The 288,358-nt window shown below is 39.3% G+C and overlaps 1 protein-coding gene across 1 annotated transcript; it reads left to right on the forward strand.

The window, feature by feature from the left end:
• Positions 1-29,591: 29,591 nt before the first annotated feature.
• LOC149195665 (uncharacterized) lies at positions 29,592-167,097 on the forward strand. The gene is made up of 4 exons (XM_089405395.1): positions 29,592-30,790; positions 31,833-32,915; positions 166,468-166,656; positions 166,779-167,097. Exons 1-2 carry the CDS (start codon positions 30,197-30,199, stop codon positions 32,895-32,897), a joined length of 1,659 nt encoding a protein of 552 aa, XP_089261521.1. The 5' UTR covers positions 29,592-30,196; the 3' UTR covers positions 32,898-32,915; positions 166,468-166,656; positions 166,779-167,097.
• The last annotated feature ends 121,261 nt before the right edge of the window (positions 167,098-288,358 follow it).

Below are 288,358 nucleotides of genomic sequence, written 5' to 3' on the forward strand. Positions count from 1 at the left end.
CCAAGACTAGCTTGAGGCACTCTGGCTACTTTTTAGGGTAACATTAGATAATCCTATTGGAGCAGTTAGGCCCGAGGCAAGCTGGTAATATTCTCCAAGGTTGGTCCATCCCTTCTTGAAGCATTTTTGGGGAAGTTTGGTCACACTTTGAGGTAGATAGAATTCGGTGAAGCCTTTTCATGGGACACCCGAACTTCCACAAGGAGATATCTAGTCCACTATGAGTTGATTTTTTCTTAGGATAACTATGGTCACAAGCATCTCGTGATACAACTAAAAAACTTAGAATAGAATAACCAAATCTCGTTGGTGTAAATTATAAAGTTTAAAGATGAGTCAAAACTCACTAAATACTGGAATTGTTTATCAAATCAAGATTGATTGGTTATCATTCTATACATTGTGGATATTGTGTTTCTTATGTTGATGAGAATTTACAATTATTGCATATTGATGATTCATGTATGATAATTGTTATTTTTAGATGATTTTTTTTTGAAGAAGAAGAAGAAGGAATAGCCACCATTGAATGAGTGAAAAAGTTTTGTTAGAAACACTAGTTAACAAAAATTGCATTAAGATATTACTAGTCCTTTGACATGGAACAATAGGTTTATACTTGGCCACAACATTGTGAAAGTGAGGTATGTTTAGTAATAAAGTCACCTCAAATGAACAACTATGTATCTATGTTATTTTTATTAATGTAATCAAAAGGAATTGTTCTTATGCATACATATATAAAAAAACACTGGGACCATTCCACCAAATCTACAAATGCTGATAATTTCCACAAAAAACCAGAATCCAAGAGGCCTCATCCATTAATGAGGGAGATTGGATCAATTAATCAAGAATTCAATCAACGAATCTCTATTAGGTTTCCTAGGTGAAAAGTCTAGATAACTTTAGGTTTACTTTGTGCTAATATCTAAGGAGGGCCTCATTTTTGTAGGGAACAAAATCAAACTATTATTTTGACAGACTTATACTATCAATGAAAATATTCTTAGACTTGAGATAGACTTCATAAATGATCAAATGCTTTGATATATTTATACCACTCTTTTACAGTGTACATGCAGAAAATTAATTCTTTAGTATTTGGAAATAAGAAACTCGAAATATTAAACAAATGAAGAGTTTTTTTTTTTTTTATGAAAAGTGATTTCATGCAACACCTCATAATAAGAACATCATGGCCGTAACTACATGGGTGAAATTTGATTAATGAACAACATATGAAAGAGAATTACGAACAACCACACCTAGCATTAAACCAAACAAAAATGTAAAAGAAACAAAAAATAGCTCGAGTAATACTCAATTTTTTTTTATAAATAAAAGTCAAGACTAGGAAATAATGCAAATAAAAAACAATTACCTTGAAGAATAAAGAAGGACGAAGAGTTCTCTAGTCAGACAAAATCAAGCATAGAAACTCTCATTTTAGAAGCAAACAATTGCATAGTGGAATTGGATAAAGTCAATTATACGAGCCATAGTTAGTTGCTTGCCAAAGTAATACTTTGTTTAAGAAAGTAAAGAAGACACTTTTACTGCATGCTTGGATAAGGTTAGCCATGGAAATCATCACAACTACTCAATATGTCTCTGTTTTCTTTGAGCCTGAGGCTCTTATCGTCTTAAGACTCCTTTTCTAGTCTTTGACTAGATTTTGTGGAGGTGATCCCACCCTACCTAGTCATCTTCTTCTTGTTAGTGCACAAGTTATGGGAGCGACTATGTTTTGAAGCAACTGCAAGAGCTCATACATATCCTGAGGTAGACCAAGACTTCTTTGAGAAAAAAAGTGACAAATTTCTTGAGGCAAATCAAGAACTTTTTGAGGCAAGTAGTGACAAATTTCTCGAGGTAGACAAGACCCTTTTGAGGCAGGTGTTGGATAATTTCTTTAGACAATGTGGAAAAAAACAAAACTAATAAGATATCATTGAAGTTGTTCTACCCTTTTTGAAGACTAGCTTGAGGCACTTTGGCTACTTTTTAGGGTAACATTAGGTAATCCTCTTAGAGCAGCTCGGCCTGAGGAAAGTTGGTAATATTCTCCAAGGTAGGTCCATCCCTTCCTGAAGCATTTTTAGGGAATTTTGGTCACACTCTGAGGTAGATAGAATTTGGTGAGGCCTTTTCACGGGACACCTGAACTTCTACAAGAGATATCTGGTCCATTGTGAGTTGATTTTTTGTTTAGATAACTATGGCCACATGCATCTCAGGATACAACTCAACGAAATATAATAACCAAGTCTTTTTTATAAGTTAGCGTAAATTGCAGAGTTTAAAACTCAGTCAAAACTCACTAAATACTAGAATTGTTTATCAAGTCAATATTGATCGGTTATAATGCTATACATTATGGATATTGTGTTTCTTATGTTGATGAGCATTTCCAATTATTACATATTGATGATTCATCTATGATAATTATTATTGTTAGATGAATTTTTTAATTTGAAGAAGGAATGGCCACCATTGAATGAGCAAAAGAGTTTTGTTAGAAACATTAGTTACCTTAGAAACCCTAAGGATAATAAATTGCATTAGGATATTACAATTCCTTTGACGTGGAATAATAGGTTTAGATTTGGCCACAACATCCTAAAATTAAGGTATGGTTAGTAATAAAGTGACCTCAAATGAACAACTATGTATCTATGTCATTTTTGTTAATGTAATCACAAGGAAATGTTCTTATACATACATATATAAGAAACATTGGGAGAGTTCCACCATATCTACAAAAGTTGAAAATTGCCATATCAAATCAGAACCCAAGAGGCCTCATCAAGTAATGAGGAATATTGGATTAATTAATCGAGAATTCAATCAGTGGATCTCTATTAGGTTTCCTAGGTGAAAATTATAGACACCTTTGGGTTTACCTTGTGCTAATATCTAAGGAGGGCCTCATTTTTTTTTTCTAAAGAAAAAATCGAACTTTTTATTACCAGGATAAAATGTTACATAGTATATGCCGAAGCATTCGATTTGCTCTATAACTTGCTGATCATAGAGCTCACTGGATGAGAACATTCAGTCCAGCCAAACATTTAGAAAACCACTTAGCAGATGCACAACCTCCTCATATGAGGAAATTTTGGCCCAGTGCCTGTCAAAGGTGGAGGGCACACAAAAAAAAAACAAAATAAAGACAAAACTTCAAGTGAAAAGGACCACGACGAGAACAAAGGAGCTAACATTTGGGGGGATGACATCCTCCCCTTTTTCTTCTCGACCTTTCGCCATTCTCCTTGGGACGGAATTATGGGAACATGTTGAAGTGGATTTTCATCGCCCGGTTGGGGGTTTTCCTTGTCTGAATCAGAAGTGTCTGATGAATGCTGCCTATTGGTTCCACTTATTTCCATTGAAGTTGAATTCTTTCCGGATTGTGATTCCATAGGCTCTTGCGTAGAATTCTTTTGAGTTTTTGTTTGGTTGTTTTCATTTGGAACGGGTTCTTCCTCTTCATATTCTTCCTCCTCATCCGAATATGAATGGATAATTTTCCATCCCTTTTGATGATTGTCGGTTTTCGTCCTTCTGCTGCTGTTCTTTTTGTATTCTGGACATGTATTTTGGAGATGTCCAGTTTGCCTACATATTCTGCACCTGAAAGCTGTATTTTCATAATCTAATGACTGCATCCAACTACAGTCTTTGTGTTTCAGTTTTATGCTTCCTGGTAATCCTTTACTGAGGTCTACTTCCACGCATATGCGTGCGAAAGTAAAAATTCTTTCATCTATTCTTTGTGTATCCATTTTAATATATCTGCCTATGGTGTTGCCTATGCTTGTGAGTACCTTTTGGTCACATAAATGGATAGGGAGATTATGAAGATGTACCCATACATGCATTCTAGAAACAACAAATGTGTTTGCATCAAATTCCGAGAACCATGGAGTTATAAAGACACCCGAAGATCCCCAGAACCAAGGTCCTTCCTGAATCACGAGATCTCTAACTTTTGATGATTGAAATTTGACTATAAAAGACCCCTTGGAACAGAGGTGGATCTCACAGTCCAGAGACCATTTTGTGTGGATCCAATGAAACAGATCCAAGGTCTTTGGTCAAAATCCGTTAAAACGGCATATTATGGCTAGATTTTCATAACTGCATCATACCTTCTCTGCTTTTGTTGTATTGATTGTTAGTTCTGGAGTGTGCTACAGTTGCTCCACTATGTATGGACTTGGTTCTGATCCAACCTGCTTTGGAGCTGTTGGAGAAGCTTTCCCCGCTTGTAAAATATCCTTGTAAGATGTTCCTTCACTTTTGTGTTGTTGGTGTAGATCTGGGTTGCGATTTAATTTGGATCCACTTCCTCCTTCTGTTGGTTTGCTGGTTGTTGCACCTCCTCGTAGTCACATATTGAGAATGATTGTAGATCTTGGTTTGATGTTGTAGTCCTTTATGGATTTGAAATCCTGTAGTGATCTGCCCCCTGTTCATAAGTGTTGCTTGCCAGCCGGGTAGCCAATCTAATTGGCAATGTTGTTTTTCAAATCTATTACACTATCTGTGGCATAAACCCATATCAATGTTGTATTCCCCGTGCGCGTTCTCACAAAGATTTGAAAACTCTTGGGAATTTTCTCGGCACAGTTGGCGATCTGCGACCCGGAACCCATTTGGAGATCTTTCTTTTCCACTAAAGTGGCTTCGTTACTTGCCAGATTCGGCCCATCCAGATCTGCACCAAATCTGCGTAGAGAGACCCTACCTTGGTGCCAGACTTCCATAATCCAGGGTGCATGTAATAAGAAATTGACTTGATTTTCCCTTGCCCCCTTGATTTTTGCTGGGCACTTGCTCCTAGTCGTCAATGGCCTGAAGTAGTCTATCTCTGCCTTGATCTCGTAGACAGATCTGTGGAGCGGCCATGCCTTTAGGAAACCATCTGCGTCTGATCCATGGAAAGAAGGATCCGCGGCCAAAAAGATAGATCTTTTGCCAGATCCAGGCCTTAGCACTGCCTGAGGCCCGAGATCTAATCTCCCAACTGCGTGAGAGCTTCGATCTAGCCCTAGGAAGCTCCCCTCCTCCGATTGCAAAATGACGGCGACAGTAATCGCTTGGAGGCGATCGCAGATCTCGGTCTCTTTGCGGATGATTTCAAGAATGGAATCAATTAGTTCAGCTCCCTCGGTTAAAAGCCCCTTGGCCCAATTGTTCCCGGCGCCATTCTGACCAAAAATGAAATTATCAAGCGTGAAGATCTGGCCATAAAACCCCGTCCGGAGGCTGTCCCTAGTTCCCGACTCCAGATCCATTAAGACCGCTCGAGCTCGATCAATCCCTTTCTTTTCCTCGGGCTTGAACCATCGTTTGGACGCGTACACGGAAGCCATGGTCGGTCGAAAGTTTTCAGCTGTCTTCAGAGAATTTTGCGTGTTGTTGTTTTCAGGAGGGCCTCATTTTTGCAGCGAACAAAATCAAGCTATTATTTTGACAAACTTATACTGTCAATGAAAAGATTCTTATACTTGAGATAGACTTCATCAATGATCCAATGCCTTGATATATTTATACCACTCTTTTAGAATGTTCATGTAGAAAACTCATTCTTTAGTATTTGGAAATTAAAAACTGGAAATATTAAACAAAAGAAGAGTTTTTTTTTTTTGAAGCAACTGGTAGAACTCGTACATCTCGTAAGGTAGACCGAGACTTATCTAAGGAAAAAAGTGATAAATATCTTGAGGCAGACCAATACTTTGAGGCAAAAAGTGACAAATTTCGTGAGGCAAACCAAGACTTTTTTTAGGCAAGCAGTGACAAATTTCTTTAGACAGACGAAGACCCTTTTGAGGCTGGTGTTGGATAATTTATTTCGACAATGTGGAACAAAACAAAACTAGTAAGATATCGTTGAATTTGTTCAACCCTTTTCCAAGACTAGCTTGAGGCACTTTGGCTACTTATTCGAGTAACATTAGATAATCCTCTTGGAGCATTTCAGCTTGAGGCAAGTTGGTAATATTCTTCGAGGTTGGTCCATCCGTTCCTGAAGCATTTTTGGGGAAGTTTGGTCACACTCTGAGTCAGATAGAATTCGGTGAGGACTTTTCAGGTACACTCAAACTTCCACAAGAGATATATGGTCCATTGTGAGTTGATTTTTTCTTTAGATAACTATGGTCGCATGCATCTTAGGATACAACTGAACGAATTAGAATAGAATAACTGATTATTTTTAGAAGTTAGAGTGAATTTCAGAGTTTAAAACTCAGTCAAAACTCACTAAACACTGGAATTTTTTATCAAATCAAGATTGATCGATTATCATGCTATACATTGTGGATATTGTGTTTCTTATGTTGATGAGCATTTCAAATTATTACATATTGATGATTCATGTATGATAATTTTTTTTTTTTTTTTTTTTTGACAAGATCGGATACTGATATATTATAAAACAACAACAGGGGGACTAGGTACTAGTACATATGGAGAGGGAAGGTCAGTGAGGTTGGAGCAAAATGGGAACGCAGTCCCGTCTTCCAAATCACTGTTCAAGCTTCTTAAAATTTGAAATACATAACGACTATATTGTCGAATGAACTGCCCTAACAGTAAACAAAAATTACATTGCATAGGAAGTTATCAAAGGGGTCACCAAAACTGATTAACAGAATCATCTGGAGGCTTGTCTTTCTTGTCGCTGAGCTTGGTCGAGGCTTCACCTTGCTCGCTTTGATTCAGTGTCTTTATGTATCTTACTGCTTCTTCCAGATGTTGACATTTTTCTTTTAGTCCTTCGATTTCTGCTTTCTACTTCTCGAATTTCTTCTTCTTGGATTTATTTTCAGACTCCATTTAAACCTTGAGCTCATTGAAATTTTTGATGAAGCATCTGATCATGAAGCAGTTTTCCTTGCAGAGCATGCAGTTACTGTTGCTCTCGATCTGATCCAAAAGATTTCCAGACATGTTGAAAGCAGGGGGTGAGCTCTTCTTGTCCTCGATGGATTTCTGTGCTCGAGATCTTTTGAATGTGAGAGAGCGGAAGGCAACGATTCTGAAGTTGTTGGCCAAAATATTTCTCTTGATCAGAAGTCTAGTGCAGCTCAAGTAATGCTTGGAGTGCAGATCTTCACTAATGGCTGACTGATGTTGATACCTGTAGGTGAGAGTGCTTTTGAGAGGAAGGATGAGGCAGTGGTTCAGCCTGATAGGGGGATCAGATTTACTTCTGGGGCCCAGAGAAACTCTTGTCGATGAGAGAGGGAATAAACTGGGAGGATGTGAAAAGATTTGGGGCCAAGGAGAAGGATTGGACTGCGTAGAATAGTGAGACACCACTGAAATAACTTGAGAATCCCTAAGCTCAGGACTAAATGGGACCACAAGAACAAGCAGGGTGTTACCAAAAATATTGCACAGACAAATAACTAAAACAACAATACCTATGCCGACGCACAAAAGGAAAAAGAGTAGCTGATGATGCTCCTCGGACACCTCCAGAAATAGACACTACAACCTGATCTACAAGCGTTGTTGAGAGGCTTCTTCATATGAGGAGACCTGATCCTGGGCTGCCTCATATAGAAGTAGTTGGTAGGTTCCTCGTGATCCTTCCTGGTAGCTGATACATTGCCATTTGTGACAAAGCTGATTCCCTTACGTTCGAAAAGACTTTTTCCCACTTCTGTCATGTCTTGAGGACGATATTTTTTTCAATGAGGATCCTCTGCTTACTGCGTTGAACGGGGAAGATTTTCCATGCTGCTTTAGGTGGATTTCCTTATTTTTTGAGTCTGTCATATGCTCGAAAATCATGGTCTGGGTCTACATAGTACTGAGATCCTTTTTTCCCCCATGAGTGATGCTTTTTCCCAAGATTTTTATTATGGGCCATATCACCCCAAAAGACTGGTTATGGTATTGGTTTTTCGTAGACAACATTATTTTCTTTTGCTGTCCCAACCTCTCTGTCCACCGCCTTGTTGGCTAAGGCATCCGTTGCTTGGTTATGAACTCTTAGCACATGTTTATAGACCACTTTCCCTAACAGGTTGACATTATCATTGATTCTCTGCTTTATCTTATTCAAGGCTAGATTTTTAAATTCTCTTCTAGAATCCATTGTTGCTATTATAATAGCAGAGTCTCCGATAATAATTAGATCTTTGGCTTGGAACTTTGTTAGGAGACTGGTTCCCATTAACAAAACATAGGCCTCTGCTCTATTGTTTGACAGAGTCCCAAGCCCCCACTCGAACGTTGATATTGTTTCACCTTGTTGATCCAGAATTAGCCCACCTGCCCTAGCTCTTCCGGGGTTGTTCTTTGACGCTCCATCAAAGAAGAGTATGAAGTTTTTTTAGTTTTTGATCCATTCCTCTACTTCCCTTTCATTTCCTCGCAGCTTCCAATTTGCTTATTTGTTTCCAACATTCTTTGGAATATAAATCTTGGCTAGGCCATCCAAGGGAATCCTATTGTACCAAACCTTTTCTGCATGTGTCCAGTTGGATTGATCTGGAGGAGGCATACCTTTGGCGTTGATCATTTCCGCAATTTGAGCCCAAGTTTTGGAAAGAATAGTCCCTGAATTTGGTTTTTTTTTTTCGTTGAAGATACACCCGTTTCTAGCCAACCAGAGGTGCCAGCAAAGTGTGGAGGGGATACATTTCCAAGAACTTATGATGGTTGCCTTGTTTCACAATTTAAGCCCAATTTTTGAATAATGGAGACAGCTGCACAATTGGCTCAATATTCAATTCGAGGGGGCTGATAACCTGTTTCCAGCACTATCTCGTTATGGGACAGTTCAAGAAGAGATGTTGGGAGCTCTGTTCTTCAGATTGGCAAAGGACACACATTGACGGCCCATGAATGCCCTTTTTCCTCAAATTCTCAGCAGTAAGAATCCTCCCTTTTAATAGGGTCCACACGAAGAACTTGACTTTAGGAAGGCAAGCGTTCTTCCACACAGCAGTCCAGAGGCTCCACTTATCGAAGTTGCTATAATTGCGGAGGAAGTTGTAACCAAATTTGACAGTGTAGTCTCCTCCTCTGGGATCCCAAATATATGTATCCATGTTCTATTTGTTTATCGGAGCTAAGCCATATAGAAGTGCCTTCAAATCTTCCCACTGATCAGCAAGGCGATTTGGAAGAGCTGGCCTTTTCCAAGCAGTCCATCTATTTTGATCCCATTCTGAAGTGGAGTATAAGGAAGATATGCCCTTCTCCTCCATCTAGTCATGAAGATATTTCAGATTTTGGTGTCCTTTTAACGGGGTTGCTCCCATGATTCTGTCGTTCCAGATGGAGGTGTTTTCTCCATTTCCAGGATTTTTTGAAAGTTGATCTTGGATGTGGGGGATGGTTTTTTTTATTAGTCTCCAAATTTGAGTGCAAGGGCAGTCCGGGATCAGCCCATTAATCAGCGAAGACCTCTGTTTGTTGAGGTATTTCCCGGCCAAGGCTTCTCCCAACCACTGATCCTGACCAATTAGCATGCGCCAGACTAATTTTATACCAAGATCTTTGTTTGTTATGTTTGGGAGGCGGATGGAGATACCTCCATATTCGAAGGGAAGAGTGACATGGTCCCACCAAACCAAACTGAACTTCTTGGAGTCCTGTCTCCCCCCCCACCTGCCAAAGGAAGCATCTATTTATGAGCTCCATTTGTTTATGGATGCTAGTTGGAGCCAAAATTAAAGCGAACTAGTAGATAGGCAAAGCTGAAAGGAGCGCTTTGATTAAGATGGTTCCACCAACCAAGTTTAACCACATCATTTCCCAGCTTTGGATTTTCCCTCTTACTTTCTCGATTTGTTTATTCCAAGTCTCTGTTTTAATCCCTTCTTTGGCCAGTGGTAAACCCAAATATATGAAGTGGCTCCAATTTTGCTGAACTGGAATTTCCAGTATTTGGGAAATCCTTTGCATGATGTTGTTTGGCACATTCCAGGTGTATATTCTGCATTTTTTATTGTTCAAAAGACCTCCAGAGATAGCTAGGAAGTCATCTAACACCTTTTTGAACCTTCTAGCAATTATACTGGATGCTCCCCCAATCAAAAGGGTGTCGTCTGCAAAGAGAGAGTGATTAATTTCTTTGACACCTCGAGCAATTCTTATGCCTGTGATCTCCCTTCTCAAACGCTATTTTTCCAGATGTATGCTAAGAGTTTCTGCCATAATGATGAACAGAAAAGGAGAGAGCGTGCATCCTTGCCTCAGTCCTCTAGAGCTGCGAAACTATCTAGTGGGTCTTCCATTAATCAGAGGTGCAATCCATGGATTGGAGATGCATGCTTCGATGATCCTAATAAACTTGTTTGAAATGCCAAACTTTTGTAGAGCTACAGCAAGAAAACGATGCGAACACGGTCAAAAGCGTTGGCCATATCCAACTTTATAACCATTCCTATTTCATTGTTTTGGACGCTGCTATGTATGGCTTCTTGAATGAGGATTACATTGTCATTAATTTGCCTTTTTGGGACGAAGCCCCCTTGATTCTCCGAAATGATACAAGGGAGGATTTTTTTAGACGGTTTGCCAAGATCTTGGTGATGATTTTATAAGAAGAGTTACAAAGAGAAATTGGCCTGAATCTATCAAAGGAGACATGATTTGTCTCCTTGGGGATAAGGGCTAGGTGAGGATTTTTTGTATTTTCCCCCACTTTGTGCTTTTTGAAGACATTCTTGATCATACGTACCAGATCTTTTTGGATTGTCTCCCAATGGCTCTTGTAGAAGGCGATGGTGAATCCATCGGGGCCTGGAGCTTTTTCTGGGTGCATGCTCCAAACAACTTCCCTTATTTCTTTCGCTGTTACCTCCTTCTCAAGCTCACTATTTTGCTAGTCGCTGACTTTGCTGCTAATTTGATGAAGAAAATCAGCGCTATCCACTCGCTGATCCTCAGCTGTGAGGAGGGATTTAAAGTGGTTAAAAGCTGCTTCTTTTATTTCCTCTTTCCCCTTGATTTCTTGCCTTGTCACATGGATTTTGTCAATTTGGTTGCCTGCACGGCAAATCTTGAGGTTGTTGTGGAAAAAGCTTGTGTTCTTGTCCCCAACTTGGATCCATAGACACCTAGATTTTTGTCTAAGTTCCTCCTCTTCATTTCTATTTTGCTGACAGAGGGCCGCAAACATTTCTGCTTCGTGAGCTTTGTCTTGATCAGTTACTTGTTGACTAACCTTTTATTTGTTCCACTTCTCCAGATTGTCTTGCAGTCCTGATTTTCCTTGCTTGTCCCTTAAAGCTTCTTCTCTGGCCCTTAATTTTTCCTCTCACATTTTTGAGCTTAGTCTCCCAAACATACTGTGGGGAGCCCAGAACCTCTTCTTCCCAGCTCTCTTTGATCAAATTCCTGAAGTTGTCCTTGTTGTCCCAAATTTTGTTGTACTTAAATGGAATCGGACCCTGATTTTCCCACTTGTCCAAAATGAGCGCAACCGGCTTATGGTCGAAAGCCGAGGCATGCACGATTTTACTCTTTATGGACGAGAAACTTGCTGCAATATCCTCCTGGATCAAGATTCTATCAAGCCTTTCTTTTATGTTATGAATGCCCGTTCTTTTGTTGCTCCATGTGAATTTTCCGTTGTTGGGATGGATATCAAGCAACTTATGTTCAACAATAATATCCTCCAGGGCAGCTCTTGACGGATCTCCTATGAATCTGCCTCCCAGCTTTTCCTCTATATTCTGGATCAGATTTAGATCCCCTCCCATTATTAGGTTGTCAATCTGGGCATCTTGTACCTCTTCTTTTAGAGACTCCCAACATAAGGCTTTGTCTCTATAATGATTCGGTGAATATATATTTATAATCGTATATGTGATGTTTGTATTCTTCTTTATTAGATCTGTCCTAACCCAGCTGTTGTTGAGTTTTTGGCTGATAATTTTCCAGTTCCATTTATTCCACAACGTACCAATGCCTCCTGATGCCCCGTTTGAATTTGTTGCTATTCCTTCATAATTTTTTTGGGTTGCTATCAAATTTTGAAATTCTCGGTTATTAATTTTGGTCTCTTGGATCATTAAAATATCTGGTTGTTCCTGCTTTATCAGATCTCTTGTTGCGTTGAGTTTTAAGGCAGAACCCAACCCCCTGCTGTTCCAAGAGACCAAGATCATTATTTACTTGGTTTATGGTGGTTCCCAGCCTTGTCCTTTGGCTGCATTTTCTCCCCACTCCCTTTTTGTTTGCCCAAGAAGGTGTCCATAGGCTGTTGAGTTTTGATAGCCATGTCCTTTGCTGCAGCCTCATCTCTGAGTTCCTTGTTGGATTTCCTCCCGGCTTTTTTTGGCTGTTCCAGAGTATTGGTTGTTTCTTTGATTTTGTTTTTGGTGAGGATTCTATCGATTGAAGGGGGGGGAGGCGAGAAGCTGGGGGGAGGGGAGGAAGCACTGGCATTAGCATTTAGCTGGGGAGGGTAGTGAGGAGATGGAGGGTCATCTTCAAGGAGTTCGAAGGGATTAGAAGATGGTTCAATCAGAGGAGCCAGGATGATGAGGGGGTGAGAGGAAGTAGCAATATTTTCATTTGCTTGAGGAGGGTTCTGGGCTTTTTGTTTATTACTAGTTTTCTTCCTTTTCACTTGTTCCCAATTATTCTCTTGGGTTTATGCATTCTCCACTGTCTCTACCTCCTTTAGCTTACTACATCTATTAGCAAAATGACCATACTCGTGACATACCTTGCATTTGAAGGGGATTTTCTCGTAGTCCAGCTGCTGGATGTGCGTCCACTGATCCACCCTGAGTTTGATTGCCTCCGGGAGCCCTTTTCCCAAGTCTACTTCCACGCAGATCCTGGCGCAAGCGTGCATGTTGTCTTTTGGTTCACATCTATCAATATACTTTCCCACTGCATTCCCTATAGCTTTGACTGATTCGTCCCCCCAGCAGTGAAGTGGGAGATGTGGCAACCTAACCCAAACCAACACTGCGTTTGGGATGTCCATCTCAGGGTCAAAGTCTAGAGACCACCTGTTCAAGTATAGGCCTCTCGAATCCATGAAATATGGTCCATTCCTGAAAATAAGGTTCCTATCTTCTTTAGATTCAAATAAAAATGTGTAGTAGCCCCTTCCACAGAACCTGATCGCAATTTTCCCTTGTATATTGGCACTCCAGTTTCTCTCCACCCATTTTTGAACTGCTCTGGGGGAGGGCCACAGACCTGTGAACTGCCCAACCAGTCCCCGTTCGGCCAGAGAAATGGTTGCTTTCCGAGGTAGAGTAGGGGGTAAGGCTATTTCAGGAATTTCATCTAGTTTTTTAACAAATTTACTTGCAACTGGTTTGGCTTTTGGGACTCCCTGATCAGCTATTAAGGAGGCGAAAGCTGCTTCTTGGTTTGGTTCGCCATTTGGAGAAGAAGAGCCATCCCCCGGCTGATGAGACATTGGGCAGAGGGAAGCTCAGCAGCAGAAGGTTGCCAAGCTTGGAAAAAAAGAGGTCAGTGCGAAAGGAACCCGCCAGCAGGAGGCCAAGGGGGAGAAAGGAAGCCCGACAGCAGCAGGCTGCCAGGCAGGGTAGCTACAGGAGGCAGCATAGGAGGCAGGGGCGTGGGCCAGGTCACGGGAGCACAGCTCGATTGTTAGGAATCACAAGGAAAAAATGTTGTATGATAATTGTTATTGTTATATGAATCTTTTTATTTTGAAGAAGGAATGGCCACCATTGAATGAGCGAAAGAATTTTGTTAGAAACATTAGTTACCTCAGAAACCCTAAGGATAAAAATTGCATTAGGATATTACAAGTCCTTTGACTTGGAATAATAGGTTTAGATTTGGCCATAACACCCTGAAAGTAAGGTATGGTTAACAATTAAGTGACCTTAAATGAACAACTATGTATCTATGTCATTTTTATTAATGTAATCACAAGGAACTATTCTTATGCATACATATATAAGAAACATTGGGACAATTCCACCTAGTCTAAAAAAGTTGATAATTGCCATATCAAAGCAGAACCCAAGAGGCTTCATCCAGTAATGAGGAAGATTGGATCAATTAACTGAGAATTCAATCAATGAATCTCTATTAAGTTTCCTAGGTTAAAAGTTTGGTCCCTTGTGAGTTGATTTTTTCTTAGGATAGCTATGGCCACAAGCATCTCACGATACAACTAAATGACTTAGAATAGAATAAACAAGTCTTTTTTAGAATTTAGCGTAATTTGCAGAGTTTAAAACTCAGTCAAAACTCACTAAATAATGGAATTGTTTATCAAATCAAGATTGATTGATTATCATGCTATACATTGTGGATATTGTGTTTCTTATCTTGATGAGCATTTCCAATTATTGAATATTGATGATTCATGTATGATCATTTTTATTGTTAGATGAATCTTTATTTTTTATGTTGAAGAAGGAATGGCCACCATTGAATGAGCGAAAGAGTTTTGTTAGAAACACTAGTTACCTAAGAAACCCTAAGGACAAAAATTGTATTAGGCTATTACAAGTCCTTTGACGTGCAATAATAGGTTTAGATTTGGCCACAACATCTTCAAAGTAAGGTATGGTTAGTGATAAAGTGACCTTAAATGAACAACTACGTATCTATGTCATTTCTATTAATGTAATCACAAGGAACTGTTCTTATGCATACATATATAAGAAACATTGGGACAATTCCACCAAATCTACAAAAGTTGACAATTGCCATATCAAAGAATAATCCAAGAAGCTTCATCCAGTAATGAGGAAGATGGATCAATTATCCGAGAATTCAATCAGTGAATCTGTATTAGGTTTCCTAGGTGAAAAGTCTAGCTACCTTTTGGGTTTACTTTATGCTAATATCTGAGGGCCTCATTTTTGTAGGGAACAAAATCAAGTTGTTATTTTGACAGACTTGTACTGTCAGTAGAAATATTCTTATACTTGAGATAGACTTCAACAATGATCGAATGCCTTGATATATTTATACCACTCGTTTAGAATGTTCATGCAGAAAATTCATTCTTTAGTATTTGAAAATAAGAAACTGGAAATATTAAACAAATGAAGAGTTTTCTATGAAAAGTGATTTCATGCAACACCTCATAATAAGAACATCATGGCCATAACTACAGGGGTGAAATTTGATTAAAGAACAACATATGAAATAGAATTAGGAACAAATACACCTAGCATTAAACCAAACAAAAACGTAGAAGCAAGAAAAAACAACTCCAGTAAGACTCATTTTTTGTACAAATAAAAGTCAAGACAAGGAAATATTGCAAATAAAAACCAATTACCTTGAAGAATAAAGAAGGACAAAGAGTTCTCTAGTTAGACAAAATCATGCATAGAAACTCTCATTTTAGAAGCAAACAATTGCACAGTGGAAATGGATAAAGCCAATTATACCAGCGATAGTTAGTTGCTTGCCAAAGTAATACTTTGTGTAAGAAAGTAAGGTAGACATTTTTACTGCATGTTTGGATGAGCTCAGCCATGGAAACCATCGCAACTACTCAAGGTGTAGTGGCTGAGAAGCCTTTTAGCAGGGGCTAATAAGAAAATTACAATTGACAATGTTAGATCATCTAAACACAAACATATATGACATTGACAAGACATTTGTAGTATATATAGAGATAAATAAGCCTACAAAATAGAAAATGGGCTTGAACAAGTGAATTGTAATAGTAGTTATATGTTTTTCAAAAGAAACAAATGAAAGGAAATTAAGGGACCATAAAATCAAGGTGGCACAACCAATGCCTTACTATATATTTTGACAAGGGTAGTACTTGTAGAAGGAAAGTAAGCAATGCAATTAAGCAAAATCGTCGAGACTCAAGAACCAATAACAATTGTGACAACAATGACAAACGTCAGATGCAATGGTATAACAAGGAATTATTCATGTGCCATGATTGGAAGAAACAACAACAATGGTTAATAGTTCATATGAAATGTACAAACAAGATATGTGGCAAGTCACAAGATGGTAGTACTTGCAAGTTGCAATCCATCAAAGTGCAAGAAAAAATAGTCACCATTAGTATGGCTCATATAGTGGAGAAAAATCCATAGAAAGCCATGGGAATTTTGTCAACTATAAAACCGCTAAAACTTGTCAATCTCGAAAAAACCATATAAATTTTTGATAAACAAAAGTGGAAGGGCAAGTTGTTCTATTTAGGAAATAGACATCTAAAATGTAATTTGTTTCCTAAAAAGAGCCATAATCACTTCATCCAAAAAACAAATAGAAAAACGAACGTGAAATTTTCTAACATAACTTTTTCATTACCTTGAGATTTTTGGACTAGACTGGTCTACCTATATAACCGATTTTCAAACGGGAACTGGAAAAACTGGTTTGTTCAAATCAAAATGAACCTGTCTTTAAATAAATACATGAAATAATTAACTTTTAATGAAAAATGATTTTTAAGATTTAAAACTATGATTCCAAACAAATAGAGAAAAAATATACAAAGTTTTCTCATCTATAGACCAGGTAAAGGTGAATATATCAAAATGGCAATGGGTGGAATACATATCAGCAATAAAATACATAATTAATGAGGCTCTAAATGGCCTCTAGAGTCCAAAAAAAAATCCTACAAGCTATGGGGCCACTTCCCTACTACAAGTCTATGTATAAGTGATCAACATGATCACTCCTCATCATGATCAAACTCATGACCGCTACTAGACATGGGATCATCAAAATGAGCTACATAAACATCATCTAGCTTAAATTTTAAGGACTCCTCAAACCCCTCCACAACCTTAGTGGTAGTAGTAGCAACTAAACTATACATCAAAACTACAAATCATTGATCAACATCATCACTCATGAAACTCATCATCGACCTAACACTACAAGAAATGGGATCATCAACAAGAGCTACATAAACATCATCTAGCTCAAAGTCTTTAGACTTGGATTGCTCAACCCTATAATATGGTAGAAATTGAAAAAGTTTAACATGCCTAACCAATGATTTTGGTTTGAGTGAAGGGCTCATCTCCTCACCCTTATAATATGGTAGACAAAGCTTAGAATGCCTAACAAATTATTTTCCTTTGAGCCCTTCACGGTAGAGAATCTCAACAAGCAATACCACCAACATCAATTAATTTCAACAATCAATGCCACCAACATCAAGGTACTTAAAGTGATTTATGTTCTTGATCAAATGCCAATCCCATACCCTCACACATGACATAATCAATTGGAAACAATGCAATACCCTAAATCTTGAAATCTTAAAAGCCATCAAGTCTGCTAGATTTTGATTGATATCTAAAAATCTAGTTTCTCCATACAAAATCCAACGAGGTTGAAACCACTCTCAAACATACTAAGTCATTTCATGGTAATGTTAAATTTTTAAGTAAAAGGATGAAAATGAAAGATAAAGGAAATGTCACTTTTATTTGATTGTTAGTGTTTTTAGGGTTGAGATGTGTGAGGCAAATGAAAAGGAAGGCATCCTTTTAAAGGCTTGGAGGGGTTGTTTTTGGAGGGAAATAACCCTTAAGCTCCCTCAAAACCGCTCAAAAAAGCAAAAAAAACAATTCGTGTGGGGTCCATAGCCAATTTATGGCCAGTTAATGGAAAAACCTACCCCACCAATCAGCCTCACCTAGTTTTGAACTATTTCATTCACTTCAGCTAATTAATTGGCCGGTTTGAATAGTTTCAAGTCCAAACCAACTAGTTTTGAATAATATGCGTCAAATTGACCCAAAATCCAATGTCCTGGTACGCAAGACATAAACATTTTCAAGGAACAATCATACCAATTCACACAATGCAAAGCAAGAACTAGATGCTTCAAATCTAAAGGCTTCTGTAACAAGGTTTACCAAGTAGTGACCATGGAATTATTCTAATACTCATAGCATGACCTTCTAATGTGTAATTAATAAGTCAACCTGGCCTTTTAGGGATTTGACTAGCAGTTGAGCGTAAATAGTCATGATGACTCTGATCTATTATGCATTTCAAACAACTGCATATTCAAAGAGTTATAAAGATGAAGGGCTCTCTAGTTACACAAAATCAAGCATAGAAACCATCATTTAGATGAGAAAAACCTACAAGTCAAAAAGCAAAGAACAACTGCATAGTGGATTTGGATAAAGAGAACTATACAAGCCATGGTTAGTTGTTTTCAAAAGTGGTATTTTTTGTAAGAAAGTAAAGAAGACACTTTTACAACAAGTTTGAAATATGGATGAAGTCAACTATGAAAAACATCATAGCCACTAAAGGTGTCGTTGTTGTGGTAAGAGAACCTTATGGTAGGGATCAGTAAGGAAATCACAATTTAACAATGTTGGATGATCCAAACAAAACAAATTTAGCATTGAAAAGACAATCATAGTACAAATAGGGTTATATAAGCCTAGCAAAAAGAAAGAAAAAAAAAAAAAAAAAAGAAGAAGAAAAAAGAAAGAAAGTCTTGAACAAGTAAACTGCAATAGTAGTCATATGCTTTTGCAAAAGAAACAAATGCATTAGGAAATTAAGGGACGAGAAAGCAAGGTTGCACAACGAGAGCAATATTGCAGATTTTGACAAGGACAACATTTGCAGAAGGAAAGAAGGTAACACTTTTGTGCAACATGCAGACTTGATAGACAATAAAAATTCTGATAGTAATGAAAAACAATATATCCAGCAATATAACAAGGAAAATGGTCATGCACCATGATTGGAAGAAACAACATTGGTTCATATTTCATATGAAATATATGAACAATTGTGTCCAATCACAAGGTGATAGTACTTGCGAGTTGCAACCCATCAAAGTAGGAGAAAAAATGGTCACATGAATATGATCCAAGTAGTAGAGAAAATACCATCAAAAATTTGTCACCTATAAGAACCATGAGAACTTACCAATCTCAAAAAAGCCATGGCAATTTTTAACAAATATGGAAGGACAAGAACTATTATGCAACGTCAACAAGACTTGATATATAGTAAGAATTGTGACAACAATGACAAACATCAGATGCAAGAGTATAATAAGGAAAATAATCATGCATCATTATTGGAAGAAACAACAACGATGGTTCATAGTTCATATGGATTATATGAACAAGATATGTCACGGATTACAAGGTGATAGCACTTGCCAGTTCCAAACTTGCAACCCATCAGAGTGGGAGAAAAAATGGTCATATGAGTATGAGTTAGGTACTAGGGAGAAGGCCATCAAAAAATTGTCACCTACTAGAACCACGAGAACTCACCAATCTTAAAAAATTGCTAGAGTTTTTCAAGAAACAAATACGGTAGGGCGAGTGCTTCAATTTGGGAAACACATCTAAAATGTTATTTGTTGCATAAATAGACACATTACCCATTCATCCAGGAAACAAGTGGATAACTAACTTGAAAATCTCTAAAGACAATTTTGGCTTTCTTGAGAATTTAGATGGAGGACTTCAAGTTGACCACAAATCCAATGCCTTGGTAAGTGAAACATGGGCATATTCGAGGAATGATCATACAAATTCACTTGATACAACCCAAGAACAAAATTTCTTTAGATATAAAGGCCTCTACAACAAGGTTTTCTAATCATTGGTTGTGATATAATTCGAGTTACTCATAACAGAACCTTCATATGTGTAACTAATTGGTCGACGATCGACTTGACCTAATAATGCCTTAACCTAGCGACATAGTTTGGTGGAGGTCATAGCTTGTGCATAAATGAGCATGAAGACTATGATTTGTTATGTATTTCAAACAATCGAGTATGCAAAAACCTATATCCTGTCAAAGAGACCTTGATTCGATGGCTAAGTGGGGGTGTTTCAAATACCTTGGAGACATGTTTCACCTTCGGGGAAATCTCAACTATGTAAGTGACCCAAATCAAATGTTCAGATGAAGACTTAAACGACCTAGGTAAAATAAAAATATCCACCTACAGTTTCTTAGCCAAAGGTACCTCACTGATTTCCAACAACAAGCTACAATTTATTGTTAATGTTGCCAGATTTGGAAAGGGAATATTTTCCCTATTGCAATAAGGGATATCATCATGAAATATAACAAATAAAAAACCAAAAATACATATCCATACCCCGATCTAGGTTTTTATTAATAAATTTAAGCAAATACACCAAATAATTTCAATACACAAAGAAAAAAAATGAGGTTCTAAGCTAACTGAAATCTTACGTGGATCCTCTGTTGTAAAGATCGATGTAGACTATGACCCGTTTTGTATCGGGTTTCCCTTTGCTCAAAGAGACCTTCTTGTGTACCCCCACGAATGGAGTTTCAGTTGCCAAGACTATGCAAATGAGGCCACTAAAAGCCAACAACAAACATAGAAGCCTTGAACCCTCCATTATTCCACACTTCCAAGAGCCTCCAAAATCACACACCCAAAAAATAACACCCCACAATGACCACGAAGGAAATATAACTAGGTCCCTTTGTAAGCAGAAAGTGCTAAGATACATAATGGTCAAATTTCCATTGGCATATCATGTTATCGGGGAAGAATAGTGGTCAGATCATTACAAAGAAAAAATATAGCAAATTTTAAATTGTTTTGCTCCGAGTGGGTTAATTTCATAACATATGTCATCAACTTCATATTTCTTACCCATTAAAAAATTAAGTAAATTAAATGGTTACTGTATTCAAAATAATAAAATATTTATCAAAATATTCAAAGTTGTTTTTTGAATTTTGTTTAAAGGCAATTTTTTGAATTATAATATAAACTAAATATGTATGTTGAATGTTTCAAAAGTATTTTTAAGATGTTGAATTCATTTATATATTTAGAAACTTATTTTAAGGGTTCAGAGTTAAGGGTTAAGGGTCACAGGCTAAGAGGATTAGGGGTTAGGGTTTAGGGGTTTGTGGAATTTAGGTTAGGGGTTATTGGCTTAAGGTTTGATGGGTCAAGGGTTTAATGGGTTATGAGTTATGAGTGTACGAATTAAGGGATTATGGCTCGAGGGTTAAGGGGATAGGGAATTTAGTGGTTATGGGTTAAGGGCTTATGTGTTGTGATAATGGGGCCCCTAATCCCCTTAGCACCACTATTGGGGGTTCCCTTGTCAATTGCTCTCGTTGCCTTCCTTCTAATCTCCTTAGCCCATATGACATTAGTTCTTAAGCCGCCTTCTCATTCTCTATTGTTGGGATTATAGATCTTACTAAACCATGCTTAGACCTCTCCTTGCACCATTCAATCCACAACAAGGCACCCCTCCCACCTTTTTGGTCATAATATTCAACTTCTTCTAATGTTATGAACCCCCAAATTTGGTCCTAATGCCCCTAAAAGTACACCCTTAGGCCCCCTTGGCTAAGGGCTTAAATGCATTAGGTTTTATGGGTTGTAATAAGGGAGCCCCTAATCCCCTTATCACAATTATTGGGGGTTCCCCAATCAACTTCAATTGCATAATACATAAGATAAATTGAGAGAAAAATACAAGGAACTTGGAAAATTGAAAGCAATTGTTATCAATAAACTCAAGTAGTTGTAGGTAACCCATTATTTTCGGGGAACTTCACTTAGAGCTCAAAAATACCATATTAAAAGCTAGTTATTGTTTAGTTTAAATTAGTCATTTTTAGTTGTATTTCTTATTAGCTAGTCATATATTTTAACCTAGGACTAAATTAGTCATTTATGTTAATCCTTTTTAGTTGGGTTACTTAAGATTGCTCATTTTTTGTAGTATTTCACTTAGAAAAGATGTGATGACTGACTTTTTTAGTCACCTAGTCACTAATTTCCCCTTTTTTTACTAGTGATGGGACATGGATTTGAGAGCTTAGGAAGTTAGAGATGTGGCTATTAATATTAGTAATGGGATGACTCATGGCCTTAATTAATAGAGTTGACCATATTATTAAGTACAACTGGAAAAAGAAGGACATGTGTCCCCGTTGGTTAATAAATACAAGCAAATGGACAAAAATTAGATGGAAAAGTATGGGTTGTGTTAGCCAGTAGGAGAAGAGCCATCATGATCAAGATTATGAGGAGGAGGCTATAGGGAATGCATGCCCATGCAATCTTCGATGCTTGCAACAAAAATAATGGGAGGAAATTATTAAAAAAAGGGACGATTATTCGACATAAGGACAAGACTCTCGCAAGGAGTGAAAACAACCACAAGAAATGGAGGCCGAGGGAGGTTATCAATGGTTTGGGGAATTACCAAAATGGAGGAATCACTTAGGCAGAGCATAGAAGACATCGTGTGATGAGTTCACGAGAAAGTACGAGTTGCAACTGTGACAGAGGAGAGAGAGGTCTCTCAATGTCATCTCCCAACAAAAATGAGAGGAGGAGGTGGAGGGACACATAAGATCCCTCATAGGGTGTTGTACGCACTAGACAAAGAAAGTCGAAAATGCCAAGTGTAGGAGTTGAGAGAAAGGAATCTCTACATTACCAGGGAGACGAGAAGTGAATAACAATAATTTGGATGAGCACTATAGGGCCAGAAAGACACACCTCTCAGGTGAGAAGTAGTAATCTCTAGATTCCCTCATTGGTTGGAGGGTGGAGATAGGTTAATCTCTAGATTCCCTTGACATCTAGGGTGGAGGCCTGCTTCTTGGGTTCCCGGTGAGAAGTGTTTTTAAGCCACCCTTTTATTGGTTCTTGGTTTTGTCATAATGTGTTATGGATTCCTGAGATTAGGTGGAACTATTGTGCATAATTTTTTTTAGGGTGGCGGTGAAAAGTCCTTGGATTACTTTATTTGGATAAGGGTGGAGGTGGGTTAACCTCTGGACACTCGTATTTGGTTGCTGGGTGGAGACAGGAGGATCTGTGGACTCCCAATGGTGTGAAAGTATCCCTTGAAGCACTCTTCCCCAAGCTCTGAAATCTGGCTCGGGTGATAGCTGCAAGTAAGAATTGGCTACAACTTGTCTATGGTTAGGAGGAGTTAAGAGTCTCAATCTTAGTTTTTGGATTCTTTCATTTTCAGATAAGTGTTCTTACATCATATAAGCATGTAGAACTCTAGATTGTGGTTATCATGTTATTAGTGCATCTTTTGCCTTGTGTGCCATGGATTTCTAAATGGATGTTATTGTGATGTATAAATGTTATTGAATCTTATGCATGTGTTCAATTATGATCTCAATGCATGGTTAAATGCTAGGAATGGGATTTCCTATACCAATATGGATTCAAATCCTTTTGTGTATTCATATAAAGAATGGATTAATTTTGGTGTTTTCTTCCAGAGCTTAGATGTTAGCTTGAAGCATTGGATGGGACATATAGGTGGACCTCCATATAAATTTGAGCTTGAACTCATTTACATCCATTGGTTGTTTAATACTTGTTAATGATGACCTTGATAATACTGGAAAGTATAACTCCTGTATGATAGAGAGTTATTGAATTCATGTGTGTTTTTGGAATGAGTTAAGTCCTTGTGTTAATCTAAGTATAAATTCTAACTAAGGACATGTATGTATTTGAGTATGTGAATCAATTATTACTTGAGTTGGAGCACTGTTTGAATTGCCCAAATGTAAGGACGCAAAAGGATCTTTGTAATAACTATTGTTCAGTTATGAGAATGTTCATTAGACCTTGATTTATAAATTATAAGTCTCAGAGGGCTAGCTTGGTTTGTAAGACTGTATGTATATATATTGTCGAGTTAGGCCAAGTCCTTATCTAAGCTCAGGAGAGACAATGCTTCGTTTATGTACACATCTAAGTATTTATATGAAATTGTATATATACATGTCGAGCCAAGTGAAGATAATGTAAACCGAGATTATGTCCGTGTGAAAGTAGTGCACAGGAGAAGGGGCTCAAGGAGCTTACATATATTTGTTCTATGACTGAGTGCTAGAGGGGAGGTGATCCAAGCTATTGATGGGCAAGTGTCCATGGTTGTTGGGTGATTCCTGGAGGTTCTTCCCCGGGAGATTCGAATGGAGTGTAGGGGGAAACTAACAAGATCAAGTCATTGGGATGATGTGGTATGATGGACCACCGAATGGGCATGTACATTGAATAGGCGAAAAACCTAATTCCCATATTACACAAAGGGCATGAATTACAGGGGTCGAAGATTACATGATACCCAATCCACATGGAGGTTGTTATGCAAGATGATGTCACCTTAACATTTAGGGTCAGTGGTGTCACCCCAAACCCCATTCACCAAGATTTTGGATGGAGCACTTAGTAGAACCCATTGGGATTTAAGTCTTGGGGTGACGCGACATGCATGCCCGCTTCAATGAGATGAGCTCCATGTGTGGCACAACTGTTTTTAGTCATAATTCAAAGGGAGTGTTGAAGTTTCATCATAGGGCGTGTGTCCCCACGTAAGCTTGAGAGCTTATCCCCAGTAGCTTCAACGGGGAGCAAGGTCAAAATCCATTAGAATTCTATTGAACGGGGTGACGTGGCCTTAGAGGGCTCACAACCCGCATATATCCATCATATATAACACACATTATGTTATAGTTGGTTGTGAGAACTATATGAATGGGGTTATACGTGACCTGGTACGAGGAGGTCGACAACTACCACTTGGCATGTGATTTGGCATGGCTGTTAGATAACCCCCAGAGGTTGTTCCCGGAGAGCTAGTCACTGGGATGATGTGGTATGGTGGGCCACCGTATGGGCACATACATTGACTAGGTATAAAGCCCAATTTCCATATTACGCAAAGGGCATGAATTACAGGGGTCGAAGGTTACATGGGACCCAATCCACTTGGAGGTCGTGATGCAGGATGATGTCACTTTGACATTTAGGGCCATTGATGTCACCCTGGACCGTGCTCCCCGAAGGTTTTGGATGGAGCACTTGGTAGAACCTGTTGGGATTTAAGTGCCAGGGTGATGTGGCGTGCAATCCTATTTCAGTGGGATGATCCCTTTGTGTGGTGCAAATATGTTTGGTCATAAGTTAAAGGGGGTGTTGAAGTTCCATCATATGGCATGTGTCACCACATAAGCCTGTGAGGTTATCCTCTGTAGCTTCAACGGGGAGTAGGGTTGAAACCCATCGAGATTTTATGCAACAAGGTGAAGTGGCCTTAGAGGGATTGCACTCGCATATATCCATCGTATATAACACACATTATGTTATAGTTGGTTGTGAGGACTATATAAATGGGGTTATATATGATCTGGTATGAGTGGGTCAGCAATTGCCACTTGGCATGTGATTTGGAAACCATGTGGGTGTCATGTGCAAGTTAAGCTAGCATGGCTCAATATGATTGACCAAGACTCTAATTGGTCATACCTTTCAATTCAAGAGTGAGACTGAGACAAATTTTATATCATTGGAAAGGTCTCAACGAGACAAACACAACAATGCTATCTATTTTACATTTTGAAGAAGTTGTAAGAGGTCAAAAAAATTAGACCCCATTTCCATAACTAGACTTTGGAGGTTGAGTCAGCCTAGTAATTGCCTCCTTCTACCCTTAGTTGGGGCTAGGGATAGTAGGGGTATGTTATTATTATTATCATCCAATTTTAAGGTCACGACCAAGCCATACACCAAATTGGTGTATGAGACCCCCTTGTTTGTGGGACAAGGGACCCACCTCTACGCAACGATTTGACTGCTAAGTCTACGAAGGCATACATACTCTACTCCCCTTTGGTTTTGAACCTGTGACCTCTTAGGACGAAACACATGCTCTTAATCATTAGGCCCACTCAAGCTGTAACATTCGCTCTCTTAAAATGGGGCAAAAACAAAATGGTCTAAGAATTCCACCATAATTTTCTTCTGGAAGGTTTTAATTACAAGGGATTGATGGGAATTTGACAAAAACATATGAGGTACAACTTGTAAAAGGTTTAATAATAAAATATTATAATTGACAATGTTGTAATAAGTTCAAGGTTATGTAGAAGAACACAGATTAGAATTTTTTTTGCAGTGTGTTAACTTAAGATTATCGTAAATTTTTATTAGAAGCTCAATTTGTGGTGATTCAAAAGGGGTTGGAAGAAGGAGTTAGAGGACAATCTATGGGTATTAGTTTTGGTACCATTCAAGGATAAGTTCTCGAAAAAGGATCATTATCATGGAGTGAAACAAGAATATATATGCAGGAGCAACAAAAGTAGAAGAACATGCCAAGAGCAATTATGGAATTCATCATCAATTGGAAGAACCTACCAACAAAAGCTCTAACTTGAAAGGATGAGTTCTACATCTTAAGCATCTACAAGTAATCAAGCATTGGGAGCAACAATTTTTTGAAGAGACAAGGCATGTTAAACTCTTAGGCCTCGAGTCATCACCTTGCTATTGTTATATTATTGTTATCATTATTCTCTCTCTATATATGATCTAATTAAATGGATAATCTATATATCAAGGAGATCTAATTTTATGGATTATCAACAATTACCTGTAAACATGAAGTATAAATTAGGTTGCCCCTTAAAGTGACATTATTCTCCACTCACTTTTTATTATTCTTTAAACATAACATTATTGGATTAAGCCTTTTTATACTTAGTTAGCTATTTGATCCAAAACATGGAAAATCAAGATATGTCACTTTGTTATTAAATTTTACAAAAAATTGTCACCATCTAACTTGAGGAGCTAATCAAAACCCTTCACAATATTGATATTAATTGCCAACCCAACAACTTATTAATAATAATTAAAAAATGATAGGAGCTAATCAAAACCCTTCACAATATTAATATTAGTTGCCAACTCAACAACTTATTTATTTTTTTTCTAAGTAAGGCTAAACTATTATATTACAGCAAGAGCAAAGTTACATCATCAAAATTACAACGGGGCCGCGGCCCTGTAAGATTTGTCCTAGGACAGACAGTAGACACCGGAGTATTCATGCCAGGAGTACATAGGACACATGGACAAAAACTTAGAGCAACACTCATGTAGCTGACACATGAACAAAAGCACTTGAAGAACATCGACACAGAACAGAGATAACAGAAAACCGACACAATTACATAGAGACAGAGTAACAGATTCATATATGACCGCGTAGGGAGCTGACAGAGAAAAATTCTTGCTGTAAAACCTGGAGCGCGAGCTGGGCATGTTAATCTTCATCAGTAGTCTGCGGTTCATCTTCCGCCTTGCAGCAGGGAGGCTGGAGGATGGCCTTACCAGGGTTGCGCGTTCCACGGTCACTTGGGCCAGCGCCATAGTCACAAACAGGTTCTCTCGGGCCTGCTCCCGGGTCATGTATGGGCCGCATCATCTCAACAGCAGGGAATTCCATTTCCACCGTAGGAACAATCCCAGGAACACGCGGAGGGTTGGCACGGGGATTGCCTTCCTCATCTTCCCAAGGATTGCTGCAGTGCTCCACAGAGACAGTCACGAAGAAAGTAGAATTGGCTAAGGTGCAGGGAAGGCGGTATCTCACCATTGGGTGTTCCGTATGCCCACAGTCCATTCGCGCTGGAGGTTCCCCTATTCTGCCTCTGCCCGGGGGCCTTCCCCTCGGCCTTCTGCACTCAGAGGTTTCTTCAATTGAGGAAGAAGTCGAGGGGGCTCTTCCACTGTAGCCTCCCCTTCCACTGTAGCCTCCCCTTCCACTGTTACCCCTTCCACGATTGCGCTGCATTCTGGTCCTCTGAACAGGGCGATCAATTCCCCAACGCAACACCACTGTTGGCACAGGTTTACTGCTAGACCGAATCCTAGCCTCCCAATTGCCCAAAGCTGTGGCTGCAGAGCCTTGACCTTCGCTCTCAAAGCTTGAATGAGAGCCGAGACTCTGAACCTCCACCACTTCCTTCGAAACCAGAACAAGAGCCAACGAGAGATGCGGGTAAGTAAGCACTGCCAAATTCTCAGAATCGCAACTGGCTTGCTTGTGAGCCTGCCAATTGCCCCACTCTGCAGCTGCTAAACACTCACATTCGCTCTCAGGGCCAGAATGAGAGCCGAAGTGCTGAACCTCCGTCACCTCCTGCAAGATCAGAACAGGTGCAGACGGGAAATGCGGGAGAATGTCCGAGAGATTGCAGTTATGAAGCGCCATGTTTCGCTTCTCAAGACGCGCCATGAATGTCGACAGGACGCCTCTGTCAACACCCTTAACTCCCTTCCTTAAATGCAGCGGGTTGGTGAATTTATGGTGTGTCCTCCTGGCATGCGTGGCTCGTCCGGGCGGACACCTGCCCTTCGGACGAGCCTTATGCGCCATATGTCTAGCAACCACCCGCATCCGGGGAACTCAACAACTTATTAATAATAATTAAAAAGATAAATTAGCATTGACTAAATTTAAATTTTATTTTTGTATATATATATAATCCTTACTTTCTATTGTTAAAGCAAAAAACGATTACTTTCTATTGTTAAAGCACAAAATCATTGGTAAATTTCAATTTTATTTTTGTATATATATATATATAATCCTTACTTTCGATTGTTAAAGCACAAAATGATTTGTAAATTTCAATGGGAAAATTTAAAGCTAGATTTGCTCATAAATCTAATCTGTTGCTCTTATTGTTATGTTACAGAACAAAATAATTTTGAATTGCATTGATCTTAAACTCGTTGAATTGCACAAAATAATTTGGAAGTGCATTGATCTTAAATTCTTTGAATTGCAAAATGGGAAATCATGTACAACTTAGTGGTTGATCATTGTTGTTTCAAAGTCTTGAATGGGAATATTTATTACGTAAGTTAGGCATAATGATTTTATGGGTCTGGCTCTCTCCCCGTTAAACTTACCCACTCTCCATGCTTGGCATATTTGTCCTTGCCATAGCAACTTGTCTTTCAAGAAGTCTCTTGCAAGGTCAGGAGTATATTCATTTTTCCCATAGTCTTTCACCTCTTTAATAATTGTTTCCTGCCTTATTTTGTCTTTCCTTGCCTTCACTATCTTGCATGTTGTCAACTTGAATATTTGTTTCTCCTTCCTTATTAACAGAATTGCTAATAACTCGAGTTCAAGTTTTGAAAACTTTGGTGTTTTTTTCTTCTCTTGCGTTCTCTTCATGTTTTGCACATGTGCCTTTATGCGTTGCCGTTCTCTTCATGTTTTGCACATGTGCCTTTATGCATTGCCGTTCTCTTCATGTTTTGCGCATGTGCCTTTATGCGTTGCCGTTCTCTTCATGTTTTGCACATGTGCCTTTATGCGTTGCCATTTTGTCTTCCCTATCAGGGGAGCTTCCTGTAGCAATGTCATTTGTTCTTTTAAAACTTTATCGCTTTCTGCTAAAGCTTTGTTCTCAGCTATTATTATATGAATTTTATGATCTCTTTCATGCCATTTAGCTTCTAAAACCTTCGACCTTTGTTTTGCATTTAACAATTCATTCACATAAAGATCAGATGACTAGGTGTGGATGTGGGATTATATAAAGCATAATCATCAATGACTTTTCCTCTGGACTTCTTGTTACCAGGTATTTGTATAGAAGACTCGTTTAAGTTTTAAAATAGCCCGATATTATTTGACATCGATCCAAACCCACTCGGATCTATAACCAATAAAACAATTTTCACTTATCCTAAATCATTTGTCCCCACATATTAAATTTGTTTCATACATATATAGTCCAACTTATTTTGAAAAATATTTACTTCTATAAAATACCAACCAAGAGTACTTCGCGCTGCTCTTGCTGTTCATTGTCGCTGCATAAAAGCTCGCTGCTGCCAGAACTTGGAAGAGAAACCTGTCAATCGGTCTCTAGCTTATAAATTGCATGGTTGGACATAGAGCGCTATTTTCCCTCGTCGTAAGTACGTGCCGGTGAGACATCCAGTGTTATTTTTGCTGCTGACTTAAACCCGCGGTTTCCGCTCCGATTTTTGCTGCTCTGAATCAAAATTCTGGGTCAAGATGTCGGTCAGTAACTGTATAAAACCCAGCTCCAGACCCTATGGATGACGATGAAAGACAGTAGGAAGAACATCCGCAGCCAATCACCATTGCCGTGTTGGCCACGGCGGGGTACAAAAAACGAAAGAGAAAACCGTTAGCCTGAATCACTGAACTGCTTTGTTTTTCGATTTTCTCATTGCTTCCAGAAATTTGAATAACAGAATCTACAATTCACAGTTAAAACAGTCAGACGGGGAATCGCGAGGCTATCGTTCATATGCAATAAGCGTTACGATTTTATAACTACAGATATGCAGTAGAAACAGTATTTGGGGCTGAAATCTGCATTTTAGGGGAAGGGAAGGATGAGGGCGATGTCCCAAATGAGGTTTCATAAGCCCCTCGTCGCCAGTGTGGCTACAGATGGTCTGTACAGGAGGGCCCATCCGTTCAGTTTGATTAATTTCTGCACTGAAGTTGCGAAATCCGAGCTGCCCTCATGGATGAAACGCCCTCGGAATAACGAAAGCCACAGCGATGAAGACGAAGACTTCGTACTGCCTACCGACAAGGCCTCATGGGCTAATGTCCGGGAGTATTTGGAACCCAAAACGAGACTTAGGGATAGTATACCAGAGACGGACGTGGAGAAAATAAGCAAAGTTCTTAATGCTCGGAGTGATTCGATCGGAGATATTCACAGAGCTCTGGAGGGATGCTGTGTTAAAGTTTCAGAGGACCTGGTAGAGCAGATATTGAAGAGATTCAATAATGATTGGGCTTCTGCATTGGGATTCTTTGAGTGGGCTCGCTCGCAGAATGAGTACAAGCACACAGCAGAGGCTTATGATACAATGGTGGACATTCTGGGCAAGATGAAGCAATTCGAAGCGATGTGGTATCTGATCAAGGAGATGAAGGAATTGGGGGGGCTGATTTCGCTAAGAACTTTCAGCAAGGTGATGTTAGAATTCGTAGTCCTAATCTCCACATTTATAAATACGTACTTAGTCATTTTGTGAATTGAATGGTGATGACGAGCACATGTCCATCTAAACCCGGGTAGGATGCGCAGCCCAAGGTTGCAAGATTGAACATAGCATATTTCAATATTTGTGCGATGTACAGATATGCATCGTCGAGGTTTACATCCTCAAGGTCCACACCTAATCCTGGTTTGGATGGGTTTGTGCTAGTGCACATATTCAATGCACCCAAGGTTGAATTCAACCTATTTCAATATTTGTGTGTCATTGAGATATACATCCTCGAGTGTTCCAACCAATCTCTTGGTCTATATCACACCCTGGTTTGAGTGGGTTTGTGCTAGTGTACGTATTCAGTTCAATGCATAAAATGCACTGTTACATACACATCACGCACCATTACATATGAACTATTGAATTATTAATGGATTCCTTCACTCAATTCCTGGTGCAGAGAATCTTGCTTCTCTATCAATTGAACTATTAATGGATACCCTGACCCCATCCTGGATGCAGAGAATCTTGCTTCTCTATCAAACCCTGGTTCGGATGGGTTTGTGCTAGTGTACATATTCAATGATACAATGGACTGTTACAACTTACAACACACATCACACAACATTCCACATAAATATGAACTATTAATACATCCCCATCCTATCTGGGCTGCAGAGCATCTTGCTCCTCTTTGTGCAACTAATGTACACATTCAATTCACCCAATGCATCATATGGATTCAATGCACTGCCACACGCACACAAATATTAAGTGTTTATGGATCTTCGTATGTCGTCCAAGCTATAGAGCACCTTATTTATCTCCGTGCAACGAGGGTTTGTATGTTGTAAGTTGAAAAATAATGGCCAGGGTTCAAGCAGTCTTGTATTTTGTTGTAGCTGTATGGAAAATTTGGTTCATCGTCTTAACACAAATATTCTGTTGTGTCATATTGGTTGTTCATGTTGTGTTGATACATTTTAAATTCTGTAACATGACGCTTCTACTTTGATGACAGGTGATGAGGAGGTATACAGGGGCAGAGAAGGCGGCCGATGCCGTTAAGACATTCAATCGGTTGGAGGAATTTGGTGTGAAGATAGATACAGCAGCCATGAATGTGCTGTTTGATACTCTCTGCAAGGAAAGAAGAACCGAGCATGCCTGGGACATTTTCTTGGATTTGAAGGATCGGATTCCACCAGCTCCCCATACTTTCAATGTTTTGATCCATGGATGGTGCAAGGCGAAGAAGCTTGAGGAGGCTGAATGGACCATGGAGGAAATGAGGAGACATGGGTTTGATCCTTCTGTGATCACATACACTATTCTGGTTGAAGCTTATTGCCTTCAAAGGGATTTTCGTAAGGTGGATGACCTGCTTGATGAAATGCAAAAGAGAGGCTGCCCCCCCAATGTGATAACTTATACTATTGTAATGCATGCTTTGGGCAAAGCCAAGGAAACACAAGAAGCTTTCAGGATTTATGATAGAATGAAGGCAACTGGATGCACCCCTGATGTTGCTTTCTACAACTCATTGATTTTTATTCATGGGAAAGCTGGCCAATTGGAGAGTGCTCAGGATATCTTTCAGGAGATGGCAAAGAATGGTTTTGCACCAAATGTCATGACATACAATACCTTGATTTCTGTTGTTTGCGATCATTTGCAAGAAAAGAAGGCTTTGAAGATTTTTCATGAAATGGAGGAGGCTAACTGCAAGCCTGACCTTCAAACATACAACCCATTGCTAAAAATGTGCTGTAAACTGAAGAGGATGAAGATACTTTCATATCTGGTAGATGATATGCTTAAGAAGGATTGTAGTCCTGATCTTGGAACCTATACTCTGTTGGTGCATGGCCTCTGTAAAGCTGGGAAATTGGAACGAGCTTGCCAGTTCTTTGAGGAAATGGTGGAGAAGAAATTAATTCCTAAATATATAACGTACATTCTTCTTCTGGATGAGCTTGAGGGGCTTCATAAGAATGAAGAAAAGAAGAGAATCCAGGAATTGATGATGAAAGCAGAGAGCATGAAGCAACTGGGTCGCAGATCGAGAATGCAAGATGAAACATGATGCTCAACACTCAGCGAGGTATTTGCTGCTGAAATCTGTGACTAAAAATTATTTTTTGTAAAGAAATGCATCCTTTATTTTATTACTAAACAATAATAAGAAATATAATGAATGATGCATCGTGGATCCAAAGTGCTACTGTATACATTTCCCCTCCCTACCAGTCCTCGGAGAAATCTCTTTACAGCCAAGTGTAATCCAAAAGTTGTGGTTTCTCCCATATGGAGCAGATTAGTTGCTCTATGAAGTGTTGCATAGGATTGCCGTTTGCATAAAAAAAGTTACCTGTCAGGACAATCACATCCTAAATGATACTGCCTGCCCGAAAAACCACCCATTTGTCCCCAAAACTAGTCCCTTTATGATGAAGAGGGGCAACCAAAAGTGTACAATACTCAGAAACAAGTCATAACCCAAAAACTCCGGCACCTTTTTTAGCTTCACATAACATGCTTAACAGCTCTAGCTTGTTACGTACTAATGTAACAACCATCTGTAAGACCAGAGTGATGTAGCCTATCATTAATTATTAAACTGTCACGCAAGACAAACTACCCAGGTGCTCCTTTTTGTTTTGGTGACTCAAAAAGAGGAATTTATATTAAAGTACAAGTCTGTACAGTGTCGAGATTGGAGCACTGAAGTTTTTCACTCTAGACTAGGTGTTCCAAAGGAAGACTGGGATAACTCCAAGCTCATAGATTTTCAATGTAGACTGCCTCCTTTTCTCAGCCATGTTTCAAACAGTTCCAAGACTGTATTGGGAAAGGCTGCTGTGAACACTACAGTAACTTATAGTCATTGATAACACCAGCCATGATGTGGTCAAATGGATGTTGTGTCCTAGAAATTTTCAATTAGCTGTTGAGATTTGGATTACTGAAGTTATTCATTCTAGACTAGGTTTTTCAAAGGAAGACTGGGATAACTAAAAGCTCATATATTTTCAATGTAGACTGCCTCCTCTTCTCAGCAATATCACAAACAGTTCCAAGACAGTATTGGAGAAGGCTACAGTCAATACCACAGTAATTTACAGTCATTAGAAACCTCAGCCATAATGTGGTCAACTGGATGTTGTGCCCTATTATTTTTCAATTAGCTGTTTAGCTGAGTCCAGAGGCCATTACCAGCACTGTTGAGTGAATCCATTCGTTCTGCTCACTATCTTACCTTGAAGTTGTTGTACTTGGGAACAGCGTTCCCAGAAGGGAGAAACTGATTATCTTTTTCCGTATCACCTCCATTGAGGATATAGCTCATACCCATAGTAGAGTAATGAGTCAACGACCTTCCCCTGCATTGTCTAAGACCTTGGTTAGAAGGGATCCTGTCACCTGCTTCATCTAGCAGTGAATTTGATTGTCTTCAGAAAACCATGATCATCATTTCCTGTAGCGGCCTCATTTGCAAAAGATTTTTTACTTCTTAAACCATTCTAAGCACAAAAGTCCTTTCTTCATATTCATCCATATGACAATATTTAAACGGTGTCATCCATAAGGGTTTATGTTGGGGAAGTCACAGCCTCTGTGCCTATCTACTCTTCCTTCTGGATCACTAGTGTCCTGAGCTGCCTCCTCACTTGGGATTCTATGAACTGTGCCATCGGCTGTGAGATCCTCTTGCAATTGACAGTGTCTCCTCCTTTCTTCCATTATAATCTTTATCAACTCTTGTTTGATGTTCTGCTCCAAGAGTTTCTCCCATAGATCTGAGAACCTCACCTCACCTACCTGCCCACCCCCCTAAGATTGGTTAGCAAGTCAGCCACTTCATTCCATGCCTGGCGAATGTGAAGGAAACTAAGGTGTTCAAAGTGGTTCATGATCGCCTCAATTCTGGGCAGAGTTGGTTTCAATCTCCAATGATCTTGTAGATACTTCTCGGGAATTGCCATAACCATATTCACGAGGAAGTTGATGACCATCTGCGAGTCTTGCTCAACCTCCAACTATTTGATTCCTTTTTGAAGGGCTTGTTGAATTCCATAATCCATTGATTGGATCTCTGCTGCATTGTTTGTAGTAGTCCCAATATTTGCTGCAAAAATTAACACAGTGATGCTTAGAAAATCCTGAACTATAACTCCTATACCAGCTAAACTTGGGTCCTGGATTGCCTTTGGAAGTTCCATCAAAACTGATGTTGAATAGGGTGTTGAAGAATGTAACTAGGTTCGGTCTTCATAAATTGTATTTGAGTCATAATGAAATGTATTTATCAAAAGAAAGAAAAATAAATTATTATTAATATTATTCTGATTTATTAAAGCATGGGTTTCATGCTTGAGTCATCATGTTATAGGTCAAAGTCCCCATTGAGGACTTCTAGGTTTTATATTAAGTCATTAGAGTCACTGTCCATTCAATGAGACCCTTCTTGGGCTTTTGAATCATGTAAAAAGAATTATTATTGAGTCAAATAAGTCAGTTGTCACCTCCACACCAAGTCAGCCTTTACCTGATCAAGTCGGCTTACATCAGGGTATTTCGAACTCCATAAGAGGCTATATAAATAAGGGCAGTTTGATTCATTTGAAGATATACACTCACAAGTTCGATATTCAAGAGAGAGAAGCAGAAGAATACAAAATTGCAGAAGAAATAGAAGGAGATTTGCTGGAAAAGGAAGATCAAAGTTTTTGGGTCATCTCTCTCACATGTGTGAATTTACTGGGCTACTACTGGGGTCGAAATTCTAGATTCTGCTGCAGGTCAAAGTTCTGCTGCTGGGCCGGAGTTCTGTTGTTAGGGAGGTCGAAACTTTGCTGCTGCAAGGTTGAAGTGCTAGGTCAAAAGTTGTTGCTGGAAGGTCATCATTTGCAAGGGCTGACTTGGTGATTGGAGGAACTTTGTGTCTAGGTCAAGGAATCTTGGATCATCTCGTGAAACTATTAAAGGAAGAGTTGTTGATTTGGTTTTCCCCTGGATAGGGGTTTTGCTTTGGCTGTCCGCCTATATCTGTTGTCTTTGATCTTCGTGTTATGGTTTTGGTAATTGCTTGATGAACTAAGTTAAAAAGAACACAAGAAAGTTAATAAGAACATAAGAATATCACAAATAATTATCAACATAAATAAAATCTTTTTGCCTTTCTGATTTTCTAACATGGTATAGAGCTAAGGTGAAGAAGAAGGAAAAAGGCAACCTGAAGGTCTATTGAAAGGAGTTTTAAGAAGTTTGAACAAGGGACATCAAGGAAAATGATCATATAAGGAGTCAAGCCTACTATCTCCAAGAACCATGTCTAACTCATTGAAGGGAGAAAATAAATTAGAAGAAGCATCCAATTACAAGGCATGGAAAAGGAGGACAAATCTCATCCTCAAGAAAAATAAAGTCTTGGATCTAGTCAAAGGAAAAGTAAAGAATCCCACAAATGAATCAAGTGATCCGGACTTAAACAGGAACGCAACGAATTACAGAGATAACCATAAACACAGATATGCAGCGGAAATAATACTTCATTTCATTAATGTAAAATACTGAAATATGCTTACAAACAATAATGGAAATAAACTAGCTAGGGCGATGGTAGCTTATCTTTGAGAAGAGATGTGGTGGCTACATGCCTCTGAACTGTGTTACAATGAGGCTCGAAGGCCTATTTATTGTTGAGAAACAATGGAAAACCCTTAACATTCCAAAACCTAACCCTAGAAGATGAAACGCCAAACTATGGGCCCCGTTTGGGTAAATTGGTACACCAACTTCCTGGGGTCGTAACTTCGGCATACGATCTCCGTTTGACGTGTACAATAGCTCATTAGAAAGATCTATCCGAGCACTACCACTTTAGGAGGCAACATTGGTCCATGGACCCATGTTGCCCCAAATTTCCCAAAAAACGTCGTTTAGGGCCTCAAAATGGCTCTGGAAGTTCAGGACCCGAAAAACTGCTAAAAATAGTAAGTTGTGCTACAATTAAGGAAACTGAAAATGCTGAGAGAAACAATGGTGGGGGTCCAGGTGGACTTGGCAGGTGGCCACCAATATCCACCTGGATCATTCCTCCCCCCTTAGGAAGCAATGGTCCCCATTGCGTTGAGTTCCTCCATGGGATGAGGAAATTTTTGCTGAACTTGTTCCCTGGTGAACCACTTGCCCTGTTGAAGGAGTTGGCTTGCTTTGACAACTCGATACAATTGGATATTCTGTTGGCGAGTGTTCTTGATCTGTGTGTCCATGATCCGATCAGCTGCAGCTTGTTCCATGCAATCTGGATTTAGTTCTGTGGGTGTGAGCTGTTCTGCAATGTCAGATGTGTCTAGCAATGGTGGAAAGTATGGTCGAAGGCGGTCCACATTGAACACTCGGTGCAGGCCAAGGAATGGGGGAATGCTGAGCTCAAATGCATTATCTCCCACAACCTTTGTAATTGTGTAAGGACCATATCGGAGTGGTCTCAGTTTCCGATAGGCTCCAGTAAGGCGTTCCTTTTGCAAATGCAACCAGAGTTTGTCGCCCACCTGAAACTTGTGTGGCACCCGATGTTGATCATGTCGCTGCTTGTACTTGGCATTTGATTTCTGCAGAATTTCATGGACCTGCTGGTGAATATGTTGGATGCGCTCGATAAAGCTGGTGGCCTTATTTGTTTCGGACTGGACATGAGCTGAATTTATGTGAGTAGCTGCAAGTGGCATGGCCACATCAATGGGGCATAGTGGCTGGAATCCCAAACCCACCTGAAAAGGGCTGTGGCCAGTCGAGCTGTGAAGAGCTCGATTGTAGCTGTGCTGAACATAGGGGAGGCTCTTGTCCCATGTGCGTGGATGCTTTGAGTTATACATGCGCAGAATGTGCACAATCATCCTATTGACGACCTCTGTCTGGCCATCAGTTTGAGGATGGAAGGCTGTGGATTTAGTGAGTTTGGTGTCCAGCATTGACCAGAGACTGGACCAAAATGTACTGAGGAACCGACTATCCCGATCTGAGATGATAGACTGTGGGATCCCAAAGTGCACCCACACTTGTTCAAAGAAGAGTTTAGCAGTGGCTTTCGCTGTGATATTCTTCTTGCAGGTCGCCATAATGGCCATCTTCGAGAACTTGTCGACGACCACAAAAACACAGTCATTTCCATGCTTAGTGGAAGGAAGGCCTGACATGTAATCCATGGAGATGGATTCCCAAGGTCGACTAGGGGTAGGCAGCGGGGCATAGAGGCCTTGCTTCTTGATGGTCGGTTTGGCAATGGCACAGGCAGTACATGATCTGATGTACTTCCCAACATCCTGTCGAAGATTCGGCCAATAGAAATAATTTTGCAGTACTGCCACTGTTTTCTCGACTCCGAAATGCCCAGCAGCCCGACTGTAGTGTGCTTCCCAAATCATCTTGGCACGCTCGCTTGAAGGAACACAAATGTGATCCAGGTGGCATAACAGGGCATCCCGGAGGTGAAAATTTGGAACATACTGACCCTCCAAGAGTGTCTGGTATGTGTAGCCGAATTCTGGGTCGCTTTTGTAGAGAAGTGGCCAATCAGAAGTCTCGTGCCCACAAGAGTTGAGCACGGTGGTTAACGCCATGATCGGTGGTCGACTGAGGCAATCTGCAACATTATTGGTGCTGCCCTTCTTATACTTGATATTCAAGTGGAACTGTTGCAGGTATGTAGACCACTTCTGATGGCGATCATTCTGCAATTTCCCTTGGGTCTGTATGAACTGCAGGGGTCGGTGGTCGGTGTGGACGACTGTTTCCTTCCCCAAAATGTAATGCTTCCATTGTCGGCAGGCCTGCACAATGGAATACATCTCTTTATCATAAGTGGGGTACTTCTGGACTGTGTCTAAAAGTGTTTCACTGTGATATGCCACTGGATGTCCATGTTGAGTAAGGACTGCCCCAATAGCATAGTCAGAGGCATCTGTCTCGACCTCAAATGGTTGTTGTAAATATGGTAACGCGAGCACTGGTGCCGTGCAGAGGCGATCCTTCAACTCTATGAATGCCTTATGTTGAGATTCAGACCAAAAGAACTTTGCTTTCGCCCCTTCCTTGGTGACTTGACTCAAGGGCAAAGTAATATGAGAAAACCCCAACACGAAGCTGCAGTAGAAGTTGGCAAGACCTAGAAAGCTGCGGAGCTCTGTTAGAGTGGTTGGAGATGGCCAATCCCGAATGACTTGGATCTTGGCTGGATCCACATGCACCCCCTGTTCATCAATGATGTATCCCAGATACTGAACCTGGGTCATGCCAAAAGTGCATTTCTCCAAATTGGCACATAGCTTGTGTTGCCGCAGTGTTTGGAGAACCTGTCGGATGTGGTGGAGGTGCTCTTCCCAACTCTGGCTGAAGATCAGAATGTCATCCAAGTATACTACTACAAATGAGTTGGTGAATGGCCGCAAGATGTCATCCATTAGCCTCATGAAGGTTGCAGGAGCATTCGTCAATCCGAAAGGCATAACCAACCATTCGAAAAGGCCCTCCTTGGATTTGAAGGCAGTCTTCCACACATCAGAGGGTTCGATTGGTACCTGGTGATATCTTGACTTCAGATCGATCTTGCTGAAATATTTCGCCCCCTTTAGTTGGTCCAGGAGGTCATCAATCCGCGGGATCGGGTACCTATTACGGACAGTGATCTTGTTTAGCGCCCGATAGTTAATACAAAGTCTCCACGTCCCATCCTTCTTCTGTACCAACACGATTGGGCTCCCACAAGGCGATGAACTCGGATGGATGTGACCTTTCTGCAGGAGCTCCTGAATCTGCCTCTTGATTTCATCGTTCTCCAGAATGGAGCGTCGATAAATTGGTCCATTGGGTAGCGACGCACCTGGGGTCAGATCGATGGAGTGCTTGACTTGACAGTGCAGAGGAACCCCTGCGGGGGAGGTGAAGATGTCCTCGTACTCCTCCACGATCTTGTCCATCTGTAGTTGTCGTGCAGAGGGGCCCTGTTTGGAGGCCGCGACCACCGTCTTCTTCTTTCCTTGAGGGCGTATCATCAGGAAGACAAATTTCCTAGTTTTGGAAATGAGCTTACTGCATTGTTTTGCAGTAATCAAAGAGATGGCGGTTGGTGGTGCTACCTCTGGTATCCTGTACAACTTATTTCCCAATGTAATAATAATAGCACGGGGCCTTGAGTCATACACAACATGTCGCTTCCACAAGTATGGTTGTCCTAATAATACATCACAAACTTCAAGGCGAGCAATGTCATACAATACCTCATCCGTGAAGGGCTTGATGTTGTATGGAAGGCGGCATTGCTGGCTCACGCGAAGATCTCGTCCTTGGTGAAGCCACCCAATGGTGTACGGTTGTGGATGTGCTGTGGTCGGTAAGCCCAACCGCTTCACGACCTCTACCGAAATGAGGTTCTTTTGGCTCCCGCTATCAACAATGAACTATATCGGGGAGCCCTTTACCCACATCTGGGAGTGGAAGAGACGCTCCTCCTCCTCTGGATCTTCAGGTTCATTTTTCTGGATCTTGGCGGTAGCAACAATGGCGTTGGGATCCGCATCAATGATCTGCTTCCCTTTGTCATTCCCCTTATCAGGTTTTGACTCAGATTCAGAACATGCATCTGATTCTGAAACCTTTAGCTCAGCCACCAGTGACTGCTTGGCCCGACACTCACTTGTGTTGTGCGTGGAGCTCTTATGGAACTCACACCATTTTCCCGTGTCATTTTTCGGCTTCATGGCGCTGTTCTTTGCTTGCAGCTTCGACGGGTTGTCTTGGGCTGCCCCGCCTTGGCTTTGTCCTTTGTTCTGTGGTTTAGGGGCACCTTTCCCCTGCTTTGGATTCGTAGATCCAAAGTCCCGCTTCTTTTGTTTAAACTTCTGCTCGACCTTGACGGCATATCGGTATGCTGTGCCAAGCGAGGAGATGTTCAGGAATTGTATTTCTTCCTGGATGTATTTGTGCTGGCAGCCACGGTATTTGAGTATCAAATGCTGCTTCGAATCCTTGATACCCAACTTTGTGCGAAGGGTATGGAAAATATTGGTGAACTCCGGCACGTCTTGGTCCCTTCCCTGCCGCAGCGTGGTCCACTTTATGTATTCATCCTCATAGCTTCCGACAGGGTATTACTGCTCCTTGATGGCATCCCGGAATGAATTCCAGGTGGGTGCGACTGAAAATAGTGAGTCAGTACTTTCATCCTTCTGCTCGCAGTAGGTTTCCCACCAGTCCTTGACGTGGGGGGCTGCTTTGAGAAGAGCGAAAACAATCTTTTCCTGACTCGAAAATTCATGAACAGAAAAATAACACTCTAGCAGATTTAACCATTTATCTACGACATCTGCGTCTATCTGACCCTCGAATATGGGGATCTCAAAATTAACTTGTACCTTAAAGGGCGTGGCGTTTCCAGAGTAGCTGCTGGAAGCCGATGCGTCGCTTCTGGGTAGCCGCTGAAGGATCTGGGCAAAGCTGTCCATCATCGCGTTCCGTTGTCGCTCGAGGGCTTCTTCGAGCAAGATTTTGATAGGATCTCCTTCCCCCTCGTCTTTCTTCTCATCCGCCATGGGAGGCCGTCGGGATTTGCGAGGCTGGTCTTGTAAAGGTTCGACCAGTTCAAGCCCTAACTCCTTATATCCCGACCTTGTTGGGGACATGCAAAGAAAAACAGAGAAAAAACAGACTGCTCTGATACCACTGATTCGGACTTAAACAGGAACGCAACGAATTACAAAGATAACCATAAACACAGATATGCAGCGGAAATAATATTTCATTTCATTAATGTAAAATACTGAAATATGCTTACAAACAATAATGGAAATAAACTAGCTAGGGCGATGGTAGCTTATCTCTGAGAAGAGATGTGGTGGCTACATGCCTCTGAACTGTGTTACAATGAGGCTCAAAGGCCTATTTATTGTTGAGAAACAATGGAAAACCATTAACATTCCAAAACCTAACCCTAGAAGATGAAACGCCAAACTATGGGCCTCGTTTGGGTAAATTGGTACACCAACTTCCTGGGGTCGTAACTTTGGCATACGATCTCCGTTTGACGCGTACAATAGCTCGTTAGAAAGATCTATATGAGCACTACCACTTTGGGAGGCAACATCTGTCCATGGACCAATGTTGCCCCAGATTTCCCAAAAAACGTCGTTTAGGGCCTCAAAATGGCTCCGGAAGTTCAGGACCCGAAAAACTGCTAAAAATAGTAAGTTGTGCTACAATTAAGGAAACTGAAAATGCTGAGAGAAACAATGGTGGGAGTCCAGGTGGACTTGGCAGGTGGCCACCAATATCCACCTGGATCATCAAGTGATGCAGAAATGGCAAAGTTTAGAGAAACAGAGATATTGGCCATGACCCTAATGGTGGATGGAATAAAGGATAACCTCATCCCATATATATCCAACATAGATTCCGCTCAAGAGATTTATAAGGCTTTATCCAAATTATTCACAATCAAGAATCTTGGTCAAATTGCAAGTCTTAAGAATGAACTAAAGAGAATAAAGATGACAAAAGATGACACCATGGCATCCTTCTTTGTAAGAATAACTAGAATCAAAGATGAACTCCAGGCAATAGATGAGATATTACTTGAAAAGGAGCTTGTAATCACTGCACTTCTAGGATTACCAACATCTTGGAGTGCCTTTTCATCAGGTATCAACTGTTGGAAGGAAACTCCTACATTCGAACGATTATGGAATGCTTGTAGTCAAGAAGAAGTCAAAATTTCATTAGTAAGCAACAAAGAGAATGAGGAGGAGAAAATTTCAAATGCCTATTCCGCTCATCACAAGAACAAAGAAACCTTTAAGAAGTCTAAAGGGTCTAGAAGGAAGGTAGACCTATCCAAGATAGAATGCTACAATTGTCACAACATGGGTCATTATAGAAGCGATTGTCCTGAGAATCTGAGAAATAAGAAGAGAGAAAGGGAACATGCAAATGTTGCCGATGAAGGACCACCAAAGAAGAACAAGATGGAAGAATCCGAAGTCAAAGACTTATTTGCTAGGGACTCTTAGGGACTCTATCCCTTACATATCCTTCTACTCTAAAGTTTTGAATTATTTTCCTTTATGCTTTGATTTCTAGTACTTGTAGGTTTAAAATGCTTTGGAAAAACATTTTTTAATTGTTTTGATAAAGTTATAAGTATCCCTCGAGATTGGATTCAAAGGGAGCCCTCACCATTTTTCCAAAGGTAAGTATCTTATTCCTTGTATTATCTTTTATATTTGGTTTTCCTTTTCTTATCTAGATGTGTTTGTATTAGATGCTAATAACATTTCTTTTCATATTCTCCATGTTTAGGAAAGGCTTGCTAAATGCTCAAGGGCTATGGAAAAGATCTCACAGGACAAAGCATGATAGAAGTTCTATTGGAATTGATGTCCTATAAGGTTTGTCTAGAAAATAACTCAAAGGTATGTTTTAGACCATAAGATTTGTTCTCTTTGGTATATTCATTCATTCTAATAAATCTAATTTACATTACTAACAAGTGTTATGTCTAGGACCTTTGAATCATAAAGATTCTTACTTGGGTTATTAATCATTAGATTGAATCTACCCTCATTAAAATCATCATGTTTGTGGAACTCTAAAAGGTTTTCTGTAAAGCCCTAACCTAAGGGTATGTCAATGCTAATGTGAAAAACCCTAGTCTACTTAGGGTTACTAATGAAATCTAGAAAATACTATTCTTTTGATGTTTGGGGTTTTGATGGTAATGTCATGTTTAAGGTTTTGGTATTGATATGGAAATCCTAGTCCTTTAGGGTTGGATAATAATTGATGCAGGAGCATCTAACCCCTCCGTAATCAAAGAAGAATCCGAAGAGGAGCGAAGTTGACGTGGGCACAAAAACCATATTTTCGTTAAAATTCATATTATTAATGGAGTTTGTTGAGTGATTTCTGGAGAGATTTTTGTGGATCGTAACAGATTCACGCCTTTGTAAATACTTTATAAGCACGTTTGTATGTGTGAGATAGGGGGGCTCGAGAGAGAATACAATGTAATCGGTGTGGATTGAGCGATTAAGGCTGCAATGCCTTAGTTGTATTGTATATAATCAGAAATACATATATTATCAATTTTCTGTATGTCGTGTTATGGGTTTTTGCAGTTTAAAATTAAGATTGAAATCCTTTGCTGATTTGTTCTTTGTAGCATGTGCAATGGTATTATACCATAATGGCTTCGAGGAAAAGATCTCACGGCGTAGAATTATTGTATAATTTTGCATATATTCTGATTGATATCGTCTGCCTTTATACAACCGTGCTGGATGCAGCCCGAGTGGGGTCTACGTGTGCTAGAACTAATGATGATGTCCTGAGAGTGGGTCTGACGCTTGTGGAGAGAGCAGCGAGTACAAGAGCTGTTTGTCTGGATGGAAGTTTGCCGGCATACCGTTTTGACAGAGGATCTGGTTCAGGAGCAAACAACTGGCTTGTTGACTTTGAGGGTGGAGGATGGTGTAATGACACAAAGTCTTGCACTCTGAAAACGATAACACATCATGGTTCATCTGCTCACATGGAAAAGTTGCTTGAATTTGTAGGCCTTCTGAACGACAAGCCTTCGGAAAATCCAGACTTATATAATTGGAATAGGGTGAAAATTATGTATTGTGATGGAGCTTCATTTGCTAGTGATGTGGAAGAAAAGGTATCAAATCTTTATATATAGAGGGCTTGGTTTTAATGTAGATCCACATTAATAAATAGAAGGGATTTTATTTATTAAAAGGTTAAAACGCTTCCGATGGGATTTAGTGGGCCATAACTCACAGGCCCAGGTTCGAAATTTATAGAGGAAAGGAGATTTTGGGCTTACCCCAAGATTTCTTTTCATCAAGTGGTATCAGAGCGGGGAAAGGATTTCCTGCGAGAAGGGAGAAGAGTGCAAATAGAAGGAGCAGAGGTACAGTTGTTGAAGACTGGAGAGTTTATGGTCTTCCTGTCGTGCAGAGAGCGGCAACAGAAGGTGAGAAGATTTGCAGCAACCTAGAGCAAGGTGTGCTCAATTGGTTCCATAGAAGAGAACCAGAAGGATGCCGAAAGACCGAGTGCGGAGGGCTTGGTGAGGTATCGCGTAACAGAAGGAGACTGTTACTGCAAAGGTTGGTTGCAGCTCACAAAAGATCATGAAGGCAGTTCCACTGAAGAGATACAGTGGATAGAATTGCTGAGGACCAAGAGAAGTATATGACCAGGAGGTCATCAATATTTTTTTTTTACCTCGGGAGTCTGATGCAGGAGCATCTAACCCCTCCGTAATCAAAGAAGAATCCGAAGAGGAGCGAAGTTGACGTGGGCACAAAAACCATATTTTCGTTAAAATTCATATTATTAATGTAGTTTGTTGAGTGATTTCTGGAGAGATTTTTGTGGATCGTAACAGATTTACGCCTTTGTAAATACTTTATAAGCACGTTTGTATGTGTGAGATAGGGGGGGCTCGAGAGAGAATACAATGTAATCGGTGTGGATTGAGCGATTAAGGTTGCAATGCGTTGTATATAATCAGAAATACATATATTATCAATTTTCTGTATGTCGTGTTATGGGTTTTTGCAGTTTAAAATTAAGATTGAAATCCTTTGCTGATTTGTTCTTTGTAGCATGTGCAATGGTATTATACCATAATGGCTTCGAGGAAAAGATCTCACGGCGTAGAATTATTGTATAATTTTGCATATATTGTGATTGATATCGTCTGCCTTTATACAACAGTACTGGATGCAGCCCGAGTGGGGTCTACGTGTGCTAGAACTAATGATGATGTCCTGAGAGTGGGTCTGACGCTTGTGGAGAGAGCAGCGAGTACAGGAGCTGTTTGTCTGGATGGAAGTTTGCCGGCATACCGTTTTGACAGAGGATCTGGTTCAGGAGCAAACAACTGGCTTGTTGACTTTGAGGGTGGAGGATGGTGTAATGACACAAAGTCTTGCACTCTGAAAATGATAACACATCATGGTTCATCTGCTCACATGGAAAAGTTGCTTGAATTTGTAGGCCTTCTGAACGACAAGCCTTCGGAAAATCCAGACTTATATAATTGGAATAGGGTGAAAATTATATATTGTGATGGAGCTTCATTCGCTGGTGATGTGGAAGAAAAGGTATCAAAATCTTTATATATAGAGGGCTTGGTTTTAATGTAGATCCACGTTAATAAATAGAAGGGATTTTATTTATTAAAAGGTTAAAACGCTTCCGATGGGATTTAGTGGGCCATAACCCACAGGCCCAGGTTCGAAATTTATAGAGGAAAGGAGATTTTGGGCTTATCCCAAGATTTCTTTTCATCAATAATGTATTCCTAAACCTTGAGGCTTTGGTAAATTATGGTTAATGAGTAAAACCCTTATGTATCGAGAGTAAGCTCCTAGGAATGAAACCCTAGGTGTATGTCCGTCCGATCAAAACCCTAGCCTAATCAAGATTGTTATATGTCTGACTTTAAATGTATTGATATTTGTGTCTTGGGATTACCTTATGGATAGTGATATGCTTGTGCATGAAATCTTAGATATGTATGTATGCTAACCTAATTGTTGATGCTCATAGCGTGTAAATTCTAAGGTTTGTAACTAAGCCCTAGTAGAAGTTTGATATTCTAGGATATGGTGATATTGTTTCCATTATCATGATAAATCTAGGGTTTACAACAAACCCTAATAGAAGTTGATCATATTAGATTGTGTTGTGATTGGTTTTATTTGTTGACATCTAAGGCTGAGTATCTCAAAGATGGAATCTAGGGTTTGCATTAAATCCTAGTAGAAGTCTAACTGTTAATTTTAGCCAACAATGGTATGTTCTATGCTTTAGAGCAATTTTACTTCAATTTATTTATTAGCCCAGTATCAATATTCAGATTAGCAGTCACATAAACATGATAGTAAAATGCAGATAAAACATAAAGATAAACAATAGAAGACAACCCAAGACAAGAGGACACAAGATGTGGCACCAACTAGGGACAAACCCCAATGTGGGGAAACCCTTGATTAAATCTTCTTTTAGTCTTTAATAGTTCAGCAGAGAGAGAGTACAATTTACAGATCTGATAATTTATAACAACAACAAAAGAGCCCTAATCAGAAAAGTCAATGCTGGTCAACAGGGCATATTTGATCCTCAGCAAATCGATCAACTTTAATCAACTTCGGCCTCCAAACAACAAGATAAACAACCCTCAAAAACAATCAAATTCAACCCAATCAAAGTCTGGTTAAACAACCCACCTGCGGTCAACCCTAGCTACAGCCAACACTAGTCAACAATCAATGTTTAGCCTCGATTTTTGTGCCCATAAATGCGGCCTGCTCAAACAGAGATAGCCCTCACAAAAACGCGGCCTGCTCAAATAGAGATAGCCCTCACAAAAATGTAGTCAAATGAGGTCAACGCATGCTGGTCGACGCTTGGTCAAACTGTCCAAAAATTCAGTCTCTTGAAATTTTGGCCTCCTGAAATTTCGGCCTCTTGAAATTTCGGCCTTCTGAAATTTTGCTCTCCTGAAATTTCGGACATGTGGAGAGAGAGAGGCCCATTAATCGTACCCAATCAATGAGGAGAGAGAGAGAGAACTGTGATGATGAGTGTGTCCAAATGAGGCTAAGTCACCTTTTATTTATATGCAATGTTGAGGATGAATAGACGTGACTGTTGGGCTTCTGAGACTACATAAGTTTGCTGGCCGACCTTGACAATTTGACCATAATCAAAATAAATTCATAACTTCATTTGTACATGTCAGAATCAGATGATCTTTAGATCAATCTTACACTTATCGGAGAGAGGAATCCAAGAAAAATATCAATTGTCATAAATAAGATGACCCATGTGGAGTTTGGCCCCAGTTGCCAATTTTAACACTCCCTCTCAACTAGTGAGAACTCCATCTGCTAATCCATCTGCCAATCTATACTATCTCTGCCATCAATGACTGCTCTGCACTGCTTTGCTGAACTATGAAGAAGAAGTGATCGAGAATGTATCATAACATTCTCTACTAACCTGAAGTCAGTCCCAATCAAAGGAGAGTGTGTCGTACCACTCTTACTGACCCGAAGTCAGTTCCAATCGAGTGTCTCATACCACTCTTACTGAACTGAAGTTAGTTCAAATTGATCATAGATCAATATCTGTCATCCTAGCATAGGGAGTACGGTAGTACACGATGTGTCCGTCGGTAGTACTATGGTCCCTATCCTCATTTCCCTACTCATTGGCCAGATGAGAGGTACTTCCCATGAGTCCCAGACTACATGGGTAGGATGCCTCAGCATGAGAAGGATGAACCACACATCCTGCCTACATGTCGCCAAGGGGTATCGCAGGGGAAGGCTAAACCACTCACCCTGTACACAGTAAACCACTAGGGGAAGGCTGAACCACTCACCCTATGGTTGCTCATCGCTCCAAGAAGTACCCCAGGCCCCCCGGAGCTCCCAAAACTCAATGTCCATCTCATACAGGACCCTCATAAGAGGGTCCCTCCACGACTCCAAGTCGTTCTCGGAAAGCCAAGAACTTGACCTTCCCCAGGGGCTTCGTTAGAATGTTGGCGATGTGCTCATCAGTCCCAATGTGATGGAGCCTTATTGCTCCTCATTGTACCATATCCTGGATAAAGTGGTACCTAATATCTATATGCTTGGAGCGATCATGAAACACGAGATTCTCTAATAATCGGATCCCACTCTGGTTGTCGCAGAGGATCATGGTGGTATCCAACACATGTCCAAATAGCTCACTGAAGAGCTTCCTCAACCAGACAGCTTCACAGGAGGCCATACTAGCAGCTATGTATTCGGCCTCGGCGGTGCTCAAGGCAACCGATTTCTGCTTCCTGCTCATCCAGGATATTGAAGCAGAACCCAAAGAAAAACAACATCCAGAAGTGCTCTTGCGATCCACCACACTGCCAGCCCAATCAACATTAGAATAACCATGCAGCCTCACATCTCCGACAGTGTATCTCAGTCCATGAGTGATTGTGCCCCGAAGATATCTTAGAAGATTCTTGGCAGCAATCCAATGTATATGATGAGGCTCAACCATGTATTGGCTCAATGTGTTAACTACAAAACATATGTCCAGACGAGAGTTCACCAAAAACACCAGTGCTCCTATGAGTTGACGATACTCAGAGGCATTTCCCTATTCAGGTCCAACAACACTACCACATAACTTCTTAAAGTTAAGTTCCATCGAGGTAGTCGCAGGCTTGCAGTTCACCATCCCAAATCTTTCCAATATCTTCACAACATATTTTCCTTGAGAGGAAAATTTCGCCTGGCTTTTGTCAGACCTCCAACCCTAGGAGATAGTGCATCGGTCCTAGGTCCTTCATCTCAAATTCAAAAGCCAACTCCCTCTTACATTTGTGAATGAGAGGGTCTATACCTGTCAGAAAGAGGTCGTCCACATAAAGTACCAAAATGAGAGGTTTATCATTTTCAACCTTAAAGTAAAGGTTTGGATCGGCTTCACTTCTAGTGAATCCCAGCTTCATCAGATAGCTATCGATCCTCTCATACCAAGCTCGGGGTGCTTGCTTCAATCCATAGAGAGATTTCTTCAACCTACATACATGAGATTTTTAGTCATGAACCTCAAATCCCTTGGGTTGTTCCACATAGACTTCCTCTTTGATCGAACCATGCAAGAAAGCGGTCTTGACATCCATCTGATGTAGGTTCCATCCTTGCGAGGCAACAAGGGCTATGATCGAGTGGATGGTGGTGTATCGGGCAACAGGTGCAAATATCTCATCGTAATATACACCTTCCTTTTGAGAGAAGCCTCGAGCAACAAAGCGAGCCTTGAACTTTTCTGCACTACCATCAGCTCCATGCTTGATTTTGAAGAGCCACTTGGAGGTGACAACCGATTTGTCCTGGGGTCTAGGGACCACATCCCAAACATCATTCTTCATAATTGACTCGTACTCTTCATTCATAGCATCCTTCCATACTTGTTGCTTCACGACTTTTTTGAATGATGAAGGCTCATTTTGATTGATAGTGCTCATGACGGTCACGTATCTTTGATACCTGTTCAGTTTCTTGCTTTCACGGAAAGTCCCCCTTGGTGCAATGTGTCTCTCGGCATCTTCAAGTGTCTCCCTAAGCCATGAGGGTCTCCTTTTGGAGGAGGAAGTCTCATGAGGAGGAGGATCTATAGAATCCATAGGTTCATCAACATCAAGCATCGTTCATCCTCTTTTTCACCCTGATTTCCGGTGTCAGCTTCTTTGTCCTTCCTTCGGATAGGAAGGTTGTTGATCTTCCTGAGGGCCATATCTTCGTCGAAGGTGACATCATGACTTATCTCAACTTCCTTTTGACCAACCACATAAATTCTATATCCCTTGGAATTTTCACTATAGTCCATAAAGATTCCTCTCTTCCCAGATGCACCCGATTTGCTTCTTTTCTTTTTCTGCACATGAAAATATACGGGACTTCCAAGAATTCTAAAATGAGAGACATTAGGTTTTTTAGCTGTGAACATTTCTTTGGGAGTCTTGGAGTCCAATGCTTGATGAGGGCATCGGTTTTGAACATACACGACGATATTTACAGCTTCAACCCATAGAAACTTCGGAAGGCCTTGATCATGAAGCATGGCACGAACTGCTTCTACAATAGAGTGATTCTTCCTTTTAGCCACACCATTCTGCTCAAGAGTGTATGGCATTGTAGTCTCCCTCTTGATGTTGTTGATTTTTAATGTATCTTGGACAAGTGGTTTCCCATGGGTTAGTCTCTACCTAGGGAAAAGTGTCCAAAATAATTCTTTTCCTAAGTGTGACTTTATAAAGTGAAAGTGACTTTATAAGTGGTAAAGTCAATGTTAAATTATAAAGTGAAAAGTGACTTTAGACATAAAGTACAATGTGGGTACTTTATTTAATGGGTGAGTTAAAAAATAGAAAGTGAGAATTAAATGCACATTTATCCTCATCCCTTGATCTAAATGAATTTGAGCCATTAGATGTTAGGGTTGCCCAAAAGTCATTTAGGGAAACAAAAGGGGGAAAGAAAAGAGAGGCTGCATTCATTCTTCATGAGAAGATTGGAGAAAGGAGGCTGAGAGTTGGAGAAAAGTTCTGAAGGAGAAATTTGTTGCAGCAAGCTGAAGGAGTGATTTCTGGGCAAAGCTGGGCATGGAAATCAAGGCATAGAAGACAACATAATTTTACAGTGCGAACAACATTGAATGCTGTGAGTTGCACGTCGTTCGAGATAAGTTTTTGAATTTTTTCGTTGTTGAAAAAATCTGTATATTCCGTACAGTACAGTCCACACAGTCGTATCTGTACAATAATATTTTCAGCGTCAAGTGGGCACGAAAATCGAGGCAAAGTGGGCACAATTTTCAAGGAATTTTGGGCTGAAGAGATAAGTTGATTTTGCTGTTTTGTGTTGTCTGCAAATGTATTTTTCCTAAACTTGAAAGATAAATAAATTTGAAGAGCTTTCTAACAGGTTTTCCCTGAACAAGATTGAAGGGGTTTTGCCTCAGTCTAAGTTGATGTATTTTTATGTTTTTTTTTGGTCTAGTTATGTCCATATTTATTTTCAGCATGTGTTGACAGTCCCATGTGCTTTAATCTGAAAATTTCATTTCTAGACTTCTATATGTTGAATGTATGTTTATGGGAAAGGGCATTTAACTGAATGGGAGTGATAAGGTGAAATTAAAACCGGGTTGGGATTGCAATAAACTTTTTTTAGTCATCAAATTTCAACAAATGCCAGCTTCTCTACAATAATCTTGGGATTCATTGGATTCGTACTTGGTCCCATTATTGGTCCTCAATATCTTGATTTTCTTCTTGGATTGGTTTTCGATCAAGGCTTTGAAGTGTTGGAACGAGGTGAACACTTCATTATTCGTCTTCAAGAAGAAAATCCAGGTCTTGCGAGAATAATCATCCATAAAGGTGAGATAATATAAGTATCCTCCCAAAGAGTTTACGGGCATCATACCAGATATGTCAGAGTGGATCAATTGCAATATATTTGTGGTTTTGCTATTACTTGAGGGGAATGGTCATCGTGTAATTTTTCCTTTGGCACATCCCGGACATACACCTTCATGCTCTACTTTGAACTCGGGCGTACCTGCCACCATCTGCCTCACATTGCGTGGGGCCTTATAATGAAGATGGGCAAACCTTCGGTGCCATAGTTAAGATTGTAGAGATGTGTCGCAAGACATGGCTCCCAATGGACTTCCTCCAACTTGATATAAAGTGTCAACCCTAAACCCAAGAGTAAAAGTATCTTTAAAATTTCTTTTCCAAACACGTACGTTTCCATCGATAAAAGCCACCTTGTATCCTTTGTCTTCCATTGTCGAAATGGACACCGAGTTCTTCTTGAGATCAGGTACATATAGTACTTCTTGCAAATGAATAGTGTTACCTTGATTCAATTGAAGGGTAACATTCCCTACTCCCTTCACAGGATAGGTGGTATCGTCTGCAAGGATGATCTCCAAGTTTGTCTCCTTTTCTATCAAATTAGAGAGGGCTTCCATGTATCCGATGAAGTGCCTTGAGGAACCACTATCAATCAACCAATTTCTCAAAGTGTCTGGAGGAGAGGTAGTGGAGAGGGCCGATATAAGATGTTACTCTTTTTGCTTATTGTTAACAACATTTGATTCTTCATACCTGGAGTTCCTTGATTTCTTGGAGGGTTGACCATTTCCTTGATGTCCCACATTCCTTTTTCCTCTGCCATTGGACTTGGCATTCCTTTGATCGTTGTTGTTGAAGTTGCCCCTGGAATGATTGTGATCATCATCATGTGATGTGTCCCTTCTACTTGGACACTCCCTTGCATAGTGGCCAAACTTATTGCAAACAAAGCATATTCCCTTCCTTCCAGTTTTCCTTGACTTTGCTTCTTTGAACCTGCATTGTTCTTCCTCTTGGCATGAGCGAGAATGCAATGGGGTTGCTTCTATTAGAAGACATTTCTTGCTCCACCATTCTTCTTTCTTCTTGAATGTATCTCGACATCAATTCTTCAAACCCTGGAATTCGATCATTGTTGAGTATGGTGGTCCTAAATACATACCACTCAAGTGGGAGTCCTCCAAGGGTGGTGAGAGTAAGTTTCCTGTCAGGAATGACTTCTCCAATCGAGAGTAGATCATTCTTGATCTTAGTAATCCTCAAGAAATAGGATTGAATGTCTTCGTCCTTGCCCTTCTTAATATCCTTCAATTTATTCTTGAGAAATAAAATTTGATTAGCATTACTAACCTTGAACATGCCGACCAATCTGTTGTAGATTTCCTTGAAGGTCTTCAATTCGGAGATAGAGGCCACTAGGGGCTTGTCAATGGAATCCTTGATAATCTTCTTCGCTTTGACTTCAATCCAATTATACTTGGTTTTTGCAGCAACCGGTGCATTTGAAGGAGGCTCAAGAATTTTACCTTACACATAATCCATCACTTCTTTTTCTGCTAAGGTCAAATCAAGAGACATCTTCCATCCATGATAGTCAGATTTATCATGGAGCTTGTCTTTAGCCGGGAAGGAGGATGAGGAACCCATTGAGCCTTTTGTCCTCGTCCAACTGTATTTGGTGATTTCTCTTTCACTCTTGCTTGGGCTTTGTCTTCACCTCAGCTTTGATTCCATGTTAATTTTAGGCAACAATGGAATGTTCTATATGCTTTAGAGCAATTTTACTTCAATTTCTTTATTAGCCTAGTATCAATATTCAAATTAGCAATCACATCAACATGATAGTAAAATGTAGTGTTATGAAACCAGCTTACAAAAAGATAGAAAAGATAGTTGAACACCTTAGAATTCAACCTCTTCGAGGGGGAAACCTCCTTTACATTACACAAATGAACAATTCTTGGATGATTCAAATGACAAAACCTCCTTTCTATATATAGGAGTTTAAGGAGTCACAATATAACCCAACCGACCTAACAATAATAATATAAAGCCACAAAAATAACAATAGAGGGATTCTATGGGGCACATTAATAACAATTGGGATAATAGGGGCACAACAATATTAATAAGGGATACAACTACAATAGTAATGGGGTAATCACTAGTATTATAGGGACCTAACATGCCCCTCTCCTTCAAAAAAGTGTTGTCCTCAACGCTTGAGTAGTTTTGGATGCTTCTGTATAAAATTCTCATCCTCCCATGTGGAATCTTCAGCGGATAAGTTCTTCCGCTTGATGAGATACTCCGAAATTGATCGATTTCGTAGCTGTCGAGTTCTTGTTTCTGTGACTGCTTCTGGTTCCAATATAATTTTTCCTTCCTCGTCAAGTTTTGGCAATATTGTTTGGATTGAGAGCTTGTCGCCTATAATTTTCTTTAAACATGAAACATGGAAAACTGGATGCACTCGAGAAGCTGCATGAAGCTCCAATTTGTATGCCATTGTACCAATCTTTTGCAACACCTTGTACGGACCATAATACTTTGGTGATAATTTATTATCCTTATTAGCTTGCTTGAGGGACATTTGTTTATATGGTTGTAGTCGTAGGAATACCCAATCACCTACATCAAAACTTCTTTCGCTGCGATGTTGATCTGCCTGTTGTTTCATTCTATTCTGTGCCAACACGAGGTTATCCTTCAAGAGTTGGAAGACTTGTTGTTGATGTTCGATGTGATGTTCCACTGCTTGAACCTTAGAATTTTCTCTTAAATATGATGCGATGGATGGTGGCTGATATCCATAAAGTGCCATAAATGGGGTCATTTTTGTTGCTGTATGGAAGGAAGTGTTATACCACCATTCAGCCAGAGGCAACCATTTGACCCATTGTGTCTGTTTATCAGATATAAAGCAATGAAGATATCCTTCCAAACTTGTTTACTATCTCAGTTTGCCCATCATATTGAGGATGATAAGATGAGCTATGAGCTAACTGAGTACCAAGACAAGAAAATAATTCTGTTCAAAAATTTCCAGTGAAAATGGGATCTCTATCACTTACAATAATCTTTGGATTTCCATGTAGCTTTTGAATTGTTTCCATAAATGCAGTAGAAACTGTATTGGCTTTAAATGGATGTGATAATGCACAAAAGTGTGCATACTTGCTAAGTCTGTCAACTACCACAATGATGACACTCTTTCCCTTAGATTTGGGTAAACCTATGATAAAATCCATTGAAACCTCCTCCCAACGTTGGCTTGGAATGGATAAAGGTTGTAATAGAGTCGGGGTCTTAATTGTTTCAACTTTATTTTGTTGGCAAACCAAACATTCCGCCACAAACTTTTGAATATCCGATTTAAGGCCATCCCAAAAAATTTCTTTCTTAATCCTATGGTAAGTTTTTTAAAAATCTCGAGTGCCCTCCTAAGGGAGAAGTGTGCAACTCCATAAGAATATTTTGTTTTAGTTGGGAATTCTTACAGAGGTATAAGCGATCTTTGTACCATAACGAATCATTTTGCCAGCTAAATGTATCAGATGTACTGGAACTTTATTGTAACTTTCGAATAAGTGCCCACACTTCTTCATCATTCTTCCATTCCTCCCTTGCTTCGTTTATCCAATCTGGTTGGATAATAGAAATGGCGCACAACAATGCTTCCACATCCTCATCCTTTCTTAAGAGTGCATCTGCCACCACATTTTGCTTCTCTTTTTTGTAGATGATTTCAAAGTCATAACCTAACATCTTTGTGACCCACTTTTGTTGCTCTTCAGAAGATAATCTTTGTTCTAAAAAGTATTGAAGGCTATCATGATCCGTTTTTACCTTGAAGTGTCTTCCCATTAGGTAGGGTCGCCATTTCTTAAGTGCATGTAGTATTGCCAACATTTCCTTCTCATAAATAGCTTTGTGTAAAAACTTTCCCTTGATTGGACGACTTTCAAAAGCAATGGGTCTTTTATCTTGCATGAAAACAACACCAATTCCATTTCCTGAAGCATCACATTCCATAATAAAGGTTTTTGTGAAGTCTGGTGTAGCTAAGACCGGTGCTTGGCACATTGCCTCTTTAAGATGTTCGAAGGCCTTTGTTGCTTCTGGAGTCCATCAAAATGCATCTTTCTTCAATAATGTTGTTAGAGGTGTTGCTATTCTCCCATAATTCTTAACAAACTTGCGATAATACCTTGTCAACCCGAGAAATCCTCGCAGATGCTTTATGGATGTGGGGATTTTCCATTCCTTAATGGCTTTAATTTTGATAGGGTCTACGTTAACTCCTTCATGAGATACAATATGACCCAGATATTCCACCTCTTGTACTCCAAAGAAACATTTGGATCTTTTTGCATATAATTGTTTCTCCTCCAATAGTTGTAGCACCTTGTCAACATGTTCAACATGATTCTTCCAAGTCTTGCTGTAGATTAGTATATCATCAAAAAATACTAACACAAATTTTCTAAGGAAGGGTTTGAAAATGGAATTCATCAAACCTTGAAATGTAGAAGGTGCATTGGTAAGGCCAAAATGCATGACCAAAAATTCATAATGACCCTCATGAGTTCTAAATGCTGTTTTCCGAATGTCTTCAGTCTTCATTTTGATTTGATGATATCCTGAACGAAGATCCAACTTGGTGAAGTAAATTGATCCATGCAATTCATTCAGTAATTCATCAATGACAGGAGTGGGAAACTTATCTTTAATAGTGAGCTTGTTGAGCTCCCTTTAATCCGGACACATGCGCCATGATCCATTTTTCTTGTGCACCAATACTACTGGAGCAGAGAAAGAACTTTGACTAGGTTGAATTATACCAGCCTCTAGCATTTCTGCAACCATACGTTCAATTTCACTCTTTTGGGCATAGGGATATCTTTACGGCCTGATATTTGGAGGAACACTTCCTGGAATCAGATGAATAGCATGATCATGATCACAAATAGGTGGGAGACCTTTGGGAGTCTCAAATACTTTGGAATGATTGTCCAAGACCTTTTGGAGATCTGGAGAAATATATGATTCCGATATGGAAACATCTAGCGAACATAATTGTGCAATTACACCTCTTTGTTCCTTTTTTAGAAGCTTTGTCATACTGTTAGAGCTGATTATTTTTCTCGGTTTCCCTGCAATACCCCTTAATTCAACTTCCTTTCCTTCCGCAGAAAATTTCATGAAAAGTTCTTGAAAATTAAAAGCTATTGTACCTAAGGATTGCAGCCATTGGACTCCTAGTACAACATCAACACCTTCCATTGGAATGGAAAGCATTGGGCTAGTCAATACATATTCTACCATGGATAGCTTGATATTATGGCACTTTCCAGAGCAATTTATCGTTCCTCCATTTGCAACCATCACTTGACACTCTGGTGCTGGATATAGGAAGCAATTCAATTCTTTTGCTATCTTACAATGAATAAAATTGTGGGTATTTCCTGAATCAATCAACACTATTACCTTTTTCTTCTTGATTTGTCCTTCTATCTTGATGGTTTGAGAAGTGGTAATTCTAGCCAATGCATTACAAGATATGGTTGGATTCATTTCTTCTTTATCTAGGGTTTGTTCTTGGAGTATATCCTCTTCTTTTGATTTTTCTTGCTCCTTTTCTTTTTCCTTTTCACAATCTATGTAGAATAATTTCTTCTCAGCACACTTATGACCTTTAGTGTATTTGCTATCACAACTGTAACAAAGCCCTTTTGCTCTTTTTTTCTTCTAGTTGTTATGGTGTCAACTTTATAGGTTGTGGAAGACTAGGGGCAACAACACTTCCATCTTTATAGTTGTGAGTGGTATGTGTTGGAAATAATACTGAGAGGGGGGGTAAATCAGTATTATCTAGCAATTTAACAAATCTTCTTTATTTGATCTTTGAATTATTCTTGCATATCAGTACCATAAAATAATGAGCATGAACAAAGAAAATAGATAGTCACACCAAAGAACACAAGATGTAAGGTGGAAACCCAATGTGGGTGAAAACCACCTGCTGCAATATGTCTCTATCTTTTTTCAAATTAGAAACTCCTTTTACAATGATTTTGTACTGGTGCAGTCCTTTACCAGTACGCAGGCTGCAACCTGCAGAGAGCTACAACTCTCTACTTCTTTTCATAAAGCATCAAATGATCATCAAGTACATAACAGTTACTGTCTACTACAGTTATCAGATCAGCAATGACAGAATTAACCCAGAACACCTTATCAACAGAGAAATACAATCAACAGAACAGAGACGCAGTTTTCCCTTCTGTGGCCTGCGTATAGACGCAGTTCACCTTCTGCTTTCCTGCGACCACCCGCAGAGATCCTTCTGCTGCACTGCGTGCCCACGCACTGTTCCTTCAACTGCGCTGCGTCCTTTTGCTGCAGGGACGCACCCAAAAACACTATCGCACCGCGTCCAGTTGCTCAAAGGACGCACCCAGAGATACTATCGCGCCACGTCTTTTTACCTCAGGGACGCACCTGAACCTGGTCTGTCCTGTGTCCCCACGCAGATCTCCCGTTACTGAACTGCGTCCCGGACGCACCTGAGCCACGTCTGCCCTGCGTCCCCACGCAGGTCTCTCTCTGCTGCGCTGCGTCTCGGCGCACTTTCCCTTCACTGTACCTGCGTGCCTTCGGGTATGAATGATTTCAAGACTTTAAGAGAAACCCAAACACACAGATCTACAGATCTGATCATGTGCCAAAGAGATCTTAGTCCTTCAGTAGATTCGCCTTCTTTAGATTTAGACTAGATCTCACCCAATAAGATATTCAACCAAAGACATGCTCAAACCAAATGATCTCCTTTGCTTTATATAGGCAAGCTCCTCCTCAAATCAAGGAACAATACCACGAGCCGACACCTTAAAAACACAATACCGTCGGCTAGATACCAGGAGTAAATCACAAGAAACCCCCACGTGTGCTTTTCTCTGCCTTAAAAAGTGTGCACTGGGTGGACGCACCTTCTGAACGGCTGGACTGCGTCCATGGACGCGGTCTATGCATGGATTACCTGTGGGTACGCACTTTCTGAAAGGTGTACCTGCGTCCTTCTTAAATTTTTCAATAAATTAAGAGCTGATCATCAATCTTTGCTGCTGACATGAAGAACAACGATCTACCACTTGAATGGGTTGCCATCAAGGACAACACCTGAACGATAATGCCAACAGTATGCTTCCTGGTTGCCATAAGTTTGCTTTTCATTTTTGTTGCTAACCTGAATGCCTTCTCTAATGAATCAGGTTCCCAAAGGCGAACATCATGTTGGATATTATCTTTTAAAGTCCATATGAACACATCAATCCTATGCTCCTCTGGAATATTTTTACCCTTATGTTCAATTTTTGGAACTCCTCAATGTGCTCCATTATTGAACCCTTTTGTTTGAGACTTATCAATTGGCTAAAAAAAGTGTTGCTTTTTGTATCCTCATAATGTGCTGTCAATTCTTCCGTAAAGATTGCCCAAGTGATAATTTGTTTACGAGCGCAAACCCATTGATACCATACAAACTGATTTGGTTCCAAATATAAAGTTGCAATACGTACCTTTTGTGTTTTGCACATTATTGAGATTGAAGAATTGCCCCATTTGTAATATCCATGTTGCGGAATCCTTGCCATCAAACTTCCTCATATCGATTTTTGGAATATGGTGGGTCTTTGATCTAACATTAGAGTCTATGAAATCATGATTAACATTTCTTTTGTTCTCTTCATGAGTTTCCCTTATTACCCTTTCACCATTAGTAAGCATTTCTTGTAGAAACTTTGTCAAATCTGTCTTCAAATCTTCCATGCCTATCTTTAAACAATTCATCTTAGCTTCTACACCTTTCTTTAAACCATCCATCTTAGCTTCTACATCTTTCTTTAAGCCATCCATCTTAGATTCTGTTATTTTTTGTGCAAGTGACACTTGTTGCACTTGGTCTTGTAATTTTGATGTATCATGTTGCATTTCTTCCTCTTCTTCATGAGTCATGCTAGAGCTTTCAGGTTGCTTGCTAGGTGTTTGCATTTTCTTTTCTCGGGGCATCAATTATCGATAATAATGCTTTACTATGCCCTTTGAATTTCTTCAAACTACTTTTCAAACCAAGTTTATGAAAAAATTTAAAAAAACTACACTCATTTTTTCACTTTGTATCTGATGTATCTTTGTAATTCGGATCATCCAGTTCTGAAGTTGCGACCTGCGGTAGCCCTTTATGTCCTCTTTCCAATGCTACCAGTCTGATCCAAATTGGATTCTCTAGGGAAGAGCAATGTCAAATCTCCCACAGTGACCTGATTATAAACTAGTTCAGTAGAGCGAACTTGTACGACGTGCCACGAGGCACTGTTTCGACCTTTGGCTCTGAAAATATGTACAAGAAACTACAGTCTGTCCTCTTTCTGTACCTTCTTACGAAATTTCAATCTGATGCTCAGAGAGAAAGTTATGATGATTTTCCCTAGGTCACCTGTTTGGATTGTAATTCAGGAGTCTGCAAAAAGACCAACTTCCTTAGATCATATCTCCGCAAATATAGTGCGAAAAGCTTTGAAATTCGGACCCGAGGTTCAGTGCAATTTCGTCTCAAATGGGTTTTTTTTAGCTTTTGAAACGTTGCAGGAAAAAGTTATAGCGAAAATTCCATGATGACCTATTTGGAGCAGCGAAACTCTAGAATCCAAAGCTCTGATACCAAATGTTATGAAACCAGCTCACAAAAAGATAGAAAATATAGTTGAATGTCTTAGAATTCAGCCTCTTCGAGGGGGCAACCTCTTTTACATTACACAAATGAGCAATTCTTAAATGATTCAAATGACAAAACCTCATTTCTATCTATAGGAGTCTAAGGAGTCACAATACAACCCAGCGGACCTAACAATAATAATATAAAGCCACAAAAATAACAATAGAGGGATTCTATGGGGCACAGTAATAACAATATGGGGACAATAGGGGCACAACAATATTAATAAGGGATACAACTACAATAGTAATGGGGTAATCACTAGTATTATAGGGACCTAACATGTAGATAGAACATAAGCATAAACAGTAGAAGGCAAGCCAAGACATGAGGACACAAGATGTGGCACCAGCCAGGGACAAACCCCAATGTGGGGAAACCCTTGATCAAATCTTCTTTTAGTCTTCAATAGTTCAACAGAGAGAGATAGTACAATTTACAAATCTGATAATTTATAACAACAACAAAAGAGCCCTAACCATAAAAGTCAACACTGGTCAACAGGGCAGATTTGACCCTCAACAAATCGGTCAACTTCAGTCAACTTTAGCCTCCAAACAATCAGATAAAACGACCCTCAAAACAATGAAATTCAGCTCAGTCAAAGTCTGGTTAAACAACCTACCTGTGATTAGCCTTAGCTGCAGTCAACGTTGGTCAACAATCAACATTTAGCCTCGATTTTTGTGTCCAAAAATGCGGCTTGCCCAAATAGAGATAGCCCTCACAAAAACGAAGTCAAAGGAGGTCAACGCATGCTGGTCAATGCTTGGTCAAACTAAATTTGGTCTGTTGAAATTTCGCTCTCCTGGAATTTCGGACGTGTGGAGAGAGAGAGGCCCAAAAATCCATACCCAATCACTGAGGAGAGAGAAAGAAGTGTGATGATGAGTGTGTCCAAATGAGGCTAATTCACCTTCTATTTATATGCAGCGTTGAGGATGAATAGACGTGACTGTTGAGCATCTGAGCCTACATAAGTTTGTTGGCCGACCTTGACAATTTAACCATAATCAAAATAAATTCATAACTTCATTTGTATATGTAAAAATCGGATGATCTTTAGATCAATCCTACACCTCTCGGGGAGAGGAATCCAAGAAAAATATCAGTTGTCATAAATAAGATGACCCATGTGGAGTTTGGCCCTAGTTGCCAATTTTAACACTAACATATGAATTCTAAAGTTGTTGGATGCATTGTGGAACTATCTCATATCTTTGAAAGAAATATTGAGGGCCTAGATATAATGACACTGATATCTTAAGTTACTAATGTGATTTCGGGTTTATAACAAAACCCGAGCAAGAAGTTGAATTTTAAAAGTATGTGTCTCTCACTGATTATGAACCTAACAAAATTTAGGTATTTGATGCCTAATGTTTCCATTATTGTCTGATTATGATATAGTTAACTTCATGCTTCTATATATGTATTTGGTTCAAGATGTTGAAGATATTTGCAAGTAAAGTTGATTTGATTGATAAGCATGATGAAGAAATTTATATGAATGATGATGATCAAGATAACTTTGATAAGAAGGGATGAAGCCATGAAAGATTCTCTGATGCTATGGAAAAGAAGTTGATCTCCCTAAGTTAAGAGGGAACCTGGATAGAAGAAATTTCCCAAGTTGAGAGGGAGGACATATTATAGTGATGATGGGTACCTTGAAGAAGAAATTGGAGAATGTATATTGAAGCGCTGCTGAAAGAAGGAAAGCAGGATCCGATTGTAGAATATGTTGATGCTTGTGAAGTAGGAAAGGAAGTTGTATGGTTGAGGAAACTTCTGTCAAGAGTTGTTTGGGATACCTCTAAGTCCTACTGTGAAAAATTGTGAAGCAACATCAAGATGTTTGAAGACCCCGAAGGTTTGTGTTTACTTATGTATTTTAAAGATTGTTACTGATTGGGGTTGTGATTGTTCAAGTAAATCTCTCGATGTTTTGAAAGCATGCTTGATGTTGCCGATCTGTTTGATCATGAGGGATTTGTTATGTTGAGGCATTGTGTATGCTTGGTAGGACATCTGGCGAGCCTGTGTGTTGATGTCTAGTTCCCGAAGTAAGGAGGGTGGTGTTGGTCATAGAGCTTTGATCTTTCATTACGCACCTAGTTCCTTGGATTGATTGTTAGTAAGCCTGATGTTACCTAGAGAGGCTGAAAGCTTTCGTCCATCTTAGTCCCACCCAGATAGATTGCCCTGGTCAGGATCTAGTCCGTGGCATCATGTGTGTCTAAACTCTTCATGGTTCATGTGTTTTGAGATCTTCCATGTACTTGTATATATATATCTAATTATGAATACCTCCTTAGTTAAGAGTGTTGAAGAATGTAACTAGGTTCGGTCTTCATAAATTGTATTTGAGTCATAATGAAATATATTTATCAAAAGAAAGAAAAAGGAATTATTATTATTATTATTATTATGACTTATTAAAGCATGGGTTTCATGCTTGGGCCATCATGTTATAGGTCAAAGTCCTCGTTGAGGACTTCTAGGTTTTATATAAGTCATTAGAGTCATTGTCCATTCAAAAGGCCCTTCTTGGGCTTTTGAATCATGTAAAAAGAATTATTATTGAGTCAAATAAGTCAGTTGTCACCTCCACACCATGTTGGCCCTTACCTGATCAAGTTGGCCTACATTACAGTAATTCGAACTCCAAAAGAGGCTATAAATAAGGGTAGTTCGATTCATTTGAAGATATACACTCACAAGTTCGATATTCAAGAGAGAGAAGCAAAAGAATACGAAATTGCAGAAGAAATAGAAGGAGATTTGCTAGAGAAGGAAGATCGAAGTTTTTGGGTCATGCCTCCCACACTTGTGAATTTACTAGGTTACTACTGGGGTCAAAATTCTGGATTTTGCTGCAGGTTGAAGTTCTGTTGCTAGGTCAAAGTTCTGCCATTGGGCCGAAGTTCTGCTACTAGGTCAAAGTTCTACCGTTGGGTCGAAGTTCTGCTGCTGGGTCAAAGTTCTACTGCTGGGTCGAAATTTTGTTGTCAGGGAGGTCGAAATTCTGCTACTGCAAGATTGAAGTGCTAGGTCAAAAGTTGTTGCTGGAAGGTCATCATCTACAAGGTCAGACTTGGTGATTAGATGACGTTTGTGTCTAGGTCAAGGATCTTGGATCATCTCGTGAAATTACTAAAGGAACAGTTGTTGACTGGGTTTTCCCCTAGATAGGGGTTTTTCCTTGGTTGTCTGCCTACATCTGGTGTCTTTGGTCTTCGTGTTATGGTTTTGGTAATTGCTTGATGAACTAAGTTAAAAAGAACACAAGAAAGTTAATAAGAACATAAGAATATCACAAGTAATTATCAACATAAAGAAAATCTTTCTGCCTTTCTCATTTTCCAACATAGGGGAGTTTGAAGAGGGAGTGATCTGTTGACTGTTGTCCTTGAAGGTAGTGATGATGAGGTGGAGGCCTTAAGCTGGTCTATGTTTATGCCGCAAGCTTCACAGATGAGTGGCTTGGTGTGGGTGAAAATAAACACATCTTCCTTCCATATTTTAGCTTACGTTGTCTCTTACATTTTTCTCTGTATTGCGGTGCTTTTGTTTTATGTTGGCAGAGTCTTTGATTCATCCCTTTCCATATATTTAACAGTATGAACGACAGGATGAGTTTCCAGATTCGTTTAGTGCGATTGCTGTGGAGGTCTCTTTTTCGCCAGCGCCTTATTAGCTCATTTCTTCTTTGAAATCCTCTCCTCTGTCACCTGAAGTTAGTTGATGCCCAATTTGAGATCTTGCAAGCTAGAGGACAAAACATGAAAATGTGGTCAATTGGTTCCCCAGTCTGGTGGCAGTTAATACATCAAGAAGGGCCTTCAAATCCCTCCATTGCGAATTCTCCCAAGTTAATATCTGCTACCATTGGTGCTTCTATAGAAATACTGCCAACCTCTGCCATGGTACCGTCTACCGGATTTTGTTCTTGCTACTGTGAGTTTCTTGAAAGAGAAGGTGACAATAAACCTACTAAACTGAATAGTGCCACTTCAGGAATAGCCTCAATGTAAGTAATCTGCGCCTTCTAACCCTATTCTTTTGGTGTATCTGATGCTATAAGAAATTTGCTCCCTTAGCCACATTCCCATATGCCAGATTTGATTTTATCCTTTCTATCAAAAGTCTCTTGAGAGAGGAAGTGACCAAACCTGCTAAACTAAGCAGTGTCTGCTTCTAGGATAGCCCCAATGTAAGCAATCTGCCCCTTCCATGCTTGGGATAGCCCTACTCTTCCAAGAGTTATCAGACATTGGGTCTAGCCAAGAAGAATGATGCTTCCAAGTCCAACTAATGGGAGGATCCTTCTTGAGACTTGTTGCCCCATTAGGAGCATTGCCGCAAAATCTAGCAAGTCTATTGCAAAGCCATACTAGGCAGAACCATACCTTATGGCAACAAGAGAAAGGGTTGCCACTGTCACCTCAACAACCATTCTCCTGCTCTTTAGTGGTATCAGATCACCAAGGGAGTCTTCCCTAAATCACCTTAAGGATATTCAAACTACAATGGATCAAGATGATAGATAAAAGGTCTATAAGATTCAATTTACAATGGGTTAAGATGATATATAAGAGGTCTATAGGATTGGACAATGTACCGGCGAAGCATAGAAGGCCTAAGTGTTCTTTACCAAATTTCAGGTCGTGTTGCAAAAGTCGGCAAAAAATCGCGAAAAGTTGGCAACATCGCGATTTTTTGGAATTTGAAAAAGTTGCGACTTTTTGGTGAAAAATCGGGTCATGACCATAAAAATAACTGGGTGCACGAGGCTGCGGGGTTTCAAAATGAATTTTGGTTTTTCTTTTTGTCGTTTTTCTTTGTTGCTATTGGAGAAGGAATGAGAAGAGTTTTGTGGTGATTATCAAGGAGGGATTGAGGACCAAACAACCCTTATCATTACCAACAAACAAAATTGTGGATAGAACTTAATGATTTTTTCCATACATTTAGGCATATGCTTGCTTGCCTCTTTCCCTTCCACTGTTTTCCTTCTTTTTTTTGTCATTTGCTATGATTTTCATGCCCATGAACCAATGCAAGGGTTTTCTTCATATTTGGACCATAGTTTTAAAACTCCGACTCCGACTCCGACTCGGCCGAGGATCGACTCCGACTCCGACTCCGAAACGGTAATGACTCGGCAAGCTCGATTTCAACGATTCGGTCGTTGTAAAAAATACATTAAATATTTTTTTTTATTATAAAGAAACATAATTTTAAAGATTTTCGTTCATGTTTCCAAACACACAACATTATAATATAGATGGAAGACAACATATGATCAAAGTAGGCTCATGAACCAATCCATTATATCAAAATGGTACCCAATGGCAATACATTGTCAACTGTCATACATGATCAAAGACTCAAAACAAAAAACACATAACCAAGGAGGCTAGAAATGGCCTCTACAACAAAAGTAAACTGTGACCAGACTCCAGTACTAGTACTACAGCCACTGGCTAGTAGCTACTGCCAGAGGAGCCAAGATCATGTCGATTAATCTCTGGATCATCATCAGAGTCAGATAGGGGGCCCATGGCTCCTCCTCCTCATCATCATCTCCAACTGCAGTTGTAGAAGTGGTACCACTAGCAGGCTGTGCAACTGCAACAGATGCAAGCTGAGATAGAGTAGATATGCGGCTGTGCTTCTGTCGTGGCTGAGCAGAGGAAGCACCTACAACTGGAGTCCGTGCTGGTTGTGAGACTGAGGCTGGTGGATTGGGATCTGCATTCAACTGAACAACATGTTCAAGTTCAACTGATGTCTCAATATCTAAATCTAACTCAAGATCCTCATCAGGGTCAAACTCTGTTGGACGACTCTCCACTACCCAATTTGATGTTGGATCAATGTCTTCCAACACAATGGGATCTGAATCAGGTCATTTGTTCAGCAAATGGTTTCGTCTGAGCCGGAGGTTGTATTGGACATAAACTAGATCATTTAACCGTTTTTGATCCAAACGGTTTCTCTTCTTTGCGTTACTTGGGAGCAGGAGCGAAAACAGGAGCGGGAGCGACATTTTCAGAAGCTCCTGGTTTGGGAGCAAATCCCAGAGGAGTTCGACAACCAATGTCACTAACATCAAGGTACATAGAGGGATTGGTGCTCTTGATTAAATACGAGTTCCATACCCTAATACATGACAAAATTCAATGGAAACATTGCAATCCTCTAATCCTGAAATCCTGAAAAACTGATAAGTCTGCTGGATTTTGAATGAAATCTAAAATTCTACTTTCTCCATATGAAATCCAATGAGGTCGAAACCACTCCCAAACATCCTGAGTCATTTCATGGTAATGTTAAAAATTTAAGTAAAAGGATGAAAATGAAGATCAAGGAGAATGTCACTTTTACTTTAAGAATTTAACATTACCATGAAATTTGAATAGCATATCAATAGTAGAGAGCATTTGAGTGTGTTAAATAGGGTTTGGGAGGGGGAAATGGACCCCAAATAACATTTAACTAATTAATAAAACACATTGGAGTTTAAACCAATCAGCAAACACTTCAAAATGTCATTAAAAAAATGTCAAATCGCTGTTTTGATGGGGTTACAGGCCACTGGTTATGACTCGGCCGAGTCAATATAGAAACGGCCGAGTTGGCCGAGTCAGCCATGACTCGGCCTACTGAACCGTTTCCTCCACCGAGTCACATTTTTGGGCAATGAAACGGATCAACTCGGTCGTTTCCGTTTCGAATCGACCGAATTTTAAAACTATGATTTGGACAACAAGCTTGATTTTTGTTTTTAACTTTTCTATGTACCCTCTTATTGCCATTTTTCATTGCAAATAATGTAATTTAAGTTTGTAAAATTCGATTTTTTAAATGAAGGAGGCTGTTATTTTTTGTGGTGGGGGTTTAATGCCATTTTTTTGTCTTTTTTGGTGCCCTAACACTGAATTTTGAAGCTATCTATTAAACACTTCCATTGCAAACATGCCAAAGCTCTTGGACCCATTTTGGTAGTATGGGGAACCTGAAGGTGGGACAAATCAACAAATACTAAATTGCAAATTGTGTGGGGCTCATATGACAGGAGGGGTTTCCTAATTGAAATACCATCTGGCTAAAATCCCTAGACATGATGGTGGGTTTTGTAATAAATCTAGCTCGGAGCTTATGAGAGCTACACATGATGCAAATGGCAAAAAAAGAAGAAGAGGTAGTTGCAAACAAGGCGGAATGTGCAGGTAGATATTCAGGGCTATCTACCTCTGAGACTGAGCCTGAGGGTATTTGGGAGGGGCTCCATGGCTTCACTTACTGATGTTACTCGGAGGTCATCATTTTTTGTTCCACAAATCGGATGTGGAGCACAACCTTAAATAAAGTGATTGATTAAAAAAAGGGAGAAGCAAGAAGCAGATAGTGTATTGGGGAGGTGTGTTTACTGTAGGGACTTGCCTCTTAGCATCACCAAAAACAATTTATTTTGGCAGGTAATGTGTGATGCATTACTATTGTGGGCCCAAGCTACAAAAGTGCTACATATGAGGAGTCGTAGGGGTCAATCCTTGAAGCAAAAAATAAGGACATCAACTCTAGATTGGTGGAGTTGAAGCAATCATGAGAAGTCTCTGGATGCACAGTGATGTCTGATGGCTGGACAGATAGGAAGGGTAGGACCCTTCTACATTTCTTGTTACATTTCCCTAAAGGTACCATATTAATTAAATCAACGGATGCATCAACACGTATAAAAGATGCAACATTGATATGTGAGTTGTTAGATGGGTTCATCCAGGGGATTGGTTTGCAGAATGTGGTGCAAGTCATAACAGATAATGCAACTAATTATGTGGTTGCTGGTAGGATGCTTATGGACAAACATTGTTCATTGTTCTGGACTCCATGTGCAACACATTGTATCGATTTGATGCTTGTGGATATGGGGACACTCTCCTTCATCAGGGAGGTGATTGATATGGCTAGGAGCATTCCCAAGTTCATACATAACCATGCTTTTGTTCTTAGCCTCATGAGGAGATGCACCAGAAACAGGGAGTTGTAGTGTTATGAAATCACACGTTTTGCCACCAAATTCATTACTATTTAGTCTTTGCTTCAATGTCAGTTTAAGTTGAAGCAAATGTTTGTTTGTGATGAGTGACGTAATTGTAGATACAATAGGAGAGAGGATGGGAGAGCCATTGCAAAATTGGTGCACACTGACTCCTTTTGACAAGGAGTAGAAGAAGTGTTCTCAGTTAGTGAATCTATAGTAAAGGTTCTCAGATTGGTAGATGGCGATAAGTCTGCAATGGCTTATTTGTATGAGGCCATGGATAGGGCTAAAGAGACTATTCAAGCTTATTATGTGGACAAGGGTTCTGCTAGGTTTAATAGATAGATGATGCTATGGGATGTGATTGATAGTCGATGGACAGGGATGCTTCATTGACCCATTCATGCAACAACACTTTTTATCAACCCTGCATTTTCCTACAAATGCGACTTTGATTCTGATGGCGACGTGATGGAAGGGCTCCATACTATTCATAGGATGGTACTGATATCGAGCTTCACAACAAATCAATTGCAAGATAGAGATGTATTGGATGGTGTTGGACTATTTGGCTTTGATGATGCTATTCATGAAAGGACCATATTCATGCCACATAAGTGATGTGTCATGACTCATTAGAATTCTAGATTTTTTTATATTCAATTATTTTTTATTTGAAAGTTTACTTATGTTTTAACTTTTCTTTATTTTGTTTTAGATGTTTGGTGGCAAAACTATGGTGCAAGGGCACCAAATTTACAAAAATTGGCCATCAAAATCTTTAATTGGACCTGTAGTGCTTTGGGGTTTGAGAGCAATTGGAGTGTATTTGAGAAAATACACTAAAAAAAGTGCAATAGGTTATAACTTTGAACTTCAACTCAACAATTACATTTTTTATAATTTGTTACCCTAAAGTGTCAAGACTCATCAATTTTTTTTTACACTCTTACAGGTTGGAGTTCTCACGCTTTCATGACTTGGTGTATGTCCATTACAATTTCCAACAACGGGTGAAGCAAATAGAGAAACCTTTATGTGAATGCCATTTCCTTGGACAATATTGATGTATTGTCTAAGTGGAGGGTGGAGTTTGAGCTTTCCATGATGATGGAGTCACTTGGGTGGTTAGAGGAGGAACCATTTGTAGTACAACAATAGGGGTGACAAGAGGAGTATTGATTTTAGGTAGCATCGGATGTGCTCTAAGTCTCAAAATTTGCAGGGAGGCTTAGACACATGCATTCTCCAATACCCAAAAATCGTTTTGGGAAATTCCACCAGGAGACAATTTTATTAAAATAATCAATTATTTTTAATGGGACCCTAAGTCTAAACTTACGAAATTCAAATAATTAAAGGGTATTAATATAAACTGTGGGTGTAACTTCTAGAAGAAGGCAAAGATCAAGTCAATATGATCTTAGCCATTGATTAGAATCTAATCTAGGCCGTTGATTGATCAATGAGAGGATTATAAGAGAAGGCTTGATGGGCACTTGGAGAACATACACAGAGAGTTCAGAAGATCAAATTTCTGAAGCAGAGCAGCTGCTAGTGAGAAATTCGAAGTGAGCTTTTGCAGTAAGGGGTAGAGATAGTATCCAGAAGAGGGAAGTTTTCCTGGGCTGGAGCGTACAAGGCAGAGAGGGCAGAATGACGTCCAGAGAGAGGTTGACCCTGGTACACGCAAAGCTAACACAGTGGCAGCGCAGAGCCTAGAGGAAGATCGAATTCCTGTTGAGGAAATCGAGTTTCAGAAGTCGGGAGCCAAGGTGCAAGATTGGGAGGCTAAAATCGAAGTTTCTGGGCAACAAAGGATCAAGAGGAAGAGTAGTGCAGTCCTCAACTGAGTGATGCAGATACTACATCGGGTTGACGTAGATCTGCGCAGAGGTTGATGCAGTTCTGTGTAGAGGTTGACGTAGATTTGCATAGAGGTTGATGCAGAGCCTCCTTCCAGCGAGATCAAGGTCAGATTCTTCCGATGACAGGGTGAGATCATCTCAATATTTGTTTTGTCCAGTTTGTCTCTGTATTGGATAGCCAGTTGGGCTTTCAACAAATTGTACTTGGATTTACTACTGCATAATAATAAATCTCTCAGAGCTGCTGCACCGGTTTTCCTGCATTGGGTTTTTCTGGGGACATTTATCCAAAAATAACTGTCACTGTGTTGTATCTTTTTTTTTTTTTCTGTTTTGTTTCTTGTTTCGACATATTATTTTAAATAGTGAATGCTGCAGTTGTATTTACTTTGATATTTACCGTCGAACATAGTAAATAACTTGTATGGATTAACAAGTAGGAAAAACAACATTAGTTTGCTGCAGTAGGGATTTCGGGTTTAGGAATTTTCACAAGGAGGAGGACTCAGAGGCGAAGAAAGAGGAGTAGAATGTGGCAACATCAACACCATCTTCTACAGATATAGGAGAGCACTGTTCCATACCCATCAGTGATCACCTTACATTGGGTGTAGGGCTAAGACCTTCTACTACTAGGGGCAGGCTTGGCAAACAACCCATCATCATTTACCATAATAGGGAGAGAGGAAGCTAACCTAAGATATCTAGTTGCTAGTTTTGTTTGTTTTGCCATTGTACATATAACTCATGATGATGAGATATATTTATATATGTGATGTTATTTTGCATTGGTTATGCACATTTGAGTCCTTGATTGGACAATTATCAGTAGGATTTAGTATCACCTTTGATGTATCATTTTTATTTGACATCCACTACATCATATATATCAATGCTTTCTTCATATTTATGTGCCAATGTGTTTATTTGATGCCGTTGTTGCTTTATATGTTTAAAAATATGAAAAAATAAATATTTAGCCCAGAAGCTTAAGCCCCTTGTTGGCCATACAGAATCCTTTGTCAAGGACTCTGCATCGTTTGTTAATGAGTTAAAGAGTTTCAAGCTTGATCCAAATGACAAGCTTGTGAGCTTCGATGTGGTCTCTCTCTACACTAATATCCCTATCAACGAGGCCATCGAAGTCATCAAGCGCATCACAGATCTTGATATGGCTTATTTAGTTGGTATTTGTCTTACTTCTACTTTCTTTTCATTCGATGGGGAATTCTATGAGCAAACTTGCGGTGTCGCCATGGGTTCCCCCCTCTCCCCTGTGGTAGCTAATCTATTCATGGAGGATTTTGAATCAAAGGCCTTAGCTTCTTCTCGTCTTCTGCCTAAGATGTGGAAGAGGTTTGTGGATGACACTTGTGTCATCTGGTCCCATGGTAAAGAAAAGTTGGAACTGTTTTTCCTCCATCTTAACAATCAATCTAGTTCTATAAAGTTCACCATGGAATTTGAATGTAATGGTAGTCTTCCCTTCCTTGACGTCCTCCTCTCAAGGAATGATGATGGCTCTTTCTCTCATCAGGTATATCATAAGAAAACTCATACGGAACAATATCTTCATGCTAATTCTCATCATTTCCCAGCTCAAAAGCTTGGTGTTCTCAACACCTTAGCGACTAGAGCTTTAAGAGTTTCTGATGAGAACCATCTCAAGGAAGAGAAAGCACATCTCCTAAGTGTTTTCTTTAATAATGGGTATAATAGACACCAATGTACTAAGGCTTTCCTCAGAGTTGAAAAAGGTCCCAATGCTAGGAAAGATACCAAGGATCGATTTTTTGGTGTTCATCTTCCTTTTATCTAAGGGACCACTGACAAGATTGCGAGGATCCTAATGAAGCATAAGGTGGCTTCAACCTTTAGGCCTTTAAATACCAATCAGAGCTCCCTTAGATCTGTAAAAGACCCAGTGGATCCAAGAATATGAAGGGTGTTTACGTTATGCCATGCTCTTGTGGGACTCCCTACATTGGTGAGACTGGTCGCTCGATTAATCAAAGGATTTGTGAGCATGCTGCTGACATCAAGCATGGCAGGACCTGCTCCTCTCCTTTGGCGAAGCATGCAGATAAATCTAAGAATCACATTTGCATTGAGGAGGCCCAAGTCGTTGCTTGGGTTAGTCATTTCCATCATCGTAAATTGAGGGAGGCCCTAGAAATTGAAAAAAGACCCAATAATTTGAATAGAGATGATGGTTGGAATATTAGTAGAAGTTAGGTCCATGTCCTGTCCTCTTAGCATTTTAGGCTTCTTTTTGGGATTTATTTTGTTTGTTTGTTTATCCATGTAGGTATTTGCATCCTTTTTATAGTATTCTTCATTAGAGTTTATTTTCTTGATCCTTTGTGTTTTTTATGTATTTTATCATCCTATTCATTCTCAACTCCTTTTAGTATTTTTGTTACTTGTTTGATGGGCCTGAGCCGCATTTTTGATTGTTGACCCCGTTTTATTTATTGATTATTTTTCTTTACGTGTTTCTATATTTTTATTTATTTATTTTTATCATATATGTTTCTGTTTTTATTATTTATTTATATATATATTTCTTTTGACTTGTGTATATTTTTGTTTTATTTATTAATTTTTCCATTAATTATTTTTAATTTAATTTAATTTATTTCCCTTAATTATTTTCTTTATCAAATGTTCTTGTCTCGATTAGGGTCTTCACTCGTTTTTATAATTTTTTGACTCCCCTCCTTTAAAGTTTGACTCTTTTTTTTTTTAAATATTATTTCTCAAAAACTAGCTGTTTAATATAGCGGTTACTTATTAATATTTGTTTTTAATAAATTAATAAACTAAAATCACAATTTAAATATTATTTTTCAAAAACTAGTAATATTTGGTTTTATACTGAAAATTACGATTTTTCCAAGGGGAAAAAAGTAATATTTGGTTTTAATAAATTAATTTAAATATTATTTTTCAAAAACTAGCCGTTTAATATAGCCGTTACATATTAATATTTTTGATAAATTAATAAATTAATATCATTATTTAAATATTATTTTTCAAAAACTAGTAATATTTGGTTTTAATAAATTAATTTAAATATTACTTTTCAAATACTAGCCTTTTAATATAGCCGTTACCTATTAATATTTTTAATAAATTAATGAAATAATATCATTATTTAAATATTTTTTTCAAAAACTAGTTGTTTAATATAGTCGTTACTTAATAATATTTGTTTTTAATATATTAATAAATTAATATTATAATTTAAAATTATTGTTCAAATATAGCCGTTACTTGAAATTATGTCTCTACATTGCTCTCTATTTATAAGCCTTTGACATGGTCTACTTCCTCAACTGGTCCCGATGATGAGCCACACTTGTTGGTTCAAAACGCGTCGGTCAAAAAAAAAGAAAAAATCTCTTATGTGATTTCTACTGAAAGACTTTGCTTAAAATGAATATATTTTACATTTTTTAATGATTGTTGCGGTTTTTTGATTTTGATTTTTTATTTTTTCGCTGACTTTTCCGATACTAACCTTTTAGGACCCTCATCGATTTTTCGCTGATGCCGACTTTTTCAACACTGGTTTCAAGTACTCTATTCCTAGACCAAATAGATGGCTGTTATAAGTTAGGGTTTTGCTGATTTGCAATGATAGGGTACAAGATGTCATATAACAGCCAAAGAAAAGGCCTTTCAATGAATAATCAACAAAGGGAGCAAGGCCTTCAAATAAACACCGAGGATTAGGGTTTCTTAATGGATTTCTATGGCTGAAAACATGCATAAACAACAAATTAAGGATGACATCAGCCCTAAAGAAGAGGATTTTACCATGCAACAATGTTAGATTTTGCTTTTATATTATTTATTAATGCAATTCCTACCTAATGAGTCGTAAACATTAAACTTAAATTCACTTTCATGCGAATTTCCACATAAAACCCTAGTCGCTAAGCTTAGGTATCTAGGAAAAAGGTAAAGAATAAGGGATTCAATTAATTTAAAGGATGATCGACAGAATGAATATTTCCTTGCTCTAAATGGGTTAATGGAGTCTTCTAGGGTTAAGTCTGTTGAGAAATCGTTAGGGCAACATAGTTGTTTAATTTCATTTCTCTTTTTGACACTTTCTTGTGATGTTCCTTATTAATTCTTCTTTGCAATTATTATATCTTTATCATCAAGACAAATGTCAAACAATGAAGATTACAAACCCAAGAAAGGAACACAAGATATAAACACTCAGCCAGGGCAAATCACCTCTTTTAGGGAAAAAACAAAAAAGTTCTTCTTCTCTTCTTTTAGAACCAAATCAAATGAGACAACCACGACCTTTTGACGAACAATAGGACCTCCTCCAATCCACCAAGTGAGCTTCTTAAGAAGACTAGTCAAGATTTCCAAACTCAACATGAATCCATCTCCAATATCCAAGTCAAATGGAATCTCGACCTCCTCTACAACTTTTGAAGTTCTTGGCGTGTATCTCCAACCCTACAACTTCACACTTTTTCCTCAGTCCTTTCACGCGTGTGGGTAGAAACAAGAATATTTATAATCCTTTTCTTCTTCGCTAGCCTTCTTTTTTCTTGTAATGGAGTAGACCTTCTTTTCTAAGCTTTTCGCACTTCTTCCTTCCTCAAAATTGCAGATCAAATTACTTCTTGAGTGGATGTCATACTAGGTCGAATTCTCTGCTTATATTTAGCCTTTTGTGTGGTTGAATCATCTTTAATGGGGCTGACTTGGTAGATGAGGAAGCCGACTTGGTGGAGGAGGGACTAGATACATTTTGATACAAATATATTTTTCTTTCTTTGACATAGAGAGCCCAAGAAGGGTCTATGATAAGATGACATAGACAATGACTCATGACATAAACCCTATGATAAGATGACATAGACAATGACTCATGACACAAACCCTAGAAGCACTCAATGGGTGCTTTGACCTAGAAACAAAATAAATAAAGCATGAAATTAATGCTTATAAATAATTTTTCTTTTCTTTCTTTTGACAAATACATTACATTATGACTCAAATACAATTATGAAAACCGATTCTAGTTACATTTCTCAACATTCCCTCTTAACTAGGGAGGTATTCATAATTGTTCAACTAGTACAAGGTTGACGACATTTTGAAATGTTCCAAGAAGAGTACAACAACATACACAATGTTAGGGATACCACAACTACCAAGGTATCCAACACATCAAAGATCCAAGTGTCGTTGACACCATTTTAAGGATCCATCAAAATAAGGATCCAAGTGTCATTTCCAAGACACTAATATAGGGATCTAAGACATTGTCAAGGACTAAGGTGTTATCAAGGCAACTTGCCACTATAGGTACCATCATGCTACAACCGTGGCATCAATATAGATACCATCCTTGCCTCCATGCCCTGAAACTAACCCTCGAGGATCCAGGTATCTCAACAAGGTCAACACAAACAAAGTTCCACATGACCAAGATACCCTCCCACACTAAGATCCAAATATCATCAAGGCCAAACGACAACATGAGATTTGAATACCAACCAGGCCAAGATGTCCTCCTAAGTACCATCATATAGGCAGTTTATGGTACTTATCTCTCCCTCCCAACCAAATTAGAGATATCCGCCAATCCAATCATACTTTTTTTTTTTTTTAACTATAACGGTTATATTAATTATTTAAAACCGGTTGGGCTGAAACCAAAACAACCATCATTACAATATTTAGTTTTCCTTTTAGTTGCAGCTCTCCTTTTCTTTACATAGGTGTAGATTTACTCTAGATTACTGGATCAAGTTCCATGTGGGTTCTTCATCATTCTTGCTTAAGACTCCTTGTGGCAAGAGGCATGCCAGGTTTGCTTTTGCGTCTGCTTCCTTATTTGAGCCATGTAGAATATGGAAAAGGAGATAGGAAGAGAAGTCTTGGAGCACGTATCTCAGCCTTTGAAGTGTTTTGTTGAGCGTCGAATTGCTGAAGTGGTCCTCCGAATTTAATATCTTTATCAAGATTTCTGAGTCCTTGAAGACTTGTATTTCCTTTAGTGCCTTTTTCACGTGCTATTTGACAGGCTTTTAGCAACCCAAGGATTTCTGCCTGGTTGTTGGTTCTCCGTCCAAATCCCTAGCTGAAGCTATCTTCACGAATACCCTCCGGGGAGTAGATCACTCCGCCTGCTCTTGTTGTCCCTGGATTGCCTTTGGAGGCACCATAAAAAAGGATTGTTGTTTTACCCTGTTTCCTCCACCAAGCTTGAAATTCTGTGTCCGCTTCTCGTAGTCTCCATACAAGAGATTTACTGGGGCATGTGGTGTTGTTTATCCTGTCTCGAAATATATAAGTTCCGATCCATTTTTTTTCTTCTTGGAGAAGCATGTTATCGTTTTTAAGGGGATGATTGGCCACAGTCTCGAGGAGTAATGCTTTTGCTTTTGCTTTTGCTGCCACCTTCAAAGGGGAGTTCAGAATGCTGTTGAAGATCTGGTTGTTTCTGGCGAGCCATATTTTCCAGCAGATGTATTTAGGTACTGCTTTCCAGATTCTGTTCCATGCTGTCTTTCTTTGGGTCATGTGGGGATAACGCATTCTCCAGGTGCTAAAAAGGTTAGCTACTTTGACTTGCGTTGGGGTAGAGACATTGAGGCCTTGAAGGATGCAGTCCCAGACTTGTTGAGCAAAAGAGCAATCCACAAACAGATGCTCAATGGTTTCCTAGGCTTTGCAATGGAGAGAACACCAATGTGGCCCGTGAATACCTCTTTTGGTCAAATTGTCGCCATTTAGTACTTTCCGATGCATTAATACCCAGATGAATAGGTTTATTTTGGGGAGACCGAGAGGGTCCCAGAGTTGTTTCCACATAGATGCAGTATAGCTCGAAGCTTGCTGTGGTTGAAGAGAGGCAAATCCATGCCTTGCGTTGTAGATTCCAGTCTTTCCCCATCCCCATTTGTCCGTCAAACGCCTGTGAACTGTTGCCAGTCCTGTTAGCGCTTCTTCCAGGAGGGTCTTTTGACTGCGCATTTGATCTGGAACTCGGGGGATTTGCCAAGTTTGCCATTTTTCGGAGTTGTCCCATGTCGAGATATCTGCCAGGGTGAGGACTCCTTGCTGAATGAGCCAACTCTTGATTTCTTTGATTGCTTCATTTTTGCTCAAAGGCAACTGTCCCATTATGCTGTCTTGCCAAAGCAACGTGTTTTTTCCATTGCCAGGAACGTGATACTAGTGCTTTTGGAAGAACTCTATCCCACGACAACAGAGATGCCATATTGACATCCCTTCGATGCTGTTATCTATCTGTATGTTCCTTAGCGATGAGCCTTTTAGATATTTTTTCTTTATGACCTGACTGACAGGGTGTTTGCTGTTTGAGAAGAGGGTCCAAAGTATTTTACCTCCAAGAGCCAGATTGGCAAGGCCTGGGTCTCTTATTTGCAGGCCTCCTTCAGAGATGGGGCGTTTAACTGTATCCCAATTCACTAGATGGAATTTTCTTTGGTTTCCTCTTCCTCCTCTCCACAGAAAATCCCTAATAAGTCTGGAGATCTGTTCCGTGATCTTCTTTGGAGCTAGAAGAAAGGAAGCTTGATAAATAGGCAGGGAGGACAATACAAATTTTATAAGGATGAGTTTGCCAGCATTGGTGAGCCATTGACCTCCCCAAGCTGTAATCTTGGACTTAATTTTGCTTATTACCTCTTTCCACAGTGATAATTTGTTAGGGCCCAGGGTTATTGGTAACCCAAGATATTTGATTTTATCCCAAGTAGCGAATCCCAAAAACCCTAAGGAGAGGGCTATTCTATGAATTGCTTGTTGATCCACATTCCACCCTTATATTGCACTTTTCCTTTTATTTATAAGAGCTCCTGATATGTTGCAGAATTTTTCAAGAATTCCACTGTAAACATTGGCTATCTTGATGGAGGCTCCGCCCAAAAGAAGAATATCATCCGCAAATAGTGCGTGATTGAGAGGCTCTAGCCTTTTCATCAACCTGACTCCTGGAGCTGTCCCTGCTTTCTTTTCAGTTGTCAGTTTTCTACCTAACGAGTCTACCATTAGAATGAACGAGAAAGGGGAGAGGGGGTAGCCTTGCCTTATTCCTCTTGAGGTTTGGAAATAGTTTGTTGGCTTGCCATTAACTAAAGGAGCTATCCACGGCTTTTCAATGCAAGCTTTAATAAAATTGACAAAGTTAGAGCTGAAACCAAAGGAAAGGAGGACTTTGTACAAGAAAGAAAGATTTACACAGTCAAATGCGTTTGCCATGTCTAACTTTATGAGCATACCTTGCTCCTGCCGAAGATAACTGGAATGCATGACTTCTTGCACCTGTATTACATTGTCCAAAATATGTCTCCCTTTGACAAAGCCGCCTTGGGTGGGAGAAATGAGTTTCCCAAGCAGTGGCTTGATTCTGTTTGCCAGTAGTTTTGTCAGGATTTTGTATGATGCATTGCAGAGCGAGATTGGCCTAAACCTGTCAAAAGTGCTTGGATTCACTTCTTTTGGTATTAATGCAAGGAAGGTAGAGTTAGTACTGCCTCCCACTTTGGCTTTTTGATGAAAAGCTTTAATCATTCTCAGAAGATCAATTTTTATTAGCAGATTCTATAAAAATGAATTGAGAAGTCGTCAGGTCCTGGTGCCTTGTCTGGTTCCATGGACCATATTACTTTATATATTTCTTCCTCGGAGAAAGGTTTCATAAGACTAGTGTTGTCCTCCTTGCTTATCAAAGATGGAATGTGGGGGAGAAATTTAGAGGTGACTTCTTCATTCCCATTCCCTTCCTCTTTATACGGATTTTGGAAATGATCTTCTGCTGCCTTTTTTAGCTGTTCTTGACCTTTGAGCACAGTCCCATCTGAGCAAGTGATTTCGGAGATATGATTTCGAGATAGCCGGGCTCTATATTGCCTATGGAAGAAAGAGGTATTTCGATCTCCAGCTTTAAGCCACAAGCTATGAGACTTAAACCTCCAAGTCTCTTCTTCATGGCGGAAAGCGCGAAATGATTTGATTTGGGCAGCTTGTTCTTTTTCTAAATCTGAAGCAAAGATCTCCTTACTTTCCAAATCCATTTGCAGATCTGATAAAAACTGAACTATCTCCTTTCTGTTGCTGGTAGGAGAATTTGAGGGTTATTTAATCCATTTTTTAGAGCTCTCTTGATTATTTTTAGTTTCTGCTCCCACACGAAGCTTGGAGATCTTGTCACAGGTATGGACCATGCCTCTAGAACAGTTTCCAAGAGCCCTTCTTTCCCTGACCAAAGCGGGTTGAATCTAAAAGGGAAAGGCCCAAATTTTCTTCCTCTTCCAACTGTAAGAGAATAGGTTTGTGATCTGAGGCCAGCTTTGGGAGAATTTTCGAGGAGATCAGTCTTTTTCCTAGCAACAAAGAGCTCTGCACTAGGAAGCGATCTAGGCGAGCAAAGATGTGTTCTGCCCCAGCTCTATTGTTTGTCCAGGTGTAAAGACCTTTCTTCGGTTTGAAGTCAAGAAGATCCCAATGAAGTATCAGCTCCTTTACTAATGGAAGCATTTGGTCCCTGCCACTATTGCCACCTCTCTTTTCTTTTGGATCAATGACGAGGTTGAGATCTCCAGCCACTATTATATTTTGAGGGGAGTAAATGTCTAAGAAATCAGACAAGGTCTGCCAACATTCTTTCTTCTCTGTAAGGTAGACTGGAACATAAAGGTTGAAGAGAGAGATGGAGAGCTTACTAGAGAGGTGCCGAAGTTCGGTGAATATCCAATGTTGGGTCTCAAAGGAGCTTTCTAGTTGATACTTGTCCTCCGACCAAAATGTTGCTAGGCCACCAGAGGTACCTCTTTCACTAATGGCCTTTCCTGCGTGTTTTCCCCATTTTAATTTGCCGATCTCAAGAAGGGTTTCCCCTTCAATCTTAGTCTTGGGAGTTTCTATTTTCAGAAGATCTTTGACTGCTTCAGCTTTCGAAGGGTTCCCCAAGCCTCTGCAATTCCAAGCGACTAGTTTCATTATTTAGCGGGATTGGAGTGAGTTGATCCTCCCTTAGAGGGCCTTGTTCTGGTGTTTCTCTCGATAGACATTTCAATGGTGGATTGGCTGCCTTGCATTTTTTGCCTTTCGCCCTCTTCTTCCCTGGCTTCCTTATGAGATTTCCTTCCAACTCTTTTAGAGGTTCTCTCGAACGTCTCGTCTTCCGATGACCCAGAGGTTTCCAGGGGTTTTTTCCTTGTTATTTCTGCATATGTAGGTGAGGAGGAGGTTCCTGCTGGGGAGTCAAGTTGGGTTACTTCCATGTTCTTCTTTTCTACTTCGAGTGAGGGAACTTGTCATTCAATCTCCTTTGTCTCTGTTTCTGGAATTTCGATTGAAGAGCTGAGGGTTTCAAATGGGTTTATTGTGGTCGTTGTCTTTGGCTGTTCTCCTCTTACTTCCGTTTGAACCATTCCTGTTAAGGGAGTTATAGACTCCATCGGTACCTCTTTCCCTTTATTCCTGTTACTCACCTTGGCCTGGACTGCTTTCTGCACTTGGATCCATTTCTCTCCTTTCGACTTCTCTAGATCTTCCTCCTCCTTTTTTTTTGCAATATCTTGCGAAATGCCCATATTCATGGCAATTTCTGCATTTGAATGGTCGCTGCTCGTAGTCTAACTCTTGGATATAAGACCAGTCTGCTATTGTTAACTTTATGGCTTTAGGTAACCCTATTTCCAAGTCGACTTCGACACATATTCTTGCACATGAATACTGATCCCTTCTCTTTGCTCTGTCTATGTATTTTCCCAGGGTGTTACCAATCATTTCTAGTGACTTCGGGTTCCAGCAGTGCAGTGGAAGATGAGGGAGGCGCACCCACACTAGAACTGCTGACAACACATCTTGTGTCGGATCAAAATCTAGTGACCATGAGTTTAGATACAGACACTGAGGTCCCATGAAATATGGTCCATTCCTAAATATGAGATTTCTGTCTTCTACTGAATCAAAAACAAAGACAGAAAATCCCTTATCAACCAGGAAGCTTCCGATGCCTTCCTTTACTAGTGGTCGCCAGTTCCTCTGTACCCACACCTCGACAGCCTTGGGGGAAGGCCATAGCCCTGTAAATTGACCGATGAGCCCTCTTTCAGCTAAGTTCAAAGCAGATCTACAAGAATCTTCAACGGGCAGGGCGACTATGGGAATGCTGTCTAGTTTTTTACCATTGTCGCCGATCAGCTTCCTGAATGCAAGGATCTCTGGTGGAGGAGGGGCCTCAGTGCCCCCTCCCCGGGCCATGGCAATGGAGGGAGTATTCAGATCGCACCAGGGGCTGCTGCTGCACGCGCGAAAATAAGAATATGTACCCAATCCAATCATACTTCACAACCTTCTCAGGGAGAGATTAACACATTGGCTACTTGTTCATTATATTGTAGCCACAAGACCCTAATGACTTATAGTATGTAGATTCTTTTAATCGATATGCTAGCACAATCTCCGCGGTCTTCAACTATATTGTTTAGCTCACCATAATATCAAACAAATCTTCATGGAAGCTTCCTTCTCGAATTTCTTTAGCAACACCAAACTTAGCTTACACACTGCTTCAAAACATCCATCAATACTAACCATCAATAGTGCTCTAGCTATTTTTCAATCTCAACCATTCTCATGTCCTTCATATCATGTTATCAACAATGGAAGAGATTCACTTTTATTCAATTGAGCTCCCTCTCAACGTAGGGAAATAAGTTCATCATTAATAATTGTATTCATCCAGCTACACAGGCTCTTTCTTTTGCATCATCTTATCATCACTCTTCATATGGCAACAAAGTCACCTTTCAATCAACAATGTAAATTTCAATGTCATCGAGGTTCTTACAACTCCCTCTTTCCATCATGCTCATGACAAGGTCATCATCAAACACGAGGCAGACTTGCAACTTTACAACCTCTCGCAAATTATGTGCTTGCAAATCTTAACAAGGTAGGCAAAAATCTTCAACATCATGAAGATTATGTACATGCAAATCTTTAACAAGTACAACCAAGCACAAATATATATGGAGTCAACTTCATCAAACTAAGGTTAGCATGATATCACAAAGAGAGCATCTAGGGTTATCAAATGTTTGAGTAAGAAATCAAACTTTAGATATCCAAAACCTAATTAGGATCTTAATCATAGTGGAAGCAATCAGCTAGGGTTTCACTTTCATGCCCTAGACTTTTACAACAACCTTAGCTAGGGTTTTTATCATAAACCCTAGAAACTGTCATCAAAACTAAATCTTAGATATCAATAACTAAATCAAGTAGGGGTTTCAATTATACTGAAACATATACACCTAGGGTTTCATTCCTAGGATCTTACATTAACTTCTACAAGGGTTGTGTCATAAACCCTAATTATTATCATCTAACCCTAAAAAGCTAGGGTTTCATCATATGTCCTAGATACCATCAACAAACCCTAAAAGGCGAGGGTTTTATAGTGAACCCTAAAGGTTAGGGTTTTTTTCCAAAGTCAAGAAAAGATAGATAGTACAATAAGGGTTGATTTAATCTAAAGATCAAATACCCTAACACTATAAGAATCTTTTAGGATTCTATAGCAAAACCCTAGCTAGTAATGTAAAGCAAATTTTAAAGACAAAATGGTCATACCTTCTGCTAAATCTTGTAGTCTTAGACATACTTTGAGTTGCTTCTTTCATAAACCTTGTAGGACATCTTCTTGAAGGGTTTCCTCTCACCACGATATGTCAATAATCTCATGGCATAAGATCAACATTTATGTACCTACAACATTCACTCACAAGTACCACCAAAAGTATACAAATACAAGAGTATAATTTAAGGTTTCCATTAAATTTTAGAAGATGAATTCTTACGGTTTTTGAGTACAAAAACTAGACATCATTCAATTCCATTCTTGCGAAGGATTGCCATATATCTTGGACTACTTACAAACCCTAGAGTCTAGACATTATGAGATAGGGTTTCTAAGAGTGAACAAGCGAATTAGGGTGAGGGTTCATGTATTATCTAGGGTTTACAATCCCTGATATGAACAATCTTCAACACAATGAAAACTTGCAAACCTTAGAATCATACAAGCAACTAAACCTTAAAACATTTCATGCTAGAGTCTTAACAAATGGACATGCTATACATACCTCAAGATTACATACCTTTGTTTTCCATGATTGAAAGATTGATGTTACATCGAGCTTGTTGCTCTCCTTGCAAACTGAAGACATTATTAGATGACTAAATCATAAAGAGTAATATCAATACTCGAGTTTGATGAGGACTTCAAGCTGGTCCCAAGATGTTAGATGCTTTCTCTAACACTGACTGTAGTAGAAGCTTCCGAGGTGCTTAATCAATTCTTTTCAAGATGATAGACTGCTCCTGTTCTTGAGTTCGGGTTAAAGTTCAATATATGCTCAACGTCTTGAATAATAAACTCACAAAATTCTTCTCTTGCTATCTTTGACAATGGGTCGGTTCCCTTGAGATATATTTGGAATTTTATTATAAATTTGTTCACAAAACTATTTTGAAAAGTAGCTTTACTACTTCACCAAAGAATGCAATCATGATTGCTTTTCAAGATGCCACAATTCTGCTACTAGCTTTGGAAATGAGTATTATAGGTTTGTGTTGACCATTGAAGTGTACCCAAAGATGTTTGAGGACTCCATGCCCAAGGATGTATCAAAAGCTTCATGTACCCTCAGAGATCACCATATCATCACAGTGTTTCAACTCTACTTCTTCTATTGTACCCATATTCCACAAGCCCTGCGGAATGATGTAAAGTGATGCTAGTATAATGAGTTTGAGTCATGTAACAGGCCTAAGTAACTTGGGACCTTGTCATCAAGTGAGTTTTACTCTGGGAGGTTTTTTTCACTTGGTTAATTATTATATCCTTACGAGGACTTAATAATTAATTGAGTTTTTTCCTCCAAGCATAACCCTAAAGCCGAAGTAGGGTTTGAAGGCCTTGGGTGAGTCCTAGTGTCTAGAGTTATTGTATATTACCATACTAGATCACTCGTAAAATTTCGTGGAATTTGATTAGGTCTAGGGTTTTTTTTTTTGTTTATTCGCAGGGCGGAAATTCGAATAAAATCTGAATGTAATAAGTGATGTCTAGAGAAGTTGTGTGGGGTATGTGTGCTCAAAATTACGCCTCTCACCCTCAAAATTCTACTATGACATACTTTAAGGGGTAAAAAATGTGTTCTAGACACTCAAAATCCACTTTTCATAAGTTTAGTGAGAAATCTTGCATTAAACTAAACCAGAAATAAATTAAATCTAGATAAATAAATAGCTCCATGTGACAAAATGACATGGAAATGACTTGGAAATTATCTCAAGTCAAAGGACAAGTGGATGATGATTTGACACCTTGCATCATAAATACATGGCTCACTCAAGGAAATCGAATTTTTTGGCATTAATGAAGCAGCTAGTGACTTGGAAAATTGAATTTTTGAGTTAATGCACATGTGAGATATTTGGAGGATATTGATGGAGATTTTTTTGGGAGTTTGTCTTCACTTGTGTTCCCTCCTGTCCACACTTGGCATCATCACCTACTACGAGTTGACTCAAGGAGGGCTTACAAAATTCCCAAGGAGATTTACACTGAGCTCATTGGAACCATCTACATGAGGTGTCATCACATGGTTTAATCATGGAGTTTGACTTGAGTTAGCTCCTTAATTGGTTCACACATGGATTTGGTCATCTTCACACTTGGAGAATTTGATTTTGCTTGAGGATGTCTTGGTGCCACATATGGAATTCAATTCGTATTGGTGGCTACTTCATTCCTCCATTTGGAATTCGATTTGTATTGGTGGCTACTTCATTCCTCCACTTGGAATTCAATTTCCTTCTTGGGAACTTCACCATAGCCATTTGTCACTTGGATGCTACATTGGGATTTGCTCCCGTTTCTCTATATAATAGAGCCTTGAGCTTTCATTTTGTATCAATTTTTTACTAGCAATTGTGGTTGCGGAAGCACTACTATTTTGTACACTTTTCAAGAATTGCAATAAAAAGACTTTAGGGGTCCATTCATGGGTGTTCTTCTTTTGGAGTATGGTGCATTATGAACTATTGGTATAATCTCTTCTATTTATGCTTTGAGTTATTTCATTTTCCATATACTCTTGTACAATGTTACTTGGGAGCGGGAGCGGGAGCGGGAGCGACCATTTTCAGAAGCTCCCGGTTTGGGAGCGAATCCCGGAGCGATTTTTTAAAAATATATATATTTTTTATATTTTGATACATATATGTCAACAAAAACATGTAGAATGATGAATTAGATATAAAAAACATAAAAAAGCATAGATTGAACCATATAACAACAATCATCTAGAAGTTATAATCTTCATCAACCACGTCCGCAAGTTAGTAACATAGTAACATACAACATATTGAGTCTCATGATTCATCAATCTTAAAGTTTCAAGCTTTAAAAATTCAATATATAACATTTATCATCATTGATCACCAAAGTTGTACTTGTAAGCTAAGTGTAACCATTACAACAAATAATATCTAACATGAAATGAAATGTTATAAAATGAAATGAAATGAAACAACTTTCAACTTTCATGAAGCATCATATTCATAATTCATTACTAATGAGTTATAATTGCCAACTTCAAACTTAAATTGTCATATATTGTTTAAAAAAATATCATAATAAATATGAAAGAGTCAATAGTTATAAAAGCTACTAGAAACTAGAAAAGAGAAGTAAATCTATTATCTATTTCTTATGCTTGGGCCTCTTGCCACCACGAGAAATGTCTAATTTTTTAGTCTTGTTGCAAAATCAGGATCTTTGTCATTAATATCACCCTCCAAGCATTAATATCCAGAGGTATCTTTGTCATTACCTTTGTATCTGTATAGGGATCTTTGTCATTAATATCACCCTCTAAGCATTAACATAAGATAGAAAAAGCATAGCATGTCAAGTCAAGATTTTGTTTGAGTGATGCGTACATTTTTAGAAGGGTCATGATAGAGGAGTTCGACAACCAATGTCACTAACATCAAGGTACATAGAGGGATTGGTACTCTTGATTAAATATGAGTTCCATACCCTGATACATGACAAAATTCAATGGAAACATTGCAATCCCCCAATCCTGGAATCCTGAAAAACTGATAAGTCTGCTGGATTTTGAATGAAATCTAAAATTCTACTTTCTCCATATGAAATCCAATGAGGACGAAACCACTCTCAAACATCCTGAGTCATTTCATGGTAATGTTACAAATTTAAGTAAAAGGATGAAAATGAAAATTAAAGAAAATGTCACTTTTACTTTAAGAATTTAACATGACCATGAATAGCATATCAATATTAGGGCCTAGACTTGATCATTAAGTTGCCCCACTCAAAAACTATTTGTTTCTTTAAAAAAAAATTGCATTTCGAACATTACTACAAAAAAAAAAAAATGCAAAAAAGGCAAAACGCTCCCGAAAACGCTCCCGAAAAGGCAGGGAGCGATTTTTTTTTTAGGGAGCGCGCTCCCGAAATCGCTCCCTTTTTCGGGAGCGATTTCGGGAACGCGCTCCCGACCTGCTCCCGAGTCGCTCCCGCCCGGAGCGCGGATCGGGAGCGGGAACGAGGGGGGGGGGGCGCCCCCCGCAACACTGCTCTTGTAGACTTGCTAGTCCAAAGTTAACTTGCATTAACATTTGATTTGGAAGTAGGCTCTAGATGTTGGAAGTTTTAGTTTATTTTCAAATAAATTTCTAGAAGTTTCAATTCATTGTTTGATTCTCTAAATTTATATGGACTAATGTGCGATTGAAGTATTGTAGACGAATTATTTTTGTTGGATCAAGCGTGAAGGGAAGTCTTTGGGAGACTAAGCCACTCTTGAAGCATTTTCAAAGGAACTCTCATTTGTTATTTGGATTTTCATAGTTCATTTTACGAAAAAGTGTTCTTGCAGGGATTCGTTTGGACATAGCTTGTATGCAAGCAAACATTTCATATTTTAAATATTTTCAAATAGTGCTTCATTGATTTTATATTAGCTACTTGAGAGCATTTTCTAAACTAAAGCAAGTGATGGGGTTCACTCCCATCACTTGATTTGGTTTCTTGTACATTATTTGTATGATATTTATTTGTTTTACATGTTCTCTCTACACTAATTGTGTCTTTGTTTTGCGACCCATAGTTGGAGCATTGATAACAAGAGACTTGAGGAAAACTCTAACTATTTTCTTGTAGGACCTCTCAAGCCTTCAAAGTTCATCTTCTAGGAGGCCGTGGGCATTTGAAGAGGGTTTCCATTTAGCTAGGCCATGGGCATTTGAAGAGGATCTCTCACTTGGCAAGGTCGTGGACAAAGAAGATTAGCTCCTTTTCTTGTGCAAGATTTCATTCACCATTGGAGGCTAATCTTTGAGATACCAAGAGACACCTAACATTTTCAAATTTGAGAGCATTCTTACTGTACTTACCTTAGTTTGTAATTTTGACTTTCAAGAAAGAAATCTAGTACTTGATGTTGAGAAATGGCAACAAGAAATTCTAGTTTAATTTGCCCTTGAATTAAACTGAGAATTAAAATCGAATTCTATTCTCATAACAACTTGTAAATAGTTAATGAAGTTTAATTAACTTAATTAATTTAGGAATTTCGAATTGGAAGTCTTTCTGTAGTCATGTATATGTTCTCCCTAAGTTTTAGGGGTCTAGTATGAGTTTAAATTGAGTTGGAAATTAGATCACTCAGTTTACTGAGTTAAGTTCAGTTAAATTAGTTCCAAACTGTTTATGGAACTAATAGAGAGTTAATAGTCAGTTGGTGCACTAGTGCATCCACAAGTGTCACTCTAGTTAACTGAAGATTCCCTCATCAAAAACTCATGCATGTCAATTCTGAGAAAGACCCAGTTGAGACTAGAGTGCAGGGACAATGTACTATCAGTTGTATTATTTATTGGAGTGTAAATATCATGCATGCATCAGAGATTGATCCTATGTTTGGATTGTGCAATTTTGGAAGCATGAATTCCCTTTAAATACAAGTTATTCATCCTAGGAATTACGTAAGAGATTAGGGGCTTGGAGAGCTGCTGAATATGCTAAGGATTTGGCTTGAGCTAGCTTGTGAGTTGAGAGAGTTGAGTGTACTTGTGAGAAATTGTTCTAGTGAGAACAAGTTTTGTATCTTCACTCATATTTATGATATATGCAATACATATAGTGGGATTTTGAGTAGTTGCTTTTCTCAGATACATCTTGTGTTATGTGTCATTGATTTATCTTCTTCTTGTTCATATTGTTTTCATTGGTCTATTGACTTCCGTTGGTTGAAAGTAGAAGTAAATTTTTGTTTTTTTGCTTTAGTACATTGCATGAACTTGTGAATCTATAGGAAATTCTACACTTGAAAAGTCTCTCTCTTGAAGTTTTAGTTGAGATCTTTTGGAAGGTTTTTCATCTTTGTAACAATGTAATAAAAATTCTTAGATTTTCTTGTGGGAGCTTGGGTTTCACTCAAGGCATCATTTTCTCCTTATTTAGAAGGAGAAACATGTGAGCGGATTGATCTTGCATTGCTTTTTTAGTTTTCATATTGCATGCTTTAAGAATTAACACAATCTCACTATCACAATCTAAATTTCTAAATTTGATTTTGCTACTAGTTTCCATTTTATCCCTTGCATTTGAAGTTTTGCTTTTAAGTATAACTTGGGATTTCACTTTGTTGCAACTTATTTCATTATATGCGAGCATCTCAATTCACGTGGAAAAATTTAATTTTGTTAATTTGACAATTTGCTTCATGTTTGCCTCACTATAGGCTCATTGGTTATTTGCTCATTTATTTAAAGTTATTTGCTCACTTTGCAAACATATCATACTTTGAAGCTTCATCTCATTTCATTGCTTAAGTTGATTGATCATTGATATATCATTTGTTAAAGCACTTACTTTGAACAACTTACAATCTTATGTGTTTATGAAGCTTATGTTCTTGTATCTTGTACAATTTTGAACAATTACCTAAGCTATCTCATTGAGCATATTTCCATTTACTTGAAGTATTTCCTTTTAAAAAAATATAAGTAATCTTACTTGCATAGCATAGTAGACATTTTAGCATAGTTGCATTTTAATTCAATTTACCTCTAAGCATAAGCTTGGTTGATAGAAATTATAAGGAAAAATCTTTATTGGAAAATTATTCTAATCGGTACGAAGTAAGGTAAAAACGTGTGACCATGGAGGTGGCTTGTCTCCTTGTAGGAACGAAGACACACGCTGACTAGTAAGACTCAGGGGAAGGGTATCATTAAGGATACCACCGTGTTCTCAACCCCTCTTTCTTACAGTCACCCCAATTTTTACCCTTTGGAAAGAGTTCAAGAGAAAGATCTCTCACTTAGACTAGGCATTTAGATTAAAATTAACCATGATAATTTCATTTAATCTTAGTTTAAGTGCATTTCATGCTAACACATTTTATTAGCAAATTATTCATGTACTTTTCATTGATGAAAATGTTTTGAATTGATTATTTTATTTAGGCAAGTATCATCTTGTTCATTTTTGCAAGTAAAGTTTTAACTTGTTTCCTTTGCAAGTCATTCTATATTGTTTCCTTACATGCTTTGGATTTGTGAATGATTATATATTTTGAAAGCATTTTTTGAAAGCAGATTTTATATCTTGCATGTGATATCATATCTTGCTAACATCTTTTGTTTGATTAATAGGGTTATTTGTGTTTCAATTTGAAACACTTTATTTTTCTTGAGAAAATATTATTTATTTATAAACAATATTGAAGACATTGGTGTTATGTATGCTAATCTTTGATTCATGTGTTGATGGTTATATATTTCATTTCATATTGCTTATTATATTTGGTCATAATCTCAAGTAATCCAAATATGCCATCTCCTAGAAACCTCACATCCCCCCTTTTAACTTAGTTTTCCATTTAGAGACCACCCCCCTTAGCTTACCTAGAAGAGAGCTTAAACGAAGAGAGAGTTGGGAATAGGTGACAACCACATCTCTTAAATTTGTCACCAACCACACCTTGTGGGGTTAAGAGTTTTTCTCACTAACTTAGGTGTGTGTGTAAGGCGACAACATTCTTTTGGCGCTATTGCTAGGGATAAGTCCTCTTGTACCTGGAAAATTCAAATTTTGCAAGAGTTTCTACTCGGAGGCATCCAAGTAGTCTAGTTAGCCCCACTCTTGAGCCTGAAAGGGCTTTTAGAGAGAGGTTAAAGAGACTCTCTCATACTAGACTTCTTGCTAGTCTTGGGCAAGTAGTTATTTCTGATATCTATTTTCTCTTTCAAGAACAGGTAGATCCAAGCATCATGGATGATCTTTTTGCTCCTTGCAATTTACTAACATAAATGCCACTATCCTCACAATATCCTTGACAAGGCTATTGAAAAGTTGCCTTCCTTTCAAGGTAACAATGCCATTAGTGCTACATCACATGTTAAGAATTTCAATGTTTGCATTTTCAAGTGGTGTAACACTGCTAACTATGAGGATGTGAAGATGAGACTTTTTGTTCTCTCTTTAGAAGAGGATGCTCTTGATTGGTTCACTGAGCAACTTGCTAACTCTTATGACTCCTTACAAGCTATCATCAATGCTTTTATAGGAAAATTTGGAGAGAAGAAAAGGAATATGCACTTTATCAACGCTATTAGCAACATGAAGAAGAATGAAAATGAAACTATGGAGGAATTCAATAAGAGATTCAATGATTTGGTAAAAAGCATGCCTGCTACTGTTAAGCCTCCTGATGAGTTTCTTTTGTGCTCATATTTAGATGTTTTTGGTGTTGACACTGCCTATGAGTTAAGAAGGAAAGAGCTTGCAAATTTGGGTGTAGCTCAAACTGAAGCCTTGAAGATGGAAAGGGCTAGAAGGGAATCGGGAAAGTCTAAAATTCCTGGTTTCAATAGAGGGCCATCAAAGTCCCATGATTTTAATGAGAAGACAAAGGAGGAAAGTGCACAGGATCTTATCAAAGAATTAACCCAACTTATTAAGACTATGGAAGCAAATCACACTACTCAAATGAATGCCATCCAAAATAGATTGGTGGCCATGGAGAGGAATCAAGCTGGGAGATTCCAAAATCGAGGTAATGATAGATGGCAAAAGAAGGGACCTCCCAATGAGCATAGGCCACCAAACCCACTTGAGTCTACTAATTTAGTTGATGATTCAATCCCCTATTGTAGACCTTGTGATGTAATGCATGATGAAGCTACTTGTCCTTATGTAAGAAGGATTTTGGAAGGAGGAATGGCTGGGACAAGTGAGCAAATCAATGTGGTTGGCAAAGAACATCATTTGTCCATGGAAAATTGGATGGGAGTTCTGGAGAATAGCCAAAAGATAAATAAGAAGTCTCCATCTTTCTATAGTGTGAATAACTTTGAAGAGTTGGATAGGATCATTGAGTTATATGGTGAAAAACCTTTATCAAATCAGATTTTAGAGATAACCAAGGATAGGGAAGGGGTAAGGAATAAGGAAAGAAATCTAAATGCCCCTAAAATTTTCACTCCACATACATTTGGTTTAAATATTGATTTGGGAGGATGGATAAACAATGTAAAGATTTTAGTACTTGTGACTGAAATCCAAAAGCTTCCCTCCCAAAAGTTTAAGTTGTCGAAAGCCATTGATGCAGCTCATGTGAAGGAAATATCAAATTTTGCTAAGGATGGGTGTGAGGAGGCCCTTATCATTTTGCAAAGTAGTGATATTTGTAGAGGTAATAAGGACCATCAACCTTTCTTTATTACACTGTTGGATAATGGGTTACTTTTGCATAATTGTATATTTGATTCTGGGGCATCGTCTTGTGTCATGACCAAGAAGGTTATGAATCAGTTGAACTTGGGGATTTCTAGTCCTTACCACAACATTTGTACTATGGATTCAAAAACGATTGAAGTTTGTGGTTTGATAAAGGATCTTCAAGTCCACTTGGCAGTACATCCTGATATTATGATCACCATGGACATTGTGGTGATTGATGTGCCTGATACTTGGGGGATGTTATTGTCTAGAAAGTGGGGAGCTGATATAGGGGGTAGTTTGCAAATGGATATAAGTTATGTTACCATTCCTAATAGCGAGGGCATCATGGTTTGGTTGGATAGGGAGTTGGAGAGAAAGTATCATGTGGAGGATCCCAAGAAGCCTTATAATGAAATTGTTTATGAATCTGATGACTTGGGAAGTTATGCTATCTTGGCTAACTCTATTGCTCCTTCGGAAAAGGAAGTGGAGAGTAAAAAGGATTGGATTTGGCATATGAACTTTCATGGTGCCCATTCAAAGTTTGGTATGGGTGCTGGAATTGTCCTTACCTCCCCCCTTGGTCATATATTCAAGTTTGCCTATAGATTGGAATTTGATGCAACTAACATTGTAGTAGGTATGAAGATTTATTGTTGGATCTGGAGTTGGCAAAGGACTTAAAGTTAAGATGCTTAGTATCAAAGGGGATTCTGATTTAGTCATTCTTCAAGTAAAGAATCAATTTGCTTATAAGAATGATAGATTGAAGAAGTATTGTAATGATGTTTGGGATAATATGGAATATTTTGATGCATAAGATCTTCAAACAATTCCTAGGGAAGGAAATAAACACGCTGATGGGCTGGCTATTGTTGCTTCTACTTTACAACTTGAGGAGAATTTGATGGATGATAAAATTAAGATGGAAGTTATTTTTAGACCATTAGTCCCTGATAATATTGAACATTGGCAGGTCTTTAATGATGAAACCCAAGTGATTCGATTTTTGAATAATATGGAGAAATTTTATGATTTTAAAGTTGGCTACAAAGAAGAGGGTTGCAATTATGAGGGGTGTAATGCAATGTCAAATCCCACTCCTAGGGATCGTGTAGACATGGAGCAAATGTTTGATAGACATGATGCTATGAAGAGAAAAGAGGATAAGAAAATTGACCTAGGGGAATTAATTGAAGTAAACATTGGTACCCCTCATGATCCAAAGATGATTAAAATAGGGAAGTGTAGCACTGAGGAGGAAAGGAAAAAATTAATAAATTTACTTAAAGAATATAGGGATGTTTTGGCCTTTTCATATGAGGAGTTAAAAGGATATAGAGAGGATGTTATGGAACATACTATCCCTTTTAAAGACGAGAATGCCAAACCCTTTAGGCAAAAACTTAGGCAAATAAATCCTAAGTCAGCCCCTTGGCGTAAAAGGAGTTGCAAAAGATGGTCCAAGATGGAATCGTAGCTCACATTAGGCATTCCACATAGTGTTCTAACTTGGTTGTTGTGAGAAAGAAGAATGGTTCAACATACTATGTGTGGATTTTCAAAATCTTAATTTAGCTTGTAAGAAGGATAAATACCCTGGTCCCTTTGCCAAACATGAAGACTTTATTACAAAGGGTAACAAGATTTGGTATGATGTCTTTATTAGATGGATTTTCAGGTTATAACCAAGTCATGGTGAAGAAGGAAGATAGGCACAAGACAACATTCACCACACCATGGGGTACTTTTGAATATTTGAGGATGCCTTTGCAACTTTTTAAAGGGCTATGGACTATACTTTTAAGGGTCTAATTGGGAAAATCATTAAGATTTATCAAAATGGCTTAACTATTTTTTTGGCTAAAGATGAAATTTCTCATGTAGGCCATCTAAGGCAAATTTTTGATAGGTGTAGAGGGTATGTAATATCATTGAATCCTGCTACATCTATTTTTGGAGAGATTGAAGGGAAGTTGCTTGGTCACATCATTTCTAAAGATGAGATCAAGATTGACCCTGAGAGAGTTGAGGCAATTCAAAAGATTCCTTTGCCTCACAATGTTAAGTCCCTTCAATCCTTTTTAGGGAGAACCAACTTCCTTAGAAGGTTCATTCCAAATTATGTTGAAATTGCTAAACCCATCCAAACCCTTTTAAAAAAAGATGCTAAGTTTGTTTGGGGGGATGAAGAAAGAAAAGGTTTTCAGGAAATTAAGGATTCCATTACTAGAGCACCCGTTCTTGTGAGCCCCAATTATTCAAAGGAGTTTTTGATTTTCCCGTTTGCATTTGAAGATACTATTGCTGGGGTGTTGCTTCAAAAGAACAAAGAAAGGTATGGGCAACCTATTGCTTTTATGAGTAGAACCCTTCAAGGATTTGAGCTAAAGTATAACACCATGGAGAAGTAGGCTTATGCCTTAGTCAAGTCTTTAAAGCAATTTAGAGTTTATTTGGGATATTCTTGAATAATTGCATTTGTCTCCTACTCCATTGTGAAAGATATTTTAACTCAAACAGATTAATGGCAGAAGTGTCCTCAAAGACATAATTTTATTAATCAGAAAAAATAATTACATATATGATTTTGCAAGAGTTTACACCCGAACAACCAAACACTCTTGCAATGAGCTATTTATAAGCTCAATGTCCTAACTACCTCTAATTGTGGATCACTTATTAAATAACAAATGTCCATTTACAATAAATGCTATTGAAAACAACTAGCTAACAAATCTCCTAAAATAGACCCTAAGATATGACACATTTGGAAAGTCATATCTTGTTACAACAATATACCAATTCTAAGTGTCTCCATTAAATAATTAAATATTCTAGAATAATAATTATTAATTTAATATCTTAAATTAATAATTATTTTATTCCAACTTTATAACCTATGATAATATTTTATTTTTGGATCATCTAACATTCCCCCCTATGATCCAAAGATACATTACAACAGATACCAAGTTTATCCCTGAACTTAGTAAATTTTATTCTGCCAAGCGGTTTTGTGAAAATGTCGGAGATTTGATCTTCGGAAGGACAATAAACTGGCTTGAGGACATCTTTGGCAATGAGAGATCTGATATGATGATACTTGGTGTTCACATGCTTTGTCTTTGAATGAAAAACTGGGTTCTTGGCAAGTTTGATGGCTGACTGGCTGTCAATGAATAATGATGTAGCTTTTGCCTGAGAAATGCCCAAGTCCTGCAAAATTTTGCGCAACCAAACAATTTCACATGCTGCTTTCCATGCTGAAATGTACTCTGCTTCTGCTGAAGAAGTGGCCACCGTAGCTTGTTTCTTACAACTCTAAGATACTGCTGCTGACCCATGTTCATTAAATAACCTGATGTTGATGCTCGATCGTCAATACTTCCAGCAAAGTCGGCATCGGAATACCCACCAAATACAAAGTTTTTAGTCTTTGTGTAAAGAAGACCAAAATCTTTTGTTCCTTGGATATAACGAAGAACTCTTTTGGCTGCATTCCAGTGGCTGTCTCGTGGTTCCTGCATAAAACGTGAAAGAATACTGACTGGATCATGGCGAGTATTTGTCAAATAAATCAAGCTGCCAATCAACTGTTTGTAAGTTGTACTGTCCACCTTGTCCCCCCTTCAAATTTTGAAAGTTTCAAGTTTTGCTCCATGGGGGTGAGAATGGGCTTGCAATCTTGCATGCCAAATCGTTGAAGAACCTCTGCTGCATACTTACTTTGAGAAATGAAAATATAATGTGGACGTTGGAAGACTTCAACTCCAGGATAGTAGTGAAGTAATCCCAAATCTATCATCTTAAAACCTGCATGTAACTCCTTTTTCACCTGTGCAATATGATCATCATGGTTGTCAGTAATGATCAAATCATCTACATACATAACAAGAATTACCAGATTCGTTCCCTGTTGTCGCACATACAAAGTATCATTAGATTCACTTCGTTGAAAACCAATGTTCTTAAGGTACTCATCCATCTTTGCATACCAAGCTCGGGGAGCTTGTTTTAATCCATATAAAGCCTTGATCAATTTGCAGACTTTATGTTCCTGCCCTTCAATTTCAAAACCTGGCGTTGTGTCATATATACTTCTTCCTGTAAATCCCCGTTGAGAAAAGCACTTTTCACATCCATTTGATGAACTTTCCATCCTTTCTGAGCGGCCAATGCAAGTGTTAATCAGATGGTGTTCCATTTAGCTGTAGGAGCAAAAGTTTCATCATAATCAATGCCTTCCTGCTGCGCAAAACCTTTTGCGACAAGTCGTGCTTTATACTTTTCAAGTTCTCCCTTTTGATTATACTTAATTCTGTAAACCTATTTGCATCCTGTGGGTTGAACATTTTGTGGACAATCAACAAGTTTCCAAGTGTTGTTATCAATATCTACTTGATATTCTTCAACCATAGCCTGTTGCCATTCTTTATGTTTTACTGCTTCTTTGTATGTGGAAGGTTCAGTAAAATCATTTGCTAACAAGGCAAAATTGCCTTCACTTCTATGTGCCCTTCTGGTGCCTGTTTTATTCTGCTCATCAGGCTTTACATCTTTCAAAAGTTGAACTGCCCATTTTGGTAGTTGAGGCTCAGTTGTTTGAGATTCTGAAAAGTCTCCGTCATTGTAAAGAGGATTCATATAAACTGATGTTCGTTCTGGTGGTGGAGAATCATTGTCAGAAGAACTGCTGCTGCTTGGAGATGCGGATGAACTGCTAGAAGATCCAGATGGTGTTGTTGAAGTAGATGGACTCAATGAATCATCTTCAGATGAAGGAAAATCAAGTTCATACCAATTTGGTGAATTTGGTTGACTTTGTGTATTTCCTTTTCTTTTACTGCCCTTAGTTTCTAACTTTTGAAGAAGATTTTCGATTTCTTCAGCACTCTTACTCTCTGTTTCATCAAAAATGACATCCCTGCTCACAATGAATTTTCCATTGGTCAAAAGACGATACCCTTTCTTCTCATCAGAATAGCCAATCATTGTGCATTTCAAACTTCTTGAGTCAAGCTTAGTTCGTTTTTCTTTCGGAACTAAGGCATAACATACTGATCCAAAAACTCGAAGATGTTTAACTCGAGGTTTGAAACCAAACCAAGCTTCATAAGGTGTGATTCCGTCTAAAGAAGTAGTTGGAGATCTGTTTCTTAAGTAGACAGCTGTATGTATTGCTTCTGCCCAATATGTTGGACTTAACCTTTTAAAAGTTAACATAAATCTCGCCATTCCTAAAAAAGTGCGATTCATTCTTTCGACTACTCCATTTTGCTGTGGAGTGTAAACATTTGTAAGATGTCGTCTTATGCCATTTTCACTGCAATAAGTTTTGAATTCATTTGAAGTGAATTCTCCCCTATTATCTGTCTTGAGAGTACCTATCTTTTCTTTGACTTCATTTTCAACAAGTTGGTGAAAAATTTTAAACTTCTCAAATGCTTCTGATTTGTTCTTCAAGAAGTAAACCCAAGTCATTTTGCTGAAATCATCAATGAATAGTAAGAAATATTTGCAACCACCAAATGAAGTTTGTAGTGGTCCACAAACATCACTGTGAACTAGTTGTAGCTGCCTGTTTGCACGCCATGAACTTGTTGGAAAACTTTCTCGACTTTGTTTGCCATAAATGCAACCTTCACATTTTGCATTTTCCTTTTTGAAAGTTGGCAGCCCCTTAACCATGCCTTGTTTCTGCGATTGAGAAAGACTCTCAAAATTTAAATGTCCATATCTTACATGCCATAATTTGATAGGTGAAATTCCTGTAGTGATTGCCCCTTCAAAATCAGAATGCCTTGGAATAACTGTCCCTTTCATCCGTAACAATTTTCCATCTTCATAACCTGTCATCACTGTTTTCAAGCTCTGTTTGACTGAATTAATCTTAACTAAGCCATTTTCCATAATGCCCTGATGTCTTGCTTGTCTAATCGTGACTAAAGATAACAAATATTTCTTAAAGGTTGGTACATACCATACATATGAAATCATTTTTTCTCCAATTCCAGAGAGAAAAACTTTAACTGCTCCTTTTCCATAAGGAGTATGTTTTGTATCATCTGCAAGAAAAATGGAATTAAGTTGGCAATCTTGAAAACTCCAAAAAAATCACGTCGACAAGTCATGTGCTGAGTTGTCCCTGAATCCAAGATCCACACATCTTCATAATCACTTCTAAGATGGGATGAAAGTTGTAATGCCAACGAGGAATTAAAAACATATTCTGAGTTATCATCATCTTGATCATTTGCAAATTGTGCTGAGTGCTGATGAAACTTGGGAATTTTATTAAGAGAAGTTTGACAATCTTCAACATAATGTCCAACTTTGTTACGTCTTCGACACACAATTTGACTTAAGTCTCTTCCTCTTCCTGAAGATTGTCCTCTGCCTCTGCTTTGACTTCTATTTTGAGATTTCCCTCTACCTTGATTATTATTTCCTTGTCCTTGAAAGTAGCCTCTTCCTTGGTTGTTTCCTCTACCTTGAAAATTACTCCTTCCTCAACAGTTGCCTCTATTAAAGTTGTTTCCTCTGCTTTGGCTTCGACCTCGACTTTGTACATTATGTGCTGCTTGATTCTGATTGAAATTCCCTCTACCTCTGCCTCGAGAACTGTCAGTCGATGATTTACTAGTGTTGGCCTCTGTGAAAAAAACATCTTCACCAACTTTCTTCTTCTTCCCAAAGGTTTTATTATGTTGGGTCAACATGTCGCAGAGCTCATCAAACTTTAGTTTCTTTAATTTCCCAGTTAATTGTAGAGTCTCCAAAAAATGCGTGTAGGAAGAAGGAAGTCCAACAATTACAATTGTGACCATAAAATTATCATCTATTGCTGGAAAACCAGCGTCTTGAGATATATTCAAGAACATCACCATCTTCAGTCAATTTTTGTTGCAATAATTTTAATTGTAGATCAACTTTCTTTGATTCAGGCTGAGTATCAAAGAGGTCTTTAAAAGTTTTCAAAGCAGACCATGCATCTGTAGCATTTTCTATATGGACATACATTTCATTATTGACAGAAGATTTAATGAGAGTTAATGCTTTGGCATTCTTAACTTCCCATTTTGTTAGTGTAGCGACATCTGTGGGTTTATTTCCCTTAATATCACCATCACATATACCCTGTCATAATTCATTATAAATGAGAGTGCTTTCGATGAGGCGTTGCCATGTTTTATAAAATTTTGTGCCTTCAAGTTTGTCGGAATCAGAAAACAAATTAATCAACTTTGACATTGTAGCGTTGAAGCTTCGCACCAAGAATCAGAGTCAGAAGAAAAAAATATCAAGATGGGCAATACGACATGCAACACACAACGCAATAAAAAATGATCTATCAGGGCTTGGCCTTGACCCTCATATAGTCGTTGAAGTAGGAGAAAAATGACTGAGCTTTGTACTTGGCTCTAGTCAATTTCTCAAATATTTACAAGGTAACTTTCAAAATTTGACTTTTACAACTATGCTCTTGCAAGACTTGGTGAAAAAAAGTTACCCCCCCCTCAAAGTAAAATTACTTTGAGTTACAATGTCACAATTATCCCTCCAAATAAAAATTACGATTAAAATCTCCTTATTACTCCAAAGGTTTACAAATGAACTTATTACTCCACAAACAATAAATTCCCAAAATTAAAAAAATCACCAGATCTCTCCAAAATACAATATTCCTTATTTCTCCACAAAATTTACAAATTTGGTTACACCAAAAAGCAAGAAGAAAGACATTTTGGAGGAGTCATTACTTTCGAGGAGTGATCGAATTTTGTTTTACACTCGTTGACTCTGTCTGCTGGCTGGAGTAAACAGAACAAAGGAACATATGATAGGTACTGGCTCCAAATCGTTCATCAAAATCAGCCTGATAGTACTATTTTTCGTCGTTTCAGTGCATTGAAGTACTAAAAACGTCGGCAAAAATCCATCTCCAAACTTTCGGTGGCGGATTTGCTGCAAAACTGAAGAATTGCTGAATAGAATGCCGACACATGTATTTTTCGATTAAAGAAATCCTGCAAGATGTTTGATCTGGCGCTGCAAGGCCCTTTGCTTTGGCTTGCACGAGACGACAAATCAGGATCTATGGTTTGACTTGAGTTTTCAATGGATAATGTCCGAGCCGAACCGAACAAAGGAGGAGACTTATACATGAGCTGAGTACTACGGAAGCTCAATGAATCATCTTCAGATGAAGCTCAAGAACGAGCTAAGGCTCACACTTCCCTTCTTCTTGAAAAAGCGGTAGAAAAAAAACCGCCAAGTCAAGATTTTTGACATGCTTGCAGAGAAGGCAAAGGGTCCTCTATGTTTTCTGTCTGCCTGCTATTATGAAAAGTGCCGTGTCCAAGTTTGGACTCGACACACTCATGGAGTTAGAGGAAACCTGTTTGGATTTTTGAAGGGATTTGACGAGCATCTAAACATGATATTGCAAGATGTTGAAGAGGTATATACAGTTAGGCGTCTTGTGCCTCGTCTTATACGCAAACGAGGTCGTGGTTCAAAAATTCCAGCAAAGGAGTCACACAATGAATGCCCTTCTAATGTGGCAGAAGATTGGCAGATGTTGGAGTGGAGAAAATAATACAAATTCAAGACAACAATTTTGATAATAATCCAAAAAAATTGATTTTCAGATTTAAAAAATCTAAAATCAATAAAATAATAAAATTTCTTCTCTTTTGAACAAAAACTTGACAAATTTCATACCAACCATTCGCTGAACAATTCAATGGAGTTTTCCAAAAACTTGTAGCTCTGGAATCTCCTCCTCACATCAACTGCAACATTACTAGAGCTCTGATACCACAATAATGGCATAAGTGTCCTCAGACACATAATTTTATTAATTAGAAAAAAACAATTACATATTTGATTTTGCAAGAGTTTACACCCGAACAACCAAACACTCTTGCAATGAGCTATTTATAAGCTCAATGTCTTAACTACCTCTAGTTATGGATCACTTATTAAATAACAAGTGTCCATCTACAATAAATGCTATTCAAAACAACTAGCTAACAAATCTCCTAAAATAGAGCCTAAGTTACGACACATTTGGAGAGTCATATCTTGTGTCAACAATATACTAATTTTAAATGTCTCCATTAAATATTCTAGAATAATAATTATTAATTTAATATCTTAAATTAATAATTATTTTATTCCGACTTTATAACCTATGATAATATTTTATTCTTAGATCATCTAACACGAATTGCTTGGGAACCAAAGCTAGGTGGGTCTCAAAGATTCAAGAATATGATTTAGACATTAGAACTACCAAGCTAGTAAAGGGCCAAGGATTTGCCAAAATCTTGACTGAGGGGAATGAGAAGGCATTAGGATTGATTTGTCAAAATAATTTGAAATCAACTTCATCAAAACTTCAAGGGTTAAGCCAACTAGAATGGTATATAGAGACATTATTTATTATTTGCAAAATTTATCATGTCCTAGCCATCTAGTTGGCCATAAAAGAAGAGCATTAAGGCTAAGAGAAACTAAGTATTTCATTATGAAGGATGGCCTGGGTGATTAGATCACTCGTAAAAATTTAGTGGAATTTGGTTAGGTCTAGAGGTCTTTTTTTATTTTTTTTTATTTTTAATTTCCCACAGGGTGGAAATTCGAATAAAATCTAAATGTAATATGTAATAAATGATATCTAGAGAAGTTGTATGAGGTATGTGTGCTCAAAATTACTCCTCTCATCCTCAACATTCTACTATGACATACTTTGAGAGGTAAAATATGTGTTCTAGACCTTCAAAACCCACTTTTTCTAAGTTTAGTGGGAAATTTGGCAATAAATTAAACCAGAAATAAATTAAATAGAGATAAATAAATAGCTCCATGTGACAAAATGACATGGAATTGACTTGGGAATTATCTCAAGTCAAAGGACAAGTAGAGAGTGATTTGGCACCTTGCATCATAAATACATGGCTCTCTCAAGGAAATCAATTTTTTTGGCTTTAATGAAGCATGTGGTGACTTGGAAAATTGAATTTTTGAGGAGTTAATGCACATGTGAGATATTTGGAGGATATCGATGGATATTTTCTTGGGATTTTGTTTCCACTTGTGTTCCCTCCTCTTCACACCTCGCATCATCATCTACTACGAGCTGGCTCAAGGAGGGCCTACGCAATTCCCAAGGAGATTTACGCTGAGCTCATTGGAAGCATCTACATGAGGTGTCATCACATGGTTTGGTCATGGAGTTTGACTTGAGTTAGCTCCTTGATTGGTTCACACTTGGATTTGCTCATCTTCACACTTGGAGAATTCGATTTTGCTTGAGGATATCTTGGTGCCACATATGGAATTCGATTTGGATTGGTGGCTACTTCATTCCTCCACTTGGAATTCGATTTCCTTCTTGGGATCTTCACCATGGCCATTTGTCACTTGGATGCTACATTGGGATTTGCTCCCATTTCTCTATATAATAGAGCTTTGAGCTCTCATTTTGTATCAATTGTTTACTAGCTATTGTGCTTGCGGAAGCGCTACTACTTTGTACACTTTTCAAAAATTGCAATAAAAATACTTTTGGGGGTCCATTCATGGGTGTTCTTCCTTTGGAGCATGGTGCATTGTGAGCTATTGGTATAATCTTTTATATTTATGCTTTGAGTTATTTCATTTTCCATATACTCTTATAGACTTGCTAGTGCAAAACTACCTTGCATTAACATTTGATTTGGAAGTAGGCTCTAGATGTTGGAAGTAGGCTCTAGATGTTGCTACTAATTTCTATTTTATGCTTTGCATTTGAAGTTTTGCTTTTAAGTACAATTTGGGATTTCATTTTGGAGCAGCTTATTTTATTATATACAAGCATCTCAATTCATATGACAAAGTTTGATTTAGTTAATCTGATAATTTGTTTAATGTTTGCCTTACTATAGGCTTATTGGTTACTTGCTCATTTATTTTAAAGTTATTTTGCTCACTTTTCAAGGATATCATAATTTGAAGTTTCATCTCATTTCATTGCTTTAGTCGGTTGATCTTTGATATTGTGGCCTCTTTGTCACTGTAATTTGTAAGTGATGCTTGGATCATTCGCATTAAGACGGGTCATTGTGTTTGAAAGTCTCTTAATCCTAGTTTGTTCATTGCTTTTATGATGGAGAGGGGGACTTTGGATCTGATTGGAACTCAACATGGAATAGCCATCAAGTTGGTGGAGCCATTTGTTAGAAAATTATATATTACGGAGCAATGGAACACACAAAATATTGCAAAAATATAAACACAGAAAATGCATAAAACAAGAGAGACACAGATATACGTGGTTCACCTAGTTTGGGCTACGTCCACTCCGAACAGCCAGTCCTTCCTTTCTATTATCCAACAAAATGAAGAGACACGATCTATAGCAGATCCGCTGTAATATCCTCTGTTTTCTCTCACAGTCTCACCTCTCTGCTGCTCGCTCGGAGAATACACATATATTACATAGACTCAATACAATGCCCTCATACAAAGAGAGGGGTTTCCTTCTAGGGCAAAAAACCCTAAACTAAACATAAGTTTTACCGTCAGATCATCCGCCTAATGAACGACCCAGATTGACTAGAAATTACTATATTTTACAAGGCAATTTTACATCTGTTTTTTAGCTTCGGGGGCGCCCCCCTGGACCCCCCCTGCAGCGAATATTTTACGGGCGGCTTTGCCACCCCATTTTGAACTGGGGTCCAATGCGGAAATACCTTTGAATACAGAAGATAAACAGGCTCCACACCCAACACCATTGACTTCATATTGTCCTTCTTAGAGCTGACAAGCTCTATTGGCTTCCTTATTTTGGCTGCGCAGGATATGAAAGAGGGATTTATGAGAAAGAGTGTTGAGAATGCCAAATATTCTTTGGAGTAGGTGAGCAAGCTAGTTGTTCTTGGGAAGTGATGTTGAATATAGGAACTGAATGATGATCAAAGGGTCCCCCAAAATGACTATTGAGGAATTATCCTGCTCTTAAGCTAGATGAAGCCGTAGAAAAAGACCATACATCTTTGCAAGATTGTTTGATCTGTGCCCTAGTCCCCATGCGAACCTTATTTCCGTTTCTCCTTCGGGATTGATAAGAATCCCTCCGCCTCCCGCTACCCCTGTTGAAGCATTGTGTCAAGTTACATCATCAGAGGAAGATATTTGAGAAAAAATATGAGTAGAATCATTCTGGATTGCACCCATAAATTCCCTATTCAAGGTGTTTGAGATAGTGAATTAAATAGATTTAAAATACCAAATTGAATAGCTTAAACTCCAAGTCATCCCACAAATGCTTACAAAGGTGGGTTAGAAAAAAAAAGGTGGACATTATATATATGCTTGAATGATGTAATAATGTTTAACGTGAAGGTGTTAACCATTCAAGAGTGAAATGAAATAACTTAAATATTATGTCACCACAAATTCTTTAAGCATGTGTCATATTTATTTTTAGAAAAATAAAACCTTTAGTGAGTGCGTTGATAAATTAAGTGAATTTAGGTGTAGTTTTTTATGAGAACGAAGCCCAAAAATTAAATCACCATATAATCAAGTTTATTTACTTTGAAACACAATAAGTGAGACATCGACCTACAATGTGGATTCAAGTGCATGCAAGATCTAAGCAAGGGTTAGCTAAATAAAAAAGGACTCAAGTAGAGTAAGTTAATTTTGAATATGAAACTTAGAGATCCTAGCTTTGCAAAAAGTAATGGAAATGAAAGCTTTAAAGATGGCTAAAAAATTCACATGTAGGAACAAGTAAAAAATGGAATACAACATATTCAATCCCATGAGCTAAAGGAAGACCGCGTGCTCATAGCATGGGTTAGATAAAATCCATGAGCTGAATACCATGTTTTCAAGTCAAAACCATGGGAAAATACTTCCAATTATTATAACAAACCCTCAAAAGTGGGGCACCCTTCTCATAATGAGCAGATACTTAACTAATTCCACGTGTGTGGTCATAACATGTGATAATTTCCACATGGCAATTGCAACAAGATTACAACTTGGTCAATTTTTGCCTGATTTTTTATTATGACCTCATTTGGGAAATGTCACAACCACTATGCATCCAATGGCAGTAATCTAGTGGAATTTTTGGCACTTTGTCAAAAGATATCGATCCATGAACTTGGCCACCTACAAAGTATGTGCTGAAATTACCTCATAACCACCTCTAACCACCCAAACATGTGAGAATATTCCTTCAAGTGGCTCATGCATGTTCCATATGTTGGCATGTGTACACTAGGATGATGTGGACACCTTTGTGATGATGTGGCATCCTCGTCATTGCCCATTTTGCTGCCATGGATCCTAATGCAACGATAGGGATCGTAAGGCATAGTGTCTAGATCCCAAGGCATGGTGCATGGATTCCAATGTGGGGCACCGACTTATAATGACTAGTCTAGCTTTAAAAAAAGTCATTGAGTAAATCACATAAATAATCCCTTTTAACAACTTCATAACATAAGATAATTTTATACATTTACCTAAGTTTACCATGGTTGTACAACCTTACCCTCATTACATGTGTCAATTCCTAGGATATAAAGTATTTCCTAGGTCACTCTGTTAAAAATAAGTAAAAGGCGAGTATCTTATGGAAAGGGAAAGGGAAACCTTATGAGATGACTCTCAAAGTTATATAAATGATGTCTAAGGTCTATAAACTAGTCCAACTTGCTTTTAAATTTTAGGAAGCTAATTTTATACATTTACGTAAGTCTACTATAGTGGTACAACCTTACCCTCATTACATGTGTCAAATCCCAAGATATAAAGCATTTTCTAGGTCTCTCAGTTAAAAATAAGTAAAAGGTGATAAATATCTTATGAAAAGGGAAAGGGGAACCTTATGAGATGACTCTCAAAGTCACATAAATGATGTCTAAGCTCTATAAACTGATCCAACTAGCTTTTAAAATTTAGGAATCTTCATATTTTTTCACACAAACCTTTTGAGAGGGAACCCTTGGTTTGTTAGGAAACCAGCTCACAAAAAGATAGAAAAGATGGATCAATGCCTTAGAATTCAGTGTCTTCGAGGGGGCAACCTCCTTTACATTACACAAATGAACAATTCTTTGATGATACGAATGATTAAACCTCCCTTCTGTATATAGGAGTCTAAGGGGTCACAATATAATCAAGTCGACCTAACAATAATAATATAAGGGCAGAACAATAACAATATTGGGTCTCTATGGGGCACACTAATAACAATATGGGGACAATAGGGGCACAATAATAACAATAAGGGATACAATGACAATAGTAATGGGGGAATCACTAGTATTATAGGGACCTAACATGCCCCTCTCCTTCTGAAAAGTGTTCTCCTCAACGCTTGAGTAGTTATGAATGCTTCTGTATAAATTCTCATCCTCCCATGTGGAATCTTCAGCGGATAAGTTCTTCCACTTGATGAGATACTCCAAAATTGATCGATTTCATAGCTGTCGAGTTCTTGTTTCTGTGACTGCGTCCGGTTCCAATATGATTTTTCCTTCCTTGTCAAGTTTTGGCAATATTGTTTGAACTTGGAGCTTGTCACCTATAACCTTCTTTAAACATGAAACATGGAAAACTGGGTGCACTCGGGAAGCTGCAGGAAGCTCCAATTTGTATGCCATAGTACCAATCTTTTGCAATACCTTGTACAGACCATAATACTTTGGTGATAATTTATTATCCTTCTTAGCTTGCTTGAGGGACATTTGTTTATATGGTTGTAGCCATAGGAATACCTAGTCACCTACATCAAAACTTCTTTCGCTGTGATGTTGATCTGCCTGTTGTTTCATTCTATTCTACGCCAACATGAGGTTATCCTTTAAGAGTTGGAGAACTTGTTGTTGATGCTCGATGTGATGTTCCACTAGAACCTTAGAATTTTCTCTTAAATATGATGTGATGGATGGTGGATGATATCCATAAAGTGCCATAAATGGGGTCATTTTTGCTGCAGTATGGAACGAAGTGTTATACCACCATTCAGCCAGAGGCAACCATTTGACCCATTGTGTCTGTTTATTAGATATAAAGCAACGAAGATATCCTTCCAAACATTTGTTTACTGTCTCAGTTTACCCATCAGATTGAGGATGATAAGATGAGCTATGTATGAGCTAACTGAGTAGCAAGACAAGAAAATAATTCTGTCCAAAAATTTCCAGTGAAAATGGGATCTCTGTCACTTACAATAATCTTTGGGTTTCCATGTAGCTTTTGAATTGTTTCAATAAATGCAGTAGAAACTGTACTGGCTTTAAATGGATGCGATAATGCACAAAAGTGTGCATACTTGGTAAGTCTGTCAACTGCTACCATGATGACACTCTTTCCTTCGGACTTGGGTAAACCTGTGATAAAATCTATTGAAACCTCCTTCAACGTTGCTTTGGAATGGATAAAGTTTGCAATAGACCTAGGGTCTTAATTGTTTCAACTTTATTTTGTTGGCAAACCAAACATTCCGCCACAAACTTTTGAATATTCGATTTAAGGCCATCCCGTGATAAGTTTTTAAAAATCCTGAGTGCCCTCCTAAAGGAGAAGTGTGCAATTCCATAAGATTCTTTTGTTTGAGTTGGGAATTCTTATATAGGTATAAGCAATCAATGTGCCATAACGAATCATTTTTCCAGCGAAATGTATCGGATGTACTGGGATCTTATTGTAACTTTTGAATGAGTGCCCACACTTCTTCGTCATTCTTCCATTCATCCGCTGCTTCGTTTATCCAATCTGGTTGGATAATAGAAATGGTGCATAAGAATTCTTCCACATCCTCATCCTTTCTTGAGAGTGCATCTACCACAACATTTTGCTTCCCTTATTTGTAGATGATTTCAAAGTCATAACCCAACATATTTGTGACCCATTTTTGTTGCTCCTCAGAGGATAATCTTTGTTCTAAAAAGTATTTAAGACTATCATGATCCGTTTTTACCTTGAAGTGTCTTTCCATTAGGTAGGGTCGCCATTTCTTAAGTGCATGTAGTATTGCCAATATTTCCTTCTCATAAATAGCTTTGTGTAAATACTTTCCTTTGATTGGACGACTTTCGAAAGCAATGGGTCATTCATCTTGCATTAAAACAACACCAATTCCATTTCCTGAAGCATCACATTCCACAATAAAGGTTTTTGTGAAGTTCGACGTAGCTAAGATCAGTGCTTGGCACATTGTCTCTTTAAGATGTTCGAAGGCCTTTGTTGCTTTTGGAGTCCATGAAAATGCATCTTTCTTCAATAATGTTGTTAAAGGTACTGCTATTCTCCCATAATTCTTAACAAACTTGCGATAATACCCTGTCAACCCGAGAAATCCTCACAGATGCTTTATGGATGTGGGGATTTTGTTTCTTAATAGCTTTAATTTTGCTAGGGTCTACCTTAACACCTTCATGAGATACGATATGACCCAGATATTCCACCTCTTGTTCTCCAAAGAAACATTTGGAGCTTTTTGCATATTATTGTTCCTCCTTCAATAGTTTGAGCACCCTGTCAACATGATCCTTCCAAGACTTGTTGTAGATCAGTTTATCATCAAAAAATACTAACACAAATTTTCTAAGGAAGGGTTTGAAAATGGAATTCATCAAACCTTGAAATGTAGAAGGTGCATTGGTAAGAAAAAATTCATAATGACCCTCATGAGTTCTAAATGCTATTTTCGGAATGTCTTCAGTCTTCATTCTGATTTGATGATATCCTGAACGAAGATCCAATTTGGTGAAGTAAATTGATCCATGCAAATCATCCAATAATTCATCAATGACAGGAATGGGAAATTTATCTTTAATAGTGAGCTTGTTGAGCTCCCTATAATCCGGACACATGCGCCATGATCCATCCTTCTTGTGCACCAATACTACTGGGGCTGAGAAAGAACTTTGACTAGGTTGAATTATACCAGCCTCTAGCATTTCTGCAACCATACGTTCAATTTCACTCTTTTGGGCATAGGGATATCTGTACGGCCTGATGTTTGGAGAAACACTTCCTGGAATCAAATGAATAGCATGATCATCATTACAAATAGGTAGGAGGCCTTTGGGAGTCTCAAATACCTTGGAATGATTGTCCAAGACTTTTTGGAGATCTGGAGAAATAGATGATTTCGATGTGGGAACCTCTAGCGAACATAATTGTGCAATTACACCTCGTTGTTCCTTCTTTAGAAGCTTTGTCATACCGTTAGAGCTGATTATTAAAGTTCTTGAAAATTAAAAGCTATTTTACCCAAGGATTGTAGCCATTGGACTCCTAGTACAACATCAACACCACCCATTAGAATAGAATGCATTGGGCTATTCAATACATATTCTCCCATGGATAGTTTGATATTATGGCACTTTCCAGAGCAATTTATGGTTCCTCCACTTGCAACCATCACTTGACACTCTGGTGCTAGATATAGGAAGCAATTCAATTCCTTGGCTATCTTACAATGAATAAAATTATGGGTACTTCTCGAATCAGTCAACACTATTACCTTTTTTTTTTCTTGATATTTCCTTCTATCTTGATAGTTTAAGGAGTGGTAATTCCAACCAATGCATTACAAGATATGGTCGGATTCATTTCTTCTTTATCTAGGGTTTGTTCCTGAAGTATATTCTCTACTTTTGACATTTCTTGTTCTTTTTCTTCCTCCTTTTCACAATCTATGTAGAATAATTTTTCTCAGCACACTTATGACCTTTAGCGTATTTGCTATCACAATTGTAACAAAGCCCTTTTGCTCTTTTTTCTTCCAATTGTTGTGGTGTCAACCTTGTAGGTTGTGGAAGGCTAGGGGCAACAACACTTCCATCTTTATGGTTGTGAGTGGTAGGCTTCCTGGTTGCCATAATTTTGTTTTCCATTTTTCTTGTTAACCTGAATGTCTTCTCCAATGAATCAAGTTCCCAAAGGCGAACCTCATGTTGGATATTATCCTTTAAAGTCCCTATGAAAATGTCAATTCTATGCTCTTGTACAATATCTTTTACTCTTATGTTCAAGTTTTGGAAGTCCTCAATGTGCTCCATCATTGAACCCTTTTGTTTGAGATTTATCAATTGGCTAAAAAAGGTGTTTCTTTTTGTATCCTCATAATGTGCTATCATTTCTTCCGTAAAAATTGCCTAAGTGACAATTTGTTTACGAGAGCAAAGCCATCGATACAATACAAACTGATCTGGTTCCAAATATAAAGTTGCAATATGTACCATTTGTGTGTTTTGCATATTATGGAGATCGAAAAATTGCTCCATCTGTAGTATCCATGTTCCAGGATCCTTGCCATCAAACTTCCTCATATTGATTTTTGGAACATGGTGGGTCTTCAATCCAACATTAGAGTCTATGAAATCATGATTAACATTTCTTTTGTTCTCATCATGACTTTCCTTTACTACCCTTTCACCATTAATAACCATTTCTTGTAGCAACTTATTCAAATTTATTGTCAATTCTTCCATCTTAGCGTCCATGCCATCCATCTTAACTTGCATGCCATTCATATTAGTTTCCACGCCATTCATCTTGGTTTCAGTTACCTTCTGTGAGAGTGAAATTTGTTGTACTTGGTCTAATTTTGATATATCATGTTGCATTTCTTCCTCTTCTTCACGAGTCATGCTAGAGCTTTTAGGTTTCTAATTAGGTGTTTTCATTTTCTTTCTTCCAGGCATCAATTAGTGCTAATAACTCTTCACTATTCCCTTTGAATTCCTTCAAACTAATTTTTCAAACCAATTTTATGCAAAATTTAAAAAAAAACTACACAATTTTTTTTTGGTTTACTTTGTAAGAGCTCTATATTGAATCTGTTGTATCTTTGTAACTGCGAATCTCGAATATTTGAAATCGCGTCCTGCAGTAGCCCTTTGAGTCCTCTTTCTAACCCCGCAAGTCTGATCAAGATTGGATTCTCCAAGGAAGCGTTATGCCAAATCTCCCACGGTGACCTGATTATAGAATAGTTCAGTAGAGAGAACTTGTACGAAGTGCCACGTGTCACTGTTTCGACCTTAGTACCTGAAACTGATATACAAAAAACTATAGGCCGTCTTCTTTCTGAAACTTCTTACGAAATTTCAATCTGATGCTCAGAACAAAAGTTATGATAATTTTCCCCATGTCACTTGTTTGGAATGTAATTTGGGAGTCTGTTTGGAGCAGCAAAACCCTCGAATCCAAAGCTCTGATACCAAATATTAGGAAACCAGCTCACAAAAAGATAGAGAAGATAGATCAATGCCTTAGAATTCAACTTCTTCAAAGGGGCAACTTCCTTTACATTACACAAATGAACAATTCTTGGATGATACAAATGATTAAACCTCCCTTCTATATATAGGAGTCTAAGGGGTCACAATATAATCAAGCCGACCTAACAATACTAACATAAGGGCACAACAATAACAATAGTGGGTTTCTATGGGGCACACTAATAACAATATGGGGACAATAGGGGCACAATAATAACAATAAGGGATACAATGACAATAGTGATGGGGGAATAACTAGTATTATAGGGACCTAGCATTGTTCGAATTATCACTTCAACACCTTGTTTGTTACCCCTTTTGCATTTTTATTTGATTAGCTTAGTTCTTTTTATTTAGATGTGTTTTTTTCGCATAACAATTTTAGTGAGTGGGCCTTTTTAATGAAGTGGTATTACTTTTAAGTTTTACTTCATTATTTGTCTCTTTTTCTTTCACGCTCTTCAGCTCTAGTTTTTTTTGAATTTATTTGACTTAAGCTTGCCTTGATTTCTCCTTTTATTCCTTCATTAGGCTTTATTGGATGACATTTGATAAGTCATGCATAAATAGGGGTAGTATTTTGTATTTATTTATTTTTAATGAATGAGATGGCAGTGTAAGGGAAATGTTGGAAAATTCTATGTATGGTTAGGATATGGGGTACACTTTTCACCTTGATCACAAGTAGTAAAATTTGGCCTAACTCAAGATGCTTATCTAAAGGCAATTATGCCTGCCCATGGTAGACGAGAGAAAATGATATAGCCTTTACTTAGTTAAGGGTGTTATTATTCAAATCCAATGTTTATTACTTTCAAGACAAGTTAGAAACCATCGACACCGTTTCTAAGCAAGGAACTCACACATGAAATCATATCAATTGAAAGAAAAATCATCATGAAGTAGCATTTGCTAGCATAGATATGATCTGAACTATAGGGCAAAAGAGTTGGTATACCATGATAGAGTCAATATGAAAGAGCTCAAGTATGTATTTGATGGAAAGGAGTGGAAGGACAAGTCTAAATTTGAGAGAATGACCAAGAGATCTCATCAAAGACATCATCACACCTAATTGAGTTTCCCTATAGGCATTTACCCTAAAATGGCAACATTGATAATATTTAATAAGTCAATTTCAAGTTTTCATTCCCCCTGTTATACATAATGTTTTTGCTTGTATGATTTTATGGATTCCCCCTTAGGCTAGGATTTTTGTAATCTAAAGAGTGAAGAAAGGCCATTAAAGTGATAACAAGTGGGTTGTTTGTGAGTTTCCTCTAGGCTCTTTTGCTAATGTTAGGAATTTTCTTTGTAGGCAAGAGTTTGAGTGGCATCACCTTCCAACCCACAACATTATGGGTTTTAGAGAGGAAGAGTAGGTCCATCATAGATTTTGCCAAGGCAATTATCCATGACCTACATTTTCCATGTGTCTTTGGGTAGAAGCAATAGTCTACATTTTGAATAGGAGTCCTTATAGGATATTGAAGGACAAGACAACACAATTTTTTTTCACTGATGATAAGCAGTTTGTATCAAATTTCCATTTTTTGGTTGTTCGTATGTATATATATATATATATATATATATAATCATATTCTTGAGCATAAAAGAATTAAGTTGGAATGCTCTAGTTTGAAGTATATTTTTCTAGGATACAACATGACTTCTAAGGCTTACAAAATTTACATTCCATCTTAGTGGAAGATAGTTGTAAGTTGAGATGTCAAGTTTGTTGAGAAAGTAGGGTCCTCTTAAGTCTTAGGATCCTGTAGTAGGTATTGTGTAGGTAGAGAAGATCCTTTTACAAAAGATTGATCTGCAGATTCTACACATATCAGATTTAGATTAGTTAGATTCCAATACTAGATCAAAAACCATTTTGCCTTATAGTTTAGTGACGAGCCCCAAATGGTCTACGTAGATAGTATAGGAGGCAAAGGAGCAAGCAAGAGAGGCTAAGATTGTAACTCGATCATGAAGAATGATGCTTGGGAGTGTTGAAAAGTGTAACTAGGTTCGGTCATCATAATGACATGTAATTGTGACTTTTGTAACTGATGTAATGAAGAAAATAAAATTATTATTGTAAGCCTTGCTTCATGGGTTTCATGAGCAAGTGATTTTATTTTAGATGGCTCCCATTGAGAGCCTTAGGATTGGTCATTAAAAGTCAAAGAGTCTATGTCATGTATAAAGCAGTGTTTTACGAAACGGCCGAACCGAAACGGAAACAGCCGTTTCTGACCGTTTCATTGCAAATTTTATTGACCCGGCCCTTGACCCGGCTCGGCTGACCGAGTCAGCTATGACTCGGCCGGGTCATCCAATGACCCGGCCGAGTCATAGCTGACTCGGTCAACCCGGCCGGGTCTGTATTGACTCGGCCGAGTCATTGAAAAGCGGCTGGGCATGCGTTTTTTTTAAAAAAAAAATTAATTTTTTGCTGATTCTAAATGGTTTTTGCTGAGTCATGGTAAAGTTAGTTAGGGTTTGTGGATTCTAAATGGTTATTGTAATTTGTTAAATGCTTTTGGGGTCCATTTCCCCCTCCCAAACTCTATTTAAGACATCCAAATGCTCTCATTTCACTCACAACAGTCTTATGCATTTGAGTGAGAGTCTTCTTTGAGAGTTAGTGAGCAGTTCTTGAGCTTGTTTTGGAGCAACAGTGAGGAGTCTTGGAGGAGCATTGTAGCTGGAGTGAGGAGCTTCTTGGGCAGCCATTTGGAGCAGCATTGAGGAGCTGATTTTTGGAGCAAGCTTGAGGAGGCAGTTTGTGCCTGGAGGTATTTTTTTCCACCTCTATAAATCTGTTTTTACTTAGTAAATTTTAGGTGCATATCAAGATAGCTTAGAGAGTGTTTTTAGTCAAATAAATGAACATTGAATCAATTTTTTTTTTTTTTTTTTTCATTTTCAGATTGTTTTCCTAGTCAAAAAATGGCACCTAGAGCAAAAGATCCTGCTTGGGCATATGTTGAAATGGTTGATAATGAGATGTGTTGCAAGTTTTGCCATAGGAAAATTAAGTCAGGTCCTGGGGGGATTAATAGGCTGAAACAACACTTGGCAGGGATTAAAGGCAATATTACTGCATGTAAATCTGAGGAAATTGGGGAGATTAGAAAGAATTTGTTGGAAAGCTTTGAAAAATTTAATGCAGAAAAGACTAGGCAAAAAGAGATACAGGCTGAAATAGGGAGGAAGAGGGAGATACAAAGAATGATGGCTGCCAACCCCCACTATGAGTTTGAGGGTTCTTCCTCTATCCCTCAAACTGATGCATCAAACCCTTTCCGTTATGTTCCTCCCTCTTTTGCTTCTGTTCAAGATAAGGGAAAGGGTAGAATGAAGGGTGATGGGACTATCAAAAGTTTTTTCACTCACTCAGGCTCCTCTCCATCAGATGCACATGGTCCTGAAGTTAGTAAAGGTCTTGCTCAGCCCACTTTAGATGACCATTGGAAGAAAGAATTGAGGGAGACTGCTTGTGACTACATAGCTAGATGGTGGTATGATGCTGATATCCCCTTTAATGCTACTCGTTCACCATATTATGAGCCTATGTTTGAGGCCATACATGCTGCTGGAAAAGGCTTCAAAGGCCCTACTATGCAAGAGCTAAGGGGGTTTCGTTTGCAAAAAGAAATTCAATCAATTAATGAGTATTTGCAAGATTTCAAGGAATCATGGGCAAGAACAGGGTGTACCATCATGTCAGATGGATGGACTGATCAAAGAAACCGTACCATCATAAACTTTCTTGCCTTCTGCCCACAGGGAACCATGTTTTTAAAATCAGTTGATGCATCTGATAAGGTAAAAGATGGCCACTTGTTGTTTCAGCTATTGGATGAGGTTATTCAGGATGTGGGGGTGGCTAATGTTGTTCAAATCATCACAGACAATGCCTCTAACTATGTTCTTGCTGGTAGACTGTTAGAGGAAAAACACAAGACCATCTTTTGGACCCCATGCGCTGCACATTGCATAGACCTCATGCTTGAGGATATTGGAAAATTAGATTGGGTCAGAAACACTGTAGATAATGCCAAAAGCATAACAAAATTTATCTACAATCATACACTGGTTTTGAGTCTCATGAGGAAACACACTGGAGGCAAGGATATCATTAGGCCTGCCATCACTAGATTTGCTACACATTTTTTGACATTGCAATCTATGCTTTCCCAACATAGAAACTTGCAAAAGATGTTTTCCAGTGATGAATGGAATCAAAGCAGTTGGTCTAACAAACCAGAAGGCAGAGAATTGAAAAGGAAAGTCCATGATGAAACTTTTTGGAGAAAGGCAGCAGAGATTGTGAAGCTTGCTGAGCGACTAGTTAAGGTGTTGCGGTTGGTGGATGGGGAAAGGTTGGCTATGGGCTTCATTTATGAGGCTATGGATCAAGCAAAGGAGCAAATAAAGACAGCATACAAGGATAGAGTGGCAAAGTATGGGCCCATTTGGGCAATCATTGATGAAAGATGGAACAATCAACTCCATCGCCCTATACATGCAGCTGGGTATTTTTTGAACCCACGGTATCATTATAAAGCTAAGGAGTCAGGAGCTTTGAGGGGGGAGGTCAGAGATGGTCTGGTTGATTGCATTGAGCGCATGGTCCCATCGGAGTCTGATCAGCTGCTGATACATCAACAGGTCACATCCTTCAGCAATGCAACAGGTACCTTTGGGAAGAACCTAGCAAAGATTGCAAGAGAAGCAGATGAGCCAGGTAAACAAAAATTTCAATTTTCAATTTCTTAATGGTTTCCATTTTACTTTTTTTATTAAAGTTTGTTAAATCATTTATAATTTGAAAGTTAGATATAATTTGTAATTTTGTTGAGCTTCAGCCTTCATCTAACTCATAATTCATTACACTCCTATGTTTTTTGCAGCACAATGGTGGGAGGCCTTTGGTGGCCAGTGCCCTGAATTGCAAAGGTTTGCAATTCGTATTTTGAGTCAAACTTGCAGTGCATCTGGGTGTGAGCGCAATTGGTCTGTCTTTGAGAGGATTCACACAAAGAAGAGAAACCGTTTGGAGCAAAAACGGTTGAATGATCTAGTTTTTGTCCAATACAACCTTTGGCTCAGACGGAACCAATTGCTGAACAAAAGACCTGATTCAGATCCCATTGTGTTGGAAGACATTGATCCAACATCAGATTGGGTAGTGGAGAGTCGTCTACCAGAGTTTGATCCTGATGAGGATCTTGAGATTGATCAACTTGATGTTGAACATCCACTGCAGCCTATTCAGTTGAATGCAGATCCCGATCCACCAGCCTCAGTCTCACAGCCAGCTAGTAGGACTCCAGTTGTAGGTGCTTCGCCTTCCTCTGCTCAGCCACGACAGAAGCGCAGCCACATTTGTACTCTATCTCAGCTTGCATCTGCTGCACAGCCTAGTGGTACTGGCACCACTTCTACAGTTGCAGTTGGAGACGATGATGATGAGGAGGAGCCATGGGGACCCTTGTCTGACTCTGATGATGATGATCCAGAGATTGGTCGAGATGATCTTGGCTCCTCTGGCAGTAGCTACTAGCCTCCTTGGTTATTTGTATTTTGTTTTGACTCTTGAGTCTTTGATCATGTATGACAGACTACAGTTGACTATGTATTTAGTTTTACTATTGCCATTGGGTACACCGTACCATTTTGATATAATGGATTGGTTCATGAGCCTACTTTGATCATATGTTGTCTTCCATGTATATTATAATGTTGTGTGTTTGGAAACTTGAATGAAAATCTTTAAAATTATGTTTAAAATATTTAAAATTATGTTTTTTTATAAAAAAAATAAATATTTAATGTATTTTTTACAACGACCGAGTCATTGAAATCGAGCCGGCCGAGTCATTACCGAGTCCGAGTCCGAGTCCGAGTCGATCCTCGGCCGAGTCCGAGTTGTAAAACATTGGTATAAAGAACCCTTCTTGGGGATATAACAATGTATATGAGTATATAAAATGTCTTGATAGCCATCCAACGACAAGCACTAGTCTCTCTCTTGAAGTCGGCCTCCAAATGAAGTGAAGATCTAGTCGGCTTACCTATTTAAGAGACATGTCGGTTCACATATTCATGTCGGCTAAATATGATGGATAGACCACTATAAATAGGCACCTCGACCTATTTCATAGAAGCAGATTTTCGGTCACTATTTCTCTGAGTTTTTCGGATGGGTAAAAACAGAGACAGATTCAGATCTCTAGTACAGAGACAAATTTGGATAGAAGAGACAACAAAGCTCTGTAACAGAGGGATAGCAAAGCTCTGTAATGAAGGAATAGCGAAGCTCTGCTTAGGGTTAATCACAGTAAAAGAAGGTTTAGATATCTATCAAATTCGGGTGTCAAAAGAAGAGACAAAGTCGGGTATATTGTAAGAAGACAGGAGCTTAGAAAAGAAGACAACATTGCAGAAATAATATCAATGCTATCTCTGAGATTCGAATGATAATGATAGTGACAAATTCGGTGTCACTTCAGTTTGAAGCTGCCACAAGTGAAGAAGAGTTTGAAGGGCTCATAATTCGGTTTCTTTACAGTTTGATGCTTCCACAGTGAGAAGGGTTTGCTGCCTCTTCGCTTCAGTGCCATCATAGTTCATGCAGTGAGGAGGCTCTCGATGAAGTAGTGACAATAAGGAAGAGGAGTCACAAAGAAGAAGAAAGAAGCATAAGACAGTCAAGAGAACTAGTGTCTTGATCTTGGAGTGGCTAATAGGTCATGGGTCTTGGTCTTGGTATTCATCAATTGCAATCTTGTTAAATTATGGTATGTTCTATGCTTAGAGCAATTTACTTATTTTTCTTTTTATTAGCCATAGATTAGCAATCACATATACATTAAGTAAAGTGCAGATAGAACATTAAATGATCAACCGAAAACAAGCCAAGACAAGAGACACAAGATGTGGCAGCTAGCCAGGGACAAACCCCAATTTGGGGAAACCCTTTGATCAAATCTTCTTTTATCTTCAATAGTTCAGCAGAGAGAAATAGTACAAAATCTGAATTCTGTAATTTTATATCAGCAACAACAAACCCTAGATCAGTAAAGTCAAACTTGGTCAAACTAGCTGAAATTGACCTCTAAAATACTTGGTCAATTTCTGGTCAACTTGTCCTCGAACAACTTGAAGAAACAACCCTAGAACAACCCCAAAAGTTCAGTCAAAGTGCAGATTTCTGAAGTTAACTGCAACCCTAAACTAGGGCAATCAATACTGGTCAAACCAGAGGTCAGATCACCTCGATTTTTGTGCCAAAAATTGCGGCCTGCCTAGGAGAGGCAACCACACCCAATCTGCACTTCTTGGAAGGTCAATGCTGGTCAAAGATGACTTGCTGTCCTGTTTCTGTGTCCTCTTTGCCCTAGGATGTCTTCCTTTCAGCCACACGTGTGAGAAAGAGAGAGAGACTCTTTCTGTGCAGGAGAGAGAGAGATGTGTGTGAGTGTGAAGTGTCCAAATGAGGAGAATGCTCCTTGTATTTATATGCAAAACGTTGAGGTTGAATAGACATGACTGTTGGGCTTCTGAGCTTACATAAGTTGTTGGCCGACTTGACAATTTGTCCATAATCAAAATAAATTCATATGTTCATAAATACTTATCGGAATTGGATGATCTTTAGATCAATCCTACACCTCTCGACGAGAGGAATCTAAGAAAAATATCAATAGCCATAAATAAGGTGACCCACATGGAGTTTGGCCCTAGTTGCCAATTTTAACACTCCCTCTCAACTAGGGAGAACTTCATCTGCAATCTGTCAGACCGTCACTGCTCTCCATCCATCAAATGCACTGTCCTGTACAACTTGACCCCACTCTGCTCTGCTTTGTTCCGTTTTGCTCTATTCTAATCTACTCGAACTATGAAGAAGAAGAAATGATCGAGGATGTATCATACCATCCTCCACTGACCCGAAGTCAGTCTTAGAGTGTGTACCACTCTCACTGATCCCAGATCAGTATCATTGATCCCAGATCAATGGAGGTCATCCTAGCATAGGGAATACAGTGGATATAATGATGCGTCCATCGATAGAAGTATTATGGTCCCTATCCTCATTTCCCTGCTCATTGATCAGATGAGAGGTACTTCCCATGAGTCCCAGACTGCATGGGTAGGATGCCTCGACAGGAGAACTAATCATCTTGTCCACAGGAGAACGAATCATCCTGTCCAGTGGATGCCATGGAGAACTAATCATCCTGGCCTATAGGAGAACTAATCATCCTGCTCCATAGTCGCCACGGAGAACGAATCATCCTGGCCCACAAGAGAACTAATCATCCTGTTCCACAGTCGCCACGGGGTGTCATAGGGGAAGGTTGAACCTTTACCCTATACATAGTACACCACCAAGGGATGGTGAGTCGCCCTGTGGTCTCATGTTGCTCCAAGAAGTACCCTGCGCCCCCTGGAGCTCCTAGGGCTCAATACATCATACTCGACCCTCATAAGAGGGTCTCTGAACGACACCAAGTCGTTCTCGGAAAGTCAGGAATTTGACCTTTCTTAGGGGCTTTGTCAGAATGTCGGTGACCTGTTCATCTGTACCGATATGTTGGAGCCTTATTACTCCTCGCTGCACCATATCTCGAATATAGTGGTACCTAATATCGATATGCTTGGAGTGATCATGAAATACGAGATTTTCCGATAAACGGATCCCTCTCTGGTTGTCACATAGAATCACGGTGGTATCCAATGTAAATCCAAACAGCTCACTGAAGAGCTTTCGTAACCAGACTGCCTCACAGGAGGCCATGCTAGTAGTAATGTACTCTGCCTCTGCGATGCTCAGAGCCACTGACTTCTGCTTCTTGCTCATCCAGGATATCGAGGCAGATCCCAAAGAGAAACAACACCCGGAAGTGCTCTCTCAGTCCACCACACTGCCTGCCCAATCAGCATCAGTATACCCAAGTAGTCTCACATCTCTGGCAGTGTATCTCAACCCATGAGTGATTGTGCCACGAAGATATCTCAACAGGTTCTTGGCACCAATCCAATGTAAGTGGTGAGGCTCAACCATATGTTGACTCAATGTGTTGACTGCAAAGCATATATTTGGACGGGAGTTCACCAAGAACATTAATGCTCCGACGAGTTGATGATACTCAGTAGCATTTTGTAAAACAGATCCAACAACACTACCACTTAACTTCTTGAAGTCAAGCTCCATCGGGGTAGTTACGGGCTTGCAGTCCACCATGCCGAATCTTTCCAATATCTTCACCACGTATTTTCCTTGAGATAGGAAAATCTCCCCTGGTTTCTGCCAGACTTCCAGTCCTAGGAAGTAGTGCATAAGTCCTAGGTCTTTCATCTCGAACTCAGAAGCCAACTTCCTCTTACATTTGTGAATGAGAGGGTCTGCACCTGTTAGAAAGAGGTCGTCAACATAAAGCACCAGTATGAGAGGCTTGTCATCTATAATCTTAAAGTAAAGGTTAGGGTTGGCTTCACTCCTAGTGAATCCCAACTTCATCAAGTAGCTATCGATCATCTCATACCATGCTCGGGGTGCTTGCTTTAGCCCATAGAGGGCCTTCTTCAACTTGCACACATTAGATTCTCGATCATAAATCTCAAATCCTTTGGGTTGCTCCACATAGGCCTCTTCTTTGACCGAACCATGTAAGAACACAGTCTTGACATCCATCTGATGTAGGTTCCATCCTTGCGAAGCAGCAAGGGCTATGATTGAACAGATGGTGGTATATGGGGCAACAGGTGCAAATATCTCATCATAGTCTATACCTTCCTTCTGGGAGAAGCCATGAGTGACAAAACGAGCCTTATACTTTTCTGTACTTCCATCAACTGCATGCTTTATCTTGTAAAGCCATTTTGAAGTGACAACTGCTTTGTCCTGGGGTTTGGGGACCACATCCCAGACATCGTTCTTCATAATGGACTCATATTCCTCGGTCATAGCATCCTTCCATACTTGATGCTTGACGACATCTGTGAATGATGAAGGCTCATTTTGGATGATCGTGCTCATGATGGTCAGGTATCCCTGATACCTATTCGACTTCTTACTTTCACGGAAGGTTCCTTGGGGTGCAATGTGTCCATCAACATCATCAAGTGTCCCCCCAAGCCATGAAGGCCTCTTCCTAGAAGAGGAAGGCTCAGGCGGAGGAGGATCAATAGGATCCATAGGTTCTTCCACATCGGGCATTGTCTCATCTTCTTTTTCCTTCGGTTCCCTGGTGTCAGCATCTTTAGATCCCCTTAGAGTAGGAAGATTGTCTACTTTTCTAAGAGCCATATCTTTGTCAAAAGTAACATCATGGCTAATCTCGACTTCTTTTTGACTAGCCACATAGATTCTATAGCCCTTAGTATTTTCGCTATAGCCCACGAAGATTTCTTTCTTTCCAGATGCACCCAATTTATTCCTTTTCTCCTTTGGCACATGAAAATATACAAGGCTTCCAAAAATTCTAAAATGAGATATGTCAGGTTTCTTACCAGTCAACATCTCTTCGGGAGTCTTGGAACCCAATGCTTGATGAGGGCATTGGTTTTGTACATATACGGCAGTGTTTGCAGCTTCAGCCCATAAAAACTTCGGAAGTCTTTGATCATGGAGCATAGCAAGGACAACTGCCACAATCGTACAATTCTTTCTTTTCGCCACACCATTCTGCTCATGAGTATATAGTGTAGTAGTCTCCCTCTTAATGCCAACGTCATTGCAAAAGTCATGAAACTCATTGGATTCCTATTCAGTCCCATTATCAGTCCTTAAGGCCTTGATCTTCTTCTCGGTTTGATTCTCGATCAAGGCTTTGAAGTGTCGAAACCAGGAGAACACTTCATCCTTCTTTTTCAAGAAGTATATCCAAGTCTTGCGAGAATAATCATCTGTAAAAGTGAGGTAATATGAATATCCTCCCAAGGAGTTCACAGGCATCATACCAGATATGTCTGAGTGAACCAACTGCAATATATCGGAGGTCTTGCTTTGGCTTGAGGGGAATGGTCCCCTTTTGAGCTTTCCTTTGGCACATCCTGGACATACACCTTGTTCTACTTGGAATTCAGGCATCCCTGTCACCATTTGTGTCACATCGGGTAGAGCTTTTTAATGAAGGTGAGCAAACCTCCGATGCCATAGTTCGGACTGAAGAGATGTGTAACAAGACATGACACCTAGCGGACTTCCTCCGACCTGATATAATGAATCAACTCGAAACCAAGAGTGAAGGCATCTTTAATATTCTTTCTCCCTACACGTACCTTGCCATTGTTGAAGGCCACCTTGTAGCCTTTGTCTTCCATAGCCGAAATGGACACCAGGTTCTTTTTGAGATCAGGTACATATAATACATCTTGTAGGTGGATTGTATTACCCTGATTCAATTGAAGAGTGACATTTCCTACACCTTTCACGGGATATTTTGAATTATCTCCAAGAACAATTTCCATGTTGGTTTCCTTCTCTATCAAATTATAGAGAGCTTCTTTGTAACCAGTGAAGTGCCTTGAGGCACCACTATAAATAAGCCAATTTCCCAGTGAGTCCGGGGGAGCAGAGGTAGAGAGAGCTGTTGGTAGATAATATTCATCTTGCTTATTGTTAATGGTGTTAGATTCATACCTGGAATTTCTTGCCTTCTTGAATGGTTGTCCTCTTCTTTGATTTCTAACACTTCTTTTGCCTTTGCCATTAGACCTGCCATTCCTTTGATTGCCATGAGAGGGATTTTGATCATCGTCCCGGTGTGATTCCCTTTTATTAGGGCACTCCCCTACATAGTGACCTGTTTTACTGCAATTGTAACATCGTCCTTTTCTTCCACCCTTTGGTCCAACCTTTCCTTTGAATTTAGCCTCGAAATTGTTTCTTCTTTTAGCATGAGAAGAAAAGGCAGCATGATGACCTTAAGTATGGGTATTTCTTGCTCTTCCATCCTTGTTTCTTCTTGAATGGATCTTGCCATTAATTTCTCAAATCCAGGAATTACATTATTGTTTAGAAGAGTAGCCCTGAATATATACCATTCAGATGGTAGTCCTCTAAGAGTTGTGAGTGTCATTTCCCTGTCAGGAATTACATCCCCAATAGATAGGAGATTGTTCTTGATCTCGGTGATCCTTAAGAAATATGCTTGCATACTTTCATCTTTGCCCTTCTTAATTTCCTTCAACTTATTTCTAAGAAACAAGACTTGATTTGCATCATTAACTTTAAATAAACTCACCAGTCTATCGTCGATTTCCTTGGAGGTGTTCAGCTCGGAAACATAGGCCACCAAACGTTTGTCGATAGAGTCCCGGATGATCTTCCTTGCTTTGACTTCTCCCTTGGTCCATTTGTTCCTAGCAGCAACGGATGCATTTGATGGAGGCTCAACAATTCCGCCTCTCACATGGTCCAATACTTCCTGCTCTTCTAATGTTAGATTGAGAGACATCTTCCATCCGTGATAGTCAGACTTCTCATGGAGTTTGTCTTTAGCACGGAGGTGTGTTGAGGACCCCATGTTTTAAGACTATCTGCCAATCCTTCTCTTCGGTGATTGCTCTTGCTCTTGCTTGGGCTTTGTCTTCACCTCAGCTCTGATACCATGTTAAATTATGGTATGTTCTATGCTTAGAGCAATTTACTTATTTTTCTTTTTATTAGCCACAGATTAGCAATCACATATACATTAAGTAAAGTGCAGATAGAACATTAAATGATCAACCGAAAACAAGCCAAGACAAGAGACACAAGATGTGGCAGCTAGCCAAGGACAAACCCCAATTTGGGGAAACCCTTTGATCAAATCTTCTTTTATCTTCAATAGTTCAGCAGAGAGAGATAGTACAAAATTTGAATTCTGTAATTTTATATTAGCAACAACAAACCCTAGATCAGCAAAGTCAAACTTGGTCAAACTAGCTGAAATTGACCTCTAAAATACTTGGTCAGTTTTTGGTCAACTTGTCCTTGAACAGCCTAAAGAAACATCCCTAGAATAACCCCAAAGTTCAGTCAAAGTGTAGATTTTTGAAGTTAATTGCAGCCCTCAACTAGGGTAGTCAATACCGGTCAAACCAGAGGTCAGATCACCTTGATTTTTGTGCCAAAAATTGCGGCCTGCCTAGGAGAGGCAACCACACCCAATCCGCACTTCTTGGAAGGTCAACGCTGGTCAAAGATGACTTCTTGTCCTGTTTCTGCATCCTCTTTGCCTTAGGACGTCTTTCTTTCAACCACATGTGTGAGAAAGAGAGAGAGACTCTTTCTATGCAGGAGAGAGAGAGAGATGTGTGTGAGTGTGAAGTGTCTAAATGAGGAGAATGCTCCTTGTATTTATATGCAAAACGTTGAGGTTGAATGGACATGACTGTTGGGCTTCTGAGCCTACATAAGTTGCTGGCCGACTTGACAATTTGTCCATAATCAAAATAAATTCATATCTTCATAAATACTTATCGGAATCGGATGATCTTTAGATCAATCCTACACCTCTCGACGAGAGGAATTTAAGAAAAATATCAGCAGCCATAAATAAGGTGACCCACATGGAGTTTGGCCCTAGTTGCCAATTTTAACAAATCTCTATAAAAAGAATTTGTGGGTTTTCCTCTCAAAGAGTGAGAGGTTTTGGCCCTGGCTGATAGCCTACACACTGTGTCTCTTGTCTATTTATGTTCATGTATTTGTTACTGTTTGATGAAGAAGAATACTAATAATCTAACATGAAGAAGATCATAATCTAAACAAGTAAAAAGCATTCACAAGCAGTCATTAATAGAAGAGAAATCACTTAATGTTAATGCCCTAGATTTCTCAACATGGGATCGGATCTAAGGTGCTAAAGTCAAAGGAAGGGCATCTAATCAAAGAGACATTCAGGGATCGAGTTTCAAGTAAGGCATCTACGCAAGTTGAAGGTTATCAGGGCAAAAGATCAAGATCTACATTGAAGAATAAAACCCTAGATCAAAGAAGTAGTCTACAACAACAAAAGTTTTGGATCCTCTAGTCATCATCAAAAGACCAGAAAAAACCTCATCAAGTTATCTACAAAGCGAGGTAGCTCGAAGGACTTAAAAAACGAAGATCACATCATCTTGGAGAAAGTCGAAACCCTAGAAGCAATTCTGATCTGCACTCATTCACTACCAAGGTAGTTGAAGTATCTTGAAAGCAAGAAGGCATTATCATCATCTTCAAAGCTATGAGCAAGTTCCCTCTCATTGAAGCAAGGGTCCTCTCCTTGACCTCTAAGAAGATCATCCAAGGAAGTAGGAAGGACATCCTCATCAATCACCATCATCAAAAGGAGCTAGATCAAAAGGCGTTGTCATCATAAAATGAGCAATCTGCTTTATTGAAGAGAGGTTTTTTCATTTAGAAGAAGATCATCCAATTGGGAGCACTAATACATCTTCTTCAACCATTATTAAAGTGATCAAGTTGAAGATTTCATCTTCACTTGTCAAGTAAGTATCTTTCATTCTTTAATCAAATTTGGTAAAATGACTTCGTGTTTGTAAGGAGATCTATAAACTAGTTGGGTCATCGAAATTCCTTGCATGAAAAAGGAGGATAGACATAGTCCTCGAATAAAGTGAAGTCATTGAACACATCAATGAAAAGGGTCTCCTCTGAATTCATGGAAAGGGATTCTTATGAAAGATCCTCTCATATAGCAATATCGGAGACATCAAAGAGATGTATATGATAAGCTCGTAAGAATATTCTCTAAAGATGCGGTAAAGAAGGTCACATGACTTAGAATTGATCTACACAAAATTGAAGGTATCAAAGAATGAAGGGATATCTTCATAAGATCTCAACTACGAGATCTGGGAGAGATGATAAGAAGATAATCATCATTGTTCTAAATGCACTAACTGATGAAGAAGAGTTGAGGGCAAAAGTGTTGAAGGTTAAAGGACTCAAAAAATTTGCAGGAAGGAAAGGGAAATTTGGAAAATTTGGTCCTCAGAAAAGAAAGAAAAGCATAGCTGAGATTCAATGCTACGGATGTAAAATGTATGAACATTACAGGAAATATTGACCTAAAGGGACAATATCAAAAGAAAGAGAAGAAGCCCATATCACCGAAGAAGTGGAGGAAGCCGAAGAGAAGAAGTTCAAGGAAAGAGGAAGTAAGAAATCTCTACTATGATGAGATAGTCTCCCTCACAAAAGGTCTTGACATAGCTTCTAAATCTTATGTTATAGGATATGGCTATAATAAATAATAAGATGCATCGTGGCATCATGGAAGCATTAGAAACAAGAGTTCATGATATCACCATAGGAAACATGAACGCTGTCTGTAACAAAATCCTTGGCAGCCAAATATGAAGAATATAGCTCTTGGGAACCTCATTGCAAAGTTAAGGAAATGAATAAGTCATCCAGGAGAAGGCTCATCTTACATTTAGTCAAAAAGGAAACATTTGCTGGATAGGGATGCCTAGGATCCTCAAGGTTCTCTGATGGAATCCTCAAAGGAGGGTTCACTGATCTAGAGAGGAAACAAGTGTTTCATTAGGAACTCCAAGTTGTGGAGTTCATGGGATGATGGTATAATGACATAAGAGATGAAGCAGGTCAAGGGGTTGAAGATCTTTTCAATCAAGGAAGTTTATGAAAGAAGCCTAGATGACCTAAAGGTAAATGGGGTATGTATGCTTGTATTTTATATTATAATGTCATGTCGTATGGTTGTAGATAACATGGATCACTATTTCTATAGCATGAACAAGGGAAAATGATATCCTCCTCTGAAAGGATGCAGGACGACATAAGTCACACTAGATGAAATCAACATAATATGTCCTCATATGAAGTATGAGGTGGTTGACTACAATTTAGGAACTCTGATTGGAAGCTCCTGGGAATGGAATATGTGAAGAAAGGAAGGAAGAGATCGTGAGATATGCAACCTTGATAAAGGCAATCAACATCCAAAAGACCAAGAAGATTTGACTAGGAACTCTCCCGGAAATATATGATGACTTTGGTGGAAGTCTGCAAAAGATGGAGACCCTTGACAATGGATATCTTTGGGAGATGTGTCAACATGTATGTAGGATGCTGATTTAAGCGTTCATTTCTTATTTTTGAACAAATATCTGGATGGGCTTATGCAGGACTGCCAAAGGGAAGAACTGTGGATGACTTCCATGAGGACCATATAAAAGGATGTAAGATCTTCCTAGAAAATATGGCATGAAGAATGCAACTTGATATGAAGCAAGAACAAATGAAGACGATTAGATCACTGTCTAATGAAATAAATAATGACATGATTGACCCATGGATGAAAGTGATGGATGGTTTGTGCCCTATGAAGAAGCCACAAAGATGAAGACTCCTGGACAAAGAAATTCATGACATTGAAGGAAGGAGCTCTTCAAGCAGCCGGTCGAGGAGCTGCTGTAGGTCCCTAATTAAAAGGGAGCCTGGAAGCAAGTTTCTTACTTTGAAGAAACTTGGAAATTCCTAAGCCAAGAGGGAGCTTAGGTACATTCTTTCCATAGGAATGAGTACATTCCGTTATTGGAATTTGATATGTCCTCCCTAATTGAGAGGGAGAGATAGACACATCATTCTAGTCTTCACCTGGGAAGACAGAATGGAGGATTGGGTAATCATCTGGCATCTGATGCTCTTTGAGGATGAGATAGGGCATCCAAGATAAGAGTAGTCGTGGATCGATATTATTTGAGGACTGGCTATCCAAGATAAGAATAGTCCAAAGAAGGTCATACTCTGTGAACACTTGGGTGGAGTATGTACCTTGAGAGACAATGATTTTGGTGTCTATGAATCATTAGTCTCACCAGCGTTGTGCTCTGATCATGTCGATAGAGTTGTTAGTCAAGGTCTTGCTATATGATAATGCTGGTTGATATGATGCTAGATAGATGGGTTACCAATCTGATTCTTCTTATGAGAAATTCTTTAGATTGAGAATGACCAAGTACCATTATGAATACCTCCCTAGTTAAGATGGAGTGTTGAAAAGTGTAACTAGGTTCGGTCATCATAATGACATCTAATTGTGACTTTTGTAAATGATGTAATAAAGAAAATAAAATTATTATTATAAGCCTTGCTTCATGGGTTTCATGAGCAAGTGATTTTATTTTAGATGTCTCCCATTGAGAGCCTTAGGATTGGTCATTAAAGGTCAAAGAGTCTGGCATGTATGAAGAACCCTTCTTGGGGATATGACAATGTATATGAGTATATAAAATGTCTTGATAGCCCTCCAATGACAAGCACTAGTCTCTCTCTTGAAGTCGGCCTCCAAACGAAGTGAAGATCTAGTTGGCTTACCTATTTAAGAGACACATCGGTTCACATATTCATAATCAAGGTCTTGCTATGTGACAATGCTGGTTGATATGATGCTAGATAGATGGGTTACCAATCTGATTCTTCTTATGAGAAATTCTTTAGATTGAGAATGACCAAGTACCATTATGAATACCTCCCTAGTTAAGAGGGAGTGTTGAAAAGTGTAACTAGGTTCGGTCATCATAATGACATCTAATTGTGACTTTTGTAAATGATGTAATGAAGAAAATAAAATTATTATTATAAGCCTTGCTTCATGGGTTTCATCAGCAAGTGATTTTATTTTAGATGTCTCCCATTGAGAGCCTTAGGATTGGTCATTAAAGGTCAAATAGTCTGTCATGTATGAAGAACCCTTCTTGGGGATATAGCAATGTATATGAGTATATAAAATGTCTTGATAACCCTCCAATGACAAGCACTAGTCTCTCTCTTGAAGTCGGGCTCCAAACGAAGTGAAGATCTAGTTCGCTTACCTATTTAGGAGACACATCGGTTCACATATTCATGTCGGTTAAATATGATGGACATACCACTATAAATAGGCACCTCGGCCTATTTCACAGAAGAAGATTTTCGGTCACTATTTCTCTGAGTTTTTTGGATGGGTAAAAACAGAGACAGATTCAGATCTCTAGTACAGAGACAAATTCAGATAGAAGAGACATTGAAGCTCTGTAATAAAGGGATAGTGAAGCTCTATAATGAAGGGACAACGAAGCTCTGCGTAGGGCTAATCACAGTAAGAGAAGGTTCAGATATCTATCAAGTTCGGGTGTCAAAAGAAGAGACAATGTCGGGTATATTGTAAGAAGACAGGAGCTCAAATAAGAAGGAAACATTGCAGAAATAATATCAATGCTATGTCTGAGATTCGAATGATAATGATAGTGACAAATTTGGTGTGACTTAAGTTTGAAGCTGCCCCAAGTGAAGAAGAGTTTGAAGGGCTCACAGTTCTGTTTCTTTACAATTTGATGCTTCCACAGTGAGAAGGGTTTGTTGCCTCTTCGCTTCAGTGCCATCATAGTTCATGCAGTGAGGAGGCTTTGATGAAGTAGTGATAAGAAGGAAGAGGAGTCACAAAGAAGAAGAAAAAAGCAGAAGACAGTCAAGAGAACTAGTGTCTTGATCTTGGAGTGGCTAATAGGTCAAGGGGCTTGGTCTTGGTATTCGTCAATTGGAATCTCTATAAGAAGAATTTGTGTGGGTTTTCCTCTCAAAGAGTGAGAGGTTTTGGCCTTGGTTGATAGCCTACATGCTGTGTCTCTTGTCTATTTATTTTAATGCATTGGTTATTGTTTGATGAAGAAGAATACTAATAATCTAACATGAAGAAGATTCTAATCTAAACAAGTAAAAAACATTCACAAGCAGTCACTAAAAGAAGAGAAATCACCTAATGTTAATGCCCTAGATTTCTCAACAGGGAGATAGTACCCGGAGTAGCTAGGAAGTCAATGATTGATTCTCAGTGGTTGTACAAGGTGATGCTTGCTATAAGTGGCAGTATTGAGAAGTATATGGCGAGGTTCATAATGGAAGGGTTCTCCCGAAAAGAGGGAGTAGACTATGAGGAAACCTTTGCTCCATTTGGTAGATATACTTCCATCTAAGATAGTATGCCTTTAGCATCAATTATTGGTTGGCCTTTATATTAGATGGCTATTAAGGCAATGTTCCTTAATGGTTTGATTAAGGAAGAAGGATAGATGAATACATTGAGAGGTTTTGTGGTGCATCGGTGGGAAGCCCATTCGTGTAGGATGAAGATGGCCCTTTATGGGTTGAAGCAGGCACCATGTGCTCGGAACTCTTAGATTTATGATTACTTTTAGAGTTTGGGCTTCACTAAGAGTTCTGAGAATTGTAATTTGTATTATCTATTTAATCATTCTAATTTGCTTATTTAGTGCTTTATGTAGATGACTTGGTCTTGACAGGTACTTTGAAAAAAATCATAGCATGGTGCAAAAGAGTTGGCAATTGAGTTTAACATGAAGGACCTAGCCTTGATGCATTATTTTCTAGGTCTAGAGGATTGGCAAGGTTTTGGGGAAGTTCCTTGGAGGGGAAGTATGTAGTTGAGATTCTGAAGAGCTTTTAAATGGTTTATTGCCAACCTCTAGCTACTTCTATGGTTCCAAATCTGAAAATAGTTGTTGACCTGGATTAAAGTTGATAGATCCTTCTTTATAGAGGCAATTGATTGGATTTCTTATGCATTTAGTGAATACCAGACTTGAAATTTGTTTTGAGTGAACACATTAGTATTGAGACCAATGGATTCATTAGAGGGATGCAAAATACATGCTGAGATACTTGAAGGGCACAATTCAATAGGTATGAGGTATGATTGAGATGGTGGTTTTTGTTGCATGGTAGGTGTTGCAAGTGATTGGAGGAGCACCTCAAGGTGTTGTTTCAACTTGGATTCAGTGGTCATATCTTGGTTCAACAGGAGTAGTCTTTCAGCAGTACTCAATTCAACAAAACAAAAGTACATGGAAGCAAGCACTACGAGTTGTGAGGTTATTTGTCTTGGCAAACTATTGGGCAGAGTTGATTAGTGAGATGTTGGAGCCCACAATTAATGAAAACTAAAGTTGCTTCAAAGTCCTTGAGAATCCATAGTTCATGATCGCTCTAAGCACACTAAGATTCAAGAACATTTCCTTTGAGACAGTTTAGAGGAGACCAATTGTCTAGAATTTGTTCCTTCAAATTCATAGGTTGTTGAAATTTTGACAAGGCCTTTGACTAAGGGGAAATATGAGATATTGAGGGAGAGACTAGGTATGGTGGAGAATGCCTTCCTCACGAAGAGGGGGTACTAGAATTACCAGTTGCTTCATAACTGTCCTCCACATCAGATGGTGGATGTGAAATTTCCTTAATTTGCAGTGACTAGAAATTTATTCTTCTAACTAATAATTAGCAGTTTATTTGTTATGGAAAATAATGAATAAATCACACTGCAATTATTCACAATAAAAATTACACTACGAAAAAATAAACTGGAACTGAGAAAATAGATGCACATGCACACAATAAAATTGACACCAATAATTTTGGACTAACATCCCCGAAAAACCCCGAATGGAAAACCAGTGCAATAGATGAGGGTTTATTTTATTATTATGCAACAGTAATATCTGAGTACAATAATTTTAATTCCAAACTATCAATCCTTCAGAGATAATATGGCCAACATATTTGTGAGACAAATTGTCTCACTCACAACTGATCCCACTCCAAAAACTGGCTCAACTGGGCTACTCGAAATGCCCTTGCGTTAGCCTCTGCGCAGTGCTTGTGTAGGCTCTGCTGCTCTACTCGCATTGCTTGTGGAACTGCTTGGAACTGTCGTTTTTCCTGACTCTGCCTTTAGAAATGACTCGCTAGGCCTCTTGGAAATTTTCTTGGCCTCTATCACCTAAATCAATCTCCCTTCTAGTTGAATCAAAATTCCCTTTGAAGCTTCTGCGCTACCTCTGTGCAACCTCACTAAGGAATGATGCGACCTCCCTTTCTTGCCCTAGAAAGTAACTGGAAATGCCCTAAAACTTTATTGCTGCTCCCTCAATTACTGTTGCTCTGGCTCGAGCTCTTCTTCCTGCTGAATCTCTGCAACTAGATGGCTTGATCTGCTCAAGGAACCTGCTCTCCCGCTTGCTTGATGTGTCTATCTCCACCCCATTGTTCTACTTTTATAATCTCTTGTTGGATCACCAATGACCATGATTAAATCATTATCAACAACTAAGATCATCTTGGACTCAATTATTGAGTCTCTAGAGCCTTCTCTATCTTTCTCAATTAATTGTTGTTAATTAATAAATTTTTTAAAGTTAGACTTGGGCATTTTTTAATTAATGATCAATTAACTTAATTAAGTAGTCTCTAGGTGTTTTCTCCTGAAACGTTTTCTGGGTTTTGGAGATGTTGTGTTCATTAGCCACTCTGACATAAATCGAGACTATAACACCTATCTAATGCTACCAAAAATAAAACTCCCTCTTAGTGAGGAAGGTGTTCTCCGTCTTCTCCACTCCACTACTATACCCATCAATGCTATGAATATCTTGAAGTTTGTAGTTGGTCAGCCTCACACCGCTGATGTTTGATAACTCTGATACAACTTGCTGTCACTGTCCATCAACATTGCACATTCTCTGATTCATGTAGTTGAACCACCTTGCTGCTGATACTGCATTGTGCCATCTCGCACTGTTGCCAACACTGCCTTTGCGTTGTATCAGATCTTATGATGTTGTTGCTACTGCAACTAAGAACTGTTCTATGGATCCACTGTGTCCCTGTATTGGCTCTGGAGCTGTCACTTGAGTCACTGACTGCAACTAGTCTTTGCACTGTCCACTGAGTATCTGTCTGCGCTCATCTGTCTCTGCGTCCCTCTAATAACTGACTGCAACTAGTATTTGCACTGTCTGTCAAGATATGACTGCGCCTATTGACATTGATCCTCCTTGCTATTGAAAATTGTGGGCCCTTGCAACAAAGGTAATTACTAATTATCCATATGAAGAGTATGCTGCAACTACTGCTGCTTTGCCATGTACCCTGCCCGAATTGCAATTTGATGTTATCAAGCTCCTCCTCCATTTGGGGGTATAGCTGCTATCAATGCAAACTCTTTCAACCTAGAGTTTAACACATATATCTCTGCCGAAGTCGCTGTACACTGCTCCCCCTTCTTGTCCTTCTTCTTCTGGGGACATTGGGTGTTGTAGTGACCAAATTCACCACAATTGAAGAATTTGATCTTCGATAGATCCTTCTTCTTCTCTCCTCCCTTTGAGCCTTGTCCCTGACTAGGACCTTTCTTTGCCTTCCCTTTAGATGCAAGGGCTACATTCTGCTCCTCCTTCTCAACCTTCCGCATTTTGCTGCTGCTGCTGGTAGTACGTTGGACAAGATTGGGCCTTAGCTCCTCTTGTGTGAAATCACTGCGTAGGTGTCCCCAATCAAGCAATTTGTCTCGTCCAGTGATTCCTTGAACGAATCTTGCCCACTCTCTAGTAAACCCATTTAGTAATATTTGCAAAAGTTCATTGTCCTTTGGTTTCTCACCTACTGTTGCTAGCTCACCACGAATGTCTCGAATTCTGGTGAGATAGGGAATCACACCTTCACCCTTCATCATATTTATGGTCCTCAAATTCTCCTTGAGAATCATTTTATGATTCTCTGATGGATCCTGGTATAGTTTTACAATGACTTCCCACATTTTCCTTGTTGTTTCCTTCTTAGCAATATGCAGGGATATCAAACTGCATCTAGGATCATTCTCTTAGCCTTGGCCATTTCTTTCTTGTAGGTTGCTTGTTGTTGAGGATGTTGGTACGACAATAACACTTTTTGCGAACTCCTTCAGTCCATGTTCATCGAACAGGAAAGTCATCCTAGCCTTCCATACATGAAAGTTAGAGGCTACATCAAGTCTATCTTGATCTCTGACACCTGTTGTGGCCATCGTTGCGAAAACTCAAAAAAATGGGAAATAAACTGAAGTCTCATCTCTTTCTTGTGGCCCTGCTTTAGCTACTTGCACTCCCTTTTGGAATGCACAGATATGCTCATGTTGCCTCTGGAAATCCATCTCTAGTCCTCACATTGTTGCTTCACTACTGGGCACTACTGGGCAACTCGCTCGACCTTCTAGAAGTCCTCCGGATGGCACGTGATATGTTGCTCCTAAAGCTCGCATTGGCTTACTAGCAAAACGACTATGACCTACTGCAACTGGAAATGTTAGCTTTCCTCCTGAAAACTAGACCTAGAAACCCTTTGAGAAATCTGGAAATTCCTCTTCAGTGTACTTTTCTCTTCCGCCCAATGCTGATTCGCTGCAAACCAACTGCGGCCAGTTTTGATCTACGAAATCACTGATTTGCTCATCGGAACCCTCTATCTGGTAAATCCACTATCTGCAAACTTTGCCTCTGAGGTTGATCGAATTTTCCTCCAACTTCAATTTGGAAATCGAACCCTCTGCCTCTATAAAATCGCACTTCTTGGTGGCCTGTGCAGATATGAGAAATTTGTGCTTAGAACTCCCTCTGAACCTGCACAATTTCTCCTTCTCGCCACAGAGCTCCTGATCTGATCTTCAATCCTCTGATACCATGTGAAATTTTCTTAAATTGCAGCAATTGGAAATTTATTCTTCTAATTGATTAATTAACAGTTTATTTGTTGCGAAAGATAACAAATAAATCACACTGCAATTCTTCACAATAAAAATTACGCTGTAGAAAAATATACTGGAACTGAGAAAATAGATGCACACACACAATAAAATCGACACCAATAATTTTGGACTAACGTCCTCAAAAAAATCCCGAAGGGAAAACTGGTGTAGCAGATGAGGGTTTATTTTATTATTATGCAGCAGTAAAATTTGAGTAATATGGCCAAAATATTTGTGAGACAAATTACCTCACTTCACAACTAATACGGCTCCAAAAACTGGCTCAACTGGGCTACTCGAAATGCCCCTGTGTCAGCGTCTGCACAGTGCTTGCACAGGCTCTACTCGCACTGCCTGTGGAGTTGCTCAAAAATTGTCGTTCTGCCTAACTCTACCTCTAAAAATAACTTGCTATGCCTCCTAGAAATTTTCTTAGCCTCTAGCACCTGAATCAATCTCCCTTTTGATTGAATCGAACTACCCTTTGAAGCTTCTGCGCTGCCTTTGCGCAACCTCACTGAGGAATAATGCAGCCTCCCTTTTTTGCCCTGGAAAATAATTGGAAATGCCCCGAAACTTTGTTATTGCTCCCTCAATCATTGTTGCTTTGGCTCAAGCTCTTCTTCCTGCTGAATCTCTGCAACTAGATGGCTCGATCTTCCCAAGGAACTTGCTCTCCCTCTTGCTCGATGTGTTTATCTCCATCCCCATTGATCTGCTCTTATAATCTCTCGTTGGATCACCAACGACTATGATTAAATCGTTATCAAAGGTTAAGATCATCTTGGACTCAATCTGTGTGTCTCTAAAGCTTTCTCGATCTTTCTCAATTAATTGATGTTAATTAATCAATTTTCCTAAGTTAGACTTAGGCATTTTTTAATTATTGATCAGTTAACTTAATTGAGCTGTCTCTAGGTGTTTTCTCTTGAAACATTTTCAGGGTTTTCGAGATCTTGTGTTCTTTAGCCTCTCTAACATAAATTGAGACTCGAAAACGTGCCTGATGCTACCAAAAACTAACAATGGACTGCAACAAAGTGGTATAGGTGGAAGTGAAAGTGCAACAACTAAGGAGGGTGAAGAAAACCTACAACAATGCATGCATGCATTGGGATTAGGAACCTTCTAGATTGTCTGCTGCTGTCCGAATTCATTTTCCTAGATAAGATAAGATAATTAATTTAATGTCCAGCAAATGACCATAAAAGTGGGTCAGTGGGACTGTTGAGTACAATGATGTTGATACAATGTAGGAGTACCAAAATGTCTCCTATATAAATAACAAGAAGGAAAGTAAGACATGAGGTATATATGCTAAAACCTGGAAAACCCTTGAACGTGCTACTGTGCAGCTGCCTAGAAGAAGTAATCCATCACTGATGTCTAGGTGATCTCATCTTCCTGCTAGTAAGCGATCTAGTCTGGTGATCCCTGTGAGGTCTCTAGGGAAGGGAAATTGTTATGCTCTTGACTTGCGAGAAATCACGAATACCAGAAATATGAAGAAATATGCCCCAGAACACAAAATTATCACATGAAATGATAAAAACTGCAAAGTATTTTATTATTCAGAGACAAATTCAATGTTCACTTGCCTCTTCGAGGGGGCAACCTCAAACAGAGCAGAGCTCAATTACAATAAAGATTCGATGATCTTTCCCTTACTAACTAAGACTATTTATAACTAAATGACATCCAAAACCCTAACTACCCGTGGTCCATTGCATAACATAGGTTAGCCACTTTATTTATTAACTATGGCCCGTTTACAACTAACTATGGTCCCTTTTCTTTAATGCGGGTCAACCACTTACAATTATTAATATGGGCTTTTATTGACTCTCTAACTAACTATGACTCTGACTCGACCCGTTGGGCGTATTACATAAATAAAGGGGTTAGCGTTGGACTCTAACATGCCCTCCCCCATCAAAAGCAACCTTGTCCTCAAGGTTGAAGCTGCGGAAATTGCTGAAGAATAGTGGCTGGTTCCTAGGTCCCATCTTCTGGCGAGGTGTCTTTCCACTTGATGAGGACTTCCTTGATCGTGCGACAACAAAGATGTCTTTCACGAGTATCGAGGGTCTGTTTTGGTTAGAGCCAAAGTGAGTCTTCCTCATCGAATTCGGGTAGACTTGTTTGAACTTTGCAATTGTTCCCCACCACTTTCTTGAGGCATGATACATGGAAGACCGAATGGATTTTTGAAGTAGGTGGCAAGGCCAGTTTGTAGGCGACTGCTCCTATGCATTGAAGTATCTGATAAGGTCCATAGAATTTTGGTGCTAGTTTCTGGTAGCCCTTTTCTTTGAGAGATGTTTGCTTATATGGTTGGAGTCACAGGAATACCTGATCCCCTTCTTGAAATGTGCACTCGGAACGATGTTGGTCTACCTGTTGCTTCATTCGGTTCTGAGCTTGATGTAGATTATCTTTGAGATGAGCTATCATGGTGACACGGTTCTATAGGAGTTGATCAACTGCCTGTACTTTAGAACATCCAGGGATATAAGAAATAGGTGAAGGTGGGAGTTGACCATACACTGCCTCATATGGAGTCATCTTGGTGGCTTCCTGATGCTTAGTATTATATCACCATTCAACTAAAGGTAGCCACTGTACCCATTGATCTTGCTTTTCTGAAGTGAAGCACCTTAGATATGTCTCCAAACATTTGTTGATTGCTTCTGTTTGACTGTCAGTTTGGGGATGATAAGCGGTACTTAGTTGGAGTTGCGTGCCTTGTAGCTTGAAAAGTTCTTGCCAAAATTTGCTGGTGAAAGTGGGGTTGTGATCAGACACAATGGAAGTCGGCATGCCATGTAGTTTGAAGATCTGGTCCAAGAAAACTTGAGCCACCAAAGTGGGGGTAAATGGGTGTGGTAGAGTGCAAAAATGAGCATATTTAGAAAGTCTGTCCACAACCACCATGATGATTGATTTGTTTCCTAACTTTGGGAGACCAGTGATGAAATCCATGGAAACATTCGTCCAGACAGAGGCAGGGAGTGGCAATGGTTGTAAGGTTCTCAGTAACTTGATTGTTTCCCCTTTGTTGTGTTGGCACACATCACATTCAGCTACAAAAGTAAGAATGTCGTTTTTCATGCCAGTCCAAAAGAAAGAACGACGTGCACAAGCATAAGTCTTTTGAAAGCCCGGTAGCAAAGAATCTCATCCTTCCAAGAATAGTTGGCTGAGGAATTAGGATCTTCTTGTAAGTTATTAATGAGTTGGGAAAGAGAGGGGTGGCGGAACCATTCCTTGCGGGCCTCTTCAATCCAATCTGATATGGGTAGAGAGATTGATAGCAGGGTGCTCTCATCCTCAAATTGGCGTGATAAAGCATCAACCACTACATTGCCACACCCTTTCTAGTAGATTATCTCATAATCATGTCCCAGCATTTTGGCAAGCCATTTATTTTGTTGTGGCGACGATAGACGCTGCTCTAGAAAGTATTTTATGCTTTGATGGTCCGTACGGATTTGGAAACATCGCCCCAACAAGTATGGCCGCCAGGTGTCTACTGCATGTAGGATGACCATCATTTATTTCTCATACGTAGATTGACCCAGATGTTTGCTACTGAGTTGTTGGCTGGTGAAAGCCAATGGTTTGCCTTCCTGGTTAATACAATGCCAATACCAGTACTGGAAGCATCACATTCAATCAGAAAAGATTTGGTGAAGTCTGGTAGGGCCAATACGGGAGTGGAGCACATGGCCTGTTTGAGAGCCAAGAAGGCCTGCTGAGCTGCATTAGTCTAGAGAAATGATTTTGTCTTGAGAAGATTAGTGAGGGGTCTAGCATTGCGACCGTAATTGTGGACAAATTTGCAATAGTAGCTAGTGAGACCCAAGAATCCCCTCAAACTCTTCAAGGTTTTTGGTTGGGGCCAGTCTTGCATTACTTGAATATTTTTTGGATCAAACATCACTCCTTAACAACCCACAATGTGTCTCAAATACTCGACTTCTTCCATGCCAAAAGAGCACTTGGATAATTTGACAAATAATTTGTGATATCAGAGCAGTTGCAATATATGGTCTACATGCTGAAGATATTTGTCCTAGGTTATGCTGTAGATGAGAATGCCATCAAAGAAGACCAAGACAAATTTTCAGAGATATGGTTTCAGTAGGTGGTTCACGAGGCTTTGAAAAGTTAATGGAGCATTACAAAGACCAAATGGCATGACCAGGGATTCCTAATGGCCTTCATGAGCTCAAAAGGCAGTCTTGGGAATGTTTACTTCCTTCATGCGTATTTGGTGATAACCCGAGCAAAGGTCTAGCTTGGTAAAGAATTGACACCATGCAGTTCATCAAGTAGATCATCAGCAACCAAAATAGGAAATTTGTCCTTGATAGTGAGCTTCTTGAGGGTCCGAAAGTCCAGACACATGTGCCATTCTCCATCTTTCTTTAGAACCATGACCACTGGAGATTGTCAGGCCAGGAGGTAACTCCTCAAAACGAATTGCTTTTCTTCACTAAGGCTGCTCATGGTTATATACAAGCAGGGAGAGACTCTTGGGCTTCACCTCCCAGTGTCTCTCCATTTTCTTATTCTCCACTATTTGCTATTTACATTATTTACAAATGTTCACCCAATCCCAATGATTAAGTGTCAACATTCCCCCCCTTAATCTGAAGGGATGTTGGTGAGTCCAAGCATCGTTTTGAATCTTTCGAACTTTTCTCTTCCAAGCGCTTTGGTGAAGATGTCTACAATCTGCTCAATAGTGGAACAATGGTGTAGATGGATTGTCTTGGCCTCAACATGATGTCGAATGAGATGGTATTTTGTATTGATGTGCTTCATTCGATCATGGAAATTTGGGTTCTTGGCCAACTTTATTGCAGAGGTGTTGTCAATCATGAATGGAGTTGAATGTACTTGTTTTACCTGCAAATCTTCCAGAATTTTCTTGAGCCACACAATTTTTTTTGTTGGCTCAACAGCTGCCAGATATTTTGCCTCTGTCGTGGAATATGCTGGAACTGATTGTTTGCGTGATCTCCAGGAGACAATTCCTGATCCAAGACTCACAACATAACCTGAAGTAGATACCCCAGTTTCTTTGTCTCCATCAAAGTTTGAATCAGAGTATCCAATCAAGTTGAAGTCGCCCACTTGTGTATACTTGAGTCCAAAGTCTTGGTTTCCCTTCAAGTACTTTAGAACTCTTTTTGCAGCAGACCAATGTCCCTCACAAGGCTTTTGCATAAACCTGGAAAGGATTCCAACAACAAATGAAATATCCGACCTTGTGGTAGTCAGGTAGTTGAGACTTGCTACAAGTTGTCTATACCTTGTTGCATCCTCAAATTCTTTTCCTTAAATGGATGTGAGCTTTAAGTTCTGTTCTATTGGAGTATTCAAAGGATTGCATTCAGCCATGCCAAACCTGTTTGACAGATCTCCAATGTACTTCTTTTGAGAGATGAATATATACTTCAGATGTTGAGTTACTTCAATAACAAGATAGTGGTGAACATGGCCCAAGTCAGTGATTCCAAAACCTTTCCCCAATTCCTTCTTTATGGATGCAATGTAGCTCTCATTGTTCCCTGTCATCAAAAGATCATCTACATATACCACAATATATACCACTGTTTTGCCAACTTTCTTGGCAAACAAAGTTGCATCATCAAGATCATAATGTTTGAAGTTGAGTTTCAGAAGATGCTCATTTAACTTTTCATATCAGGCTTGCGGTGCTTGCTTGAGGCCATACAAGGATTTCACAAGTTTGCATACTTTATGTTCATGTCCCTTCACAACAAATCCTTCTAGTTGGGACCTAAAAACATTTTCTTTCAGATCTCAATTCAAGAAAACAGTTTTTACATCCATTTGATGGACTTTCCAATCGTTCTGAGCTGCCAAGGCAAAAGAGTGTCTGGATGGTAGCTCATTTTGCTGTGGGGGCAAAAGTTTCCTCATAATCGACCCCTTCCTTCTGTGCAAAACCTTTTGCCACAAGCCTAGCTTTGTGCTTGTCAAGCAAGCCATCAACTTTATACTTGTTCTTGTAGATCCACTTGCAGCCAATTGGTTTGGTTCCCAATGGAGGATCAACTAGCTTCCAAGTGCCATTCTTTATCAAGGCATTATACTCCTTTTGCATCGCTTCTTTCCATTCATCATGAGAAGTGACTTCTTTGAAGGAAGTTGGTTCAAAATCTGTAGACAAATTTAGTTCACAATCATAAGAAACATCCATATCAACAGGTGAATCAGAATCATCTACATCACCTCCATTTTGCCTAGTTGAATTTCTTGTTCCTGTCTTTCCAACCTCATCAGGATGAACATTTTCAAGTGTCTTTGTCAGCCATTTTGGGGGACCTTTCTAAGATGGTCCAGGCTACTCAGTTGACTGAGTTAGGACTGAATCAAGATTGAGTCTCCCAATTCTGTCAATCACATCACTCAAAGTATCATCAGTGGTTGGAGCTTCATGTGGGGGAGAGAGTGCTTCAGAAGAAGATTCCACAGATTGATCCAGTATAGGAATCCCCCCTTCAAGATGTGGAATCTGATTATCAAATTCTTGAAATGATTTTGCATGTCTGAATCTATCCAAGCGATCAAGCTGCCGCTCAACAACATTGTCAGCTTTGGAAGATTCAAGAAAGATTACATCTCTAGATACAACAAAATTCTTATTAACTTCATCATAGAGATGGTATGCTTTGGAGGTATTTGAATATCCCAAGAAGATACACTTACGACTCCTTGCACCAAGTTTGTCTCTTTGTACCTTTGGTATCAAGGCATAACAAGTGGAACCAAATGTTGTAGAATCTAGGGCAATTAGGTTTAGTATGATTCTTCTTGACTTGATAACAATTTGTGAAGTCTTTTTACAATTTATCTTGTTAGCTTAATCTTCTTGTTCTTCTTATTAATGCATGTGCCTGTGCTTCATCAAGTTGCTACCAAAACATAAGAACAAGAACACAAGACATTGGCTCTCTGCTAGGGCCAAAACCTCTCTTCTCTTGAGAGGAAAACCCCTTGGCAAGTTTTCTCTTATTGAAACTTCTTATTGATCAATGCCAAACCCTAGACCCTTGACTAGTATGTCTTCGAAGCAAAAGTCAAGTCCTCCCTTTTTTCTGCACTATGTTCTCTGACACATGGACTTCCTCCTTCCGACACTTTGCTCCCCAGCACTTCGTCCTTTTCTTCACTGCTTTGTCTAGAGATAGACCTTGGCTATGTTAGCTTCTTGATAAGATATTCTTCTTCTCCCTTTTAGAGATGTTCTTTGCTTGTGGAGTCACCCTTCTCTTGATCTAACGAGATTCATCTGGAGATGTCTGCAAACTGATGTGACTGAACAACAACCCTAATTTCCTCACGTGTGGAAAGTACCCTTAGAGAGTTAGGGTACTTTTTATCTTTGCTAGAGAGAGGGACTTCTTCACTTGACTTGGGAGGCCTTGTGGGCCTAATATTTAGCCCAAACACTACGAATTTTGCATTGTGATATTACTGCTATTATACCGCAAACTGTCCTCTTTTACTTTGCACGTGTGACTGTTTCTTGCCCAAGAAACAGTCCTAGAACTTCACTTTTTGTTCTCCTTCCTTCGCTGCACTAGGAGATCCTTAAACTTGTCCTTTTGTCACTTCTTCTTGGCTTATATACTTCGTTGATTTCAGATGAGGGTTGCTTGACATTATAGTGGAGTGGACAACCTCTATATATAGAGGATCGTCCTTCCTTTTAGGTCGACTAGAAGGCCAACATGAATTTATTCCATCGTTTTGCTTCATTTGGAGGACATTGCTGTATGGAGAGGACTTGGACTTTGCTTGGAGGTATTCCTTTGACCTTTATACCATTTTATACATAGTGTAACATGCCCTCAAAGGGTCTTACATAAATAGATTGACTTTTTGACTTCTTAGAAGCACATAAACATATGCTTGACCTACTTCAATGAGCAAGAAACTCATTGACATATATTATAAAAATAATATTTCTTTTCTTGAATAAGTACAAATATAAAAGATACATTTATGAAGACCGAACCTAGTTACATTTCCTTCAACACTCCCTCTTAACTAGGGAGGTATTCATACAACATTACAAGGTGTTTGGCTATGTTTCAATCTTGAAGAATTCACATAAGAGAAACCGGATTTGCAATCCATCTGTTATAACATCATATCAATCAACATTGTCATAGTGCAAGGCCTTGACTAACAACTCCATCTCTCCATGAGACCATGAGCTACAATGCTGGCGAGACCAATGATTTATAGACACCTTCATCATTGTCTCTCAAGATACATACCCACCCGGGTGTTCACTGAGTATGACCTTCTAGGACTATTCTTATCTTGGGTTCCCAACCCTCAAAGAATATTGGTCCTCTTGCCTACTCTTATCTTGGACGCCCTACACATCCTCAAAGAGTATGGGATGCCAGATGATTACCCAATCCTCCCTTTCTTTCTTCCCAAGTGAAGACAAGAATGTTCTGTCTATCACTTCCTCCCAATTGAGGAAGACATGCCCAAGTAGCCTCTGACAAGGTACTTGTCCAAGTTCCTTTGTAATTGGGAACTTGTTATAACTCCCTCCTAGCTAGGGACTTGTCCATTCATCAACAACTTTTTCTTCGTGGGTCCTTCAGCTGCTTGATCTTCTTCTTTCCTTTGATGTTATGAAGTCTTGGTTCAAACTTCCTTTTGGTAGGGCACCATCCATTGATCACTTTTCTTCCTGGTTAGTCATTTCATTACGTCCTTCGTGGAAAGTGGCCTTCTTGTCACATATCAGGTTCTCTTGACATCTGATTATTCCTTGTCATCTTGTCTACGCTTCAAACTACTCTTCACATGGATGCTTCTTTGTACTTGCTTGTTCCCATACTTTGATCTAGTAGTCCTTCATGACTTCATCCTGATATTGTTTCAGCATTAAATGGTGCTTTTGCTGGATGGCTTCTTCATCATGACATCTTCGTAGAGTAGAATCAATTATCTGCACCTTTCATATCTCCAAGGCCTTCATAGGTGTCAAGGGTCCTTTGATCTTTTTCTTCCTTTGTCAGAGTTGTCATGCCTTATTTTGGGAGATGTCTTCAAAGTATTTTGTCAGATAGTGATTCTTGGTGATCATGGTGTTCTTTACATGCTTGATCTCTTTCTTTATTTGCTTCTTCTTGGATAGATTGGTCAACCACCTTATGCTCCTTGTGAGAGCACTTCTTCATTGCTTGCTTCTAGGACTAGTCAACATTCCTTCCTAACTTGCTTCTTAGTCAACAATCTTATACTCCTTATGTGAGTATTTCTTTTGTTGACCTTCATTGCGTTGTAGTACATGCCTTCGAGCATGTCATTGGTGAAAGAGATTCTTTCCTACTTGATCATTGCATAAAACGATTCCCATGACTCAATAATATACATACGATATGACTAAACTTTGATGCATACATACCGCATCTTGATTCTCCTTTGATCATCTTAGCTTCCTTTGGTTGTCCTTGGTGTGGCCCTTCTTGCTTCATCTTAGCTTGCTTGCATATCATCCTTTTCTTGAATCCCATGAATGGGATTCCCAATGAGACATTTGCTTTTGTTTATTAATCTTCTTTGAAGATTCCATCATAGGATCTTGAAGACCCTTACCCTGCAAATGTTTCTTTCCTTTTCATGATGGAGGTCTTCTAAGATTCTTAATCATGATCAATTTTATTTCTTTGTGGATGAGGTCCTATTCTAGGTATGCTCCTTCTACATGAATATCTTGAGCTATATCTATCATGCTCCTATATTCTAGAAGATATTTCTAACCATGCATTTTGTTATCATTTATAAATGCTCTTTCTACACGAGTATCTAGAACTCTATGTACTTCATGCTTTTAGATTCTAGAAGATGTTTCTAGCCATGCAATTTTATTCTATTCCTACATGCTCCTATTCTACTGAAAACTTTGAAAGAAGACTTTAAGTAAAGAGCTTGACTCAGTCATAGTAGAGATCCAAAGGATCTTCCTTCTTTTGCTTCTTTTCTGCTTCTTTCACCTCTTGAGTCATGTGAGCTTCTTCCTTCTTTCTTTTGTTGTTTTTGTCCTTCTTAAGTTTAGGACAATTCCTTTTGTAGTGTCCATATTCTTGGCATCCAAAGCATTGGACTTTGGACATATCTTTGTTGTTTGTGCTTCATGGACCAAATTTGCCAAATTTTCCCTTTCTCTTGGCCATGGTAGCAAATGCCTGCTCCTTTGATCCCACATCTTTCATGGCTTTGAGTCTGGTTTCCTTTGTATTGCATAGAGATCACATTTCACTTAGTGTGGTCGCTTCCTTCTTGGCATATATGCTTGATGTGAAGTTGCCCCAATCCTCAGGTAGAGCATTGAATACTACAATTGTCATTTCTTTGTCGGACATGACTTCCCCTAGCTCTTGAAGTTGATCCCTCATCTTAGAGATCTTCATGAAGTAGGGAGTTATTCCTTCCTTTGATATCTTCATCTTGTACAATTCATTTCTTAAAGATATCACTTCTTCAGCTGTGGTTACCGAGAATAGCTCTATTAGTTTATCATAGATTTCTTTTGATGTTTCAAATTTGGAGACACAAGGAATGAGAATCTTTGATGGATTCTATTAGAATCCTTTGAGCTCTTGTCTCATCCTTATTATACTTGGATAAGGCTTGAGTTTGTTCCTTAGCAGGAATAGTGACATTCCCTTTGATGTGTTCTAGGAGTTCATTATCTTTGAGAAGTAAATCAATCCTCTTCTTCCATGCAAGAAAGTTATTGGTACCTACCAATTTGTTGCTTTCCTTGCAAAAAAACATTGATGTATATTCATAAGGGGACATATACTTACTGGATATATTTTTAGATGTAGTGGATTTGCTTTCTCCTTGAAGACTTGATGGCTTGCCTTCCTAGGATCTCGATGTTCTTCAAGTTGTTTTCTTCGAAGTGGGCTTGCTTCAAGTAGACTTGATTGATGGCTTGGCTTGTGGTGTAGGTCCCTTCTTGATCTACTCTTCTTTGTAGGTGCCTTTGTACAAAAGGCTTCTCCTTTTGCTTTGTAGTCTTCCTTGATGAATGATAGATGGTAGACCTTCTTGTCCTTAAAATGATTGAGACTTCTTGGCTTGATGCTTCAACTTTGTAGATGTCCTTTCTTGATGAGTCACCTTATGAGTGTTCTTGAGATGCCCTTTCCTTGATGTGTCACCTTAGCTCTGATACCATGTCGAAGAATCTAGGGCAATTAGGTTTAGTATGATTCTTTTTGACTTGATAACAATTTGTGAAGTCTTTTTACAATTTGTCTTGTTAGCTTAATCTTCTTGTTCTTTTTATTAATGCATGTGTGTGTGCTTCATCAAACTGCTACCAAAACATAAGAACAAGAACACAAGATGTTGGCTCTCTGCCAGGGCCAAACCCTCTCCTCTTGAGAGGAAAACCCTTTGGTAAGTTCTCTCTTATTGAAGTTTCTTATTGATCAATGCGAAGCCCTAGACCGTTGATTAGGATGCCCTCCAAGCAAAAGTTATATCCTTCCTCTTTTTTGCACTATGTTCTCCGACACATGGACTTCCTCCTTCCGACACTTTCATCCGCAACACTTCGTCTTGTTTCTTCACTGCTTTGTCTAGATATAGACCTTGGCTATATTAGTTTCTTGATAAGATATTCGTCTTCTCCATTTTAAAGATATTCTTTGCTTTTGGAGTCACCCTTCTCTTGATCTAACGAGATTCTTCTTGAGATATGTCTGCAAACTGATGTGACTGAACAACCGCCCTAATTTTCCCACGTGTGGAAGGTACCCTTAGAGAGTTAGGGTCCTTTTTATCTTCGCTAGAGAGAGGGACTTCTTCACTTGACTAGGGAGGCCTTGTAGGCCTAATATTTAGCCTAAACACTAACAAATTTTGAACTGTGATATTATTGCTGTTATACTCGCAAACTGTCCTCTTTTACTTTGCACGTGTGACTGTTTCTTGCCCTAGAAACAATCCCAAAACTTTGCTTTTTCTTCTCCTTCCTTCGCTGCACTAGGAGACCCTTAAACTTGTCCTTTTGTCACTTCTTCTCAGCTTATATACTTCGCTGATTTCAGATGAGAGTTGCTTGATGTTATAGTGGAGTGGACAACCTCTATATATAGAGGACTCTCCCTCCTTTTAGGCCGACATGCTATCTTTAGGCCGACACAAATTTATTCCATCATTTTGCTTCATTTGGAGGATGTTGCTGCATGGAGAGGACTTGGACTTTGCTTGGAGGTATTCCTTTGACCTTTATACCATTTTATACATAGTGTAACATGCCCTCAAAGGGTCTTACATAAATACATTGACTCTTTGACTTCCTAGAAGCACTCAAACATGTGCTTGACCTACTTCAATGAGCAAAAAACTCATTGACATATATTATAAAAATAATATATCTTTTCTTGAATAAGTACAAATATCAAAAGTACATTTATGAAGACCAAACCTAGTTACATTTCCTTCAACACTAAAGACCCTGAGATGCTTTACCGAAGGAATGTGGCCATACCACATTTCATAAGGAGTCTTGTTTGTAATAGCATTAGATGGACATCTATTCTTTACATATACAACACATAGAACTGCATCAACCCAAAACATCAATTTTACATTCTTGAAAAACATCATGGAACGTACCATATTTAAGATTGTCCTATTCATTCTTTCAGCTACTCCGTTATGTTGGGGATTATAAGGCACAATTGTTTGATGTTTGATCCCATGCTGGCGAAGATAGTTTTCAAATTCATTTGAAGTGTATTCTTTTCCATTATTAGTGCGAATAGAGCCAATATGAGATTGTGCATCATTTTCAATCCATGTATGAAAGTTCTTGAATGTTTGAAAAGCATCAGATTTGTTCATCATTAAATAAATCCAATGCATTCTGGTGTAATCATCAACAAATGTCATCATATATTTATTTCCATTTGCAGAAGGAACATGCATTGGACCGCATAAATCTGAATGAATGAGTTCAAGTTTTCTATGTGCTTTGGAATGTGAATCATGAAAACACTATTTGCTATGCTTTCCTAGAATACAAGCATCACATTGCTTAAGTTTCCTAGGAATTGTAGGCAAACCAGTAACACCATTTTTCTTCAACAAGCAAAGGCTGTCATAGTTCAAGTGTCCAAATATAGCATGCTATAAAAGACTTGATGGAAATGTGCCTTCATCATAATGAGAACTGTATGAGAAATTTTGTGCACGAGTAGAGGTACCTTGCAGTTTCAGAAGTCTTTCTTCTTCTATCCCCATCATGAGAAGTGAGTGATTTGATGCTTTTCTCACCTCAACCTTGCCATCAAATATATGAATGGAGTGTCTTTGCTGGCGAATTTGGACTAAGGACATCAAGTTTCTCCTCAGATGTGGGAGATATAAAACATCATGCAGAAGAAACTTTGGAAGACCAATCAATTTGTGCCTTATTGTGCCAAGCCCCGATGGCTTGAGTTTTGATTTGTCTGCAAAGTATACTGCTCCATCAGCATTGTCAATAAATTCTTCAAAAAAATCTCTTCTAAAAGGCATGTGGCAAGTTGCTCCTGAATCAAGCAACAAATCATTTTTCCAAGAAGCAAGTGAAGCATTAAAAAAATCTTCAGTTACTCCAATATTACAATGTGCCACAACATAGTGAGCGGATTCAGGTGCTTTACTTTTCTCTTTGTCATTGGTTTTACCTTTGGCTTTATTTCTTTCTTGCTCAATTTTGTCCTAAGGCAACTTGCATGTGGATGCATCATGTGATCCATCTCTATTGCAACGTATGCAATGAAGATTAGATTTTTCTCCTTGAGAGTTCTTCCCCCCTGCCTCTAAAATTTCTTCTTCCTCTTTCTCTTCGACCACCTCTTCCTCTGGAAGAATCTTGAGCATGATTCTTCTCTCTATGTGCCAGACACACAACTTCTTTAGAAGACTGAGGCGCTGTCTTCTTCCCAAAACCTTTCTCTCTCTCAACAAATTTCTTCACAAGGGAGTCAAAGAAAATCACTTTAAGGTGTCCATTTGCTTGCAATGACTCAAGATAATTTGAATAAGTGGGATAAAGTGCCTTGACAAAAGCTATCAGAGGAATGTCTAGTTCAACATTAGTGACTTTGATATCATGCATAATAGATCTTACTTTTGATGCTAAAGCAAGAGGATCATCATTTTGTAATTCAAGACTGAACAATTTAATCATCAATTGGACAACTTCAAGTTCAGAGTGTGAGTCATAGAGTTTCTTCAACTTTTGTAAGGCTTCAAAAGCATTTGAAAATGGTGAAATATGGCGACTCACCTCTTCATTTACAGATGCTGCAATCAAGGCATAGGCCTTGCTGTTCTTGTTTTCCCAAATGGCGAACTCCTTATCTGAAGTGGGCTTTTCAGGTGCATTGTCTCCTACACCTTCATAGACTCCTTTCCACAACTCATTGAAAATGAGAGTGTGTTTGATCTTTCGAGACCACTCAGGATAGTTCTCCTTCTCGGTGAGAACCACTCCCACAATAGATATCAATGAATGCATTTTAAAATCTGTGTACTGTAAAAAAAGTGCTTTCGCTGCCAATAGACTGTAAGAAATTGCACCTCTGCTAGTAATATGTGTAAAAAATGCACTATGATATATTAAAACAGAGGTATTATTTGGGGGAGGTGGTTTATGGGTGAGGGTGTATTTGCGGGAGGTTTATATGAGGGACCGAGGTGTATTAACAGGACAACGTGGAGGTGGCCAGGAGGTGATATAACTATCGGGCGATCACAAACTAATGCCAATCGTAATACACACAATGTAATGCAACGTAATTCATTCAACGGGCCCACGAAGGGCAGTTTCAAAGGGGCGTTGGTATGACACAATATTATATTGAAACACAGTGGGTATTCAACGTAATGGCAACCGATGGTATGGTGGATTTGCTGGCACGATGGGAGAAGGCAACCGGTGGAGCGGTGTGATACCACACCACAATACTGCAACACAGGGAGTTACGCCGGGAGGGAGTCGAATATGTAGTGGACAGGTCGAGGAGGTAATACAGTGTGGAGGACCGAGGTATTACAGTGGGGAGGTCAGCAAAAACAATATATATATATATATATATATATATATATTATTTTAAATTGCAAGACGCAACAACCAAAGGAGAGGCGTACATGCCAACACAGTCATGATAAACATGAGATAATGCATATGATACTTGGTAATGCACAAAAGTCTTCAATGAACATGGTTAGCAAACATACCACCGACATTCGACTTGACACTTCTAGTGCACAGTCACGATTTCAATTCAACGTTTCGACCAACTTTGCGGGATTTTCCACCAGTGTTTAGAACTCAATGAAAATATTGCACAGTCTTCACATCTTCACATAGAATGCAACACCCTATGCACCATACCAATGCACAACATAAAAGACTCTTGTGCTTCACCTCCCATTGTCTCTTCATTTTCTTATTCTCCATTATTTACTATTTACATTATTTACAAATGTTCACCCAATCCCAATGATTAGGTGTCAACAAAGATGAATAAGGATTGATGTTGGGATGAATAACATTGGCTTCGAGGAGTTCCTTGATGATTTTTTCAATTTCATTCTTTTGGGCAAAAGGATATCGATATGGGCGGACATTAGGCGGTTGGGCCCCTGGGACCAAAGGGATGCTATGATCATGTTCACCCCTAGAGGGTGGAAGCTCTTTAGGTTTGTCAAAGACCCGCTAGTGGCGATCTAATACCTGTTGCATCTCAGGATGAATATGAGTAGTGGATTCAATGGCCTGGATGGCATTAAATTGGGCGACTACTCCATGATGGCCCTTTTTTAAAAGCTTCTCCATTCGATGCGAGCTGATGATAGTAGGAGCACCTACCTGGAGTCCCCTTAATGTATGAATGTGGTCGTTCTGCTTAAAGCTCATATATAACTCTTGGAAATCCATTGTGATAGGGCCCAGTGTGCAAAGCCATTCAACACCTAGGACAATGTCGCAACCACCCATTTCAATAGCAAACATGTGGGTCTTTAGGTGGTAGTCTCCCATCTGAAGCTTAATATTTTCACAACGGCCTTCACATTTCATGGTCCCCCCATCAACGATAAGGACTTGGAAATTAGATACCGCCCGCACAAAGCAATGAACAACTTCTATGACTCTCTTATGGATAAAGTTATGAGTGCTGCCACTATGAATCAATACCACTACTAGTCGATGTTTAATAAAATCTTGGATTTTGAGAGTCTGAGGCGAAGAAATGCCAGCCAAGGCATGTAGTGAGATAACCAGCTCATCTAGCATAGCTGTGAGATCATTGTCGGTTTGGGTTTCCTAGACTTCTTCCTCGGGGACCTCAAGGGATGGAGCTTCCTCTGCTGAGCTGTTATCAATAACATCAATTTGAAAGAATTTTGGTTCCTTGCATTTATGTCTAGGGGAGTACTTGTCATCACAGTAGTAGCACAATACTTATTTTATTCTTTCGTCCATTTCTGCTGGTGACACCTTTTGAACCTTAAGTGTTTGGGTGGGGCCCTGAGCCTAGGTGACACGCGCCTTGGCGACGAAATTTGGACGATTGGACTGAGAATTTAAGGCGATTTCCACATCTAAGGCCTTCCTGCATGCGTCCAACCAAGTAGCTGGGTTGTTCATCTAGACATGGGCTTGGATGGCTTCTTTTAGGCCACTGATGAAACACTCCAAGTAGAAGTCATCTCCTAGACCGTCAGTTTTGATGGCCAATTGCTCAAAGGCTGCAATGTAGTCCTTTACTATACCTGTTTGCCGGAGCTTAGTGAGACGACCCAAAAAATTAGATTCCCGGTCAAAGCGATCACATATGGCTTTTGAGAACATGTTCCAAGTTGCTCTCCTTGGATAACATTTCTTATGCCATTGCCACCATTGCCATCTCTCTTGGTCCAAGTAAAGGGCTCCCACATGTAGTTTAGTTTCATCTTCGCAGATATCATTAAGGGAGAAATACTGTTCCATTTGTGCTACCCATACTGCAGGGTTAGAGCCATCAAATTTGTACATGTCCAGCTTGGGTGTCCGGTGGTTGGAATGGTGGTGATTTCCATGGAAGTGAATGTGATGGCTGGATTCTCCTTCTATGTGTGCATCAACACTAGGCTCCTCCCGATGAGACTTTGTTATAAGGTTTGTTAGTCATGAGAGCTGTTTGGTAATATTGTCCATATTGTCTTGGAATTCTTTGAACCTTTTTTCAAGGTGTTCAACCCTCTCAGAAGCCATAACTTGAGATTTGGTACCTAGCATTCACCACCTCGGTCAATTACTTAAGAGTAGTCTTCTTGGAAAGAGGGCGAGCTCGGGAGTCTAATGGCATGGGTCACTTGAAGTCACGTTGGATTTTTTTTGGGATCGCCAGAAAATTGGGGGCTTACAAGTGAATGGTATCACTGCGACCAACTCGTCATCCTGAATCTTATGGGCTAAGTCTCTTGCAAGTGTCCCTAGATGGTCTCAAATTCTGAGTTTTACTCACTGCTGATCAATACTGCAGTGGCCGAATTCCATAAAGCTTGATACTGCCCAATGTCCTATGAAAATCGGCCTGGACTGTAGTAACAGAAACCCCAAGGTCTTGGTCTTGCCGAATGTGCTGCGACAATTTGATCTGGACTATGGTGGCCAAAACCCTCATTACACAAACAATCTGATCTACCCTGTGAAAACCCCAATTGTTGAATCTAAGTTGTACGACGGCCGCAAAACCCCAACTACTAGATCTGATCTGGAAGATAAGGTAGAGGGTGATCTTCAGATAACAGAGGGAACTATGGTCACAAAGGAGTGTCAGGTGCTATAGATCGCAATATATGCAGGGGTCCAACAATAGTACTCGGCCCAATCTTTTAGGGCACTAACTAAGGAGGATTGACTGTATCCTTAGCCATACTACCCGACTACCCTATTGTATGTGCGAGTAATTTCCCCGAGCGCTGTTCTTAGTGTACTGTAGCAGGAATACAACTGACGACTTATAAGGTTAGGTTTCAGGTGAGCCTAGGGGCTTCTGATATAGCCAAGGGTACGTGAAAGTGCAGTGTGTGTGCGGTTCTGTCTAATGCACTACTACTCAAAGGGGTATCCACAGGGGTTACAAGGGAGTCCAACAAGCATGACCACCTCTTGTAGTTCCTGCGTGCATGCCTCCCCAAATTCGTAGGTTTATGCGCTCAACGACAAATGCTGTGGTCTAAAGATGCCAGAACACGTTTCTAGCCTAAAAAAATCTGCAAAAATTGGAGGTACAACTAGCCTTGGAAAGTGCTATGGTAGCACTTGTTATGCTCTTGACCTGCGAGAAATCTAGAATACTAGAAATACAAAGAAATATAGCCTAGAACACAAAATTATCACATGAAATGAGAAAAAGTACGAAGTATTTTATTATTTAGAAACAAATTCAATGTTCACTTGCCTCTTTGATCAGGTGTTCATATCCTAGTGTCGTAAAAAATGCTCAAAATTCAAAGTGCTCAGAACTGGTTCACCGCTGAACGACTGGAAAGTGCTCGTCCTCCCGATTCCTGCGTCGCAAACGGTTCGGAAAACGGTCGCCGTATGAGGGAGATATGGCCAAAAGAATATTTTGCCCAGCACATTAGAAAATGTAATTTAAAAAAAAAAAAAAATTAAAAAAAGAATATTCCGAAGAATATTCCTTGGAATATTCTAGGGAATATTCCTTTCCAAGAGCCAATTAGAATATGCCACGTGGCAGGCCCGGAGGTCGCCACGTGGCCCTGGGTGACGTCAGCAGAGGTGTTAGGCGTATTTCAAAAGTTTGTGTGGGAGGGGCCGGGTTTGAACCCGCGACCTCTACCTTGCAACTCCAACGCTTTACCGTCATGCCAAAGTGCTTCACGTTGATGGATGCGCCGAAAGGTTTATTGATAAGGTTCAAAGTTGGAGGAGCGGGAAATAAAAAGGGGCCAGCCCCTAAGGGCCAGCCCCGCCCAACCACATGACCAGAGCTCCTGACCAGGGCTTAAGCCCATGACAACCGCCAGCGGATAATGGTTAAGGTTAATGCGGGAACGTGGCCACATGCCCGGTTAACGCGGGACCAAACCACCAGTCCAACCAAATGGCTAGCTCCAAACCCGACACGCAATCCAATGCAGGCTAACCACCCACGAATCCCGGTCACATGCAGCATTAAACAGCAGTTAAACTGGCGGTCAGGACGGCGGCGGTTTTGGCGGTCCTGCCACATTTGGCGGCCTTAACTGGTCGTAACTAAATGCAACTGGGGTTTTGTTAGGGGAAACTGGCAGTCTGGAGTAAATGGCCATAACTTTGGCCCAGAAAGTCGGTTTTGGACGAATTTTTTTTTTGATTTTGGGTATTTTCGACCTTCTGAAGCCATTGGTGCAGGTCTTACAGCCATAAGAGGTCATTTGTATACGTTTTGGAGCCGTGAAAGTTCTAGGAGCCACCAGGGGCCAGTATTGGGAAGACTGTATAGGGTTGCAGGTATCCATTGGAGGTGATCCAATAGTCAATCCTGAAGGATTCAAGTGTTCTGAATCCATTTCTACCATCTATTTCTCCTGTAGATGCTTCTATTCAGCTGTATTTTCAATTTGAGCATTTTATAAAAACAAGGACAAGCCCATTTGGAGGCTTTGGACCCAGCAGATGTAGCCCAGGAGGGGTGAATTGCTTTATCAACTTCTTTTGCATCTGTGGTTGGTTTATTTTGCAGAACAAATTCGTTTTTATGTGTTAAACAGTAAAAAGAAATAATTATGCTATGCTTAAATGGGTTGTAATCAGCTGAAAAGTTCATGTGTTTCATTTCTGCAAGACATGGGAAGCTTTTAAATATGTTTATTTCTGAATTGAATACCTTGCAAACAAATTTCAAGTAGTTTCAAATTCAGATCAAGTTGGTATCAGAGCTAGATTGTTGCTTCTTTGTATCAAAATCAGTCAAATAAGCTATAGACAGAGCCTGAACTGAGCCAGGAAGCCTTCGAAATGCTCTTGTTATACAATTGCAAAGTAGATAAATGCTCTTTTCAGTCAATTTCTGGTGTAGTTGTCTTTTGATTGTTTTTGTGCAAAGATCTTCTAATTGTCTTGCAAGTATTGATGCTTACCAGGTTGAAACTTAAAAGAGGGGAAGGACAGTTGACTAGAGAACGAGAGAATCCTCAGTCAAGGAAGGCCAGAGAGCCATCACCTCCACCTTCAATTTCACCCTCAAGAGGTTCAGCAGAAGATTCAAGGATGTCTGAACATGAAGGAGAAATTCCTCTAGAGACAGATCCAAGAGAAGAAGAAAGAATCTTCAGAAAGGCTTTCTTAGATCTCACTGAAATGGTGAGGATATTGTACCAAGAAAGAAATGAGAAATTGGTTGGAGAAGGGTCCAAACATCCACATGAAGGAGAGGGCTCTTCAGGAGGTAAGAAGGATGATGATCATTCCAAGAAAGGACATGGAGGAAATGGTGATCCACCACCCCCATCTTCACCTTCTTCCTCTTCATCCTCGTCTTCTTCTGTCCATAAGCATAGATCCTCTGGAAAAAGTCCTTTTTTGAAGCTTGATGTAAAATTTGAATTACCTATGTTTAATGGTGAAGTGAATGCAGAAAAGCTTGACAACTGGATTAGGCAGTTGGAAGTTTACTTGAGGATCCAAAATATGCATGATGATGCCACAAAGATTCAGTTGGCTTCTTTGAGAATGGATGGAGCAGCTTTGGTCTGGTGGGAGACAAGACTAAAGAGGAGATCAAGAAATTTGGTAAGGTTACCTTAACATGGCCTGAATTTCTGTTAGCCATTAAAAAACAGTTTTATCCTCTTGCTCACATGCAGAAAGCCATTATGAACTGGCAAAATTTCAGACAACTTAAGGGTCAGAGTGTCCAAGACTACACCCAAGAATTCAGGAGAAGAGCTCTCTTGTTAGGGGTAGATTTACAGACCCAAGACACCTTGCTGAAATACATTGGTGGCTTGCATAGCTACCTTAGACACACCATCTTGATGTTTAACCCTACTAGCCTGGACGAGGTTTGTGTCCAAGCTACCCATTTAGAGGCACGGGGAAAAAACACATTTGAAGAGGGTAGAAACAAGCCCCCCAAGGGGAAAAGCAAAGAGAAAACCTCCAAGGGAAAGGGCAAAAAGAATGCATCTGTCAAGCAGGAGAGTGAGAAAGTGATCTGTAAACACTGTTCTAAACCAGGCCATGAGGAGAAAAACTGTTGGAAATTACATCCTGAAAAAAGACCTCAATCTAACAAATCCAAAGGGAAACAGAAAACTGCTGCTGCTACATCTACACCACAAGATTTAGGGGAAGATTCAGGTGATGAAACCAAAATTGCAGCCATGGGTTGGAAAAACTTGAAGGGAAAAGAAATTGAAACCCAAGCCAGCACTAGTACCTCAAACTGCCATGTACAAGCTCCTAATGAGGAAGAAAGAATTGAACTGTTTCATGTGAGGGTGATTTCAAAACATACTAAGATTGACACACTTTTTGATAGTGGGTCACAAGCAAACCTTATATCAGAGGACTTGGTCAAGCAGCTTAAACTTGAGACCGTTCCACATCCAAAGCCATATCCACTCGGATGGATTTGCAAGGATGCAAATTTACAAGTTTCAAGAAAGTGCACATTGCGCTTTGCAATTACTGCACATTTTATTGACACAGTTGAACTTGATGTGGTACCTTTTGATATAGCAGGAATTGTTTTGGGAAGTCCTTATTCGTTTGATAGGAAAGCTATCTTTCATCGCCATGAAAACAAATATCATCTGTTCAAAGATGGCAAGGAGTTCATTGTTAGAGCTCATCGCAAGAAGACAAATATAGCGATGGTGAATGCAGGACAGGTAAAAAGGCTGGTCAATTCAAGTAAGAATTTTGTTCTTCTTATGATTAAGCCCAAGGTTGATGTGAATCATGAGTCATTTGAAAATTGTGATCCAAAACTTAAATCAGATCTGTATGATGTAGTTGATGCATATCATGAGATGTTTCAGGAGCCAACAGGTTTGCCTCCTAAGAGGGAGATTCAGCATGAAATCCATTTGCATCCAGATTGTCCTCTTCCAAACATAGGCATGTACCGCATGTCTATTATGGAGAATGCTGAAATAAAGAAGCAAATCAAGGACTTGTTGGACAAGGGTTTCATAAGGCCAAGTACTTTGCCATGTGGGTCACCGATTGTATTGATTCCAAAGAAAGATGGCACTTGGCGTATGTGTGTTGATTTCAGGGCCTTGAACAAGATAACGATAAAGAATCGTTACCCACTCCCAAGGATAGATGATTTGCTAGACCAGCTGAAAGATGCTCGATATTTCACTAAGTTAGACTTGCGTAGTGGATATCATCAAGTAAGAATTGAAGAAAGTGACATTTGGAAGACAGCCTTTAAAACCAAACAAGGACTCTTTGAGTGGCTTGTGATGCCGTTTGGTTTGTGCAATGCACCTGCAACTTTCATGCGGGTAATGGATGATGTCTTGCGTCCTTTTCTTGATGATTTCGTTATTGCCTACTTAGATGACATCTTAATTTTCAGCAAGTCTAGAGAAGATCATGTCATGCATGTTAGAAAAGTACTTGATGTTTTGAAGAAGAATCAGTTATTTCTTAAAATGTCAAAGTGTGAATTTGGAAAGACTTCTTTGGTTTATTTGGGACACATAGTAGGAGGAGGTGCTTTGAGAATTGATCCTGCTAAGATTGAGGCTATTGTGAAGTGGCCTACTCCCAAATCCATAACAGAGGTAAGAAGTTTTTTGGGTGCAGCTCAATATTGGAGGAAGTTTATCTCTAACTTCTCTTCTATAGCAGCTCCTATGCATGCAGTGACAAGTGTGAAGCATGCTTTCCAATGGGGAGGTAAGCAACAAAAAGCTTTCGAATCTTTGAAAGAGAAGATTAGTTCAGCTCCAGTCCTTGCATTACCAGATTTGAGACAGCCATTTGAGATGCAAACTGATGCTAGTGATTATGCTATGGGTGCAGTTCTTCTACAGCATGGTAAGCCTATTGCTTTTCATTCTGAAACTTTCAATGGTGCTGTTGTAAATTATCCTACATATGATAAGGAGTTGTATGCGTTGGTACAAAGCATCAAAAAGTGGAAACACTATTTGATGGGCAAAGAAACTATTATACATACCGACCATCAGCCCTTACAGTACTTGCAATCACAAAACAAGTTACAACAGTCACGACACTTCAGATGGATGGGCTTCTTGCAACAGTTCCATTTGGTAATAAGGTACAAGAAAGGTACTTTGAATAAGGTTGCTGATATGCTTTCAAGGCCTATTATTGGTGCTGTTACTTTACTTAAGAATGATTCCATTGTACATGATAGTTACATAGAACAATATGCATCTGATGATGACTTTAAAGATGTGTATGCTAACTTGAGTAAAGGGAATCATGTAGAGGAAAATGATTATCACATGCATAACAATTTGCTGTTTCATTTGGGCAAGTTGTGTATACCACAGGGGGAGAGGATAAATGTCATAAGAGAAGCTCATTCTTCTCTTATTGCTGGCCATTTTGGTGTGAGCAAAACAGTTGCACATCTACAGAGGTATTGCTATTGGCCTCGCATGGTAGATTCAGTTTCAAGGTTCATAAGAGGTTGTTCATTATGTGCTACAAGCAAGCCTAGCAATAGGAAGCTTGGTTTGTATACTCCTTTGCCGGTACCTTCTAGACCATGGGAGAGCATCTCTATGGATTTTGTAGGAGGTTTGCCAAAATCTAGAAAGAAGCATGATTATTTATATGTAGTAGTTGATCGTTTCAGCAAAATGTGTATACTTATGCCTTGTAAGAAAACTATAACTGCTGAACAAACTGCTGAATTATTTTTTCATCATGTATGGATTCACTTTGGTTTGCCTACTTCCATTATTAGTGACAGGGATTCCAGATTTGTGGGGAATTTTTGGTCCAACCTATGGGAGATGATGGACACAAAGTTGAAGAAAAGCACTGCTTTCCATCCGCAAACAGATGGACAAACCGAAGTTGTGAACAGAACCATTGTGCACCTCTTGAGAGGTTATTGTAGCAAGCATCCCAAACTTTGGGATGAACATTTGCACTACATACAACATGCTTACAATCATGCCAAGCACTCTTCCACAAACACCTCACCGTTTGAAGCTTCTTTTGGTTACTTGCCAAAATCACCTCTTGATTTCATTCTTGAGAAAGATGTCGCCATTGAGGGACATAGTGATATTGACAAAGCTCGTTCATTCATTGAGAGAATTCAGCAAATACATCAGCAAATTCAAGAACAGCTTGAGAAGAGTCAAGGCAAGTACAAGGAAAGACACGACAAGCATAGAGTCGATCGCAAGTTTCAAGAAGGGGATGAGGTATGGCTGTACATTAGTAAGGAAAGGATGCAAGGAGAAGGTAAAAAGTTGAAGCCTATTCGTTATGGCCCATTCAAAATCCTCAAGAAGGTTGGAAATAATGCTTTTCAATTAGATTTGCCTTCCTACATGCAAATGTATTCTGTTGTCAATGTGGAGAACTTACGTTTGTATGAACCTCCTTTGATTGCTGATCATGAAAGTGCTGTTCAGCTGCCATCTATAGAAGATTTCTCGCCAGAATTCTTAGATGAGCTGAAAGAAGATACAATCCTTGACAGAAGGACACGCACTTCAAGGAGGGGCAGTGTAGATTATGTTCGGGTTGGTTTCAAAGGTAGCAAACCGAACAAGGCAAAGTGGATGGAGGTGGACAGAGTGAGGGAGCTGTACCCTCACCTCTTTAACAAGTAGTTGAAGGCTTTTGGGGTCCAAAAGCTTCCCAATGGGGATGCGTGATCAGGTGTTCATATCCTAGTGTCGTAAAAAATGCTCAAAATTCAAAGTGCTCAGAACTGGTTCACAGCTGAACGACTGGAAAGTGCTCGTCCTCCCGATTCTGTCGCCGCAAACGGTTCGGAAAACGGTCGCCATATGAGGGAGATATGGCCAAAAGAATATTTTGCCCAGCACATTAGAAAATGTAATTTAAAAAAAAAAATTAAAAAAAGAATATTTCGAAGAATATTCCTTGGAATATTCCTTTCCAAGAGCCAATCAGAATATGCCACGTGGCAGGCCCGGAGGCCGCCACGTGGCCCTGGGTGACGTCAGCAGAGGTGTTAGGCGTATTTCAAAAGTTTGTGTGGGAGGGGCCGGGTTTGAACCCGCGACCTCTACCCTGCAACTCCAACGCTTTACCGTCATGCCAAAGTGCTTCACGTTGATGGATGGGCCGAAAGGTTTATTGATAAGGTTCAAAGTTGGAGGAGCGGGAAATAAAAAGGGGCCAGCCCCGCCCAACCACATGACCAGAGCTCCTGACCAGGGCTTAAGCCCATGACAACTGCCAGCGGATAATGGTTAAGGTTAATGCGGGAACGTGGCCACATGCCCGGTTAACGCGGGAACAAACCACCAGTCCAACCAAACGGCTAGCTCCAAACCCGGCACGCAATCCAATGCAGGCTAACCACCCACGAATCCCGGTCACATGCAGCATTAAACAGCAGTTAAACTGGCGGTCAGAACGACGACGGTTTTGGCGGAGCGCCAAATTTGGCGGTCCTGCCACATTTGGCGGCCTTAACTGGCCGTAACTAAATGCAACTGGGGTTTTGTTAGGGGAAATTGGCAGTCTGGAGTAAATGGCCATAACTTTGGCCCAGAAAGTCGGTTTTGGACGAATTTTTTATTGATTTTGGGTATTTTCGACCTTCTGAAGCCATTGGTGCAGGTCTTACAGCCATCAGAGGTCATTTGTATACGTTTTGGAGCCGTGAAAGTTCTAGGTGCCACCAAGGGCCAGTATTGGGAAGACTGTACAGGGTTGCAGGTATCCATTGGAGGTGATCCAATAGTCAATCCTGAAGGATTCAAGTGTTCTGAATCCATTTCTACCATCTATTTCTCCTGTAGATGCTTCTATTCAGTTGTATTTTCAATTTGAGCATTTTATAAAAACAAGGACAAGCCCATTTGGAGGCTTTGGACCCAGCAGATGTAGCCCAGGAGGGGTGAACTGCTTTATCAACTTCTTTTGCATCTGTGGTTGGTTTATTTTGCAAAACAAATTCGTTTTTATGTGTTAAACAGTAAAAAGAAATAATTCTGCTATGCTTAAATGGGTTGTAATCAGCTGAAAAGTTCATGTGTTTCATTTCTGCAAGACATGGGAAGCTTTTAAATATGTTTATTTCTGAATTGAATACCTTGCAAACAAATTTCAAGTAGTTTCAAATTCAGATCACTCTTCGAGGGGGAAACCTCCCACTGAGCAGAGCTCAATTACAATAAGACTCGATGATCTTTCCCTTACTAACTAAGACTATTTATAGCTAAATGACATCCAAAACCCTAACTACTAGTGGCCTTGTTGTCGCACAGATTGACACGACAACGCTCAGACCGGGGGCTGTCACTCTGATCCCCGATCTCTCCGTTTAAGCATGTCTCCCGCGACTAAGGGGGGTAGACCCTATGAAGTGACGAAGACCAACTGTCGACCAGTTGGTTGGGAGACACGATATGATGAGCACTAAAATGATTTAATTAATTTAGCAGACCAGTGCCTTAAGAGATTGATATTTAAACGATTACTTGTTAGATAATATAGAAATCTAAACCATGAATAGCAATCATTTGTCATCAAATAACTTAGAACAGTTCAAGATATTTGTTAAAACCACGAAGTTCCTATAATGACCAAATCTTAATAACGATATCCAACAATTAAAAATTTCGAAAAAGATCAATGCTTTAAAACACACAATTATGAATCATTAACCAGATATCATATGCAGCAAATCTTTGAGATGACCACTCATGTGCAGACTTATAAACGTTCATTCCACATCAATAATTTTGAATCTCAGCAGAAAAAATAAAATGCGACGAGCTGAGACTAAATCTGGCAAAAATTTTCAATTTTTTTTTTTTTTAATAAAATCTAAAAAAATTGAAACAATTTAAAATAAAACCAAAGCTTAGCAAATAAATGAAATTTAAACTAAAAAAATAAAATAAAATTTATTCCTAAATTAAAATCTAAATTAAAGTCTATTCTAAAGTCAAACTTAAAACTAAATAAAAAATTCTAATCCCAAATGAAAACCCTTTTTTTTTATATATATATTAAAATAAAATCTAAAAAAATATGAAACTACTGCAATAAATCTAACATTCAAACTAAAACTAAACAAAAAGAAAATAAAATAAACCTAAATCGAATCCCTAAAAGAAAACCCTTTCTAATGATGAACCACCATCTACGCAGACGTATATCGTGACGTTAAATTCAAAGTAGACCTACTATACTGCTGAAAACTGATATATGAGTTAACAAAAACAAAGAAATCGTGACCCTGATTCTAGCATGAGACGAGAAGGATGATCGCGCAAAAGGAAATTTCGGCAAGAGCACAGTCGATGGTGGCAGACAGAAATGGGAATCAGTTTGAAACTCACCTGAGTGCTTCGACTGAGACTGGATTTGCTACCTGGCGAGGACGAGGAATAGTTCACGCTGAGAGGCTTCTAAATGATGCGTCTCTTCTCTGATGTTGTCACACAGTCACGCCCACAAAAAAAAAAATTGAAAATCGATGCCTGATATAAACTCACGCCACTGTTTGAAAGTATGCAGCCTCTAGCAACCAGACGGCGGTGAGAAAAGCGCGTGGGTGTGTGCAGATCCGCGGAAATTCGATGGAGGAACGCAGGTATGAGAGACGGAAGGGAAGGTAAGATGCGATACGCAGGTAGAATGAGAGGCTCGGGCCAGCGTGGAGCAGCAAACGCAACTAATATATGAAAAAAATTGCCAGAAAACCTCAGCGCGTGATTTGCAGCCTCAGACAGGACTGTGTGAAACGTACAGGACGCAGGGAGTCGATAGTAGAAAGAGTCATTCGCTGGTGGCCCACATTATGTTTCTCACTGCAGGTTATTGGACGGTCGACAGAGAGCAACGATGGCAGATTACGATCAACAAAAAGCTGATGGGCAGATCAGCAACTGTGAAGCGAAATTTGCTATGCAGGTCTGGTTGTTTATGAATTTTCAGATGAAAGCAAACAACAAATGTTTTTATGCAAATGAAGATATATGGGAGGTGGAGCTTTTTGGCAGCCGGATGGTGGTCACAGTGCAGAAGCGTGGGTCCAGAAATTTCAAAAAAAGTTTGAATTAAATGCTCCAGAAACCCTGAAGAATTTCCCAAAAGGAAACCTGTACCTGCAATTGAAAGAAAATAAAACCCTAATTTTAAATCTGTGTATAAAGCAAAAATTTGAAACCCCAGATCAGCTGAGTAACTTACAGAATTTGACCCTTTAACAGCGAAATTTAGCAATAACAGTAGTAATATTTTCAGAATATTATAAAATTCAAATTTGCTGTGAAAAGGCTTAGAAAAATCTCTCATGCAAACCAGAAAAGTAAATTTAAATGATTAACCCAGGGTAAAAATTAGCTGGGCTCTGCAAGGAAGAGCCTGTGGGAGTTGGCTGGTTCAGCCTAGAACTTCCCCGAACGCCCACTAGTCCTTTTCAGTAATGGTTTCCTGCACAACTTGCTTCAACCATCAGTAAAGAGAGAGAAAATAATACTAGATTTCAAAAAGCAATGGAGATACCTGCCATTACTCTAGAAACCCTAATATCATTCAAACCCTAGCAAATGAACAAGATACCTGTGCTCACAATACTCTAAAATAAGCTGTTATTAATGGCTGAAATACAAAATATGCAGAAAATAAAATAGCTCACAACACTTTCAGAGAGTAACACCAGCAAGATTTGAACCCCAAAGTCTTCTTTTATTAACCAGAAAGTAGATTACAAGAGAGCTTCTTCAGCACAAGACTCACAGATCGAATGATCTGAAAATGACCCCTAGCACCCTACTTAAAGGAAATGATCCCAATGGCTAGTTCGAGTGATCCATGTTGAAATGATCTCGACCGTCGATGAGGATCAAGACATCTCTTAATCCCATTCGTCGAATTTATTAAAAAATGATATTTTGCATGCATTCTCTCAAAATATTATTATTTTATTATTTTAGGGTTTTTGCTTTATTTTATAATTTTTTATTATTTTTATTTTTTCATTTTTAAATTTTATTATTATTATTATTATTATTATTATTATTATATATATATTTTATTTTATTTATTTATATATATATATATATATATATATATATATATATACATATATATATATTTTTTAAATGGATCATCGAACTAAGCCTTTGGAAACATCACCTAGGACCTAGGACTTAGGACTCAAGAGGGGATTTAAAACATTTTCTAACCCTCAAGACACATTACATCATGACTTTTACAATTTACATCTTAAGGGGACAAACCCACTTATCATAGACCCTCATAAACCACCCAGTTCTGCGACACAACTATAATCTAGCAGATTAACACATTAGGATTCTCCTAAAATTTTAATGACAAAATCAATCCCAGCTTTGGGGTCAGGCTGAAGGAAAACTCTGCCTATCATGGATCGGTGAGACGAAAAACCTTCCGGGACGTAGATTATCATTAGAAAGTTAGGTCCACCGAGGCAATTTACATACACGACTCATGTCTGCTAAGATTATTTACTATTCACACATGCAGACTGGGTTTACAATTAAAATGATCAAGCTGCTGATGACTGCAGGATGGCACGGACATGTCGATCAAGTGCTACCCCTTTTTGCAAAGAAAAAGGGGGTGTACTGCATGGGTAGTTGACCGGTAGTGGTCAACAGGTCCCTTGCATAACACGGCTTATCCACTTTATTTTTAACTATGGCCCTTTACAACTAACTTTGGTCCCTTTTCTCTAATGCGGGTCAACCACTTAAATTATTAATACGGGCTTTATTGACTCTCTAACTAATTATGACTTTGACTCAGCCCATTGGGCTTATTACATAAATAAAGGGGTTAGGGTTGGATCCTAACATAAATGGTCCCTTGAGCTCGCACCGATCTGGAGTCTGATGCAATATTGCTATCAATCTGTCTCTTGGTGCCTCTAGAGGATTGGAGCACCACAAAGAAGAAAGTAATCCATTGGACAAGATCAGGTCTAGGAGGAGGCTGGAGAATGTGGTCTGGGTATTGGAAGAAACTAGATAGAACGTAGATCCCTCTGAACAAGCAAGAAAATATCGCACAGATCTCATTAAAAATAGGGCAATGGAAGATCAAATGCTCCTTGGTCTCAATCTCTCAGAGTTGGCACGGCTGGTAGATCCTGTCAGATTGATCAATCTGGTGGTCAGTCTCAATTTGCAGAATAGGCTTTATGGCTTGTAATACTAGCCTCTCTTTCTTATAAAAGAAAATAGGGATCTTTGGTTTTCTTTTTCAGTTTTTTCTAGCAGTGTAGTTTATTCCCTTCCCTGAGTTAATCAGAAAACAACGGAGAGTTTTCTAAGTTGTGTGTGCTGATATCTCTTTCCGTTTTCATTGTTGTTACGTTTCTGTTCACCTGTATTTTCAGATCTATCAATACCAGCAGTTTTGAGATTTAGCTTAGGGTTTTGTTAGTTGCAGATCTGATCACCACATACTGAAATTTTAACAAGGCCATTTCTCAGTTCCCAGAAACACAGGCTTTTGACTACCGGAGCTCTTTTACTAGCACTATTCCATACACATGATTTCTTCACATTGCAATTCACATGCACGAGATCACCCAGATTTACACCAGGAGTGTAGTTAGCTTGCCAAACCTTGCCTGTAAGGCTTTGGCTCCTTAAATCACCTCCAGATGAGCTTACCGCATGCTTTGTTCATGACTGAGAGTGTTATAAAGCCTAGAAACCCCCGTTTTTTTGGATGGCAGACGTTTCGACAGTAGATTAATTATTAATGGCACTCTTGTTTTATAAGAAGAGAAAGAATTCCAGATGCTTTGAAATCTATTTTCTGATTTTATTTATAAATGTAATTTTGCAATAATCATGGAATCCATTGGCATACGAGTTTTGGAAAATCTGAATCTGGAGGACATTAGTATTCCTTGAATATTAATCTATTTTCTTTTTTAATTGACAGTTGAAAGGTTATACAGACCTGTTATACTTATGCACAGAGGGCTGCAGTGAATTTCAGATGGTGGTGATTGCCAACTGTTATCACATATCAGTGTCAGGGATGTTGTACAACTGATAACACAATGCCATGGACGTCTTAAAGCCATGCTTGATGGATCTAATGGAGGTGAAAATAATCTTTATGATCTTGGTGAGCTTATTCTTTGTTTCTATATTCATCCATATTCTGTTGTTATTGTCTTAGCCGCTCTCTAGAAATTCTGCCCTGTTATATCTGAGTTTAAGCTGATTATGCTATCTTTCTCCTTGTAGATATCCAATATGGAGTTACAAACTAGTTGTATCAGAGCACCAAACTACTTTTGAAATCTGGATTCATCTCCATGTCTGTTTTTGGTACATGCATTCTCTTTATGCAGCAAACTGTGAGATGAATCTCGTTGTCTGAATAATACACTATATCAATATTGTGGGCAAAGAGTGTAACTGCCATGGAACATTTCTGTAACGATAGAAAGTTGAAACATTTACATCCAAGAATTTTTGCTGTTTCAACTTGTCTGAGTAGAACTCAGAATGTGGATTTCTGATGCTATTCCTCAGAAAACAGGTAAAGGAAATTTCTAACTTCTATCTGGGATGCAGCAAGTAATGCATGTCATTGGTAAATTTTTGCTGGAATGCACCATGAAGAAGTCCAAAATGCATAATGTGACTTGTGTGCTGTCTCTCTTGCAATGAAATTGGGAGCAATTTAGCTTTTCAGGCAGGTTGTGAGAGCCTTTTTCAATGAGACAACCTTACATATAACCAAGTATTAAATTTGATAGATCATCGAGACGTGAACTTAAATATCCTCAGACACCAGCTCTTGTCCACGAGTGTTTGGATGAAGTATTTATAAGGTTTGATGTGCTATCAATAGAACTAATTTTTATCTGCTTCTCCATCTGGAGAACTTCCATGATCTGGATTGTTGGGATGTTTGTTACTGTCAGGTGCTCCCTTGTCTTCTTAGTGTCATTTGCACTGAAATTAATGTTGTAAATTTTGGACAGTAGCTCTTCTGAGTGGAGATGCATGGTAGAGCAGCCTCTTGTCAAACCCCTTTCATGCATCCTCTTTTTTCAGGCTAGAGATTAGTTTTGTCCTATTATTTAGCACGTTTTGCTTATGCATGTCTCCATCTTTGATTTGTTTAAAAGGATGTTTATTTACTGCATGGTCCAATCAATCAGTTGTTTCAGTGATGTTTACCATTTTGTGCTTTGGATAGGGTTCAATATCATGATAAACCTTCATGATCTGCTACAGTGAACCAGGATCCCATGCACCAGTGGTAATGATACAATGGATTGGGTCTTGATCTAATGCACAAAGCTGCCCTACAACTGCAATGTACGTCATTTATGTAAACATTCATTTTGCATGAATTATATTATTAGCTTATAGCCCTCACTAAGGTTTGATTCCTCAAAGAAGTGGCTGTTGATTAGCGGAGATGTCATGGTCGTTAAGTCAGGCTGTATGGTATGCCCAAGTTGGAGTATATGGAAGTGCTGACCTCTTGAAAGGAAGTCAATAGCCAAACCTCATCATGGGAAGCTTTCTCGAGTTTTTGTATTGTTAGATGATAAAATTCTGGTTTTGAAGAAGTGCAGTGTGTATTAGCTATTGAGTTGACATTTTGCATCTACTTCCTGGAATTGGATCCTTTGTGTGAGGAATCAAAGCACTTCAGTCATTATCCTATAATTGACTTGATTAAACTGCATCCCTCTTTGGTGTTTCCAAGTTTCACAAAACATAATCATGAGCATTCAAAGGGTCAAGCCCATTGAAAAGCAGTTAATAGCCAAACCTCATCATGGGAAGCTTTTTTGAGTTTTTGTATTATTAGATGATAAAATTCTGGTTTTGAAGAAGTCCATCTAATTCCTGGACTTGGATTCTTTGTGTGAGGAATCAAAGCACTTCAATCATTATCCTATATTTGACTTGATTAAACAGCATCCCTCTTTGGTGTTTCCAAGCTTTACAAAACATAATCGTGAGCATTCGAAGGGTCAAGTCCTTTCTATGCTGTCATCAAAATAGGAATTTACTGGAATTGGAGACCTTAGCTGCGATAGACGTCTCTCTTCAACTTTACTTATACATTTGCCCTAGCTGGTAGATCAGTGTTGTACATTTCATACCTTTAACTTGCTACTTGTTCTCTTGCATTCAGCCAATCTTTAAAATCCTATGTTGATCTGTCTGAGACTCTGAAGTGATCCTCATCCTGAATATTCATCGGCAATTTTTAATTTGATGTATGCGTTTGTCAAACACCACTCTGCCCCTTCATTACCAAACTCTCAAAAGCACGTGCATACAAGTATAGTCTAGTTTGGCCTTTGAAGCTTCACATTCATTTCTATGATTGTCAAAGGCAAAAGTTATTAATGGTACAACTGTATGTTGATAGTAATGCAAATGTGCATGTTCCATACACCTGGAAGTTTCTGCCTCTTGTTGTCGAAATTCTATAGTATGTGCAATAGAATACAATTTTTCTGGTCTGATAATTACTTCGTAATATTTTCAATAAGTATTTCTCATGCCACTGTTATCATTTAATACTTACACATAAAATCTTGACTGTAAATGCAGCAGAAACAATAAAGATCATAGAAAGATAGTTCTTCACAATAGTAAATATTTTTACCTTGGGAAACCCAATCCTTGAGAAAACCCAACAACTTTTCGTAAAGAGAACTTGTTTTTTTCAGCAAGGTTTACAAATCAGAATTTGTCTAGAAAGTGCCAACATTACTGTTGAAAAGTGTAACTAGGTTCAGTCTTCATAATAACATACAATTATGATTTTATGTAATGAGATGTAAATAAGAAAAATAAAATTACTATATTGACTTGCTTCATGGGTTTCATGAGCATGAGATTTTGTTTTTGAGTCAAGACTACCATTGAGAGTCTTTAGGATTTATTTATCATCTAGTCATAAAATGTTAAGTGTCATTGTCATGTAAATGAAGTCATGTTACACTTTGTAAAAGGTCAATCTTGTCTATGTAAAGTATCCTCCAAGAAATTGTCACCTAACCTCTTCAAGTCGGCCTACAAACGATGAAGAAACTGCTAGATAAAGTTGGCCTAACTCCCACTGTCAAGTTGGCCTAAAAACCCAGTGAAGAGGTGTATAAATAGAAGAACTCGGCCTCCATTCAAAGCAAGCAATTCGATCTGAATTCTGTCTAAGAGAAGTGCGAAGAAAAGGTGCAGAAGAAAGTGTGAAGTAAGGACAATGAAAGTGTTTCTTCTAGGGCTGCGAAAGTCATCCTTTTGGGACAACGGAGAAGGGATCTTTTGGATCAACGAAAGAGGCAATCTTTTGGGGCAGTAAACATGATTCTTCTGGGACCTGCGAAGTGGGGTTTCTTCTAGGATAGCAAAGGAAGGTATCTTCTGGGGCAACAAAAGAAGACTCTTTTGGGTAATCGAAGTAGAGACCGGGTTTCTCTAAACCTAGAGATCAAGATTCTCTCGGGAAGTTGTGAAGGAGCAGTGGAAAAGATAGAGACCGAGTTTCTCTAAAAGGAGTCGAGGAGATGCAGTTCAAGTTCAAGAAGAAAGGCGAATGAAGGAAGAGGTAGAGCATCAAAAGGTGCTTGAGATGATACTAGAGTCAAGGGTCTGTGCCATGGTCTTGGTACTTATCAATTCAAGATCTAGAAGAAGAATTTTGATCGGGTTTTCCTCTCAAAAGGTGAGAGGTTTTGGCCCTAGCTGAAGGAGCCTACATACTGTGTCACTTGTCTTTTATGCATATTGGTAATTGTCTTGATGGAAGAACACATTAATAAGCTAACATAGAAAAGACTATAAGATTAAGAAGTAAAAGTGCATCACAAGCAATTATCAAGCAAAGAAATTGTTATCTTTGAATGCCTTAGATTTCTCAACATGGTATTAAAGCGTAGGTGCTGAAGACAAGAAAGGGTAGTCAAGAACAAGTAGACACAAGAGAATTGATCTTACAAAAGAAAGGCATCAAAGCAAGTCGAAGGTTATCAATGCAAAAAGATCAAGATCTACATCAAAGAAACCCTAGATTGAAGAAGGAAGCAGAAAGAAAGACTGAAACACTAGGAGCACTTCAGATATCATCACATCATCAAAGGAGTGAAAGCTCTTCAATAGAGGAGGAAGACTAGAACGTTCAAGAAGGATCGTGAATAAAGCTCTCTCATCAATCAATTAAGAAGAAGATCCTCTGTTAACATCGAGATTGAGGAAGCAAGCAACAATCACTCAAGTAATTTTATGACTATATCTGATAACATCAAACTGTCTTTTGTGCAACGAAAGCAATAAATTGGTTGGGGTTGTAAATTTCGTTGCATGGAAGAAAAGGACAAGCTTAAATCTTATTGAGAATGAGGTCATGGATCACATTAAGGGATCGATAACCCAACCTCCAAAAGAAGATACTCAAGCACATGCTAGATACATGAAAGGAGAAGTGAGAGCCCAAAGGATTCTTATAGAATCTATAAAAGACTCTCTAATCCCATATGTATCAAAATTGGAGACTGCAAAAGCTATATATGACAAATTGGTAGATTTGTTTTCCGTAAGTATTGCAGGAGAAGTAATCTCTCTAAGGCAAGAATTCTACAAACTGAAGATATCGAAGGAAGATGGAATAACCTCATATTTCATGAGGATATCAGTTATTTGAGTTCAATTACAAAACTAGGAGAAGTTATGTCTGATAGAGAGATGACCACAGTGGTACTAAATGCACTACCGGAAGAATGGGGTAACTTCACTTCAAGTTTATATGGGAAGAAAGAGACTACTCCATTTCAAGATCTATGGTCACTCTATAAGATCAAAGAAACTAGACTGAAGACAAACATTGATGTTGGACCAAGTGAACAGAATCAAGCATATGCTGTGATTACATGAAGAAAAGGAAAATTTGGAAAGTTCGGTCCTCCAAAGAAAAGGAAGAACATGGATAAGATAAGAAGAGACTATCATAATTGTAGTAAGGACAAGAGGAATAGGGAAGAAGCTCACATTATTGAAGAAGTGAAAGAACCTGAGTCAAAGAAGCTTAAGAATGAAGAAGTAAAATATCTCTAATATGATTGAGATGATCTTCTTCTAGAAGGTACTTTCCACTTGTAAATTATAGATGGGGTGCAGTGTAAATAAGATAGGATGCCTCAGATTATAAAATAGCATTATAGAAGCACTAGAAGTAAGAGCTTGTGACATGGGAAGCATAAAGTATGTCTGGTACAAATCCTAGTGATTACAAAGAATATGAAGCTCTTAGGAAACCTCGTTAATACTTATATAAAGTAGCAGAGGTCATCATCGTCTGGGACCATCATAGTCAACAAAGAAAACATCTGCTAGGTGAAGATACAAAACATCCTTGAGTTTCTCTGATGGAATCCTAATCAAAGGATTCATTGATGTAGAAAGAAAAGCAAGGTTTTCATTAAGAATTCCAACTTGTGGGATTCAAGGGGTGATGGCATGATGACATAACATGAAAGCAGGATAAAATCCTTTCGAATGAAGCTGCTATAGGAAGTCTTGATGACCAAAACAAAAAATGAGGTATGTATGCTTACATAAATAATTATGAAAGTCATGTCATATGGTTGCATATGGTATGGATCACTATTTCCATCTTGGGAAATATGATCAAAAGAGAGGATCTCTTCCTCTGAAGAATTGCAGCGAAGCATAAGTCACAGTAGATGAAATCAACATAATATGTTCTCATATGAATCATGAGGAAGCTAACTACAATTAAGGAACTATAATTGGAAGCTCATGGGAATGAAGTGTGAAAAGATAGGAAGAGGTCATGATAATATGCAACGAAGGTAGAAGGTATTCAACATCCAAATTCCAAGAAGATTTAACTAGAATATCTCCCAAAAAGATGTGAAGACTCTAATGAAAGTCTGAAAAAGATGAAGACCCTTGACAATGGATATTTGTGGGAGATGTGTCAATCTACATGCAGGATGCTGATACTTACAAGATGTCGTCGTGAAAGATCATCACAAAGGTAATTTTGATTTGAAGTGTTCATTGATTATTTTTGAACAAATATCTAGATAGGCTTATGTAAGATTGCCAAAGGGAAATCTGCGGATAACTTCCAAGTGGACCATATAGAAGGATGTAATATCCCTCCGAAAAATATGGCTTGAAAGTAGAATGACACGAGGCAGAGCCAGATGGAAAATCTGTTGGATCACTTTCTGATGAGTTGAGGACATGACTAACTCATGGATAAAAGTGATGAATGATCTGTGCCCTATGTAGAAAGTCTCCCCCTCCCCCCTCCCCCCCAAAAAAAATGAAGACTCCTTGACAAAGAAGAAATTCATGATATCGAAGGGAGGAGCTCTTCAATCAATTGATTGTTCGAGGATCTCCACATGAGGAGCTGTGGTAGGTCCCTAGTTAAGAGGGAGCTTGAAAAGAAGTTTTTTACTTGGAAGAAACTTGGAAATTCCTAAGCAGAGAACTTAGGTACATTCCTTTGTAATAGGAAAGAGTACATTCCTTTAATGGAATATGTCCTCCTGGTTTGTAAAAGGAGAGATAAACTTGTTGTTTTGGTCGTCACCTGGGAAGACAGAATGGAAGATTGTGTAATCATTTGGTATCCGATACTCTTAGGGGATGAGATAGGGCATCCCATTAAAGAGCTGTCGTGGAGGACTGATATTCTTTGTGGGATTGGGGAGTCCAAGAAAAGAATAGTCCTCATGGAACATATCTTGAGAGAACGCGGGTGGGGTATGTTCCGAGTGAGACAATGATGAGTTTGTCTATAAATCATTAGTCTCGCCAACGTTGGGCTCTGATCTTGTGGAGAGATAGCGCTGTTAGTCAAGGCCTTGCTATATAACAATGCTGATTGATATGATCCTATACAAATGTGTTATGCATCCGAAATCTTCTTATGAGAGATTCTTTAGATTGAGAAAGTCCAAGTACCATTATGAATGCCTCCCTATTTAAGAGGGAGTGTTGAAAAGTGTAACTAGGTTTGGTCTTCATAATGACATACAATTATGATTTTATGTAATAAGACGCAAATAAGAAAAATAAAATGATTATATTGACTTGCTTCATGGGTTTCATGAGCAAGGGATTTTGTTTTTGAGTCAAGACTTCCATTGAGAGTCCTTAGGATTTATTTATCATATAGTCATAAAATGTTAGAGTCATTGTCATGTAAATGAAGTCATGTTACATTTTGTAAAATGTCAATCTTGTCTATGTAAAGTATCCTCCAAGAACTTGTCACCTAACCTCTTCAAGTCAACTTACAAACGATGAAGAAATTGGTAGATAAAGTTGACATAAATCCAACTGTCAAGTCGACCTAAAGGCCCAGTGAAGAGGTGTATAAATAGAAGAACTCCACCTCCATTCAAAGCAAACAATTCGATCTGAATTCTGTCCAAGAGAGATGCGAAGAAAAGGTGTAGAAGAAAGTGCGAAGTAAGGACAATGAAAGGGTTTCTTATAGGGTTGCGAAAGTCATTCTTCTGGGACAACGAAGAAGGGATATTCTGGATCAGCGAGAGGCATTCTTTTGGGGCAGTAAACATGATTCTCCTGGGCATACAAAGAAGACTTCTTCTGGGACCTGTGAAGTAGGGTTCCTGCTGGGATAACAAAGGAAGGTATCCTCTGGGGCAGCAAAAGAAGACTCTTTTGGGTAATGGAAGTAGAGACCGAGTTTCTCTAGACCTAGAGACCGAGATTCTCTAGGGAAGTTGTGAAGGAGCAGTGGAAAAGATAGAGACCGAGTTTCTCTAGAAGGAGCCAAGGAGAAGCAGTTTAAGATCAAGAAGGAAGGCGAAGGAAGGAAGAGGTAGAGCATAAATGTTAGTGACAAGGTTTTTGAGAGGATGCTAGAGTCAAGGGTTCGTGTCATGGTCTTGGTACTTATCAATTGAAGATCTAGAAGAAGAATTTTGATCAGGTTTTCCTCTCAAGAAGTGATAGGTTTTGGCCCTGGCTGAAAAAGCCTACATATTGTGTCACTTGTTTTTTATGCATATTGGTAATTGCCTTGGTGAAAGAACACATTAATAAGCTAATAAAGAAAAGATTATAAGATTATGAAGAAAAAGTGCATCACAATCAATTATCAAGCTGAGAAATTGTTATCTTTGAATGCCCTAGATTTCTCAACAGTTACAAGTCAAATCACCAATCAAACCCAGTGAAATTGTTGTTGGTCAAACTAGTAAAAAATTCAACTCTGAAATTTGTTGTCAACTTCGGTCAATGGTATGATGTCAAACTTTTGCATGTACATCTTGTGGTCAAACGCGATCTGCGGTCAAACCTTCGCATGTGCAGCGTGTTAAACTCGGTTTGCGGTCAAATTTCGCATGTGGTCAAACTTGGTCAAATTGTAGTCAATGTTTCACACGTGCGGTTGTACAAATTTCGTTGGTCAAAACTTGATCAAATCCTCACGTGCGGCTATACAAATGTTGGCTAAACTTGGTTAGATTGTTTTATGTGCAGCTGTATAGATGCTGGTTAAACTCGGTCAAACTCTCACATGTGCGACCTCCAAGAGCAAGGATGGAATGATGAAGAAATGAACAAATTTCTCCTTAGCTGAAATTTCTCCTTCACTAGGAAATATATGAGTGAGCTTGTTAAGTTGATGTACTATCTCCTCACATGCACACTTATTTATATAGAGTTCTAATGTTGAATAGAGACCCATTAAGAAGCCCCTCATCACAAGAAACCCCTTCACTTATTGAGTTTGCATTACAACTCAACATTAGACTACAGTTGTTTATTCCGTTGGTAGGTAAAACCCCCATTAAATAAACTTGCTCTATAAAAATAGATCACTCCATCCTGGAGCAGAAAATGTGAGTATCTTGGGCCAATCTCCCCAAGCCAGACACCAGGATTAATGGGAGAAAGACTGCCCTAGGCCATTCGCCCTTAGCCAAAGTGACATGGCCCCATGGGTGAATGTATCATTCACCCCTAGCTAAACCAACATGACCCTGTGGCAGAATGTTTGCCTAATGCTGAAAAATGCAAAAACATCAGCATGACCCTGTGGGAGAATGTATGCCTGATGTTGCAAACTGCGAAAACATCAACATGACCTTGTGGGAGAATGTCTGCCTGATGTTGCAAACTACAAAAACATCAATACTCCCTCTCAGTGAGGGAGACATTCTGCATCATGCCAAGCTGGTCTCTGAAGTATACAAACTTAACCCTAGATAGATGCTTGGTGAGAATGTCCAGAATTTGCTCGTCGGCGGATATGTACTAGAGCTTCATTGTGCCCTTCTGCACCATGTCTGGGATGAAATGATATTTGATCTTAATGTGCTTCGACTTGTCATGAAATACTGGATTCTCTGAAAGCTTGACACAACTTTGATTATCGCAATGTATCAAGGTAGTCTATAGTGCCTGATCAAATAGTCTTGCAAGAAGCTTCCGAAGCCACACTGCTTTTTGACTTGCGACATTGGTTGCGATATGCTCTGCTTTTGCTGTACTGAGTGTGACAAAAGTCTGTTTCTTGCTAAACTAGGATATTATAGTTGATCCCAACCTAATGCAACAACCTGAGGTGTTCAATTTTTCCACTGCACTCTTGGCCTAGTTAGAATTAGTATATCATTGCAGCCTCATTTTACCACCTGAGACATATCTCAAACCATATCCAACTATACCACACAGGTATCTCAACACATGCTTTGCTACAACTCAAACACAATTACCAATCAAATGGAAATTGTACCGAGTTCTCACTTTTTAGAGGGTGCAAAAAAAAATCTGATTTTGAAGTGTTGATTCAGAGTACATTTTTTTTATTTTGTAGCATATTTTTGAGACTTTAAATTTTCCTATGTATTAAATATGCACATATTTTTTTAAATGTTAGTGATTTTCATACCAATTTTGAAAAATGTTGATGTAGCATCTACTCCAATTTTTTTTGGGCTTATTTTTGACACGTTAAATTTTTTGATATATGAAGTATAGATATTTTTTTGAAAATGTTGGTGATTTTTATTGAGATTTTGAAAATCAATTTTTTTGAGGCATATTTTTAACACTTTAAATTTTCTTATGTCTTAAGTATGCAGACTATTTTTAAAATGTTGATTATTTAACTATTTTTCAAGTTGTCTTATTGTTTTTTGTCTTAAGATGTTTGTTGTTTAAGAGTTTTCCAGACTTGTGATTTTTTTTTTTTTTTTGCAATGGTTTTTTATAATGAAAATTTTAATGTTTTTTGCAAAGTTTATATATCGTTAATTAATATTTTAATACACATGAAATAATTGTCACTAAAAATAATAATTTTAAACACTTGACAAAAAATACACATATTGCATATAGATATAATTAAAAAAATGCGTATACTTTTCGCTAAAAATAACATGTTAAATAAAAGATTTTTACGAAAAATTTGAATAAAAAAATTGGAAAAGTAGCATTATGATTTTTATATTAAAAAATGGTGACATTTTTTTTTTTTCCAAAAAAAAATGATTCATATAAATTTTTGAGTAAAAATAACCCCCTATATATATAATAATAAAAAAAAAAATTAAAAACTACAAAAGGAAAAAAAAGAAAATGACACATTCAAATTTTTAAAATTAAAAAAACATTAAAATAAAACAAAAAACTAAGAAACATTTAAAAAGAAAAACATTAATTATATTTAAAAAAAAACATTTAAAAATAAAAAAAACATTTAAAAAATTAAAATGACAAAAACATAAAAATACAATTAAAATAAAAAATTTAAACATAAAAAATGTTAAAACAATTATAAAAATAAATAAAATAAAACAAAATTAAAATTAGGGGAGGGAGGAATTTTATTTCGTCCTAATTGAGAAATAGAGATAAAATGTGTTTGGGGACTAGACATTGCCTCGAACAATCAGACGAACACCTCCATAGTTGAGCGTGCTTGAGCCAAAGGCGATCTGGGATAGGCGACCTCTTGGGAAGTTCTGGGTACCGGGTGCAAGCCCCGAAAGTGATGATTGACGCTATGCGATTTATTTCACTAGTTTCAATCCCACTTCTTCACACCTATGAGCATCACTCGATGCAATGAGTGCTAAGTGGACTATTAAAAAATCATGAGAAATTAGTCAGTTATGACTACCTCTCATGGAAATGGTCATAGATGAATGACTTACTTAACGCAATTGAATCCCAAAAAATAATATCTAATATAATGCACTGCGAAAACCACTAATATTTAATTCGAAAAAGTGAAGGGAACTCTACTTGAATGGTTCATGAGGCACAATACTTGCTAAGGTTTTGCAAATGGGGTAGCAAGCTAAGTGGGTTTCACTGTGGGGAAAACTCCACAATTAAGCGTGGTTGAGCCAGAGGCGATCTGGGATGGGTGACCTCCCGAGAAGTCCTGGTTACTGAGTGCAAGCCCCAGAAGTGATGATTGACACTATGTGATTCATTTCACTAGTTTCAATCCCACTTCTTCATCCTTGTGAGCATCACCCGATGCAATGAGTGCTAAGTGGACTATTCAAAAATCATGAGAAATTAGTCAGTTACAACTACCCCTCATGGAAATGGTCATAGATGAATGACTTACTTAATGCAGTTGAATCCCTAAAAACGATATCTAATATAATGCATTGCGAAAACCCCCAATACTTAATTCAAAAGAGTTAAGAGAACTCTATTTGAATGATTCATGAGGCACAATACTTGCTAAGGTTTTGCAAATGGGGTAACAAGCTAAGTGGGCTTCACTGTGGGGAAAACTCCACAGTTAAGCGCACTTGAGCCAGAGGCGATTTGGGATGGGTGACCTTCCGAGAAGTCCTAGTCACTGGGTGCAAGCCCCGGAAGTGATGATTAACACTGTGATTCATTTCACTAGTTTCAATCCCATTTCTTCACCTCTATGAGAATCACTCGATGCAATGAGTGCTAAATGGACTATTCAAAAATCATGAGAAATTAGTCAGTTACGACTACCTCTCATAGAAATGGTCATAAATGAATGACTTACCTAATGCAATTGAATCCCCAAAAATGATATCTACCAACCTTAGCTCTCTAGCAAGGATTGTAAACAGTGTTAATGAAGGGCATGCACCACATAAGTGTGTTTGGTGATTCAATGATTATTATCCAAAAATACCCCAATATTAAAAACCACATAGAGAATCATCTGCCTCCGATATATCACCAAATAAAGTTGCTTGTGGACAAATTTGAAAAAATACACTTGTTCCACGTGAAGAGGGAAAATAATCAGTTAGCTGATGGAGCAGGCTAACAATGGGAAAATATCGCTCAAGGAATGCTATCTGAAGATCAATGATCCAATTATGTGTCATATCCCATGATCGTTTCCAAGCAAAGGATGGTGATTCCCAAGTTTATCATTAAGAATGAATTATTGTCTGACAATCCACTATCGAATGTATTTAATTTCAAAGCCCGAAAGAGTCTCAATGAGTGATAACATTGGAAGGAGGAGTCTACAAATCAAGTATGTAGCTGGGAACACATGATGGACATCGTCAAGTTTAAGGACAAGCGGAATCATGATGGATTTTCATTAATTCCCCAGATCAGGGCTGGACTGGATAGTACGGCCTCTGAGTTGAATAAATTAATCTCGTTCGCATTTGCATCCAGAATGGTGGTTATAACAATGAAATTCCGAGACCGACCTGTGCAAGGACGGGACACATGCATTCAATGTGACAAGAACTTCCTTGCAATCGACCCAGATCAGGGCAAGAATTAAAAGGGTCGAGGACAAATGCTGAAAGCGCTGTGGATTCACGTCAAAGGTCGAGACGTGGGCAAAATGGATTATGCTAGTAGGAACTACAATAGTAGGTCCTTAGAAGAGCATATTGAAGCGATAAAAATGGAGGTCTCCACTTTGGTATCCAAAGTAGGGGACCAAATAACGACTCAGGCTTCTCACTTCGCATTCGTGTCTAATCAGTTCGGTGAACTATGAAAAGATGTTGATTGCCTTCAAGCATCAGTAGATTTGTTGATCACCAAAATGGAAAAACTCGACTTCAAGGTGGACAATATGGAAGTGTTTGCGGAAACAGCGGGTGGTCAATGTGCTTAAAGAGGTATTTGGAATTAACAACCCCCAACACGGTGAACTGGTTGCACAACAAGTGGAAATGGGGAATGAAGTGCCACTTCACTAACTTCTTGTTTTGCAATGTTTTATAATTTTGTCATATACAACATAATATTTTGGGGACCTTATAACATAAACTTTGTTAGATATACGGTGATGAAAAAACAATATAAAGCTAGGTTAGAGCTTTAACAACATTGAAATTTCTTTGATGAAACTCTGCTCTTGAATGTAAAGGTGCTAGCTTATTTCCAACTAGATTAATACAAAGCTACCTGTTTCTTGAAAATAAAATAAGAAATTTGATTTTTTTAAAGGCAACTACAAGGACTGTAGTGTGGCTTTCAACGACCTTTGGTCCCAGGTTGGCGGAGGGCCGATTCCCATAATCAACCCTCCACTAGCCAGGGGTCGAAATGCAGGAGTGATTTTTTTTTTTGTTTTTAATTTTTTTTGTCAATCAAGAAACTTTCATTAGATTTTCAAAGAGAAACAACGTACATTCCGGAGGCATTATGCTCTCCCTGCTTCTCTCTGACTGGGTTTGTTAGCGAGGAGAGCAATGCAAAAACAAAAGATGTTTCGATTTCTTACATGAATCCTAAAGACAAAATGGCCATATTACCCAAAACACAAACAAAAAAGTTCCTGCAATTTTCATATCAAGGAGGAGGATTCAGAGCTTGACCACTCGGGGCCGCAGGAGGGACATGCCCTTCGTGAACATGGTAGTCAATATGCGCTAGTCACGCCTCAATCTCTTCCATTTACTCACTATTGCATCACTGACTACATCTCATATAGGCCAACTTCTCCAAAATTTCTCCTTGGCTGTATTGAACACCATTTCTATAGGCTATTGTTAATTTAGGTTGTCATTGATGTCAATATATGGCATTGTTTGGGATGACAAGGTCATGAGGTATATGTCAATGGTAAAGCCCTAAAGTAAACCATAGGTGCCAAATGTTGATGCATGCCCTAATATGCCCTATTTGAAGATGATGAAACCTTAAATGCATAAATGCCTATTGAGATTGAAAGCCTAAGTCTATAAAGTAGAAGCCCTAATCCTAATGTCATGCCTTAAATGAAGAAGCCTTACCTCGAATACCAAAATCCCTAGATACTAAGAACTAATGTAAATAAAAATAAAATGACAGTCTAAAAAATTAAGTTTTTTGATGAGGCTCCGATCTCTAGGGATTCGACCCTATCTATCCAAGGCACCGACCTTGAGTTTAGGAGCACCAACTCCAAGGACACCAATCCTTCTCTGTTGCTTCACTGGACTTATTTGATCAAATACTACATTTCAACAATCTGCACTATTCTACACCATCACACTTCTTCATTAGTTCTGCACCAAGAATTCAAAAATGACAATCCTTGCACCACACTACACCACTGTCCAACACACCATGTTGTACCAAGACTTCAGCAAAGGCAATCCTTGCACCACACTACACCACTGCCCAATGCACCATGCTGCACCAACTGTCTGTCTTCACACTTCCCAAGAAGAGTTAGCACCACACTGCACCAACTGTCTGTCTTCACACTTCCCAAGAAGAGTTAGCACCACACTGCACCAATTGTCTATCTTCACACTTCCCAAGAAGATTTAGCAACACATGGCACCAAGTTTGCACCAACTACCCAAAGAAGATCACATTGCACCAAGACTTTTCTCTACTCCACACACCAAATCAATTGCTACACTAATACTGTCACAAGTCTAAAGTTCTCTTCAGTACTTCAAGGGATATCTTGTCACTGATATGGGGTTAATTTGTTATAGATTGAACCATAGAAGCTTGCCATAGCACCAAGGAAATTTTGACACCAAACAAAGTTTGTCACAACAACAAGAGAGTGGTTTGTCACACCATAAAAAAAACTCTGCCACAAAATATTAAATAATAAGCAGTTACACGTCCCATAATCAACCCTCCACTAGCCAGGGGCAGAAATGCGAGAGTGATTTTTTTTTTGTTTTTAATTTTTTTTTTGTCAACAAGAAACTTTCATTAGATTTTCGAAGAGAAACAACGTACATTCTGGAGGCCTTATGCTCTCCTCGCTTCTCTCTGATCGAATTTTTTTAGTGAGGAGAGAAATGTAAAAACAAAAGATGTTTCGATTTCTTACATGAATCCCAAAGACAAAATGACCATATTACCCAAAACAACCATATTACCAAAACATAAACAAAAAAAATATCCTGCAATTTTCAAATCAAGGAGGGAGATTTAGAGCTTGATCACTCGGGGCTGCAGGAGGGACATGCCATTCATGAACATGATATTCAATATGTGTTAGTCACGCCTCAATCGCATTCACTTGCTCATTGTTGCATCACTGGCTACATCTCATATAGGCCAACTTCTCCAAAATTTCTCCTTGGCTGTATCAAACACCATTTATATAGGCTATAATTTCGTTTTGGTCATCATACCCCTGTTAGTAGATGATGTCCATGTTGACCTGAATGTCCCGCAATTGATCGACTATCGTTGCAAGCGAGAGAGGTTGCTCTACATGGCTCGAAGACTGGGCCCGTACATGAGCCACCTCACCCTCCACATCTTCTCCCCCCACCACATCCTCATTCCACTCCTCCTCCCGGTCTAATCGTTTACCATGCTGGCCACGAAGGCCACCACCCAGTTTGGCGTGCCCATGCTGATGCAACATGTCTTCCACTGACAGCTGGTAGGCCACACACCAGGCCTTCACAATAACGAGGTTACACCACCCATTCTAGAACTTCCAATTAGCCACCCCACACAGATGAACACTATTATGCTCAGGCACACCCCTTGTAGAGGGGTCACAGAAGGATGACCCCCCAATGCTGTCTCTCCAAGGCCTTGGATCAAATACATGCTTAAGAGAAATACCTCTCTAAGAAAAGGGACAAGCCCAAAGAACCAGATAATGGCATAATTCACAACACAAAGTGTAATTGTAATAGAGTGTGATTTTCCCGCTCATTGAATGACCTTCACCAACATGGCCCCTTTTTTTCAAGCCCCAACCTAGACATACTTCTAAATTGAAGCTTTGGGCACCTTGCAAACACCATAATTCTAACCACTCTTGGTCGAAAACAATTATCCTCCCAACTACAATTAGCACCAGAAAGATAGAGGACACCCTCTCACCTAGGCCATCCACCAGAGGACTGAGGGGTCTGTTGGAAAATCAAGGATCTTGTATATTATGTTTGACTTTCATTGCTTGATAATTACTTGTGATATTAGTTGGCCTTTTATTACTTTTTACTTCTTATTCATCAAACAATTACCAAAAAAAATGAAGATCACAAAAAGACAAAGTACACAAGATATAGGCTCCAATTTAGGGAAAACCCCCTCTAAGGGTAAAACCTAGAAATAATACTTCTCTTCTTATAGAATCAATTCAAGATGAGACTTCCAAGACCCAAAGACCATAACCAAGTCTCCTCCCAAGCACCAAATTAACTCTCCAACAAAACCTTCTTCAATAAAGACAAAACTGCCCAAGTCAACAAGAGCCAACCCTTCAAAGAAACAACTTCAATCAAGATTTAGGCCCTCACTGCAGGTCTGCAACTTTGGCTTGCAATTTTTGGTCCTGCAACAGCAACATAAAACTTGATTCTTCGCACATGTGGACTGGAATCTAACAGATTTTCAGCCTCCTTCCTTCGCTTGATTTTTCTCCTTGACTTCTTGTCTCTCGCACTTGTTTTCCTTCTCTTCTAGTTGTAGATCGAACTTGATGAGATTTGTTTTCCAAATGAGTTGAAGATCCTTCCTTTTATAGTCTTCTTGAGGGGTCAAATAACCTCTTCTAGGCTGACTTCACCAAGTTAGAGCCGACTTGGTCTTGAAGGAGAATTTGGCTTTCTAGCCACAATAACAAGACTTTCTTTTGATACAAAAAGTCCAAATGGGACTATAATACGTGACAATAATTCATATTTGAATAAATAAATTCTAGAAGGATGAAGAACATGATTTAACCTAGACTTTGAGCATGGAACCCATCCTTTAACAAGTACAACTTTTTTATATATAAAAAATTACAATGTCATGATTACATATAGTCATTATGAAGACCTAATCTAGTTACATTCTCCAATAGGGTCGATACCCATTGCTCACATTGTCTAAGAACCACACAACTAAAATGTTTACAAGAATTACTATAATGGGTAGAAGTGTCCAAGTTTACTTGAGGAACGATGCTATCCCCTTCACCAATTTTCACAACGACACTATGCTGGGGTTTTGACGTTAGTCTCTGTTGAGAAATCTAGGGAATTAGTATTAGTTGGTTTCTTTTCCATTAGTGACTGCTTGTGAATGCTTTTTACTTATTTAGATTAGGGTCTTCTTTACGTTAGATTCTTAGTGTTCTTCTTCATCAAACAATAACCAATGCATGTGTTGAATAATCTAGGGCACGAGGTTAATGAGATTCTTCTTTACATGATAACTATTAATGTTTAGCTTGTTAACATTATTGTGTCTTATTTTATTCCTTAAATAGCTATCATAACAAAGAGACAAGAACACAATAAGTTGTCATTCTGCCAGGGCCAAAAACTCTCCCTCTTGGATAAGAAAATCCACATAAAATTCTTCTTATAGAGATTCCAATTGACGAACACCAAGACCATGACCTTTGCTTAATTGTGCCACTCCAAGACCAAGCCATCAATCCTCTTCTTCATATTGCTGAGATCACTGTCGTCATTGCACCACTGGGACATCCAATACTATGCAACATCATTGAGATATTCATGAGAGCAAGACTGCTGCACAATATCTCTATTTTTATGTGGTTCTTTACTACTTATCAAGATCATCATTATGTAGATGAGGTTTCTATGATGAGATTATATCCTCGAGACAGAGCCATCATTGAGATCATAACTATGCTTAAGGTTATGACTGTAGAGAGTAGCACCGAGACCCTTATCTTTAGACTTATGCCGAGAATGTAACCATTACAATAGTACTTATTTGAAATCATAGTCATGCCATCCGAAGTATGATCCTTATGCGAAGAGACTCAATCCTGTATCCATTTGAGTTTCAACACCTTGATTTTGATTGATATTTTAGAGTGTAATGCGAAGGTATCACTGTAACTTATCACCAAGATTCTGCTCCTAACTATCCCATCCGATAGTGTACTTTTTCATGACATGCGAAGTTGTAGACCTTGTTCTTATCTGAGTTATTTCCGAGAGAATGCGAGATTATGTTCCTTCCATTTGCATTGACCCTAGGTGGGTTTATATAGTGGTCATGCCTCCATAATGAGCCGACATAACCGAGTGATATGTTATGTCTCTTTTTCTATCCGACATAACTTAAATTTGAATTATTTTGCTAGCCGATGTGATAGAGTTTTTCATCGTTTTTGCTTGCTTGTCTTCAAGAGGATTGTGCTGGTCTTGGAGGGTTGTTCTAGACACTAGGTAGCTTCACACAAATTTAAAAATATGCTCAAGAAGAGATCTTTAACATGATTTTGACTCTTTGAATTTCTTAGACCTATGGAATGAGCAAGAAACTCATTCATATAATTTACAAAAAAACATTTTTTTTTCTTGACAAGTACAAAGATTAAAATTACTTTGACAAATACCGAACCTAGTTACATTTTTCTTCAACACTCCCTCTTAACTAGGGAGGTATCTACAATGGTACTTGGTTATTCTCAATCTGAAAAATTTCTCATAAGAAGAATCAGATTGGTAAACCCATCTATATAACATCATAGTAACCATCACTGTCATAGTGCAAGGCCTTGACTAACAACTCCATCTCTCCACGAGACCATGTGATACAATGATGGCGAGACCAATGATTTATAGACACCTTCATCATTGTCTCTCAAGGTACATACCCACCCAGGTGTTCACTGAGTATGACCTTCTAGGAATATTCTTATCTTGGGTTCCAACTCTCAAAGAATATCGGTTCTCTTGCCTACTCTTATCTTGGATTCCCTACACATCCTAAAAGAGCATTAGATGATAGATTATTACCCAACTATCCATTCTTTCTTCCTAGGTGAAGACAAGAATATTGTGTCTATCATGTGTCTACATTTCCATTCATGGCCTTCACCTAGACTTACCACTGTTAGTCCTGGTCTAGTGCATGACACATGAGACAGAAAAACACAACTGTCACTCCCTTTTAATCGAGGGTGATCTAATCCAAGCTCCCTCGTGATCAGGGACCTGTCAGATCTCCCTTTTAGCTAGGGACTCTTCTATACATCAACAACTTCTTTGAGGGTTCTTTAGCTGCTTGATCAAATTTTCTCCTTGATGTCATGAAAGTTAGTTGAACTTCTTTCTTGTAGGGAAATTGTCATCGATCACTTTCCTCCTTAGTTCGTCATGTCATTCATTTCTTCATGGAAAGTGGCCTTCTTCATATCTGGAACCTACGTCATATGATTACGTATTTCTCATCATGCTTCTTTCATTCATCACATGAATGCTAGTTGTACTTGTAAGTAGCCCTACATGAGCTTATCCATATATTATTCAAGAAATGAAATATATCATTAAAATAAATCATACCTTACTAGGTGTCTCTTCATCATGACATCTTTCTGTAGGTATCAACATCTTGCATTCATGTTGACACATCTCCAAAGATATCCATTATCAAGGGTCTTTATCCTTTTCAGACTTTCATCAGTGTCTTCATATCTTTTCAGGAGATTTTCCTAGTCAAATCTTCTTTGTTCTTGGATGTTGATTGTCTTTATCATGGTTGCATATCTTACGATCTCTTCCTTCCTCACACATTTCGTTCCCAGGGGTTTTCTAATTAGAGTTATGTAATTGTAGTTAATCACCTCATATTTCATATGAGGACATATTATGTTGATTTCATCTAGTGTGACTTATGTCTTTCTGCATCCTTTCAGAGGAGGAGATCCTTTTCCTTTGATCATGGTTCTCAAGATATAAGTATTGATCCGCAACCATACAACATGAAATTATAAAACTTAAATACAAGTATACATACCTCGTCTTACCTTTGGGTTGTCCAAGTTTCTTTCAGTAGCTTCCTTGATTGAAAGATATTCAACCCCTTGAACCGATCTTATGTCATCATATCAATATTCATGAATTCCACAAGTTGGAGTTTCTATTGAAACACTTGCTTCGTCCTTGGATTAATGAATCTTCTAGTGAACATCAGAGAATCTTGAGGATCTTAAGGATCCCTATCCAACATATGTTTTCCCTTTTGTTGCATGATGAGCGTTCTTTAAATGCTTGACTTCTGCAAAATTGTTGCCTAAAACTTTCCTTCTTTCATAGAAACCCTAAGATGTTGACTGAGGTATCTTACTTATCCTTGAAAATTTAGTCACCCTCGTGTTGATGTCACGAGATGATGTTACACCACATCCTATAATATATTGTAGTCACATTCTATGTAGGATCTAGGAGCCCAAAAAGAGACTTATAGAGGGAGACTAACTTAAATATTTCTACTCCCTCTTATTCAACTCCTTCCATCCTATCCAGTGACATGAATTTTCTTATAATGTTCATGATTCCTCTACTAGCTTCCCTAATGCCTACCTTCATGAACTCAAAGGAGACCTTATTCAATGACTTCATTCATCTATGAGGACCATAACTATCGTCCTTATTTCATGCAAGGACCTTGTTATGAGGATTATGAATATCCTCTAGCATTTCCATTCCCTTGCAAACCGAAGTCATTAAATAAAAAATTGATTAAACATGAGAGATACTTACTTGGCATGTGAAGAGGAGATATTCACCTTGATGCTTCCTTTTCTTGAGTTTCCCATCATGAACTGCTAGTATCCTTTTACCAAGACTTATTTGGAGACCTTCTAGCACCATGACATTTTTGATCTTGTCATCACCAAAACTGCTTTATGATCTTGAGATCATCTTGATTCCTAATTCATCTTCTTGGTAATTTCGACTCCTTCTATATTTGAACACATTGTTGACATGCTCGTGATACTTTCATCCCACAAGTGGACCTTATTACATTCATCATCAACAAATTCATACTCTGATCCAGGCATCGAGCATCATGCTATGTTTATAGACAAGATTCGAAATTGTGAAAAGTATATAGCTGTGACATTGTACTTATGAGCACTATACATACGAAGTATGTAGAGAGGCATTGTGATGTGAGCCCGAACTTTCCACCGAATAACATAGACAAAGATAGTAACTGGATTGTGTATAGAGAGACTGTCTTATTACCGAGACTGTCTTCTTCAACAATATTTTGTTTAACCGAGATCATGGTAGTAAGGAACTCGAGACTTACTCCTCTAATTTAGCACAAAAATTTATGTCGAGACCATGAGTGCTTCAATGATCCTCTTCATCTATGCAAGGCTCACCCGAGTTTCATTACTGTTGCAACATCATTGCACTATTATATTACTGAATTCTTCATGAGGTCTGTACCTAGAGCCACTGAGATCATGATTGTTTCATCATACCATCATCATCATATTTATGCTTAAGATCAGGACTGCATAGTGTGTTACTATGAGACTTTCTCCATCCAAATTGTACCGAGACTATGTATGCTAATGTGGGATCCCTGAGATCCTTGTCATCACTGTTATCTAGAGACTATGTTTTTCCTTTTTATACAGAGACTTCCATAATACTGTCTAGTATGATAAAACAAAGTGTTTCCTTCTTGTACCGAGATTTCTGAGATATATACGAGGGTCTCACTGTGATTAACACAAAGATTTCAGAGGTATGCTATCCAAATTTTGTTCTTCATATGAAGTTGCAGAGAAGTCCTCCTTCACCTTAACTGAGATTGATATTGACTTGTCTTGTTGTTGTATACTGTTTTTTGAAGACTTGATCTTTCAATTCCTTCAACTTGTTCTGATGTCCTTCTTGAAATTGATCCTTAAGTGTCTCTTTTATGCCCTTCCTTAGACTGCAACCATAGCTCTGATACCATGTTGAAGAATCTAGGGCACGGGGTTAATGATATTATTCTTTACACGATAACTATTAATGTTTAGCTTGTTAACATTAGTGTGTCTTCTTCTATTCATTAAATAAATATCATAAAAAATAGACAAGAACACAATAAGTTGGCATTCTTCCAGGGCCAAAACCTCTCCCTCTTGGAGAGGAAAACCCACATAAAATTCTTCTTATAGAGATTCCAATTGATGAACACCAAGACCGTGACCTTTGACTCACTGTGCCACTCCAAGACCAAGCCATCAATCCTCTTCTTCATACTGCCAAGATCATCATTGTCACAACACCACTGAGAAATCCACTACTTCGGCAACATCACTGAGATATTCATGAGAGAAATATTGTTGCACCATATCTCTATTTTACTTGGTTATTTGCTACTTATTGAGATCATCGTTATGTAGATGAGGTTTCTATGATGAGATTATATCCTTGAGACATAGCCATCATTGAGATCATAACTATGCTTAAGGTTATGACTGTAGGGAGTAGCACTGAGACCCTTATCTTTGTACTTATGCCGAGAATGTAACCACTACAATAGTACTTATTTGAAATCATAGTCATGCCATTCAAAGTATGATCCTTATGTGAAGAGACACAGTCTTGTATCCATCCACGTTTTAACACCTTGAGTTTGACCAAGATTTTAGAGTGGAATGCGAAGGTATCATTGTATCTTATCATTGAGATTCTGCTCCTAATTATCCTATCCGAGAGTGTACTTCTTCAAGACACGAGGAGTTGCAAACCTTGTTCTTATTCGAGTTATTTCAGAGAGAATGCAAGATTTTGTTCCTTCCATTTGCGTTGACCCTAGGTGGGTATATATATAGTGGTCATGGCTCCATAATGATCTGACATAACCGAGTGATATGTTGTGTCTCTTTTTCTAGCCGACATGAGTTCAATTTGAATTATTTTGGTGGTCGACGTGACAAAGTTTTTCATCGTTTTTGCTTCCTTGTCTTCAAGAGGATTGTGTTAGTCTTGGAGGGTTGTTCTAGACATTAGGTAACTTCATATACATTTAAAAATATGCTTAAGAAGAGCTCTTTAACATGATTTTGACTCTTTGAATTTCTTAGACCCATGGAATGAGCAAGAAACTCATTCATATAATTATCAAAAATAATATTTTTTTTCTTGACAGGTACAAAGATCAAAATTACTTTGACAAATACAAGAGACACATGAAAAACATGAACATAAATAGAGAAGAGACACATCATGTAGGCTATGATCCAGGGCACTAACCTCTCACTCTTTGAGAGGAAAACGCGTGCAAATTCTTCTTCTAGAGATTCCAATTGACGAATGCCAAGACGAGATCCTTGACCTATTAGTCGTTTCCAAGATCAAGACACTAACTCTCTTGATTGTCTTCTCCTTCCTCCTTTCGGTTCCTCTTACATATTGAGATGATATCCTTTTTGAGCATAACACACTTGAGATGATGCTGAACCATATCACTATTTTGTCACCAAATTGTCCTTACTACAACTTTAGAAAGACACTGTAATACTTCTCTTAATGGTAGCTCCTTCACATCATCAAACCATGGCTTCTATACATCATTTAGTTGTGGTATAGATACCTTTATTTGAACTCCATCTCTCTTCTGTATTAATGAGACATTTTACCCAGAGATCTGAACTTTATATTTTCCGAGATTATAGAGAGACATATCCGAGCTTCTTTACTGTGGAGATACGAACTATATCCTTGAAAAACCTTTACTGTCTCTTCTCTTTTGTTCGAACTACATACTATGATATGACACCCGAAAATGTTCCTCAAAAGAAATTTACGAACACTATACTCTCCATCGAAAATATACAAACTTGTTGACTGTAACTATCACCGAAAATCTCAGAGGTACCTGAGTTATGAACTGTGTTTCTGCGAGGTACCTTTACTTTGGTCTACATAAATGAGCTGACATGAGCTATGTGAATCATTGTGACTCCATAAGGTAAGGTCGACATGATATTTTTTTTTACTTGAAGTTGACATGAGGAAGAGAGCTAGTGCTTGTCGTTGGAGAGCTTCTAGACAGTCCTATTAACTCAAATACATTTATTACATGCCCAAGAAGGGGTCTTCATACATGACATAGAATCTTTGAACTTAATGATAAATCCTATGGCTATTAATGGGAGCCACCTATAATAAAATCACTTGCTCATGAAACCCATGAAGCAAGGCTTACAAAAACAATTTTATTTCCTTTATTACACCAATTACACAATGTTGATTTCTGGTAGCATCATATCTGCTCTAAGTCTAAAATTTTGTAGGGAGGCTTAGGCACATGTATTCCCAAGAACCCAGAAGGAGTTTTGGGAAATTCCACATAATTTTTTTATTATTAAAATAATTAATTATTTTTAATGGGACCCTAAGTCTAAACTTAGGAAAATAAAATAATTAATGGGTATTAATCTAAGTGTGGGTGTAACTTCTAGAAGAAGACAAAGATCAAGCATAATTGATCTTAGCCATTGATTAGCTTCTAATCTGGGCCATTGAATGTCAACAAGAAGATTATTTAAGGAAGCTTGAGGGTCATTTGGAAGACATACAAAGTGAGTTCAGAAGTTCAATTTTCTGAAGTAGAGCAGCTGTTGGGAGAATTTTGATAATGAGATTTTTCAGTGAGGAGCAGGGATAGTTTGGTTGGAGAATATTCTCCTGTGCCAAGGATGTGCAACAGAGAGGTAGAGAGACACCAGAAGGAGGCAATACAGTACCCAATATGCGTTGAAGCTGAGCTAGAAGGGCTCACGCAGAGGCAACACAATCCTCTAAGCAGAAGTATGAAAATTTGCTAGGGTTTGACGTTCTGAGCCGGGAGGGTTGACATTAGAGCTCTGGGAGATAAAATCGATCCAAAGATGAGGTGAGGCACTGCCTTTGAGGCTGACGCAGGGCCCATGTAGGGGAAGTACAGAAATAGCAGGGGACACATTGGATTAGCTTCTGGATCAATCGATACTTGTCTGGAAAACTGAGGTAATCTCAGAAATTTATTCTGACAGTCATATTTCTCTGTAGCTAGATTGCCAAAAGGGCATCCAATGATTGTATTAAGATTTACTACTACATAATAAAAACCCTTAGATCTGCTGCACCGGTTTTTTCACATTGGGTTTTTCGGGGGACATTTGTCAAAAAACAACTGTGTCATTTGTGTGTATCTTTCTCTATTGTTCAATTTCTTATTTCAACATACAATTTAATTGGTGTAGGCTGCAGTGTATGGATTTCGATGTTTTTCGTAGGAAACTGCAAATAACTTGTTCATGTAAATCTAACAAGTAGGAGAAATATCATTAGTGCTATTGTAGGGATTCCCAGGTTTAAGGAATTTCCACATGATATTAGAGCTGTAGGTGAAATAAGAGAATAGTGTTGGAAGAGCCCAACACTGAAGGAGGAAGGGAGTTCGAAATTTCTGCAAAGGCAACAACTCGAATCCCTAGAGTTTTTACGCAGTTAGGCCAGGAGGGAAAGATTTTCGTGGTAAATCTCTCTCTGAGTAAGTCGACAGAGGTAGGATTTCCAGATTGAATTTTTTTTGTCGTAGAGGGAGAACCGTAACAAAAGCTTTAACGAAGACGATTTTCCGGTGTGACGTAGTTTTTACAGGTAGTTTCCAAGCAGAAAGATGTCTGAAGGAAGAAGAGTCACTTGAGGGAATTTCTTCCTTAGAGAATTCCTAGCCAGGGAATTTGCTTTGTCTATTGCTGAGCAACAACAAAAAGGAGAAGATCTACTAACTCCAACATGGAGTGTGTAGGCTAGCCTAGTGCTACGCAACAGAGGGAGGAGGTGGTTTGAAATTTTGTTGGCAGAGATGGCAAAGATCGAGTAGGAGGAGTTTTCCATGACATCTGAGATACCTCTAGGAGGGAGGTGGGCTGATTTGGAGATGTAGTTTGAAAGAACTACATATGGGCATGATCCTTGAGGAGTCCATCTCTCAGAACAATACCTTGCTATGGGAGTCCATATCAGAAGTAGCAGGATGGACTGAGTGTCAGATAGTGTAGAGGAGTGTTGGAGCGACATATGCAATGACTAGAATTCCAAGTTTGAGCAGTGTAGTGCAGAGTTGCAATAGTGTAGGGAGGCAAAGTGCAGTAGCAACAACAACACAATGGTTTCAGAGGGACAACGTGGGAGTAGTAGCAGTCAGATCTTCATCATTGAGATGCATCATACAGAACACCAGTTTATTAATTTGGGATGTTTTTCCATTGTTGATGCAATAGCAGTAGTAGTTGGAGAAGTGTAGGGGCAGTTGGCTGTGGCAGTGCCAACAACAACACAGATGCAGAAATTCAGAGGGAGCTGTAGTACGGATGCAGTGTTGATGGTGGAAGTGTGAGTAGCAGTATAGTTGCAGCAGCAACGCAATAGTTGGTGGACAACATGTTAAACATTAGTAACGCAGAGGACGATTTTATGAAGTTAGTGTGATGCTTCAGTGGTTTGCATTGGTAGAGTACATTCCTCACTAAGAGGGAGTGTTGATTTCTGGTAGCATCAGATGTTCTCTAATTCTCAAATTTTTCGGGGAGGCTTAGGCACATGTATTCCAAAGAAAATAGAAAGCGTTTTGGAAAATTCCACTCGGAGACAATTTTATTAAAATAATTAACTATTTTTAAAGGGACCCTAAGTATAAACTTAGGAAAGTAAAATAAATAATGGGTATTAATCTAACTGTGGGTGTGATCCAGGTGGATATTGGTGGCCACTCGCCAAGTCCACTTGGAACCCCACCATTGTTTCTTTCAGCTTTTCAGTTTCCTTAATTGTAGCACAATTTACTATTTTTAGCAGTTTTTTGGGTCCTGAAATTCCGGAGCTGTTTTGAGGTCCTAAACGATGTTTTTGGGAAAAATGGGAGCAACAGGGGTCCATAGAGCCATGTTGCTCTTCCGAAAGTTGCATCTCTTGAATAGATCTTTCTAACGAGATACAGTGCGCGTTAAACAGAGATCGTATGCCAAAGTTACGACCCAAGGAATTTGATGTATCAATTTACCCAAACAGGGTCCACAGTTTGTTGTTTCATCTTCTAGGGTTAGGTTTTTGGATGTTTATGGTTTTCCATTGTTTCTTAACAATAAATAGGCCTTCGACCCTCATTGTAACACAGTTTAGAGGCATGTAGCCACCACATCTCTTCTCAGAGATAAGCTACCATCGCCCTAGCTGGTTTATTTCCATTTCTGTTTATAAGCATATTTCAGTATTTTACATTAATGAAATGAAGTATTATTTCTGCCGTATCTTTGTTTTTATGGTTATCTCTGTAATTTGTTGCATTCCTGTTTAAATCCAGATTAGTGGTATCAGAGCGGTCTGCTTTTTCTCTGTTTCTTTCATGTCCCAACAAGGTCGGGATATAAGGAGTTAGGGCTTGAACTGGTCGAACCTTTGCAAGACCAACCTTGCAAATCCCGACGACCTCCCATGGTGGATGAAAAGAAAGACGAGGGGGCAGGAGATCCTATCAAAATCTTGCTTGAAGAAGCCCTCGAGTGACAAAGGAATTCGATGATGGAAAACTTTGCCCAGATCCTTCAACGACTACCCAGGGGCTACGCGTCGTCTTCCATCAACTACTCTAGAAACGCCACACCATTTAAGGTACAATTTAATTTTGAAATCCCCATATTTGAGGGTCAAATAGACGCAGATGTCGTCGATAAATGGTTAAATCTGTTAGAGGGTTATTTTTTTGTTCATGATTTTTCCAGCTGGGAAAAGATTATTTTCGCTCTTCTCAAAGCAGCCCCCCACGGCAACGACTGGTGGGAAACCTACTGCAAGTAGAAGGATGAAAGTACATGCTCACTATTTTCAGCTGCACCCGCTTGGAATTCATTTCGAGATGCCATCAAGGAGCAGTACTACCCTGTCGGAAGCTATGAGGATCAATACATAAAGTGGACCACGCGGCAAGGAAGGGACCAAGACGTGCCGAAGTATACCAATATTTTCCATACCCTTCACACAAAGTTGGGTATCAAGGATTCGGAGCAACATTTGATACTCAAATACTGCGACTTCCCGCACAAGTACATCCATGAAGAAATATAATTCCTGAACATGTCCTCGCTCGGCACGACATACCAATATGACATCAAGGTCGAGCAAAAGTTTAAACAGAAGAAGCGAGACTTTGGATCTGCGAATTCGAAGCAAGGGAAAGGTGCCCCCAAACAGCAGAACAAAGGACAAATCCAAGGTGGGGCGGCTCAAGACAACCCGCCAAAGCTGCAAGCAAAGAACAACGCCGCGAAGCCGAAAAAGGACACGGGAAAGTTGTGTGAGTTCCATAAGAGCTCCACTCACAACACAAGTGAGTTTCGGGCCAAGCAGTCACTGGTGGAGCTAAAGGTTTCAGAATTAGATGCATGTTCCGGCTCTGAGTCAGAACCCGACAAGGGGAATGACAAAGGGAAGCAGATTATCGATGCGGAGCCCAACGCCACCATTTCCACCACGAAGATCCAGAAGGAGGAACCCGAAGATCCAGAGGAGGAGGAGTGTCTCTTCCACTCCCAGATGTGGGTAAAGGGCTCCCTGATACAGTTCATTGTCGATAGTAGGAGCCAAAAGAACCTCATTTCGGCAGAGGTCGTGAAGCAGATGGGCTTACCGACCACAACACATCCAAAACCGTACACCATTGGGTGGCTTCACCAAGGACGAGATCTTCGCATGAGCCAGCAGTGTCGTCTTCCATACAACGTCATGCCCTTCACGGATGAGGTATTGTGTGGCATTGCTCCACTTGAATTTTGTGATGTATTATTAGGAAAACCATACTTGTGGAAGCGACATACTGTGTATGAATCAAGGCCCCGTAATGTTATTGTTACTTTGGGAAATAAGTTGTATAAGATACTAGAGGTAGCATCGCCTACCGCCATCTCTTTGGTTACTGCAAAACAATGCAGTAAGCTTATTTCCAAAACCAAGAAATTTGTATCCTGATGATATGCCCTCAAGGAAAGAAGAAGACAGTGGCCACAAACTCCATACAGGGCCTGTTAGCTTTGCTATGCAGCGCTGACTTTCTAAGGTCAGAAAGAAGCATGGTCTGTTTGGTTGTGTCCAAAGGGGGCTCACATTGGTCACTTTTCCCTTTCTTCCTTCACCCCGCTCACCTCTAAACCTTTCCCATTCCCTAAATAAACCTTCTAAAATCCGACAAAGTCCCTTTTGGCCCCAACTCTAAGCGCAAAGCCAAACCAACCATAAAACCTTACCCATACGCCCTCACGTGCTCATAAACCCCTCATCGCTTCCCACTGTTGATCATTCCCCGACAATCTAACGACCCACATTGCACCTGATAAAGGTGACCCGCTCGACCAATTTCCACCGTCAGATCATCTCCGCCAGATCTGACGGTCTTCACATACATCGCACATGCAACTTAATTGAGCGATAGCGTGCGATGAGAGCGGTTTTTCTCTCTCATCCGCTGCTACGTTTCAACCATTGAGTGGAATTGCTCGACCCTGGGCATTTACCACTTAGCGCCTGAAAGCGGTGCGATGAAAACCGTTACTGCCCGACCAAACCGCCCTCGCCCGTTAAATGCCCGTGCAACTCCGTCGCCCGATGACCGTCCGATCTGTCCACTGAAGATCCAATGGCCCTAACACACCCCGCTCCCATCTCGGCTGATAGCCTTCACCAAGCCATTTTCGCCATCCATTTCCCCGATCCGATGGTCATCCTTCTCTCTCATCCCAACTGTCCGTGTACCCATGCATCCCACGTCCTTGACCATTCTGTTTCCCGAAGAAGGAGATGACCAGCTCTGCCAGGATCAGTTACAGTAATATCCCCAACAACCACATTAAACAGAAAGCATGGCCAAAAGGAGAAAAGGACATAGCACGACTCTGTAACAGAATTTATCAGTCATGGACTTCACTGCTTCGAGCATTCCAACCACCTAAAGGATAGCACAGCAGTTGTACAGATCAGATTTGCCCAGTGAACCAAGCAACCTCGTCCAAAGACTCCATCAGACAACTAAATGTAGTTGGTGGTCAATTATGACCCCTCCATACCTAAACGGCCAGGTGCCATTGTAATGTAAATTTATAAATACCCAGGAGCAAGATGTAATCAAGGTTGGCATTTGATGTAAGGTTCAACTTCTGGAGACTGTAGACATTTTGTCACTTGCAGCATCTCATCTTCATTTTCAGCAAATATAAGCTTCTTTTGCTGTTAACTGCTCACTGTCCACTTTCCTCTGTTCTAAGCTTGTACCTAATATGATGTGTTCTTGATCTCTTGATGTTTAGCACTAGATAATTGTCACCTTATCTCTGTGTTAGAATCTTGAATGCATCACTAAATAGGTTGCTCAGGTTTCTTTCTATCTAATGCAAGAGAGCTCTCATCTTGTCTTTGCATTAATAGATTAAATTTGTAGGTTCCTGTACTAGTTGCAGCTGGCCATCACATGGTCTTGTGTATCTATTGGTGTGGTTAGTATTCTCCATATTCACCTAATATCTAAAACTGTGAGCATTGGTGGTCTAAAGCCTTGTAGTCTGAGGGTGTTCATGCATGTCTAGAGTGAAACATAATAGAAGTGGTTATCTGGCTTGAACCAAACCATCATTCCTTCCATTAAACCTTGCAACAATAGTTGAGTTTATATGTTACCAGGCATCTCCGAGCTACAACCTAGGAGAGTTTCTTGGAATCCTGCTTTGCTATGCAGCGCTGACTTTCTAAGGTTAGAAAGAAGCATGGTCTATTTGGTTGTGTCCAAAGGGTGCTCACATTGGTCACTTTTCCCCTTTCTTCCTTCACCCTGCTCACCTCTAAACCTTTCTCATTCCCTAAATAAACCTTCTAAAATCCGACAAAGTCCCTTTTGGCCCCAACTCTAAGCACAAAGCCAAACCAACCATAAAACCTTACCCATACACCCTCACACGCTCATAAACCCCTCATCGCTTTCTCGCCATTGATCATTCCCCGAAAATCTAACGGCCCACATCGCACCCGATAAAGGTGACCCGCTCGACCAATTTCCACTGTTAGATCATCTCCGCCAGATCTGATGGTCTTCGCATACATCACGCAGGCAACTTGATCGAGCGATAGCATGCGATGAGAGCGGTTTTTCTCTCTCATCCACTGCTACGTGTCAATCATTGAGTGGAATCGCTCGGCCCCAGGCATTTACCACTTAACGTCCGAAAGCGGTGCGACGAAAACCATTACCGCCCAACCGAACTGCCCTTGCCCGTTAAATGCTCGTGCAACTCCATCACCCGATGACGATCCGATCTGTCCGCTGAAGATCCAATGTCCCTAACACACCCTGCTCCCATCTCGGCCGATAGCCTGCTGATCCATTTCCGTTGTCCATTTCCTCGATCTGACGGTCATCCTTCTCTCTCATTCCAACTGTCCGTGTACCCATGCATCCCACGTCCTTGACCATTCTGTTGCCCGAAGAAGGAGATGACCAGCTCTTCCAGGATCAGTTACAGTAATATCCCCAACAACCACATTAAATAGAAAGCATGACCAAAAGGAGAAAAGGACATAGCACGACTCTGTAACAGAATTTATCAGTCATGGACTTCACTGCTTCAAGCATTCCAACCGCCTAAAGGACAACACAACAGTTGTACAGATCAGATTTGCCTAGTGAACCAAGCAACCTTGTCCAAAGACTCCATCAGACAACTAAATGCAGTTGGTGGTCAATTATGACCCCTCCATACCTAAACGGCCAGGTGCCATTGTAATGTAAATTTATAAATACCCAGGAGCAAGATGTAATCAAGGTTGGCATTTGATGTAAGGTTCAACTTCTGGAGACTATAGATATTTTGTCACTTGCAGCATCTCATCTTCATTTTCAGCAAATACAAGCTTCTTTTGCTGTTAACTGCTCACTGTCCATTTTCCTCTGTTCTAAGCTTGTACCTGATATGCTGTGTTCTTGATCTCTTGATGTTTAGCACTAGATAACTGTCATCTTATCTCTGTGTTAGAATCTTGAATGCATCACTGAATAGGTTGCTCAGGTTTCTTTCTATCTAATGCAGGAGAGCTGTCATCTTGTCTTTGCATTAATAGATTAGATTTGCAGGTTTCTGTACTAGTTGCAGCTGGCCATCACATGGTCTTGTGTATCTGCTGGTGTGGTTAGTATTCTCCATATTCACCTAATATCTAAAACTGTGAGCATTGGTGGTCTAAAGCCTTGTAGTCTGAGGGTGTTCATGCATGTCTGGAGTGAAACAAAGTAGAAGTGGTTATCTGGCTTGAACCAAACCATCATTCCTTCCATTAAACCTTGCAACAATAGTTGAATTTATATGTTACCAGGCATCTCCAAGCTACAACCTAGGAGAGTTTCTTGGAATCCTAACATAATTGGCACCATTTTCGGGGACAGGAGATTGAAGCTCAGCTTCCCTGGGAGAACGACACAGATCCAACTTTGATGATATACAAAGTCTGGACATGTTTTTGGTTGTAATAATCTATCTGACGATTCTACTTGAGGCCTAATCTTTTGGCGACTCCACATCATAGTTCTGGCTCAGTTTGTGAGACACACTCGGAGAAACCCTTAGAAATCACCAGCTGACTCAGTGCCTGACCCTGTGAAGATTGTCAAGCAAAGCAAGATATCAAGAAAAGGAGCATCAGGATCAGGTAAGCCTAAAAAATATTATGTATCTCTGCCAGAAAGGCTTGTAACTGAGCATCTACATGTTGAAAATATAGCCTCTAGTACTAGCAGTGAAGAAATATTTTCAGAGATTCATAAAGCTCCCTATTTAGTAAAGTGCCCTTTGGATCTCAGTCCAAAGGAAACCTCCCTATCAGTCATTTCTAAACTCCCTACCTTTTAGACTGCTAGCACCCTTCCATCCACCCCAGCCATGGAAGGTCCACAAGCACCCACCAAAATGGAGAGAATCATAGCTGCTGGGTATGGACCCTTGGTACTACCTACTCCTTTGAATGCCATGCCTGCAGGAGAATATCAGAAATACATGCCTAATTTCACTGGGACAGAGGGAGTAATAGCTGATGAACACCTTGAGTCTTTTTATAGCTATGCTGATAACCTAGATATTAGTGAAGATGATGTGTGGATGAGAGTAGTTGTCCAAAGCCTTGATGGAGAGGCTAGAAAGTGGTTTAGAGAGCTAACCCCTAGGTCTATAGCAGACATTGAAGCATTATATGATGTGTTTTTAAAGCATTGGGTAGATAAGAAAGACCTACTATACTACCATACTGAGTTTGGAAACCTGAAAAGGGAAAATGGGGAGTCATTGTTTGATTTCAATAAAAGGTTCAATCATATGTATAGCAAGTTACCAGTTGAAGTGAAGCCTACCCCCACCTCTGCGAAACTCACCTATGCCAATGCCTTTGACTCTGATTTCTGCCTGCTGTTAAGAGAGAGAAGATGTGCTTCTATAGCTGAAATGCAAGATGCAGCCTTGGAGGTGGAATCCAATATCACGGCTGCAGAGAAACTCAAAGGACATGCTGATAGAAGGAGGCAGAGAGGTGAGTCTTCCTCTTCTTCATCTTCATACCCCAAAATAGACAAAATAACTAAGATGATAGAGTCATTGGCCTCTGAAATCTCCAAGCTGAAGGTTGAGTAGCATTCAGGGAAAGGACGGGCTCCTAATACATTTGCTCCTAGAAACCCAAATCCATATAGAAGAGCAAATGATCAGTCGCAGATTTTGCAAAGAAACAAAGATGCAAATGAAGACCAAAGGGTGAAGACCCTTTTTCAGAATACAGTCATGGAAGAAGAGAAATTTGAAGAAGATGATGAGATCCATGGTATGGAAGACAAGGGCAGTGCCCCTTTTTTAACCAAAGCTGCCTATGAGAAGTCATTATTCAATGGTCAGATCAGCCAAGAACGGGATGGTGAAGCTATTCTACAAATTGTCGATCAACACCAATATGATCTGAGATCTATGATGAATAATGTCAAAGAAGCTCCTGCTCATAAAGTTGTTGTCCCTGCAGAACAACATGCTAATAAGCAGAAGCAACCAGTAGTTGATCCCATCATCCTCAAAGTTCCAACCATAGAGGTAAGAGGCCTTGAAAATTCCCCTTCTTCTTTCAGTTTTCAATCAGAAATTCAGAAGCCAAGAATACCCATGCCTCTGATTGAACCAGTGAAGAATGAGTCCCTCAAGAAATCTATCCTTGAAGATCTTGAGCCTAAAACCATCCAAGCTTCCACTGACTATGTGAATTTGCAAAATGACCAACCAGCTGTTATTCTCAGCCCAATGATAAAAAAATGTGAAGTCAACTCCCCATCATCTTATGTTCCTCTGTCTGTTCAAGATAAAATCCCTCATAATTGCCCCCTAGGCATTGGAGCCAGCCATAATTCAATGCCCAAGGCTGACATGGATAAGCTCAGTCTTGATATTACGAAGCCTGCCCAGTTGGCCTCCACACAACTTGAAAAGGTAGTTTTCCAGATCACAGAGGAAGAAGGCCCACAGATTTGGGACACCTTCTTTGATGGGGCTTGTTCTAAGAAAGCTACAAGAGCAGGTGAAGTCTTTGTGTCCCCCACACAAGAATACATTGATTCACCATTTATATTAATTGTTCAGGCCACAAATGACACAGCCGAGTACACAACAGCCCTTATTATTCAGTAGGTGTACAAAAGCTTCCACGAAAAACATCCAAGGATGAGAGCATACAGAGAGGGGGTGAAATATAAACCATCTCTACCTGATAAGGTTAAAAGCCCTAAACTTTTTGAGGTAGGTGATCAAATCAACAAACTTTTGCAAGTATTTGATGAATTCACTGACATGCACATTGACCAAGAGAAATAAACCTTTGATAGAAAGGTAAAAAAGGGTCAATTTTTAGTCGGTGACTGGATTCTCAAATGGGATGCATTGAAAGAAAAGAAAGGCAATCATGGTAAATTTGATGCTCTGTGGATAGGACCTTTTCTCATCTCTCAGGTCCAAGGGAACAACACTTTCATGCTGCAGAGTTTGGAAGGAGAAACAATTTTTAATGGCCTAGTTAATGGGCAGTTTTTGAAAATTTATTTTGTTTACGACTTTTAGGCCTCAACATTGTAAATATGTTCTTTTTAGAAGTTTTAGTAAAGGCTTAATTAGACTCCATGCCCAATAGAACACTAGGAAGTATTGTTGATCTTGTTTTGGTATGAAATGTAGTGGTCTAGGTTCTTGAAACCTCACAGGGAGGCTTTCATCCCCAGAAGGAGCCAGTGTTAGCTTTGCTATGCAGCGCTGACTTTCTAAGGTCAGAAAGAAGCATGGTCTGTTTGGTTGTGTCCAAAGGGGGCTCACATTGGTCACTTTTCCCTTTCTTCCTTCACCCCGCTCACCTCTAAACCTTTCCCATTCCCTAAATAAACCTTCTAAAATCTGACAAAGTCCCTTTTGGCCCCAGCTCTAAGCGCAAAGCCAAACCAACCATAAAACCTTACCCATACGCCCTCACGCGCTCATAAACCCCTCATCGCTTTCCTGCCGTTGATCATTCCCCGACAATCTAACGGCCCACATTGCACTCGATAAAGGTGACCCGCTCGACCAATTTCCACCGTCAGATCATCTCCGCCAGATCTGATGGTCTTTGCATACATCGCGCAGGCAACTTGATCAAGCGATAGTGCGTGATGAGAGCGGTTTTTCTCTCTCATCCGCTGCTACGTGTCGATCATTGAGTGGAATCGCTCGGCCCCGGGCATTTACCACTTAGCACTCGAAAGCGGTGCGATGAAAACCATTACCGCCCAACTGAAACGCCCTCGCCCGTTAAACGCCTGTGTAACTCCGTTGCCTGATGACTGTCTAATCTGTCCACTGAAGATCCAACGGCCCTAACACACCCCGCTCCCATCTCGGCCGATAGCCTTTGCTGAGCCATTTCCGCTGTCCATTTCCCCGATCCGAAGGTCATCCTTCTCTCTCATCCCAACTGTTTGTGTACCCATGCATCCCACGTCCTTGACCATTATGTTGCTCGAAGAAGGAGATGACCAGCTCTGCTAGGATCGGTTACAGTAATATCCCCAACAACCACATTAAACAGAAAGCATGGCCAAAAGGAGAAAAGGACATAGCACGACTCTGTAATAGAATTTATCAGTCATGGACTTCACTGCTTCGAGCATTCCAACCACCTAAAGGACAACACAACAGTTGTACAGATCAGATTTGCCCAGTGAACCAAGCAACCTCATCCAAAGACTCCATCAGACAACTAAATGCAGTTGGTGGTCAATTATGACCCCTCCATACCTAAACGGCCAGGTGCCATTGTAATGTAAATTTATAAATACCCAGGAGCAAGATGTAGTCAAGGTTGGCATTTGATGTAAGGTTCAACTTCTGGAGATTGTAGACATTTTGTCACTTGCAGCATCTCATCTTCATTTTCAGCAAATACAAGCTTCTTTCGCTGTTAACTACTCACTGTCCATTTTCATCTGTTATAAGCTTGTCCTGATATGCTGTGTTCTTGATCTCTTGATGTTTAGCACTAGATAACTGTCAACTTATCTCTGTGTTAGAATCTTGAATGCATCACTAAATAGGTTGCTTAGGTTTTTTTCTATCTAATGCAGGAGAGTTGTCATCCTGTCTTTGCATTAATAGATTAAGTTTGCAGGTTTCTGTACTACTTGCAGCTGGCCATCACATGGTCTTGTGTATCTGCTGGTGTGGTTAGTACTATCCATATTCACCTAATATCTAAACTATGAGCATTGGTGGTGTAAAGCCTTGTAGTCTGAGGGTATTCATGCATGTATGGAGTGAAATAGAGTAGAGGTGGTTATCTGGCTTGAACCAAACCATCAATCATTCCATTAAACCTTGCAACAATAGTTGAATTTATATGTTACCAGGCATCTCCGAGCTACAACCTAGGAGAGTTTCTTGGAATCCTAACAGGGCCCCTCTCCACGACAACTACATATGGGCAAAGTCGTTGAGGAGTACGAGGACATCTTCACCTCCCCCGCAGGGGTTCCTCTGCACTGTCAGGTCAAGCACTCCATTGATCTAACCCCAAGTGTGCTGCTGCCCAATGGAACAATCTATCGGCGCTCCACTCTGGAGAACGATGAAATAAAGAGGCAGATTCAGGAGCTACTACAGAAAGTTCACATCCGTCTGATTTCATCATCGTGTGGGAGCCAGATCGTGTTGGTACAGAAGAAGGATGGGACTTGGAGACTCTATATTGACTATTGGGCGCTGAACAAGATCACTGTCCGTAATAGGTACCCGATCTCATGGATTGATGACCTCTTGGACCAACTAAAGGGGAAAAATATTTTAGGAAGATCGATTTGAAGTTAGGATATCACCAGGTACCAATCGAACACTCCGATGTGTGGAAGACTGCCTCCAAAGCCAAGGAGGGCCTTTTAGAGTGGTTGGTTATGCCTTTCAGATTGACGAATGCTCCTGCAACCTTCATGAGGCTAATGGATGACATCTTGTGGCCATTCACCAACACATTTGTAGTGGTATACTTGGATGACATCCTGATCTTCAGCCAGAGTTGGGAAGAGCACCTCCACCACATCCGACAGGTTCTCCAAACACTGCGGCAACACAAGTTATGTGCCAATTTTGAGAAATGCACTTTTGGCATGACCTAAGTTCTGTATCTGGCATACATTATTGATGAACAGGGGTGCATGTGGATCCAACCAAGAACCAAGTCATTTAGGATTGGCCATCTCCAACCACTCTGATAGAGCTCCGCAGCTTTCTAGGTCTTGCCAATTTCTACTGCAGGTTCATGTTGGGATTTTCTCATATCACTTGGACCTTGGGTCAAGTCACCAAGGGAGGAGCGAAAGAAAAAATCTTTTGGTATGAATCTCAACAGAAGGAATTCACAGAGTTGAAAGATCGCCTCTGCTCGACACCAGTGCTCGCATTACCAGACTTGCAACAACCATTTGAGGTCGAGACAGATGCCTCTGACTATGCTATTGGAGTAGTCTTTACTCAACATGGGTATCCAGCGACATATCACAATGAGACACTTTCATTCACAGTTCAGAAGTATCCCACTTATGACAAAGAGATGTATCCCATTGTGCAGGCCTACCGACAATGGAAGCATTACATTTTGGGGAAGGAAACAATCATCCACATAGACCACCGACCCCTGCAGTTCATACATACCCAAGGGAAATTGCAGAATGATCGCCATCAGGAGTGGTCCACATACCTGCAACAGTTCCATTTGAATATTAAGTATAAGAAGGGAAACACCAATAATGTTGCAGATTGCCTCAGTCAACCACCGATCATGGCATTAACCACCGTGCTCAACTCTTGTGGGCACGAGACTTCTGAATGGCCACTTCTCTACAAAAGCGACCCAGAATTCAACCACACATACTAGACACTCTTGGAGGGTCAGCATGTTCCAGATTTTCACCTCCAGGATGCCCTGTTATGCCACCTGGGTCACCTTTGTGTCCCTTCAAGTGAGCGTGCCAAGATGATTTGGGAAGCACACTATAGTCGAGCTGCTGGGAATTTCGGGGTTGAGAAAATAGTGGCAGTACTGCAGAAGTATTTCTATTGGCAGAATATTCGATAGGATGTCGGGAAGTGCATCAGATTATGCGCTGCCTGCGCCATTGCCAAACCGACCATCAAGAAGCAAGGCCTCTATACCCCGCTGCCTACCCCTAGTCAACCTTGGGAATCCATCTCCATGGATTACATGTCAGGCCTTCCTTCCACTAAGCATGGAAACGACTGTGTTTTTGTGGTCATCGATAGGTTCTCGAAGATGGCCGTTATGGCGGCCTGCAAGAAGAATATCACAATAGAAGCCACTGCTAAACTCTTCTTTGAACGAGTGTGGGTACACTTTGGGATCCCACAGTCCATAATCTCAGTTCGGGACAGCAGGTTCCTCAGTACATTTTGGTCCAGTCTCTGGTTGATGCTAGACACGAAACCCACTAATTCCACAACCTTCCATCCTCAAACTGATGGCCAAACAGAGGTTGTCAACAGTATGATCATACACATTCTGCGCATGTACAACTCAAAGCATCCATGCACATGGGACGAGAGCCTCCCTGATTTGATATTCACCCTACGAGTGACATTAGTTAAAGATTTGTTAAACAAAGGTATTACAGACTCATGTGCTAGTGTGTGTTTTGTGTTATTTAAACAACAGATTGATTAGATTGCCAATACACAGACATTTAAATGGAAAGATAGCAGAGAGATACAATAAGAAAACACAAAGACACAAGAATTTTAATAAGTAGTTCACCCTATTCTCCAGGGCTACGTCTCCGGTCTAGCTTTCAATGGTGGCCTTGTTTTATTGTGCCTTTAAGCAGAGAATTACAATACAGGGACTCAATGTGAGTTCTCCTGAAGCAGGTTTTGTTTGGTTGGGTGGTTCTTGGATTCCCCAAGCCACTGGAGTACACAAAATCTTCTTCCTACCAGCTCTGTGACCTTCTGGTCTACAGTGGAAAGAGCCAAATTTGATGCTTAGTCCAGATAGATTCCTCTATGGGATGGATCGAATTTCTCAAGCTCTCTGGTGCTCAATACTACTGTTGGTCAGCTCAACTCTTTGTCTCTTTATGCTTTTGCTTCACTATCTTCTTTCTCTGTGTATTACGTCCTCCTCTTGGAATTCTGGTCTTTCCTCGTCTCTCGGGCTGTTCTCCACCTGACTGTGTATTTTTTTTGCTGTCCACGGCTTTTAGCCATTCGAACTCATGTATGTTCCGTTCCTCTTCTGCCTCTATCGATTCACCTCCTACAGCTACGCTTGGAGTTCCCTGTTCGGCATCAACATGAATGCTCAGGGAGTGGCCACTTGTCCTCCTCTAAACAACGCCAGCCTGCTTCGTCGGTTCATTTCTTCAGTTACGTCATGGATGAAGTCTTTCCTCCACCGTGGTGGTCAAACGGATTCGAAATCTTTACAAATCGCGGCGTATTCCTTCGTCGATTCCACTTCCTCCATCGGGCTTGATCTTAGCCGTCTGATCTGGGGCCTCTAGATTCAACGCCATACGCACGTCCCGCGCAGTTGACTTGCTCAACCGATAACACGCGATAAATGGTAGTTTTCTCTCACCTCTGCCTGCCACACGTCGATCGATGTATGGGATCGCTCCGCCTTGTCCAAAACCTCTTACCATTTGACGGCGCCCCGATCAATACTGCCGGTTTCTAGAGCGCAGGTCCCGCCTTTCTACGTTCAATGCTTTTTGCCTTTTCTGCTGCGGTTCTCTAGTTCGCCATGCGTCTGTGTGCTTTGGCTTCCCTCACTTTGGCCCTATTTTCCTAGCGATGCGCTAATCATGCATTAAAATCCTCCTTATTTTCCTGATTCGGGGCTCCCAGGGGCTAATTTGACCTCCTGCGCAGTCTCCATGGGCCTCGGTCATCGCGCTTTGACCGAGGTCCTCGTCGTTCCACGCTGGCTGCCATTTCCACTAGTTCAAGGGTGTTTTTGATCACGGTTCTGAATTCTTTAAGATTTGTCCCGACCTAATACAGTCATGGTTCTTTAATCAGTCTTTTATGGATCCAATTTGGATCACGGCCTCCCCACTGAAAAAGCTTTTGGACCACCAAAAGTTGGTTTTCTTTCAAGCATCGACTAAGTGAGGATACTGCTGTCTCACTTGTCCAATTTCAATCCACTTTGCACTGCTTGGTTTCAAACCTTTGATTCCAATTCTGAGGTACTCAACATCTCCTCTTCGCGTCGTCCTTACCTTCCTGTCCAAGACTGTGTCTTCCTACAATTCATTAAGATATTCGGGTAGCAGGTCATCAATAGAAGGCAATTGAATTTGCTCTTCAGGATCCTCAATCATTAAAGGTTCAAACAATCTCAAGCAATCTACATTTATGACTGATTAGATGTGCTTGTACGCTGGTAGATCAAAGTGAAAAGCATTTTCACCAGTCTTCTCAAGTATCCTAAAAGGTCCATACATGATAGGCTTTAGATTTTTACCTTCACCTTGCATCCTGTCCTTGCTGATATACAACCAGACCTGGTCTCCAACTTGAAAACTATGCTCCATCCGATGCTTGTCATGCCTAGCCTTGTATTTGGCTTGGCTCTTTTCCAGCTATTCCTGTATTTCTTGGTGGATCTCCTGGATCTATTCAATGAACCTAGTTGTCTTGTCCACATCACTGTGTCCATCAACCATGGTATTTTTACTAAAGACAAAATCCAAAGGTGACCTTGGTATGAAACCAAAACAGGTCTCAAAAGGAGATCTCTGTGTAGAAGAGTGTTTGGCTCTGTTGTAAGCATGCTTCACATAACACAAATGTTCATCCCAAAGCTTAGGATGTTTGCTGCAATATCCCCTGAGTAACTGGATCACTGTCCTGTTAACTACTTCTGTCTGGCCATCGGTTTGTGGATGAAAAGTTGTGCTTTTCTTCAGTTGGGTGTCCATCAGTTCCCACAGACTTGACCAAAACTTCCCCACAAATCGGGTGTCTTGATTAGATACAATAGAAGTGGGTAATCCAAAATGAACCCATACATGTTCAAAGAATAATTTTGCAGTTTGTTCAGCTGTAATCTGTTTATTACAAGGTATCAAAATACACATTTTGCTGAACCTATCCACAACCACATATAGATAATCATGACCTTTCCTAGATTTAGGTAGTCCTCCAACAAAATCCATGGAAACACTTTCCCAAGGGTGAGAAGGAACTGGTAAAGGAGTGTACAAGCCTAGTTTTCTATTGTTGGGCTTGCTTTTAGCACACATAGTACACCCTTTTACATATCTAGAAACTGTCTCATTCATTTTCGGCCAATAAAAAAATCTTTGCAGCTGTGCAACTGTTTTACTTACCCCAAAGTGACCTGATATCAGAGAAGTGTGTGCCTCTCTAATTATCTTTACTCTCTATGTTTGTGGAATGCAGAGTTTCCCACAATGGTATAAGAGTCGGTCCTTCACATGATAGTCCAACTCTTTTACCTTTTTTCCTTGACTCAAAGTTGCATATACATATTTAAAGTCCATATCCTGAGCATATTGTTCTATGTATCTTTCATATAGCACAGAATTATGCTTAAGTATGGTAGATGCATTTATAATGGGTCTAGATAACATGTCTGCAATCTTGTTGTGTATGCCCTTTTTATATCTGATGACTAAATGAAACTGTTGTAGAAAACTCATCCATCTATAATGTCTTGATTGCTGCAACTTAGTTTGGGAGTGTAGATATTGAAGTGGCCAATGATCAGTATGTACTACTGTCTCTTTTCCCATTAAGTAATGTTTCCACTTTTTCACACTCTAAACTAATGCATACAATTCTTTATCATAGGTAGGATAGTTAACTACTGCAGTATTAAAAGTCTCAGAATGATAACATATGGGTTTACTGTGCTGTGTCAACACTGCTCCCATGGCATAGTCACTAGCATCTGTTTGGATTTCAAACGGCCTTTGTAGATCTGGTAGTGCTAATACAGGTGCTATACTGATATTTTCTTTCAAGGTGTCGAAGGCTTTCTGATGTTTGCCTCCCCACTGAAACACCTTGTTCAATCCTGTCAAAGCATGTAAGGGAGATGCAATTGAGGAAAAATTAGAAATGAACTTCTTCCAATATTGTGCTGCTCCTAAGAAGCTTCTCACTTATGTAGCAGACTTGGGTTTAGGCCAGTTTACAATGATTGCCACTTTAGAGGGATCTATTTTTAATTCACCATTCCCTACTATATGACCCAAGTATTTTTGAGATGTTTTGCCAAATTCACATTTTGAGAGTTTAACATAAAGTTTTTATCTTTTCAAAACATCTAATGTCTGCTTAACATGCTTTAAGTGTTCTTCCCAAGTTTTACTAAAAATCAAAATGTCATCCAGATACACAATAAGAAAATCATCAAGAAAAGGTATGAGTACTTCATTCATTAATGTCATGAAAGTAGCAGGAGCATTGGTCAAGCCAAAAGGCATAACCAGCCACTCATACAATCCCTGCTTTGTTTTGAAAGCAGTCTTCCATGTGTCTTGCTCTGCAACTCTGACTTGATGGTATCCACTGTGCAAATCTAGCTTGGTGAAATAAATAGCTTCCTTTAATTGATCCAAAAGATCATCTATGCGAGGAAGGGGATAACGATTTTTTATTGTTATCTTATTTAGTGCTCGGTAGTCAATGCACATTCTCCACGAGCCATCTTTCTTTCTCACCAAAACGATTGGTGACCCACATGGTGATGTGCTAGGCCTGATGAACCCTTTCTCGAGCAACTCCTGCACCTGCTTCTTGATTTCAGCATTCTCTAAAGCAGACAACCTGTACATCCCAATGTTAGGCAATGGAACATCTTGCTGCAAAATAATATCATGTACTATTTCCTTTTTGGGTGGCAGACCTTTAGGTTCCTGAAACAAGACATCATACTCTGAAACAATGTTTTCTATATCAGCTTGTTGCTGAGCATTACAACCCTCAAATACATTGGTTTTATCAGGTTTCTTTTCCTTTACAACCATTAGTAAGAATTGTTTGCATGAATTTATCATTCTTTTCATCTGCCCAGAATTTATGAGAGTATAATTATTCTTGAGCTTGTGAGCTCTTACAAAGTATTCGATTCCATCTTTAACAAGTAGATACTTGTTCTCAGCTCTATCAAAAATAGCCTTTCTATCATACAAGTAAGGAATTCCTAAAACAATTCCACATATATCCAAAGGAATTATGTCTAACTCAACCTCATCTACAAATGCTGACCCAAAAGAAAACTTGAGTTTTCACTGTCTAGTCACTTGTAGTTGTGCTTTATCATTCAACCATCCTAATGGGTATGGTTTCTTGTGAGGTGTAGTTGCTAATCCCAATTTCTTTACAATTGCTTCAGAAATCAAATTTACTTGTGAGCCACTATCAAACAAAGTATCAATCTTTTGATGTTTAGAAATAAATAGAATATGGAAAAGCTCATGTATTTTTCTCTCATGTTCTTCATCAATAATAGTTTGAGCAGAATTACTAGTAGATGCTTCAGAATTCTTACCTTTTATACCTGTGGCTGCAATGATTGTTTCATCTCCCGAGTCTGACCCCAAATCTTTCTGAATAGCTGCAACAATCTTCTTCTTCTTGCCCTCGGACTTCTTAGGTCTCAGCTCTGGATGCAGAATCCAACAGTGCTCATCATCATGCCCCTCCTTTTTACAGTGAGTGCATGAGGCTTTTCCTTTCTGTGCAGTGTTAGCCTTCCTTGCTTTCCACTTCTTCTTTCTTTTCTCCTTGCTCTTGCTTACAATGGGTTGGGATGGTCCACCAACTTCTGGACTTCCATTCTTTCCTCTAGCTTCTGGATGAGTAGCTTGTACAAATACCTCATCTATACTAGTGGGATTAAACATGAGGATGGTATGCCTCATGTAGCTGTGTAGACCACCAATGTACTTCAAAAGAGTCTCTGGTGAGTCTACTGGGATGCCCAACATCAATGCTCTCTTTCTAAACTCTTGAGTATACCCTTGCACACTTTGCCCTTTCAACTACCGAAGAGTTTGCCAACTCATCGTGGCTTGTTGCATGTAGGCCAATGGATAGAACTGCTTCTTGATTTCAGAAACAAATTCACTCCAGACAGAGATGGTATTGCCATTTTTCTTCATATCAGCTTGGGTTTTTCCTTCCCACCAAACCAAGGCAGTGCCTCCTAGGCGTAGGCTTACCAGCTGAATCTTACTCTTGCCTGAGTTGATGTTTTGCACCTTGCAATACACATCAATTTGTCTAATCCAATTTTCCAACTTTTCAACATTTAGCTCTCCATCATATATAGGAAAATCAAATTTAACATCTAGCTTAATCAAATATGCTTTCTTATTATGCACAGGGCTATTAGGAGGTGTGAGAAAGCTTTCCTCTTTACCTTTTCTTTTTGAGTGATCATGTGAATGAGACTAATCTTCTTCTTTATCTTGTTTAGAACCTGATGAATCTTCATCCTTGTGCTTTCTAAAGTTCCTATACATTTCTTCTACCATAGAATTTATAGCTAGGAAACTTTCTATGAATTGAGGGTCTGGCCCCATAGAACCTTCCTCTGACATTGTCTTCCGAGGATAGACTCTCCCAATGTCAGGATTAGTTTTGACCAACTCTCCTCCTAATTTGAGCTTTGATATTGTAAGCATTCACAGCTAATCAAACACAAGCTTGTCTAACCTTGCAGCCTAGAGCTCTGATACCAATTGATCTGATATTCACCCTATGAGTGACATCAGTTAAAGATTTGTTAAAAAAAGGTATTACAAACTCATGCTGGTGTGTGTTCTATGTTATTTAAGCAACGGATCGATCAGATTGCCAATACATAGACATTTAAATGGAAAGACAACAGAGAGATACAGTGAGCAAACACAAAAACACAAGAATTTTAATAAGGAGTTCACCCTATTCTCCAGGGCTACGTCTTCGGTCTAGCTTTTAGTGGTGGCCTTGTTTTATTGTGCCTTTAAGCAGAGAATTACAATACAGGGACTCAATGTGAGTTCTCCTGAAGCAGGTTTTGCTTGGTAGGGTGGTTCTTGGATTCCCCAAGCCATTGGAGTACACAGACTCTTTTTCCTACCAGCTCTGTGACCTTCTAGTCTACAGTGGAAAGAGCCAAATGTGATGCTCAGTCTAGACAGATTCCTCTATGGGATGGCTTGAATTTCTCAAGCTCTTTGGTGCTCGATGCTGCTGTTGGTCAGCTTGGCCCTCTGTCTCTTTCTGCTTTTGCTTCACTGTCTTCTTTCTCTGTGTATTCCATCCTCCTCTCGGGATTCTGGTCTTTCCTTGTCTCTCGACTGTTCTCCGACTAACTGTGTATTCTTTTTCACTGTCCATAGATTTTAGCCATTGGAACTCATGTCTGTTTGGTTCCTCTTCCGCCTCTATCGATTCACTTCTTGCAGCTACGCTTGGAGTTCCATGTTTGGCGTCAGCATGAACGCTCAGGGAGTGGCCACTTGTCCTCCTCTAAACAGTGCCAGCCTGCTTCGTCGGTTCATTTCTTCAGTTATGTCATGGATGAAGTCTTTCCTCCACCGTGGAGATCAAACAGATTCCAAATCTTTACAAATCGCGACGTATTCCTTCGTCGATTCCGCTTCCTCCATCGAGCTTGATCTCAGTCGTCTGATCTGGGGCCTCCAGATCGGACGCCAAACGCACGTCTCGCACGGTCGACTTGCTCGACCAAAAACGCGCGATCAACGACAGTTTTCTCTCACCTTCGCCTGCCACGCGTCGATCGATGTATGGGATTGCTCTGCTTTCTCCAAAACCTCTTACTGTTTGAGGGCGCCCCGATTAATACCGACGGTTTCCATAGCGCGGGTCCCAGCTTTGTACGTTCAGCGCCTTTTGCCTTTTCCACCCGCGGTTCTTTAGTTCGCCATGCGTCTGTGTGCTCGGGCTTCCCCCACTTTGGCCCTGTTTGCCCAGCAATGCGTGATTAACGCTAATTGCGCATCAAAAACCTCCTTATTTTCCTGATCCGAGGCTCCTAGGGGCTAATTTGACCTCCTGCATAGTCTCCATGGGCCTCAGTTAGCGCGCTTTGATGGAGGTCCTCGTCATTCCACGCTGGCTGCCATTGCCACTGGTTCAGGGGTGTTTTTGATCACGATTCTGAATTCTTTGAGATTTTTCCTGACCTGATACAGTCATGGTTCTTTAATCAATCTTTTATGGATCCAATTTAGATCACTCTCCTATGTTCAACACAGCTACAACCGAGCTCTCCACATCTCGACTGGCCACAACCATTTTCAGGCGGGCTTGGGATTCCAACCACTATGTCCCATTGATATGACCATGCCATTTGAAACTACTCACACATATTCACTCATGTCCATTCCGAAACAGATAAGGCAAACAACTTCATTGAGCACATCCAACATATTCGCCAGCAGGTCCATGACATTATGGAGAAATCAAATGCCAAGTACAAGTAGTGACATGATCAACATTGGTTGCCATACAAGTTTCAGGTGGACGATAAAGTTTGGTTGCATTTGCAAAAGGAATGCCTTACCGGAGCCTATCAGAAACTCAGACCACTCCGTTATGGTCCTTACACCATTACCAAGGCTGTGGGAGATAATGCATTTGAGCTCATCATTCCCCCATTCCTTGGCCTGCACCTAGTGTTCAATGTGGACTGCCTTCAACCATACTTTCCACCATTAATAGACACATCCGACATTGCAGAACAACTCACACCCACAGAGTTAAATCCATATTGTATGGAACAAGCTACCACTGATCGGATCATGGACACACAGATCAAGCACACTCGCCAGTGAAATATCCAACTGTGTCGAGTTGTCAAAGCAGGCCAACTCCTTCACCAGGGCAAGTGGCTCACTAGGGATCAAGTTCAGCAGAAGCTTCCTCATCTCATGGAGGAACTCAACGCAATGGGTACCATTGCTTCCTAAGGGGGGAGGAATGATCCAGGTGGATATTGGTGGCCACCCGCCAAGTCCACTTGGACCCCCACTATTGTTTCTTTCAACTTTTCACTTTCCTTAATTGTAGCACAATTTACTATTTTTAGCAGTTTTTTGGGTCCTAAACTTCCGGAGTTGTTTTGAGGCCCTAAACGACGGTTTTTGGGAAAACTAGGAGCAACAAAGGTCCATGGACATATGTTTCTCTTCCCAAAGTTGCAGTTCTCGGATAGATCTTTCTAACGAGATACGGTGTGCATCAAACGAAGATCGTACGCCAAAGTTACGACCCAGGGAAGTTAATGTACCAATTTACCCAAATGGGGCCCACAATTTGGCATTTCATCTTCTAGGGTTAGGTTTTTGGATGTTTAGGGTTTCCCATTATTTCTCAACAATAAATAGGCCTTCGAGCCTCATTATAACATAGTTTAGAGGCATGTAGCCGCCACATCTCTTCTCAGAGATAAGCTACCATCACCCTAACTGGTTTATTTCCATTTCTGTTTGTAAGCATATTTTAGTATTTTACATTAATGAAATGAAGTATTATTTCCATTGCATCTCTGTGTTTATGGTTATCTCTATAATTTGTTGCATTCCTGTTTAAATCCGGATCAAGGTGTAACTTTTAGAAGAAGACAAGGATCAAGAAGAAATGATATTAGCCATTTATTGGCTTCTAATTTGGGTCACTGAATGTCAAAAAGAAAATTATTTAAGGAAGCTTGAGGTCATTTGGGAGATACACAGAGTGAGTTCAGAAGTTCAATTTTCGGAAGAAAAGAAGCTGCCGGGAGAATTTCGATAGTGATATTTTGCATTGAGGGGCAGGGTTAGTTTGGTTGGAGAATCTTCTCTTGAGCCAAGAATATGTAGAAGAGAGGCTGAGATACACTAGAAGGAGGCTCATGCAGAGGAAACACAGTCCTCCTAGTAGAAGTCTGAAATTTGATGGGGTTTGACGTTTTGAGCCGGGAGGGTTGACGTCAGAGCTCTAGGAGAGAAAATCGATCCAACGTTGAGGTGAAAAAATGCCTTAGAGGCTGATGCAACACCCACGGAGGGGAAACACAGAAATAGCAAGGGACACGTTGGTTCAGCTATCAGATCAGTTACGACTTGCCAAGTAGAGTGAGGTAATCTCACAAATTTCTTCTGCAAGTCATATTTCTTTGTAACTAGATTTTCGAAAGGGAATCCAGTGTTTGTATTCAGATTTACTACTGCATAATAAAAACCCTCAGATCTGCTCCATTGGTTTTCCCGCATTGGGTTTTTCCGGGGACATTTTTCAAAAAACAAATGTGTCATTTGTGTGTATCTTTCTCTATTGTTCAGTTTCTTGTTTCGACCTATAATTTAATTGGTGTAGGCTGCAATGTATGTATTTCGATGTTTGTTGTAGGAAATTGCAAATAACTTGTTCATATAAATCTAACAAGTAGGAGAAATATCATCAGTGTTGCAGTAGGAATTCTCGGGTTTAAGGAATTTCACACAAAAGTCACAATTACATGTCATTATGAAGATCGAACCTAGTTACACTTTTCAACACTCCCTCTTAACTAGGGAGGTATTCATAATGGTACTTGGTCATTCTCAATCTGAAGAATTTCTCGTAAGAAGAATTCAGATTTGTAACTCATTTGTATAGCATCATATTAACCAACATTGTTATATAGCAGGGCCTTGACTAACAACTCTATCTCTCCACAAGATCAGAGCACAATGCTGGCGAGACCAATGATTTATATACATACTCATCATTGTCTCTCTAGGAACATACCCCACTCAGGTTCCCTCAAGATATGCTCCAAAAAGGACTATTCTTTTCTTGGACTCCCCAGTCCCACAAAGAATATCGATCCTCCATGACTACTCTTATTGTTGGATGCACTATTTCATCCTCAAAGAGCATCAGATGCCAAATGATTACACAATCATACATTGTGTCTTCCCAGATGAAGAACATAATGACATGTATATCTCTCCTTTTTCAAACCAGGAGGTTTTATTCCATTAAAGGAATGTACTCATTGCTATCACAAAGGAATGTATCTAAGCTCCCTTCTTAGGAATTTTCCAAGTTTCTTCTAAGTAAGAAACTTATTTTCAGGCTCCCTCTTAGCCAGGGACCTATCACAATTCTTCATGTTGAGATTCTGAAACAACCAACTTCTTGAAGAGCTCCTTCTTTCGATGTCATGAATTTCTTCTTCGTTAAGGAGTCTTCAACTTTGGGAACTTCTATATCTGGCACATATCATCCATCACTGTTGTCCATGACTTAGTCATGTTCTCAACTCATCAGAAAGTGATCCGTTAGATTTTCCATCTAGATTTTCTTCATGTTATTCTTCTTTCATGCCATAATTTCGGAAGGACATTACATACTTCTATATGGTTTTCTTGGAAGTCATTCACAAATCTTCCCTTTGACATTCCTACATAAGCCCAACTAGATGTTAGTTAAAAAAAATCAATGGATGCTTCAAATCAAACTTACCTTTGTGATGATATTTCACCATGACATCTTCCTGTAAGTATCAACATCCTGCATGCAGATTGACACATCTCCCACAGATATTCAGTGTCAAGGAGCTCTATCTTTTTCCAAATTCCATCAGAGTCTTTACATCCTTCCGGGAGATATTCTAGCCAAATCTGCTTGGACTTCGGATGTTAAATTACTTCTACCTTTTTTGCATATTATCATGAAATATTCCTATCTTCTCACACACTTCATTCCCAGGAGCATCCAATCAGAGTTCCTCAATCGTAATCAACCATCTCATACTTCATACAAGGACATATTATATTGATTTTATCTAATGTGACTTATGCCTTCTTGCATCCTTTCAGAGGAGGAGATCCTTTTACCTGCAACAAGACGACATGAAATTATAACATTAAATATAAGCATACATACCTCATTTACATTTAGTCATATAAGCTCCTTCCAACAACTTCCTTGATCGAAAATATATTCAACCCCTTGATCTGCTTCATCTCTCATATCATCATACCATTATCCCATGAACTCCATAAGTTGGAGTTCCTGATGAAGCACTTGCTTCCTCTTTAGTTCGGTGAATCCTCAAATGAGGATTTCATCTCGCATATTCAACAAATATTTCCTTACTAAACAGATGTATGATGAGACTTGTCTTGGATGATTTCTTCCTTTGATCTTTTAATGAGGTCACGAAGAGCTATATCCTTCAAAGTTGATTATCAGATATCCTTCATGTTTCCTATGGTGATGTCACAAGCTCTTGTTTCTAATGCTTCCATGATTCCATGATGCATCTTATTATAGCCATATCCTATAAGGTTTAGGAGCTATGACAAGAATTTTTTTGAGGGAGACTATCTCAGTCGAGATATCTTAATTCCTTTTTTCTTGGAATTCATTTCTTCAGCTTCCTCCACTTCTTTGGTGATATGGGATTCTTTTCTTCTTTTGGTTTTGTCCCGTTAAGACAATATTTCCTGTAAAGTCCATAGCCTTTACTTCCATAGCATTAAATCTCATTTATGCTCTTTTTTATTTTATGAGGACCAGAATTTTCCAAACTTCCTTTCCTTCCAACAAATGTTTGAGTCCTTAACATGCAACACTTTTTACCTCAACTTGTCTTCTTCTATCTTGCATAGAAATAACTAGTTGTTGAATGAGGTAACTTTCCTTATCCCCATGCCTCGACTCAACCATAAACTAGCTCAGGGTGTCCACTATAAAGAAAATATCTACCCTGGCATTAGCTAGGTACATTAAGGATCTGATCGATTTCCTGTACATAATGGGATCCACTAAATGTGAATATGGAGCAGAATCATTCATCTCATTGAATATGTCACCATAGGTGTTGCCATGGACTTGCAGTCCATCATATATAATCTCTTCAAGATCTCAACTGTGTACTTTCCTTATCCGAGGGAGATTTCACCCATGCCTTTGCCACACCTCCAATCCCAAGAAACAATGCATAAAACAATATCCTTCATCTTGAATTTGAAGCCAACTCCCTCTTGCACTTGACAATGAGCCTCTCTACCCTAGTAAGGAATAGATCATCAACATACATCACCAAGATCAAAGGATCACCATCAACAACCTTGTAGTAAAGGTTAGGATCCGCATCACTCTCAGTGAAGCCCAAACTCATCAAGTGTCCAACATCCTAGAATACCATGCGCTGGGTGCCTGCTTGAGTTCGTACGAAGTCTTCTTTAATTTGCAAACATGGGACTCCTTCCCATGTATCACAAAGCCCTGAGGTTGTTCTATGTACACTTCCTCCTCAATCACACCATTTAGGAACACGGTCTTTACATCCATCTGATGTAACCTCCAACCCATAACTGAAGCAAGAGAAATAATAGTCCTGATGGAAGTGTACCTGGCGATTGGATAAAATGTCTCCTCATAAACCTCTCGCTCTTTTTGGGAGAACCCTCTCACCACAAACCTTGTTTTGTACTTCTCAATGCTTCCATTTGGTGTGTGCTTGATGTTATTGTTGATTTTTGGGTAGTTGCGGTAGGTATTCCCCAGCTACAGAAGTCCGATAACGAAAGAAAGAAAATTAAATTAAATTTTAAATTTAATTTGCTCAAGTCAGCCCCAAAAGTACAGGTCAACCCAACAAAGGGATGTGCCACTTGGGCACCCTAAAATCACTATAAAAGGGCACTTGAACTTCTCATTTTCACACTGACTCATCATTCACATCTCTCTCTCTTTCTCTCTCTCTTATATGTGGGAAGAAATTGGAGGAAGAGGCTAAAGTTTCTGAGTCTAATTTCCGAGAAAACCATAGTTTGATCAAAATTTGACCAATGTTGATCAACACTGAATGAGACTTTCAAAGATTGGGTTTGACTAGTGTTCACTGAATTTCTAAGGTTTGTTTGACTTGCATTGACCGAGCTTCTTTATGCTTTATTTGACTTGTAGTTGACCGAGTTTGACTTCAAATGTGTGGGCTGAATTGGTTGATTGTTTGATCGAGTAATTTTGGGCAATTTGATTGAGTTGATTTGTTGTTGCAGAAGGTGGAATTTCAACTTGTTTGACCAGGTTTGACCAATGTTGTATTTTTGGTCTAGGTTGACCAAGTTTGACTTGTAAATATCAAATTGTACTTTTATTGAACTGAACAATTTCTCCTAGAAAATATTGTTGGGTTTTCTCCCGAGTTTGGGTTTCCCAGGGAAATTTTTTGGTGTCTAATGTGCATGGCCATTCTACTTTGATCTTTACTGTGTTCATTGTATTTACAATTGATTTATCTGGGTGTAATTGCTTAATTATGTTATGAAGTGTGCTAGAATAATATCATATATATCATTGGAAGTAATTACCAGTTACAAAAAATTGTACTTGTCTAGTTAACACTAGAAAATCAACACTTATAGATCCACTTGGAAGTCACTACTGACTTCCCTTCTGGTCTTAGAATTATTTCCCACACATAATTCTTCATGATGGATCGATACTCCTTCATCATGGAATCCTTCCAAACTTGCTGGCCTATTGCCTTCTCATAACTAGAAGAGTCATAATCAATGATGTGGGTCATCAATACCATATAACTTGAGAACCTCTGTGGTCATTTTCTCTCCATGAAGGTACCACTGGGATCTACATGCCTCTTTTCATCCTACAAAGTTTCACGAATCCATGTTTGCCTCTTCTTGGTCTATACAACATCTCTAGGCGGGTTCATTGGCTCTGCTTGTTGTTTTTCCACGACCTTGGGTCTAAGATAGAATCTTAGATCTTTAATGCTACCAAACCAAGAATCACAACGAAACTACTTTGAAAACAGGAATATAAACAATAGTAAATCACACGTGAAAAAATTATAGACATTTTTTTACAATTTTTAACCCAACTTCATCATATTAATCAACATATAATACAATAGTCTAGGGCTCCCGTACCAGGGATAATGGTCCTCATACATCCGCTAATACAAGACACAAAACTAGGGCTTGGTGTTAGTCCATCAATAACCAATATTCCCATAACACTCTCTCTCAGCTCCTCTTGGCCATACCCTGTACCTGCAGTGTCCTTCGGCTCCTGATCTACAGAACTGCCTTTATCAACGATCCAAGTCCATTTGGCCACTGAACCTCGTCTATCCAATCTTCTCACTAGTTGTGCCTTAGTCCATCAAGGGCACAACACATCGAGACTCCTGCCGATTGGTTCATATCTCCACTTGTGCACAACTCTCAATCTGCCCACTGCTTCTCCTCAGCGACTTAAAGAATTCAACCCACTATGGTCTTCCCATGCTGCTCCAATGAAGACCAACATAGGGCATGAAAGGATGCCACCTATCACTGCAAGGTGTCCATCTCCCATGATGAAAAAAGGCTAGGAGGATTTCCCATCATCTACTGTAGAAGTCCTTCTCCACACACAAGTCTAGGGCTACTCAACTGCTCCTTTGGTTTGTCAACCCTTGAGCTCAACAACTGCCACTCTAGCAACCACTTTTGTCCATCAAAGTGTTGCACGCCGGGCTCCAACTTGTGCACTTTCACGCTGCTCTCCTACATACCATAAATTCCCAATCCACTGTCCACACTTGGTCCACTCTCACGCTGCCCTCCAACGGTCCACGTGTGACCAATACTTGTTTTAGCAACTGCTCCTAGTTAGGGCATCCAACACCTAGGAAACCCTTCCACAGGCTGCTAACAGACTTCCAAATTGTCCTCTACTAGGACATCATCCACTAGCATCAATTAAACCTTAACAAATGAATACAATACATACCTAGCCTTGCTCAGATTTTGCATCACCCTGGTGCAGTTTGCTACACACTCAAACCTCACTCGCACTGCCTGTACCAGCGCTTCTTACACTCGCGTTCCCGCACTTGCGCATTCTTGCACTTGCGTGTTCCTGCACTCGTGCGTTACTACACTTGCGTGTTCCTGCACTCACATTATTGCACTAGCGTGTTCCTGCACTCACGTTCTTGTACTCGCGTGTTCTTGCACTTGCGCATTCATGCACTGGCGCGTTCCTGCACTCGAACATTCCTACACTCGTGCGTTCCTACACTCACAGTGCCCGCACTCGAGATGGATTTCTTTATCTGTAGATTATGAAATATGCTTCTTGGATGTGTTAAATGACTCTCCTCCACCTTATATTTATACACAATACAAGGGCTCCATCAAGTCAAATTTGTGTGCTTGACAACTTTTCACAAGGTCTCTAAACACCTAGCCGACCTTGACCAAACCCACACATTAACTTCAAAAATTAATATATCCACATAGAAAACTAGGATTTTAATGATTTTCATTGTATTGGATTCGTCTCAACGCCCTCTATCATCTCCATCCATCACATGTCCAAATCGTGTCACCGTTTTTCCCAACAACTTTGGGTGCAAAACCCTAGGCTTGGGTTTCAAGCCCACAAGGCCACTTGTGGATCTCCTTCCTCCAAATTCTCGATCCCCAAGGCTTGGAATACCTCCAAGGCTACAAATATCAACACTTCATGCTCCACTAACTATTGATAGTCTAAAGGATAAACATTGGACAAGAGGGATCTGTATCCATATCCTTTGAAGCCTCCTGCTCCTCACTATTAATCTCTATATGATATTCTAAAGGCTACCTTCTCATCCAAAGTAACATCTCGACTAACCTCAATCTGATGTTTTCCTAGAATGTAGATCCAGTAGGCCTTCACTTGCTATATCCTACAAAAGTACCCTTCTTCACAGAAGGTTCTAACTTATTCCTCATATCCTTGGGCACATGGATGTATACTGTACAACCAAATATCTTGAAATGATTGACCTCTGGCTTCACTCTTGTTAGTACCTCCTTTGGAGTCTTGTCCCCGAGTGTCTGGTGAGGAATCTTGTTCTAAACATAAACTATCATGTTGGATTCCTACGCCCATAAGAACATGGGTAAATACTGATCATGAATCATTGCCTTGGTAGTCTCTTTTGAATTTTGTAGCTATGTCGATTTTCATAATGTACAAATTTTGCATTTGTAATGATGAAAGATAAATCATATTTTTTGACAAATGGAAAATATATTTTAAGCATGATTTTCATGCTGGTGAGAAAATAAAATTTATTTTATAAGCCATGTTCATGGCCTTTTCAAAATAATAAAATTGAAATTTTGAATTTTAATTTGTGGACACCGACAGGATGTCAAGTCGACCTACATATGATCAGGTTGGCTCTACCCCTAATGACACCTATTTAGAACCTCCAAAATATGTATAAGTAGGTCATTCGACCTCCAGTAAAAGGGAAATTTTCATGGCAACAAAAATTTATATATTTCTTTTCTCTAACAAAGAAAGATAAATTATTCTAGTCTAAGATTCCTGAAGATTGAATTGTGTCAGAGTTTTCCTGTAATAACCTCTTTGTGATAAAGACAAGTCAAATATATCTATGATCAAGTCCGAGTAGAACATGTTTGAGTTTCTTCTGTTGCAGGTCCACAATACTTCTGTGACAATCCAAACCTTATTGTGGAAAGGGGACGAGATCGTTGTGGCATTGTCTCTGTGGATAGGACTGAATTTTCTATGGAAAGAGGTAGAGATTTCCATGGCTTAACTCTATGGTCATGACTGAGTAACTGTGATTTATAATATGTGTAGAAGGAATCAAATTCTATGTGGAATCTCTGTAATCAAGTCCAAACTATGGTGGAAGATAGACCTCTGTTGTAGACAGTTCAAGGAGGAATTAAATTGGACTTTTGGAAGACATCCTTGCTGGCGGCTTAAAGTGGATATTCGTGGACAAGTGAAAGAGGTTGGACTTGACATCTTGTTGGCTTTCTTGTAAGTGTGAACATTAACATTGAATTTGATGTATCTCTTGTTGAACTAAACATTTCTCTAAGAAGAAGATTTCTGGGATTTTCCCCCAAGTGGGTTTTCCCATGGTAAAACATTATGTCTCTTAATGATACATTGAAGTGCTAATTATAATCTACATAATTGGAAGTAATTATCAAGTTTCATAAATAAAGTTCTTGTCTATTTTTCACTTGAAAAATCAACAATATCCACAATGGACCTATTCGTCCTTTCCACAACTTCATTATGCTGAGAGTTGTAAGGAATTATCAACTTCCTCTTGATCTCTGCTTTCTTGTAAAAATCACTGAATTCCTTGGAAATATAATCTCCTCCATTCTCCAACTTTAAAACCTGATCTTCTTCTTTGTCAAGTTCTCTACCTGAGCCCTGAACTCTTGGAACTTGCTAAAGACTTCATCCTTGGTCTTCATGAAGTAGATCCATGTCTTCTAGGATAATTTTTCAATGAATGTCACATAGTACAAAAAATCACCCAAGGATGATATTGTCATCGATTTTCATACATATGAATGTACTAGATCCAATATCCCCTTGGACCTACTATCATTTCTTGAAAAATATCCTTCAATATTCTTTCCAAGTGCACAACCTTTGAAAACACCATCATGCTATGCATAGAAGTTTGGAAGACCTGTAACCATCCTCCTCAATGCTGACAAAGCCCTGTAATGTAGGTGAGCAAACCTATGATGCTATAAGTCACATAAATTGATACTATAATGTACCAGTGCCTGGGATGGACGTCCTGACAATTTGTATAGTCCTCTCTCTTGAACCCCAATCACTCCTACTGAGTCTATGCTAGAGCCCTTAGGCCATACAAGAAATTGGCCATCTACAAATGCAACTATGGACCTCTATCCTCCAATGCTGAAATAGAGAACATGTTCTTCTTCAACCCTAGTACAAATAATACATATCTCATGTGTAGAGAATCCACAGACTCTAGCTGAAATGATGTCGTACCAATTCCTTTTACTACATACTTGGCATTATCTCCAAGTTCCACATGTATTGTTGAATCCTTCTTTGTCAAATCTATGAGAGAATCTCGTGAACTTGTCATGTACCTAAAAGCATCACTGTCCACCTATCAAATATCACTATTTTCTATAATAGTACATGGAAGAGCAGAGACAAAGAAATATTCTTTGTGAAGTCGATCTGCAATCTCACCAATTTTAGATTCTTTGTCTTCTTCTGTGGTAGATGCTCATCATCATCATCAACATTGGTTTTTGATGCATGCTGCGTTCCTTTCATTTTCTTCTAAGGACAATAGGAAGCATGGTGATGAAATGTATGACACTTGAAGTGTTTGATCATTGAAAGATCCTTCTTCTTTTGATCTTGAACTGGAGTTGATCTTCCACTTGTATTTTTCTTATCAGTGTTTCTTATTCCTTTCCCTTTCTGCAAGGGCTTGGGTTTCATTATCCTAAGGTCTCTGCAAGCTGTTCTAGGACAACAATCTAGCCTCCTATTAGACACAACTGATTGAAAGCTAATAAAATTGGGAAACCCATCCTGTGCACAAAGACCCTATACAAATGGATCCCATGAAGAAGGAAATCCATTAAAAATCACTATAACAAGCTCTGCATCATCAATGGTATTTCCAATGGCTTAAATTTGATCTCTAAACGGGGATACTCTCATGCGATAAGTGGAAACTGAATTTTATCTGGACATCATGATATAATAAAGCTGCTATCTCAAGGCTAACTTCTTGCTAGTGTTCTTACTCTCGAACAATCCCACCAAGGCATCGTACATTTCTTCGGAATTATTCAACTCAACAACATGTGGAATCAACTAGTCCTTTATGGAATCTATCAGGATCCTCTTAGCCTTTGTTTCATTCTTCTTATACTTGGATTTATCCTCATTTCTCTCCGGTTCAAAGACATTTTACTTCACATGATTCTGAATCTCAATTTTATCTAAAGACAAAGTATCTTGGTCTTCCAAAATCTGAAATTTGTAGCACCTTTCAAACTTTCTTCTACTTTAAGATTGGGCACCATCTTGACAAGATATTTGAAAACTGTACAAGCTATTGAATACAAAAAATTGAGGCTGAAATCAATGGCTAATTTTTAACAAAGCTCTGATACTATGTCAAAATTCTATAGCATGCACGGTCGAATAAAATTTTATGATTTGATAATTACTTCCTAATGGTTTTTAAACAATATTTTTCATGCCACTGTTATCATTGAATAATTACACACAAAAAATATAAACTGTAAATTCAATGGAAATAATAAAGATCATAAAAAGATAGCTATGCATAACGAACACAATATTTTTACCCCAGAAAACCCAACAACTTTTATTAAGGGATAATTTTCATTTCAGCAAGGTTTGCAAATTAGAATGTCTAGAAATATGTGCCAACATTACAAGTCAAATCACCAATAAAACCTAGTCGAACTGCTGCTAGTCAACGTTGGTCAACTAGTAAAAAACAACTTTGAAATCTACAGTCAACGCTGGTCAACAATATACTATCAAAATTTAGCATGTGTGGCCTGCGATCAAATATTCGCATGTGTGACCTATTACACACCAAAATTGAGTGACCCCATAGGATGATTTTTTTCTCCTATTTATCTCTTTAGCAGACAACCAACAATCCTTAACAAGCACCAATGTAGTTGACATAGTGTGCCAGTTTATCTCAGCTTCCTACATTGGCTGTATGCTTCCTCTCCCATCTGTCGAGAGAATATGTTAGAAGGTGGGCAATCCAACCCCAAGGGTATGTTTTTCATTGTGCAATGTTTTTCATTTGGGCATTTTAGGCACAGATTATTGGGTGACTTGGAATAAGGAAGGGTTTTGACCATAGTTTTTTTTTCCCTCACCTTAATTGTGGGTTTAATCCTCAATCCTCATAGCCACCAATGTAGTCGACATAGTGTGCCACTTTATCTCCACTGCCTGTAGGTTTTTGTTCCCTCACTTTAAATGGGGATTTAATCCTCAATTCTAGTCTCGTGGGACCTCCCCCATTGACCTATGGTTTCAGGAAGGGCACTACTCGGGAAAGCCTGGTTTTGGTAGTAGGGTCTCGTTTTCCTGTTCCACATTTTTCACTCCCCTCCATACATTACAAGCCTTATTTCATAATTTTACTTCTCTGGGTCAACATGACCACTAGGTCTATAAGGCACTGACACGCCCCTTTCCCTTGTCCACATATCTAGATCAGACCTGGAAATTTTTCTTCTTGGGTTGATGTAGCTAAAAGAAATTTAAAAGCATATCACGACCACAAACAAGAAACAAAGAAAACAAATTTTACAAAATGCAAAATATGGTCGAGACATTTGATATCACATGGGAAAAAGCAAATTTTAAGCTCTACCCCTTATCATTATGGCCATCAACCTGGTTCCTAGGGCCCATGAGTTCCCCCACATCATTAAAGGAACCCATGCATTTCCCAACCCCTAGTGGGCAATGAATTTCCCCACCTGAAGGGGGTAATAACTGCTTTACATCATATGCAACATGATCTCATTTCCTAGTGCCCCGAATAGTGATATAAAGAAAAAAAATCAAGAAAAGGAAAAATGAAATTAAAGAAGGGTGGAAAAACAAAGGCTAGGGTAACTCATGCATCCACGATTTCCCCCTCCTACATCAATATACCCAATATGTGGACATCCCTCATTATTACCATCCTTGTACCCATGTAATTTATCCTTGAGGCCCCTATGGCCCCATCCCTTTCGTTATCATTCATATGCCACCTATCAATTGAAGGATGTACCAAGGACTTGTCTTTCCCCTTAAAGGTTTCGATCACCTAATAGGGTTGTCTATTAACCACTTCAACCTAGGGGAGGTAACACTATTATGAGATCAAAGCCCCAAATTTGGAAGGGAAGCCCCATATGAAGTCTCAATTTTCCCTTTGATTGACAAGCTTGGTCCACTTAGATGAATTAATGATTTATTTTACTTGATGGTGAGGATGCAACACTGGACATTATATGTGATAGACAGGTGGTTTCATCATGGGATGGGAAACTTAATTAGGGCCAAAGTATACCAGAGGATCATATTGACACCCCTAGGAGTAGCATTGAGAGCCATGGGTCTCCCATCATGTGCAAATCATCATTTCATGCCATGGGAACCTTCAACACCCTCAACAATATTCTCATTGCCCCACATTATTCACGAGATGATGCACTTGGAATAGTGTGCCCCAATTGGCTTAGCATTCACCACATGGTGTGGCAGTTGATCCAAGGCCCAAACAAGGTTTATATTAACCCTTGAGACATGGGAGGGAAAGCACCATAGTCAGATCCCTCAACATTAGAGCATTTCAAACTATTATTTAACTAGGAGACTCATGAGAGCCAGTTTTTGTGCTCCAAACACAAAATTGGGGCCCACATGATGACTTGCATGGAGAGTTAGGGGCCATCCCCTAGTTCTATATTTATGGATCCTTCTCACACATTTTGGAAAAAATATGACTGAATGTTGCCTTCCAATGGGCCTACATCAGCATGATGTCATAATTAGGCTTGCATTTGTAGGCTAATTCATATTTTTGTAAAGCTACTTGGTCGACTTGTGACCAAGGGATGTATCTTGCCAATTTTTATAATTTTGAGGGACTTGTAGGCATAATTTAACTTAGCTGAACAAATATAAATAGAAAATCATTTCATTTGGATTGATTCATTATAATCACTTGGGAAATTCAACCTCTTATGCTAATTTTCACTTGTTCTTCTATTCACTATTGGAGTATCTTGGATGCATTTCGATATTTGGCGCTGATTTTTGATATTCTTTTCGAGCCATCTCTTGGATTATGGGTGGATATAATTCATGTCATCATGTAAGTGTTTTTTTGTTGAAAATCTTCTTTTGATACATTTCTAATGTATGGAATTGTTGCAACTAGATTAATGCTACATTGTGCCCTAATTTGCAAAGATAATTTGAAAGCTATTTGGTTTACAATTGCATATGTTATTCATGTCATGACATGTGATGAATGTTCCTAGTGGTGAAATATTGATTTTCTCCATAAAACTCCATAATTCTTGAGTGGGTAATTGTTGAGGGTTGGTACCTAGGGCATCAATTCTTGACCTCCTTAAAGACAATTTTGGCTAATCTAAAGCATCTAGGACTCCATATGCCCAAAGGACAAGGCACTAGTCCAAGCCTTTGGTGATCAAACTCAATTTCTCTCCATAAATTTCCTTTCCTAAAATTTGGTCCCCTAAAGTAGGATGACTAGGCTAGGGCATAGAGCGAATTGCATTAGAGAGTGATTTGGTGGATTCCAAGAGCCTAGACACCAAGACTAAAAGTTTGGTGGACATTTAATTGGTTTTCATCCATAAAATATCTTTCCCTAGGTGTGCCCTAAGAGGGAAACCCTAGCTTGTTATTGTCTCAACTTGGGGACTTCTTTGAGGGTCGTATGAGCCTCATACTTGGTGAAGTAAATTAGAAAAATCCTTTTCTCCTCCTTGTCTTGATCTTGGGAGTGCCTCTATCCACGATTATCTATAAAACCCTAGGTCTTGTGCAAGAATTTTCCATGTCCCTTAGAGGGAGAAAAGTTCCTTTAGAAGCATCATTTCATCACCTTAAGCTTCCCTTGAGAGGTACCACCACATCACCTAACACCATAAACCCTATAATATCTATTAAAGGTGATTATTATCCTACTGTGACTCCTCCCATCAATGAAATAATGTAAAGAGAAGGGGACATTAGTTGTGGTGATAGTGGGCCATTGTCCCATTGTTAACACTTATCTTAGCTATTTGTCTTGTAGGGTTTCCATCGCCAAGGACTGCTAGATTTTGTGGTAACATGGTCTGTGACCAAATCTTCACACATGCAACATGTGGTCAAACATGGTCGAATTGCGGTCAATGTTTCACACTTTCCACTATACAAATCTCACTCATCAAAACTTGGTCAAACCCTCACATGTGCAGCTGTACGAACATTGATTAAACTCGGTAAAACCCTCACACATGTGGCCTCCAAGAGTAAGGATGGAATGATGAAGAAAGATGAACAAATTTCTCCTTAGCTGAAATTTCTCCTCCATTAGAAAATATATGAATGGACTTGCTATGTTAATGTAGTGTCTCCTCACATGCATGTCTATTTATATAGAGCTCTAATTTTGAGTAGAGACCCTTTAAGAAGCCATTCATCACAAGAAGCTCCTTCACTTATTGAGCCTACATTACAACTAAACATTAGACTAGAATTGTTTATTCCACTGGTGGATGAAAACCCCCATTAAATAAGCAAATCAAACTTCCTCTATATAAATTGATCACTCCATCTCGAAGTAGGAAATATGAGTACCAGGCGCTAATCTCCCCAAGCTAGACACCAATGCTAATTGGAGAAATACTGCCTCGGGTCATTCACCCCTAGCCAAATCGACATGGCTCAATGGGTGAATGTATCATTCTCCCCTAGTCAAATCAACATGACCCTATGGGAGAATGTCTGCCTGATGCTACAAACTGCAAAAATGTCAACACTTGTTCCCAAGGGATTTCTGTGTCATTAAATCTTGCTGCAAAATGTATGCGACAAAACTTAAGCATTTCATTCACAACCTTCTACTTTGTTGGCATTATTAATGAGGTTGAAATCGAGGCACACCTTGTTATGGATTTCCAAGGATATTTTTATCTAAGAGGTTCTTTTGAAGGAATTATCCATCAAATCATTGAAGCTAGAATGGCATTGAAACACAGGCACATTTGCTGAAAGAACAAATGGACAATATTACTACTAAATGAAAAGGTAGTATTGACAACAAATGTTTATTTATTTAATAATCGTTGACTATTAAAATCCAAATTCCAGACCAATTACTGTCTTTCTTAGATCATAGACTGAAATTTCTTACTGCTCTTGCACTTTGCAATCTCGAATCCTCATTATCCATTATAATATAATGTGATCTGAAAATTGAGCATGTTTGATAGGAGGCAAAGTTTCAAGAAAGCCATTTGAATGCCTAAAAACTAGATATGTATATTTCAATTATATTTTATATTTTCCTAATAGAACTACTTTATCTTCCATTTTAAGTTTCATATATCATATTAATTTATTTACATGGTAGCATCAATGTTGTAAATATTAACTTTACTTGGCTTGGCTGATCAAATCCCATATACTTTTCAATCTCATGATTATCTATAAAACACTAAGTTGCATGGTACAGGAAAATGAAAACATGTATTTGAAACAGAAACATGTTGGAAACACGACCCCCAAAAATTAGAAAACAAAAATATATATATATATAGATAGATATATATATAAGTAAATATATATACTGAAACTTTGTAAAAAAGAATTTAGGTTTTACCATTGTAATTCATAATACATATATAGATTCCAAAATAAATGAGCAAGTGCCAAGGTCAAGAACATTTAATTGAGAAATATTAAATAAATTGGACAAGGGATACATCATGCATGCAACATAATGCAAGCAATAAACTCCTCCAAAAATAACCTTTATTATTTATAAATAAGGCTCTATATGCAAAACTAGCTTCTTTTATAATATATATTTTTTTCTCTAGAAGATTTTAGAAATTTGTGAAAAACTATTTTAAAAACATAATAACAATTTGTGAAAAACTATTTTAAAAACATAATAACTATTGAAACATATATTTTAAAAAGTTAAAAGGGGAAATTGGACTATATAAACACACCGTACGGGCCCACATGCACTGCATGACTGTAATATGTACTATATGATGCCGATACACACGTATTAAAAATGTGATACCTGTATCACCCTTCTTTATACACGTATCAAGCATGTTTCAGCATATCCCTATTGAGTGGGGGTGGGGGGCGATTGTATATCTAGCAACATAGGTAAAATACCATTTCATCGATTTCATCCCGTAATGACACATAATGATAATTGGAACAACATGCGTATAATAACCTTGAATGACTTGGGGTGGTGGCTAGGTACCATGGACAACCTAATTTTGAGAAGGTTTTGGGATATAGAGGAGAAAGTACACTATTATGTTAGGCACATGTGCTTATCTACGCCAAAACAATAAAAAATTCAATGTACAAAATAATACAATGAATTGAACAAAGAAAACTCATATGGCAGATATTATTATAGATTGAATCACAACAAATATATGAAACATTTGACAATGAGGACTTATTGAACAACCTCTTGAAGTTTTGAAGTCATGTTGTTCTATGGTGTAGTTCACAATAAACTAAGTGCCAATTTGTGAAGCTTTCTATTTTGTTACTTTTCGCTTACTAGATTATTACTTCTCACTTCACTAAAGTCAATACAATGGTGCAAAGGCCTTTATTTACATGTATATGGGCACAACAGTAATAAAATCACAATAGTAATATAATCAATACAACCTTCTTTTTAATTATTTCCTTATTCTAGCGAGAAATTTGAATTGGTAAATGTGGAAGCTATTGGTTGATTGTATAGGTGAATCGAGCACAAAGTCATAGATTCTAGTATGTAAGGAGGCTTGCAGAAGGAAAATCCCTACGATTTAGCATGAACTCTTCAATGTGGTTGATGGATACTTAAAAAAGGTTAAACCATGTAGTGAGAAGTAAACTCTTCCAAACCTAGCTAATTTTTTCAGAAGTATCGTGTACTAGAATTCCTATAAATGTAGCACTGGAATCTTAATTCCTGGCAGAAAACCGATATGTTGATTAATTGCACAACTAGGTTCATTAACACAAAAATTCAACAAAAGAAAAAACTTACCAATCTCAATTACGAAAAATGACAACAAATTATTCCCAACCATAGTTATTCATTAAAGTTCTTCAAAACTTACTTGGGCTCCCTTCTTGGAAAATTGGCCCAACTGATGAAATACATACAATAATTAGATATGATCCAACAAATCAAACTCTCCTGAGCTGATTTGGATCTCCTTGCTTCCCCATTCCTCGGGCTCAAGACACTCATTGATAATATTGTGGTGTTGTACAATGTCTTATCCCTCTTCTTAGCCTTGCTTTTATAACTTTACACAGCTAAATTCCTAACCCTAATCTCCAAAGTGATTTACGACTGAGATTAGAGCTTGCTTCACTTGAGTTTAAGGACTGAAATTAAAACATAATCACTAAAGTAAATAATTTACTTTTCCTAAGTTACTTTAGCTCAATAATGCAACATAATAGTTATGTGCTTTTCCTATGTATAACTTAGGCTAATTTACAAAACAAATTGCCCACACTAGAGAAAGTGTCTAAGAAGACTTTAGGAAACTTCTTCTCACTTAGACACTTATGCCTATGCAGAAGAACCTAGCTGAGCTACAAACATCAACACTCCTTCTTAGTGAGGGAGGTACTTCTGCCACCTAGAACTTACTTCAATCCTAGAATTGCATCGACTATCTTGGTTGCTACCTCTAAATTAGAAGCTTTCCCTACTATCTGGTCTAGAAGCATCCTCCAAATCTTATTTTACTAAGCATTGTTCTTAGAAGCCTCTTGCTCCTAAACATAAAGTAAGGTTATCTCATACAAAGAGACCTTTTTGACGGACTTAGGGGAACTTGTCAACTTCTTCTCCCTTGATGAACTTGAAGGCTGACTTGCTCCGAGATGCTCAACCTTCATAACTTCTTGCTCCTTGTTCATTGTCATTGTTATGATTTTGGCCCCTATACTAAGTCCTTTTAGTACCCACAAGAGCCTTGTTGGTTTATAGATTTTTGTTGAAGTCATAACTTTCACATGTATATTGGACTACATCGTGAACACCAACAAGAACACAAAATTACACACAAGAAGTATCAGGAAGGAATTCCAACTATCTTTGCATTAAGCCTTCACATGCATTTATACATTAGGGAAATGGTTGGAGGGGTTTTAACTAATCACACTAAGAGCTCATTTTCTTTATACATTTATTGATTATTACTTGAGTTGATTTATACTAATTATGATGACAATGACATAGGCCTAAGAGGCCCCTCAACATCTCCCCCACCTTCAGTTCTTTGCTCGTCTCGAGCAAGTTTGTAGTAACACAACTATGACTTGTTTATTTTTTAGCCTTCACCTTCAGTCTGATAGGTGCTTGTGAAATCAGTGAGTCTCTCTAGTTTCCTTTTGCTACTTGCTCAACAAGGTCCTCTTGGCTGTCTTTTTACACCCTCGTGTCTGGATCGTCGTGTGCTTATCTTGCACATTCACACACCTTATGGTGGATTTCATTCCTGAACCAACCTACAATTTCTCTACTTAGAGCTTCCAAGGTCACAACCCACATAATTTTTTAGCTACTTGCATATAAGGGGGCTCAAACAATTTAACTTTCTATTGTCATCATCTTTTCTCTTCAACTCCGCCTATGTATGTTCAATTGTCTTGTCTCGATCTTGACTACATTCTTTCACTCCTCACACACTACAAGTGTGTGTCAAAGAGTTTTACTGCTCATTTCGGATGCTCTGTCAAATTTTTCTCAAAAAATGTTGCTACTTCAATGTATTTGTTTATTAATTGTTAGAAATACTGAGAGGGGGCTAAATCAATATTTCATTCAATGAGTAATTTTTCCAGTTTAAAATCTGTTACAAATACGAAGCACAAACCATACTAGGACACCATAATTAAAAAAGAAAAATCACTTGTATAATTTTAGCTCAGATTACAATGACGAGGACACCAGTCCTCCAAATATTCAGGCTCCAACCTGTCAAATAAGGACATCGATCCTTTTGCACAAGCCAAGGCACCAACCTAGTAATAGAATGAGGACTCCAATCCTCTTGAACAAGCAAAGGCACTAAACTGGCTAAAGAATGAGGACACCAATCCTCTTCAGGCATTGACTTGGTAAACTTCTTACAAAGTTGACTCTAAAACTTCTTCAAAGTTACTCCAAAACAAACTCCAAGATAATATCTAAATCAACTGAAAAATTCTCTAAACAATCTCCAAGATTAGGAGGCATCTAAGGCTCCAAATGGTGAAAATTGAGATTCTTATCAAGCTGATATTGAGGTAGAACATAGGTCCAAATCTAACGTTGAAACAACCTGGAATCTACATGTTTGTCTAAGGTAAGTTAAAAGGCCAAAAAAATTCCAAGTTGAGGCAGGTTTCAGGCCCGAACTAAGGTTGGTTGTAGGGCCAAAATAGGGTCAAACTGAGGCATATTGTAGAGTGAACATGGGGGTTGAATTGCGAAAAGTTGCAGGGTCAAAACAAGGTCACTAGTGGGGTTGAAATAATCTCAAATTCAGGCTAAAAATTGCCCCTCAGCTGAATTTCCAAACATATGCTTCAAAAACAGATCAAAACTAACCTAAAAAATACCCTAACTAGAATAGAAAAGTCTTCAAAGATCATCCCTTCAACCTTGCTTCACATCCCTTGGTTCATGAGATATGAACCTCTCCAAAATTTCTCCTTACTAGGTCGAAATTCCTCTTTTTTGGTTGAACGAATGCTTTGGCCAAAATGAGTGAAGGGACAACCTATTTATAGGCCTTTTTGACGCCCAAACGGTGCCAACTTGACCTCAAGTAGGGTCGACTTCACTAGGGCCAAAAATTCCACTTTTTGACTTGGAAAAACTCATATCTCCTCAACCAAGAGGAGTTAGAGGTCTCAGGACATTCGTTAAGCTTATATTATCATCTTCTTATGACAACCATTTTCTCAACAATCTCCCCCTTTGTTATTGATGACAACATTTCAACAACTGCTTTCCATGGTGATATGATACCCCCCTGATTTCCTACTTCTCCCCCTAACTTCATGGTCCCCCCCTTTGACATCAACAACAAACGGGTGCTATTCTAAGATGCAAGAGAGATGGCGACCAACTTTTGATGAAAATATTCACGTGTTTCTCACGACATAGGTTTGCTTCAGATGTCTACAATCTGTTCCTTAGTGCTGATATATTCCATTTTGATATTTTGATCAACAAACTATTCTCTAAGAAATTTGTACTTGATTGGAATATACTTTGTTTTTAAGTGTATGCTTGGGTTCTTTGAGAGATTTATTTACATTGGTATTGTCACAAGAGATATTGATGGGCCGATTTATTTCCATTTTTATATCATTCATCCATATAATTTATGTAAAATAGTATATTGCTACTATATATTCAACCTTATCTATCGAGAGAGATATAGACGACCGTTTCTTGCTCAACCATGATACAAGACCATCCCCTAAGAAAAATAAATTTCTACTGATTCTCCTTCGGTCATCAATGCTTCCTATCTAATCAACATCGATTTATGATGTCAAAGTAAGATTTCTGATCTTAGAATACCATAATCCAAAATGAAAGGTGCCTTTCAGATATTTTAATATCCATTTTTTTAGCTTGCATGTGAGAGTCCTTGGGTGTTGACTGAAATCTTTCCGCGATACCAAATTCCTACATGATATCTGGCCTTGAAGTTGTTAGGAATAAGAGACTTCCAATCATCGATCTATAAATAGTGGCATCTACTTCAAGAGATTCATCATCATCCTTACTTAGCGCACAACTTGTAATCATGGGTGTATTTACAACAACACGTTATTCCATTCCAAAATGTTTAAGCATCTTCTTGAGGTATTTAATCTGTATAACGAAAATTCCAATACTGGTTTGAGTTGTTTGAAGTCCAAGGAAGAAGGATAACTCTCCAATAATTGAAATTTCAAATTATTTTGACATTTCTTGGGAAAATATGACTTATTTCATCATTGTTGCTACTGAAAATTAGATCATCCACATACACGAGCGTGATCAATAAGTTGTCTTTGTCAATTTTCATGTATGAGTTGCTTGTTGAAAATCCTCTCTTGAACCCTTGTTGTTAAAGGTGTGGTCTAGTTTGGCATACAAAGCTCTTGGAGCTTGTTTTAATCAATACATGGACTTCTTCAATCTGCACACATAATATTTATTCTATGACAAGTCAAAGTCTTCAAGTTGTTCGATGTATACTTCTTCCTTTAAATTTCCATTCATAAAGGTTGATTTTACATCTATTTGGTAGAATTTTAAGCCTTTCGAACATGCAAATGCTAAAATCAATATTATAGCCTCTAACTTGGAAACTAGAGCAAAGTTTTTTCGAAATCAGTTCCTTCAATTTGAGCATACCCTTTACACACCAAGCTTGTCTGGTTTATGATAATTTGTCCTTCTTCATTTGTTTTGTTTTTGAACACTCACTTGGTTCTGATTACTTTTTTATCCTTTGGACAAGGCACAAGATCCTAGGTTTCATTTTTTCAATATGGTTCAACTCTTCTTCCATCACATTTACCCAATGTTGATCCATACTTGATTGAGTAAAATTATTTGGTTCTATTTAGGATAACAAAGCTATGTTTCTTTTCTTTGGTGTAATAGTTATTCTTCTTCATGTTTGTATCCCTGCATCCATATCTCCAATGACCTGGTTTTCTGGATTATGTTTATGTACAAACTTGAAGGCTTTCTTGGTTGGAGTCAGTATTACTTCTTCTTCTTGGATTTCTAATTCCTACTCTTCTTTTGCAACATTTTATTCCTGATTTGTAAGGGTAATATCTTCATTTGTTAGATCGAGTTTGTTTTGTGGGTAGAGTCTCATCTATTTTTACATCAATCCTTTCTATTATCTTGAAAAGTCGATTGTTGTAGCATTTGTAGACCTTACTTCTTAATGAGTATCCAAGAAAAAATCCTTTATCTACATGAGAATCAAACTTGCCCAGTGAATTATCATTTATTTTTGTAAAGCATTTGCTCCCATATAATATGAAGTGTTTCATAGAAGTGGGCCTTCCTTTCCATAGTTCATATGGAGTCTTATCAATGTTTGCCCAGAAATGTGCCCTGATTATAATGTATACTGCTGCCCCAACTGCCTCCTTCTAGAATTTAATAGGTAACTTGCTTTCCAACAACATCGTTCATGTAGTAGTAATCTGTGTAGATTTGTTCTTTCTCTCTACCACTACATTTTGTTGTCGGGTACTAGCAACAAAGAGTTTCCTTTTGATCCAAGTTTTTCACAGAACTCATTGAATTCTCCTGAATTAAACTCTCCTTTGTTTGATCATAAGAACTTGATTTTCAAATCTCTTTCATTTTCAACTGATGCTTTGATTTGCTTGAAACAATCTAACACTTATGATTTATATTTAAGGAAAGCTACCTAAATCAATCTAGTATAATCATCTATGAATACCATGTGGTACATTTCTCCCTACAGTGCCAAATTTTGGTTGGTTTTCACAGATCTGTGTGGATAATTTCTAGTGGCATTGATGTTGGAAATTATTTTGACTTGAAACTAGTCTTCGTTTATTTTTCATGTTGACATGATACACAGATAACATTTGTTGGTTTTAAAATTTTGGACATATTTGTTAGTGCTTGAGTTTTACTGATCTTCACGAGGTTATCAAAGCTTAGGTGTCCCAAGTGTTTTTGCCATAGCCAAAAATATTTAATTGACTCATGTAACATATTTATTATTGAATTTCATTGTGAATGTATATGCTATCTTCTTTTCTTACAACTTTCCTTATGATAATTCCTAAAGATGATCTCCTTATTTCACAATATTTGGCACAAAAGATGAGATCGTATCCTTGATCACACCTTTGGCTAACGCTTAGAATATTGTGCTTAAGGCACTCAACATATAGAACATCTGCTCTTTTCCGTTTCATTGTTGAGACTCATAGAGCCTATTCCAATAATTCTAGCAGACCCATTATTAGAGAAATTTTGAGGTCTAAAATGGGCCTCCTAAGGAATATTATAAAATAATTGTGGAAACAATAAAATAAGATTAGATTAAATCATCACATTTTAGATGGAAAAAAGAAAATAATATTTTTCCAACTTATCTCCCTATGATTTTACTCAAAATTCAAGTAGAGGCACTCGTTGGATGCAAAATTTAATTCCTCATCCAATGAGTACCTATGTTGCATACTTTCGATGAACCCTGCTACACTAAAAATGAGAAATACATGAAAAATGTGATTACAATCACATTTTTAATGTATTTCTTATTTTTCGTGTATTAGGGCCCATCAAAAGTATGCAACATGGGTACTCCTTGGACGAGGAATTATATTATACATTCAACAAGCGCTCCTACTTGAAATTTGAGTAAAACTGTAGGGAGATAAGTTGAAAATATAAGTTGAAAAAATAGTTTTATTTATTTATTTTTATTTTTTAATCTTTTTACTTTTTTACTCCAAAAATAGTGAATCATCCCCCATGGTTGAAATTATCATATTGAATTTAATGGTTCATATAAAGGCTATTTTGGCTGTACATTTTTGTTTTGAGGCCCATTTTTGACCTAAAAAATTCTCTAATGTATCTCTAAAGGTCACATTTCCTTAGTTCTCTTTGCTTAAAGAGATGAACTTCTTCTAGTATCCTCTCATGTTCCTAGAACATCCACTATCAACAAACCACTAGCTCTCCTTGTTCTGAGCATACATAACCAGTGCACATTTCTTAGGTGAAGATTCTTCAGTCTTCAATCTTCCTTTTGATTTTAATGGCCCATTTTGTGCTTCATGACCTAGATTGTTGCACCTGTAACGTTCTAGACTTTACTTGGAAAGAGGGGAAAAGGAATTGTGATTTTTGATATTCTCAACTTTTAATGTCAACACCTGTTTTTAGGAGGTTGGTGAGTAGTCCTGCAAGCCTTGTAGTATTTTGCCTGATGACCACTTTTTTACATAGGAAACAAAGACCAAGGAATATACTCTGATACATGTTAGTATAAGATTTCCTTGTTGAGTCATTTCCTCTAAGGGAGGGATGTCTCCTCAAATTCTCATTCCCTAGTTGATCTCTATTTCCTGTTGGGTTGCTGAGAGGAATGTGAGGAGACTCTTTGAGGACATTAACAAAACTTAGTTTTTCAGTATTATTTTTGATGAAATTTCTAGGTTTTTATTCATGACGAATACTAGTGTTTTCCGTTTTTGAACTAGAGGATTCACTCGTATAACCGATCCTAGAATTTTCATGTGGCGGCCTTTGATAGTTGAGAATGGCCTCCAGAGTTTGGGAGCTCTTCAAATTCATTTTGACTTTGTCTAACTCCTTTTTTCATAGATGCTACATCAACTTCCAATTATTCACAAATATCTTCCTTATCCTTTAGTTTATCACTCAAGAATTATTATACTCACTTAGCTTCCTCTTTCTTAGTTTTCAGAGAGATTATTTCTTTGGATAACTTACCATTCTTCCTTATGAGTCTATCATTTTCTTCTAAGGCCTTGATAAATTCTGCTTCCAAATTACCCATACCTTTGGTTCTTTCTTCTTCTTCCAAATTTTCTGCTTCATTTGAGATAACCATGAATAAGATTTGTCTATTTTCATCAGACTCTTCCTCAATAGAGACATCATTGTCTTGATTAGAGAATGAATTCTTCTTTCTTGAGCCTCCCCTTTTGAGTGTCCTTTTCTTAGGTTCTTCTTCACCATCATTGTCATTTTTAAGAGGACACTTGGCATCATAATGCCCTCATTAGAGGAAATTTCAGCCTAAAAGTACCCATGAAATTTTCACATAATTTCCATGTCATAATATGTAAACAAATCAAAATCCTTTAAATTTAAAAAGAGGTACATGTAAATATTTTGGAGCGTAAAGAAGAAAAACTACCTTTTTTAATTGTATTTCTGGTTTATCTCCTCATATGTTTACTGAAATTTCAAGTGTAGACACTTGTTGAATGCATAATTAAATTCCACATCCAACGAGTAACCATTATGCATACTTTTGAGAAGACGCACATTGATAAAAATTGAAGATACATTAAAAAAGTGTGTTCCACATGCTTGTTTAATGTATCTTAATTTTTAATGAATGTGGGTCTTCTCAAAAGAATGCATAATGGGTACTCATTGGATGTGGAATTTAATTTCGCATCCAACGAGTATATACACTTGAAATTTGAGTAAATCTATAAGGAGATAAGATAAAAATACAGTTGAAAAAGTAGTTTTCTACTTTTCCCTCCAAAATTCATAGCTCTTATTTTATTTTATTTCCTTAGGAGGCCACTTTTAACTGAAATATCCTCTAATGATTTTACACATTTGAAACAAATGAGAGGTAAATTACCTTTAAGCTTGGAACATTTCTTTAGCCTCCTTCGAAGATGTGCCATTTCAGTATCAAAATTGATTTCCGGTGAAATCACTGCTCTTACCTACTTGGTGACTTTGATGCAGTGGATTTCTTGACCTCATTTCATATGACGAGAGAATTCCATGAATCTCATCCATGGATAAAGTTTTCAAACATTTTAGTTCTTCTATGGCACAAAATTTAACATCAAAGCAATCTAGAAGAGATCTCAAAAACTTTTGGACAATCACCTTTTCTTTGACATCTTCACCCATCCCTCTGAAAGAATTAACTACTTCATCTACTCAAAGGAAGCATCAATATCTTCCTCATAATTCATTTTAATACTTTCACAATGTATTTTGAATGTTTGAAGCTTTGCCTTCTTTACTTGAATCTCATATCCTTCATAGATACTGATAAGCTTGTCCCACATTTATTTAGCTGATTCACAACTCATAACTTTGGTGAATTCAAAATCTAAAAAGCCACTTGCTATATATTTCAAAGCCTTGACATTTGCTACATATTCCTTCCTCCCATCCCGGTCTGTTGGCAGAGGAGATTGGATCTTCTATCCATCTATAACTAATTACCAAACTTCAACATCGACAAACATAAGATAATACTTCATTCCGATCTTCCAAAATGCATTATTTGTTCCATGAAAGTGGGGAACTTTAAGTGCTTCTCTACTAGCCATTCGATTGGAAAATCCTTCTTCTAGCTATTAGGCTATTATGAAGAAGTTGGATTTGATACTAATTATTAGAAATATCGAGAGGGGGGATGAACCGGTATTCCATCTAATCATTATTTTTTCTAGTTTAAAATCTATTACAAATACGAAGCGCAAACCATGCAAGGACACAAGAGTTAAAATTTAAAAATCAGTTGTATAATTTTAACTCATATTACAATGATGACGACACCAATCCTCCTTTACAAATTCACGTTACAACACATCAAATCACACCAATACTTTTTTACAAACCAAGGAAACAACTTGATAATAGAATGAGGACACCAACCCTCTTAAACAATCTTAGGCACCTTATTGGCTAAAGAATGAGGACACCAATCCTCTTCAGGCACCAACTTGGTAAACTTCTTCCAAAGTAGACTCCAAAACTTCTTCAAAGATGCTCCAAAACAAACTCTAAGATAAAATATAAATAAACTCCAAAATGCTCCAAAGCAAGCTCCAAGATTAGGCAGACGTTAGGGATCGAAATGGTGAAAGCTAAGGTTCTTATTAGGTCGATACTGAGGTAGAACAAAGGTCCAAATATAGGGTCTAAACAAGGTAGCTATAGGTCTATTTGAGATAAGTTACAGGGCTGAAAAATAGTTGAATTGAGGCAGGTTGTAAGGCCGAAATAGAGGCTGGTTGCATAGTTGAAATACAGATGAACTGAGAAAAGTTAGAGGGATTGAAATGCAACAGGTTGTAGGGAAAAACAAGGTTGTTATAGGGGCTTAAATAGTCTCAAATAAGGGGAAAAAATGGTCCCTCAACTGCTCCAAAATATGCTTAAAAATATGATCAAATGTAGCCTAAAAGATACCCTAACCATCTGAATGGAAAAGTCTTAAAATATTATCCCTTCAACTTTGCTTCACATTCCTTGGTTCTATTAATGAATTTAGGCTTCTGTGATCCATATCAATTTTGGAGAAGAATCTTCAACGAAAATCATATAGAGATATTTTTGTCAACGCATTTCAAACCAACCAGTGTTGTTCATCGTTAGGACAAGTTGAATGAGCAGATCTTGCTATGCATTATAAATAGATAGGGTAGAATATCCAATGATCAAATTTCCAGATCAGGTAACAACTAAAATGATAACAGCTAGATTTGACCAGGAAACGGCTAGTTTGACTATGAAGGGCATAATTTATTTAAATAAGTAAATTCAGTTATTAATTTCCTTATTAAAATAAACATAAATGGACAATTTTATAATTATAAATATTTGTTAGAATAAGCGAGTTAATATGTTATAATCATAAAATAATTCAAGTAATAGAAAATAGTTAATTATATTTTAATTAAATATAAGTTAATTAAATTTTAAATAAAATATAAGTTAAAGGGACATTTAATTCTTAATTTAAATTAAGTAAATAAATGAATAAATTAATTAGTTATCAAATATGTTTATAAATATTAGTTAGTTGTATAAGTTAAAAATAGGATAATCTATAAATAGTTAATTCTATTTTAAAGTATAAACTAAAAGGACATATATCTATGAATATATATTAAAATAAATAGATTAATTTCATATTCATAGTCAAAGAGTATCCCTATATAAAAATACTAGAGATATCACAATATTAATTAATAGTTTATTACGGGTAAAAATAGTTTAATATATATATATATATAAACTAAAAATAAAAATAGTCAAAGAGTTTAAATATATAAATATTAGAGAATTCAAGAATTAGAAAAAATTACAATATTTAAAAAAAATAATAATAATAATATTAATTTTAATTTAATAGTCAAAGAGTTTAAATATATAATGTTGGCATTATGACACAGGTTTGGCTCTATGACATAGGTGTTGTCCCTGATGGCAACTCACTCAAATTGCAGATCACAGTTCAAGCTCTCAGAATGAAAGAAAATGAGGTATACGCAGGTTCCTATTAACAAAGTCGCATATACACGCGGGATTACCGATCAAAAGGCGCGTATACGTATGCACGCACTTTCATGCAAAGAAAAGCGCGTACTTGTGGGAAAACTTATGTTTGGTCCGTGGTATTTAGTCTGTTATATTTAAACCTATGGTTTTGGACCTTGGTATTGCATCCAAAGTGTTGAACCCAGGTATTGGGTCCTTAGTATTGGTTCTAAATGGTTTTGGACCATGGTATTGAGTAAGGCCTAAGATTATAAAAGGGGAAGGAGATATTTAGGCAAAGGCATTCACGAAAGTATTGAATATCTTATGAAGAGCAAGATCTAGAATTGGGTTATGGCGCATTGTTTGATCTGAACCAAGGAGGAACCTGAGCGCTAAAAGATGGATAAGTTCTATTGATGGATCAAGGTCTTAAGGCTTGAATAATAGTATCATTGTGTGGTTTTTGATGTGTTATATTTGGCGCATGATTAGATCTATAAATCTGATAATCTGGGTATAATTGATGTCTGAACAAGTGAGAAGGGCAAATTATCTTTTATAGATCTGTACGCATGTTTGGCACAGTAGAAGCGCGTATACACGCTGGTTCAGTAAGTCAAAACAACGTATATGCTGGTTGACCTTAAGACAGAAGCGTATGCACGTAGGTTTCTACATTTTGAAGTAGCGTACGTTTTAGCTGCCTCTGATTATTACTGTAGTGTTCTGGGTTCAAAATTGGTGTTTGGTTACTGTTACTCTTTTCTGGTTACAACATTCTGAGAAGTTATTGGTTGATTCAGTATTGGTTTGTACAAAGGAGATTGATTGATGTAGATATACTTGATGTTTGATTGATGTTATTCATGGATCTAGTATGAAAATTGATGAAATGTGGTCCCTGGAAGAAAATAAAAGGTTGTAGCCTTTTGTAGGTCAGCACCTACATACTAGTACCTTAGCTAGTACAAGAGCTAAGGGGGTTGTAGCTCCCTTCCAAGAGAGTCTGGAAAACGAGAGAAGGTTGTAGCCTTCTGCAGGTAGAAGCCTGTGTACTGGTATAAGACTGCACCAGTACAGAAATATTGTAAAAAGAAGTTTCTTATTAAAGGAAGATAGAGACGAATTGCAACAGGTGGTTTTCACCCACATTGGGTTTCCACCTTACACCATGGTGTTCATGTGTGTTGATTATGTGTGATGATCTATTGTGTTTTACTACTCCTGTTTATTGTTCATATGGTTAATAATGTTCTGATGCACTCATTAAGGATCAACTAACTGAATCATAAGTTTACTGGATACACGCTTGTTGCATTACACACAGTTGCGTATACACGCGGTTTTCCTTAACTGAAGTAGCGTATATGAATCTTAATTTGGAAATGAAAAAGTTATATTGATTTGATAATACTGATTCACCCCCCCCCCCCCCCCCCCCCCTCTCAATATTATTTCCAACATATAAATATTAGATAATTCAAGTATTAGAAAAAATTACCATACTTTAAAAAAAAAAAAAAATACTTAAGGGAGAAAACGACTAGGAGGAGAGGGCTGGGACCCAGCAACTACTGATCTTCCAACCATCCTCTCTATTGAGATTTTTCGGCCTTTTTTCAATCTCAAGGACTTCCCTAAATTTCTGGTGATGGAATTGCGACACTCTAGCAATCACACTAGCTTCTTTGATGCAGACATGATGATTGGTTTTCTCCACATGCTCTGCTAAAGCGGAAGACTTGGTTCTCATATGCTTGAGGTCAGCTGCGTGCTCACTAATCCTTTGGTTAATGGAGCGACCAGTCTCACCGATATAGGGGGTCCCACAAGAACAAGGAATAATATAAACACCTTTCATGTCCTTGGGGTCAATAGGATCCTTCACAGATCTGAGGGACTTACGAATGGTGTTAAGAGGTCTAAAGGTTGCGGGGACATTATGCTTCTTAAGAATCCTCGCAATTCTATCTGTGGTCCCTTGAACATATGGAAGATTGACAATTAAATGTCCCTTTAACTTATATTTTATTTAAAATTTAATTAACTTATATTTAATTAAAATATAATTAACTATTCTCTATTACTTGAATTATTTTATGATTATAATATATTAACTCGCTTATTCTAACATATATTTATAATTATAAAATTGTCCATTTATGTTTATTTTAATAAGGAAATTAATAACTGAATTTACTTATTTAAATAAATTATGCCCTTCATAGTCAAACTAGCCGTTTCCTAGTCAAATCTAGTTGTTATCATTTTAGCCATTACCTAATTTCGAAATTTGGTCATTGGATATTCTACTTGATCTATTTATAATGCATAGCAAGATCTGCTCATTCAACTTGTCTTGACGATGAACCACATTGGTTGGTTTGAAATGCGTCGACAAAAATATCTCTATGTGATTTTCGCCGAAGATTCTTCTCAAAATTCCTTGGTTCTATTGGAAACTAGATCACTATTGAGATGGGGAGGTGAATCAGTAGTGATAACCTCTACTGATTTTTTTTAATTATTATTTATTATTGTTATTATTATTATTATTATCATCTTTATTTTATTTTATTTTATTTATTTTTATTTTTATTTATTTATTTGCTGGATTATCAATTTTCAACACACATCCATAATGTTATCTTATCAAAACATGAAATGAACAATAAACTCAAACCATAATAATCATGGAAATCATCTACCCAAATAATCACACATGATGACACAAGTATTTTTGGTGGAAACCCTTTCGGGAGAAAACCAAAATGCTGCTATTATGCTGCTCGATTCTTCTATTAATTTGTTGAACAAATTTACATGGATTATCTTACAACCATAAGCCGGAAGACTCACCTTCCTTCATAGTGTCCTGACACATATTAGATAGGAAATATGTTTCTCTCGCAGATCTATGGAAATCTATTTGCTGGAAGCACCCACGACAAACAATCCTTGTCCAACACCCATTGGACCATCCAACACCGATTTAAAGGAGAAATATGTTCCTTCTACTAAATATGCTGAATCACTATCTACTCTGAAGCCTCCGCACCTTCACTTCCTCTATGTGAACCACCTTTCATAAATATTTCATATTGGTCTCTCAATTCACTCAACATGAGCAACCCACATTGTTCTGCAACAAAAAATATGAATCAAAAACTTTGCCTGAAGGGGATTACTTCTTATCTTTTACTCACAACAATCTCTGCTCTCTAAAACACCACAAGCTTCCAATTCTCTGCTACAAACAATACACAAATTCTGAATGTTCTTCTCAACTCTATCTCTGATTTCTGCCCATAATTATATGATATAACTATGCAAAAACTATGTGAGCAGCTGTTGCAAACTCTACTCACTCTCAATGCCCTCACAATGGCATACTCACACACTTTCAAGTTTACCAACCAAATAGACTCAAAGCCTTCCTCTATTTATCATTTCCCTGTGTTTAGTAACTTAGTAAATGCTACAGGTTATGGATCACTCAAAAATTCTTTTCACACACTTCAAATTTGGTTGAGATAGGCTTCTCGACCAGATCAACCACTAAATGCACTATAATTTTGATATTTTCAATCTTGATCAAATTTTAGAGACCTCACGACTTGATTCAACCTTTTTCTGGAAAATTCTGATCACAAAATTTGCCATAATACTGAAATTAGTTGAGTTGAGTGAGGAATGCGAAGAGATTCTCGTGAAAAACCTCTATCACATGCACAACACAGGCTAGATTTGACTAGAGCTCCTGATTTTCTTCCACAGGCTTGTCTACTAGCAACTGAAGTTTTTTAGTTGCTCCCATGACCCATCATCCATGCAACTGGGGTAAAGGATTGTTAGAACTTAGTCGAATCGACTCAGATCCTGCACAACCTTTGTCTAGATATTGAAAAGCCTCTACAGGACCTCTAGAAGTCACTGACACCTTTGCAACACTTCACCAAGTCACTTCCATATCACCAACATCATCACAAGTCAAACTAGGTTGACTAGGATGCTAACCAACAACCATACTAAACATCTGGCCCATTAAACTTCTCCATAACATCTCTGCCATTAGTATGCAACTCCAGTACTTATCAGACATCCTCCAACACGTGGAAATCCATCTCAAGTCCTCTCCAAGCCCTATATATCATAGCATCAACATGTGGACTTGATCCGAGACATGGAGACCTAATCAACAAGGCTCCTCAACTCTAAACCCTATAGCAACCACTAACATTTGTATGCAACAACATGATCAATAAGATCATCACATCTCCAATCTATTCCAAGCTAGTAGACATGCCAAGAACCATCTACATATCATCCAGACATAAGCCACCTACAACCACACATACACATGCATAACCAACACTCTTGTAACCAAAGCAACTAGGTTGACATCAATGCCACCCAAAAACACACCTGCAACACTACAACACACATTAATGCCAACAATCTCCCCCTTTGGCATTGATAACAACCCCAGCTAAATCAATAATCTAAAACTCTCCTCTGAAAGTTGATCAACGTCCTCACATTCTTCCCCTTTGACGTCAATGGAAAATGGATAAATGTTAGGGTCCCACCCTAACCCCCTTATTTATGTCATGGGATCACGTCATAGTCAAGAGTCAATAAAGCCCATATTAATATTTGTAAGTGGTTAACCCGCAATTAATGACGGGACCACAGTTAGTTGCAAATGGGCGGTAGTATTAGTTAGATGGTAAATGGGCGGTAGTATTAGATAGATGGTATTAATAAAATCCACGATATTGGCTCGTGGTATTGCATGTATGAGTCATATAAAAAGGATAGAGACTCCCTGCGAGGAGCATTGTGTCTTGTTTTGTAATCGAGCTCTGCTCTATTGGAGGTTGCCCCCTCGAAGAGGCCTGTGAACATTTCTCTCTGGATAATAAAATCTTTGCTATTTTGTGCTCTGGGTATATTTTCTTCGCATATTTTGTGTTCTCGGTATCTTTTCTTCGCAAATTCTATGTTTGGGTATCGCTTTGCAGGTTAAGAGCATAACAATAAATATGTCAAGGAAAAAAGCTATATGCTCCTCTCCATTCAATGGGCTCCATCAACAAAAACATATTCTCTACTCAATATCATATGCAAGCGATGAACAAAGGACTATAATACAGAAAGATAAGAATCACAACAACACTCCCCCACATACTTGAAAAATATGTGCACTAAACTCCCCCTAGGCACAAGCTATGCCCTATCAAAAACACACTAGAGAAACAATATACATCTCCTAAGGTAACATGGCAATAAAAATAGCAACAATAACTAAAACACATGCTCTTTCTCCTGAAGCAGCAACAACATAATCCATGTCATAATAACAACAACAAATCAAATCACCAATTCATAGCAACAACAAAATAATGTGACCAACTAGCAAAGACTCTGATCAACTCCATAGCATCAACAACATATATCCAACCAAATCAGAAACAACAGGCATCAAATACATCCTCTCCGCAATGAATGTCTAATACAATGTCATGATGAAAGTATATAGAGCATATGATCCACAATATGTCCTCTTCATAGCAGAAAGATAATGTCAATAGAAATCATATAAGAGACATTTATCAACCTCTCCAAATCATCAACCATAAATCAAGATCTCAATAGTAGTAATCAACATCACAGAACAATACACAATTGTCCAACAATAATATTTATCAGCATCATCATGAACCAACAACATATATCACCATGAGAAATATGGCATACAAATATTCCCAATATATCATCCCTTTATAGCTAGACATGGAAGCAACAATAACCATCATATGGAAAATGAACCTCTACAAGATAATCAAAATTGTTAGAAGGAATAAGCATATAATGATGTAATGATAGCAGCAACATCACATCAACAACCATACTCATAAATATAAACATAATCTATCATCACGAAAAATTATCAACATCACCAAATGTAGTAGCAACAACAACATGGAAAACAACCATTTGCATGTCAACTAATAAAGGTAGCACATAATCCATGCACAACCAAAATATAAGCTCCTGCAACAACCTCATGTAAAATAAAAACATAACATGGAACACATAGCCAACTCCTTCAAGGAGCCATGATGGTATCAATATCACTGAGAAACATTGGAAGCATATTAGATGCTCCCCCTTAGTATGTGCCATCCTTCTTCTTGATCACAATAACCTTAGCAAAAACAACATCAGTAGAAAAAATCCATTATGAAGAAATCATAATCAAAATATAAGCATCATTAACATCACATCTTAATTGCATGCAAAACAAGACGTGCCATATACTTCCCCTGAACCAATGAAGGCCTCACATTCATTTTGTAGTCTAAAATATATATCATGCAAGAGAGGATTGCAATATGTGATATATTCTACTCAAAATCTGAAGATTAATAATACTTCTTTGATCTCCTTTCTTTGCTTACTCTTCCCTTCAATACATAAACATTCTCTAGTGTTTTGAATCATTTATCAATCACCCTCTTTAATCCTTCTTTTCGAATGAAACAACATTTGGATTTGAAGACCACTTCCTTTCATCCATCAAACATTTGACTTACACTTAGATTATTGTGCTTTAGACCCTCAACAAGCCATACATTTTTTGCATTGGTCCTCATTTCACCAAGGTTCGCCTTGTCACTTCCCAATACTCTTGCTCGTTCACTCCCTTCAAAAAAAATATGACCACTTTTTATTCTCTTCAAGAAGTGAAAGTTTCTCCTATCTCCTGACATATGATGTGAACATCCACTATCAATATACCATTTATCATCCTCATCACGAGAACAAAGAGAAATACCACACTTTCCTAACTATTCTTCCTTTTTCTTCCACATAGCTCCTGGTTGGTTCCTTTGTTGTGCATGCTTCTTTGGCTATTGCTTTTGTACCAAAGGTATCATGGATATAGGAATCTTGCAATACTTGGACATGTGTCCAAAGTTGTGACACATATAACACTCTACATGCCCAAGATAAGAAGCCAAAGGATCTAATCTTTTGTTGCTCATGCTAGATTTCCATCTTCTCGTACTAGATATACAATCAATGGCCTTATGGAAAAAAATGTTACAAACATAACGTAAATGTTGGGTTGTGTTATATTATTTCCACGACTAGCCACCATAGTTAACCGGGGGGTTAGAGGGGGGGCGGGTAGCCCTCCTCTACGGGGTTCGGGGCAGCGCCCTGGGGAATTTTTTTTGGGATCCTATATTAGGTGGATGAACCTACCTATGGTTTTGTGCATGGTTTTCACACATGGTTTTGGGTGTGATGGTTTTCGGTCCATGGTATTGGATGCTTTAGCATGTATATATATGTTGTTAAACACACATGGATAGCAAGACAATAGGAAAGATAAATCATTCAATACATTTTTTTATTAACATAAGATACACATTTATAGTACAATACGTGACTCTTGGGATTCAGATCCCAAGGTCTCTTGGACTGCTTTTGTCCATTCGAATTCCACACTAACCCTTTAGGATTAGGTGTCCAACATTCCCCCCCTTAATCTGAAGGGTTATGTATGAGTCCAAGAAGAGAGCTGTAATACAACATGTGCAAAAAATGCATGGCAGCACTAGGCTGAATGTGCTCTATGAAATGTTGGTAAAAAGGGCGGTGGTTTGAGGATGACCACCAACACTGGAACGCTTAGTGCAGTTCCCGGAACTCTTCCAAAACTGGCAAGAAACTGAAGTTTTCTGCTAGAGGAATTGTTCTTAATCTGTGATGGTTTAAGGATGACCAACAACTCTGTTGGAACTCTTCCAAAACTGGCAAGAAGCTGGAGTCTTCTGCTAGAGGAAGTGTTCTCAATCTGTGATGGTTTAAGGATGACCAACAACTCTGCTGGAACTCTTCCAAAACTGGCAAGAAGCTGGAGTCTTCTGCTAGAGGAAGTCCCAGATTGCCAACTGAAGGCATGTTTAGGCATCTTGTCTCTGGCTACAACTCTGAAACTGGTGTGGCAGGTTGTGGCTCAGGCTCGCTTGATGTGACTTTGAAGCTTGTGGATGACCATCATTTCCCCCCCTGTCAGATACAAGGTGAGAAGATGGAGAAAACTCAACTGCAAGATTGTTCAATATTCTGGAACAAGTTCTGACATGTGTTTGGAATATCTTCTTGGTTGTTGATGCCCATTGCCAAGAAGCGATCCATCCAAGATGAATCTTTGTTCTTGCAGGACGTTTGTTTCTGAAGCATCTGTGTGAAGAATGACTGGCTTTATGACAGTGCTTACATGGATGAAGATCAAAACAGTGATCTTTCAAATGGCCAACTCGATCACAGTGTTGGCATTTCACAATCTGTTGTTTTTGTTGTTGTTGTTGCTGTGGAAGAGGGGTAGAATCTGGAACAGCTGGAGGTGAGCTGTCATGAGGAGCAGGTGAACTGTCATAAATGAAACCAGCACTCTGAAACTGAATGGGCTTTGAGTAGTCTGGAATATGAAAGGACAAGTCCTTGTCATATCCAAGACCAGTTCTGTGCTTGTTGTGGACAAGTTGTTCCCAAGGTCTGATGATGGGCTTGGGGAGTGCAGATTGAGTTTCTGCATCTGCATGTACAGCTGCTGCTTTATGGGGTATTAAATCTGAATGAACTGTAACATTATTGTTTTGTTGTTTATGGGAATCTGTTTCAATCTTCTGAACAGAAACAGGTTCAGAATGATGACTCCACTGCTGTAATTCTTCTTGTTGTAGCTTTGTTTCTAGTTGCAAAAACTCAATATTTTCCTGTGCATTTTGTAGACATGTCTGAATGTCAGCAATAATGTCTTTATTGATTATGATTGCGCTGTCAGTAGAGGATATGATTAGAGTTCTCAGTAACTCTAATATTCTTTCAGGCTTAGCCATTTCTTAAAAATCCTCCAAATCCCACAGAAAAATGTAAGCTGCTAAATATCTTCAAGTTTACACAAGAAAGCCCTGTAGCTTAAAAAAAAAAAAAAAAAAAACTAGAGATATCTTGAAACTATGAAAATTATACAAATATCACCAAGCCCAAATCCTTTAATATTTTGAAAAAATCCTTCGACTGCTGCAAAAAACTATCAGCTGCTAAATGCCTTCAATCCATGATCAATGTGCATCATCACTGCTAAATACCTTCTAGATGCAAGCGGCAGGCATAAAAAATTTGTTATGGCCAACCAGCCAACTAAGTGGACACCTTCCTCTCTATTGGTCCTTAAATTTGATCTCTGTTCATCTTGCTTTGGAACTCAAAATTTAACATTATTTGGGATAAATTTCTCATTATTTGGGATTGATATCAGGAAAGTACAGTATGGATTTGGCTACAGACGTTTTCATTCCAGAGGATTATGTCAAAAGCCGCTACAGGAGGACGGACGGTAGAACTGAATCACCTTACAGTAATGAACACAAGTCTCAGAGCCCTGCTCATCACATCAATCTCAGTGGGGACTTTGCCTCAAACTTATCTTCGGCTAGATGCACTAGTACTATTTATGATTGCGCAAGCAGAGGAGGATCATGGAGTCTGGAAATCATTATTCTGAATTGTCTCACACCATAAAATTGATTTCATAAACATTTCAATGCAGCACCATTCACGATTTTGAGTGCAGAGGCAGAGTTCAATCACAATTTAATGACCGGCATGCAAATTACAGAGGCTTCATTATTTAAATGCACAGAATGTAGCCGGACCAATGGTTTTCATGGGTTTGACCCACGACCCTTTAAAAATTCTATTCAATAAATGCCATTCAATGACTTTTATATGCCATAAAATAAACTTCAACGCATATACCAATCTCGCACTACTAGTTCAATACAAATGGACCACCAATTCAATGACTTCCAACGAATTTTACCCAGCCTTTGAAACGTCTAACATAACCTCTCGCAGACAGAGAAGATTGCAACCTGTTGAGGCGAACACGGTGGCTTGTGTTCCAAGAAAGCAGCAAACGTGGCGTTCCAACAGGCTTCGAGAGGCAGCGGAAACCTTCAACAATATGCCTCTCTTCCGATCTCATATTTGCCTACCTGTTCATAACCGTCTTCCTCGACCTCATCATACTTCCAATCAACCAAAAATATAGCGTATTTTATTGCTCTAAGTCAAGAAACTCCATGGCTGAAATCTGAAAGAAATCGCGCCGAGATCTTCCATTGCGTGAGCGTTAACAGTCCACTGACTTCCAAGGTGGAAGAGAAGTAAAGTTTGGCCCTCGTAAAAATTTAGGCAGCAAGGATTTTGTCGGAAATTTTTAGTTGATCGTGAGATCGATCCCTTGTAAGTCGTTCCCCGCTCCCACGCAATAGTCTGCTATCTGGACAGGCCGGACTTCATCGCCGCTTCGTAGCACCATCTTGCTTCTATAATACCAGTCTCTCTGAAATCTCTCCAATTCAAAGACTGCTGAAATCACTAAAAAAATCTTTGGTTTCAAAAGCCAATTAAGGCATGCACATCAATCTGCTCATGGATTTTATGAAATCATCCCAGATTTCACCACTGGGACAGACACTTAGGTATCCCTACTGAGATCAAACAATATTTCCCAACTCAGAGGTCCCCAATTTTCGAAAACCCTAATATAAATGTCTGAGAAATTGACCCTGTCATAACACTTTTGGAAAGCTCATCAAAAGCTGAGCGACCATAACAACAGCAGCAAGAAATGAAAATACAGCGCATGCAGAGCTCATGAGAGATCAACAAGGAAGATATAAAAATAAAGACTGTTTACAATGGTAGGTCGAGCACTTGGGAAATCAAATCAATCATCATTTGGGTTCATTTTTTCTGCTGAATTTAGTCGTTTGAATCCTCCTCCTGAGTTTATTCATTTGGGACTATTTTTGGGCAGAACTAGATCGTTGTATGCCATTTTTCCCTGTTTTACTCCGGCAATATCTGAGAGCAGGCGCGGAAAAGTCTGAGAGCAGGCGCTAACGGTAGTCACAATGGCAGTTGAGCAGACCTGAGAGAAGCGTTAGGGCGCAGTTATGGATAGAGGCAGCGCTCAGGAGACTGTAAACGTTCAGAGACTAACGTTTTAGAAGGCTTATGCTAAATGACCCGAAGCAGAATGAGCCGAAGCAGAGCGGAGCATGCGGATATGATGACTCTGTCAGGCCAGGCAAACAATGCGTAGAGAGACAGAGGACAACATTCTGAGCTGTGGCAGCGCTATGTCAGGCATATGCGCAGAGAACGTTGTGGACAGACTGGCGTTACAAAGGCAGCGCTGGTGCGCCAGAGAAAAGGAGTTACTACTATTCTGAGGACTGGGATCTGTGCTCAAGTCAGAATGACAAAGGCCAGTGCTCAGACCAGTTGCACAAAACTACACAGGCCACACATCATGGCTCTGATACCATGTTAAACACACATGGATAGCAAGACAATAGGAAAGATAAATCATTCAATACATTTTTTTATTAACATAAGATACACATTTATAGTACAATACGTGACTCTTGGGATTCAGATCCCAAGGTCTCTTGGACTGCTTTTGTCCATTCGAATTCCACACTAACCCTTTAGGATTAGGTGTCCAACATATGTATTCTAACATATGAAAGGAACATAATGAAAAATCAAGCTGGTAGTCCCGGTTTTGGGATATAGGGGAAAATATCTGTGTATATTTTTTTATGTGTTATGCTCTCACATTTCTTTATTTTTTATTTTATAGAATTCGTATGCAGGTAATTTATGTACGGGGTTAAAACCTACATTTGGTATCAGATTTGTTTTGCTTCAAGGGGAAACCTTTGTTGCTGAGGGGTTTCGCTCGGACCTATGGTACACCCTATTCAGTGGGAGATCTGCGAGTTCGATTCTAGTGGTGAAAGAAGATGGCGAGCAGTGGAAAGATAGATATTGAGAAATTTAATGGTCAAATTTTTGAGTTGTGAAAAATCAAGATGGAGGATCTGTTGGTGGATAAAGATCAATGGATCGTGGTAGATCTGGGTACTAAACCAACAGGAGTGTTCGATGAAGAATGGAAGAAGTTGGATCGGAAGGCAAAGAGCACAATATGATTGTGTGTCTTAGATTTAGTATTGCTGAATGTATCAGGGGAAGGTATGGTAAAGGCTTTATGGGACAAGTTAGGGACTTTGTACCAATCTAAGTCTCTGGTGAATAAACTATTCCTACGGAAAACGCTGTACAACCAGAGGATGAAAGATGGAGACTCTGTGACAGAGCATTTGAATGCATTTAATACTGTGGTAAGTCAGTTATTATATATTGATATTAAAATTTCAGATGAAGATAAGTGAACTAGTTTGTTGTGTTCTCTACCATATTCATGGGACAATCTGGTTATTGCAATAGGTAGCAATGCAACTGCCTTGCAATTTGATGAAATAGTCTCATCCTTGCTGACGAAGGAGATGAGACGGAAAAATATGGAGAGACAAAATGGTGATGCCTTATCTGTACGAGGATGGTACCAGAATAGAAACAAAAATAATTTATCGAGTGGGAGATCTAAATCTCCAAGAAAACCTATAAAGGTGGTGTGTTGAAAATGCGGAAAGGAAGGGAACTACAAAAGGGATTGTAAATCTAAAGCTCCCGAGAAAGGAAAGGGATCTAATGATGCTCCTTCTGCAGAGGTGAAAACACCTCAGATGAAGGTGTGGATGTGTACTTGGCTTCTTCAAGTACACATGTAGATCATGAGGCATTGTTGATTGACTCAGGTGCATCCTTTCACTTCACTCCCCATAGAGAGTGGTTCTGTGAGTATGAGAAATACGATGGCGCTGATGTATTCTTAGGGGATGATAGGAAGGCTAGAATCATTAGTCATGGAAAAGTAAAGTTGAAGTTGCAAGGTTGAAGGGTTCGAATACTTCCGGGTGTTCTGCATATTCCTGCATTGACCAAAAATCTGATTTCTGTAAGCAAGTTGGATGATGCAAGTGTAAAAAAATTGTTCGAGAAAGGTGCCTTCAACATGGTTCAGGGAACACTGATATTGATGATGGGAGTTTGGATTGGAACTCTATACAAGCTGCAAAGTAGCACTATTGTTGATGGGTGCAAGAGTTCTCTAGTTCCTGAAAGTGGAGCAGAAAATCTAGTGGTCTCTAGAGAAAAGACCATGCTATGGCATCAAAGGCTTGGACATATTGGAGAGAAGGGCCTTCGAATAATTCATGGTAAAGTTATGGTAGAAGGTATGACTAATAGCTCTCTAGATTTTGATTTCTGTGAAAATTGTGTATATGGGAAGCAAAATTTGGTGAGTTTCCCTTCTGGTGGTAAGAGGGCGAAACAAAAATTAGAGCTTGTGCACAGCGATGTGTTTGGACCTGTGAAAGTTCCATCACTGGGTAAGTCTGTGTACTATGTATCATTTATAGATGACTTCTCAAGGAATACATGTATATATTTCCTCAAGAAGAAATTTTAAGTCTTTGACGGGTTTAAAGAATTTAAGGCTCTGGTGGAAAACCAAACAGAGAAGAAGATAATGATGCTAAGGATAGATAACAATGGAGAGTTTTGCAGCAAGGAATTTAAAGAATTTTGTAAGAAGTGTGGTATAGAACGACATAAGACTACTCCATACACACCTGAGAAAAAAGGAGTTGCATAAAGAATGAACAAGACACTGATGGAAATGGCAAGAAGCATGCTCAGTGGTGCCAGGTTAGGACAGGAATTCTGGGCAGAGGCGGTGGAGACAACACGTTACCTGGTCAACAAATCAACTTCATCAACATTGGTGGATAAGACTCTACAAGAGGTATGGACTGGTAAGAAACCCTCTCTTTCACATCTGAGGGTGTTTGGATGTGATACATATGTACATGTTGCAAAGGAGAAAAGAACCAAGTTGGATAGTAAATCTAAAAAGTCCATCTTTATTGGGTATAAGGATGGTTTAAAGGGTTATAAACTTTGGAACCCAGTAACAAGGAAGGTTGTGTACTACCTAGATGTGGTGTTCAGAGAGGTGAAGATATTATTAAACATGAAGTCCCATCAAAGAAACTTGAGAAGATAGAGTTAAAGCTAAATGAGGAAGAATCATACTCTACAACAAAAGAGGAATCAAAAGATGAAGAGCCACAAACTCCAGTTGTGAGAAGATCAGTTCGAGAAAGAAGGCAACTAGAAAGGTATAGTCCATCTGCTTTCTATTCAAATTTTTCTTTATCTATTACTGATGATGATCCCAGAACTGTGAAGGAAGCAATAGATTTAGAGGATGGAAAAGCCTGAAAAGAGGCCATGGTTGATGAAATGGAATCTTTGCACAAAAATGAGGCTTGGGATCTGGTGGAGTTGTCGGCTGGAAGGAAACCCATTGGAATCAAATGGGTGTTCAATAAGAAGACAAATGAAAAAGGAAAGGTGGAGAAATACAAAGCTCGGTTGGTAGTAATAGGTTATTCCCAAGTGTCGGGAATTGATTTTGGTGATATCTTTTCTCCTATTGCCAAGGTAGCTTCTATTATATTACTTTTATCTGTTTTTGCTGCTTTTGATTTTGAGTTAGAATAGATGGATGTGAAGACATCATTTCTTCACGTGGATCTGGAAGAGCAGATCTACATGAAGCAACCTGAAGGCTTTGTGGTGAAGAGTAAGAAAGAACTGTTATGCAAGTTAAATAAGTATCTGTATGCGCTAAAATAATCACCAAGGATGTGGTATCAGAAATTTGATACATTTATGCTGGGACTTGGCTTCACCAGAAGCAAAGCAGATCACTGTGTGTATTTTAAATTAATTGGTGACCGTGTTATTTATCTGGTCTTGTATGTGGATGACATGTTGCTGGTTGGAAATGACAAAGAAGTTATCCAGGATTTGAAGACCCAATTATCCTCGAAATTCGACATGAAATATCTTGGTGCTTCAACCTATATTTTGGGCATGGAAATTAAAAGAGATCGGGCAAAGATGAAGCTCTGGTTAAACCAGAGGAAGTATGTTGAGACAATATTGCAGAGGCTTAATATGCAGGATAGTAAACCGGTGAAGGTTCCTATTCCCGTAGGTGTAAAGTTATCTGTTGAATAGTGTCCGAAGACATAAGAAGAGGAAGAGGACATGTCCCATGTTCCATATGCAAGTGTAGTCGATAACCTGATGTATGCAATGGTCTGTACTAGACCAGACATTGGACATGCAGTGGGAGTATTAAGCAAGTTTATGTCAAAACCAGGGAAGGAGCATTGGACAACAGTGAAGCGGGTTTTCAGGTATTTTCATGGCACTAGTGATTATGGTTTTTTCTACCAAGGAAGACCAGGATTGGATAAAGTTTTGGATATTTGTGGCTTTGCTGATGTAGATTGGGCTGGAGATCTGGATCAGAGAAGATCTACAAGTGGGTATGTGTTTAACCTATTTGTAGGTGCAGTTAGTTGGATGAATAAGAAACAATATGTAGTGGCACTATCAACTACAGAGGTAGAATACATGGCAGCCACTCATGCAAGCAAGGAAGCAGTTTGGTTGCAGAGATTGTGTTCAATTATGGGGTCATTATAGGGAGATATAAGGATAGAATGTGACAAACAAAGTGCAATTTTCTTGGCAAAAACCCTTCTTACCATTCAAAGACAAAGCACATTGATGTTTAGTATCACTTTGTGAGGGATATGATAGAATACAAAAAGGTGTTGCTGGTAAAGGTGGACACTTTGAAGGATACTGCGGATGCATTGACAAAATTTGTGAGCTCTGAGAAGTTCTCTTGGTGTAGAGAAACAATGGGTGTTGTAGGGATGGATAAATGACTAAGCTCTCCTGTGGTCCCCTGTGGAAAGAAAACAACAAGTGGGAGAATGTTGGTTTGTTTTATATTATTTCCACAACTAGCCCCCCTAGTTAACTAGGGGGTTTGTCGATTGTGCAGCGGGGGGGGTGGCAGCCTCCCTCTATGGGCTTCGGGGCAGTGCCTCGGGGAAATTTTTTTGGGACCCTATATTAGGTGGGCAGACCTACTTATGGTTTTTTGCATAGTTTTCACACATTGTTTTGGGCGCGATGGTTTTCGGTCCATGGTATTGGATACTTCGACATGTATATATATGTATTATAACATATGAAAGGAACATAATGAAAAATCAAGCTCGTAGTCTCGGGTTTGGGATCCAGGGGAAAATATTTGTGTATATTTGTTTTTTGGTGTATGTTCATTTTCTGTTTTATAAATTCTTATGTAGGTAATTTCTGTATGGGGTTAAAACCTACAATAAAACATTAAACAAGCTTGTATACCTGAAAGAAGACCCCATTCTTTGCTGTCCAAACTGCTACATAGATGTATCTAATTTGATCCTACAAATAGATGCCACATGTTCAAACTGGTGATAGTTGAAACACTCAATATGGTTCAATAAATGGGAAAATGAGTTCTGGTATCTCCTTTGAACTTTGGTACTATCAACTCTAGGAGTGTATGATTTTATTGACATAGAAGCTCCTTTCGAATATCTTCTTTGTTGTTGATGATGAATTTGTTGCCTCTTTTCTCCAACATTCTCATGGATGCTCACAATATTCGTTGTAGGATTCTTTGATTCTATTTTGTTAATATTTCCTACATCCAAACTTGTATTTCCTCCTTGAATGTTAGAGCTATATTTGTTCAATGCTATGCCGCTCTTAACTTTTCAATCCGCTAATCTTTTTATTTAAGTTGCTTATGCAATTTATCTGCCACATTTTCGAGTGCTTCTACATAGTCTTTCTTTTCCTTTTGCTTGTTGACAATTAATTCTTCAATTCTTTTTGAGTTTTCTAGCTGGGTCCTCAAGGTAATGAGCTCCTCCTTGAAATTTTTCTCCTTCTCATCACAAATCTGCAATAGTTTGTCATGATATCTACATGCAACAGTTAATCTATCCACTTGAGTAACTAATTATTTAATTACAACAATTGTTGATTCATATTCAACCTTAACATGAGCAACATCATTTTCTTCTTCATTATAAACTCAACAAAATCATCATAATAAAATTCAAAAGTTCTTTCAAAATATTACCCCGTGACACAACTTCTTTTGCTGAGATTTCAGAATTCGCTGCTTCATTTGCAATGGATTTAATCTTTTCTTTCTTCAAACCCTTTGTCTTTTAAGACATCCTCTTCTTGCTTCTGGCCATGATCCACGATCTACTCTCCAAGCGGTCAAGCTTCATTGAAGAGAACTTGGCTTTGATACCAATTGTTGGAAACTAGATCACTACTAGGGGAGGAGGGGGGGGGGGGGGGGGGGGGGGGGGGGTGTGTGAATCAATAGTGATGACCTTTATATCAATTTTTACTTTTTTTGTTAGATTATCAATTTGAAACACACATCCACAATATTATCTTACCAAAACATGAAAGTAGCAATTTATTCAAAGCATAATAACCATGGAAAGCATCAACACAAATAATCACACATGATGACACAAGTATTTCTGGTGGAAACCCTTTCGAGAGAAAACCACCCTGATGCTACTGCGTTGCTCAATTCTTCTATTAATCTATTGAAAAAATTTACATGGATTATATTACAATCATAAGACAAAATAATTGGCTTCCTTCACAATATGTTGGCACATATCAGACATGAAATATGTTTCTCTCACGGATCTATGGAAATATATACACTAGAAGCACCCATGACCAACGATCCTCGCCCTACACCCATTGAACTATCCAACACCGATTGAATGGATAAACCCATTCCTTCTACTGAATATGACAAATCACTGTCTACTATGATGCCTCCACACCTTCACTTCCTCCATGTGAACCACCTTTCATAAATATTTCATATTGGGAATTCAATTCACTCAACATGAGAAACCCAACAACACCATCGTTCCGTAACAAAAAATATGAATAAAAAACTCTAGCCAGACGGGATTACTTCTTCTCTTCTACTCGCAACAATATCTGCTTTGTAACACACCACAAGCTGCCAACTATATGCTACAAATAATACAAATTTTTTGAATCTTCTTCCCAACTTTATCTCTGATTTCTATACACAATTCTCTGATATAACTCTGCAAAAACTATGTGAGCAATTGCTGCAATCTATACTCACTCTCAAGACCCTGAAAATGGCATACTTACACACTCTCAAGATTACCAACAAAATAGACTCAAATCCTTCCTCTATTTGTCATTTTTCTGTGTTGAGTAACTTAGTAAATTCTACAGGTTATGGATCACTCAACTATTCTTTTCGCATGCTTCATATTTGGTTGAGATAGGCTTCTTGACCAAATCAACTAGTAACTTCACTATCCTTTTGATATCTTCAACCTTAATAAGATTCTAAAGACCCTACGACTTGATTAACCTTTTGTTTTCCTGGAAAATTTTGATCATAAACTTCGCCATAATACCAAAATTGGTTGATTTTATTGAGGAATGCAAATAAATTATCGTGAAAAACCTCGGTCGCATGCACAAAAAAGGCTAGATTTGATTGGTGCTCCTCGGTCACTCCCACAGGCTTGTCTGCCAACGATTGGAGCTTTTTAGTCGCTCCCATGACCCATCATCTATGCCATTGGGTCAGAGGATGGTCTAAACTCAGTCAAATCAACTCAAATCTTTCTACCTTCTTCCAGAGCTTGAAAAGCCTCTATAGGACCTCTAGAATTCACTTACACCTATGAAACACTTCACCAAGTCACTGCCATATCACCAACATCATCACAAGTCAAACTAGGTTGACTAGGATGCCAATCAACAACGATAATAAACATATGGGCCATTAAACTCCTCCACAACATCTCCACCATCATTATGCAGCTCCAGTTCGTGTTAGACATCCTCCAACACCTGTACATCAATATCAAGTCCTTTCCAAGCCCTATATATCATAGCATCAACATGTGGACCTGATCCAGGACATGGAGACCTAATCAACAAGGCTCCTCAACTCTAAACCTTGTAGCAGTCACCAACATCTATATACAACAACATGATCAAGAAGATCATCACATCTCCAAGCTAGTAGACATTCCAAGAACCATATAAATATCATCCAGAAAAAAGCCACCTACAACCACACATACACATGCATAACCAACACTCTTGCAACCCAAGGAACCAGGTTGACATTAATGGCAACCAACAAGACACCTGCAACACACATCAATGCCAATAGGTTCATGAGATATGAACCTCTCCAAAATTGCTCCTCAAGAAGTTAAAATTCCTCTTTTGTGCTTGAATGAATTCCTTGACCAAAATGAGTGAGGGGATGACCTATTATGAGGCTTTTTTAACCTCCAAATAGGGCCAATTTGACCTCAAGTACAGTTGACTTGTCTCTTGGGAGGGCCTCATTAGGGGAATTTTGAGGTCTAAAATGGGCCTCCTACGAAAATGTACAAACAAAATAAACTTTATAAAAACCAATAGGATTCAAGATGATTATTTCAACCATGGGGGATGATTCACCATTTTTGGAGTAAAAAACGAAAAATATTGAAAAAGGATAAAATAATAAAGCTACTTTTTCAACTCGTATTTTCCACATATCTCCCTAAGGTTTTACTTAAATTTCGATTTAGAGTAATTGTTGGATGCAAAATTTCATTCCTCATCCAAGGAATACCCATGTTGCATACTTTCGATGGACCTTGCTACATGAAAAATGAGAAATACATGAAAAAATGTGATTGTAATAACATTTTTCATGTATTTCTCATTTTTCATGTAGCAGGGTCCATCAAAAGTATGCAACATGGTTACTCCTTGGACGATAAATCAAATTTTGCATCCAACAAGTGTTTCCGCTTGAAATTTGAGTAAACCCATAGGGAGATAAGTTGAAAATACGAGTTGAACAAATAGTTTCTTCTTTTTTTCCCTCTAAAATTTGATGATGTAATGTAATATTATTTTATTATTTCCACTATTATTTTATAATTTCCTTAGAAGGCCCATTTTAGACCTCAAAATTCCCCTAATGTACTTCATTAAGGCCCAAAATTTCACTTTTTGACATGAAAAATTCACATCTCCTCCATTGAGAGGAGTTAGAGCGTGAGCCACACCTCGTTGGAAAGGTATTAAGACTTTCTTCAAACCTATGTTATCATCTTCTTGAGTATAACCTTTGACATTAGTAACAACCAATTCTCAACATTTCTGTAATGTTGTTATATGTTTTCTGCTATTATAGATGTACTCTCTTATCACTTCTTTTGCTACTAATGTTTTCTGGAGATATATGGAATCTATATTTAATATATTACATAAAGGTCGCATTTAAGGTGACTAATAAACAAGTATTTTTTACCAGTGTTGGAATTTTTACAACAACTATCGACTTAATGTCACTTGGTGTCAACAAGGATTCGATCACATCAACTGAGAATTGATAAAAAATATAAGTCAAAGAGGATCGCCTAGCTTAAAAAAGGTTCATGTTTTAGGGAGTCCTTAGTTTTGAATCGGCTCTATATATTGTGAGTAAATGACCCAATTGATAAGATAATTACATACACTATCCTTCATGCAACAGACTAGATAAAATCATATGTTTTTTGATATCCACATACAAATTTATCTAGAATTTGTCTCTTCACTCGCAGTTTGAAGTAATATAATATTTATATTATGATTCTTATAACATTCTCACACCTTTATGTTTCTGAAGCAACCTTGGCAGTCAACCCATATTGATAATTTCTGAAATCCAGCTTTGATTCTAGTTTCAAAGCTATTGGAAAGAAACATTGGTGGGTATCTTCGAAGTAGTTATTTTGACAAGTTCAAATTTCTTGAGAGTCGACTTGCTTGACCACCAGAAATTTCGGGGGAAAAACATATGACCCCTGAAACCATCGGACCCGAAATGCTTTTACAGGCCCTCTTTATTTTATTTCGGGTTCGGCCCATTGGCGAACCCAAATCGGCGGATTTTAATAAAAATGATAAGCGGACCCGAAATCCTTCAAAACTGCATTTTATTGCTTTTCGGGCCCAGTATATGGAACCTACAGTAGCGACCCCTTTCGGACCCGATATTCATTAAGCTCTGCTTTATTGCATTTCGGCTACGGAATATCGGAGCACTCCCATTTCGCTGTACAAAGGGCTCCTTTCGGACCCGAAACTTTTATATGTCGTGCCTTATTATTATTTCGGCTCCAGCCAGTCGGAGCAATATATGGGGCGATGCGATCAAAAACGGGTCGTTGATCTGAGGGCCCAAATGGACAGCAGAGATTAAGTCGGCTCTTCGACATCGGCGGGGACATGAGATTTACATATGCGCGATCACCGAAATGGGCCATCGTCGAAATGATGCAGACTGTGGATGAATGGGGGCGATGGACGGCTGTGATCCAGTCGGCATATCGGCGATCGGCGGCCCATTATAACCCATGCCTTAACCCCGAATATTTGCGATATGCCGATAAGCGATATCGCATCGGCCATTGTTGATCGGACATGCAAAAATTGTTGTTGTTTCAACACAAGACCTCCCTCCCGACTGCGATATTGCATCGGAGGGGGTCCAAAAGACTCTTTTTTACATCGGAGCAATTTATTATAAAAAAAGGCAAGGCAAATGAATTCGGAGGGGTGAGGTAAGTGCTTGGAATGGACTTCTAGGGCATCGGAAGGGGTCCGATGGCCAAAAAGGGAGGATTCATGCCTTGGAAGGATTCCAAAGGCACCTGGGAGGATTTTTATGTGTTTTGAGAGGGGTTTAATGGCCTTTAAAAGGGTTTGTGCCTTGGAAAAGGTAGAAACAAGGCCAAAAGATGGTTTTTTATACATATGAAGGGAATTTATGCTTTGTGAAGGAATCAAAAAGCACTAGAGGGGTTTTATAGAGTGATGAAGGGCTTTATGCATCGGAAGGAGTCCGAAATGCATCTGGAAGATGGTTAGAGGAGGGCAGTGTGGGTTCTTGCTGAGTTTCTAATAAACTTAGCAATTCCCGAGGATGTATATGGTTATCTTTCAACCAGGGGGAGGGGATAAGTATATAGGGGAGTAATATACATAGCTTTAGTACGGGAAGGGGAAATAGATAGGGAGCTACATAGTAAAGTTAATAGTTAATATTACAATGATGAGAAAAAGTGCTAAGAATGATGTCTTAGGCTATCAATGGGGGAAAATGACTAATAGAAGAAGTGTGTACATTCCTTGAGTGAAGCAGATCTTCACCAAGGAAAATGATATGGAGAATGATGAAACTAAGAGGTATCAAGCAGATCTTGACCTCTTTTAGGGGAAGTTAGTGAGAGATTTGGGAAAAGAGGAAGAAGGGGAAGTTAGACATGCCTCGCTTGAAATCCTCCAACTGAAAAAATGCGTCAAACTAAAAATGAATTGCTTACCAAAAATTGGAACACAGCAATGGCATTTAGACTAGCACGCTTTCATGGACAGTTCTTTGGCCATCTGTAGCAAATATGGATCATTGCAGCATGCATAGTACGACATATTTGGCACGTAGAAATGTCGATCATGAAAGATGATTAACCTGCTGCAGCAAGAGGCTAACACACCCAATGTTCAATGTGGACCACCTTCAGCCATACTTTCCACCATTACTTGACACATCTGACATTACAGAACACCTCACACCCACAGAGTTAAATTCAGATTGCATGGAACAAGCTACAACTGATCGGATCATGGACACACAGATCAAGCACACTCGCCAGCAGAACATCCAACTGTATCGAGTTGTCAAAGCAGGCCAACTCCTTCACCAGGGTAAGTGGCTCACCAGGGACCAAGTTCAACAGAAGCTTCATCATCTCATGGAGGAACTCAACGCAATGGGAACCATTGCTTCCTAAAGGGGGAGGAATGATCCAGGTAGAAATTGGTGGCCACCCACCAAGTCCACTTGGACCCCCACCATTGTTTCTTTCAACTTTTTAGTTTCCTTAATTTTAGCATAGTTTACTATTTTTAGCAGTTTTTCGTGTCCTAAACTTCCAGAGCCGTTTTGAGGCCTTAAACGACATTTTTTGGGAAAACTAGGAGCAACATGGGTCAATGGACCCATTTTCCTCTTCCCAAAGTTGTAGTTCTCGGATAAATCTTTCTAACGAGATATTGTACGCGTCAAACGAAAATCGTATGCCAAAGTTACGACCCCGAGAAGTTGATGTACCAATTTACCCAAACAAAGCCCATAGTTTGGCGTTTCATCTTCTAGGGTTAGGTTTTTGGATGTTTAGGGTTTTCCATTGTTTCTCAACAATAAATAGGCCTTCGAGCCTCATTGTAACATAGTTCAAAGGCATGTAGCCACCACATCTCTTCTTAGAGATAAGCTACCATTGCCCTAGTTGTTTATTTCCATTTTCTGTTTGTAAGCATATCTCAGTATTTTACATTAATGAAATGAAGTATTATTTCTGCTGCATCTTTGTTTTTATGGTTATCTCTATAATTTGTTGCGTCCCTGTTTAAATCCGAATCATTGCAGCAACAAGAATCCCAGCCAATAGGAATGGAAATATCTGGCAACAAGCGAACTCATGTATCAGAAATATCTGAATCTGACAAATACTCTCCCATAAATACAAATGAAAATCAGCTATCCATTGTAACAGCCATCCCTAACGTTGGAGGTTGGCGAAAGGTGGAGAAAAAGAAAGGGAGAAAAGAATAGTATTTTATTTTTTATTTTTTTGTTGTTTGTTTTCTATGAGAACAGAAACAGACCATATGCATATGCTTTTTAACATCTACAACATGTAATTTTGTCTTATGAATAAAATTACAATTTTTCCAAGGGGAAAAAAACATCTTAAATTATAAATAAGTTATTGTATTCCTAACTAAAAATGTTGAAAAACTTTTCAATAAATCGAAACTTTCATTCTCTCTTTCTAAGTGGTTTGAGTAACAAGAAAATATTTTCAGTAAATTGAAACTTTCATTCTATATTTCTAAGTGGTTTGAGTACAACAACATAGGCATATAAACCCCATAGAGATTGAGCATAGGGGTTATAGATTTTAAATCTGCATTTCCACCATTACTCGAAGATTTCAAAGTTATTACATTTTAGAATTTAAGTTTTGATTACCATAATATCTTAAATAGATGTAATATCACATATATTTGATGGGACATCCTAAATGGTAGTATATGTATAGATGTTTTTTTTAACAAGAACGGTTATGGTGTTTCATTATCTGCTTGGCCAATGGCCACAAATTCTGTTACAAAATGAGGAGCGCTTTCCAACATGCTGTTCTGCCAGAAAGGGAATGGCATTTTCTCTTATCCTTTTCCTCTTTTTACATTTTTCAAAATAAACTTTGAATGCTAATTGTCCTAGATGGAAAATGCAGACAAACTGATTTAATAATAAACAGTAAAACATATTTTTTCATGGGATAGGAGACCACAGAGAATCTTCGTTTCTGAGGACGGTTCCAGCTTCTAGGTGGGTAGCAATATTTGCTTGGGCATCTGCTGCTTTGTTGTTTGCTCTTAAGACATGAAAGTATGTCAAGCGAAGCGATTTCGAGATACTTTTGATTCTGTAGAGAAGCCTTGCTAGATGCAGATCAGAGGGGTTGGAGTTGGTCACCACAGCTCTTATAATAACTTGGGAATCGCCGAGAATGTTTGCTTCCCGAATTCCCAGCTCCTTGAGGAAGATTACCCCTTGCAAGAGGGCGAGAGCCTCGGCTTGCATGCTTGATGTATGACCAAGCCCCCAGGCAAAGTTATGAGAAGAAATATTGCCTGGCATGATAATGTGACCACCTGCCCCAGCTTTCCCAGGATTCCCTTTAGCTGCTCCATCAAAAAAGAGAGAAGGAATTAATTGTTTGGACAGCCATTCCTGGAATTCAATCTCAGTTTTTCTGATTTGCCAAACTTCCAGTTCTGGAGGTGGCCTTCTTGGTTTATGGAAGTTAATCTTGAAGGCTGTTCCCAGCTCTCTGTCCTGTTGGCTGAGGTTTGAATCGTCATCTATGCCTTCCAACCACTCACTTAGTTGGGACTTCACTGTATTAGCTACTATTCTGTGATCCTGAGCTTTGTCTCGAAAAATCCTCCTGTTCCTTTCTAGCCAGATCTGCCAACTAGTGAATTTTGGCAAAGCGCTCCATGCTGCTCTGATCTTTTTGTTCTTTGGTTGAGCACCTGGGTATCTGTCCATCCAACCTGCAAACAGCTCTTGAACTGAAGTGGGGAAATTAAAATCAAGATGCCAATTGTCCAGCAGATCTTGCCAAACAGATTTAGTGAAATTACACTCGATCATTATATGGAGAGCGGTTTCAAAATTTGATTTACACATGACACATCTGGATGGTCCCTTAAATCCTCTGATTTGAAGTCTGTCCTCGGTAAGAATTTTTTGGTGGCTAACAATCCAGCAAAAATGGTCGATTTTTGGTATGGACGGGAAGTTCCATATCCCTGCCCAGGGAGCTGGGTTGGGAGGGACGTTTGGACGCTCTAAGAACTTGTAGTAACCCTGTTTGACTGTGTAACCAGAGCGACTGTTTTCCCAGCCTCTTGCATCCTTTCTGTTGGCGTGGAGGGGAGCCAATCCATGGAGATGAGCTTTGAAGTTAGTCCATTCATTTTCCAGGTCGCTGGGCACTGGCAACCGCTTCCAGCCCGTCCAGTAATTCTCTGTCCATTCTGACAGATCCCACAGCGTGTGTATGTGCGCTGCCTCCATCCAAATTCTGAGCGCTGTAAAATTGCCTGCGTCTACCAAAGGGGGGCGATTCATTATTTTGTCCTTCCAAACCTGCGTTTTCTTACCATTACCGGGAATCCAATGGGCACAGCTGTTAATCATCGGCGCGATTTTGCTAAGGAGAATGCTGAGATGCGATCTGGTTGATTCTTTGGGGTGGTCTAAGCACCGGAGCCTTGGGCCTCTAAAATACTTTTTCCAAAGCGCAATCTGAGCCAGCTAGGATTCGGGGCGATAATTTTCCATGCTAGTTTGGCTCCCATAGCAAGGTTTTTGGCAAACAGATCTTTGAGATTTAATCCTCCTTCAAGATAAGGTTTTGTGACTGTATCCCAGTTGATTAGAGAGAATTTCTTGTCATTATGCTTGCCTCCTCTCCAAAAAAATCCCCTGATTAATTCACCCATTTTTTTTATAGTTCCCACTGGAGCCAGAAGGACCGCAAATCTGAAGATCGGAAGGCTGTTGAGGACCGCTTTGATGAGCACAGCTTTGCCAGCGATGTTAAGCCAAGAGGAACCCCAGGAATTCATCTTCGATTTGAATTTATCTATGAGGGGATTCCAGTCTTTGCTTGTCACTTTCTTGTTGAAGACTGGCAGCCCAAGATACTTGAAAGAGGACCAACTATTGGAGGCAGAAAATCCCAAACATCTAGCTATGGAGGATGCAGTGGAAGCAGGAGTATTCCAACAAAAGATCTGGCATTTCCCCTTGTTTAGCTCACTGCCTGAGATTCGACAGAAGTCATCCAATACTGCTTTGAATTTGATGGCTGATTGAAGAGTTGCAGCTCCCAGGAGAAGAGTATCGTCAGCGAAGAGTGCATGATTGATGCGCTTCACTCCTCTTGCAATGCACAATCCGTTAATAACATGATCCTGCTGCTTTTTGTTCAGATAAAAACTAAGAACAGAGGCTTGAATGATAAAGAGGAGGGGTGAAAGAGGGCACCCCTGCCTTAGCCCTCTAGTAGCTTTGAAAAATTCAGCGGCCCTTCCATTCACTAGAGGAGCAATCCAGGGCTCCGCAATACAGGCTTTTATCCACTTTATAAAGCTTTGCCCAAATCCCATTTTAAGCATTACATCAAACAAAAATTTATGATTAACACGATCAAATGCATTCGATAGGTCGAGTTTGATGACCATACCTCTTTCCTTACGATGCTGACTGGAATGGATTGCCTCCTGGACCAGCACGAAATTGTCTACTAGCTGTCTGCCTTTGATGAATCCCCCTTGATTGTCCGGAATGATTTTGGGGAGGAATCTTTTCAGCCTGTTTGCTATCACTTTGGTGATCACTTTGTACCCGATGTTGCATAGAGAAATTGGGCGGAATCTGCTGAAGGTGTTTGCCCCCTTTTCCTTAGGGATGAGAGCTAGGAATGCCGAATTAGTGCAGCCTCCAATCTTCTGACAGTTCTGTGATTTCTGGATCATTTTGATGAATTCCTTCTCAATAATCTGCCAACATGTTTGTAAGAATCTAGGGGTGAAACCGTCCGGGCCCGGGGCTTTATCCGGATCCATGGCGAATAGAGCCTCCTTGACTTCTTTGGGTGTGATTATGCCTTCCAGAGCCTGATTGATTTTGGGTGAGATGATCTTAGGAACAGCATCTAAGAGGCTGAGATTATGGTCTGCTCTGATATCCTCTCTGTACAGATTCTCAAAATGCTCAGAGGCTGCTTTTTTTATGCTAGCAAAGTCCCTTAAAACACTGCTTTCTTCTTTTATTTCTTTGATAGAGTTCTGGCCTTTCCTAGCTTGAGCCTGCTTGTGAAAAAAGGAGGTATTCCTGTCTCCGGATTTAAGCCAAAGACTTCTAGATTTGAGTCTCCAATACTCTTCTTCGGCCAGGCATGCTTTATGAAAGTTTTTCTGAAGCTTGGCCTCCTTTTCCAGGTCTTCATTTGAAATATCAGCTGTTTCTAGCTGGAGGTGATGCCGTTCCAGATCTGAGTGAGTTTTTTTCCTTTCCTCAGCTGGATTGGGCAAGGTCCTGGCCCAATTTTTTAGCATGGCTTTCACTCTTCTGAGTTTTTCTTCCCATACAAAGAAGGCAGAGCCCTTGACTGGGCTTTTCCAGCAGTCTCTGACCTTATCCATGAAGTCTGCCTCCTTGATCCAGAGAGAGCAGAATCTGAATGGAATAGGCCCCAGATCCGGAGGAGTCAGTAACTCCAGGCTGATTGGTTTGTGGTCTGATGTACTGTTGTGCAGGATGCGCGATCTAGCTTCCAACCCAATGAGTAGGAAGGAGCTTTGAACCAGGAAGCGGTCCAATCTTGCCGCTATGTGTCCCGGCCCAGCCTTTTGTTTGACCATGTGAACTTGCCGATGGTTGGCTTAATATCGATCAGGTCCCAGCCTTGCATGAGATCCTCTACTGTTTCTCTTGCTGGATCCCTGACAATACTGCCTCCTCTCTTTTCTGATGGCAGGAGGGTGAGATTGAAGTCTCCTGCAATGATGATGTTCTCCAAGTCTTCCCGGTCTGCCAAATTTTTTATGGAGTCCCAACATAATTTTTTTTCACCTGCATTATTTGGAGCATATACATTGACTAGACTCATAATTGTATTAGATTCTAGATGATGCAACTTTAACAATATCCAATGACTATTTAGGGTTTTCGAGATGAGGGAGAACTTATGAGGATTCCAGAGCGACCCAAGTCCTCCTGAAGCTCCTCGAGCCGAAGTTGCATGCGCGCCATCTTTTTTCCAAAACTTTCTACTTGCTTGGAGGAAGGATGATTCCTCCATCTTAGTCTCCTGGATGAGGAGGATGTCTGGGGATTCCTGCCTTATCAGACTTCTCATTGCCTCTTCCTTGACTTTGGATCCCATACCCCTACAGTTCCAGGAGACAATCTTCATTACTTATTTTTGTTGTGGAGAGCTCCTTTGGAGCTCTGGATTGGGGCCTTCTTCGTCTTCGGAGTTTTTGATAGGAGTTTCTCGAGCGTAGGTTGGCTGCCCTAGAGCTTGTCTTTGTATGTTTCTTGTTCCCTTTTTTCTTTTGAAGACATTCGGCCTCTTGTAGATCTTCTGGGGGTGGATTGTGATTCCCCTATTTCCCCTTCTTCCTCCGACTCATCGGATTCATGGGTTTCCTCCTCGTCTTCAGATGTCTTTTCTTTGGGAATCTCTGGTTCACTTTTAGATTTAGTCGGGGAGACTTCTTTCGGGATTTCAGCATCCTGGGAAACTATGGTTTCTGATCCCAGGATCTCATATCTGTTTCCTTGACTTTCCATGGGTTGCTTCTGAGCAGGCGCTGTTTGGGGTGTTCTGATGTTAGCATTAGCGGCCTTCCTGGAGGTAGTTCTGGATCTCTTCACCTGGTTCCATCCTTCCTCTTTCCCTTTATCTTCAGCCCCTTTGGCCGGGCAGTCTCTGGCGAAATGTCCATAGACTTGGCACTTCCGACATTTGAATGGCAGCTGCTCGTAGTCAAGCTTCTGGATATGTGTCCACGGACCCACCCTTATTTTGACAGCTTCAGGAAGACCAACCTCCAGATCCACCTCCACGCAGATTCTGGCACAGTCATACTGGTCTCTATTGTTGGCTGTATCAATGAATTTCCCGAGGGTGTTCCCGATGTGCTTTAGGGAATCCCAGTTCCAGCAATGGACCGGAAGATTGGGGAGTCTTACCCATACTGGGACTGCTGAAGGCACGTCCATTGCCGGATCGAAATCTGGCGTCCATTTGTTCAGGTATAACCCTTGAGGTCCCATGAAATATGGACCATTTCTGAAAATGAGATCTTTGTCTTCTTTTTCTGAGAATTCGAAAAGAAAGTATCCTCTTCCAAGAAAATAAGAAGTAACCTTGCCCTGGATCAACGGAGCCCAGTTTCTGGAGACCCAGCTCTCTGTTGATTTAGGAGAGGGCCAGAGACCTGTAAACTGACCCACTAGGGCACGTTCCGACAACGAAAGGGCTACTTGGATTGGACCTTCGGGAGGAAGGGCGATCTCAGGGATGTCATCGAGCCTTTTGACGAACTTTGCGGCTTCCACTGCTTTCTTCTTGGGGAGCGAGGCCAACAAGGATCTGAAGGCCTCAGCTGCAGAGGGAGGGGGAGGGGAGGAGGAAGATCCCGGGGGAGGGTCCGGATCTTCCATGGGGAGCCAGCTCTAACCGCAGCTGGAAAAGGGGAGAGAAGGGCGGGCAAACGCACAGCTCTAACCGCAGCGGGAAGGAGAGAGAGGGGTGGGCAAGCGCAGGGCAAGAGCACCCACGCACAGCCACCAAGGATGGGCCGAGGCAGGGCGGATCCGCAGGGGCGGACCACGCAGAACAGAGCCGAGCGCAGCAGCAGGTCCCGACGCAGAACTCGTGTATGTCCAATGCACTAAGAGTTACCACCATCCTTATATGTATAGATGTTGATCCACATATAATCATTATTAATCATTACTAATTACACATAATAACTATTAAGAATTCTTCATTTATGAGCCTTCATAGAGAATTTTGAACAAAATGTAGAGCCCAAATAAGCAGCAAAGACTCTTGATTGCCTTTGGCATTAATTTGTATACCTCCTCTCTTCTATCTGGTCGGTTCTTAGTTGGCATTATTGCTCATCAATATTATTTCTGGTCTTTTTTTTAAGCCAACACTATTCAGTATGTATATATAACACATATCACTATGAACCATAAGAATGAAATAGAGAAATTTGTGGTTCATTAACAAAACAAATCTTTTAAGGTGAAAATATCTTTTAGAGTGAAATTTGGTCCCCTTGTTGTTTGATAAATACATGGTTAAAATGGTTATATTGCACAGTCCCCAACAATGTTGCAGTGTCTGCTGCAAAGATATGGTTGAAAACCCCACCTCTAATGCTTAGAAAATTATGCAAATTTATATCTATGCTCCTCAAGCAAAACCCACAAAACCCAGAAACGTTTTGGCTTGATTTTTACCTCCCAAAATTGACTCCCAAAAGGCATTGCGCAGTCCCCAACAATTTTTCACTGTCTACTGCAAATATATGGTTGAAAACCCCACCTCTGGTTGTTAAAAAAAATTGAAAAATTATTTCTGAGGTCCTTGTCAAAAACCCAAAAAAGTCCATAAATGTTTTGGCCTAGTTTTGACCTTCTAAAATCAACCCCCAAAGCCATATGTTTTCCAATAACTGTTGAAGCACGTTGTCTGTCAAACCATCAGCAAAATCCTCCCCATACACTCCTGAAATGCAGCAATTAACTCCACCAATACTTCCCTTATTTCTCCCAACAAGCAATAGCCCTAATGGTTGAAACTCTATCTCCCACGTATGCCGAGTTTCTCTCTTCTGCATTGGCCACATAATCTACAAAATCACTCCTAAATATTGCTACCACTTCCAGCTCTCAAACTCACCCAATAGCAAACAAATATATTCAGTCTTCTTCTCCTATTTTCTCTTGGCAATAGCCCTCTCGAAGAATGTTGCAATGGCCACACTAGATCCACTACTGCATCCTCTTAAATATGCACTGTTGGGGCAAACTGAATACAAATGTTGAAAATATCGTTACAAATATCCTTCGGATGATAATGGATGAACCTCTCTAGGGTGACACTCGAAGTCCCCCGAAGAAAGGGTGAGTTCTCCACTTGGAAAACTCTTTCTAAACAGCGTGAGCAACAAAATCAAATTCGATAAGCCAAGAATTCCAAATGAAGTGTGTTGCCTTCCTTTTATAACTTTCATGGAGCCTTTCTTCCCGCCCTCTATTCCATATCATTGTCTTAGGGAGTGCGTATTTCTTATGTGGTTGGTCCCCACATATCATTAACAAAACAAAATAAAATAAAATTAACTTGCCTCTAACTCCTAAGTCTTCTATCAAAAATCAAATGGGCCCTGTCTTCACCAAAATTGGCCCCCAAAATGTAGAAATAAATCATGTTCCAAAATAATTTAGGAAGGAAAATTACAGTCCTCCCCGCCAAAAATTGTTGTCCTCAAGCAATTCCTAAACAAGTGCCCTCTCTGACTATTGATCGCCATTGTAACCACCAATAATACCAGGGTCCCAAATGTACCATTGAGTCATCTCCAATCTCAGCATTGTCCCAACATGAAGGACCAAGACCAAGATCTCAAGCCATCCTAATCAATGTGAATCACACCTTGCTCCAATTTCTATCCAACCATATATAGGTACTAGAATCCCTTTTCATACTAGCAATAAGTAGAGCATATGATGATAATGTAGGACTCTACCCAACTCTCCATGAAATTTCCCTACTGAGTATTCCATCTCATGCACTATAAGAGTAAACTCCTGAAGATGCAATCAATCCTGGTGGGATTGAACCCTCATCTACCTGGACCTCCCTTGATCTCCTCCTATCGATCACCCAGCCACACCGGTGAATTTCCCCACACCATCAACGAATCACTAAAACCAAATGGAAGATCTGGATGACCCTCCCATATAGAAACCATCTCACCTCTATGGGTAATTGAACTACTCAGCCTTGTTATGCAAAATACCCTACCTGTCGCAGAAGGAACCTATCTTGCTGACTCATGACACTCTATTCATGATTGACCGCCTAGCATGCTTGTACCAAAGCCTCCTCTTCTATAAATCTTGACCATAATATATGCGATGATCAAGGCTATAAAATATTGCCAAGGTGATTCAATGGTGTGAGTGCCTGTCACTCCATGGCTAGCCCCAATCTTGGGCAAAAATCTGCCTCGTCCTATGGTGAGGGATTCGGTGATCCCTTATGTGTCCCCCTGTAAATGAATCAATCTACATGTTATCCCACCAATGCAGTGGATCCATGGATCCCATAAAAATACTGGAGGTCCACAACCCCCAATCCTCTCTATCTACCACTATTTCTAGTTGTTGGGACCCCTTTGTGCCTCGTCTCTTCCTCCTGTAGATATCCAATAGGTAGGCACCGAGCATCAATAACATGTGTCATGAATATCCAGTTGCTTTGTGCCTACAAAATCACACAGTGAGATTTGTTATCCCAACTCTTGATGATGTGCCCGGGTATTGCCAGAAACCTAAGCATCATCCTACCAACAAGGACTACCATCCTCCACACCTCATGCTCACCTAACACCTCGAGTTGTCCAGCTGAAAAAGCAGCATGTAACTCCCTCTTGGTCACCTCCCGAAGTGTGATCCTAGGGGTGGAACATATGCTACATCAATAATCAACCATGCCATCGCTAAGCTTGTAACCATCAACTCGTGCACCTACCAAATTTCTCAACTGGAAAGTCTCCTCTCAATCCATGACACATGATGTTTCATCCAACTGCCAAGGGTGACCCTCCCATGCCCTGCTGCCTAAATGGAGAGTGTCAAAGGGGAACAACTAAACCCTCTTCAATTGTAAGAAACACTAGAGGATGATGGGTGGGTATGTCCCAAAGAGAATGATCAAGAGTCTGTTAGAATTCTCAAGAGTAATTTATGAACAACACTCTCTCCACCTCGAATCTGTTGATAACCCCTTTGAGGCCCTGCCTTCACTAAACATGGTGTCCCCAGATTCTCAACAATGTCCTCACCGATCCTAAGTGAGTTGCATCGAATGGTACACCTACTGTCCCTATCCATAAGTCTCCCTAGAGGCAACACTCTAAGAACCCATTGTGCTACATCATGTGTCATTGCATACCACCAAGTACCACTGCACTCCTCAACATGCCAATGTATGCCACAACCTATCCTTGTACACCATTGGATACCCATGGCTATGGATATACCATCTTGTACCATCATGTCTCCTGCCTGTGTCACTACACCTGTCACTCCCCGCACGTCCTTAATGTGATGTGAGTCACTCCTCCTACCCCACAGTGTAAACTACCATGTTGTGGTATACCACCATGCATCTCCATGCTCCTCTATAGGCCACTACTCCTCCCTGCATAGCCTTGCACACCACTAGGTTATATGTCCTAGAATTGGGTTTGTATGCATCAAGCCACATCCCTCTATATAACACTAAACGCTATGACCTGAATCGGTGCAGTCTTGTTACCACTGCCTATTGTCATACCACCCTGTAACATATGGTATCCCGCATGTGCCAAAATGACTGCCACTCTACTAGTGACCCCACCATGACACATGTCATGTCCCCTCATCCATCCTCATAAACCTAAGCACCCTAACTCCACTCCTGCTAGAAGGGATATCTCTGTTGTGTCAATCCTCTGTGACCCCTGAGTCCTAGATCTAAATGGTAAAACACCATCTCCATACAATATCTAGTTTAGTGGCTTACCCATGCCACCTCCTCCAACCAACTCCTACCAGAGAATGTTAACCATCATGCGCCCCATGAGAAATTAACATGCCAAAACAGCCAATGGAGTCTTCTCACAAACCACCTGACCACTAGCATTGACTGGAACTCCCCGAAGGAATACAGGCGCTCAGGCACTGGTTTGACTACCTTATCAATTCCAAGTCATCCCTCATGTCTGATATCGAATAAGAAGCCCTACCTGGATCCCAATGCCAACCTAGGCCTCCAGTACCCTCGATGTCTGATAGCTCCCGTTGAGCTTCACTCTAGACTATGACCATCTCCATGAGTCTAGCCATCCAACCTCAATAGAGGGATCGAATGCATAATCTCTAGCACATAGAATAAGCCCTACATCCTACGAGTGTTTCACCTTGCACAACTCATTTCACCTCATCTCACCATCCTGGTCAACACATAAAATTTGTCGAGGGGTCTCTACATCTCTCTTCCTGTGGTGCAAATGTATTCTAGCAATGTTGCAAGCCCCATCTATATAAGCCCAGAGAGAGCTACTATCTCGAAGTACTGCAACTCTGTTGATGATCTATGCAACTTTCTTCTCTAAGTCAATGCTTGGCCCCAAGGAATACTACTCATCCTCCTTCACCATGGGCTCAACATGAGTCAGAAATTTCCCCTCCACGACTAGCTCACGTCCCTCTATGTTCTATCCATGTTGTTGTAGGTTACTTTCATCCCGCAACTTTATCGTAGATTTGGGTGCCTCTGTACCTATCGACTCCTCCTCAAGGGTGGTGATGTCTCTCGACGACCTCATCATGCTATTGTGCACTGCTATCACCTGGAAACTCGATCACAACCTTGGATACCTCATCAATGGATAACTCAACAATGGATGTCGCCTCCTCCATGGTGGACATGTTTTTGTCTCCTGGCACCTCGTTAATGGATGGACCTATGGGTGTCTGATCTACTCTCTCCTCCAAGGTGTTAACTCGTGCTATCTAACAGGCCTCCAACAATGGTGACTCCTGTGCCACACTGGGTGACACGGCCCCAAATCGGTTTTCCCATTTGAAGTATCGTGCGGCACCGGCTAAACATCCATACATAACTTTTTTCAAGTTTTCTAGATTACACCTACAAACATCATTATTGTTGTTCTCTTTCATTATTAGTTATGTGTAGAATAAACATAATATCAACAATACCAATCCAATGCCAAACCGAGACCAACATGAAATATACAAATTTATAAATTTACAGTACAAATTTTACATATGGTTCAAGCGGAGGTCAATTCCACCTGAACTCGACCTCTAGCCTAAATTCTACACAAATCAGCACTCTACTTGGTTCCCTACTCTACCTGCACCCTCCATCAGTGCCTGGTACACTTCCCATGCCCTTCACCGCACTCGGTACCCAACCGCAGTCAACTGTTGTGTTTACCCGATCGTGCAGTGCATTGCACACTGCACGCACCCACCTTCGTTCCACTGCCCGAACTGTAATGACGAACTCGTGTATGTTGCATGTTCAACCCGTAGTACATACGCATTCTTTTCGTATTTCTATTACGCTTGTTCACTATGTCTAACTCCTAACTCACCTTCGCACTGTGAATGGTGTTCATTGGTTGATGTTCGATGTCTCCTCCACACTTGGCCTTCTCCATATATATATGTCACTCACCAAGTGTTATGTTGTGTGGGACATGTCACTCAGGGTGTCGTCCCACCAAGCTGACCCACCCTTCAATCTCGACACACTCATATCATATGCATCGGCCCAGCCATACTTTAGCTCATAGCTGCCATATAACTACTTCTCTGCATACCTCCTATACTCGGCCAACACTTAGTCGATTTTCCACTCGTCCACTCACACTCAATTATGTGTGTGTTATCCAAGTGTGCATCCCCATCACATTCCCTTGCCAACCTCATTTTTCAAGTCATCACACTTCTGCAACATAGCCTCGCCAGGGCCTGTGCCCGCTCGAACACCCAACTCAGATCGCCTGACACACCCGCCCATTACATTCTAGCTCATTGCACGCTTGCCTGTCACACTCTGGTCACGTCCGCCTATCAGCACGCATTCGTTGCACTTGGGTGCGCCCATGTCATGTTTTGCCTATGTGCGACCATTTGGGTCCCGACTCACTTGAGGACAGTGATTCTAACTCGAGGTCTTGACATCCTCCCCCACCATGAGTCATTGTCGTCCTTGGAAATCCTATCAATCACGCCAACCCATCATTAAACTCACCAATCTCCTTTTTCCATCTCCACAGTGAATCCTTCATTTCCAAACAACTCTCCTCTGGTGCATCCTTCCATCTTACGAAGAACTCCCTCCATGTAGCACTCCCAACACCTGTAGTCCAAGATCTTATCCAAAATCAAGTTTAGTCTCTCCATAATCATGGTTGGTCCCCTTGGTGGTGTCTTCCTCTTAGGATGATGTACATCAGGTATACATCTCTTGAGCTTACTCATATGGAACATAGGATGTTTCGAATTCATGTGGTTCAGAAGCTCCAACTCATAAGCAACTTCCCCAACTCACTTCTTCACCTAAAATGGCCCTTCATACTTCCTTGTCAAAGATCTCGCAGTCCCTTTCAATGGCTGAAACTAATCTCTGGTGATCCTTAGAAAAACCATATCCCCAACATCGAAGTGTGCATCTTATCTATCCTTCCCTTCCTATTTCGTCATTCTCCCTACAGCATCATGCAAGTGCACCTTTGTTAACTCCAAAGACTCCTCCCATGCTATCAAGAATATATTCGCATGTGGGCTCCTAAAAAATCCTCTTGGTAGCACAGTGTGTGGAGCAACTGGCACCTATCCATTGACCAACTCAAATGGACTATACCTGGTTGTGGAACTCTTCTGCATTTTGTGGCTAAATTGAGCCACATCCAAGAGTTCATTAATCCATTCAGTTTTCCCATATGTCTGTGGATGGCAACTCAAACTCTGCAAAAACTCTATCTTGACCAAGTTGAACAAAGTGGTCCAAAATCTACCTGCAAAACGTGGATCTCGGTTAGACACAATACTCAATGGAATTCCCCAATACTTCACAATGTTATTAAATAATATCTCATCAGTCTTCTTAGCTCCACATGGTATCTTCATCGGAATGAATATGACATACTTGGAAAAACAATCAACAACGACCCTAATCCCATTATACCCCTACACCTGTGGTAATTGAGTGATGATTTCCATCGAAACACTCGTCCATGGTCTCTCTAGAATCGGTAAAGGCTGCAAAAATCCTCCTTGTCTCTGGTTATCTAATTTATCATGTTGACAAATGATGCATGTTTGTACATATTCCTCTACATCCTCCTTCATCTTCTCCCAAAAGTACCCCCTCTCCGGCAATGTCAAAGAACGACATTGTCCTGGGTTGCCAACCCATGGATAATCTTGGCACTCCTTCACGATTTGCCTCATAAGTCCAGATGACTTCGAATTGTAAATTCGGTTCCCATAGAACAAGAGTCCATCTCGTAGGAAAATTTTTTGAGTCTTTCCCTCCTTCATATGCTTCAGAATTCTCTTCGCCTAAATATCAGTCTCCACACTAGAACAAAGTCTACTCTACATCTCATTATTCATCTAAACCCAAAACCTACTGCGCTCAGCTCAGTCTTCTCCCTCCTCAAGTGCAGCCAACTATCCCTTCCTGCTGAGGGCATCTGCAACTGCATTGATTCTACCCGACCTATACTCAATATTCGTGTTGAATTTTTCCAAGAAGTCCTACCAACTAGCCTACTTCACTGACAACTTTGATTGGGATGAAAAATAACTCGCTACAACATTGTCAATCTTGACAACAAAAGTCTTCCCAATCAAGTAACTCCTCCATACCTGTAAGGAGTGGATGATCACATTCATCTCCTTCTCATGAACCAGATATCATCGCTCTCTATCTTGCAACTTCTGACTCTCATATGCCATCGGATGCCCATATTGCAAGGGTACTCCCCCTATCGCAAAATCTAAAGCATATTTGTGCACCTAAAAAAGTATCTCAAAGTCAGGTTTCCTCAATATCGGTGTTGTAACCATCATCTTCTTCAAATCCTCAAATGTTTCTCGACACTTCTCAGTGCAATTCCATCGCTTGTCTTTATTCAGAAGGTCTGTCAGTGGTGTAGTCACCTTGGAGTACCCCTCTACAAACTTTCGTTGGTAGTTAGTCATCCTCAAGAACACTCTCATATCATGGAAATTCTTTGGCTCGGCCCAAACCTCAATCGCCTGTATCCTACTCAGCTCCATCCGAATGTGACCTTGACCCACTATGTGTCCAATGAACATAAATTTGGTATGGTTGAACATACACTTCGATTTCTTCAAGTACAACTAATTTTTATTCAGTGCCTCAAATACCAAATCCAAGAGGTTCTTATGATCCTCCATGTTATCACTGAATATCACAATGTCTTCTAAGTATACTACCACGAACAAATCCAAATATGGATGTAAAACATCATTCATCAATGTGAAAAACGTAGTAGGAGCATTGCACAACCCGAATGGCATGAAAACGAACTCAAAAATCCCATACCTTGTCATAATCACGGTCTTCTCATCCCCCTCTGCTATCTGCACCTAATAATACCCATGCCTCAAGTCCATCTTGGAAAACACTCGGGATTTTACAAGCTTGTCGAAGCAATCCACAACAAGTGGAAAAGGATACTTGTTCTAATTCATATTCTTATTCAAAGCACGATAATCATAGCACATCCTCAACTCATTCGTATCTTTATTTCTATGGAACAATATTGGAGCACCATATGGAGACCTTGAAGGTCGTATGAAACCTACATCAGTCAAGTCATTCAACTAGAATTTCAACTCCTCCAACTCTGGTCCTGATAAATGATAGGGAGATTTTGTTGGGGGTCGCTTTCTCGGCTCTAACTCAATGTTATAGTCCACTGCATGTCTCGATGGAAGTACTTTTAGCAACTCATCAAACACCAAATATGCATATTTTTCCAATAAATTAGAAATATCAGCTGGAATAGGCGTCCTCACTCCCTCATCGTTCTGAACTTCCCTAATGATTGTCGCATATGTCTCAACATTTGAATCCCCATTGCCCTACTCATACTTAGCGTAGAAACATGTTGCATCTTCACTTCCCTTCTATGTTGGTGAGTAGGTAAATCCCACGTCTATGTGTCTCCAATCAACATGACCTCATCACAAAATGGGACAACAATTGCCTTGTTGTGCTTCAAAAAATATTGCCCCAATATCATGTCAAATTCATTCATCTCCATCACCGTGAAGTCCAAGCAACCCTGCCAATCTGAAATTCGAACTAGTACATTATCTTCCAATCCTAACACTTTAGCTCTCGAGTTCACTACCTTGACCTCCACATCCTTGGAAAAATTTGCATTCCAACTTCCTTTGCTAGCCCTGTCATCATGAAGTTATCTGTGGCACCCATGTCCACCAAAGCTTGGACGGTTCTGCCATGAATCTCCAAGTCAAGAAACTCCAAACTATGCAGCCAATTTTTATTTTTCTCAAAAACTTTAGCGTGCATACATATCTGGTCTTTGTTGCAACCTATTGTACTGGCTTTTATACCATTTGTCACGGCCCCAAATCGGTTTTCCCATTTGGAGTGTCGTGTGGCACCAGCTAAACATCCATACTTAACTTTTTTCATGTTTTCTGGACTATGCCTACAAAAATCATTATTTTTATTCTCTTTAATTATTAGTTATGTTCGGAATAAACATAACATCAATAGTGCCAATCCAATTCCAAACCGAGACCAACATGAAATATACAAATTTATAATTTCATTTATAAATTTACAGCAAAAATTTTACATATGGTACAAGGGGAATCGGTTCCACCCGAACTCAATCACTACCCGAAATTCTGCACAAATCGGCACTCTGCCTGGTTCCCTACTCTACCTGTGCCCTTCACTAACGCCCGCCACACTGCCCACACCCTTCACCAGCACTCGTCATCACCCTACAGTCCACCGCTATTTTTACCCGGTCGTGTTGCACGTGCCCACCTTCATTTCGCAATCTGCTACCTGTCGTTGGCCAAACTATAATGTTCAACCCGTGTATGATACACTGCAGATGCATTCCTGCCGCATTTTTGTTACACTTGTTCATTATGTCGAACTCCCAACTTACCTCCACACTGTGAACTGTGTTCGTTGGTTGATGTTCGATGTCTCCTCTACACTCGGCCTTCTAAATATTTTATATATATATATATAGATAGATATATATATGTCGCTCACCAAGTATTATGTTGTGTCAGTCATGTCTCTTCGGGCATTGACCCACCATGATTTGTTGATGAGATCTAAGACAATTATTAAGGTATTACAGACTCGTGCGTGGATTTTCCTATGTTACTTTATGCAATGGACGATAAGATTGCGAAATACATAGACAATGAAGAAGTTAAAGAAGCATAATAGACAACACACATAAACACAAGAAGTTTAATAAGGAGTTCACCCAATACTCCTGGGCTACATCTCCTAGTCCAGGCTTTAGTGGTCGCCTCTCTATTATGTCTTCAAAAGCAGAGTTTTAAAACAGTGAGCTCAAATTGACCCTCACACAATAGATACAAGACAATAAGGCTTTAATTGGATCCCCCAAGTATCTTTTGAGTACACAGACTCTCCTTACTGACTCTTTGTCTCTATTGCTCTATCTCAGCACTGCTTTCAATACTGCCTTCCTTTGTTTCTGTCGGTCTATAGCTTTTAAAGCCAATCTGCGTTGTCTATTCATTTCCTCCTCTCGGCTTTCTGTCTCCCAACCTCTATCTGCTCGAATCGCTCTTCTAAGCATTTGCAATCATGGCATAACACCTTTAGGGGAGGTGGCCACCTATTTTTCAACGGATGAGTGCATCGGGCCTTTGAAATCCCTGACACGGCCGCTTTCTGTTAACACAAAGAAATGCATTCAAAACTGCGAAAATCCACCAGAAACATTGTTTATCAAACTTCAAAAGTCCTCAAATCCACTCTAGTCTCCTATTGGGTCAGCCTTTTGTAGCGATATTGCATCTCCACCATTGATCTGGGAGATCCAAATCCAACGACTATGGTTTATTTTTGGTGGCTGATCTAAAAATCACTCTTGAGTGACCTCAATTAAGTTATTAATGAATGAAGGTATTACAGATTCCTGTGCTAGTGGGTGTCTATGTCATTTTAGGCAATGGATCGATCAGATTGCAAAATACACAGAAACTGGAAAATGGGAAACAGTAAGAGAAACACAGTAAGCAAATACAAGAACGCAAAAATTAATAAGGAGTTCATCCTGTTCCCCAGGGCTACATCTCCAGTCCAACTTTCAGTGGTGGCATTCTTTTATTGTGTCTTTAAAGCAAAGAATTACAATGAGGAGCTAAATTTGAGTCTCCTGAAACAAAAATGATGCTTGGAAGGGTGGTTCTTGGATTCCCCAAGCCACTAGAGTGCATAGACTCTTTTCCTCTCCAAGTCTTGACCTCTCTAGTCTTTAATGGGAGGAGCCAAATGTGGTGCTCAATTCCCGACAGATCCTCTCAGGGATTTCTTGAACCTCTCAAGCTCTCTGTCTGCTCGATGTTGCCTTAGGTCAGCTCGTCTCTCTGTTTTTCTGCTTCTTGCTTCACTATCTCTTCTTTTCTCTGTCTTTGTTCTCTTCTCCTCTTGGTGTCCTCTGTTCTATCTATTCATGGCTTTAAATCCAATCTATCTCTAATTGTTCACTTCCTCTTCTGGCCCCATCAGATCGCTTGCTACTACTCGCTTGGAGTTCCCTGTCTCTGCGTCTTCGTCAACGGATCACAGGGAGTGGCCACTTTTCCTCTCGCGAACTGCGCCAGGTCTTCCTCGTTGGCTCATTTTTCCAGTTACGCTGTGGTATGACTCATCTGCCATCTCAGTGGTCAAATCAGACTTCAGAATTCTTTGTGTCGTGGCTTAATCCCCTGTCAAATCCAATTCCTCCATCGGGCATGATCTCCGTCATCAGATCTGGAGCCCCTGGATCCTACGACATTCGCTCATTTCACGTGGTTGACTTGCTTGATCGTTAGTGCACAATGAGCGGTGGTTTTCTCTCTCATCCGCCTGCCACGCGTCAGGCGCTGAATGGAATCGCTCATTTTTTCTCAACGGCCAAATTATACTTCAGAATTCTTTGTGCCGCGGCTTAATCCCCTTTCAAATCCAGTTCCTCCATCGAGCGTGATCTTTGTTGTCAGATTTGGAGTCCCCATATCCTACGACATCTGCTCATTTCGCATGGTTGACTTGTTCGACCGTTAGCGCATGATGAGCGGTGGTTTTCTCTCTCATCCGCTTGCCATGCATTGGGCACTGAATGGAATTGCTTATTTTTCTCCAAATCCACTTACCGCCCAAGGATGCCCCTAATATACTGTCGATTTTGGAGCGCAGGACCCACCTTTTGCCTTAGCGCTTTCCCCATGGTTTTCCCAGCTTCCATGCGACCGAGCGTTTTGGGGCTTTTTCCTTCTCGAGGGGTTTTGCCTAGTGCGCTAATCACGCATCAGAAACAACCTCATTTTCCCGATCTGGGCTTCCCAAGTGCCAATTTTGCCTCCTTCGCGGTCTCCATGGGCCTCAATCAGTGTGCTTTGACTGAGGTCCTCATCGTTCCTTGCTGGCTGCAAACTGCCACTGTCAGAGGTCTTCCTGATCGCTCATTATGCACCAATTTGAAGTTTGTCATGTTTTGATACAGTCATGGCATCTTGATTATTTTTCATGGATCCAATTCGCATCAGTGGCTCTGTCGTACAGAGGTTAACCGCGCGATAAGTTTGGTTTCCTCTCTCCTCAGCCTGGACACGTGGCAACCTATGTATGGGATCGGGCAGAGCCCGACCCAAACCACTTACTGCTTTGTTCCTTCCGAAATCCCACCTATTTTTTGGATTTCCTTTTGTATTGAAAATACATTAAAAACATTGAAAACCCCGCTTATCAGACCTGAAATCATATGCAACAGTATTAATAAACCCCTTTCGGGTCCGGTTCATCGCATCGGCACTTGATTCTTTATATTTCATTTACTTAACGAAAATCGCAAATACAAAGGAAATTGACATTTCCCGAATTTAAAAATATATCAAACTTCATTTATAATTGTTATCGGGTCCAGCCATCACATCGCATATATGTGTATGTATATAACCCCTCCCCATTGTATTTTTCGATAGCGATATTGCGATGCAACATGGGTCGCCGATATGTGCAATTGATCGATGATCCTCATTGACCCCGCTCATCGCAGTTGCATATATCATGGGGTCTCCACTGATTGGCTCCCTTTGCCACCACCGATTGCGATTCGCCGATCGGATCTGGACTGTTGATCGACTAGATCTGACGGCTCTGATTTAAAGTTGCTTTGACCACCGATAAGACTATTTTTCACGTTTTCTCTATGTTTTTGCCTCCCGATAGTGTAATCCAACTTTTCCATAGGTTTTCCTTATGTGATAGTTTTGATATTTCAAAAGATTTTGAAGACTTAGAGGGTATTCTAGGATCCATTTGGATCACGCCTTCCTACTGAAAAGGCTTTTGGACCACCAAAAGTTGGTTTTTTTAAGCATCAATCGAGGATATAGCTTCCTCACTTGTCCAATCTCTATCCATTTTACACTGCTTGGTTTTGAACCTTTGAGTCCAATTCTTGTTCGACCGTTAGCGCATGATGAGAGGTGGTTTTCTCTCTCATCCGCTTGCCATGCATTGGGCGCTGAATGGAATCGCTCATTTTTCTGCAAATCCACTTACCGCCCAAGGATGCCCCTAATATACTGTCGGTTTTGGAGCGCAGGACCCACCTTTTGCCTTAGCGCTTTCCCCACGGTTTTCCCAGCTTCCATGCGACCGAGCGTTTTGGGGCTTTTTCCTTCTCGAGGGGTTTTGCCAAGTGCGCTAATCACGCATCAGAAACAGCCTCCTTTTCCCGATCTGGGCTTCCCAAGTGCCAATTTTGCCTCCTGCACGGTCTCCATGGGCCTCGGTCAGTGCGCTTTGACTGAGGTCCTCATCATTCCTTGCTGGCTGCAAACTGCCACTGTCAGAGGTCTTCATGATCACTCATGGTGCACCAATTCGAAGTTTGTCCTGTTTTGATACAGTCATGGCATCTTGATTATTTTTCATGGATCCAATTCGCATCAGTGGCTTCATCGTACAAAGGTTAACAGCGCGATAAGGTTGGTTTCTTCTCTCCTCAACCTAGACACGTGGCAACCTATGTATGGGATCGGGCGGAGCCCAGCCCAAACCACTTACTACTTTGTTCCTCCCGAACTCCAACCTGTTTTGTGGATTTCCTTTTGTATTGAAAATACATTAAAAACATTGAAAACCCCACTTATCGGACATGAAATCATATGTAATAGTATTAATAAACCCCTTTCAGGTCTGTTTCATCGCATCGGCACTTGATTCTTTATATTTCGTTTATTTAATGAAAATCACAAATACAATGGAAATTGACGTTTCCCGAATTTCAAAATATATCAAACTTTGTTTATAATTTTTATCGGATCCGGCCATCGCATCGCATATATGTATATGTATATAACCCCGCTCCACTGTATTTGCCGATAGCGATAATGCGATGCAAGGTGGGCCATTGATCTGCGCGCTTGATCAATAGTCCTCATTGACCCCGCTCATCGCAGTCACATATATCATGGGGTCTCCACCGATTGCCTCCCTTTGCCACCGCTGATTGTGATTCACCGATCGGATCTGGATTGTTGATTAGCTAGATCCGACGGCTCTAACTTAAAGTTTCTTTGACCGTCGATAAGCCTATTTTTCACGTTTTCTCTATGTTTTTGCCTTCCAATTGTGTAATCCAACTTTTCCATAGGTTTTCCTTATGCGATATTTTTGATCTTTCAAACGATTTTGAAGACTTAGAGGGTATTCTAAGATCCATTTGGATCACACCAAGACAACCTGCCCTTCAAGATCGACACACCTGTACCATATGTGTCGGCCCAACCATACTTTAGCTCGTCGCTGCCATATAATTTCTTCTCCGCATACCTGCTCTACTCGATCAACACTTAGTCAATTTTCCACCCATCCACCTGCGCTCAGTCATGTGCACACTATCTGTGTGTGCACCCCCGTCGCACGCCCTTTCCAACTG

This window comes from Pinus tabuliformis, chromosome 2_2, assembly GCF_031772625.1.
Source record: "Pinus tabuliformis cultivar Carrire ecotype Pingquan chromosome 2_2, CPIR1, whole genome shotgun sequence".
NCBI lineage: Eukaryota > Viridiplantae > Streptophyta > Pinopsida > Pinales > Pinaceae > Pinus > Pinus tabuliformis.

Coding starts and splice junctions, on each gene's coding strand:
- LOC149195665 (XM_089405395.1), top strand. CDS start 30,197: ATGAGGGCGATGTCCCAAATGAGGTTTCATAAGCCCCTCGTCGCCAGT. Junction 30,791..31,832: donor CGCTAAGAACTTTCAGCAAG/GTGATGTTAGAA, acceptor CTTTGATGACAG/GTGATGAGGAGGTATACAGG.